This window comes from Heterocephalus glaber, unplaced genomic scaffold (genome assembly GCF_053883595.1).
Source record: "Heterocephalus glaber isolate CG9 unplaced genomic scaffold, H.glaber_assembly_v1.0 deba00000122, whole genome shotgun sequence".
NCBI lineage: Eukaryota > Metazoa > Chordata > Mammalia > Rodentia > Bathyergidae > Heterocephalus > Heterocephalus glaber.
Window position 1 is genome coordinate 70,149,389 of NW_028258138.1, and position 214,792 is coordinate 70,364,180.

Sequence of the window (214,792 nt, forward strand, 5' to 3'; positions counted from 1 at the left end):
ATTAAATGAGACAAGTGTTAAATGGCACATAGAAGGTAGGTATTAGAAAATGTATAATACACAAAGAATTCTTTGTGTCTCCTAGCTCTACCCTAAGGAAAAAAAATTAATCAGATTTCTTCACTTTCCAGTGACACCTCTCCTTCAGCCCCACCTGGCATCTGAGTCCTGCAGGTGGATATGCCCCCACATGTAGTGCACTTGGCTGAGAAGGGCTCAGGAGAAAATTCTACTGCCTGAAAAATGGGCCAAACCAAAGGGCCATCCTCACTTTGCCAGGCCTATTCCACAGGAACAAATTGAAGGCAAGGATGAAAAATGTAGGTAGATAGCAAGAAAACATCAAGAGGACTTGTGAATGTAAGTCTATTTCCAAACACCTGGAAAATACATTTTATCTACTTGTTTTTATTTTATTTTATTTATTTATTTTTTTGGTATTGGGGATCGAACAAACTCAGGACCTTGCACTTGTGAGGCAGGCAGCAGCACCACTGAGCTAAATCCCAGGCCCTACTTATTTTTATGTAACATTATAATGCTTGCTACATGTAAGGGACAACCCAAGACAGTTTAAATATTAACTCATTTAGCTTTTATGAGAACCTGATGAAGATAGGTTTACAGCTTGTGAAACTGAGTCATAAAGAGATTATACAACTTGTTGAAAACCACACAGACATATGGGTGACTTTAAGCCCAGGCACTGCAGTGAGAACAGAAAATTATTGCCCCAAAATTAGTGGAGAAGAGAGCCCATCTAAAATGCCTTTTCTTGATGAAGGATTCAGATATCACAGGGGATTTAAACTGGGGTGAATCTGCAACATTGCTGTCCCCCATGTGAGCAGATGAGATGCGTAGGCCCTGCTAGACCATCCTTCTTTCCTTGATTTATTTCTTTTGATAGACATTTACAGAGGTACAGTCATGTGCCAAACATAGTGCTGGATGTGAGGGACATCAAGATTATTATAACACAGTTCGGGATGGATGAGCTTAGTTCAGTAGGGAAAGGAGAAATGAACTCACAGTCATACACACACACACACACACACACACACACACACACACATCAAAGAAGGGACTCAGCAAAGGTATCTCTGCCTTTCTTCACAGAAGAGAGCTTTATCCTCTTTCAACTCAAAATAGAAACCAACACATTTATTTACACAGAAGAAATTGCCAAGAAATGTGTACTCACCACACATGACCCCATCCTATACCACACCTCCCTCTTGTTTCTCCCTGTTCTTTAGACTTCTCTTTCTTCCTTTTTCTTTTTTCCCCCCCATCCATTTGCTTTTCTCTTAATCATCTACTGATCTCTCCAGGGCCTCTCCCAAGCACTTGTTCTCGGAGGCCCCATGTCCTGGGAAAGAAACCATGACCCAGAAGAGGAACAGCAGCCAGAGGGGGTGGAGGAACAACTTTGGGAATCTGACAGAAGGGGCTCAGGAAGGTGAGAGTGACCAAGATGGACAGATGTCTTTCTGCTAATACTGCTTGCAACTCAAGAACAAGCCAGTGATTTCAAAGGCATGTTTAAGACCTTCATCAACAGAACTATCTTGTCTCTTTTCTATTAACTCCATTACCCTATCCCACCTTTCCCCCAAGAGACTTAAAACTCTTCTGAATTCAGTTACTTCTAGGTCTGGCAGTGATGTTTCATGTTTTTTACTCCTTCGAAGACAGAGAAACAAGAGGGCCCCATCTCCGATTTGATGCTCTGCTCTCGCCCCTGGGCAGGGTCTTTGTCTTATTTCTTTGCCAGCCTCAGTTCCAGAGACATGAGGATGGGTAGTTAGAGGAGGGACAGACCTGGAATCTTCAGAGGAGACACCTCTAAATATAATGCCCAGGGCTGGGGATTTAGCTGAGCGGCATGGCGCCTGCCTCGCAAGTGCAAGGTCCTGAGTTCGATCCCCAGTATCGGGAAAAAATAAGTAACTATAATGCTCAGAAAAGTATCCATTAGTATGTGCATTGACTTTTCTCTTGATCATTGTCAAAGTGATATGGCACTGTAAAAAGCATGCCTTCTACATGTGGTGCTTTTTCCCTCCCCTGTAAACTCCAGTAAGGTCAAGGTGATCCTTTAAGGAAACAAGTTTTGGGACAGGCCACAAAACAGAGACAGACTTTATTATCAGGATGGACACTTCCAACTCTAAGATTTTCAATCATCACAGAACATATTCGGGGGTCAGGATCGGGCCTGGCTGCATGCCCTGCTTGGGACCCACAGAGACAGAGCTGGGATGACGGCAGCAGAGGCGTTGTTTACTTCTCCAGGATTCCTTTGCATAATTTATGGCCCCTTCTTCAAGAGCATGCCAAAAATCATGGCACACTCATCCCTTTGAGAACTGAAAGCTTTAGGAAAGGAGTTGGCAAGAAGAGGTCGTGGTGCATACAATCAACAGCAGATTGAGAGACAGGCAGTCATAGTTCCTGGCACATAGTTTGTGAACCAAATGATATGTCAGGAGTATTTAGGAGAGACTCTCCACCTTTCCCACCAGGTCTAGCACAGCTTACAAAGTCTTATTAGGTGGAGTGGATAGTAGAAGCCTCTATATAGCCGAGTCTAGAACATGATTACAAAACACCTTCCTAATTTAACCAGGGGATTGATTTTAGCTGGGGATGCTCAGGAAAGGCCAAAAAGAAAATGTGTGCTCCACCTGAGTCCTGAAGGACAAATAACTCACCAGGTACATGGAATGAGGGATGAAATTCTAGATGGAAGAAGGATGGGGGCCGTGGAAAGGCTGGGACTAAAGGTCTAGTAGCAGATGGAGGGAGAGGCCTAGAAGAATGGCCAGGGTGAGAGCTTGCAGGTGCCATACTGACAAGCAGTAGGTGCTACTGGTGGCACCTGGAAGGAAGAGGGGAGCTGGAGGAGGTGAAGCCCAGCCACCGGCCCCTCAGTGGTTGGGAGGTATCTAGGGTCTCCAATGTTGCTTCTTTCCACTAGTGAAAGTGTTTCTGGCAGAGGTCGCTGTACCCAGAGACTACAGAAAAACCTGCTACAAATGGAAGTTTGGCAGCAGATGTGCTAGGAACCCAGGGGAACACCAAGACGACTCTGATGTCCTCTGTTTCTGCTTCTTTGGGTGCTCAGTCTTCCTAATGTCCCTCCTCCCCAGCCCAAGACTACAATTTCAGAAGACACTTGCCTTAGCAGTCAAATCTCTTTTATTAAGGTACTGCTTGGACAGCATACAAACAACACATGCAGAGACTATAAACCCACACATGGAAAAAATTATGAAATCTGTATTTGAAAGTAGACAGTAAACCACCTCCTGGTTTAGCATCTGGAGGATCACAGGGTGTCAGCAGACTTGAAAGTGTGATAAATCTGAAAAACTTAGTGCCAAATATCCCCCTCCCAGGCCCTAACTCCTTCACAAAAACCACAGATGCACACACAGAAGGGGTGGGGAGACCCTGTAAATGACAACCAGTTCAGAAATAAGGGAGGTGAGCCCAGCTTGCTCTCCCTGTGGCTTTGGTCAGAGGCGAGTGCCTGCCACTCATCCTTACCAACTTCCCCACTCCTTGAAGGTTCAGGGAGGAAGTGGAGGCCAGGAGCCCAGTTTTGTCAACCCAGGCTGCAGGGTGAGCACCTCACAGCTGTCTCACACCACCTTTGCTATATGATCTGCCTGCTCAGCCGCCTCACCTGCCACCCTGGAAGAGTGAAGAGATACACCCCTAGGAAGTCCACCAGCCAAGAGGACTGGGAGCCATGTGCAAACTCTCCATCAGCCACTCTCTGGCAGTGTGATACTTGGGAAGTGACCTTAGTCTCTAAGCCTCAGATTCCCATCTATAAAAATGAATGTCTACTTCACAGGGTTATCCCAAGAATTACTGACTTTTGATCTTGCCAAGTGCAGAGCCAACTCAAGTGAAATGTTCACAACCTGTTTGCTTTCTTGTGTTATCACTCCTTTTTCCCATTTCCCCAGTTTGTCTCCAGGTTTGTGTGTGTCTTTGGTGGTCATGTGACCCCAGTGGCACTGAAAGCACCTCGGGACCAGCAGCTCCTTCCTACCCCAACCCTTACTTCCTCCCAGCACAACACCATGCCACTGGGAGACCTATGGGGATGAGCCACATGGCCAGGAGACAGTTTGAGTGAGCACAGCAGAGACCTGCACAGCGGTAGGTACAGAGGATCTGATCGTCTCAGAGACAGTGATGAGATGGCATGAGGGTGGACACAGGAAGGCTAGTGAGGCAGGCAGGGTGAGGGGGGCTGGCAGAAGCTGGAGCACAGGCATGACACTGTTTATAATTTCAGTAGAAAAAAGACAACCCCTTCTAGAAATGAAAGGACCAGGGATGTTCTTGGTAAGTCTGCCCACCAGAAGGCGAGCTTCATGGATCATAGCCCACAATTTAGGTTCTGCAGAAATCTCCTGTCCATCCTCCATCTTTCTGTCCATCCGGCCATCCACCGGTATACATTAAAAGTCTTGGAGGATGCAGCCTGACCTAGAAAGAAAACTGTGTGCTCATTTAGCACCTTTTATTAGAGGAGTTGGTATTTTTTATAGTCACTCAACTGGAGTCATTGACAGTAATGCTATGAGATAGGAGGAAGACAGACAATACCCCTCTTTTTACAACTCAGGAAGTGCTCAGAGTTTCACAGTGAGTGAAATGTGGTCAGGGCTGGTCAAGTGCAGGGCCCTGAGTGTTCCCCAGTGACCAGACCCTTGCTCTCCTTCTGAAGGCCTTGCTTCAGCTCAACCTGGACTGATGTCTTCAGCCAGACTGACCCTGCTGCTTTTCATACCAGTGTGGGTTTCAAGTCATCTTTGAAGTTCACAATGGGCTTGGAGTGGGCCCACAGCTTTTCCCATGAGGCCAGTCCTGCAGCAGGTTCAGGGTCAGTGTCTGACGTGCCACTGTCACTGGAGTCAGAGGAGCTCTGGAAGCAGATTTCACAGTAGGGCCTGTGGCAGTGGCAGAAGAACTCGTCTGAGCTGCTGGACTCAGTGTCGAGGTAGTTACACTGAGAAGACAGGGAGGGAGAGCCAGGGGCTCCTGGGAGCTGAAGCTGCTGCTGCTTGGGCAGGACTGGTGAGGTGGACAGGTATGGGCTCATGGGCCCCTGTGCCCAGGCAGAGGCTGAAGGCTGGGGAGGAAAGGCTGCACTGCTTGCCCTGGCCCCCTGAGGCTCTGCTTGGCCTTGTTTGCTGCCCAACCTCTCTTGAGGATCTGGGAGAAGTGAAGCCTTCCTGGAAGAGGGCCTTTGTACCTTACAATCAGTGGTTTGGTGATCCAGTCCGGGACTGTCCCCACTCTGTATATTCAGCCCACTGTGTGTCCCAGAAAGAGTCTGATCTGTCTGATGCCCCACATAGGAGGGCACAGAACCAGGTAAGTGAGAGCGAGCCCGCTGAGCTGTCCGCCTCCTCCTCACTATGTAAGGGCTGAAGCCCAGCTCCCTGGAGACTGGCATCTTCTGTGGGCTGTGGGCAGCACTGCCCTTCCAGGGCTGCTGGGGACAAGACAGGGAGTTGGGGAAGGGAGCCCCGCGGTTCAGGCCCAGCTCTTGTATGACTTCCTGAAGTTTTTCCCTGACCACCCAACTGACCCTAGGGAGCCTCTCTAGGGGCTCCTCTGAGCTCTGCCTCTGTCTCTGGGGATCTGAGGCCCCTCTGCCTGGGACGAGACTCTGGCTGGGGGCCATGGGCCCATGGTCTCCTCTTTGTGAACCCTGGCTCTGCTCAGCCTGTGGCTTCTGGCTATTATTCAGGTCTAGGTGATCAGAGAAGTCTTTCAAGTTAGGTGTCTTCTTCAGGCCTAGGGAGGGGCTGGCGTTCCTCCCAGGGGCCCGGGGGCTTTGCGTGCCTGCGGAGGGCCCTGAGGTGCAATGGGAGTCCTGGGCAGCTGTGTCAGGGTCTTTCTGTGGAACAGAGGGGCATTCTGAGGGTCCCTGTGCCAGGCCAGGGACAGAGGCTGCAGCTGGGATGCCCTCGCCCTGGGAGGAGGTGGGAGGGACAGCCCACTCTGGGGGATAACAGGCACACTCAGCAGACATCAGCTTCACTAGCTTCTCTTTGGCATTGTTTACCTGCTCCTGCAGGCTTTCAATCACTGCATTTTTCTGTAAAATAAAAGCAAATCTGTCAATAAAAGATGCTAAGAGTTCCATACTGCCTCCCATGGTGGTGAAGTGTGGCACTGCAAGATGTTGGTTTAAATCCCATTTCTTCCCAATGCGTGCTGGTGACCTCCAGCCCCGAGGGAGCAGGTGAAAAGAGTAGAGATACACAAAGCACTTAGCACAAGTGACATGTGGTGCCTAATATGGTTGCTATAGTCTCCATTTCCCCCTTCCATCTCTCTGTGAGAGGAGGCCCCTGCCTAGCTGCTTCTGGGGGCTGCAGCATCCTGTCACCTCCCCTAGATCTCACAGGGTTGGGTCACTCTGCAAGACACCAGCATGGACAGCGTTTGGTATAGTCTAACTCCAGGGTGTTCACACTTTTGCGAACTACAGAAGAATCTGAAGCACATCTCCAGGGGATGAACAAGTGGGGAAACAAATATTTTTCCTCTTGCTAAATAGTCCAGAAAATGGCAAAACAGGGAGAAGGGTGGAGATTCCTGAGCCAAACAAATCAGACTGGAGCCAGAAGGGGCCAATGAGAATCTTGGGTTGTGTCATTGCCTCCCTCAGCTGGGCCTCTGGAGGTGAGATGCCAAAGCTACCATCTGGCAATGTCAGCTGTGAATATCTCCTGGCGAAGTATATGCACCAGAATTACTGTAGAAACTTAAGACAAACAAACAAAAATATTGGGCCAATCGCTGTAGAATGGAGTCCAGAAGTTGAATGAAGATGGGGCAGCTCTGCCGCTGAGCTGCCCACCTGCTGCATGGGTGTTAGTGAATAAACAGGCTGTGCCCAGGACAGCTGGCAGGTGACAGCTGCAGAGGTGTGTCCATCCTAACTACAAGACTGTGGGGGCAGGCAGTGGGAGCAAAAGTATCGGCAGTGGGCATGCAAGGTATGACTGTACCCGTTTTTTGTTTTGTGCAGTGGATTGTATACCTCAGAATGTATGTCCCTCTTTGGAAAGTCCCGAAGCTCAAAGGCAGGGGAGCAAACCTGAGGTCTTCCTGGGGAACAGACGGTCTTGGGGCAGATGGCACAGGGTCAAGACTTTGGAGAAGGCTTGTGTTCTAGGAAGGGCTTGTCTGATACCCAAATGTTGCCTTTTTGTTGGGAAAGAGGCTGAGGATGAGCATTTGAATGGCCATCTACCGTGCCCTAGAAACAAAAGGATGTTCCTTTGTTTAGGATAACTAATACAAGTTGCCCAAGCTGTGGTTACTTCTCAAATTTACATGGAAGAGTTGCCCAGAAATGATCCTTTAAGGGGGCAGTAACTGAAGGGAAACAGTAATAATGAGGCAGCGACAGCAGGCAGATCCACTGCTCCCATGGGTAAGCAGAAGAGATGTTTCTGCTAGGTTACATCCTCCCCATTTCACTCTGGTCTAGTCTACTTCCTGACCACCAGGAGAAAGGCCAGGAGCAGTGAGGGACTGGTGGCTCAAGTGGAAGGGACTTTCAGCTAAGCACCTGCCTGCCCTGTCTTCCTCTCCCTGCCGGCAGATCAGTAAGGTCTGGGCATTTCCTGAAGAGTATGGTTGATCAAAGGCCCACCAGGAGCAGAAGGGATGAGTAACAGGGAAACACTGGGCTCTGCCTGGTGTCTGGGATCTGCTGTGTGCTGCTGGTGTCTGGGATGTCTCCCTCTCCCTCTGAGCATCTCACAGGGTGACTGTGATGGCTGCACAGGGAACCCCATGCTCTTCCCTCCTCCACTAGTCCCTGCTCCTGAAGCCTACTGTGCTTCAGAGGCCACTACTGCCTCACTGAATCAGGAAAAGGCCATTAGCTGATGACAACTCTCCCTGCGGTGAAATCTGGGTGATGCCTTTTGGCGCCTTATCCACAAATTCCTTTGAGTATTGGAAAACAGTAGAAGCCTTTTGCTGGGAAGAATACTCTTCTTCTGGCAAACCAAACATCTAAAGCTGCCCAGGGCCAGATTTAGAAAGATTAACATAAACAGTAAATTTCCTTTTTCCCATAAAGGAAATGGGACTCTGTGTTCACCATGGCTGATACTAATTAGAGGTGTAGTGTGAGGCATCACCACCATGAGACCCAAACTGACCTGGCAGCTGGTTGGCAATGAGCTTATTAATGGTCACTCTCGGCACATGGAGAAGTTAAGGGCCACAGGTCCACCACAGGGTGCAGGGCCTAAGCAGAAGTAGACCTAGCTTCTCTGTTCTTTGGTGCCAAGAAGACAAGTTGCAGGCCAGCTTCCTGTGCTGCAGAGTATGGAAGCTTCTGGTTGCTACCAGCACACAGACAGGGAGGCCAGTAACAGCTTCTGGGGGACCCCTGGCTAAGAGGGCAAGAGGGGCAAAAGCGAGAAGATATCCTGGCCAAGTAATAGGAAAAAGGAAAGTGCTAGGTACCAGAGGGGGCTGCAGAGGAGGAAAAGGTAAACCAGGAGGCTGGAGTCAGCACTCATGCACATACCAGGGCAGAAGAGGTTTGTGTTTATCTGAGAGGCAGGCAGGGGCTGATGCCAGGTCATGGACACTGGACTCTCCCTCACCCCCTCGGGGCCCCAGGATGGGCTGTTCTCGGGTCTGGTCTGAGAAAAGTGTTCTAGGTGTAGCAGGTGCTGGGGAGGCAGCCTCTTACCACCTCTGCCTCTGTATGCCTTAAGGCTCTTCTCTCAGACTTGAGGAATCTGTTTGGATAGAGCAGATTCAGCTACTGCATGGGAACAGAGCAGTGTGGCAGAAGTACAAAATGTACGTCACACGTTACCATAAGGCTAAGGACTCAGTCCACTTGGCTGTTCCAGGGTAAGCTGACTGTAACTGAAAACCATCCTGGCTGTTCCAGCAAAGTCTCTGGCCTTCTGTGTAGCTGAGGGTGGGGGGAATACAGAGTGTTGAGGGCAAGGCTACTCCCTTGCCAGGTGGGAAGAAGTCTGGATTTGAAATGATGCCCTGAATGTTCAGTTGACAGTAAAGAAACAGAGATGAAGCACTTGGATGGACAAAAACAGTCCAGAGCCCAAGGTATGGGTAGAGACCAGAGGGCAGGGTCCATGGGTGCCTGGCAGGCTTAGCCTCATCAATGGTGGACCATAGGTGTCCCCCACATCTCGTCTCATGTGGACTGATCACACCCAAGGGCCAGTCCTGCTACCACAACATTCAGTTTTCCAAATAGCACCTATGATGATCTGTACTGAACAAAATACGGAACAAGCTATAATAGTATCAAAATACTGACTAATACCCTGGGCCCTGTGCCTTCCTCCTGAAGAATGTGGCCCTCATGCTTGTCCACGTGCTGCCTCAAGCCCACACTACACTTGTCTGGGACAGCGGCCAACTCTGCCTCAAGTACAGAAGAAGGAAGGGCTGGGCTGCTTGGGCCCCCGGGCATGCTAACATTCAGTTCCCTTCCCCACCTGCAGACCGTCTGGACTTTTTGGGTTGATGGATGATTGAGATCTCCTGTCAGTACCTGAAGAAGAGAGTAGGGCCCCATAGGATCTTGAACTTGAGAGCACTGCTCTCTGTAAAGAATGAATGTGTCACACAGATGCTGGCTTCCATTACAACTCAGGGCCTTTCCATGCTGTTCTCTCTGGTAGGAATGCTTTTCCCTGTACCCTCTGCCTGGCCAATTTGTACTTACCCTTTAGCTTTTGTCCAACTATCTTCTCTGACTGCTATAGGTTGGTTTCCTGGTCCCCTCACACCTGTTATTCTGACTTTTCTCCTTCATTTTTTTCCTTGATAAGCCTTGCCACATTAATGATTGTTTCCTTGATAAATATCCATTTCTGCTGCTGGAACTGGGAGCTCATCTGTTCACTGACTGCGTGAGGTGGATGAGGGTCAGTGGGGAGTGTGGACTTGCTTGCTCTTCGGGCAAGTGGGAGAATGTGGAAGAGTGGGAAAGGGGAATGCTGGCAATGACAGTGTTGAGGGTGACCATGTGGGACTGCAGCTCTTTCCAAGGACCCCCCCCAGGCAGGGTGTGGCTCACCTCTGTGAGCAGCCTCTCCATTGAGCTCTTCTCGCCCTGTGCATGGCAGCTCTGCTCCTCACCAAACTGTGGATGGAAGCTTTTGCTGGGAGTGTTGAAATATTTGGCCATGTGTCTGATTGTTTGGTTTTCTCCTTCAAATGTCTTCCATTGCTTCAGCTGTTAGAAAAAAAGAACACATGTTATTTATTTCATTACACACCCAGAAATACATTCCCTCTCTTTCTCATGAACACCCGGGAATGGCACCATCACAGACACACATGGGCACAGCCAGTCTCTCTTTCAAATGCATTTTGCTCTGGGGTCTCAGAGACAGTAATGACAGAAAGCACACAGAATGTTAAGGTTATGTAGTTTTAAAAATTGCCAGGGAAGAAGTGATAGGTAGATGGTATGGCCCTCTCTGCCACTACTAAACTGCTAAAAGAACCAGAATTGAGTATAATTCTAGAGCTGGAGTTTTGGAGCATTTGAAACACCGTATGTTTCCAATGAAACCCTTTCTAGTTGGATGTAGCTATTCTCACTGATTTTGCATGTGCTGAGTCAAGATGTGTCTCCTGCTATTGAAGACCCAGTTCCTTCTTGGTGGCTTCTAACCCAAATCCTCACTCAAAGCTTGGACAGACAAAAGACCACATAGTGTTTTTCTTTGACAAATGAGGAAAGACTCAGGTAGAAGGAGGGTGACTCGTCTAAGTCTACCCAGAGAGCCAGCGGGAGATGCACAGCTGTAACCAGGGGGCTGTGACACAATGTCCTTACACAACTGCTGGAGACACAGCCTGTGAGCAGTGGGACTCCTGGGAGAAGTTCCCCAGCAGAACCTGGCATCAAGACAATCTGTGGAGGTACAGGCTGGCTCCCTTTAACTGGGATAGAGCTGGCACAAGCAGGTCTGCTCTGGGCCTCTGTGATGGGCTGTCCACTTGGTGCACATCTGTGATGTGGGTGGGTGACAGGGACTAAAGTGGTGGTGGCTTCTCTTTCCCTGAGAAATCCAGTGAGGGATTCTGGGGACTCTGGCAGGTTAGGGAAATAATGCTGAGGCATCTGTGGCCAGCATCAGAGGAAACATAGGACCTTCTTGCTCAAACATTCATGAAACTCTGACAATGCAGCAGAGCCAAACTTCATGAATCTCATGCAGGACTCCAGATCCCATCTCAGATTCAGGCCCAGACTCTCACTAGAGTCGCCTGGGGTCCTCTGTTGGCTCAGCACACATCTTCATGGCATCAGGAGTCTGTGTGGTCTGTGCTAGGCCAGGCTGGGGCTTTCCACTCTCTGACACTTCCTCAAGACCCTCTCCCCAAAGGGATGTGGCCTGCCCCTCACAGGACTTGAGCCACTGGGGCTGACACCACAGGGTCACTCTGCCCTCGTGTGGGGGGAGCAGCCCTCCCAGGGTTATTCTACATGCAGCCCAGGTGACATCACAGGGCTCCCGCTCCCCCCCAGAGTCCCCCTTTCCCTAGTGGCACAGTTCTTCCTTCCTGTCCCCACACTGGCCAGCCCAAGCCCTCTCTGCAGGATGTTGGAGGGACAGCTTGACATGGCTGAGGGCATCTCTGGGGGCTTCTGGCGTCTTCCTCCGCTCCCCTCACTGTTTCTTAATTCCTCATTTGTGCAGACCTGACCCATCAGGGTTTCTGACGTAGCTGTAAGTGATTCTCAGGTCACAAAGCACTTCTTCTTCCAGAAGGACAGACACATGAGTGTCTTCTCAGCCTCTGGGTGTTGTGGGTCTGGCCCCTCAAACAGGCTCATTCACTTGTGAAACCCTGGAGCCTGTGAACATGGCAGAAAGAATCTTGAACATGTGACTGAGGATTGGGAAGGGGAGATGATTCTGGGTCATGCAGATGAGCCTAGCATCATCATAAGAGTCCTGATAAGAGGGAGGCAGTGTTCAGAAGAGATGTGATGATGGAAGAGAGCGAGAAAGAGAGATTGATGGAGATTTGTAGACTCCATGCTGCTGGCTCAGAAGGGGAGGAAGGGTCAGTGGACCAAGGAATGCAGGTGGTCTCTAGTGCCTGGGAAATCCAAAGAAATACATTCCCCCTAGAGCCTCCAGTGCAAACACAGACCTACTGACATTTGATTTTAGCCAAGTAAGATTTATGTGGATCTCTGGCTCTTAACACTGTAAAAATGGTGTAGTTAAAAGCCACTAAGCTTGTGGTCATTTGTTACAGTAACAGGAAGCTTCTACAGCAGGGTGAATGTCAAGTCTTTAACAAGGTCACACCTGGGCATGCTTGGGTTTGTCACCTCCTCCCTCTCTGCTGGTTTCTATTTGTGCTTCAAATCAGCAAAGACTTATGTTCCCAACATACACAGCATGCTCTCTCACCTCTCCCTAGGCCATGGCACAGTACCATCTGAAATGCCACCCACTGTCCTTGTCTGCTCAGTGAACTCTTACTATTCCTTCCAGACTGACCTCAGATGCCCCATTTGCTGGGAAGGTACTGCTCTTTCCTAGGGAGGTTGGGGCCAGGTGATACCCCCATCAAAGCACCTGGCACAGGGTTTAATGCCTTTCCTGTCTGCTCCCCCAGACTGTAGGTGGGGCCACGTCTTTCACTGCCTGTGCCCAGCCACTCAGAGATGGGCAGAGGCAAATGTGAGTCTGTGAAGGAAGCTTTCCTTTAAAAAGCTCTGCAGTCTCTTAGGACTGCCGGGACACAGACAAACATCTAGAAAGAAGAATAGAAAGTCCCAAGGGTCCTCCTCATGGAGGAACAGAAGAGACTCTCTGGGGTACCAAAGAGGAAACCATGTCCTACCTCAGGACCTGGCTGCCTCTCAGAGGGAGAGGTGGAGTTGCGTGGGCCACACTGAAGTCACAAAGGCAGAGGCAGAGGCGGGCTGATTGCTGGTGATGACCTCAGCACTTGGCATAAACACTTAGGCATTTCCTGAGTAAGGCCTGGAAGGGTCCTTGGTCCTCTGCCTCATGGTCTTCATTTTGTCCAGCTCTCTGGCGCCCCCTAGAGTCTCTTTGGGGTATCTGGGCCTTTGCTTTCACCAAGCCCAATCAACTGAGTCTGAAAGTTCAGGGGCCAAGGAACCCATCTTGCTGCAAATCACAACTCAAAATAAGAAAAAATAAGAAGGGCTTGGGATGTACTTCAATGCAAAGGCATTCAATCCCCAGTACCACCACCAGCAAGAAAAAAATGTACTTCCTAGATCTAAAATACAGTAGATTATGCTTTTTCATTCTATATCATGAGAAAAAGCATGAGAGAGAAGATATAAGAGGAGAGCTAAAGTAAGAGGAAGGCAGCTCGTGAGAGCTAAGAGGAAGGGGGGAGTGCAGCAGGGAGAAGGAAAGAAAGCAGCGCTGTCCACGCCCGCAGGTCCTATGCCCATAATTCTTTCCCCTCCCACTTCCACAAAGCATCGCTGCTCAGTTACAACCTGAAGCCAAAGCGCGAGCTGTGAGTCCCCCTCCATTGTGGTTGTGCAGAAGGGGGTGCACTGAGACACCACTACTGTCCTAGAGGTAGAGGATCCAAAGCTGGGGTGACCAGGTTATGTTGCAAGGGGGCAGTGGTGAGGCAAGGGTGGAGGGGAAACAGGCTAGGGCCACTTTCTGGAGGATGCCCTTCTCTGCACTTTCAGGTGGAGGTCTTAGGTGAAATTATGGTCTTCCATGGGAAGAGCTATATTTTCATAGTAGAATAAATATTAGTTTTTCCTCAAGGTCACAAGATGGCTGCCATTCCTCCAGGCACCACATATGTTCAAGGTAGGAAGAAGATAAAAGGGGCATGACAATCTTGCTTAGCACTTTTTTTTTTTTCCAGGAAAGTAAAAGCTTTCTCAGAGACCTCTCAGAAAACCTCCAGTGTTCCAAACAGTGTCAGAGGACACTTTAGCTATAAGGAGGTAGGCAAAGCAAATGTTTAGCTCTTTCAGGCTAAATAGCGGGAGATAAGCAAGGTAAAAAGGAGTTGCTGGCAACGAGGTTCACCAATCAATGTTGGCCACAGGGCCTAAGAGGGGAATTCCTTTTCTCCTCCATTTCCTCTTCCTCCCAGGGAATAGCTGTTGCTTTTCAGAGCCTGAGTTTGCTGTAGTTCAGAAAAAAGCCTCTGCTGTCACTGGTTTCCTTCAATCCTCGTGATTTTGTTCTATTAGACTTCCTTTGAGAAGTGGGAAACCCACTTTTGGGTCTCCTCTTGTATCCTGGGAGCTAATTCTCAATAAAATTTTCCTGCTCATAACCAACATTGTTCCTTAGAATTCATTCTTTGATTTTTGGGGAACACAAACTCAGTGTATCTGACATCCACCAGGTTGGGAGTGACATTTATTCCCCCTATATCAGCAAGAGGATTGCAAATTTGAGCCCAGCCTGGCCAACTTAGTGAAACTTGTCTCAAAATAAAAAACATTTCTACCTAACTTAGCTGTGTATAAGTTTGCCTCAGCCGCCCAGAGTGCAATTCTTTTCCAAAATACAACAATTATTTTGAGTTAGGATTTTGCTAAGTCACTAAGTTGCCCACAGTGGGCTTCAGCTTGGGACCCTCCTGCCTCAGCTTCTCAGAGTGCTGGAATCACAGGCATGTGACACCATGCCCAGTTTCAACCCAGTTCTTACAACGTTATGATTCAGCAAAAAATGCCTCCAGTTCCTGACACAGACACAAGACCCATCCTTGGATTCTAATGCTGCTACTGATTTTTCCATATTTGTTTATTCTGTTGAATATTTTAATAAGAATTTCTGAACAGGAAGAAGTGTAAAGGGCCCATGCCAGCTTTGTGCCAGAATTGCTCTCTTCTCACAAAGCAACACATGGTAACCTCCATCCGCCAAGGCAGAAGTGCTGGGTGAACTCCCTCATGAAGGAGGAGTTCATGGTCCATGGGAGACTGCAACTGACATGGGAATAGAGGCCTGGGTGTGGGGAGAAAAGGGAAACTAGGGGGAAATAACAAAGTACCTCGCCAGGCCTGGGGCCACATGTCTGTAATCCCAGCCTCTTGAGAAGATGAGGAAGAAGAATCACAAGTTTGAGCTCAGCCTGGGCAACTTAACAAGACTCTGTCTCAAATTAAAAAATAAAAAGAGCTGGGAGTACACCTCAGCAGTAGAGTGCTACTGGGTTCTACCCCCAGTATTTCAAAAGAAATACAAAAACTATTTGCATGCCTAGCCCACCAGATTGATATCAGCTCCGTCTGGACTCCATTTTCTTACATCAATGGGAATGTGCCTTAAGACTGCTGGCTCCTGTCTGTGTGTCCCTGAAAGGAGGTCACCGTTAGCTGGGAACCTGTCCAGGCAAAGGCAGCACTTAAAGCCAGGAAAGGACAGGTCTATCACTTTTGAAGTTCTGCTCATTCAAGTACTTGCCCAGCCTCAGTTTAAAGGTGTAGGGGGAACGGGAAAGTGCTATAGGAAGAAAAGCGCCCAGCGCCAAGTTCATTACCGTGGGTGGAAGTGGCTCAGTGTGGCCCTAGGGCACAGCAAGGACAATTCCACAGCAATTTCCTTTGACCCTGTGGATGCCTTCTCCTTCCTTCTAACCCCCTTTCTTCCTCTGCCATGTGAATATTTCGGCTTCTCTCTTCCTCCCTTATTTGATTTTATCTTAATCCCCATAATATGAAAAACATTTTTATTTCTCCTTGTTGTAAAAAGAGGAGGAACATTTTATTATTTCTTTCAATAAAAAGAGAGGAAAAACATTTTAAATCATAAATTTCCAGATTTTCTTTTGTGAATCTGCAATCTCATATTGGAAAGAAAGAAAAGTTCCTCCCTCCCAGATGAGCCAAAGAAGTAACATTATGGAGATGCAGGAGGATTCCGAAGGAGTGAAGCTGAGTAGAGGGTGGCTGGAAAGACATTTCTGTGAGGCATCCTGCAGGGAACAGACAGCAGGTAGAGAGGAAGAAAGGGGGGCCCTATCTTCCTATTGACTCTCCACTGCATGGCATGGAAAGGCAGCAGTAGAAAACAAAACCAGAAACGTTATCAGCCCCTGTGAAAACTCTAGAATGACTAAGAAGTCCGGCCATGCAAAATCCTCCCCAGAGTGTACCTGGGGAATGAAGATAAAGCAGTTGACTGTGGTTGTACAAACAAAGATGCCTCCAGATGTGAGTCCAAAGACCAGGTTGGGCCAGGTGTGCAAGTATCTGGTGACCACAAAAAGCAGCCCAGCAGCCAGGACCAGCAGGTTGACCCCAACCGTGATGGTTAGGGACTGATTCACAGGAGGAGCGCTGACATGGTCTGTCAGGCCAGCCAGGTAGGCACCACACAGCAGGAGCAGCCCCTGGAGTGGAGAGGGACCAAGGGCAGAAGTGGAAGAACAGTTCAGAGGGCAGCAGGGTGGAACAATGGCCCTGTCTGTAAACCAGGGCCACCCCTCATACAAGGGGTGATTGAAATATACAGTGAATGTTTACATTAAAAAAATCTTATTACACTAAAAAGACACATTGCTAAGGATGATGGGATAAGTATGTCCAAAGTGAAAAGAAGTATTTTGAGAAGATTAATGTCTTTCATTGTCATACATTTTTTTTTCTTGGGTACTGGGGATCGAACTCAGGACTTGCACTGTGAGGCAGGTGGCGGAACCACTGAGCTAAATCCCCGGCCCCTGTCAAAGATATTTTAATTTAAACATTCACCAAATTTTTGATCACACCTAGTTGATCAAACATTTACAGCAATTTATGTCAAATGAAAACATAATGGTGTATCCTTATTCACCTTAGTCACTGAATCTGGCACAGTGCAACTTCTGGTTCTTCCCCAAAGTCAAAATGAACCGTGAAAGATGAATGTTTTGAATCGCTTCAGGACATCCAGGCAGGTATGACAACATAATTAAAGACACTTATGAAAGAGGACTCCCAGAACTGCTTCAGAAAGTGGCAAGAGTGATGGAATAAGTGTGTTTGAAGTTTGGGGAATATTTTGAGGAAGATTTATGGCCATATGTCTTTTACTGTAAGAAATTTAAAAAAAATTTTTAACATTCACCATATTTTTCAATCATGTCTCATACATGGTAGGGCCTTAATAAATAAAACTTTACTCTCCTTCACTAAGAATAGCTCACTAGAGGTCAGCAAGTCAGCCCTCTGGCAGGACTCTTCTGGGACAAAGAACAGGCTCCCACCAGGGGATGATGCTCTACCCCAGGGGTGATGGGGACCAGGAGGGCTGGGGTACCTCCTGCTGTGGGTGGGGAGAATTACCACGTCCACTGTGTGGTTTTGTGCTGTGCAGAGCTGAGGGGCACAGGAAGCTAACAGTGACCTGCAGTCTGCTTCTCATAGAAGGCAGTGCCGGGTGGGCTGGGAGAGGTTCTAATCTGCCCAAAGGCACCTTGCCAAGACTGAGCCTACCTGGGACAGAGGCCATCCTGCTGCACAGAGAAGCTTTGTGGGCTGGCTGTGGCTCTCTGTGGATGGACTTAGGGGAGATGGAGGGTGGGAAAGAGGGGGACAAGGCAGGCTGGGACCCAGGAAGAGCGAGGGGCAGGCCAGGCCCCAGTCGCTCCATCTAGGTGTTCCCTGCTTTGTGACAGTATCTGCACCACCACAAGACTGATGCTCTCCTCTTTCCATGGACATAAATTGCTCTACTGCTCTTGCCTGTACTAAGGAGAGAAAAACATACCTTCGGGCACTTTTGCCAGAGGGAGCTGCATATACACTGAAATCAAAGCTTTAATTAATGATACGTAGGTTCAACATGCACTGGTCCAACTATGTGCAAAGCACTATACTACGTATTGCTCAGGACCTAGTACTACAAAGGGTAAGTCACAGTCCTGAGTTTGCAGTGCCCAGTCTGATGTGGAGGCTTTGGGAAGCCCACACACACTCATGTCTACAATACAGATGTGAAGATGGCGGGAGGCTGAGGTGGGGCTGGGAGTGATGCAGTCAGGAGAGTAATGATAGGATGGCCAGGCATCAGGAAGATGCTTCCAGGGCCCTGAATCCACAGGGCCTGGCTGGCTCCACCTGTCAGGATGGCCCTAGAGAAAATTTCTGGAGCACTGGTGTGCCATGAGGGAAGGAGTCAGCATGGCAGAACTGCCTCCAAGGTACTCCTAATGCCCAGTGTCCCACATGGGGCCAAAGGGCAGAACTCGGCCATCCTGAGATTGCCAATGACCAAAGAACACAGAAGCCAGGAGGTTGGGGGCCTGACATTTGAGTAACTGATACTATCAGGAGGCATTTGGAAGAGCTGGATCATTTGTACTTGTGTCAAAGGTGAATGAAATTAATACTGTGAATCTGAAATGTTTCAATATGCTTCTAATAAAATGTTTTAATTCCATTAAACTCTTGCTAGAAGGGAAAGCAGTGTGACTAAAGCTCCCACACATCGATGGCTCTGGTTTGAGTGTGTCACACACAATCCCTGTATATTATTTGCCTTCACTGCTAAGGGTAGGGGAGGTGACAGGCTTGGATAGGGGTTCCAGAACTCTGTGTGAGACTGGCACCCTTCTCAGAAGCCCCTTGCTGCCCATGCAGGGACGAGTACTCTTTCCCCCTTTGTTCCTTCATCCTACTGAGCAATAGTACAGTGACACAAAGTGGAAATGGGAGCACACAAAAGACAACCAAGGTGGGTTACACAGAGTGCTGCTATGGTGCAGGTGCTGGGAAGGACAAGCAGCTCCAGGGGCCGGAGGGCCTGGGAGAGGCACTGGGCTTCTCAAATTTGTCCAGAGGCAATGGAAGAACAACTGAAACACAAATCTAACTATGTATCTACTTACTGGGCTCCTGCTATGGGCCGGGAGAGGCTGAAAGCTCTTAACATGCTTTGACTCTTTCGTAACTCAGCACAGCTCTGAGCAGAAGTCACCATCATTTCTATTTCACAAATGAGGGAACTGAGGCTCCAAGAGGTTAGATGAGGCCCGTGGTCAGTGAGGAAGGGGCTGGGTCAGAATTCAAACCCTGTTCCATTACACTCTGAGGCTTACTTTCCTAACCCCTAGCAAGATACAAGAGATCAAGATCTGATCATTTCCTGGACCTTTCTTCAAAAAGTCTTTCTATCAAAGGAATATATGCTCATAGTGAAAAAGTACTATATCTCTGACCCAGCCTGCCCATCCCCAGGACTGTTCCTCAGAAGCAACCACCTCCAACATTTTCCTAGTGGTGAAGTAAGTGAAGGTAAACTTTAAAGGTCACTGTTGCTACAAAACCTTCTCTAAAAATCAGTTACCCAGGGCTCTCCATCCCAGTGGTCAGCAGCAGCCTCATCCAACAGGCCTGGCCTGCACCCTCTGACCCAGTTCTCTGTCCTTCTAAGCTGGAAACCTGCTGAGAGGGGGTCTGTTCTGAGGACACCCCCTTGGTGTACTGCCATCCGGAAACAGGACCCTATGTTTGTTCCTCTAATGGAGACAAATGAGCCTGAGGACAGGAGATCCGCAGCACTATGGAAGATACTTTGAGGGACCTGGACATGCTCCAAAGACACTGTGCATGTTGCTGTCTGCCTTAGGGCCAGACCTTGTCCCAACCAGACAGAGAAAGTCAGGTGTGCAAAAGGCAGCAGGAGCTGTGACCCAAATCTTGAAGAAAGTTACAAGAAGCCTGTAAGGGCATTTGGGAGAAGAAATTAAGCCAGGTAGACTATTTCCTCATAATTCCCCATGCAGAGGAGCCTGACAGAAAACAGTATTGCCAAATCAACTTAAAAACTAGACTACAAAACTGGAGAAACAGCAGGTGAATCCAGATTATTTCAAAGATACTATGGTTTGGATTTAACACATCCTCACAAAGGCTCATGTGTTCAGAGGAGGGGATTTTGGAAGGTGATTGGATCATGAGTAACTGCTGATGGATTCATAATTTGATGGCATTATTGGAGATATTTGATACTTAGTAGGTGGGGGCCTAACTGGATAAAGCAGGTCATTGGGGACAGGGCTGTGAAGGCTATCTTGTTTCTGGCCCCCTCTTTGGTGCTTCCCTACTTCCTAGCTGCCATAAGGTGAGCAGTTCTCCTTTACCACACCCTTTTGCCATTATGTTTCTGCCTTGCCACAGACCCAGCAACTATAGAGCCAATTGACCATGAACTGAAACCTCCAAAACTGTGAGCCAAAATAAAACTTTTTTCCTTTAAGTTGTTATTCTTAGGTATTTTGTCACAGTGGCAGAAAGTGGGCTAGCATAGGAGAAGATTGAATGAAGAAGTCCAAAGAGTTGGAAAAGTGACCCCACAAACATAAAAAGTAGAGAAATAAAAAGGGTCATGGCTTTGAGATGTTTATAAGCTCTCCTTTGAGTCTGAGATTCTCTGGAGACATTATTAATATATCTTGCTACATTTCTATAATTTTCTCTTCATATTCATTTTGTTTGTGACAAATAAATGGGACCCAAGGAGATATGGTTACCAACCTTGCATCCCCAAATGAGAGCAATCCAGACATCAGAGTACCGTGAAGCACAGAAGTGTGTATTGGTCAAAGAGCAGGATACATCTCTCCCTGTCACCTAGGAGGGACACAGAGTCATAACTGAGGGCACCTACAGTTTTCAGATCACAATAGATCTTCGCACACATCCTGAACTATGTACTTCTTTACTGCATATAATTTCCCCTTCATTATATAAAATGAAAAAATGTAAGTGAGGTGACTCCATTAGAATCTAAATGAGTGGCTCTGAGTTGCAGGAAAAGATAGAAAAGTTGGGTAAACATGTAGATGCTGGGTGGCAGGACTCCTTCTCAGTCATGTGCTTTGCTACCACAATGATTTCAATTAGTACCTCAGCAAAGTTACAGATTATTTCATATTATAGAGATTTATTGGCAAACAGAATCCTTAGTACATTAGATTCTACAATGTCATGATTCTACTATATTCTTCAGTTCCCTGTGAGGCTGGAGACATTCAATACTTCCTGTTAATTGAATACCATGTGGCAAGCATATTAAGGCTTTTACCTGAATTGTTTCTCTTAATCTTCACCACAGCCCTACAAAATAGGCAGTATTGTTATCTGTACCTTATCTGGAAAAGAGACTTTGAGAGGTTAAATAACTGTTTCAAGGTTATGGGGTTGGTGAGCATGGTAGAAGTGGGATTTAAACCAGGGATAAAGAACTCTACCCTAAAATACTACCTCTGCCTCTCAACAATTAGGGGAAGGCAACTTTCCGTAGCTAAAAGTTCTCATTATTGGTGATGTGGAGGCAGAGATAACTGCCAGGCCAGCTCCACAGTGCTGCCCTCTCAGGGGCTTCTCAAAGACTGGTGAAGGAGGAGTGGGGGAGTAGCAGCCATGGCTCCTAACTCTTCTTCCTCTCTTTGTATAGGGACAGCCACTCAGTGGACAGTGCTGTGAAAAGGACCCTGGGTAGCACAGAGGCCACCCCAGGTCAGGAACTAGATTCCCCAGGGATTGAGGCACTCACCGTCATGCTGACACCAAGGATCTGGAGGCACTGGACAGGATCGGTCAGCACCCATGTCACAAGCAGGACCACATCAGCCATCACCAGGGCTGCCACCAACCCCAGCAACTGCAGGTCTTTGATAATCTGCAAAAGAATCAAGGTCAAAATGACCCTTTGCTTGCTGGCTACATGACAAAGGGGCCAGAGTATTTTACATGGCTATGGGCTTCAGGGACAGCCCTTCTAAGGAGCTTCAAACATAGCCATCAAAAATGAAACAGACACCATTTACAGTGACTGCTGTGTTGTTTTCATCAATGTTATTACTAAACATTTTCATTTGTTTAACTTTCTTACATTCTATCTTTTCTGACAAAGGCCTCAAAGGGTCCTATAAAATAAATACACTATTATTTCTAGATATATTTATATGAACACATAGAGAAATGTGGAGGTTTTAACATCAAAGTGGTAACAACTCAACCCAGAGGTTGGGGCTGAGAGATAGGTGTGGGAACAGGAGAACTATAACATACTCATATGTACTTTTTAACACACATGTATACTATCTGACTTGATATGAACAGAATATGTTACTTTTGTGATCATAATAATAAAACTAAGAAAAATATACACTGTGACGGGATAAAACACTGAAAAATACCAGGGAAGGGAGAAAATAAGTATGAAGAAGTCTCAGGTGAGGAATTGGGGCAAAAATGTGCATTTGAGCTCTTGTCAACAAATGGACAAAAAGAAGCCCAACTAGTTACACAATCCCAGGTGTTTGTAAGATAAAAATAAATCAGTTGCTTAATAAAACTGCTCAAAACCAATAATAATGAGAAATTCAGAGCAACCAGAGAAAAAAGATACATTATGTGTAAAGAAGATACCAGCCTTTTCATCAGATATGAGGCCTAGGAGAAGACAGTGGAGCGACAGCTTCAAAGCACTGAAGAAAAGGCAGAGGCGGAGGATGTAGCTCAGTGATAGAGCACTTGTCTGGTATGCATGAAGCCCTGGGTTCAATTCCCAGAAAAAAAGATAAAAGAAAAAAAGAAGAGAATAAAAAGAAAAGAGAATCTTTCAGAATCAAGGCAAAATGAAGACCTTTTCATATATACAAAATCTGTAAGAATGCAGCACTAGCATACCCACATGAGAATGTTAGCTATCCTTCAGGTAAAAGGAAAATGATACCAGATGAAAATGTAGATCTATACATAAAATGAAGAACACTGGAAATGGTAACTACAAGGAAAATGTGTGATTGATTTTATTATTTAAATATCTTTAAAAGATAACTAATTAAATAAAAATAATGATGAGTATGTGGCTTATATTACTCAAAACTCAATAATAAAAAACCAAAACACATCCAATTAGAAAAAAATAGGTGAAAGATCTGAACAGACACTTCACAAAAGAAGATAAATGAATGGAAAGTAAGTGTGTGAAGAGATGTTCAACACTGCATTAGGAAAATATAAATTAAAACCACAATAGGAGACTACCACACTCCTACTAGAATGGCTAAAATGAAAAGTCTGACTAAATCAAATGTTGGCAAGGATGATTAGAGGAAATGGACTTACAAGTACTGTTGGTAGAAATGTATACTAACACGATCACTTTGGTAAACAGTTGGCACTTTCTTAAAGACTTAAATATGTACTTATCATATGAGCCAACCACTTTACTCTTAGATTTATATCAAAGAGAAATGAAAGCATATCTCTATATAAAGATGTATACATGGAAGTCCATAGCATGTTAATTTTTTTAATAGTCCCAAACTGGTAACAACCCAAACATTCAGCAACAGGTAATCTACACACTGGAATACTACTCACCAATAGTAACAAAGAACTACTAATACACAGAGTAACATGGTTGAATAATTATAGCATTTGTAAAAATAATTATGTGACTAAAATAAGGTAGGCAAAGAAAAAGTACATTCTGTATGATTCCATGTACATAAAACTCTGGGAAATACAAACCAATCCATAATGACAGCAAGCAAATTAATGATGCCCCGAGGACAGGGACGGGCAATGTAAGGATTGGACAGCAGAGGGGCCTGAGGAAAGTGCTGGGGTGATGGATGTGTTCATTATACACCATGTTTCATGGGTTTACACATGTGTCTAACTTATCAAATCATAGACTTTCAGTACATGTAATTCATTGCATGTCAATTATGCCTCAAATAGATATTTTTGAAAAAGGAATCAGTCTTCCAGAGGTATGGATAAACTTTTAATAATCTTCATCTGTGCAGTTATTTACAGCTGAGCTTTTGATAAATATTCACCATGGTTCAATAATGCTTACTAAAAGATCCCATCATTCCAGAGAAGTAGGCTTCAGCTGAATGATATATTAGGTCTGGGCTGATGGTTAGGTCTTAAGTCTGGGCAATCTTTACCAGGAAACCTGATAAATGGAGGGATGTGGTTACAGTGATGCCTGACATCAGGGACCTGTGGGTGATCTGGCTGCCACTTGGCTTCTGGTGTTGATTCCTTCTGCTTTAGCCACATCTCAATGCAGAGAACTGCTCTTTACATAAAGGAGAACTGGGCTCCAGACCAGCATGGGTATGGGTGGGGGATACTCTGCTTATTTGCTTCAGCTTTACTCTCTACAGCCTTTTTTCCTTCCACATCACACCTATGCCAAGCAAGCAACACTCTTCCTGGATATCTTGTTCTCCCTCACATTGGTGCCAGGTTTTGGCTAGCTCACAGGTGCCCACAGGGCCTGGGATGGGTGCACAAGGAAGCAGAGCACATGTCCAAAACAGCTCCCAAAAACAATGACTCAGTCTTCGAGGCCTGGAGCTTTAAAGGCCATGTGACTTTTGAGGTTTGAAGCAAGGAACAGGAATTTCAGGTTATTCTAAAAGGAGTCCTGGTGATCTGTATCAGCCTCTCCAGCTTTTAAATTTCTGTGGAGCTGCTGTATGCAATGTAGCACTGTGTACTTGCTGCCTACTCACCACTCTCTTGTTCGGGACCCTCTGGGTAAACACCTTGTAGAGTCGCCAACTCTTCCCCAGAATGGGGCCAAACACAAGGGAGGTCCCAATGCACAGCATGGACAGTCTTATCTACAGGTGGAAGGGGACAGAAGCAAGAGTCATGAGAGGAATCTTCATCACTTCTCCACGCATTCTGATCTGCAAACCCTCAGGTCCGCAGAGGGCAGGAAGTGGGCCTCGCTGACTGTGTGCCAGGGATTGCCTCTGAAAGCGTGCACACCAAAGACACAGGAAACCACCACTCATAGGAGTAGTTATATTCAAAACATCACCTACCTGGATGAGAGTTTCCATTGAGCTCCCCACTAAATCCTCTTGAATTCCAAAGAGGTAAGCGCTACTGTAAGTCAGACAACTTCCCAACAAGGTCACAATGTTCAGATTGGGACTGGACATCTTCACAATCCTAGAAGAGATTAGGAAGAAAGACACTTAGAGCCATGACCCTTTGTAATGGGGTCAAAGATCTGCAAGATCATGTTTCCTCCCTACTACTGTTTCTGATGCAGCCAAAGAGTGAAGGTTCCCTCTGGGAAGAAACCACTTTACGTCCCTGTGAAAATGTATGGCTTCTTTCATTTATTTTCAAAGAGAACTAAATTCTGGGACTTCCTGTTTGAATAACTCCAGGTCTTTTAAAAGAAGCTGACTACCTACATACAGGTGGTATCAGAGGAGTTAGAATGCTGGCCATGAAGCTTGGGGTTGCTAAGAGACACTATATGCAGCTTAGTGAAAAAAAATAATGATCAGGGCCATACTCAAAGAGATAGTTTGGAGCTTTTAGAAATGAGCTGTAAGGCCAACTACTATTTGGAAAGAGGTCTGGGATTTCTTTTTTCATACACTGTTCACTTTATTTTATGTGTAAATTGTTTTCCTCTCTGTATTTGACCAAGAAAGAGGAAGCAGGGATCAAAAGCAAGAAATTAGGGCAGGTTTTTCTTTTTTGTGTCTGAAGAAGTAGTTTTAAATGAGATTAGAGAACATATGAAAGGTCAGAGGGAGATGTGGATAACAGGTGTGTGATCTAGATTAGGGATCTCAAGAAAGCCCTGGTCACCAGCAGAGGTTCAGGATGTGAATTGGTTCATTTAAGCGGAAAATCTGGCTTACAACAGATATAGTGATGGATAACAAATAAATATAACAAGCAACAAGGAGGAATGTAATTGTATTTAAGAATTTTAGCTTTTTTTTTTTTTTTTTTGAGACAGGGTCTCACTATGTAGACCAGGCTGGCCTCAAACTCACAGCAATCCTCTTGCCTCAGCATCATGAGTGTTTGGATTATAGGCATACACCACTACACCCTGCAGAGAATTTTAATTTAAATAGTGTATTCTACATAAATGCAAATATGAATAGTCATTTGATAATTATTAGTTATACTTTCATTTTTAAATAGTAACTGAAAAGGAAAGTATTCTTTTCTGTGTTTCTTAATTATCTGGCCAAGCACCATAAAGGTGAACGCCAAAGCAAAATCATTTTTTTAGTGCAGCTATATTAAGGACAGATAAAGTATCTAAGAGGCATTAAACAGTCTGGAAGTGCTACATTTGAAATGTCAAAACCCCCACAGGCGTAACATGACGACTTAGTGGTTAGCCTCATAATATATGCACACAAACGCCACCACCCTGAGATGCAGGCCCAGAGTTGTGTTGAGATTAACCTTGTCCGGCAGTAAAAGCATTAATGTTTTTTTCTGCCCTAAAAGTGAGAACAGCATTCATGTACACCCTTTGTAAAATGGAGAGAATAATTTCTAAGAGTTGTTGGAGAATGTAATGAGGTGTTATGGTTTAGAGCTAAAATGTCCCCTAAAATCTCATGTGTTGGGAGGTGAGGTCTGGTTGGAAGAGGTGGGTCATGGGTGTGTGTGACCTGGAAAGACATGTTCTTTATTAGTACATGTTTGTGATACATAATGAATTCATTCATCATGCAGAGTTGGTACATGAGCATATTGCATCTTAGTCCTTTTTACTTCTTCTTCTCCTCCCCTCCCTCTTCTTTCCATGTCAAATCCCCTTTCCATTTTAGAAAGCCGTGTTCTTGTCCTTGGCTGCTCCTTTGACTCTCTGCTTCCTGGATGTCATGAGATGAGCAGCTTTCCTCCACCAAGCCCATCTGCCATGATGTTTTTGCCTTGGAGATAGCCAACCATGGACGGAAACTGTGAGTCAAAACTTCTCCTCCTTTAAGTTGTGGGTGTTGGGTATTGTGTCACAGTGGCAGGAAAGTGACTAATACATAAGGCAATATGGCAAAGTGCTTGGGCACAGGGCTGGCACACCGTAGGCATGTCACCAACATCAGGGGATAATATGAGAATTTCACCATCTTCCAGGTTTTAAGAAACCCAAGAATTATCTTTTCCTTCTGTTTCTTTACCACCTATACTCAGCAACCAAGTTCTTTCCCTTCCCCTTCTTATTTCAAAGACTTTCTCTGAGTTTTTCCTCTCTTTCCATTCCTGCTACCATGTTTATCCAGGACACAATCATGTTAGTAACAATGGGACTGGAGTCAGGTGTCATAGGTTTGAATTCTCGCTTTGCCACTCACAGCTGTGTGACTTTGAGCCCACTATTTGACTGTTCTAGGACTCTGTCTCCTCATCCATAGAATGAAGACACCATCTTCTTATTTACACCATCATGGGTTATTGCAAAAGTCAAGTGAAGTATGCATCAAAACTCTTGGCAAACTATAAGATGATGCAAAAATGCTACATTTTAGATTTTTTGGTGTTACCGTCAGCTCTGGGTAACACTGATTTGTTTCTGCTCTCATGCATCTTGAACATTGCTTTTAGACTTAATTTCTTAAAATACCACTGTTATCACTTATCCAGTGACATATGTAAAGGAACATTCTTCCACCATTTAGTTTAAGTCTTCTGTATCTGACTTTAAGATTTGACCCTACCCTATATAGCCACTTATTCATTCAGATCTATCTGTCTGGTGTCCAAGTCTTTAAATTGTGGACTTTTGGAGGGTGATTTTTCCTTAGTTTCTTTATTTCTCCATGTAAGAAAGGCGTATATATGGTAAATATTAACTACATAAATAAGAATGATGCTCACTAGCAGCTTCATAATGCATTTTTAAAGAAAAATGAAGGGTGATTAAAAAAAAAAGAACTGAAGGGGAAAATGATAAAAATAGAGCTTTTACAAATGGGAAGGGGACCAAGAGTTGGAAGGAGCAGGAAGGAAGAGGAGAGGTAGGGGATGATAAGGGAAAAAAAAAGAAGTTGTATTATGTACCGACTCCCCAGGATAAATTTAATCATTATGTACTGCAAATTTGTACTAATAAAATTTGAAAAAGAAAAGTGCTACATTAGAGGAGCCAGTGCTGACACTGATTTAGGTTAGAGCCCTGCTGACCTGAGGTGGCCTCTTGGCGCAGTCCAAAGCCTGGGGAGTGGCATCACCAGTGGGTGGGTTCCTGTGAGACCACTCTTCCCATGGCCACTCCTGAGCTTCTGCACACAGCCATGGTTATGGGATGGAGGCTCTCTCACCAAGCACCTTCCTGGCTCTCACAACCTCACATCTGTTTTGTCTAGATCATGGAATGGTGGTTTCTCTCTTACTTCTCTGCATTTTAAAAAATTTGAATATCACAATCTTCAGTGATGAAGCATTGCTTGAAATCCTGAATTCTTCCCCTTTATGATTTAGCTGGGGAACTCAATTCAGTTAGTTTTGATGAAAGAGATACCAGTCTTCACATCTCAGGCATTCGTGCAAATGTACTGTTCAAATAGACATGCTTTGGAATTATATATGTATGTGTTTTGACAGTTTTTTTCCTGAGAATTTCATTGAAGGCTTTCCTTGGAAAAGAAACTATGACTAGATGATTTCCCTTCTTTGTTTGGACACCTGAAAAACACCTGAAAAGCCTCTAAGTGAATTACCTCCAATTCATCAGGTAAATTATTTAGCTTTGGGGAATGTACTTGCTACTTTGGTAGGAATTCAACCACCAATGTCATTTATATTTTTTCCATTGAACTAAGATCTGAAGCCTACATAACTGAATATTTTAATTTAGCCACATACATAATTTCCACAAAACCAGAAGATTTAAATATTATATACTTAATTATAGGTAGCCAATGCCATCTACATTACTTGAACTTATGAAAAGTTAAAAACCTGGATTGGCAGTCTCAAATAAGGTGAGTTTAAAAAATATTACAGAACTATCTCATTATCTCTTCTTTTTCACTTATATATTGGAAATGTAATACAAAATGTTTCTTGATGCAAGTTCTCAATATATAGGTAAATGTCTGTCTATAGAACTTGTATATTCCTGAATTATCATTTCAACAGTCTTTAATAAATTTTGATGCTTACCTGGCATTCACCAGTACACAGATATGATTTTTCCATTTAGTTTATTGGTACATTTTAGGTATACAATACAGTTACATTCATCATTGGGATCTTGTAACAGATACAATGTTTTAAAGACTTTTATCAAATACTGATTCCTGACCTTGGAGATCTATCACATTTGGAGTACTGAGTTTGGAAACATGATCCAAGATTGGTGCAGAGCATGTTTCCTGGTGTGCCATGACTGTTAGAAAACTTTCCTAAAGATGTCATATGACATGTTTTCTAATATGGTACATGAGTTGACATAAAAGGGATCATTGAGCATTAGTGTATCTGAAATCAAACATGAATCTTTCTAAAAAGCTTTTTAGTGAGCTTTAAATGGTAAGGATTGGATGAATTTCTTTTTTAGCCCACTATTTTTTTTTTTTTTGGTATCGGAGATCGAACTCGGGTCCTTGTGCTTTCAAGGCAGGCGTTCGAACCACTGAGCTAAATCCCTGGCCCTAGCCCACTGTTTTTGATCTATGCAACAATTGGATTATAAATCTATCTCATGTAAAACTCCATACATCTTTATTATAATGTTAGCTGATTGTTCCTGAAAATCTGATTATTTTTCTATTTGCCTTTTTCTGCTGTCTGAGTCACTCTTAACCCAATTCAAATTCAGCACACCTCAAACTAATATTACTGGGGCCTCTAACATTTATATTTAAACTCTGTATCATAGGTCCTGGCCCAGCTCCTTCTTATCCTCCCTGGGCCACCATCTCAGGAGACCATGCCAGCAGATTTCACTTACCTTGCAACCTTCAGAGTTCTAAATTTTTAAATCATAATGACTTCACTTTATTCCCCTTCAAATGTCCACCCCATGGTCATACTCTGGGTCTTATGATCATTTGAAATGGTTCTCCTTGAGGGATTTTAAACATCAATATGCTGTTCTTTGACTACACTCCATCCAAAACTCAACTCCTTGTCTTCTCTCCCAATTTGTTCCTCCCACATTCTTCCTCAGTTCTGATAACAGGAACTTTTGTCTCTCCATTTGCTTGGACCAAAACTCTTGGAGTCATCCTTGACTCTTGCTCACCTGCTAGTCCAATATGTCATGAAATTTTGTTGGCTATATCCTCCAAATACATCCAGAACCCAGTCACTTCTCACATTTCTGCTGCTACCACCTGATCACAGTCTCCTAACTGGTCTCCCTAGTCTACCCTGGAACTTCCCTAAAGTCTATTTTTAACATAGCATCCAGAATGAGCCATTAAAGGTAAACAGATCATATCACTTCTTTGCTCAAAACTCCACAGCAGTGCTCTGTTTTTCAGAGGAAAAGCCAGTCTCTACTAGGGCTGCCAAACCTTACATACTCGGTCCCCATGGTCTTTCTGCTTCCTTCCCCATGTCTTCCTATTACCTATTCCCCTCCAGTTACACAGGATTTCGTGCTATTCCTGAAAACAGCAGGCACTCACACTTCAGGTCTTAGAAGTGGTACTTTCCCTGTGTGGATATTTCAATCCAAATACCTGCGTGGCTCATTCCCTCTCTTCAAATGTTGTTCAAATGTTAGCTTCTCAAACAAGGCTACAATATTTCCACTTAAAATTATACCCTTGTCCCAGAATTCCAAATCCTTATCCTGCTTTATTCCCTCCTCCCCATCCCACCATAGTACTTATTGCATTTTAACATCGTACACAATTTACTTATTGTTGTTGTTGTTGTTTGTTGTCTTTTCCCAATTAGAATTGTTCATAATGAACTCCCATTACTAAACTCTTACCTGGACATTAAAAGCACTCATGAAACATTTGATGAAAGAATGAGTCTTCTCTCATATGCTTACTTCTGACACCTTTTCTCATTGACAGCCTATACACTTCTATTTCCTTGGTTCTTTGCTTCCTTACAATCTATTTTTTCTTTTCTCCATCTAATTTCAAACCTCTGGTTGGTCATCTGAACTCTTAACAACATCTACCCAATAAAACTCAAGTAAGAATTACAGCCCATTGTCTGCTTTTACATCCAGGCAGCTGACTAATGAAGGAAAAAATTAGACAGTTTTGCAAACTGTTTCTATGAAAATTGAGCCGTCAAGCTTTTTCTTTGTTTCTCTACATTACATTTCTCTACATTTGCTTTCTTTTTTTTTGTATTAAATTCTTTTATTGGTACATTGTAGGTATACAACACAATTACATTTCTCATTGGGAATTGTACCTTTACATGATGCATCTTGGTTCTTATTTTTTCCCCATTCCTAGCCCTCCCTTCATGTCCTCCACCCTTCCCTATTTACAAAGACTTTATTTCCATTTTTTCCATTTCTCAGCATTTTTTCCTTTCCCTTCTTTCCTTTCCCCTGTGCCTCCCACTACCCCTACCACTTTGGACCTTTTCTTCCTATTTTACATTATCGATTATTCATTCTAATCATTGGTACATTTTAGGTATACAATATAATGACATTCATCATTGGAAATTTGCACCGTTACATAGTCTCTCTTGGTTCTTGTTTTTTACCCTTGCCCAGCCCTCCCTTCAACCCCTCCAGCCCTCCCTATTTACAAGAATTTTGTTCCTATTTTTCCATTTTCTCATATTAATCCCATTCCCTTCTATCCTTTCCCTTAGTCCTCCCACTTCCTTCCCCTTTGCCCCTTTTCTTCCTATTTCACATGACCTATTATACATTTAGTCCTTATTTACACTTTCAGTTTCTCACACCAGAGAAACTATTCAGTATTTACACATCTGTGTCCTACTTATTTCACTTAAGAGTATTGCCTCAATGTGCATCCACTTAGCTATAAATGTCTCTAATTTCTCATTTTTTATGGCTCAGTAGTACTCCATTTTATAAAAAAACCACATTTTCTTTATCCAGTCTCCAGTTGATGGGAATTTGGGCTGTTTCCAAGTTTTAGCTATTACAAACTGTGCTGCTATGAACATGGGTACACATATATCACTGTGGTATGAGTCTTTTAATTCTTTGGGGAAGATCTCCAGCAGTGGAATAGCGGGGTCAAATGGGATTTCCAGTCCTAGTTCTTTGAGGTATCTCCATACTGATTTCCACAGTGCTTGCACCAGTCTATACTCCCACCAGCAGTGGAGCAGGGTTCCTCTTTCCCCACAGCCCCGCCAGCATTTGTTATTGGTTGATTTCATGATAGCAGCCATTCTTTCTGGAGTGAAATAGAATCTCAGTGTTGTTTTCATTTGCATCTCTCGAATGACCAGTGATGTTGAACATTTTTTCATGTATTTATTTGCTATTTCTACTTCTTTGTTTGAGAAATGTCTGTTCATTTCAGATGCCCATTTTTGGATTGGGTCTTTAAATTTGGGAGGTCTGATCTTTTTAAGTTCTTTATAAATTCGAGATAGTAGACCTTTGTCTGAGGAAGAGCAGGTGAAGATTTTTTCCCACATTGTGGATTGTCTCTTCACACTGCTGGTGGTTTCTCTTGCTGTGCAGAAGCTTTTTAATAAGAAGAGATCCCATTTGTTGATTGTTTGTGCTAGTTCACAGGCAACTGAGGTTTTGTTCATAAAAAATCTTTTCCTACACCGATGTCTTCAAGGGTTCTACCTAACCTCTGTTCCAACTGGTTCAGAGTTTCTATTTTAATATTTAGATCTTTAATCCATTTTGATTTTAGTTTAGTGCATGGTGAGAGATATAGGTCTAGTTTTAATCTTTGGCAAGTTGAAGCTCAATTTTTCCAGCACCATTTATTAAAGAGGCTATCTTTCCTCCAGTGAGGGTGTTTGGCTCCTTTGTCGAAGATGAGATGGCTGAGTGTGTCTGGCGTTGTTTCTGCATCTTCTAATCTGTTCCACTGGTCCTCAAGTCTGTTTCTTTGCCAGTACCCTGATGTTTTTATCACAGTAGCTTTGTAGTAGAGTTGCAGGTTGGGGATTGTGATACCCCCTGCCATGTCTCTGTTACCTAGAATTGCTTTTGCTATTCTGGGTCTCTTCTTGTTCCAAATGAATTTGTGGATTGTTTTCTCAAGGTCCATGAAGTATGCTGCTGGGATGTCAATTGGAATTGCATTAAATCTATATAGCAGTTTTGGAAGTATGGCCATTTTCACTCTATTAATCCTTCCTACCTAGGAGCAGGGGATGTCTGTCCATTTTCTGATATCATCTTCAATCTCTCTTTTCAATGTGCCATAGTTTTCAGAGAAGAGGTCTTTGATTTCTTTTGTTAGGATGATTCCTAGGTATTTCAGTTTTTTGGATGCTATTGTGAAAGGAATTATTTGCCCTATTTCTCTCTCAGTGAGTCTGTCATTCGTGTAGAGGAAAGCTATTGATTTTTGTGTGTTGACCTTGTAACCAGCTACTTGACTGAGTTTGGTTATTAAGTCTAGAAGACTTTTGGTGGAGTTCTTGGGGTCTTCTATATAGAGTATCATGTCATCTGCAAATAATGACAATTTGACTTCTTCCTTTCCTATCTTTATTCCTTTTATTTCTTTCTCTTGTCTAATTGCCATGGCTAATGTTTCCAGAACTATATTGAACAAGAGTGGTGATAGTGGACATCCTTGTCTTGTTCCTGATTTGAGTGTGAAGGATTTCAGTTTGTGACCATTTAGTATGATGCTGGCTGTTGGTTTTTCATAGATGGCTTTTATCAGTTTGAGGTAGAGACCATCTATTCCAATTTTTTGTAGGGTTTTTATCAAAAACGCATGTTGGATTTTGTCAAATGCTTTTTCTGTGTCTATGGAGATAATCATATGGCTTTTGTCCTTGGCTCTATTGATATAGTGTATTACATGGATTGATTTGCATATATTCAACCATCCCTGCATCCCTGGGATGAATCCCACTTGATCAGGGTGTATGATCTTCTTGATGATCTTCTGCATTCTGTTTGCCATTATCTTATTAAGGATTTTTGCATCTATGTTCATTAGTGAGATTGGCCTATACTTCTCTTTTTCAGTTGGGTCTTTCTCTGCTTTGGGGATCAAGGTGATGCTTGCTTGCAGGAATGAATTTGGGAGTATTGCTTCCCTTTCAATTTCATTGAAGAGTTTAAACAGTAGTGGCAGCAGTTCCTCTCTAAATATCTTGTAGAATTCAGCAATGAAGATATCAGGGCCTGGGCTTTTCTTACTTGATAAGTTTTTAATTACATTTTCAATTTCATTGGTTGATATTGGGTTGTTCAGAATTTTTAGGTCTTCTTCATTCAACTTTGGTAATTCATATGTATCTAGGAATCTGTCCATTTCTTCTGTGTTGTCCATCTTATTGGCGTATAGGTTCTGGAAGTAGGTATTGATGATCCTCTGGATTTCTGCTGGGTCTGTTGTCATTTCACCCTTTTCATTCCTAATTGCAGGGATTTGGGCCTTTTCTTTCCTTTTTCTGACAAGGTTGACTAAAGGTTTATCAACTTTGTTGATTCTTTCAAAGAACCAACTCTTGGCTTCATTGATTTTTTTGTATCGTTCTCTTAGTCTCCATTGCATTGATTTCTCCTCTGATCTTTATAATTTCCTCCCTTGTATGAGCTCTGGGGTTGTCCTGCTCTTCTTTTTCTAGAAGCTTGAGGTTCAGCATCAGGTTGTTTAATTGGGCTCGTTCTGTTTTCCTAATGTGCGTATTCACTGCTATGAATTTCCCTCGTAAGACTGCTTTCATTGTGTCCCATAGATTCTAATATGTTGTATTGTCGTTGTCATTTAATGGAAGGAACTGTCTGATTTCTTCTTTAATTTCCTCTGTGACCCATTGGTTATTCAGAAGTGTGTTGTTCAATTTCCATGTGTTTATGAAATTTTTTGAGTTTCTTTTGCTATGGGTCTCCAATTTCATCACACTATGGTCTGATAATGTACAGGGGATAACTTCAATTCCTTTGCACTTACTTAAACATGTTCTATGTGTGAGTATGTGGTCTATTTTTGAGAATGACCCATGTGCAGCTGAGAAGAATGTGTATTCTGATTTTGTGGGGTGGAAGACTCTGTAAACATCTGTTAAGTTCATTTGTTCAAGAGTTTGATTGAGTTCTAGTATTTCATTACTTATTTTAGTCTAGTTGATCTATCTATTTGTGACAGTGGGGTGTTGAGGTCCCCCACTACCATTGTATTAGTGCATATATGGCTTTTCATGTCTGTTAGTATTTGTTTTATATAGTTGGGTACACTAGTGTTTGGTGCATAGATATTTATGATTGTCATCTCTTCCTCTTGGATTCTTCCCTTTACAAGGATGTAGTGTCCTTCTTCATGTCTCTTAGTGTTGGTTTGAAATCTACTTGATCTGCCAAGAGGATAGCTACTCCTGCTTTTTTTCGGGTTCCTGTCGCATGCAGTATTGTTTTCCACCCTTTAACTTTCAGTCTATGAGTTTCACTTTGAATGAAGTGTGTTTCTTGTATGCAGAATATTGTTGGATTTTGCTTCTTGACCCATTCTGCCAGTCTATTTCTTTTGATTGGTGAATTGAGACCATTAATATTGATGGTTATAACGGAAACGTATTGACTTGTCATTGCCATGACTTTTTCTGTTTGTTGGGTTCTCCCCCTTTCCATTTAATTTCTTGTCATGCCAGATGGGTTCATTCTGCTTTGCTTCCTGGGGTTGTGATCCTCAATGTCTCTTCCTAGGATATTGTGTAAAATTCTTTGGAGTGCTGGTTTGGTATTCACGAAGTTCCTAAGGTGCTCTTTGTCATGAAAGTATCTTATTTTTCCATCCATTTTGAAAGATAATTTTGCAGGGTACATCAATCTGGGTTGGAGGCCGTTTTCTTTTAGGCCTTGGAATATGTCACTCCAAGCTCTTCTTGCCTTGATGGTTTGTGTTGAGAAATCTGCTGTGTTTCTGATGGGCTTTCCTTTGTATGTGATTTGTTTCTTTTCTCTAACTGCTTGTAGAACTTTGTTCTTCTGTTGAATTTCTGGAATCTTAACAATTATGTGCCTATGTGTAGATTTTTTTTGATCAAGGCTATTTGGAGTCCTATATGCCTCACTTATCTGTATGTCAAGCTCTTTTCCCCTACTTGGGAAGTTTTCTGCCATTATTTCGGTGAAGAGATTTTTTATGTCATCTCCACTCTCTCCTGTTTCTTCATTGAGCCCAATCAGTCTTATGTTATTCTTCTTTGCATCATCTAGCAGCTGCTGGATTGATTTCTCATGTTCCCTTATCATTTTGAAGCAATTTTTCTTTTCCTGGTCACTAATTGCAATCTTATGTTCTATATCTGAAATTCTGTCCTCACATTGGCTCATTCTGCTGTGTAGACTTTCAGTGGAGTTTTTCATGTCCTGGAAATCTATTTGCCTCTGTTTTATGGATTCCATTTGTTTCTTATGTTGGGATTCCATCATGTTCCTGAGCTCCTCTCTAGATTTATTAATCATGTCTTGCACTAAGGGCACAATTTCTCCTGTTATCTGAGAAATTATTTCTGATTTCATTTTTTCCAGATCCCCTTTTGTTGCCAGTTCAGTGGGTCCAGGTGGTTGAGTATCAGAGGGTTCCATCTCATTTCCCTTTGGGGTTGCTGTAGGTGATCTGGAGGTCTGGTTTTGAGACTTATTTACGTGTTTTCTCATTTCGACTGGGGAGGGGGTCTGTTAGCACCTGCATGGATTATCTCCTCTGAGCTGGGTGAGGTGGGACAGGGGCCGGGAGCAGCGGTAGGTATGGTGACCCAAAAGCCCTTTCCTGTGGGCTGGGAGCTGCCGGAGGGATGTTGGCCGGGAAACCCCTTCCTCTGGATCAGGAGCAGTGGGATGGTGGCTCAGAAGCCCCTCCCTCTGGGCCAGGAGCAGTGGGAGGGATGGTGGCCCAAAAGCCCTTTCCTCTGGGCTGGGAGGAGCGGGAGGGATGGTGACAGGGAAGCCCCTTCCTCTGGACCAGGAGCAGTGGGATGACGGCTCAGAAGCCCCTACCTCTGGGCCGGGAACAGTGGGACTCAGTACCTTGGTTTGGTGGTCTGGTGTCCTCTGCGCCTTGGTAACGTGGAATCAGGTGGCTGCCTGTCTGCAGTGGGGTGATTCGGTGTCTTCCGCGTGACTCAGGACCTCGGTAGGGCGTGCACAGACCTGCCTGTCTGCAGCGGGCTGATTCGGCGTGTTCCGCGGGACTGGGGACCTTGGTAGGGTGTGGGCAGACCTGCTGGTCTGCAGTGAGGTGATTCGGCATCTTCCTCGTGACTCAGAACCTCGGTAGGGCGTGCACAGCTACATTTGCTTTCAATGCAAAGATATAAAAGCATATCTCTCTGGATAATGCCCTTAAGTCTAAGTTTGGTGACATTCTCTGTAAAACCCTGTGATATGTGTGCATCAGTAAATTGTCATGTTACAGTACTACTTCTTTAAGTATGTCCCACTAGACACTTTATATTCTGCAAAAGTCAGGCTGTTTCTGATTCATCTATATTTATCCATCCCTAGCACTGTCTCTAGAAATGGTAAGTGTTCCAAACTATTTGTTGAATGAATAAATTATTAATAGAGACGGAAGATCCATATCTTTTTCCTTTGCTGGTCATATTCCCTAATCTCATTTTTACCTGGCAAAGCTCTCCTCTATTAGGTAATTCCTGTAATCCTTAATGCTTGCATGGGATGGGGACTAAGTACCAGTAGGTAAGCCACATGGCTCTAAAGTACCAGAAATCTCTGAGAGTTCAAGACTCACAAGCTGGCTGTGGTGGCACATGCCTGTAATCCAAGCATTCTGAGAGGCTGAGGCAAGAGGACTATGAGATTGAGCCCAGCCTGAAAAATTTAGTAACTTAGCAAGACCACACTTCAAAATAAACAAAAAAAGGCTAGAGGTATAGCTCAGTGCAAAGGCCCTGGGTTCTATCCCAAGTTGACTCCTGGGGTGTGTGGGGGGAGGGCAGGGGTAGTCACAAGTTGGCTCAGTGTCTGTGTGTAAAGACAAAAGGGACACATTCTGGGTAATGTTTCAGGGAGATCCCCATGGACTTCCCTATAATGGTTTAGAAGTTCCTGGCATTAACGAACACAAAAAGCCAGAGGTATTTTGGAAGCTCTGACTGCTATAGATTTGCACAGACACTGGGTTTTGCTCACCTGGCAAATTCATATACTCTACACTCTTAGTAAAAAGCCTTGTGAGTGAGCCCCTCCTCAGCTTCCCTCTCAGCATGGTGTTGAAAGGAGTCTAAAAAAAATGAAAGAATCTTCGTGGGAAGTCCATGAAGACTTTTGCATTCCCAGTGTCTTTGTTTCTGCACAAGTATGGCATCTAAGGGAGTACTTATTCACATATGCATGAGCACATATATGTTCAACATCTGCAATGTGATCAAGCCATTTTAAGATTCCTTTCCACTGCCTGGATTCTTCCTGGAGAATTCTCCTAGGAAATTCTTTTGTCCAATAAGTTCCTTACATCATGTGTCAAGTGCCATGCAGGCCCAGAGATATGACAACAGCCTTTGTCAAGCATTTGATGGATGCTTCACGGTCACACAGATTTCCAACTCTCAGCTGACATATGCATCTGAAGTTAACAACGCACTGGCCTCTCCTGGGCTTCAGAAAACCTGCTGATCTTGGACTAAAACTTGACTTCTTTTTTTTTTTTAACATGACTTTTTACATCCCTGAAGCCAATAAATGATTTTTTGTCCTGAGTTAAAACACCTAGCACTGCCCCTGTCAGCCTGGCTTCTCTAAATTTGCCTCCTTTCCTATAACCCTAATCACTTCCATAGCTTTATTTTAGATGGAGAGAGTGAGCTCCCTACCCACTACTCTGTCAGTTCAGATGCTGAAGCTGGTAAGGACCTGGAGGAATAACAAAGACAACCTTCTGCCAACAGCCTTGCTAAATGGTTAGCAGTGGCTGGACCTGATGAAATCTAAGGGACCTTCTAACCCTTCCTTTCTCAAATTACTCCAGAGGCAAGTTCTTTTCCCTACTCCAGACTTATTAATAAGCCAGCCACTCTACATTTCTGCCTCTCTTCCTGAACCAAGAACAACAGGCTGACATGGTTATAAGTCAATCAATCCTCCAAATAAAATATTCAGCTATTAAGTACAAAAGAAAACTTGCTAAATATCCTGCCCTCAAGTTTCCCTCTCACCAAGGACCTCAGTGTCTCCATGCTTTACTGCTTATTTTCTCATTCGTGGTCATCCTGTGTCAAACATTAATTCATCACTTCCTTGTCAGCTTATCAAGGTCTGAAGAAATGGAGACAGGAAGGCAAAGAAGCAGTTTCTGCTCTCAGTGCATCAGACCACCACCTCCTTCTTTCTGATCTTTTCACTGCAGAAACTATTTCCTTCCATTTCTCTCTTAAAGTAGAATAAAATGTTAATTTAATACTAAATTGGTTTTCCCACCATCCACTGAGCCATATAACAAAATCCCTATTTGTGAATATATGTATATTTATATATGAATATACATATACATTTGCATTGTACACACTTCAGAATTCATAGCCTAGGCTATAAACAGAACTATGGACCAATTAAAAATGTATCTTTGAAATTATTTTAAAAGCTGAAATATGAAAATTTAGATAAAACACCAAATGCCCACTACCTCATTATAACAGGCCAAGTTTTGGGATAGTAGCGAAAAAGCCTACTGATAAGTTCATGGTACACTGGTGATGAAGAACAGTAAAAGTCCCAAAGATTATCCTTCCTGGAAAGGAAACTTGTACAGCTTTACTTGTGAGTATTATGGTAATATTCTACATTTTTAAAAAAATTAGTTTCCAAATGTATTTTTCTGTATTTTATGTAAATTTGGTTTAAATGTAGGACCTGAGGGTATGGGGAGTAGACACAATCAGACCCTAAGGTTACAATCCAGGCATGTGTTGTAATTATGAGGCAGTAATTTCAACTTCTTTTTCTCTACTGTGGGAAAAGGCCTTGAGCAGTTCCTAACAGGAGATTTGTTGGACTTCCAAAAACAGCAGAGCAGATGCCCTGATTTTAAGTAGGGCACAAAGCACAAGCACAATTGGCCATAGGAAACTTCTAATCACAAGGAGTCTGTGCTGGACCAGAATTTTATCATCTTGTCCATCTTTCTGAGGCAGGAAAGATGCACCTGCCATACCAGAAAGTTTCTTTTCCCTCTTTCCCCTCCTCACCCTCAGGTTTGCAGTAGAAAATTGGGCCTTGGTGTAGGATCTGAGAGGAATCCTAAACAATGCACTGCCAGAATCACTTGGCACCAGGCCAGAATCCAGGAATTCATAATTCTGAGACTGAGTTTGACCCATCCTTGTCCCTCTCCATCAGCACTTCTATGGGGCTTTGAATCTAGTAGTAACTCATTAAATGTTGGCTAAACTGAAGCAATAATTAGACTTAGAGTGGTCATAGAGATTCAAGATTCAGAAGTGGTAAAGGAAAGCATGCTGCAGAGGCAGGCTTGCTTGCTCCTCACCATTCTACCTCCACCAGTTACATCAGCAGGGTTGGACTGCCAGGGTCCCAAGGGTCACAGCTTAAACTCCTGACCTATAAACAAAACCAAACCAAACCAATCCATACCAGACCAGAAAACCTGCTCTGACTCCTTCATCTGAAGATGATGGGATTTTCACCGGATTTTGCAGCCAGATAGGGACCACATTGGGACAGCTCAGCAGATGTTCTGACTTTAGTTTCCTCCAGTGTTCTTTCACTTCTGCCTAAAGACTCGGCTCCCTAGCACCCTGTCTCTCTCCTGATTAATGAACCTCTGCCAGCGGCCTTTCTGCCTCTGGTTTCTAACATGCTACAGTACTGACAGACTAAGGGTTTTCACCTGCCTCCTCAACTGACGCTCCACAAAGGTTCCATTTGGCTGGCAGTGTTATTGAGAGGAGACAAGGAGGTCTTGAGTCCTGTGGAGTACACAAAACCTTCAGTTCATCCTGCTAAATTTTGCCCACTGCTCTCAGATTCTGCCTGCTGGCTTGGACCTTGGACCTTGGCAGACTTTCTATCATGCCTCTCGGATTTACCCACTGGCTGGAGCTCCTAACTGAATTCTTGGTACTACTGGCTTTGGGTTCTTGGTTTCTGTTACTGTCTATTGTCTCTTAGCATTGGCCCCAGCAATGGCCTGGAAATGCCTGCTCTAGGCTCCAACAGGAGTTATATGTTCCAAGAGCTGATTTTATAAGTTTGAAGTACTCAAGAATCCTGAAGTGCCCTTGAATGATCAAAATTTATAATATAATTAGTATCATATGGGCATATTTTTCTACTTAGGTAACGTAGTAAGACAAGATTATGCAGGTAGTAAGATAAGATTAAAAGGATCCATTTTTATTACTGGATAGTATTCCATTGTAGAATGTCCCACAGTTTATCCATTTACCTATTGAAGGACATTTGGGTTGTTCCTAGTTCATTGCCAGCATTATTAAAGTATAATTAATATTGTATATGTATTGTGTATTCTATCATATTTTGATATATGTACAGTATGTAAACTGATTAAATCAAGCTCATTAGTATGTCCATCACTTCACATATTTTTTTTTTTTTGGTACCAGGGATTTGAACTCGGGTTCTTGAGCTTGCGCAGCAGGCGGCGAAACCACTGAGCTAAATCCTCGGCCCAAGCTCACATATTTTTTGTGATGAGAACATTTCAGATACACTCTTTTAGCAATCTTAAAGTATAAAATTATTAGCTACTGTAACCATGCTGTATCGTAATTCTCTAGAGTTTATTCATTCTAACCAACACTTTTCACCCTTTGACTTGACCAATGTCAGGGTGCAACCATGGCAGCACAGAGGATGAAAAATTACTCCAGCTGAAGTTCAGTTTAAACTCGAAGAGGCCCAGAGGGACTGCTTTCCCGAGACTCATCACTGTGAGAATGTCTCAGGAAAACAGTGCTGATCTGAGAAACCGCTGGCTTTCTTTTTTTCTGTACCAGGGATCAACTGAGGACCCTGTACTTGCAAGGAAGGTGAGGCCCCCTTGAGCTACATCCTAATGGGCCTGGCCTTTTATTTGGAACCTAAGGATGCGTGAACAAAGGTGCAGAAGAAAAACATTTGTGTAAGAGTTTTGGTCAGAGGAAAAGGAAGGAACAGGATGATCTGCTAAGTAAGCATACCTGGGCATGAGGAACACAATGGCGGGAGTAAACATCTCTAAGAGTAACTTTGTTTCTAATTCTGCTCCTCTGGTCTAATCATTTTTTTTTTTTTGGTACCAGGGATTGAACTCAGGACCTTGCACTTGCAAGACAGGTGGCACCACTAAGCTAAATCCCTGGCCTCATCTGCTTTAATCTTTAACCATGCATTCCAGGAGCCCTGTGCAATTGCTTCAGGGGTCCCTTCATCCTTGCACTCATTTCAATCCTCCTCAGGCCAGAGTCTCTCCACAGACCAACGTCTTCTCATTTGCACCTCCACCCCAACCCTAGTGTGGCAATCCCCATTCCACTTTCTACTTTTATAAGTTTAACTTCTTTCGATTCCATATATGAAACAATTCAGTATTTGTCTTTTTGTGTCTTGCTTATTTCACTTAGAATAATGTCATCCAGGTTCATCCATGTTGTCACAATGACAAGATTTTTAAAAAGGCTGAATAGCATTCCGTTGTATACTATGCCACATTTTCTTTATACACTCATTTGTCAAAAGATACTTAAGTTGGTTCCATATCTTGGCTATTATGAATAATGCTATAATAAACTCAAGGGTGCATATATCTCTTCCACGTAGTGATTTCACTTCCTTTGGATATATACCCAGATGTGGGATTGCTGGATCATATGTAGTTCTCTTTTCAATTATTTGAGCAAACACTATACTGCTTTCTCTACTGGCTATACTATTTACATTCCAACAAACAGGGTACAATCACCACATTCTCACCAACACTTATCTTCATCTTTTGGATAACAGCCATTCTAATAGACACGAGGTGATGTTTCATTATGGGTTTTATTTGCATTTCCTTAATAATTAGTGATGGTGGGCTTTATTTCATGGATCTTTTGGCCATGTCTTTTGTGAAATGTTTATTCTGGTTTGATTCCTAGCACTAAATCAAGACTGAACCCAGGGTGATATCAAACTTAAATGGGTATATCAAATTCTAGAACCAGTGAAAGCAGATGATAAGAAGGAGAGAAGTATAACCAGTACATTCATATAGTGGAAGTTAAGGAAAACTTTCAGAAAGGAGAAACAGAGGAGAAGGTTAATGATGTTAACACGTCTGAATGTTAAAAGGATGGAGTCTAAAAAGAGATATGTTGATTTAATCACCTTGGCAAGAAGTTAGATTGATGACTTTTCAATGGAGTAAGAAGAATGGATTGAAGAATGAATTGGAGATAAGGAAGTGGCTAGTGAAGATTATAAGGAGGTGGCTAGTGAAGATTATTCTTTTAAGAGACTTGAGGGTAATGACACAGGAAGGGTTTTGTCAGTGGCCTCAGTGAGAGGCATGACCAAGAGAATAACTTCTGAAAGGTTTCAGAAGTCTGAAGAACAGCAACAATTTCCAGTAATTAATGTGTATTTATTCTGACTACCTTACTTGAAACATTAAAAATATTTGATCGGGGTCAGGGATTTGGCTCTGGTTTTGCCACACCAGCTGCGCAAGCACAAGGACCCTAGTTCAATTCCCGGTACCAAAAAAAAAAAAAAAAAAATTTGATCAACTACTACTGATCCATTCGTAGGAGGCAATTTGAGTGCAGTAATCATTGTTATCTTTCTCAATAAATTCAGAGCCATATAATTAATCTACACTATTGTTTCTTGTCACATGAGCACTCCCTGTGCACCACTATTACAGCAAAAGACCTTGCTATCATTCTAGTTTCTTTCTTTTAATGGATTTTAAGTAATCCATTTATGTTTTGGGCCATCTTGAAAAGTGCTTCTTGAAGTCTTTTTTCCTATTTTGTACCTAAACTGGCATATTCTGTGAGCCCACTGCTTTCCTGTGGAAATGTTTTTAAATTCTTTGAGAGATTGTCATTTTCCCTCAACAATAACCATTGTGACCTTCACTTTTTTGTATGCTTGGAATTTAGAAAATCTTCACTCTTTCTCTATCCTTCTAATAAAGTCTCTTAAAACAGTTTGCAATCTTCCTATGACTTTCAAAAACTTACCTTTTTCTATACTTTGAAAAACCTATCTATTTTCCTAGATAATATTCATATTTCTTCAGTTTCCTTAACTGAATAAGGGAGGTAAATTTTTTTGGCTTACAGATTTAACTATGTCACTATCATTCACATTTATTGCCTCACCCACAGATATCTCATAAAACCAACTCTTACACACCAGAGGAAAAGAAAAAACCACAGCTAGGCCATTTTCTGTAACTATAGGTGTTTTGAAAATTCCTAATATAAAAATGTTCATACTATCAAAAATCCTTATTATAAAGTTCACCTTAACCTCTTGATCTGATAAGGCATTTTGAAATTTACATTTTGGGTAAATCTCTCAATTTTAAATGCCTAGAATAATTTCTAAGTTTCTAAACCTTTAGCATTTTTATATTGGTAAAATCAGCTCAGTCATCCAAATTATAACAATGATTCTTAAACATTACAATCACCTGCCAGAGTTTTTTTTTTTAAACAATTGTGTGAGTCCTACCATCTGATTTAATTGTTCTGGGATGAAGCCTGGGTATCCGAAAGCTCCCTATGAGATTCTGATATGAACCAAGTTTGAGAACCGCTAATTTCAGTATTTTCTAGGACAATCTAATTTTTAAATTGTCAAAAGATTTGAATAGACATTTCTCCAAAGAAGATATACCGCCAATAAGTACATGAAAAGACATACAACATATGTGGTTATCCAGGAAATGCGAATCAAAGTCACAATGAAATGCCATTTTACATGCACTAGAATGGTTGTAATTTAAAAGTCAAATAATAGCAAGTGTTGGTGATGATGCAGAGAGACTGAACACCCAGTCATTGGTGGTGAGAGGTAAAATGGTGTGGCCACTTTAAAAATCAGTTCTGAACTTATGTTAAACACAGTCACAACATGAGCCAGCAATTCTACTAGGCTGGTACATACCCCAAACAAGCAAAAACATATGTATACACAGAAACTTGCACACAAATGTTCAGAGCAACATATTACTCATAACAGACAAAGAGTGGAAAGCAAATATCCATTGGTTGATGAATAGTTAAATAATGTGTAATATCCATATAATGGGACATAATCTGGTCATAGAAAGGATGGTAATGTAGGGATTAAATAAGTGAGGATGCAAGGATGTCTTAAGCCAGGAAACATTCCAAGGAAGAGAATGTCAACAAAAGAGAAGACTACGAGTCTGCCAAGCACGGTCAGAGTGTGCAGAAAATTCTCAGAGCTCCAGTCAGTGAGGGGTGGTGGCAGGGAGGCCTAGGCTGGTGTGGATATCTATGCCAAGTCCTAGGATTCTGGGCAGGGGATGGGCTACCATAGAGGAATAAACAGACTTGGAACAGGCACTAGCTTCACCCCTTTAGCCTCTGCCTTGGGACACGCTGACCTGATTTTTTGGAGAGATATGTTGGCGTAATGAAAACAGACCAGGCTCAGGAAACTTATACTGGCTTTCAGGACTGACTTTTAATACTTAAAGTATTATGGTTGCTTTGATTTCCATCCAGGCCAGTATCAACATCACTGTAAGGTAGATATGGTAAGGTTATGGAAATTCTTGGGGGTAGGAAAGTGGTAGTAGAGGGGTCTGCTACACAATGAATTTAGCACTAAGAAAACCCAAGCTATGTTTGTTTTTCATGCCCAAGGTAACCCTGGTTCTGGGGGAGAAACTAAGCTCATAGTTATGACTGAGGGCAGGGAGCTGCATAAAGGATATGAAAGACAGAAGACAATTGATTCTTTGTAATCCTAGGTTGGACTGCTATGACACCCATCCAATGTGAAAAATCTCAGAATGGGAACTAATTATTCATATGTTACAGAAAGAGCATCACCGGCTTGCTTTCCTTTCTCTCCTTCCTCTCCTATTCCTCCATTTTTAAAAAATTCAGAGTATATAGGTAGAGATGCATAGAAAAAAACACATTTCTAAAAGACTGTATTTATATAAGCTCTCTGATTTGCCCATTCTTTTGTGCTGAGGCATGTTTTTCAATAAACAAAACACGGTGATAAATTTATCAGGGGCAGCAAGACAGTGGGAGACAGCTGTAGCTGCACCATCTAGGAGTGACAATGATTAATTCCTACATCTGCTCAGTCAGACAGAAACAAAGGTCACTGTGCATAGATTAGCACTGTGATCACCACCCCCCTATAGTGTGTGTGTGTGTACGGTGTACATGCATGCATAGGCACACAATCTTTCACCATGGACAATGAAAAACTTCAAAATGCTTGGAAAAACATGTTTACTATCATTTCAAAAGGCAGGGGGGAAAACCAAAGCCAGCTCCTTACTAGGCGGTGAGGGAAGACGGCAGAAAAAAGGATCAGGCACTGATTTATGTCAGATTACTGTCTAATCTTGTTAGCATCCCAACTGAGTGAAATGTGGATGCTCAGCTACATTTATGAAAGCAAAGGGACAGGAAACTTAAGAATACATCCTGATGGAGTTATTTGATCAATGGAATAAAGACTATTATTGAGAAGCAGCTGAACACATATGAATATTTCATGTATTAGTCTTCTCAGGCTGCCATTACAAAATACCACAGGCTTAGTGGATTAAACAAAAGAAATTTATTTTCTCACAGTCCAGGAGGCTAAAAGTCCAAGATCAAGTTTTTGTCAGGAATAGTTTCTGGTGAATCTCTAGTTTTGGCCTGTAGACAGCTGTCTTTTTGCCATGTCCTCACAAGACCTCTGCTCTGGGCATGCACAGAGTCTGGCTCTTTCCTCCCCTTATAAAGACTCCAGCCCTATTAGATTAGGGCTCTGCCTTAGACCTCATTTAATCTCATTTAACTCAGGAAACTCAGTCTCAAAATCCAGTCATACTGTGGGTAGGGCTCCAACACACGAATCTGGGGGGAACATATTCTGTCTACAACATTTGAAATTATGTAAAGATGTTTGGAAGTTGACTATTCTTGTGTTCAATAGTTCTCCTAAGACATAGCCACTTTCTACTCATGACTCCTACAATTATAGATTCCTGATAATTGCTTTAAAAAAATAATCTTGGCTAGGAAAGTTTCTTTTTAAGTACACAAATTATAAATGGATAGCTTGGTGAATTATCACAAAGAAAACATCAATGTAGTTGTAACTCAAGTCAAAAAAGAGAACATTACAGTAATTCAAAATTCCACCTCATAATTATTACCCTTTCTGTTCTCCCAAAGGCAAAAAATACTGTATTGACTTTTAACACTATACTTATTCCTAATTTTGAACTTTTAAAAATCATGATATTTGTAATTGGCTTTTTTATTTGGCATTATGGGTTTCATCCACATTGCTGGGTGTAACTGTAGCTTGTTTCTTTTCATGGCTGATTAGCATTCCATTGCAGGAATATACAACTTACTCATCATCCTTTGTACTCCTGATGAATGTTTGAATAATTACAAAAAATGCTACCATGGATATTTTTACACATTTCTTGGTATAAATGTACACATATTTTTATTGTGTATAACTTAGAAATGGATTTTCTAGCTCATAAGGTAAATGTGTTAATTTAAAGAAGATAGGGCAGATTATTTTCTAAAATATTCATACCAATTTATACTTTTACTCACTATGTGTAAATGAGTTTATTTGCTTCACATCTTTATCTTAACGTTATCTTTAAAACTTTAATCCATTGGAGATGACATGATACTCTACACAGAAGGCCCCAAGAACTCCACCAAAAGTCTTCTAGACTTAATAACCAAATTCAGTAAAGTAGCTGGTTACAAGGTCAACACACAAAAATCAATAGCTTTCCTCTACACGAATGACAGACTCACTGAGACAGAAATAGGGCAAACAATTCCTTTCACAATAGCATCCAAAAAACTGAAATACCTAGGAATCAACCTAACGAAAGAAATCAAAGACCTCTTCTCTGAAAACTATAGCACTTTGAAAAAAGAGATTGAAGGGGATATCAGAAAATGGAAAGACATCCCTTGTTCCTGGGTAGGAAGGATCAACATAGTGAAAATGGCCATACTTCCAAAACTGCTATATAGATTTAATGCAATCTCAATTGAAATCCCAGCAGCATACTTCAAGGACCTTGAGAAAACAATCCAAAAATTCATTTGGAACAAGAAGAGACCCAGAATAGCAAAAGCAATTCTAGGTAACAGAGACATGGCAGGGGTTATTACAACCTCCAACTTGAAACTCTACTACAAAGCTACTGTGATAAAAACAGTGTGGTACTGAAAAAGAAACAGACCTGAAGACCAGTGGAACAGATTAGAAGATGCAGAAACACCTCCAGACACACTCAGACACCTCATTTTTGACTAAGGAGCCAAACACCCTCGCTGGAGAAAAGATAGTCTCTTTAATAAATGGTGCTGGAGAAAGTGGGTTTCAACTTGCCAAAGACTAATACTAGATCTATATCTCTCACCATGGACTAAACTAAAATCAAAATGGATTAAAGATCTAAATATAAAAATAGAAATGCTGAACCAGCTGGAATAGAGGTTAGGTAGAACCCTTGAAGACATTGGGGTAGGAAAAGACTTTATGAACAAAACCTCAGTTGCCCGTGAACTAGCACAAGTAATCAACAAGTGGGATCTCTTTTTACTAAAAAGTTTCTGCACAAGAAGAGAAACCACCAGCATTGTGAAGAGACAACCCACAATGTGGGAAAAATTTTCACCAGCGGTCCCTCAGACAAAAGTCTACTATCTTGAATCTATAAAGAACTCAAAAAAATCAGACCTCCCAAATTTAAAGACCCAATCCAAAAATGGCTATCTGAAATGAACAGACATTTCTCAGACAAAGAAGCAGACATGGCAAATAAACATATGAAAAAATGTTCAACATCACTGGTCATTTGAGAGATGCAAATGAAAACAATGCTGAGATTCCACTTCACTCCAGAAAGAATGGCTGCTATCATGAAATTAATCAACAACAAATGCTGGCGGGGCTGTGGGGAAAGAGGAACCCTGTTCCACTGCTGGTGGAAGTGTAGACTGGTGCAACCACTGTGGAAATCAGTATGGAGATACCCCAAAGAACTAGGACTGGAAGTCCCATCTGACCCTGCTGGGTATCTTTCCCAAAGAATTAAAAGAAGCATACCACAGTGATATATGTGCACTCATGTTCACAGCAGCACAGTTTGTAATAGCTAAAACTTGGAAACAGCCCAAATGCCCATCAACTGGAGAATAGATAAAGAAAATGTTTTTTTAATAAAATGGAGTACTACTTAGCAATCAAAAATGAGAAATTAGAGACATTTATTGCTAAATGGATGCACATTGAGGCGATACTCTTAAGTGAAATAAACAGGACACACATCTGTAAATACTGAATAGTCTCTCTAGTGTGAGAAACTGAAAGTGTAAATAAGGAATAAAAGGTATAATAGATAATGTGAAATAGGAAGAAAAGAGGCAAAGGGGAGGAGGAAGTGGGATGGGTAGGGGTAAGGAAAGAATGGAATGGAATTAATTTGAGAAAATTAAAAAATGGAAACAAAGTCTTTGTAAATAGGGAGGCATGGCGGGGTTGAAGAGAAGGTAGGGGAAGGGGGAAAAAAATTAAGAACCAAGAGAGTATGTAAAGGTGCAAATTTCCAAAGATGAATGTCATTATATTGTACACCTAAAATGTACCAATAAAAGGATACACAAAAAAAACCTTTAATCCATTGGCATATGTTTCATTGTAGTTTAATTTGCACATCTTCAGCCATACACAAACAATAATCTACTTTCTGTCTCTACAGATTTGTCTATTTTGGATATTTCATGTAAATGGAATCATAGAATATGTGGCCTTTTACATCTAGTTTCTTTCACTTAACACGATGTTTTAAAGTTTCATCCTCATTGTTGCATGAACCAGAAAGTTACTTTAATGGCTGAATAAAATTTCATTTTGTTTACTCACTCATCAGCTATGAACAATTGGGTAATTTCCACCTGGAGTTATTATGACTAGAACACTGACTCACAAGTTTTTATGTGGACTTACTTATGTTTTTCAACCTCTGGGTATATACCTAGGAACTTAATTATTGAGTTATGGTGACACTACATTTAACATTTTTGGGAATTGCAAAAGTGTTTCCATAGCAGCTGTACTATTTTACATTTCTACCAGCAGAATATGAGTATTCTAATTTTTTCACATCCTCACCAATACTTACTATTTCTTATTGTGGGTATCCTAGTGGTGTAAATTGCTATATCATTGTCATTTTTATCTGCATTTTCCTTGTGGGTATAATGATGATCTTAATGGACATGTGTAATCTTCTTTAGAAATATAGTTTAGAGTCTTTGTCCATGTTTAAACTGGGTTGTCTTCTTATTGAATTGTAAGTATTCTATATATCTCTAGAGCAAGTCTATTATCATATATATGATTCTAAACATTCTTTTCATTCTGTAGATTCTTTTTACTTTCTTCATGGGGTTCTTTGAAAAGCAGAAGTTTTTAATTTTGACGATGCTGAATATATCTATTTTTCCTTTGCTATTTGTACTTTGGTGTCATTTAAATTGTGCTGTGTCTTTTTCTGCTGTTATTTTGAGACAAGGTCTCGCTTTGACTACAACAGCTGGCCTTGAACTGACTATGTAGTCCAGGCTGACCTCAAACTCATGGTGATCTTCCTGCCTCAGTCTCCCAAGTGTTTGAATTACAGGTGTGTGCCACCACACCCAGGTCTAATTGTGTCTTTTCTAAATTCAAGTTCTTAATTTTTTTACTACTATCAATGGTGCCATAAATGTCTTTTAAAATTCACTGTGCATCTGTAATAAAACTATCCATTATATCCTTCAACCTTGACATATAAACTTGTGAGTTTTTTTCATAAAATAATATTTTTAAAAATTTAGTCTTGGCAAATGTGATGGCACATACTTATACTATCATTCAGGAGGCTAAGGCAGGAGGATTCCAAGTTTAAGCCCAGCCTGAGTAACTTAGCTACTTAGCTAGACCCTTGTCAAAATAAAAAATAAAAAGGTCTGGGGATGTAGCTAGAGCAAAGGCCTCGGGTTCCATCCTCAGTTTCATCACCACCCAAAAATTAAAAAGAAAAAGTTATTCTCTACTAATAAATTGACATGTATCTGTTTGGATGTTTCCTTTTTGTCTGGTCAGGAAACCCAAAGATAACTTTCTAAACTTTTGTTGAAGGAAATATGCATAAAGAAATAAATACATATGAATGTACAATTCACTGATTTCAAAAACAAATACAACCACATAAGCAGCATGAAGGTCCAAAAACACACACTACCCACACCCAGGAATCCTTCATGCTGTTCTTTTAGTCAGCAGGCTTCCCCTTCTCTTCTCCACCAATCTCTAGGGTAAATACTATTCTGACTTCTGACATCTTTGATTAGCTTTGCCTACTTTTGTGCTTTACAGAAATTGGATCATACAAGAATCACACAGATGGAATCATCTTTGTGTCTGATGTTGTTTGCTCCATATTTTTGTGAAAGTCATCCATATCATGGCATATAATTATACTGTCTATTGTGCAGTACCTAATCACAAAGGATATCATAATCTATTTAGACATTACAATGTTGGGTTATGCAAACACCACCACAGAAAGGGCTTGATGCCCATCTCTGGGGAATGGGTCTGGTGTTGTGGGGCTAGTTAGTTACAGCAAGAGCAAATTCTTCTAAAGCAAGACCACCCCACACATTGGGTCTCTTTTACATATAGCCACTTCTCTTTCTGTTTCTGTGCTTCTTGTGATGCAGCCAGTGTACTGGTCATTTGGACTTTCCAGCCACCAAAATCATAAGCTAAATAACCCTTCTTTTTTACACTACCCAGCATCTGTGATGCAATTCAAAGGGGACTAAGATAGGCTTATTATAATAATAGTGCTACTAAGAATTTTTCAATATATGTATTTTGGCGAATATATGTATGCAGTTTTGCTGGGATTTGGGGGACCTAGGGTAAGAATATGTTCAAGTTTAGTAGATTCTGCTAAACAGTTTTCCAAAGTGTCTACATGAATGTATAGAGTCAAGCACCATATACAATGTTTTGATCAACAATGGACCATATGTATGATGATGGGCCCACATAGGCTGGGTGTGTTTAGTACATGATAGAATCTGGGTTTGCATAAGTACAGCGAACCCTGTGGGGATCCCATAGTGATGGCATTCCTCATGCTGTACTTCTTAGATCAGCATCCCTGTCATTAAGTGCCACTGACTATACCTTCACAGGAATGTGTATGATGTCCACTGCTGTCCATGCTGCTCAGTACTTGGCTTTGCTTTGTCAGTCTTCCTCTATTTTATTTTATCTTATTTATTTATTTTTTTGGTACCAGGATTGAACTTTGGACCTTGCACCTGCGAGGCAGGTGGTGGAACCACTGAGCTAAATCCCCAACCCAGTTTTCCTTTAAACATCCAAGTAAGTATATACTGTCGTCTCAGTGTGGCTTTACTTTACATTTTGAATTTGAGCCCTTTTTCTTTTATTTATTAGCTATCTGTCAGATATCCCTTACCTCTCCCTTATTTCTCTTATACAGATACAAATAACAAGAGTTTTGGCAGCTACTGATGGCTACCCGTCTGGCCTCAAATGGTTATTTCTTGCTGTTGAGAGGAATAACTCACCATCTAGTTTTCTCGTGCATGGCTTTCATTTTGTTGCTCACAGAGTTGTGTTTTCTATCTAGTTGCTATATCTGTTTCCATGTGGGGATTCACAAAGATCTAAAACCCATGATGCCACTGCCACTGTCATCTCCCCAGAATTTCTTATCAACTTAATTCTAATAACTTACATAAACACTCTTTTGAGTTCCCTATACATACAGCCATATTCTCTTCAAATAATAAAGGTTTTCTTTTTTTTCCAGTAATACTTGACTGTCTTTTTTCCTGAAGTTTTTATTCTGTGGCCTATACTCTCCAAGTGTAGATAAGTACCATGGGGAATAATTACTTTTTACTTCCAGAACCCAATTTCTCTGAGCTTAAATAAAATACAATGCCCCCTGAGGGTATACTCTCTGATACCAATCTTACCGTGTCCCTGTGGGAAGAAGACAGAGCAGAGAAAGAGTCTAGGGTGCACTGTTCTGTAGGGAATCTTACCCTAGGAAGAGACAGAGTTGGTGCTCACTCAACAGGCATGAGCACAGAGGAACCGAAGAGTACTCTGCCTAACATCTCCAGGGTTTCTTAAGTTCCACCTTGAACCATTTAGGTATTTGAATTGTAGCACCCTCAAGGAGATGACTTTATTTAAGGTAGTTTTATGTAGCTCCTTTAAATCTTAAAGGTCTGTTTCCAATACAGCAGCTAGATTTCTTGTTATTAAGATCCTGTTATGTCATTCTTTAGCTCTGAATCCTATGGTGATTCCCCATAACATTCAAGGTAGAAGCCAAAGCCATTCCACTGAACTACAAGACTTTCACAATATGGTCCTATTAGATCTCTGATGTCATCTTTTCCTACTTCTACCTCATCTAATTTTCTCTAGCCATACTTGTCTCTTGCTTTTAATGGAGCACTAGGAATGTGCATTTGCTTTTCCCTCTCCCCAGATGCTCTTACCTAATGACTTATTTCTAATGCTTTTCAAGTCTACTATCAAACATTACCTTCTCAGTGAGACCTTCCCTGGCCAAACTAAAAATAGCGGCTAATACTCTGATATTTCCCATTCACTTTTCCTGTTTTACTTTTCTGCTCTGAACTCTAACAATGTTTATATTTTACTTATTGACTGATCACCCACTAGGAAAGCAAGGTTGGTGAGGGAAATGATGTTTGACTATTTTGTTCTTTGAGATAACCTTAGCACACAGAACAGTGTCTGATACAATGCTGGCCAATTTAATAACATTTGTTGAAACTTGTAAGAACCTGATTATGAGAGAGCCTTCTACAAGTACAGACTTCTGTAGCTAATAGTGCATTCAGAACAGACAGGTTTCAATGATATGACAGGTGGAAAGGGTAGTTTGGAATGAAGGGCCACAAACAAGAGGGCTGGGAATCTGGGACTCTAGATGTGATGCTACAGAGCCCCCAAAGGGAGCAACAACCAAGAGAGAGAGAACAACAGAAAGCAGCTGGTTAACTGTTGCAAGATTTTATGTAGAACTGATACTATACTAAACAAGTTGAAGAATAAAAATGTCTGTCATCTAAGAGTTTACATTTACTATTATACTCTATTATATTCTAGGTCAGTTAATTTGTTTATTCAGGAACAAGAGTCAAGTCCAAGCATGATGGAGACACAAAGATGAATAAATTTAAGGAGCTTGTTACTGGTATGGAGTTCACTCTTCCCAATTCAGTGGGTGCCATCAGCGGTGATGGGGTAAGGGCAGTTGTGTCTATCTATAACCATGAGTGTTCCAAGAGCACGTCATGACTTCATCTAGGGCTCATATTCATCTACACCTGTCTGCAGAATCGGCAAATAGTATCAGAACACAATGCTAAAACTCTCCCTACGCATTAACACTGACTCTGCTTCACTCATTTTTGCCCACTCACACACATTCCATCCCACAGCCATTCTAGCTCCTTTGAACCTCTTTTCCTGCACCATTCCTAGATACCTTTTGATGCCTAGATGCCTAGATGCCTTTTGACCTCAGTTTACATCCTCTATGCTTAACCCTCTGCCCAATCTTCTGGGATTGATAACTGATACTTTCTTTTTCTGAAACAGCTTCCTTTTCAGCTAAGACCTTGCAGGCTCTGTATCTGGCCACTGCCTAGTCCAGGCACTGACCTGGCAACACCACCCCAAAATTAAGCTATGTGGTTGGCATTTATTCTAGGATCGGCTGGCTCCCCTTCTTCCTTCTTGGTCAATAACCATAACCACCAGAAGGTCCCAAAATCCTCATAGAGGAACAAGAGTGTGCAAGCTTTCTTTTGGCCAAAAGGATCAGTACAACTTTCCTTTCTTCCTAATTACCTTCCTTTCAGATCCAGTTACTCAAACCACAAAGAAGACCGATCTGAAACAACTGATATGAAAGGAGAGCATCTCCTATCCCTGCAGATTTGGAAAGTTATTTTTAAAAACACAGAATGCACTTTTTTGACTTGCTTGTGTTTCTACCCAGGGGATGCATTTAAAGTGCCCAGAAACTCTTAAATCACATTTTACAGAGCACCTTGAGCACACAGGTATTCAGCTCAGTAAATATTGACACTGGCAGATAAACCTCACCTAGATGACAATATAAGGATTTGGGGAGTGGGAAAGATAAGAAAAGATGATTCTAATGCTTCTTAAAACATACTGCTCTTGAGGACTTTTTAAATAATAGACAATTCTGTGCAACTTAGGAAGTCAGAAATTGGGAGAAGAATACAACAATAACATCCTTGAGAATCATGACTCATGGAATATGTTGGATTTTTCTAAAGGCAGAGAAAGCAAACCCAGCAGGGTACATAACAGTATGAAACTCAACCCTAGGCAGAGGGCCTGTATGGGGAAGTGGGAGAAGCTGGGATGGAGTGAGGAGCCCACAGGGACAGGCTCATTTCAGCTGTTTACCAGCATCTCTGAGTGCCATTTCTGCCTGGGTGTGGGCAGACGTGGCAGGGGCCTTTATGCAGAGCTTCCAGTGTTACAGGCACACCAGTCATGGGCTCTGATAAGCTTTTGCTAGATACACTCTTGCTGGTTACAATGAATAAGCCGAGGCTCTTGACTACTCTTTATCCAGGCCATTTCTCAGGGTTATGTTTGCTTTGAGCAACACAAAGGGATCAGATAACATCTTTCACAGACAAAATCCAGGCTTGTTGTGAGTCATATAAAAGCAGTGAATCCTCCCGGCTCAGGCTATTGTCTTTGAATTCCAGCCCACTGCGTGAAGAAACATCTGTAATGGGCCCTGCATTATCTTCCCCAACCTGGGGGTCTGGGACCCAGCACAAACCCAACACAAAACTTTGACTACTGTTTTCACTATAAGTAATGAAGAACAAGACCCAGAGGTCTTGTGTCTTTTGCTAACATACATGAAGCATTAATAGGTAAATATGTTTGTTTGCAAGCAGAGCAAAAATGCATATCCTATACCAGTGGTAGCAAACCTTGGCATGGGTGATATTGTGTTTTTCAATGTATGAGTTGTTTTTTCTAAACTAAAACCTCAGTATTCAGGTCTAATTGCAGTGTTGGCACTTTGTGATAAATAAGTGGGTTTGGGGTTGCAGTTTGGGCACTCTGTCTCTAAGTTTTACCATCACTATAAATTTTTATTACTGAAACTTCTTGATTTCCCAGACAGTAAAATCTCAGATACTGAAGATTATTATGGGATTGCTCTAACTCTGAGACATAACAATATGTCAGTAACAATTATCACCTGTAACTGTTATCACAAGAGATAGTGAAATAAGGTCTGAGTAAAAGACCTTATTGAACAAGGTTAGCTTAATGCAGAGCTTCAACACTGGACAATGTTTTGTCCATTTCAGAGGAAGCACCAGGGCAGTTTCTTTTTGGGCCTGGAATATTTGTTTTGTTCCAACAGATTAGTATATAATTTAATTATTATTAAATTATTATTAAATTGCATGAGGAATAAAAAGAAATGAAAATAGTTCCCATACCAAAGTTATCAGATGGGTTTTAGGATACCCAGCACAGACCTTTGGAAAAGGATACCTACTATATGTATTTTTCATTATGATAATTTCCTCAAAAAAAGAAGAATGTTTATATAACACATTTTAATAGCTTTATTGATATTTAACTGATATTCAATAAATTGGACATAGTTAAAATGCATAATCTAGTAAGTTTTGAGATATGTATAATACCCAAGAAATACACAATCAAGGTAATGAATATGTCTATTATCCCCCAAACTTTACACTGTGACCCTTTGTAATTCCTTCTTGTTTCTCTTTACCAACCTCACCTACCTGCAGGCAACCACTGATCTAATTTCTGTCAGTACAGATTAGATAACAATAGATTAATGTTCTAGAACTTAATGTCATTGGAATTACAAACTATGTAATTTTTTCCCTTACTTCTTTCACTTACTATAATTATTTTGAGATTTATCCAGTCTTCCAACTATCAGTAATTCATTCTTTTTATTGCTGAGTATTATATTGCATGGATATATAGCATTTATTTCATTCTGTGGTTTCTTTTCAGTCTCTTAAGAGTCTCTTTGGAAAAGAAGATGTTTTTATCTTTTATGAAGTTGGTTTATGAATGTTTTCTTTCATGAATTATACTTTTGGTGTTGTGTTTAAAAAATCTTTGCTTATTCTAAGGTCACAAAACTTTTCTCTTTTCTAAGTTTTACAGTGTTAGTTTCTACATTTAGGTCAATGACCTATTTTGAGTTAAGTTCTGAATATGGTTCAAGGAATAGATCAAAGTTCATTTTTGCATATGGATATTCAATTGTTCCAACATCATTTGTGAAAAAGACTAAAGTTTCTCCACTGAATTGACTGCCCTACCCAATCAGCCCGCTGCAGACAGGCAGGTTTGCACACGCCCTACCAAGGTCACGAGTCACGCAGAACACGCTGAATCAGCCCATGACCCGGCAACAATCCACTGGACACCCCTCCCCCCACTCCTCTGTACAGCCACCTGGTTCCACACTACAAAGACGCAGAGGACACTGGACCACAGGACCACAGTACTGAGTCCCGCCACTCCCGGCCCAGAGGTAGGGGCTTCTGAGCCACCATCCCACTGCTCCTGGTCCAGAGGAAGGGGCTTCCTGGCCACCATCACTCCCGCTGCTCCCAGCCCAGAGGAAAGGGCTTTTGGGCCACCTTCTGTCCCGCCGCTCCTGGCCCAGAGGAAGGAGCTTCCAGGCCACCATCCCTCCCACCGCTCCTGGCCCAGAGGGAGGGGCTTCTGAGCCACCATCCCACTGCTCCTGATCCAGAGGAAGGGGCTTCCTGGCCACCATCCCTCCCACTACTCCCAGCCCATAGGAAAGGGCTTTTGGGCCACGATCCCTACCACTGCTCCCGGCCCCTGTCCCACCTCTCCCAGTTCAGAGGAGGTAATCGCTGCAGGCGCCAACAGCCACCACCCCCCCGCAGTCGAAATGAGAAAACACGTAAATAAGTCTCAAAACCAGACTTCCAGATCACCTACAGCAACCCCAAAGGGAAATGAGATGGAACATTCTGATACTCAACCACCTGGACCCACTGAACTGGCAACAAAAGGGGATCTGGAAAAAATGAAATCAGAAATAATTTCTCAGATAACAGGAGAAATTGTGCCCCTAGTGCAAGACATGATTAATAAATCTAGAGAGGAGCTCAGGAACATGATGGAATCCCAACATAAGAAATAAATGGAATCCATAAAACAGATGCAAACAGATTTCCAGGACATGAAAAACTCCACTGAAAGTCTACACAGCAGAATGAGCCAATGTGAGGACAGAATTTCAGATATAGAAGATAAGATTGCAGTTAGTGACCAGGAAAAGAAAAATTGCTTCAAAATGATAAGGGAACATGAGAAATCAATCCAGCAGCTGCTAGATGATGCAAAGAAGATTAACATAAGACTGATTGGGCTCAATGAAGAAACAGGAGAGAGTGGAGATGACATAAAAGATCTCTTCACAGAAATAATGGCAGAAAACTTCCCAAGTAGGGGAAAAGAGCTTGACATACAGATAAGTGAGGCATATAGGACTCCAAATAGCCTTGATCAAAAAAAATCTACACATAGGCACATAATTGTTAAGATTCCAGAAATTCAACAGAAGAACAAAGTTCTACAAGCAGTTAGAGAAAAGAAACAAATCACATACAAAGGAAAGCCCATCAGAATCACAGCAGACTTCTCAACACAAACCATCAAGGCAAGAAGAGCTTGGAGTGACATATTCCAAGCCCTAAAAGAAAACAGCCTCCAACCCAGATGGATGGACCCTGCAAAACTATCTTTCAAAATGGATGGAGAAATAAGATTCTTTCATGACAAAGAGCACCTTAGGAACTTCATGAATACCAAACCAGCACTCCAAAGAATTTTACACAATATCCTAGGAACAGACATTGAGGATCACAACCCTAGGAAGCAAAGCAGAATGAACCCATCTGGCATGACAAGAAATTAAATGGAAAGGAGGAAACCCAACAAAAAGGAAAAGTCATGGCAATGACAAGTCAATACATTTCCGTTATAACCATCAATGTTAATGGTCTCAATTCACCAATCAAAAGAAATAGACTGGCAGAATGGGTCAAGAAGCAAAATCCAACAATATGCTGCATACAAGAAACACACTTCATTCAAAAGGAAACTCATAGACTGAAAGTTAAAGGGTGGAAAACAATACTCCATGTGACAGGAACCTGAAAAAAAGCAGGAGTAGCTATCCTCTTGGCAGATCAAGTAGATTTCAAACCAACACTGATTAAGAGAGATGAAGAAGGACACTACATCTTTGTAAAGGGAAGAATCCAAAAGGAAGAGATGACAATCATAAATATGTATGCACCAAACACTAGTGCCCCCAACTATATAAAACAAATACTAACGGACATGAAAAGTCATATATGCACTAATACAATTGTAGTGGGGGACCTCAACACCCCACTGTCACAAATAGATAGATCAACTAGACAAAAAATAAGTAATGAAATACTAGAACTCAATCGAACTCTTGAACAAATGAACTTAACAGAGGTTTACAGAGTCTTCCACCCCACAAAATCAGAATACACATTCTTCTCAGCTGCACATGGGTCATTCTCAAAAATAGACCACATACTCACACATAGAACATGTTTAAGTGCGTGCAAAAGAATTGAAGTTATCCCGTATATATTATCAGACCATAGTGTGATGAAATTGGAGATCCATAGCAAAAGAAACTGGAAATATTTCATAAACATGGGGAAATTGAACAACACACTTCTGAATAACCAATGGGTCACAGAGGAAATTAAAGAAGAAATCAGACAGTTCCTTCAATTAAATGACAATGACAATACAACATATCGGAATCTATGGGACACAATGAAAGCAGTCTTATGAGGGAAATTCATAGCAGTGAATACGCATATTAGGAAAACAGAACGAGCTCAATTAACCTGATGCTGAACCTAAAGCTTCCAGAAAAAGAAGAGCAGGACAACCCCAGAGCTCATACAAGGGAGGAAATTATAAAGATCAGAGGAGAAATCAATGCAATGGAGACTAAGAGAATGATACAAAAAATCAATGAAGCCAAGAGTTGGTTCTTCAAAAGAATCAACAAAATTGACAAACCCTTAGCCAACCTTATCACAAAAAGGAAAGAGAAGGCCCAAATCCATGCAATTAGGAATGAAAAGGGTGAAATGACAACAGACCCAGCAGAAATCCAGAGGATCATCAATACCTACTTCCAGAACCTATACGCCAATAAGATGGACAACACAGAAGAAATGGACAGATTCCTAGATACATATGAATTACCAAAGTTGAATGAAGAAGACCTAAAAATTCTGAACAACCCAATATCAACCAATGAAATTGAAAATGTAATTAAAAACTTATCAAGTAAGAAAAGCCCAGGCCCTGATATCTTCATTGCTGAATTCTACAAGATATTTAGAGAGGAACTGCTGCCACTACTGTTTAAACTCTTCAATGAAATTGAAAGGGAAGCAATACTCCCAAATTCATTCCTGCAAGCAAGCATCACCTTGATCCCCAAAGCAGAGAAAGACCCAACTGAAAAAGAGAAGTATAGGCCAATCTCACTAATGAACATAGATGCAAAAATCCTTAATAAGATATTGGCAAACAGAATGCAGAAGATCATCAAGAAGATCATACACCCTGATCAAGTGGGATTCATCCCAGGGATGCAGGGATGGTTCAATATACAAAAATCAATCAATGTAATACACTATATCAATAGAGCCAAGGACAAAAACCATATGATTATCTCCATAGATGCAGAAAAAGCATTTGACAAAATCCAACATGCATTTATGATAAAAACTCCACAAAAAATTGGAATAGATGGTCTCTACCTCAAACTGATAGAAGCCATCTATGAAAAACCAACAGCCAATATCATACTAAATGGTCAAAAACTGAAATCCTTCACACTCAAATCAGGAACAAGACAAGGATGTCCACTATCACCACTCTTGTTCAATATAGTTCTGGAAACATTAGCCATGACAATTAGACAAGAGAAAAAAATAAAAGGAATAAAGGTAAGAAATGAAGAAGTCAAATTGTCATCATTTGCAGATGACATGATACTCTATATAGAAGACCCCAAGAACTCCACCAAAAGTCTTCTAGACTTAATAACCAAATTCAGTCAAGTAGCTGGTTACAAGGTCAACACACAAAAATCAATAGCATTCCTCTACACGAATGACAGACTCACTGAGAGAGAAATAGGGCAAATAATTCCTTTCACAATAGCATCCAAAAAACTGAAATACCTAGGAATCAACCTAACGAAAGAAATCAAAGACCTCTTCTCTGAGAACTATGGCACTCTGAAAAGAGAGGTTGAAGATGACATCAGAAAATGGACAGACATCCCCTGCTCCTGGGTAGGAAGGATTAATATAGTGAAAATGGCCATACTTCCAAAACTGCTATATAGATTTAATGCAATTCCAATTGAGATCCCAGCAGCATACTTCATGGACCTTGAGAAAACAATCCACAAATTCATTTGGAACAAGAAGAGACCCAGAATAGCAAAAGCAATTCTAGGTAACAGAGACATGGCAGGGGGTATCACAATCCCCAACCTGCAACTCTACTACAAAGCTACTGTGATAAAAAACAGCATGGTACTGGCAAAGAAACAGACCTGAGGACCAGTGGAACAGATTAGAAGACGCAGAAACAATGCCAGACACACTCAGCCATCTCATCTTCGACAAAGGAGCCAAACACCCTCACTGGAGGAAAGATAGCCTCTTGAATAAATGGTGCTGGAAAAATTGGGCTTCAATTTGCCAAAGATTAAAACTAGACCTATATCTCTCACCATGCACTAAACTAAAATCAAAGTGGATTAAAGATCTAAATATTAAAATAGAAACTCTGAACCAGTTGGAACAGAGGTTAGGTAGAACCCTTGAAGACATCAGTGTAGGAAAAGATTTTATGAACAAAACCTCAGTTGCCTGTGAACTAGCTCAAACAATCAACAAGTGGGATCTCTTCTTATTAAAAAGCTTCTGCACTACAAGAGAAACCACCAGCAGTGTGAAGAGATAACCCACAATATGGGAAAAAATCTTCACCTGCTCTTCCTCAGACAAAGGTCTACTATCTCAAATCTATAAAGAACTTAAAAAGATCAGACCTCCCAAATTTAAAGACCCAATCCGAAAATGGGCATCTGAAACGAACAGACATTTCTCACACAAAGAAGTAGAAATAGCAAATAAATACATGAAAAAATGTTCAACATCACTGGTCATTCGAGAGATGCAAATGAAAACAACACTGAGATTCCACTTCACTCCAGAAAGAATGGCTGCTATCATGAAATCAACCAATAACAAATGGTGGTGGGGCTGTGGGGAAAGAGGAACCCTGCTCCACTGCTGGTGGGAGTGTAGACTGGTGCAAGCACTGTGGAAATCAGTATGGAGATACCTCAAAGAACTAGGACTGGAAGTCCCATTTGACCCCACTATTCCACTGCTGGGGATCTTCCCCAAAGAATTAAAAGAATCATACCACAGTGATATATATGCGCCCATGTTCATAGCAGCACAGTTTGTGATAGCTACAACTTGGAAACAGCCCAAATGTCCATCAACTGGAGACTAGATAAAGAAAATGTGGGTTTTTTAAATAAAATGGAGTACTACTGAGCCATAAAAAATGAGAAATTAGAGACATTTATAGCTAAGTGGATGCACATTGGGGCGATACTCTTCAGTGAAATAAATAGGACACACATGTATAAATACCGAATAGTTTCTCTGGTGTGAGAAACTGCAAGTGTAAATAAGGACTAAAATGTATAATAGGTCATGTGAAATAGGAAGAAAAGGGACAAAGGGGAAGGAAGCGGGAGGGCTAGGGGAAAGGATAGAAGGGAATGGGATTAATATGAGAAAATGGAAAAATAGGAACAAAATCTTTGTAAATAGGGAGGAATGGAGGAGTTGAAGGGAGGGCTGGGCAAGGGTGAAAAACAAGAACCAAGAGAGACTATGTAAAGGTGCAAATTTCCAATGATGAATGTCATTATATTGTATACCTAAAGTGTACCAATGATTAGAATGAATAATCGATAATGTAAAATAGGAAGAAAAGGTCCAAGGGGTAGGGGTAGTGGGAGGGGCAGGGGAAAGGAAAGAAGGGAAAGGAAAAATTCTGAGAAATGGAAAAAATGGAAATAAAGTCTTTGTAAATAGGGAAGGGTGGAGGGGGTGAAGGGAGGGCTAGGAATGGGGAAAAAATAAGAACCAAGATGCATTATGTAAAGGTACAATTCCCAATGAGAAATGTAATTGTGTTGTATACCTAAAATGTACCAATAAAAGAATTTAACAAAAAAAATCAGTTGATCACACATACATGGGTTTATATCTGCAGTCTATTATTTTTTGATGTTGTATATGTCTATCTTTGCCCAATACAAAACTACCACCATTACTGTAGTTTTGTAGTCTAGTCCTCCAACTTTATTCTCTTCAAAAGTTGTGTTAGTTATTTTGGGTCCTTCATTATCATTTGAATTTTGGAATCAGTTTGTCAATTTACACAAAGAAGGAAACGTGATTGTGATTGAGGCTATAATTAAGGGAGGGGAACCCAACATATTAACAGTATTGAGCATTCCATGAACACATTATCATGTTTTCTTTAATTGTCTCAGCAATATTTTATAGTTTTCAATTTATAGATATTTCATATTAGATTTATCCCTAAATATTTCATATCTTTGATGCTATTATACAAGGTATTGTTTTAATTTCACTTTTCAATTGTCTGTTGTTAGTGTATAGAAATACTGTTGTGCTTTGTACATTGATCTTGTATCTTACAATCTTGTTACACTCATTTGTTAGTAGTTTTTTGTTTTGCTTTTGTTTTATTAATTAATCCAACTTAGATTTTCTACATAAATAATCACCTGAGGGTAAAGAAATTTTAGATTTTCCTTTTAAAAAGTAGGTTCCTCCTATATCTTTTTCTTTTTCTTTTTTTCTTTTTCTTTTTTTGCAGTACCCGGGATTGAACTCAGGCCCTTGTGCTTGCTAAGCGCAGTTCCACTGAGCTACATCCCCGGCCCTTGATTTCTTTTGCTTGCACTGAATAAAACCTCTAATGCTGAACAGAAGTGAGGAAGGACATCTTGTCTTTTTTCTGATCTTAATGGGAAAGCATTCCATCTTCTAATATTAAAAATGATGTTAGCTATACATTTTTCATAAATACACTCTATCAGGTTAAGGAAGCTTCTATTCCCTGAGATTGTACTGCAGCTGCTGTTGAAATTGTCAAATTCTTTTTCTACTGAGATGATAATTTTCTTTTTTAGCTGGTAAATTCAGTGAACTTGCAGGCTACAGGCTGAAAACATCAGTTTCTTGTCATGTGGTCCTCCACCAGGAACCTTACAACATGGCAGTACACAGTGAACCAGGGGAAGAGATCTCCAAGATGGAAATACAATCTTTCTGTGACCTAATATCAGAAGTGACATCTCATCAATAAGCAAGTCAGTAAGTCCAGGTCATATTCAAGGAGATTTCACAGGAGTGTGACTACCTGGAGCTGAGAAACATTGGAGAATATTTTACAGGCTGCCTATCTTAGCCCTATAATATTTCCTTATTGTCTTCTAATATTTATGGAATCTATAGTGATGTCACCTCTCCCATTCCTTATTTAGGTAACTAGCTTCTTTGGTTAGAGGTTGATCAATGCTATTAATTTTCATAAAGCTTTTTGTTTCACTGATTGTTTTCTATTCTACTTTTTTTTCCTATTTTATCAATTTTCATTGATCTTCACCATTTCCATCCTTCTACTTTAGGGTTCATGTGTTCTTTTCCTGCCTTTTCGTATGATGGAAAGAAAGGCCATTGATTTTATTTCTTTTTTCCTAATATGGAGGTTAGTGTTATAAATTTCCCCTGTGAGTACTCAATTTTAATGCATTTTCATTTGCATTCTGCCCAAAATACATTCTACATTCCCTTTTGATTTCTTTGATCATGAATTAAACTGTTCAGTTTCTGAATATTTTAGGACTTTCCACAGGTCTTTCTATTATTGATTTTTAATTTAATTCTATTGTGTTAAAAAGTACATGAGTTGTATGATTTGAATCTTTTTAATTTTTTTTTTTTTTGAGACAAAGTCTTGCTATGTAGTTTGGGCTGGCCTTGAACTCACTATGTAGCCTAGGATGGCCCTGAAGAATCCTTTTAAATTTAATGAAACTTCTTCTACGGCTCAGAATATTATCTTTCTTGGTAAATATTTCATATATACTCAAAAAGAATGGTCTGCTGTTGTTCGGAGGAGGTCAAATTGGTTGATAGTGTTGTTCAAATTTCCTATGTATTTACTGATTTTTGGATGTGTACTACATTGTAAAATTTTTATCAAAAATACAGTATCTGCAACTGAACTTAAACATCATTGTACTATTTTTTTCTTAAAATATTTTTCCTTCTCTGGGATGTGCATGTGTATTCATGTGTGTGAATGAGCATACACACACACACACCTTTAGAGACCACAGAACTGAAGTATCTGATTATGATGTTGCATATTTGAACAAATTTTATTATTTAATAAAACACTTTTGAAAATGGGTTATTTTATCTTTCCTGTCTGACCTTATAGGCTACTTTGTTGCAATATATTTTCATTCAGAGCCGTCTCTTATTATTTTATTCTTTATGCCAACTCATGCTCCCACTGCAAACAAAACAGGCAAGAAAATCTTTCATAGAATGTACAGATTTCTACTTAATGCTATTTACTGGTGTTTCTTTTAAAAGAATATATAAATGATAAGCCTGCATTTTACAAAATTGTGTGTAAAAATAATGGCTTAGAAGAAATTTATGCTGGGTCCATAACACTTGAAACATATTTAACTTTGTAACAAGAATCCTAATAAAATAATAATTATCCCAATTAAAACACTAGTTAGTGCTCAGTGAATATCCACTACCATTTGGATCCAGGATCACAGCTAATTTCTATAACCTTAATCTCAAAATGTAGGTCAGCATTTATCTCTAATGGATAACACTGTCATCAAATTAAAAACATGTTCTGAATCTGTGCTGTCTTCAAAAATCAAAGTTTTAAAAGGCAAGTGTCTCTTTTGCTTCTTCATCTACTGCAGCATCATGGTTAGGGAAGACATGATTCGTGAAGCCATTAAATGGGCCACTACATGCACTACAGGAAGGCGTTACTATAGTACTGTATTCTTGGCTCATTTCATTTTTTAGCTATGAGAAAGTTTGCTTTTGAATGCTTTAAACTGCCAGCTTGCTCGAGGAAATATTACATGTGAAGCAATGACATCCTTTTTAATTCTCCAGTAGAGTATTAATTTGCATCATAGAAATGTGTTACAGATGAAAAGTCCGTTCCATACTTCTCTAACCTCAAAATGCATGATTTTTTTTCTCCCTAGCTATTTTTTTTTTTTTTGGTAGCAGGGATCAAACTCAGGACCTTACACTTGCAAGGCAGGCGGCGGAACCACTGAGCTAAATCCCTAGCCCACTCCCTAGCTCTTTTCTTGGTAACAGTCACCACTGGGATTTTGATATCCTTCCTCCTAGGATCACTGAATATGTATTTATTGAGCACCTACTGTGTTCCAGATCTGTTCTAAATGCTGGAGGCTCAGTGGTGAGCACAACAAGCCAGGCTCCCATTGTCAAAGACTTTACATTCAGGTTGGGGATACTGTTAAAAACAAGTAATTCAACACATTCGGTAATGCCAAGTAGTTATAATCATTATGAAGAGAATACAACAGGGAAATTTGGTAAGAAGCGAGACAGGGGGCTGAGTGGCAATAGGGTAGTGAGGCCACTTTAGACAGAATGTCCAGAGAAGACTTTTCTGAGGAGGTGACACTGGAGCTGAGGCTTACAAGATGAGAAAGAACTGGTTGTGGAAGATCTGGGGAAGATGGCCAGGCAGAGGGAACAGCAAGGGGACAGGAGGCACAAAGGACTTGAGATGAAGATGAGCTTGCTCTGTTTGAGGAATAGAATGAAAAGTGGCTAGGGAAGCCTAGGTCAAGTGCTATATGTCACTGCTAAATTGAGGTTGACCCAGCAATTCAAGTCACTGGTGGTTAACAATTCCCTTTTCTCAATATCTAATATGGCAAATAGCACCCCAAAATGCCTGCTAGACAAGTGTAACTCACCCATCCTTATCTGAGTGCCAAATCCACAGGCAACGGAGCCCAACACACTTGATCACCAGGAGGTAGAAGGCTGGAGTGGGACAGGAGGAGTCTGGTCTCGCAGGGGAGTAGATGAATTCTGAGAATGGGCTCCGACTAGAAGTCAGTTGTGGGCTGGGGAGAGAGGGCTGGAGCATGGCTTCCCAGGAGGCAGGTGGGGAACAGGGCAGGATGAAGGTACAGTCTTAGGGTTGAAGAGATGTGATGGGGCCCAAGGGGAGACTCAAAGAGCAGCAAAGACAAGACTCTAAGCAAGTCACCACTTTACTTCTTTGCCTGCCATGGGAACCCCAGACACTTGCCCTTAGAAGCTAGTGACTTTCCAGCTCACCAGAATTGTCTCCAGAACAGCCAGGCAGTAAAGCTTCACTGGTTTTGGTGGAAACCTCAATCCACTCAAGATTGATTTCATTATGCTGTCCACAAGCTTTTATGTTGGTTTGGACATGTTTTCAACAGTCTCTCTTTTCCATATAAATATCTCATCTCAGAAGCACTGTACTCTCCTTTATGGGGAGAGACTTTTTGTTCTCTTCACTGGACAGCCTTAGAGCAGTTAGCACAATATTGGGCTATATCTTTGTCTTCTTTAGAGGGAACCATATGACAAGGCCAGCAGTGTTTCAGCAGGACCCTCTCATATGGCCCAGTGCCATAGGGGGAGGCCATCTTTGCTAATACTGGCTAACTGCTTGTGGCACCAAAAGGATGCTAACACTTCAGGCTACGAGAGAGGAGAATCTGGGCATGGGGCTGCATACCTGTTCTTCCTGCAGTGAATTGTGAAGGCAAGAAAGAAGAGCATCAAAAGTAATCCACAGCTGAGAAAAGTCCAAACAATACACAGGAGGGCAGGAGATAATGAAGAGATGGTCTTGCCGCTGTCCTGGGAAATGGTCTGAAGCCAGAATAAAGAGAAGCTGTTAGGAATAAAGGATCTTCCATGGGTCAGCACCAAAGCTGGAAAATATGTATCTTGGTCAATGTTTATTTATTTATTTATTTTCCAGTACCAAGGATCTGGAAAATATATATTTTACATGGGCAAGTCCTCCTCTTCCTCCTCTTCTTCCTCCTCCCCTGATCACCCCACCAACATATACATGTGAGCAGTCCTAATGCCCCTGGCTACTCACTTACAATTGTTGTCTTGCAGAGATCATGAAGGGGTCTTTGATCCAGCTCCTGGCCGGGAAAACTGTCGCAAAATTCAGAGCAGTTTATTTCAGGCTCCATGTCCCCACATGCTTTTTGGTGGGTACTTATTCACAGTCTTGGTTACCCACTGGCAGGGATGTAGACCTCCGACTAAAACACAAGAGGAACTCAAATCTTTCCTTCAGAGATCCCATTTTAGAGCTGGCTCTTGGCTCAGAATCCAGGGTAAACAACCAATTCAGGTAGAAGTGAAGGGTTATTTCAGTAGGCTTCTTCATCAGACATACTCTAACATCAGACATTCTTCAGCTGGTCCCCCGGTCCCCTGTTGCCCATTGTACCATGTTAGTCAAGGTGGGCATCTTAGTAACCATTAGGTGACACAAAGCGACAATTCTGGCTCACCACCAGAGGGCAGTCACTGCTCCAAGTACTCTCACACTGGACCCTGAAGGAAGAAAGCAATTAGACCCTTTAGCAAGCAATTTCAAACTCTCTCTCTCTCTCTCTCTCTCTCTCTCTCTCTCTTTCACACACACACAGGTTTAAAAAATTTTGTTTCCATTTTACGTAGTTATATCTATTATGCATAATTATATACATACATATATTACAAATTTAATGTTTTAATAAATATTTTAAAACATTATAATAAAAAAAATCCTTTAAAAACAAAGATAAAACACACCTATACATTTCTAAGTAAATATCTCTACATTCTCTGTTGAGACTTCTTTTATGGCAAAGCACCATAAAAACTTGCGACTTCTAAGGTACTTTTTTCTGTTTCCCCTTTTGGGAATTCCCTGCCTTTCCAAGATCTTTCCATGTAGCTCCTAGTTTAAGCTCTTTTATCCTGGGTGGCACTGAACTCAGTGCCTGGATGCCTCCACATACACTATCTGATGGTCTTTAGGCCCTGTCCTCTCGGCCTTAGAAGAACATTCTGTGTCCAGTCAGCTGGAACTGCCCAGAGATCTTGCTTGGTTTTTAAAAAATTTAGATTCAGAGAGGAGAGATGGGCTACTCTGGTAATAATAGGGAGAGGAACTGGAAAGCTGTACAGATTTCTATTGATTGAGTGGCTGAAGATGATGTTCTCTCAATTGATTCTTGGAATATGAATATCATAACTAAAAAAGCAGCTCAGCCTTGCAGACTGAAGTAATAAAAGATTCAAATTAGTACCAATAGAAAAGGTGGACATATTCCTAATTCTTTAAAGCAATCACTCCTTGACAGAGAAAATCAATTTGAAATTTTATTGAGGAAATTTAAGAGGATGACAATGTTGCTTTGTGTTTTTGAAACAGCTTAGAACAGTATTCTTTGATTATGAAGGACTGAACAAAAATATTAATTACTATTATTTCAATAGCCACTGAACATAGGGTCCATACTTAAGCCAGAACAATAGTGACAGATGTAGAATGCCATCTTTGGGCTGTGTTTGTTTAGACATGAACAATATAGCACCAGGTGCTGCCCATTTATTGGCCTCTAATATGTTCCTGAATTATTTACCAGGTTCATTACAATGAAATCCCCCAGAGAACTAAAATTCACTACCTCCCATCAAGACATTTAAATTCTTGTGCAGTCTTGTCAGATTACTGAATGCAAAATGAAGAATCAACTATAAAAACCTGCCTCTTTTCATTCTAATTTAGTTTGCTTTTAATTGCTGAAAGACACTCTTTTCCTTTATTTTTTTTTAAAGTTAGGCATTCCCTATTGAGACTTCTAGCATAGAATAATACCATAAACCACAGAGATTATTACACTAAATGATGGATGGAAAAAAGTTTTCTATATTGTCCCTTTAATCTTACTAGCGAATTAAGTATACTTACATTTGAACCTGATTAAGTGCATGTGCATGTATCTATTATTTGAAAGGAATACGTGTGTATATGTATGGATTTGAATATATAAAGTCTTACTTTGTTCTTACTATGTTATGCATAACATAAAAAACATGGTTCCTCATTTTCAAATAAGAAAACTGAAAAGCACAGAAGTAGACAACCTTGCTTCAAACATGCAAAGGAAAGATTTGAATGTATGAGTTTGCAGTCCAAGTTCTTCCCAGTATGCATATACTCTACATGGGGCAAAGGCTGTGGACTAATCTCTCTCAAGAAGGTACCACTGTACTGTTGAGGTCTGGTTCCCTTCTGTGGGTTCCCTGAAATATGGCACATTGTGGTGCATCTACACCAGTGATTCTCAACTAACGCAATTTTGCATTTCCAGAGAGACATTTGGCAAAATCTGGAGACATTTGTGGTTAGCAAAACTGGGAGGCAAGCACTACTGACATCTAGTAGGCAGAGACCAGAGATCATGTTAAACGTCTGACAATAATAGAATGATAGAGAAAACAAAGAATTATCCAACCTCAAATGTTAATAGTGCTAAGGCTGAGAAACCCTAGTCAACTCTGTGAGTCTCAGAAGGGCTGAAAAACTTAAGCCCAAATCATCTGTGAGAGATTGTGAACATGACAGGGTTGTTTATTTGGATACAACCTGGGGGAGCAACTCTGATTTGGGATAAATTTCTGAGCACATTGAAATGTTCCCTTGGACAGACTAAACTCATTGGCATGGAACTTTGAATATGAGGCTGCCTTCAATCCATGGATATTTAGTGTAGGAATTTTATATACCATATTAGTCTCTCATATGAGGCAGGCATACAACTCCAAAGCTGACAGAGAGGTTCAAACATGAGGAGCTGGTGCAACAATTAAGGGTTCAGTTATTGAGGAGAGATAGTTAAGCTGGGTGTGGTAGTGCACACCTGTAATTCCAGTACTCAGGAGGCTGAGGTAGGAGGATCACCATGAGTTCAAGGTTAGCTTTGGCTACACAGTGAATTCAAGGCAAGCCTGGACTACATAGTGAAACCCTGTATCAAAGGTGGCAGGGGGGAAGCTGAATGATTCCACAAAATGTTGAATGATTGTTGAAAATGTTGAAATGATGGGGAACAGTCAGAAAAGATAATGGTAAGGCATGGGACCACAAAATACACATGATTCATGGATCAGGTAAGAAGGTCTTCCAGACTCCTCTGGAAGAAATCTTCCCCCAGGAGGTGAACTGACTCTTACAGACCTAAGGCCATGCATAGTAGTACTTGGATTTTGCTTGACAGATAGTATAGAAAATAGTGGACCCTTGACTTACAAACAATTCGAAGGCTGGTTGTAACTCAAGTTGCCTGTAAGTCAAGACTATTTTTCCCATAAGAAATAAGGAAAACACCCACAATACATTCCATACCTCCCAAAGCACCCCTTAACTAACCTTTTCATAATAAAAAAGGGTTATATGTGTATAATTTACCAGAAACACCAATAATTTTCCTCGTGTATACACCAAAAAGTTATAAAATGTGTCTAGTTTACCAGAAACAACAATTTCATACTGTACTCACCATTTAAGTTGACATCTTTGGCTTGCAGGAAGGGAGGATGAAGTGGAAGGTGGTTATTGTTTGAAAGAAGAGTCCCTTTCCATAAGAACATCAGGAATCTGGCTCACTGGTGTCCTTTCTCTCCTTGGGAGAGTCTGTAGCCCACTAGCACCTGCTTCTGGCTCACTAGGTCTCAACCTTTTCAGAACTGAAAACTGGTCTACAGTTGTCTGTTTCTGTCTTTTCTTTAACACAGTTCTGTAGTATGACAGGACATTGTCATTAAGTAAGTGAATAAAATGATTGGCTTTTTCTCTCTCTGGGTGGGTCTTCTCTACAAATGTTTGTAGCTCTGTCCATTTTTTCAGGAACATCTTTATTTCAGAAGAACAATTTTGCTGCACTGGTTGTTGATACTCCCCCTCCTCTTCAGAAAGCTCCTCAGCTGCCATTCTGTGTTGCTCAGCCAGAAGTTGCTGAAGTTCCTCTGTAGAGAGTTCTCTGAGTGTTCCTCCACCAGTTCCTCAACATCACCACTGTCTACCTGCAAGCCTATGGACTCTACTATTGTGACAATGTCATCAACCACAGGGTCAATTGAAGGCTGAGGTTCCTCTACACAGTCTTCATAGTCTCTTCTGTATAACCTTAGGCCACATTTTCTTCCGGGCAGATCTCATTGTCCCTAGAGAGACACTGGCCCAGGATTTCTCAATTAACCCCACACAGGAAAGACCAGCATTTGGGTTGTAACTCAAGATTTGGTTCTAAGTTAAAACTAAAATTCTGGTCATAACCCAAGTCGTTCATATGTAAGGCCAGTCATAACTCGAGGGTCCACTGTACAGGTGTGATAGTTAACTGGTTGTGTCAACTTGAGTAAGAAATGCCCAACTAAATTGGATTAGCAAATTCTGGTGTGGCTGAAGGGATTTACTGAAAATTTGCTGGGATTTACTGGGTGTGAGGAATAGCAACCAATAGGCTTGCCACCTGAATAGTATAAAAGGGAAACAAAGATGGAAGGCTCACTTCTGTTTTTTCAGAGGAGCTCCAGTCTTCACCTTCAGCTTGGATGTTGTTTTTTGGATTCTAGTGCAAACTCTTCAGCCTTGTCCTGCAGACCCCTCAGCCTCCATCACAGACTCTTTGCCCTCCTGATAAAGACTCACATAGGACACTACAGTGAGCTCCAGGCCTTTGACTGGATCCTTTGGATCTCCAGTGCACACACAGCCCTTTTCCAAACTTTTCCATACCTGACCCTGTGGACAGCCATTGTAAGCCAATCTTGTAAATTATGTATTTGTATGTCTTGCACTAAATGTTTCTCTAGTAAGCACTGACTGATACAGATTTTGGTACCAGGAGTAGTGGTAGAGACACAGAATTGTAAAGATTAAGTATTTTAATTGACTTTAGTGGTTCCTGGATTTGGCCCTCTAATTTGATGAGAACTAAAGATGCCATGGCCTCTCCTTCTGATACTGTGAAGAATACTGATAGTATTTGTGTACTGTTTAAAGTAATATGCTATGCAGATCCCTTTGATTATCCTAATTCACCACTTGTGAGATGTAAGGAATTTAGTGACTTCATATATGAAATTTTTTTTAATATTGTTGCAGAGTGGGAAATATAATGATGCTAGTTAGCTGTTCTTAACATCCCTGGACAAACTTGTGAAGGAAAACAATGAGCTCAAAACATCCATAGGAAACCTAAAGTTTTCTGTGAGGACAAATTAATAAAGGAAAATAAAGAGCTCAAAGATTCAAATTTCTAGTTCAACACACATAAAAATTTAAACGTTTCTAAGTGTGTCCTGAAAGAGAATCTCTTTTCCTTTAGCAGCAGGATAGAGATTGCAGAAACCCAAACACAGGCCTTCATGATTCGATTGGCTGAAATACAGCATAAATTTAATGCTCCACTTCAAAGAGTATCTGAAGTAAAGATGAGGGCACTGATCAGAAAAAAATAGGATACCATTGACTGGGATGGAGATGTTTGGGAGAATTCCTGATGGGGCTGAGGATGTTCAGCTCCTTGATGCTAAAGAGACTATGTTGGCAGAAGTCTCTCCTAGTATACCTGAGGAAACTAATCCTGTGTTGACCAAGCAGGATAATGCTGACACTCCTTAGGACCTACCTTCGTCACCCACTTTTGCCTCTGGGCCCCTGACTAAGCTCAAATTGCAGAAGGCCCCCAAGGGTGAGGTACATTATGTAAGCCATGCGAAGGCCAGCTATTCTCCCAAAGAACTTCTTGAGTTTCCTAATTCTTATAAACACAGGCCTTATGAGCAAGTGTGGGAATGGATTTTATGAGTGTGGGATAATGGTGACAAAAACATACACCTGAATAAGGCTGAGTTTGTTGACAACAGCAAGTTAAACCATGATTCTGAATTTAATGTTGCTGTCCCAAGAGTAAAAAAAAGGTGTTAATAGTTTATTTGTCTGGGTGGTATAAGTATGGGTCAAAAGATGGCCCACTGTGAATGAGTGAGAGATGCTGATATTCTACAGTGTACTGTTTTTCTTCTTTTTTTTAATTTATAAAATAGCAGCATAAACTATATTTAATTATAAATGTGTACTGATTCCTTTTTTAAAAAAAAAAAACTTGTTTCTTTGCTTATCCAAAGAAGTACATTTTCTTTTTTTTTCTTAATTAAATTCTTTTATTGGTACATTGTAGGTATACAACACAATTACATTTCTCATTGGGAATTGTACCTTTATATAATGCATCTTGGTTCTTATTTTTTCCCCATTCCTAGCCCTCCCTTCACCCCCTCCACCCTTCCCTATTTACAAAGACTTTATTTCCATTTTCTCCATTTCTCAGCATTTTTCCTTTCCCTTCTTTCCTTTCCCCTGCCCCTCCCACTACCCCTACCCCTTTGGACCTTTTCTTCCTATTTTACATTATCGATTATTCATTCTAATCATTGGTACATTTTAGGTATACAATATAATGACATTCATCATTGGAAATTTGCACCTTTACATAGTCTCTCTTGGTTCTTATTTTTAACCCTTGCCCAGCCCTCCCTTCAACCCCTCCATTCCTCCCTATTTACAAAGATTTTGTTCCTAGTTTTCCATTTTCTCATATTAATCCCATTCCCTTCTATCCCTTCCCCTAGCCCTCCCACTTCCTTCCCCTTTGCCCCTTTTCTTCCTATTTCACATGACCTATTATACATTTAGTCCTTCTTTACACTTGCTGTTTCTCACACCAGAGAAACTATTCGGTATTTATACATGTGTGTCCTATTTATTTCAGTTAAGAGTATTGCCTCAATGTGCATCCACTTAGCTATAAATGTCTCTAATTTCTCATTTTTTATGGCTGAGTAGTACTCCATTTTATATAAAAAAAAACAACACATTTTCTTTATCCAGTCTCCAGTTGATGGGAATTTGGGCTGTTTCCAAGTTTTAGCTATTACAAACTGTGCTGCTATGAACATGGGCACACATATTATCACTGTGGTATGATTCTTTTAATTCTTTGGGGAAGATCCCCAGCAGGGGAATAGTGGGGTCAAATGGGATTTCCAGTCCTAGTTCTTTGAGGTATCTCCATACTGATTTCCACAGTGCTTGCACCAGTCTACACTCCCACCAGCAGTGGAGCAGGGTTCCTCTTTCCCCACAGCCCCACCAGCATTTGTTACTGGTTGATTTCATGATAGCAGCCATTCTTTCTGGAGTGAAGTGGAATCTCAGCATTGTTTTCATTTGCATCTATCGAATGACCAGTGATGTTGAACATTTTTTCATGTATTTATTTGCTATTTCTACTTCTTTATCTGAGAAATGTCTGTTCATATCATATGCACATTTTTTGATTGAGTCTTTAAATTTGGGAGGTCTGATCTTTTGAAGTTCTTTATAGATTCGAGATAGTAGACCTTTGTCTGAGGAAGAGCAGGTGAAGATTTTTTCCCACATTGTGGATTGTTTCTTCACACTGCTGGTGGTTTCTCTTGCTGTACAGAAGCCTTTCAATAAGAAGAGATCCCACTTGTTGATTGTTTGTGCTAGTTCATGGGCAACTGAGGTTTTGTTCATAAAATCTTTTCCTACACTGATGTCTTCAAGGGTTCTACCTAACCTCTGTTCCAACTGGTTCAGAGTTTCTATTTTAATATTTAGATCTTTAATCCATTTTGATTTTAGTTTAGTACATGGTGAGAGATACAGGTCTAGTTTTAATCTTTGGCAAGTTGAAGCCCAATTTTTCCAGCACCATTTATTAAAGAGGCTATCTTTCCTCCAGTGAGGGTGTTTGGCTCCTTTGTCGAAGATGAGATGGCTGAGTGTGTCTGGCATTGTTTCTGCATCTTCTAATCTGTTCCACTGGTCCTCAGGTCTGTTTCTTTGCCAGTACCATGCTGTTTTTATCACAGTAGCTTTGTAGTGTAGTTGCAGGTTGGGGATTGTGATACCTCCTGCCATGTCTCTGTTACCTAGAATTGCTTTTGCTATTCTGGGTCTCTTCTTGTTCAAATGAATTTGTGGATTGTTTCCTCAAGGTCCATGAAGTATGCTGCTGGGATCTCAATTGGAATTGCATTACATCTATATAGCAGTTTTGGAAGTATGGCCATTTTCACTCTATTAATCCTTCCTACCCAGGAGCAGGGGATGTCTGTCCATTTTCTGATATCATCTTCAATCTCTCTTTTCAGAGTGCCATAGTTTTCAGAGAAGAGGTCTTTGATTTCCTTTGTTAGGTTGATTCCTAGGTATTTCAGTTTTTTGGATGCTATTGTGAAAGGAATTATTTGCCCTATTTCTCTCTCAGTGAGTCTGTCATTCGTGTAGAGGAATGCTATTGATTTTTGTGTGTTGACCTTGTAACCAGCTACTTGACTGAATTTGGTTATTAAGTCTAGAAGACTTTTGGTGGAGTTCTTGGGGTCTTCTATATAGAGTATCATGTCATCTGCAAATAATGACAATTTGACTTCTTCATTTCCTATCTTTATTCCTTTTATTTCTTTCTCTTGTCTAATTGCTGTGGCTGTTTCCAGAACTACATTGAACAAGAGTGGTGATAGTGGACATCTTTGTCTTGTTCCTGATTGTAGTGTGAAGGATTTCAGTTTTTGACCATTTAGTACGATATTGGCTGTTGGTTTTTCATAGATGGCTTCTATCAGTTTGAGGAAGAGACCATCTATTCCAATTTTTTGTAGGGTTTTTATCATAAATGCATGTTGCATTTTGTCAAATGCTTTTTCTGTGTCTATGGAGATAATCATATGGTTTTTGTACTTGGCTCTATTGATATAGTGTATTACATTGATTGATTTGCATATGTTGAACCATCCCTGCACCCTGGGATGAATCCCACTTGATAAGGGTGTATGATCTTCTTGATGATCTTCTGCATTCTGTTTGCCATTATCTTATTAAGGATTTTTGCATCTATGTTCATAAGCGAGATTGGCCTATACTTCTCTTTTTCAGTTGAGTTTTTCTCTGCTTTGGGGATCAAGGTGATGCTTGCTTCCAGGAATGAATTTGGGAGTATTGCTTCCCTTTCAATTTCATTGAAGAGTTTAAACAGTAGTGGCAGCAGTTCCTCTCTAAATGTCTTGTAGAATTCAGTAGTGAAGCCATCAGGGCCCGGACTTTTCTTAGTTGATAAGTTTTTAATTACATTTTCAATTTCATTGGTTGATATTGGGTTGTTCAGAATTTTTAGGTCTTCTTCGTTCAACTTTGGTAATTCATATGTTTCTAGGAATCTGTCCATTTCTTCTGTATTATCCATCTTATTGGCGTATAGGTTCTGGAAGTAGGTATTGATGATCCTCTGGATTTCTGCTGGGTCTGTTGTCATTTCACCCTTTTCATTCCTAATTGCATGGATTGGGGCCTTTTCTTTCCTTTTTCTGACAAGGTTGGCTAAGGGTTTGTCAATTTTGTTGATTCTTTTGAAGAACCAACTCTTGGCTTCATTGATTTTTTTGTATCATTCTCTTAGTCTCTATTGCATTGATTTCTCCTCTGATCTTTATAATTTCCTCCCTTGTATGAGCTCTGGGGTTGTCCTGCTCTTCTTTTTCTAGAAGCTTGAGGTTCAGCATCAGGTTGTTTAATAGGGCTCGTTCTGTTTTCCTAATATGCGTATTCACTGCTATGAATTTCCCTCGTAAGACTGCTTTCACTGTGTCCCATAGATTCCAATATGTTGCACTGTCATTGTCATTTAATTGAAGGAACTGTCTGATTTCTTCTTTAGCTTCCTCTGTGACCCATTGGTTATTCAGAAGTGTGTTGTTCAATTTCCCCATGTTTATGAAATATTTCCAGTTTCTTTTGCTATGGATCTCCAATTTCATCACACTATGGTCTGATAATATATACGGGATAACTTCAATTCTTTTGCACGCACTTAAACATGTTCTATGTGTGAGTATGTGGTCTATTTTTGAGAATGACCCATGTGCAGCTGAGAAGAATGTGTATTCTGATTTTGTGGGGTGGAAGACTCTGTAAACCTCTGTTAAGTTCATTTGTTCAAGAGTTCGATTGAGTTCTAGTATTTCATTACTTATTTTTTGTCTAGTTGATCTATCTATTTGTGACAGTGGGGTGTTGAGGTCCCCCACTACAATTGTATTAGTGCATATATGACTTTTCATGTCTGTTAGTATTTGTTTTATATAGTTGGGGGCACTAGTGTTTGGTGCATACATATTTATGATTGTCATCTCTTCCTTTTGGATTCTTCCCTTTACAAAGATGTAGTGTCCTTCTTCGTCTCTCTTAATCAGTGTTGGTTTGAAATCTACTTGATCTGCCAAGAGGATAGCTACTCCTGCTTTTTTTCAGGTTCCTGTCGCATGGAGTATTGTTTTCCACCCTTTAACTTTCAGTCTATGAGTTTCCTTTGGAATGAAGTGTGTTTCTTGTATGCAGCATATTGTTGGATTTTGCTTCTTGAGCCATTCTGCCAGTCTATTTCTTTTGGTTGGTGAATTGAGACCATTAATATTGATGGTTGTAACTGAAACGTATTGACTTGTCATTGTCATGACTTTTTCTTTTTGTTGGGTTCTCCCCCTTTACATTTGATTTCTTGTCATGCCAGATGGGTTCATTCTGCTTTGCTTCCTAGGGTTGTGATCCTCAATGTCTCTTCCTAGGATATTGTGTAAAATTCTTTGGAGTGCTGGTTTGGTATTCACGCAGTTCCTAAGGTGCTCTTTGTCATGAAAGTATCTTATTTCTCCATCCATTTTGAAAGATAATTTTGCAGGGTACATCAATCTGGGTTGGAGGCCGTTTTCTTTTAGGCCTTGGAATATGTCACTCCAAGCTCTTCTTGCCTTGATGGTTTGTGTTGAGAAATCTGCTGTGTTTCTGATGGGCTTTCCTTTGTATGTGATTTGTTTCTTTTCTCTAACTGCTTGTAGAACTTTGTTCTTCTGTTGGGTTTCTGGAATCTTAACAATTATATGCCTATGTGTAGATTTTTTTTGATCGAGGCTATTTGGAGTCCTATATGCCTCACTTATCTGTATGTCAAGCTCTTTTCCCCTGCTTGGGAAGTTTTCTACCATTATTTCTGTGAAGAGATCTTTTATGTCATCTCCACTCTCTCCTGTTTCTTCATTGAGCCCAATTAGTCTTATGTTATTCTTCTTTGCATCATCTAGCAGCTGCTGGATTGATTTCTCATGTTCCCTTATCATTTTGAAGCAATTTTTCTTTTCCTGGTCACTAATTGCAATCTTATCTTCTATATCTGAATGCTGTCCTCCCATTGGCTCATTCTGCTGTGTAGACTTTCAATGGAGTTTTTCATCTCCTGGAAATCTATTTGCATCTGTTTTATGGATTCCATTTGTTTCTTATGTTGAGATTCCATCATGTTCCTGAGCTCCTCTCTAGATTTATTAATCATGTCTTGCACTAGGGGCACAATTTCTCCTGTTATCTGAGATATTATTTCTGAGTTCATTTTTTCCAGATCCCCTTTTGTTGCCAGTTCAGTGGGTCCAGGTAGCTGAGTATCAGAGTGTTCCATCTCATTTCCCTTTGGGGTTGCTGTAGGTAATCTGGAAGTCTGGTTTTGAGACTTATTTACGTGTTTTCTCATTTCAACTGGGGCAGGGGACTGTTAGCGTCTGTACAGATACCTCCTCTGAGCTGGGAGAGGTGGGACAGTGGCCGGGAGCAGTGGTAGGGATGGTGGGCCAAAAGCCCTTTCCTGTGGGCTGGGAGCAGTGGGAGGGATGATGGCCGGGAAGCCCCTTCCTCTGGACCAGGAGCAGTGGGATGGTGGCTCAGAAGCCCTTACCTCTGGGCTGGGAGCGGTGGGAGGAATGGTGGCCCGGAAGCCCCTTCCTCTGGGCCAGGAGCGGCAGGACAGAAGGTGCCCCAAAAGCCCTTTCCTCTGGTCTGGGAGCAGCGGGAGGGATGGTGACTGGGAAGCCCCTACCTCTGGGCCGGGAGCAGCGGGACTCAGTACCTTGGTCTGGTGGTCTGGTGTCCTCTGCATCTTTGTAGTGTGGAACCAGGTGGCTGCCTGTCTGCAGCGGGGTGATTCGGAGTCTTCTGTGTGACTCAGGACCTCAGTAGGGCATGGGCAGACCTGCCTGTCTGCAGTGGGGTGATTCGGTGTCTTCCGTGCAACTCGGGAAAAAGTAGATTTTCAAACTTTCTTTGTACTAATAGGCATGACATGAAGGATAAAATGCCTTATATAACTAAGGACTATTCATATTCAAGTAAAAAGTATTAAGATGTTCAAAGTTTAAAAACAGACACAAAGGTAAATGAAAAAAATGCACATCAAGTTTGTTCTTTTCTATGAATATATTTTAAGTGAGGAAATCAAATCTTCTGCTTTTTTTTTTTTTCTGATCCAAGGAGCATACGGCCCTAGGTGCTTCTTACAGGGTCTTACACTGGAGGCATTATGGTGTGGAAGGTGGTTTTGGAGATGAACAGGATCCTTGACTATCAAAACTAGTTGCCCGGCCAGGTAACTCCCTGAACATCCTATTAGGACTGAAAAGTGTTCTCCTGGTGTTCTCTGACACAAACACATGTGAATTCCATAGCTCCTCCAGCAGGGGTGCCAGAGTGTGATGGCCTTCCTGTGATAAGCCAGCATCTCATTCCAGCAGTTGTGCCCAAGCCCCTCAGCGTCCAGCCCTCTTCCGCATACTCCTATGATCCCATTGTGTCTCACCCTGTCATAATCCATGACTGCAATGGTTAGGCTGACCTGGTCCATGTTCTCCAGAGGGATATCAAAAATAATGGCTTCATTGTAGACAGGGTTTAGAGTATTCTTCTTTATAGCTGTTTTCCTTTTTTTTAGTCTTCTACCCTCACATATCAGAGAGACTTTGACATAAAGGTCCGATGAGCCAGTGATATCCATTGCCTTCAGGTTCCTGCACTTGATGACTGTCAATATCATATGCCCAGCAGCTGGCAAATAACACAGGGAAAACATGATTTCACCCAGGTCTATACTTTCTGTGGTAGCACAATGAATGTCTTTCCATACTGTGGCTTCCCTGGAGAGATCAGAGACTTCAAACAAATTGTCAAGAATCACCTCCCCAATCATGTCATGTCTAGAAAATCTGTCAAAATCATATACACTGAAATGTAGTTTGCGGTTGCTTAATTGATCATATACTACTGGAAACTGAAAAGCCTCATCAAATAGAGGATTTAAAGTCTTTCTGTGTACATGGGTCTGAAATTTCTTTTTCCTATCTGGAAGAAGATACGTCTTCACATGTGGACCAGAAGTTCCTGTGAAGTCTTTCTCAGGGAGATCTAAGGCTTTGATAATTTTAACAACTAGAAGTTCATTTTCATAATCATACTGGAGGGTAAAGTTAAGTTTCCCACAGGTTTTGACATTTTCTGTTCTGTTGCCCTCAGAGTCCACTGACTTCTGTTTGTAGAGCTCTGGTTTTATTCTCCCAATGCTGGTTGTTGTTTCTCCTCTTTGTAAAACAGGTTCCACGTCCATGGTGAAATCCACACTGGACACTTGCATTTGTCTCCTGAAGGAATTGTGTCGGGATGAAGAAGTAGGCTCAGTAGTTTGTCTCTGCACATGTGCATACTTAATTAAATGTACTTTTAAAGCAGTTTGGACTTCTGCTGGGATATCAGAAGTGTGGCTAATTTTTATTGCAGGCTCAAGAGCTTTTAGCGCTGGCTTTCCATTTTCTTTAACCTCTTTTTTCTCTTCAGCCTCAAAAACCTCTGTAGGAGCCCTTGAGATGCTCTGGGGGAGGATACTGACATTGGGAGTCACGGCTTTGCTCTTCCAGCATGGCCAGCACCACTTCCAGAAGACAAAAAGTGAGACAACCAACAAGGCCAGGCCACAGAAGCTGATGACCGCTAACAGGCTGAAGAAAATATCTGTGCTGCCCTTCGCGCGGCTGCCGCTCTCCAGCGGGAAGATGCCCGAGCACTTCTCCCACTCCACCTGGCCCGAGAAGCACAGTTCGGTGACGATGTGCAGCGCTTTCTGGCACAGGCTGCTCACCCGGTCCTCCTTGTGGAAATTCTCGGTCGGCTCTGCTCTGCGGCCCCGCGCTTCCTCCCCGTCTGCCGTGCCAGTGCGCTCCGGAGCTGCAACTTTAGGTGCCCGGGCTGGCCCTGTGGCGGGAGTGGGACGGGGGCAGCGGCACTGTGCTCACCCGCCTCGGCCCCGAGCCCGCGTGTCTGGATGCTGGGCGGCACGTTGATCCCAGCCAGCCATGGTGTACTGTTGATGAGGGGATTCAAAGGCTCATGGAAATGGGAATCCTGGCGTGGATTTGTCATGTTAAACCAAATCCACCACATTGGGATGATCCAGAAAATGTTCCCTTCACTAGCACCTTGAGGAACAGATTCATGAGGGGAACACCAGCATCCCTGAAGAGCCCTGTCTTTGCTCTTCTCTGTATGCCAGGCCTTACCTTACAGTGGGGACCATGGTTACTCAATTGGAAAACTTAAGGACAATGGGTTTAATTGGATCCTGGAGTGGCAGGGGTCAAGTGGCAGCACTTAATTGCCAAAGGAAAAGTACACACACTATAATGGACATAAGACGGTAAACAATGATCAAATGGTCTGACACATGTAGACCTATGGCATTGGCTGATTAGTCATTATGTTCCCAAAAGTGAAATAGGAAGCCTACAACATTTTCACTAAATTTATATACCGTAATTGAAAAAAATTTCAGGGTGAATCAACAGAAACATGCTTCAAATCATAGTAACAGGGAATCACAATCCCTCAACCAGTTCCCAGATCTGAAGCAGTTTACAGACCCAGAACCCTTTGAATGAAGAGGAGGCCAGGTCACCTGGTACACCCAGGACCCTGGTGGACTACCAAAAATTTATAGTCATTCTTTCTCCTATCCTTCCCCAAAGGGACCTATGGCTTTTACCAGAGTAACTGTACACTGGGGTAGAGAAATGATCACACATATTTTGAGGACTTCTGGACACTAGTTCTAAACTAACACTGATTCCAGGGGATCCAAAATATCACTGTGGCCTCTAAGAGTAGGGGCCTTTGGAGGTCAGGTTATCAGTGGAATTTTAGCAAAAGTCCAACTCACACTGGATCCAGTTGGTCCTCAAATTCATCCTGTAATCATTTCCCCTGTTCCACAATGCATAATTGGGATAGACATACAGTGGTATCTTGGTTCACAGACACTTCTGTTTACAAACAATTTGGTTTGCAAACAAAAGCATTTGGCAAAAATTCATTTTTGTTTGCAAATTCTACATCAGATGAGAAACACTATCACAGTCATCTTTCCCACTCAAACACAAATATGGCTATCTTTCCCAAAGTCATAGAACAAATTAAGTTTGTGAACTGAGGTACCACTATACTTAGTACTTGGCAGAATCCTCACATTAGTTCTTTAACCTGTAGAGGGCTATTATGGTTGGAAAGGCCAAATGGAAGCCATTAGAGTTGCTTTACCTGGTAAAATAGTAAGGCAAAAAACAATATTGTATCCCTGGAAGGACTGCAGAGATTAGTGCCCCTGTCAAGAAGTTGAAGGATGTAGGGGTGGTGGTTCCCATCACATCTCCATATAATTCTCACATTTGGCCTGTCAGAAGACAGGTGGGTCTTGAAGAATGATGGTAGATTACTGAAAACTGAATCAAGTGGAGACTCTGATTGCAGCTGCTGTACCAGATGTGGTGTCCTTGCTTAAGCACATTAAATAGAAATGGTATATACATAATCAACCCATAGGAAATCCAAAGGACACAAGTAAGTTACATGAAGAAGTTGCCCAGATGCCCATGGCTCCTACTCCTGCTATATTGCCTTCTGTTTCCACATGCACTTATGGTCTCATGGGGTGTAACATGATCAATTGTCAGAGGAAGAGAAGGCTAGGGTTTGGTACTTGGTATGCATCTATTGATTTGGCAGATGACTTCTTCTCCATACCTATGTATAAGGCCCATTAGAAACAATTTGGTTTCAGCTGACAAGGCTAGCACTATATCTTCACTGCCCTACTTCAGGGTTATATTAACTCTCTAACTTTCTATTACAACTTAGTTCACAAGAATCTTGATTGCTTTTCTCTCCTACAAGGTATCACACTGGTCCACTACATTGATGATATTATGTTGACTGGACCAAGTGAACAGAAAGTAGCAGCCACTCTGGATTTGTTAGTTGAAAATTTGAGAGACAGAGGACGGGAAATAAATCCAACTAAAATTCAAGGTTCTTATAGCTCAGTGAAAGTTCTAGGAGTCCTTTGATGTGGGGTATGTAGAGATATCTCCTCTAACGAAAAAGATAAGTTATTGCATCTGGCTCCTCCTACAACCAAAAAAAGAGGAAAAACGCCTAGTGGGCCTATTTGGATTCTGGGAGGCAACAAATTTCTCACTTAGCTGTTTTATTCTGGCCCACTTACCAAGTGACTTAGAAAGTTGCTACTTTTGATTGGAGCCCAGAATAACAGAAGGCTCTGCAACAGGTGTAGGCTGCTCTGCTACTGGGGCCATTTGATCCGGCAGATCCAATGGTACTTGGAGTGCCAGCTGCAGGTAGAGATGCTGTTTGGAGTCTCTGGCAGGCTCCTGTAGGTGAATTGCAGTAGAGTCCTTTAGGATTTTAGACAATTCTCCTTTGATAAACAGCTCTTGGCCTGCTACTGGCCCTTAGTGGAAACTGAATGCTTGACAATGGGACACTAGGCTACCATGCAACCTGAGTTGCCTGACATAAACTGGGTATTATCTGATTCACTGAGTCATAAGATTGGATGTGCACAGCAACAGTCCCAACATTAAATGGAAAATGGTATATACATGATCAAGCCAGAGAAGATTCAGAGGACACAAGTAAATGAAGAAGTTGCTTAAATGCCCATGGTTCCTACTACTGGTATACTGCCTTTTATTTCACACATGCACTTATGGCCTCATAGTATGTACCATATGATCACCTGTCAGAGAAAGAAAAGGCTAGGGCCTGGTTTATAGATGGTTCTGCAAATTATGCAGGTACCACCCATAAGTGGAGAGGTGCAGTATTATAGCCCCTTTCCAGGACAGTCCTGAAGGACAGTGGTGAAGGGAAATCTTCATGGTGGGCAGAACTTCGGACAGTGCACCTGGTGGTACATTTTCCCTGGAAGGAAAAATGGCAAGATGTGTGACTGTATACTGATTCAAGTGCTATATATACATAGCCAATGATCTGGCTGGATAGTCATAGTGTGAGTAGAAAATTGGTGACAAAGATATTTGGGGAAGAGGTACATAGATAGATCTCTCCATATGGGCAAAGGATGTAAAAAATTTATATCCCATGTAAATGTTCACCAAAAAGTGACCTTAGCAGAAGAGTTTAACAATCAAGTGGGTAGGATGCTCCATAGACAGCAGTCAACCTATTTTTTTAGCCACCTCTCTCACTGCCCAATGGGCTCATGAACAGATGGCCACAGTGGCAGGGATGGACGTTATTCACGGACTCAGCAACATGGACTCCCACTCACCAAGGCTGATCTGGCTATATCCACTGCTGAATGCCTGATATTCCAACAGCAGAGACCAACAATGAGTCTCCAGTGTGGCACCATCACCCAGGGTGATCAGCCTGTGAACTGTTGGCAGGTGGATTATACTGGACTGCTTCCACATGCAAAGGACTGTGCTTTGTCCTTACTGGCAAAGACACTTATTCTAGATATGGATTTCCCTTCCCTGCATATAATGCTTCTGCCAAAGCTTCCATCTGTGGACTTACAGAATGCCTTATCCACCAACATGGAATTCCACACAGCATTGCCTTTGACCAAGGAACACATTTCATGGTCAAAGAAGTGAGGCAATAGGCTCAGTACCATGGAATTCACTGGTCTTACCATGTTCCTCACCATCCAGAAGTGGCTGGATTGATAGAAAGGTGGAATGGTCTTTTGAAGATATTGTTACAGCACCGGCTAGGTGGCAATAGCTTGCAGGGATGGGGTAAGGTTAATCAAAAGGCTGTATATGCTCTGAATCAACGTCTACTACATGGTACTGTATCTCTAATAGCAGGATTCACAGGTCCAGGAATCAAGGTGTGGAAGTGGGAATGGTACCACTCACCATTACCCTAACTGATCCACTAGGAAAATTTTTGCTTCCTCTTTCCATGACCTCATGATCTGCTGGCTTAGAAGTCTTAGTTCCAGACTGACAAAGACTTGTACCAGGAAGCACAATAATGATACAATGGAACTGTAAGATAAGACTTCCCCCCTGGTCATGTTGGTATTCTGATGCCTCTGAGTAAACAAGCTAAAATGGGAGTTAGAGTGTTGTCAGGGGTGACTGACCCAGACTATCAAGGGGAAATTAGACTATTACTCCACAGTAGAGGAAAGGAAGAATATACTTGGAATGAAAGAGATCCCTTAGAGCTCCTCCTAGTGCTGGTATTAAGGTCAATGGGAAACTACAACAATCCAATCCTAGTAGGATGACAAATGGTCCAGAATCTTCTGGAAAGAAGGTATGGGTCACCCCACCAAGGAAAGAACCAAGATCTGCTGAAGTCCTTGTTGAAGGGCAAGGGAATATAGAATGGGTCATAGAAGAAGGAAGTTCTAAATTTCAGCTACATCCCATGCTCAGCTACAGAAACAAGGATTGTAATTGTAATAGTTCTCTTCTAATATGCTTCCTATGTATTATAGTTCTGATAGACTTAATATTGTTTCTCAAGTATTGTTCAACCTATGTTACAATGTTCAAATTATGAAATGTCAGAAGTAAGCATCACCCAAAGAAAACTTGCCTTCTGTTCTGGGGAGGAAATTAGTGTGTTTCTGTTTGTACACAGGATAGTCATAACATATTACGTGCAATTAATGAACTTGTTTTTGTATCTAGAGACTCTGGATTAAAGAGATGTATATGGTTGTCAAGTTGACAAGGGGTGGATTGTGGCGGTTAACTGTATTAACTTAAATGCCTAACTAAATTGGATCAGTATCGTTCTGGGTGTGACTGAAGGTATACACTGAAGATTTGCTGAGATTTACTGGGGGTGAGTGACCCCAACCAATAGGCTGGCCTTGAACTCACTATGTAATCCAGGCAGGCCTCAAAGTCATGGTGATCTTCCTGCCTCAGCCTCCCAAGTACTGGGATTACAGGCATGCACCACCATGCCCAGCTCCTAAATGGTATAATTGGGAGACAAAAAAGGAAGGCTTGCTTCTGTTTCTTTGGAGGAGCTCTAATCTTCACCTTCAGCTTATACGTTGTCTCCTGCCTTCCAGGACAGACTCTTCAGCCTTCAGGACAGACCCTTCAGCCTTCTGGTGCAGACCCCTCAGCCTTCCATCACAGACCCTTTGCCCTCCTGATATGGACTCACACCGGACACTACAGTGAGCTCCAGCCTTCGACTGGATCCTTTGGATCTTCAGCACACAAACACCCCTTTTGCACTTGTCCATACCTGATGCTGTAGGTGGCTACTGTAAACCAACATTGTAAATTCTTATATATTTGTATATTTTGTATTAAATCTGTTTCTCTAGTAAGCACTGACCAAATGCAAGATGGTCTTTTACAGGTTCACAACTTCCAATAGCCCTTTATCTTTCCACAAAATCTCCTTTATTCTTCTACACATTATTTCTGGTCAATGAAAACTAGATATATGACTACTGTCTTTTAACAAGTTGTTTTGCAATTAGCAAAATTTCTGCTTCTCCTCATGAAGAAAGAATTGCTATGGGAATTACTTTCCCTTTGAAAACAATTTGAAAACCAGACAACATATATAAAATAACTCTTGGCAGGTACTGAAAAACAGAGACCACAGGACTGTAGTTCCTGAGAGATACTACCTGAAGGCAGTTTCTGGGCCATAGCACATGGAAGAAAATTCATACAGAAGCTAAATGTCTTGCTGAGATAAGACTAGATTGGTGTTTGAGGATGCTGAGTTACTTAAAATTTGTGGAGTAAAGTACTGGAGAAAAGAAAGTGCAGAGAGAAAGAGACAGAGAAAGAGCTTTGGTACTCTGTAAGGAAGCTCAGTCTTTCAGAGTACTGATGTCAGCGTGCCTAAGAGAAAACTACTTAAATCTGAAGAAATATACACTGGTGGGCAGTAGATAAGCAATTCCTATAGCTGGGAATACTTTGTATTCTACCAGCCAGAGAATAGACACCAAATATAGGAAGTCTGGACATTTTCACTATGTTGATTCTTCCCACCCAGGAGCAAGGGATGTCTTTCTATTTTCTGATATTGTCCTCAATCACTCTTTTCAGGGTGCTATAGTTTTCAGAGAAGAGGTTTTTGATTTCTTTTGTTAGGTCGATTCCTAGGTATTTCAGTTTTTTGGATGCTATTGTGAAAGGAATTGTTTGCCCTATTTCTGTCTCAGTGAGTCTGTTGTTCCTGTAGAGGAAGGCTATTGATTTTTGTGTGTTGACCTTGTATCCAGCTACTTTATTGAATTTGGTTATTAAGTGTGGCTGGAGTTCTTGGGCTCTTCTATATAGAGTATCATGTCATCTGCAAATAATGACAATTTGACTTCTTCATTTCCTATCTTTATTCCTTTTATTTCTTTCTCTTGTCTAATTGCCATGGCTAATGTTTCCAAAACTATTGAATAGGAGTGGTGATAGTGGACATCCTTGTCTTGTTCCTGATTTTAGTGTGAAGGATTTCAGTTTGTGACCATTTAGTATGCTGTTGCTTTTTCATAGATGGCTTTTATCAGATTGAGGTAGAGAACGTCTATTCCAATTTTCTGCAGGGTTTTAATCATAAATGTGTGTTGGATTTTGTCAAATGCTTTTTTTGCATCTGTTGAGATGATCATTTTTTTTGCCCTTGGCTCTATTGATATAGTGTATTACATTTGTTAATTTGCATATGTTGAACCATCCTTGCATCCCTGGGATGAATCCCACAAGGTCAGGGTGAATGATTTTCTTGATGATCTTCTGCATTCTATTTGCTAGTATCTTATTTAGGAGTTTTGCATCCATGTTCATTAGTGAGATTGGTCTATAGTTCTCTTTTGCGATTGGGTCTTTCTCTGCTTTGGGAATCAAGGTGATCCTTGCTTCCAGGAATACATTCAGGAGTATTGCTTCTCTTTCAATTTCCCTGAAGAGCTTAAACAGTAGTGGCAGCAGTTCCCCTCTAAATGTCTTGTAGAAGTCAGCAGTGAAGCAATCAGGACCCGGGCTTTTCTTAGTTGGTAAGTTTTTAATTATGTTTTCAATTTCATTGATTGATATTGGGTTGTTTAGAACTTTTAGGTATTCTTCATTCAACTTTGGTAATTCACATGTGTCTAGGAATCTGTACATTTCTTCTGTGTTGACCATCTTACTGGAGTATAGGTTCTGGAAGTAGGTACTGATGATCCTTGATTTCTGCTGAGTCCATTGTAATTTCATCCTTTTCATTCCTAATTGCATGGATTTGGGCCTTTTCTTTCCTTTTACTGATAAGGTTGGCTAAGAGTTTGTTAATTTTGTTTATTCTTTTGAAGAACCAACTCTTTGCTTTATTGATTTTTTATATCATTCTCTTAGTCTCCATTGCATTGATTCTTACTCTGATCATTATAGTTTCCTCCCTTGTATGAGCTTTGGGTTTGTCCTGCTCTTCTTTTTCTAGAAGCTTGAAGTTCAGCATCAGGTTGTTTAATTGGACTCATTCTGTACGAGTATTCATTGCTATGAATTTCCCTCATAAAACTGCTTTGTGTTCCATAGATTCCAATATGTTGTATTGTCATTGTCATTTAATTGTAGGAACTGTCTGATTTTTTCTTTAATTTCCTCTGTGACCCATTGGTTATTCAGAAGTGTGTTGTTCAATTTCCATGTGTTTCTGAAATTCTTGCAGTTTCTTTTGCTATTGATCTCCAATTTCATCACACTATGGTCTGATAATATATGGCGGGATAAGTTCCATTCCTTTGGACTTAAACATATTCTATGAGTGATTATGTGGTCTATTTTGGAGAATGACCCATGTGCAGCTGAAATGAATGTGTATTCTGATTTGGTGGGGTGGCACCCTCTGTAAACATTTGTTAAGTTCATTTGGTCAAGAGTTTGAGTTCTATTTGTTTATTTTTTGCCTAGTTGATCTATCTATTTGTGACTGTGGGGAATTGAGGTCCCCCACTACTATTGTATTAGTGCTTATTTGATTTTTCATGTCTGTTAGTATTTGTTTTATATAGTTGGGGGCACTAGTGTTTGGTGCATAGATATTTATGATTGTCATCTCTTCCTCTTGGATTGTCCCCTTTATAAGGATGTAGTGTCCTTCTTTGTCTCTCTTAATCAGTGTTGGTTTGAAGTCTACTTGATCTGCAAAGAAGATAGCTACTCCTGCTTTTTTTCGGGCTCCTATCGCATGGAGTATTGTTTTCTACCTTTTAACTTTCAGTCTATGAGTTTCTTCTTGAATTAAGTGTGTTTCTTGTATGCAGCATATTGTTGGTTCCTGATTCTTGAGCTATTCTGTCAATTTCTTTTGATTGGTGAATTGAGACCATTAACATTGATGGTTATAACTGATACATATTGACATCATTGTCATGACTTTTTCTGTTTGTTGGATTCTCCCCCTTTGCATTTAATTTCTTGTCATGCCCGATGGAATCATTCTGCTGCACTTCCTGGGGTTGCAATTCTCATTGTCTTTTCCTAGGATATTGTCTAAAATTTTTTGGAATGCTGACTTGGTATTCATGAAGTTCCTAAGGTGCTCTTTATCACGAAAGTATCTTATTTCACCATCAATTTTGAAAGATAATTTTTCAGGGTATACTGATCTGGGTTGGAGGCTGTTTTCTTTTAGGGTTTGCAATACATCACTCCAAGCTCTTCTTGCCTTGAGGGTTTGTGTTGAGAAGTCTGCTGTGATTCTGATGGGCTTTCCTTTGTATGTGATTTGTTTCTTTTCTCTAACTGCTTGTAGAATTTTGTTCTTCTGTTGGGTTTCTGGAATCTTAACAATTATATACTTATGTGTAGGTTTTTTTGATCAAGGCTAGTTGGAGTCCTATATGCCTTACTTATCTGTATGTCAAGTTCTTTTCCCCTGCTTGGGAAGTTTTCTGCCATCACTTCTGTGAACAGATTTTTATGTCATCTGCACTCTCTCCTGTTTCTTCATTGACTCTGATCAATCTTATGTTATTCTTCTTTACATTGTCTAGCTGCTGGATTGATTTCTCATGGTCTCTTACTATTTTAAAGAAATTTTTGTTTTCTTGGTCACTAATTGCAATCTTATCTTCTATATCTCACATTGGCTCATTCTGATGCATAAAGTTTCAATGGAGTTTTTAATCTCCTGGAAATCTGTTTGCATCTGTTTTATGGATTTCATTTGTTTCCTATGTTGGGATTCCATCTTGTTCCTCAGCTCCTCTATTTTTTTATTTGTATCTGCTCTAGATTTATTAATCATGTCTTGCACAATGGGCACAATCTCTGCTGTTATCTGAGAAATTATTTCTGATTTCATTTTTTCCAGATCCTTTTTTGTTTCTAGTTCAGGGAGTCCAGGTGGTTGAGTATCAGATTGTTCCATCTCATTTCCCTTTGGGGTTGCCTTAAGTGATCTGGAAGTCTGGTTTTGAGACTTGTTTATGTGTCTTATCATTTCAACGTGTGTGTGTGTGTGTATGTGTATGCTGCTGGTGCCCCTGTGGCTCACCTTGTAGTTGCTGAGGGCAGCTCTGCTCCTCGGCACTGGGAGAGGGTTGTACAGTTGCCCAGAAGACTTTCCTCCTCAGAGCTAGGAGCAGCTCTGCTCCTTGGTCCTGGGGGCAGTGGAACGGCAGCCTGGAAGGCTCACCTCTTCAGTGCTTAGACACCATAATATATAGTTCATTGGCTCAAAACCCAGAAAAGCTATGCTTTCATAGAAAGGAACTAAATTAAACCTAGACCAGAGGCTATGCTGGACCTACCCTTCTATTATTTAAAAGAAAGTCTGAAAAGAATCAAAGTGATCTACAAAGAACTTAACAGTATTCTAGAACACAAGTCAATACTCTTTAAAGAGTACAATAAGATTCAGCACTCAACAAAATAGAATTCAATATGTTCACCATCCAAAAATATCACCAGCCATTAACACAAATAAAACAATACAATCTTTAACTATAAAAAACAAGTAAAAACAAAGACATAACCAAAATGATGTAACTGGCACATTATGACCTTAAAACAACTATTATAAGTATGCTGTAGGGGAGAAATAAAATGACAGAGTAAAGGTCAGCAGCAAAACTTGGCCTCTCTGGGATCTGGAATAAAGATATTTAGAAAACAACTTAGCAAAGAGAAAAAGAAGTAGATTTCTGAAAATCAATAAAGAGCCAATTGGAAAATCAGAAACCATGGAGAAACTGAAGACAATGCACTAACCGAGGCTCTGAGAGAGGAGGTCCTGTCTCTGCTAACACAGGCACAAAAACAATACATTGGAAACATGAGAAAGCAAGATAACAAGTGCCTACAAAAACTCCTAATCCCCCAAAAGCTGATCTCAAGGACAATGAAATAAAGGAAAATCCAGGCAAAAAACTCAAAAGCCAATGCTCAAAACATTTGAAGAGATAAAAGAAGAAACATATAAACAAATGTGTAAAATGTTTAATGAGCTCAAAGAGGATTTAATTAAACAGATAAAGGATTTTACCAATAAAATGTTTGATAAGTTTAACAAAGAAACAAACAATAAACTGAGTTAAACAAATCATAAATGATCACTTTGGTATAAAGAATTAGAAAATATGAAAAGACATCCAAATTACATGATATGAAAAATTTAATCAATAGCAGATATGAGTTTCAGAAATAAACAAAAATTGATATAATAGATCATAACACTCAATAGTACCCTAAAAACGACAAGATACCATGCTGGCTGGATCCAACAGCTGCTAGACAACTCAATGAAAATCAGTCAGAATTATAAGAATAAATGAAAAATTAGAAGATAATTCAAAAGGAATTTTTAAAAAAGTGTTTAAGAGGTAGGAAAAATGGTGAAGCAGTGACTGGCAGCAACTCAGCTTCTCCAGGACAAAGTGTCTAGAGTCTGGAAAACAATAGATTGGAAAGGAATCAAATTGGGTGGAGGTTACCCTGGAACCAGGAGAGAAGTGACAGAGAAGAAAATAGGATTAAGTGATATAGAAGAGATAGATCACACTGCAGAAGAGAGGTGAACCCCTGCAGACTGTGCAGTGCTAGCTGCCAGCTGGTAGACAAAGTAAAGCAACTCTTTTGCTCACAGAGAGCCAGGGAAGTGCACTGGGACTGAAAGAACTAATGGCAGTTGGCAGCAGCAAGGAAAATGCGGGATGCTGCTTCTAGAGAAGCCTCTCACAGTCAACAGTTGGTAAGTGACCTCAGTACAGTATCCACAACCACAATCATGAAGCAAGAGCTGGCAGGGATGTCATTCTAGGGAAGGGCTAAGTATTTGAACCTCGTTCCCAGAGCAGCCCATTGGCCTCAAACCATGCTTCACACTACCAACTTCCCAGAGTGGATGAGAGAAAGACAACCTTGGGAGACAGCCGGTAGTTGGAGAGCAGACTGGGTGGAGCCTCGCTGAGAGGCTGGGGTTGGTGAACACAGACCCAGCTCATGAGGTCAGAGGTCAGGTTCAGCCTGAGTTACACACAATTGGAGGCTCACATTGGTATCCTGTTCTTGCTGTAAGGAGATCTTTACATCTGGCACCATTCTCGGGGTAGACTGCCACCTTAGACTTTCAGTCTGAATAGAGACATGTCTGGGCTTGAGCTCTGCTCCTTAATCCTAGGCTGAGGAAAAGAGCCACATGTCCATAACAACAGAAAACTTTATTTTATTATCTTTGATTATATTATTTTTCATTTTTATGATTTATTCTTTGGTGTTTTCCTTCTTCTGTATATTTCCCCTATCATTTGTATATTATTTTACCCTTTTTCTGACCCTGTTTGTGTGTGTGCTTCTCTTTCTCTTGCATTTTTCTTTCAATGTAGTTTACAAGGGGTAAGGAAATTCTCCCTTGTCCCTTTAGAGCCCTCCTACTTCTATCCTTATTTCTTTGCCTGACTTCTTCCTCCTGTATCTTATTCATTCTCAATTTTTCTTTTCTTTCCTCTCCCCTTTTTCATTTGTCTCCCCTTTTCTCTTTTATACCAGTTAGAGAATGTTTTCCCATCCCCACTTCTTACTACCAATCGTGTAACCAGTTTTTCCTGTAATCCCCTTCTAAATATGTAACGTATATTTACTATCATTAGGATCCTTTGTCCTCATCCTGTTTCCCATAGAACATAGCAGAGGACTTTAAAAAAAAAAAAAAAACACTATTTTTTTTCCTGCTCTTCCCCTTCTGGCATTACCCATTCCCCAATCCCCTGGGATTTAGATAACTAATTCTATAAAATTACTGTTGAATGCTATTTTTCACCATTAGAGGAGACATAGCCATCATATTTTGTACACATTAACTTTGAGTGAATATTTGGGTTGTTATGAAGTTTACACTATAATTGTGGATATTTGGCTAAAAGGAGACCCAAAACAGAGTTTCCTGGTATGTTATTTCTCAAGGAGCCCTGATGGATACCACTGTAATGGATTAGCCTATTACTACTGTAGCTGATTTGATTGCATAGGAATAACCCAGACCCAATGGACAATTTCTTGCCAGTTAATTTGTCTCCCAAACCCACTACTAGACCCAGGGAGAGGGATAGCAAGGGTTCCTAACCCAAGAACTCAGACTGGAGCAGACTCTGCAAGAATGTCTGCAACCTGGTGGAAAACAGTCCCAAGTCTGAGGTAGCTCCAGTACTGCAGTGGAAGGATCAGAGGAGTTATTGGGGTGTGAGTACTCAGATCTCTGGCAATGAAGCTATTTGGGAATATTTGGGAATCACATACTCAAGGTCTCACTGGAATATTTAATCTGTGTTCCCAATAAAAGATCTTATAGGTTTAAGGTTTTGTATGTTTCTTGATTTATTTAGTATTGTGGGGTTATGTTATTTTATGGTTTCCTGTGTTTACTAGATTGTTAGTTTTGAGTATTTGTTCTTTTATTGGCTCTGATTTAATAGGTGTCTAGGTTCTCTCCCTCATCTCAGCTCCCTATCTAGTTTCACTTTAAACCCCTGAGACAATATGTTGACATATGTCATTATTCTTTTTTCCAAACATGTAAACTCATCCTTTCAAGTTTTAAATCCTCATTCCCATCTTTTCTAGTATTAATCTTCAATCCTCCCCATCCAAAGCCCTCGACTTCTCCATATCTTACTTAGATGACTGTCCTATCTGCAAGTTCTGATAACCATATAGCTTTTTCTGTCACAGAGTAAACCTCCTTTCTCCCATATCTTGCCTTTGCTCCCACAATATATCCTCTGAAAACTCTCCATACTAACCCTTCAACTTAACTAAAAGTACTCCAATAGAATCAGACCCCATATCAACTTTTTCTTCTCATCTTCCACTATTCCCCCATTCAAACCTCCCCCTTAGTGTCTAGCACTCCTCATCTAACCACCTCCCATTCTCCTCATCCCATCTTACCTACCTCATCACAGCACCACCACAAATGATAAGCCATCATAGTGCGTGTAGAGAATAGACAAGGGGGTAAATGTCACTGCAAATATTACCATAATATAGAAGTGTTGTAAGATTCCATCTGTGGATGCTGTTATAACCAGAAGTAATTAATTTGGCAAATCATAGGGATAGAGTCAGAATCACTTAAAGTAAATAACAGAGGGAGTAAATATTAACACTGGGCATACAAAGCTAAAAATTATTCATGGGGGGAAAACAATCTACTAAAAATCTCCATATAAGCCACAAACTCTCACTTCTCTACTCCCAACCTGCAGTAATATCTCCAAAAAAGAAGGGGGGAAAAAAGAAGGGCATATGAATACAAAAGATTTCTGAATACCCCCCAAACTCTCCAGAGACAGAGCAAGGGGTTACAAAAGGAGAAGAAAACAAATACAGTGGTACCTCAATTCATGAACTTAATTTGTTCCACAATTCTGGAAAAGATAGCCATGTTCATATTCATGCAGAAAAGATAACTGTGATCATATTCATCACCTGATGCAGAGTTCACAAACAAAAACAAAATTCTACCAAATGCTTCTGTTTGTGAAGCAAATTGTTCACAAACAAAAGCATGCATGAACTGAGGTACCATTGTACCAGGTAGCAGAAATCTGTGAAAAATTCATAGAAGCAATGAAGAAAATAGATGAGTGCAAAGAGGAAATGAACCAAAAGTTCACAGCAATTTCATTTAATATGCCCATGGTGAATTTTGAAGAAATAGGTAAAAAACTGGATGAGCTAACCAAAATAGTTCAAATTCTGAATGACAGATTCAACAAGAATATTCAATCCTTGAAAAGATGTCAGGCAGAAATACCTGAAATAAATAACTGTATAGACTTCATACACTACAGAAATGACTAATGTGAGGACAAAGTGTCTGCTATTGAGGAAAAAACAGTGAATTATAACAAAGAGCTCAAAGAAGTCAAAAAGAAAATAAGAGAATAAGTGAAGACTGTCCAGCAGCTACTAGATGACAATAAGAAGACCCATCTAAGGCTAATCAGAGTTAGAGCAAAACTAGAAGATAACGCAGATGAATTTACTACATTTGCTTACAGAAATCATAGAAGAAAAATTCCCAAATGTAAGAGTTTAAATTATAAGTGATGCTTATAGAAAACAAAACAAATAGGGTGCAAAAGAAGCTCACTAAGGCATATCCTTATTAAAATATATATCCAGCAAAAAAACAAAACAAAACAAAAAAAACCCATAAAAAGCACCCAGGGAAAAACAAAAAAAATCAATATAAAAGGTAAACCAATTAGAACCACAGCAGATTGGCCAGATGCCCCACCCCAGGCTGAGCCACAGACTGTGCAGGGATCCAGATCCATGAGGCAGATGCCCCCAGGGCCATAAAGGCCACTGTTACAAGTTCAAGAAGATAGAGAAACAGTGAACAGCAGAGAGAGAGCCTCTCCAAGACTTGTTGATGAAAATTGAAGCCCACTGGGAGAGTGAAGAAAGTCTCTGTAATAAAGGGGCAGTGGTTTACAGTGGTTGGTGAGCTGGTGGAATCAGCACCTTCTACAGGAACCTGGACTCACTTTGGGGGAAGGGTGGCTTGAACCTGCAGTAGGATCTTGCAGAGTTCAAACCCATAGGAGGTCAGGGAGCTCAACTCACTGTTCTTTTTTTTGTTCCTTCCTTCTCTCTTTTCCTTCTGTCTTCACCAGTTTCCTAAAGTCTCAATGATCTTCCGGTGTCCTCTAGCCCCATTTCTAACTCTTCCTTCTCCTTCTATCTCTCTATTCCCCACTTTGAATCCTTTTAAGTCATCATCCCAGAGGGTAAATTCACTATATTGAAGGGCTTATTTACTGCAAACATATTTCTAGTTGTTCCTTGATTTTGATCTAGTTCATGTTAAAGGTAGCAGATTAAGAGTTACCACAATTTTTCATTTTCTAAGCTGCTTCACACTATGGTTAATGCTGACTGTATTCTTTGGGCCAAGGTGATGTGATTGCTCTAGTGAGTTGTCCTTCCTGGTCTACCAAAACCAAGATTGTCTAAGGGTCATTATAGACTCAAAACCTAAAGACCATCTGTACCTGGAAGACACCTCTGAGAAGTAATCATTCCCTAAGAATTCTAAATATTAACAATAAAAATACTCACAATAAACAATATAGAAGTATCAACACAGGAATTAAACCAAAACCATCAATAATAATAAAGTAAAAATGAGAAGACACCTAAACAAGACACAAACCCTGACTTCCAACTCACCAAAGGCAAATCTTGGGGGCAACAAGATGGAAAAATCCAACAATCAACCACCAGGACACCCAGAACTAATAACATGGGAAAGAGCAAAAGAGATGAACTAGGCTCTAGAAAAAAAATCAAAGGAGAAATAATTTCCCAGATGGTAACCAAAATGGAAGGCATGCTTAGAGATTCTAGAACAGAAACATAAAAAAATAGAAAAGCTCAGGACCATGATGGAAGCTATGAATGCCCACAGAGGAAAAAAAAAAAAGAAAACCATGAATGCCCAGCATAGGAAAGTAATGGAATCCATGAAACAGTTTCAAACAGACATCCAGGAGATTAAAAACTCCATTGAAAGTATGCACAACAAAATGAGCCAATGTAAGGATAAAATATCAGAAGACAGGATTGCGGTTAGTGACCATGAAAAGAGAGATTTCTTAAAAATAGCAAGGGATGGGCCAGGGATTTAGCTCAGTGGTTCCTCTACCTGCCTCACAAGTGCAAGATCCTGAGTTCAATCCCTGGAACAACAACAACAACAACAAAAAAGCAAGGGATCATGAGAAATCAATCCAGCAGCTTCTAAATGATGCAAAGAATAACATAAGACTGATTGGAGTCAATAAAAAAGTAGGAGATAAAGCAAAGAACATAAAAAAATCTGTTTACAGAAGTAATGGCAGAAAACTTCCCAAGCAGAGGAAAAGAATTTGACATACAGATAAGTGAGGCATATAGGACTCCAACTATCCATGAGCAAAAAAAAAAATCTACACCTAGATATATACTAATCAAGATTCCAGAAACCCAAGAAGAACAAAATATTACAAGCAGTTAGAAATAGTCATATATGAAGGAAAGCCCATCAGAATCACAGCAGACTTTTCAACATAAAACCTCAAGTCAAGGAGAGCCTGGAATGAAGTATATCAAGTCCTAAAAGAAAATAACTTCCAACCCAGATTGATGTATCCTGCAAAACTATCTTTCAAAATTGATGGAGAAATAAGATACTTTCATGACAAAGAACACCTGAGGAGCTTCATGAATACCAAACCAGCAATCCAAAAAATTCTAAACAATATCCTAGAAAAAGACAAGGAGGGTCACAACTCCATGAGGCCCACAACTCCATGAGGCCCAACAGAACAAAGCTATCAGGCAAGATGAGAAATTAAATGGAAAAGGGGGGAAAAAGAAAAAATAAAAGTGCCAACAACAAGAAAATACCATGACAAGAATGAGTCAGTATATATCAGTTATAACCATTAGTGTCAATGGCCTCAATTCACCAATTAAAATAAATAAACTGGCAGAATGGATCAAGAAGCAAGATCCAACAATATGCTGTACACAAGAAACACACTTAATTCAAAAAGAAATTTATAGACTGAAAGTAAAAGGATGGAAAACAATACTCCATGCAATAAGAAACTGGAAAAAAGCAGGGGTAGCTGTCCTATTTGCAGACAAATTAGATTTCAAGTCAAAACAAGTTAAGAGTACAAAGAAGGTCACTACATCCTTATAAAGGGAACAATCCAAGAGGAATAAATGACAATCAAAAATATATATGCTCTAAATACTAGTGCCCAGAAATATATAAAACAAGTATTAATGGACATGAAAAACCAAATAAGCACTAACACAATAGTACTGGGGGACCTCAAAAATCCACTGTCACAAATACACACATCAACTAGACAAAAAATCAACAACGAAATACTAGAACTAAACCAAATTTCTGAACAAATGAACTTAATAGATGTCTATAGAATGTTCCATTGCACAACATCAGAATAAACAATCTTCTCAACTGCAACCAGTCATTCTCCAAAAATACCCACACACTAGCTCATAGAACATGCTGAAGTAAATGCAAAGGAATTGAAATCATCCCCTGTATATTGTCAGACCATAGCACAACGAAATTGGAGATCAGTAGCAAAAGAAACCACAAGAACTTCACAAACACATGGAAATTGAATAACATCCTCCTGAACAACCAATGGGTCACAAAGGAAATTAAAGAAGAAATTAGGCAATTTCTACAAGTAAATGATAATGCCAATATGACATACCAGAATTTATGGGATACAATGAAAGTGGTCCTGCGCCAGGGATTTAGCTCAGTGGCACCACGCCTGCCTCACAAGCACAAGGTCCTGAGTTCCATCCGTAGTACAAAAAAACCACCCCAAACAATGAAAGCAGTGCTATGAGGGAAATTCATAGCAGTGAATGCCCATATTAGGAAAAGAGTGAGTTCATATAAGCAATCTAATGCTGAACCTCAAGCTCCTAGAAAAAGAAGAGCAAGACAAACCCAAAGCTCGTACAAGGGAGGAAATTATAAAGATCAGAACAGAAATCAATGCAATGGAGACTAAGAGAACAATACAAAAAAAATCAATGAATCAAAGAGTTGCTTCTTTGAAACAATAAATAAAATTGAGAAACCCTTAGCCAACCTTATCAGGAAAAGGAAAGAAAAGGCTCAAATCCATGCAATTCAGAATGAAAAGGGTGAAATTACAAGATTCAGCAGAAATCCAGAGGATCATCAGTACCTACTTTTAGAACCTATATGCCAATAAAATGGAAAACACAGAAGAAATGGACAAATTCCTAAATACATATGAATTGCCAAAGTTGAACCAAGAAGATATAAAAATTCTAAACAACCCAATATCAATCAATGAAATTGAAAACATAATTAAAAACTTGCCAAGAAGAGCTTGGAGTGACATATTCCAAGCCCTAAAAGAAAACAGCCTCCAACCCAGATGGATGTACCCTGCAAAACTATCTTTCAAAATGGATGGAGAAATAAGATACTTTCATGACAAAGAGAACCTTAGGAACTTCGTGAATACCAAATCAGCACTCCAAACAATTTCACACAATAGCCTAGGAACAGACATTGAGGATCACAACCCCAGGAAGCAAAGCAGAATGAACCCATCTAGCATGACAAGAAATTAAATGTAAAGGGGGAGAACCCAACAAAAAGGAAAAGTCATGGCAATGACAAATCAATACATTTCAGTTATAACCATCAATGTTAATGGTCTCAATTCACCAATCAAAAGAAATAGACTGGCAGAATAGCTCAAGAAGCAAAATCCAACAATATGCTGCATACAAGAAACACACTTCATTCAAAAGGAAACTCATAGACTGAAAGTTAAAGGGTGGAAAACAATACTCCATGAGACAGGAACCTGAAAAAAAGCAGGAGTAGCTATCCTCTTGGCAGATCAAGTAGATTTCAAACCAACACTGATTAAGAGAGACAAAGAAGGACATTACATCCTTATAAAGGGAAGAATCCAAGAGGAAGAGATGACAATCATAAATATCTATGCACCAAACACTACTGCCCCCAACTATATAAAACAAATACTAACAGACATGAAAAGTCATATATGCACTAATACAATTGTAGTGGGGGACCTCAACATCCCACTGTCACAGATAGATCAACTAGACTAAAAATAAGTAATGAAATACTAGAACTCAATCGAACTCTTGAACAAATGAACTTAACAGATGTTTACAGAGTCTTCCACCCCACAAAATCAGAATACACATTCTTCTCAGCTGCACATGGGTCATTCTCAAAAATAGACCACATACTCACACATAGAACATGTTTAAGTAAGTGCAAAGGAATTGAAGTTATCCCCTGTACATTATCAGACCACAGTGTGATGAAATTGGAGATCCATAGCAAAAGAAACTCAAAAAATGTCATAAACATGTGGAAATTGAACAACACACTTCTGAATAACCAATGGGTCACAGAGGAAATTAAAGAAGAAATCAGACAGTTCCTTCAATTAGATGACAAAGACAATACAACATATCAGAATCTATGGGACACAATGAAAGCAGTCTTATGAGGGAAATTCATAGCAGTGAATACACATATTAGGAAGACAGAACAAGCCCTATTAAACAACCTGATGCTGAACCTCAAGCTTCTAGAAAAAGAAGAACAGGACAACCCTAAAGCTCATACAAGGGAGGAAATTATAAAGATCAGAGGAGAAATCAATGCAATGGAGACTAAGAGAACAATACAAAAAAATCAATGAAGCCAAGAGTTGGTTCTTTGAAAGAATCAACAAAATTGACAAACCTTTAGCCAACCTTGTCAGAAAAAGGAAAGAAAAGGCCCAAATCCCTGCAATTAGGAATGAAAAGGGTGAAATGACAACAGACCCAGCAGAAATCCAGATGATCATCAATATCTACTTCCAGAACCTATACGCCAATAAGATGGTCAACACAGAAGATACGGATAGATTCCTAGATACATATGAATTGCCAAAGTTGAACGAAGAAGACCTAAAAATTCTGAACAACCCAATATCAACCAATGAAATTGAAAATGTAATTAAATACTTATCAAGTAAGAAAAGCCCGGGCCCTGATGGCTTCACTGCTGAATTCTACAAGACATTTAGAGAGGAACTGCTGCCACTACTGTTTAAACTCTTCAATGAAATTGAAAGGGAAGCAATACTCCCAAATTCATTCCTGGAAGCAAGCATCACCTTGATCCCCAAAGCAGAGAAAGACCCAGCTGAAAAAGAGAACTATGGGCCAATCTCACTAATGAACACAGATGCAAAAATCCTTAATAAGATATTGGCAAACAGAATGCAGAAGATCATCAAGAAGATCATACACCCTGATCAAGTGGGATTCATCCCAGGGATGCAGGGATGGTTCAATATACAAAAATCAATCAATGTAATACACTATATCAGTAGAGCCAAGGACAAAAACCATATGATTATCTCCATAGACGCAGAAAAAGCATTTGACAAAATCCAACATGCATTTATGATTAAAAACTCTACAAAAAATTGGAATAGATGGTCTCTACCTCAAACTGATAGAAGCCATCTATGAAAAGCCAACAGCCAGTATCATACTAAATGGTCAAAAACTGAAATCCTTCACACTAAAATCAGGAACAAGACAAGGATGTCCACTATCACCACTCTTGTTCAATATAGTTCTGGAAACATTAGCCACGGCAATTAGACAAGAGAAAAAAATAAAAGGAATAAAGATAGGTAATGAAGAAGTCAAATTGTCATTATTTGCAGATGACATGATACTCTATATAGAAGACCCCAAGAACTCCACCAAAAGTCTTCTAGACTTAATAACCAAATTCAGTCAAGTAGCTGGTTACAAGGTCAATACACAAAAGTCAATAGCTTTCCTCTACACCAATGACAGACTCACTGAGAGAGAAATAGGGCAAATAATTCCTTTCACAATAGCATCCAAAAAAATGAAATACCTAGGAATCATCCTAACTAAAGAAATGAAAGACCTCTTCTCTGAAAACTATGGCACTCTGAAAAGAGAGATTGAAGATGATATCAGAAAATGGACAGACATCCCTGCTCCTGGGTAGGAAGGATTAATAGAGTGAAAATGGCCATACTTCCAAAACTGCTATATAGATGTAATGCAATTCCAATTGAGATCCCAGCAGCATACTTCATAGACCTCGAGAAAAAAATCCACAAATTCATTTGGAACAAGAAGAGACCCAGAATAGCGAAAGCAATTCTAGGTAACAGAGACATGGCAGGGGCTATCACAACCACCAACCTGCAACTATACTACAAAGCTACTGTGATAAAAAAAAAACAGCATGGTACTGGCAAAGAAACAGACTTGAGGACGAGTGGAACAGATTAGAAGATGCAGAAACAACGCCAGACACACTCAGCCATCTCATCTTCGACAAAGGAGCCAAACACCCTCACTGGAGGAAAGATAGCCTCTTTAATAAATGGTGCTGGAAAAATTGGGCTTCAACTTGCCAAAGATTAAAACTAGACCTATATCTCTCACCATGCACTAAACTAAAATCAAAATGGATTAAAGATCTAAATATTAAAATAGAAACTCTGAACCAGTTGGAACAAAGGTTAGGTAGAACCCTTGAAGACATCGGTGTAGGAAAAGATTTTATGAACAAAACCTCAGTTGCTCATGAACTAGCACAAACAATCAACAAATGGGATCTCTTCTTATTAAAAAGCTTCTGCACTACAAGAGAAACCACCAGCAGTGTGAAGAGATAACCCACAATATGGGAAAAAATCTTCACCTGCTCTTCCTCAGACAAAGGTCTACTATCTCGAATCTATAAAGAACTTATCAGACCTCTCAAATTTAAAGACCCAATCCAAAAATGGGCATCTGAAATGAACAGACATTTCTCAGACAAAGAAGTAGAAATAGCAAATAAATACATGAAAAAATGTTCAACATCACTGGTCATTCCAGAGATGCAAATGAAAACAATGCTGAGATTCCACTTCACTCCAGAAAGAATGGCTGCTATCATGAAATCAACCAGTAACAAATGGTGGTGGGGCTGTGGGGAAAGAGGAACCCTGCTCCACTGCTGGTGGGAGTGTAGACTGGTGCAAGCACTGTGGAAATCAGTATGGAGATGCCTCACAGAACTAGGACTGGAAGTCTCATTTGACCCCGCTATTCCACTGCTGGATATCCTCCCCAAAGAATTAAAAGAATCATAACACAGTGAGATATGTGCATCCATGTTCATAGCAGCACAGTTTGTAATAGCTAAAACTTGGAAACAGCCCAAATGCCCATCAACTGGAGACTAGATAAAGAAAATGTGGTTTTTTATAAAATGGAGTACTACTCAGCCATAAAAAATGAGAAATTAGAGACATTTATAGCTAAGTGGATGCACACTGAGGTGATACTCTTAACTGAAATAAATAGGACACACATGTGTAAATATCAAATAGTTTCTCTGGTGTGAGAAACTGCAAGTGTAAATAAGGACTAAATGTATAATAGGTAATGTGAAACAGGAAGAAAAGGGACAAAAGGGAAGGAAGTGGGAGGGCTAGGGGAAAGGATAGAAGGGAATGGGATTAATATGAGAAAATGGAAAAATAGGAACAAAATCTTTGTAAATAGGGAGGACTGGAGGGATTGAAGGGAGGTCTGGGCAAGGGTGAAAAAATAAGAACCAAGAGAGACTATGTAAAGGTGCAAATTTCCAATGATGAATGTCATTATATTGTATGCCTAAAATGCACCAATGATTAGAATGAATAATCGATAATGTAAAATAGGAAGAAAAGGTCCAAAGTGGTAGGGGTAGTGGGAGGGGTAGGGGAAAGGAAAGTAGGGAAAGGAAAAATGCTGAGAAATGGAAAAAATGGAAATAAAGTCTTTGTAAATAGGGAAGGGTGGAGGGGGTGGAGGGCTAGGAATGGGGAAAAAATAAGAACCAAGATGCATTATGTAAAGGTACAATTCCCAATGAGAAATGTAATTGTGTTGTATACCTACAATGTACCAATAAAAGAATTTAATACAAAAAATAAAAAAATAAAAATAAAACATAAAAAAAAATAAAATAAAAACTTGCCAAAAAAGAAAAGCCCAGGTCCTGATGGCTTCATTGCTGAATTCTACAAGAAATTTAGGGAAAAGCTAATGCCACTACTTCTCAAACTCTTTAATGAAACTGAAAGGGAAGCAATACTCCCAAATTCATTCCTGAAAACAAGCATTACCTTGATTCCAAAAGCAGAGAAATACCCAATGAGAAAAGAGAACTACAGGTCAATCTCACTAATGAACACAAATGCAATAATCCTCAATAAGACACTGGTGAACAGAATACAGAAGATAATCAAGAAGATCATACACCCTGACCAAGTGGGATTCATCCCAAGGAGGCAAGGATGGTTCAACATATGTAAATCAATAAATGTAATACACTATATTAACAGAGCCAAGGACAAAAACCATATGATCATTTCAATAGATGCAGAAAAAGCACTTGCCAAAATCCAACACTCATTCATGATAAAAACCCTATAGAAAATCGGCACCAACAGTCTCCACCTCAATCTGATAAAAGCCATCTATGAAAACCAACCGCCAACATCCAAATGGTCAAAAACTGAATTCTTTCACGCAAAGATCAACCTACAATGTGGGAAAAAATTTTACCAGCTGTTCTTCAGACAAAGGACTACTATCTATATAAAGAACTTCAAAAAATCAACCCCCCTCAAATTTAAAGACCCAATCCAAAAATGGGCATCTGAAATGAATGGACATTTCTCAGATGAAGTAGAATCAACAAAGAAACACATGAAAAAATGTTCAACATCACTGGTCATTCGAGAGACGCAGATGAAAACAACCCTGAGATTCCATCTCACTCCAGAAAGCATGACTGCTATTAAGAAATCAACCAGTAACAAATGCTAGTAGGGCTGTGGGGAAAAAGGAACCCTTCTCCACTGTTGGTGGGAGTGTAGACTGGTGCAACCACAGTGGGAATCAGTGTGGAGATTCCTCAAAATACTAGGATTAGAGGTCCCATTTGACCCAACTATTCCCCTGCTGGGTATATTCCCCAAAGAATTAAAAGCATCATACCACAGCAATATATGCACACTCATGTTTATAGCGGCACAGTTTGTAATAGCTAAATCTTGGAAGGAGCCCAAATGGTCATCAACTGGTGATTGGATAAAGAAGATGGATAAAGAAAATGGAATACTACTTTGCCATAAAGAAAGATGAAGTTGAGACATTTATAGCTAAATGGATGCACGTTGAGGTCATATTCTTAAGTGAAATAAATAGGACACACATGTATAAATACCAAATTGTTTCTCTGGTGTGAGAAACTGAAAGGGTAAATGAAAACCAAAATGTATAATAGACGATGTGAAACAGGAAGAAAGAGGAAGGGAAACTGGGGGGGGGGGGGAATTGAAGAAAAGGAGGAAAAAACGGAAGCAAAGCTTATGTATATAGGGAGGAGTGGAAGGGTTTAAGGGAGGGTAGGGGAATGGGAAAAAATACCCTAAAGGCCAGAAGAGCTTGGAGTGAAGTATTTTAAGCCCTAAGAACAAATAACTTTCAACCCAGATCAATTTATCCAGCAAAGCTATCCTTCAAAATAAATGTAGAAATAAGGTATTTCCATGAAAAAGATCAGCTCAGAAGATATATAAGTGCTAAACACGCTTTAAAGAAAATACTTAAGAACATTCTCGACAGAAATAATGAATCTGACACAGCTGAAGGTGCAAAGGAAGTCTACAACTGTACTACCCTGAATGCACCCAATCTCATCTGAAAGTGCAAAAGAAGCTAGTGAGGTCAATGAATCAACAGCAACAAAAAACATCAGGAAAAGAAAAACAAAGGATACACTGACAGATGAAGAAGCAAATGATAGTAAATAACCAACACATCTCAGTAATACTGCTCAATGTTAATGGCTTCAATTCCCCAATTAAAAGACACAGACTGGCAGACTCAATCAAATAACAGATTCCAGAGTGTTGTATTCAAGAAAATCACCTTTCAGAAAGACATTTGTAGACTATAAATTAAAGGATGGAAAACAATATTTCATTCATGAAAACAAGCAAGGGTAGCAATTTTAATCTCAGGGTAAACTTCAAGCTGAAACTGATTAGAAGAGACAAAGAAGGTCAGTACTTACTAGTTAAGAAAATAATCCAACAAGAAGAGATAATTTTTTTTTTGGTACTGGGGATTGAACTCGGGACCTTGCACTTGCGAGGCAGATGGCAGAAGAAGAGATAATATTGATAAACATATATGCACCAAATACTGAAGCACCTATCTTCACAAAACAAAAACTGCTGAAATTAAAAGATCAAATAAACGCTAACATAATCACGGTAGGGGATTTTAATAGCCCACTTTCCCAAAGAGAAATATCAATTAAACAAACAAAAAAAATCAATAAAGATATTTCAGTTTAGGTCCTAATGGATATATAGAGTATTCCAACCCTCTGCAACAGTATATACATTCTTTTCAGCAGCACATGTTACTTTTTCCAAAACAGATCACAGACTAGTCCACAAAGCCTGTTTAAGTAAATATAAAAGAATAAAAATTACCCATGTATACTATCCAACCACTGTGCAATGAAAATAGAAATCAATGACTGAAGAAATTAAAGAAAGGACAAAAATCTCACCTGGAAAATTAACATTATACTCCTAAACAATGTACAAATCAAAGAAGAAATCAAAGAAGAAAAATTAAAATGTATGTAAGTTAAGAAACTTGTGGAAACCCCTGGGATGCAATGAAAGCAGTTCTAAGAGGAAAACCCATTGGAATCAATGCTCACATTAGGAGAACAGAAAGCTCAAATAGACAACCTCAGGAGAAATCTTATGATACCTAAGAAACAACAACAAAACAGCCCCAAATCAAAACTAAAGAGGGAAATTATAATGATGATAGTGGAAATCAATTAAATTGAGACTAAAAAATACCAAAAAAAAAAAAATCAATGAAGAGCAGGTTATTTGAAAGACTACACAAAATAGATAAGCCCTTAGCCAGACTTACCAAGAGAAATAGAGAGAAAAGACTCTATCAATGCAACTGGAAATGAAAAAGGTAAAATCATAGCAGACACTGTCAAAATTTAAAAGATAATAATTACTTTGAAAAATTGTATTCCAACAGATTGGCAAAGTTTGAAGAAATGGACAGATTCCTAGATTCATACAAATTACCAAAGTTAACCTAGAACGACACAAATATACTGAATAACTCAATAACAAGCAATGAAATCAACACAGTAATGAAGAATCTACCAATTTTAAAAAGCCCAAGGCCTGATGGAGTCACTTCTGAATTTTACAAAACCTTTAAGGATGTTATATTTCTAGTGGTCAAGCTCTTCAAAGAAATTGAAAGAGGTGGAGTGCTCCCAAGTTGATTTATGGAAGCCAGTATCACCCCAATTCTAAAACTGGATAAAGATCTAACTAAAAAAAACATAGCCCAATTTTTTAATGAACATATATACAAAAATCCTCAACAAGATATTAGCAAATTGAATGCAGCACATCATCAAAAAGATCACACATCATGACAAGTAGGTTTCATCCCAGAGATGCAAGGATGGTTCACCACACATAAGTCAATAAATGTAATACTCCACATAAAAAGAAGCAAGATAAATACCATATGATCATATCAATAGATGCAGAAAAGGCTTTTGACAAAATCTAACACCTCTTCATAATAAAAACTCTGAAGAAAACAAGTACAGAAGGATTATACCTGAATATAATAAAAGCTATTAGTGACAAACCAAACATCATACTAAATGGGGGAAAAGCTAACAGCATTCCCCCTAAAATCAGGAACAAGGCAAAGATGTCTACCATCAACTTTCTATTCAACACAGTACTTGAAACATTAGCCAGAGCAATCAGGCAAGGGAAAGAAAGAAAAGAGATGCATACAGGAAAGGAAGAATTCAAATTATCATTATTTTCAGATGACATGATACTCTACATAGAAGACTCAAAGACCCAAAGAACTTAATTGAAAAAACCTCTTGGAAGTCAAGGTCCCAAATTTGATCCCCGGTACCAAAAAAATAATAAAAATAAGAAACCTCTTAGAATTAATGATGAACTTCAGCAATGTAGCAGGATACAAGATCAACCCATAAAAATCATTCGCACTTATGTACAACAATAAACTCAATGAAAAGAAAATCATGAAAACAATACTATTCACAGTAGCTAGAAGAAAAATAAAAGTACCTAGGAATTAGCCTAACCCAGGAAGTGAAGGGTCTCTACAAAGAAAACTACAGTACTCTGAATAAAGAGATTGAAATGGACATCAGAAAATGGAAAGATTCCAAAAAAAAAAAGAAAAAAAGAAAATGGAAAGACGTCCCCTGCTCTTGGATAGGAGGAACCAATATTGTCAAAGTGGCCATACTCCCAAAACTTTTACAAGATTCAATGCAGTCCCAATCAAAATACCAACAGCATACTTTACAGATCTAGAAAAAACAATCCTAAAATTCATATGGAGCCAGAAGAAACCCAGAATAACAAAAGCAATTTTGGGCAACAAGAGCAATGCAAGACGCACAGAAATACCTGGGTTCAATATATACTACAAAGAAATAGTGATTGAAAATGGCATGGTACTGGAACAATAACAGATATGTGGATCAATGGAACAGAACTGAGGATACAGAAACTTCTCCAGACACATTCAGCTATTTTATTGTCAACAATGGGGTCAAAAGCATATGCTGGAGGAAAGATAGTCTATTCAACAAGTCATGCTAGGAAAACTGGCTGTGTGCAGAAGATTAAAACGACTCATCTCTCACCACAAACTAAAAACAAAATTAATGATCTAAACATTAAAACAGAAACACTAGACCTACTGACACATAACATAAGTAAAACACTTGAAGCCATATGTGTAGGAAAGGATTTTCTGAACGGAACCTCAATCGCACAAGAAATAACAGCAAGAATCAGCAAATGGGATTGTATCAGACTAAAAAGCTTCTTACAGCAGAAGAATCAATCAACAGAGTGAGGAGACAACCTACAGAATAGGATAAAATTTTTGCCAGCTACTCCTCAGACAGAAGACTACTATGTAGAATATGGGAAGAACTCAAAAAAATTAAACCACCTAAAATAAAAGACTCACCCAGACTGGGTGAACAGACCAGACACTGCTTCATTTCATACACTGTGAAGTGAATAGACATTTCACAAAGGAAGAAATACAAATAGTTAATAGATGAAAAAATGCTCAATATACCTGGAGAAATGCAATTTTAAAAAAAATTTTATTTTATTGGTACATTTTAGGTATGCAATATAATGACATTCATCATTGGAAATTTTCACCTTTACATAGTCTCTCTTGGTTCTTATTTTTCCCCCTTCCCCTGCCCTCCCTTTAACCCCTCCATCCCTCCCTATTTACAAAGACTTTGTTTCCAGTTTTTCTTTTTCTCATATTAATTCCATTCCCTCCTTTCCTTTCCCTTACCCCTCCCACTTCCCCTTCCCCTTTGCCCTTTTTCTTCCTATTTCACATTATCTATTATACCTTTTAGTCCTTATTTACACTTTCAGTTCCTCACACTAGAGAAACTATTCGGTATTTACACGTGTGTCCTATTTATTTCACTTAAGAGTATCGCCTCCATGTGCATCCACTTAGCTATAAATGTCTCTAATTTCTCATTTTTTATGGCTGAGTAGTACTCTATTTTATAAAAAAAAAAAAAAAAACATTTTCTTTATCCAGTCTCCAGTTGATGGGCAATTGGGCTGCTTCCAAGTTTTAGCTATTACAAATTGTGCTGGTATGAACATGGGTGCACATATATCACTGTGGTATGATTCTTTTAATTTTGGGGGGAAGATACCCAGTGGAGGAATAGTTGGGTCAAATGGGACTTCCAGTCCTAGTTCTTTGAGGTATGGAGAAATGTAAATTAAAACAACGCTAAGAATCTATAATGTCAGAAAGAATGATAATCATTAAGAAGTCAAACAATAACAAATGCTGGCATGGCTGTGGTGAAAAGGGAACCCTCCTTTATTGTTGGTGGGAATGTAATCTAGTACATTATGGAAATCAGTATGGAGATTTCTTAAAGAAATGAAATTAGAAATTCCATATGAACCAGTGATCTCCTTGCTAGGTATCTTTCCCAAAGAGTTTAAGACAACATATATGCATACCAATGTTTATACCAATGTTTATAAAAGCACAACTCCTAATATCCAAATCCTGGAAGCAGCCTGTCATACTCATCAACAGATGACTGGGTAAAAAAAATGTGGTGTCTATATATAATGGAATACTACTCTGGCATAAAGAATGACAGATCTGTGACATTTGTAGAAAAATGGAGGTACTTGGAAAATATAATGTTGAGTGAAATAAACCAGACACACAAGCTTAAATACCATATGATATCTCTCATTTGAGTGAGACAAAGTACAATCAAAGAGAATAGTAAAGGATGGATAGCAGGGTACAGGGGATGGATTGCTTACAATAGGAAAGTGGTCCAATGGAATAAGCGTGAGGGGTAAGGAGGACAGAAAGGGGAAATAAGTAGAATAAAGATATGCTCTGTACAGGAACCTAATAACCTCAATTACTGTAAACATTATATGCCATAAAATGAGCTAAGTTTAATAATATCAATAAGAATGAAAAATGGGATAGGAGAATTGGAGGAGGGAGGAGGAAGGAAGGGGAAAGGAATTTTTTTTAAAACCCAGGCTGAGGTATGTACATGTAACCACTTCTCAAAATTATTATAAACTGCATGAACTGCAAACATGTACTAGTAAAAAGTTCACTGAAATCATAGCAAAAAAATTTCCAAATCTAGGGAAAGAATTCAAAATTCAAGAAGAAGAGGCATATAGAAGCCCAAATAGCCACAATCACAAAAGAATCTCTATAACATATCATAAGCAAAACTCCAGTAATTCTCAAAAGGAGAGAATACTAAAAGTGTTAGAGAAAAATAGCTAGTAACATATAAAGGTAAGCCCATTGGAATAAAGGTGGGCTTCTCAGCACAAAACTTAAAGGCCAGGAGACCTTAGAGCAAGTTTTTAAGCCCTAAAAGAAAAAAAAATTCTTTCAAATATTGTGCAAAATTAGCCTTCAAAAATGGTGGGTAAGAAAAAGCGTTCCATAACAAAGAAATCCTAAACAAATACATGACTACTAAATTAGTGTTGTAGAAAATACTTAAGGAACATCTACCCAGAGGTAGGGAGGACATCAGCACCAAAGAGTCCAAAGGATAATATACATCTAACTAGGACAGTAGTTAAAAGGAAAAAAATAAAAGAATCAGTACTGGAAGAATAATGCACTAACACAATTCAATAAATAGTTTATAATAATAACTCTTAATGTCAAAGGTCTTAACTTCCCAGTCAAAAGACAAAAACTGATAGATTGGATTTTTAAAATGCAATCATATATTGGAGACATACCTCATCTAAAGGAAGTACACAGACTGAATATGAAAAGATGGAAAATACTTCATTCAACTGGAGCCTGCAAACAAGCAGGAGTAGCGAAGTTATTTTCAAATACAGACAAATTCAAGCCAAATCTGATCAGAAGGGACAAATAGGGCCTCTACATACTGGTAAAGGGAACTATTCAATGGGAAAACAATTGTAAATATATATGCACAGATTGTTAGCCCACTCAACTTCATAAAACAAAAACTACTGAACATAAAAGGGCAGATAGACACAAATACAATCATTTCAGAGGACTTCAATACCTTACTCTTACAATTAGATAGGTCAACAAAACAAAACAAAAATCAACAAAAACCATTAGAGTTAAACTCACTATTGAACAAATGGATTTAATAGATATCTACAGTGTTTCATCCAACAACTACAGAATATATATTTTTCTCAGCCACACATGGAGCGTTTTCCAAAACAGACCACATCTTAGGCCATACAGCATGCTTAAATATAGAAGAATTGAAACAATCCCCTAAATACTATCAGATTATGAGAATGAATCCAGAAACTGAAAACAAAAGAAGCCACAGAAACCATGCAAACACATGGAGATTAAATAATACAACATTGAAGAATCAATGTATCACAGAAGAAATCAGGGAAGAAATAAAATATTCCTGGAATCAAATGACAATGGAAGCACAACATACCAAAACCTATGGGATATAATGAAAGCAATTCTAAAAGTGAGGCTTATTAGCTGTGAATGCACACATAAAAAGAATATAGCAAGCTCAAATAAATAACTTGATGACTCTCAAGGTCCTAAAAATCCAAAAATAATCAAAATCTGAAATTAATAGAAGGAAAGAAATTATAAAAATTACAGCAAAAATTATAAAATTGAGAGTAAAAAATAATACAAAGGATCAATGAATCAAAGAGTTGGTTCTTTGAAAAGCTGGGAAAGGGATCTAGAAGTGAGAGAAGATGAGAAGGGGAAGGGGAAGGGAAAGTAAAAAGGATCAAGATACAATATGTATACGTATCAATTCCCCAATGATAAATGTATCTACTATGTATTACAAACATATGTTAATAAAAAAGAGAAAAATAAATGTCCTAGGACAGTTATGGCAAACCTTTTAGAGCTTTCAGCGACACAAACAGCCTACTATGGCACTTGTGCTGTAGGTTTGCCACCATTGTCCTAAAATACAAAATAAATCATACACAAAATCAAGAGAGAAATGAAAGATTATAAAGAAGGCTCAAATAAGACCTCTAGAGATAAAATATAATATCTGAAATAAAAATACACTAGATTAGACATTATAAAAATATTGGTTCACTCAAAGATATTAAAATATAAAACATATAAAATGAAGCATAGAGAGAAAATTGATTAATAAAACTCAATATAGCCTTATTGATCTCTGGAATGCAAGTTTTCTAATATACATGTAATTGATGTTCTAGGGGAAAAAATGGAAGGGGGAGTAGGAAATATTTGAAATAAATAATGACTAATATTTTTTACAGTTAATGAAATATATAAACCTTATAAATCCAAGAATTTCAACAGGCTCCAAGAAGAATAAATACTTTTTAAAACAGCACACATTAAGTTGCTAAAACCAGCAACAGAGACAAAAATTGTAGGAGCTGCTAGATTATATACAGAGGAAAAACAGTAAGACTTAAAACAGATTTTTCATGAGAAATTATGCAAGCCAGAAGAGAATAGAATGACATCTTTAGAGTGCTGGAAAAACAACAAGTCAACCCAGTATATAATACTCACTGAAAATTTCTTTCAGAAGTGAAGGTAAAATAAAGATATTTTTTCAGACAGAAAACTGAAAGATATATATTATAAGAGATGTTAGAAGAAGTTCTTTGGGCAGAAGTAAATGATACTAGATGCAATTATGAATCTACATAAAGGAGTTAAGAATACTAGAAATGATAAACGTGTGAATAAATATAAAAATTTGTTTTTGTTATTTTTTAAAGCTATCCTCATAAACATGTACCTATTGGAAAAACACATACATTGAATTCTCCTTTATACCCATATTCTTTCATTTTTTAAACACAATTGCCTTGGTTCATATTCTCATTTCTAGTTGAGTTGAAACCTACATTACTAATAACAAAAATGAATCACGGTGAAATTTCAGAGCTAAGTAGTAAGGAAATGAATGTATAAAGGGATTATATAAGTACCTTAACATAGATTGCCATGGTTACACATTTTCTTTCTCTCCAAAACTCATTCACTTAACAATTAAAGCACCAACAATATAGTACATTATGTTCTACATACCCAGCATACACTAGAAAAAAAAGAAAACTAAGATCCCTATCTTTACAGAATTTGTGTTCCAGTGGGGGAGTTAAACAACAATCAGTGGATACAATATATACATAAATTAAATAATATTTTTAAATATATTAAAGAAATGGAGGAAAGCCAGAACAGGGAAAGAGCATTTGAGAATGCCACTGGAGGTGTTAAGGGATTTAAAGTAAGGTTCTCAGATATGTCCTCAGAAACCTAAAAAAGTAAAGGCTGATTAACTGAAAATTATTATAGCTTCCTACAATAGTCTCTCTTCTGTTACTGCCAGGAATAAGAGTGGCACTGATGATAAAAGAGTGATTTTAGGGGTAGGGATGGTGGATCAGCGGTAGAGCATTTGCCTAGATATAGGAGGCCTGTGTTCCATCCCCAGCATCACAAAAGCTGGGACTGTACTCAGAGTTAACTGATAATTATTGGCTAAGCAAACTAATTTGCTTTTCCCTTTTCTTTAGCAATTTTTCACATTTCTGATAACCTTCATAGAACATCTGGGGCTTTTTGTTTACATGCAGGTCCACCTATAGACCCTCCCCATATGTCTTCATGTGGATCTAATCTTATTTGATAGGGTATCTCTGTGATTCCTGAGAATTTTCCTTTGTTGTTTTGGTGTGAAGTTGTGCTTAAAATTATTTAGCCAGGTGTGGTGGCACATGGCTGTAATCCCAGCACTCAGGAAGCTGAGCAGAAGGATCAATATGAGTTTGAGGCCAGCTTGGACTACATAAAGAGTTCAAGGCCAGCCTGAACTACATAGGGAAACCATGCCTCAAAAAACAAAATAAAAATTAAAATAAAATTTTAATTGATAATCTCAAAACTCAGGAAAGTACAAAAAAGAGAATAACAACCGTCCAAAATTAATCATTAAACACTCTGGCATATTCATCCTACCCCACCCCCTCCCATCCACCTATGATACCTTCCCTGAGAAAAATTATTCTATTGCTTTTTAAAATAAATATATGATTGTAACAGTATAATGAATATATAAAATTTTTGAAAAGAGGAAATATCAATTTACCACTATGACTTCCAGGATATATTGTTAACAACTAGGACAAAAAATAAGCAAGATACAGCAAAACATACTGTAGTATTCTATGTGTTGTCTAAGAAAGAATATGGGATACATATATGTCATTGGTTTATTTTTAAAAGAAATAATGGGAGAATACCTATAAGGGGAGTGAAATAACCAAGAGGAGGGAACCAGGAAACAAATCAGACTTCCGCCTGCCTCACAAGGGCAAGGTCCCAAGTTTGATCCCTGGTACCAAAAAAAAAAAAAAAAAAAAAAAAAAAAAAAGCCCAGAAAGATGTCTTAAACTACATTAGATGGATATGTTTTTGTTTTATATATAGAGATGCATAAGCATAAATATATATGTGGCTATTATGATAAAGCACTGGGAAACAAGATTTTAAAGAGAAAAGAGATATACATAAAAAATAAGTAAAATATTTTTAAACTTTAACTGATAAATATCAGTATGAACTCAGTATTTTTCTCTTTCTAAAATACAGTATTAATATTTTCTAAACTCTTCAGTGAGTCTTAGAAGAACAACCCAGATACAATGAATACTCCCATTTTCTGAGACTGTGTCCTCTAAAGCCAGTTGTCACTAAAACAAAGTGGGTTTCTTTGGTAAAATCATCACTTTGAACAGAAATAGTCAAGAAAGGCCTGGGTGGCATATCTTGTTATACTAGGGGCAAAAATATCGGAAACTATAGAATCATGTCAAAAAGACTTAAGTGTCAACTTAATGGGTCCCTGCTATGGGTTAGACCTAAAATGGACCCCAAGCCACATGTGTGTGGAAGGTGAATGGATTATGGAAGTGTTATAGCTGAATTGCTTTGTGTGTGGGGGGGTGTCTTCTCAGAAGAGGTTGGTCACTGGAAGAATAGCTCTCCTTTCTCAATTCCTCCCTTCACTCTCTCTCCTTCTAGGCCGCAATGAGGGGAGTAACTTTCCTATGCTAGATCCTTCCACCATATTGCTTCTGCCTGCAGCTGGTTGACCAGACAAGGATTGAAACTTTTAAAATGTGAGCCAAAATAAACTTCTCCTCTTTTAAGCTGTGTTGAGTATTGTGTCTCACCGATGAAGAAAGTGACTAAGACAGTACCAACAATAGGATTATTTGAATATCAAAAAGAATATTACTGCAAAACAAGCAGAGGTTAATATTAAAGATAAAAGGCTTTTGCCAAATGCTGCCTAATTATTTTCTGACATCTACCATCTACCAGCTACTATTCACCACTATTTTACTCTTTATTTTGGGGCCTTGCTTAACATGGTTATAAAATAAAGCTTAAAAGTCAAGAATTTGCTAATGCTTTTGTCCTCTGTTCTAGACTATCAAAGTACAATAGTTCATCAAATAATAAAACCCATCTTTCTTGGTTTCCTTTAGATCAGTCAAAGACTTTTGATCCCTGGTTAGGCAGGGTCAGTACCCCACCCCATTCCCCAAGCTTTAAGCAGCCATAAGAAAACAGACCTTCAGCCCCTCTGCATTCCTTATGAATAAAGGATCAAAGTCTGGTTTGGAGGAAACCAAAATGGAGCTTCCTATAGAGTCACAAATTTTATAGGTGTCCACATCCTCCCCAAAACCATAAATATTCCCTATGCCAAAAAAATATGAACCTTTCTTTTGATGGCCTACACTCTATTTTCTTTGAGTGTATACTTTTTCCTTCTAAATAAATCTTTTCTGTGACTCTTTAAAAATTAGAATTATTTAGGAAGAAAAGGTCCAAAGGGGTAGGGGTAATGGGAGGGGCAGGGGAAAGGAAAGAAGGGAAAGGAAAAGATGATGACAAATGGAAAAAATGGAAATAAACTCTTTGTAAATAGGGAAGGGTGGAGGGTGTGAAGGGAGGGCTAGGAATGGGGAAAAAATAAGAACCAAGATGCATTATGTAAAGGTACAATTCCCAATGAGAAATGTAATTGTGTTGTATACCTACAATGTACCAATAAAAGAATTTAATACAAAAAAAATTAGAATTATAGCTATCAATAGAAGATTATTAAGGGTGTGGTTCACAATACTGACTTAGTGGTTCCTTCATGAGAACTCATAGTCTAAATGTATATTCCTCTCCTAGTCTTTTGTGGATCTCAGAAAACACAAACTTTTAGGATCCTTGGGCTTTCAATAAATTCTTGAACTCTACCACTACTTCTTCATCCCTGCATTTCAAAGCCTCTCCTGTCCTGTCTTTCCCCATTCACAGATGAGGATTTTTCCACAATCTGGAAAACATTTTTTGCTTGACACTAGAGCAGTGGTGGCAAACTTATGGCATGTGTGCTGCAGCAGGCTATTTGTATCATTGAAAGCTCTAAAAGGTTCTCTGTCATTGCTGTAAAAAAACATACTCAACCTTTCAGTTTCACATTACTTGTAACTTGCTTTATACTAGACCTTGATGTATCCCTTTGGTATGCAGTGCATTTGTTTTGTTTGTTTTGGTTGAGATAGGGTCTCACCTTGTAGTGCAGGCTGGCCTTGAACTCACCATGTAGTTTAGGGTGGCCTCAACCTTGCAGTAATCCTCCTGCTTCAGCCTCCTAAGTTCTGGGATTACAGGTATATACTACCACGTCTAGCTCTATACAGTGTTTACATTTTTCTAGCATGTGGTAGAATTCTAGTGAACAAGATTGGCTATTAGTCTGGATTTCCAGAGAATCTGGGAAAGTAATGTATGCAGTGGGTTTCTATAAACAGTAGGTTAACTGAATGCAGGACATGTCACAGGACCCCTGGGCCAATTCACCCTTCCATCCCAGCATCTGGAGTCTGGCTTCACTTTACATATGCCAGGATCATCTAACATAATAAGGAGCACTGTAGTAGACAAAGCCTAGGCTAAATTTAAATTCAGCTCAGTGACATAATATTCTAACTGTTGTGCCTAAGGTCAGTCACTACTCCAATTCTTCTCTGTCTGCTCAATGAAATGGAGATAATATTACCTATAATCCATAGGTTTGATTATTAAATCATATGATATATAGGACATATTCAAATGTAACTAATATGTACTAGATCTTTTTTGTCTTGTTTTTTGTTTGTTTTTTAAGACAGGGTTTCCCTTTGTAGTTCAGGCTGGACCTGAACTGACTGTGTAGCCCAGGCTGGCCTTGAACTCACAGCATCCTCCTGCCTCAGCCTCCCGAGTTCTGAGATTACAGGCATGCACCACCATGCCTGGCTGTACTAGATATTCAATAAATGTTGGTTTCTTTCATCTCTACAATTTAGTAAGGTCACTTATACAGAAGACTTGGGGCACATATGACCAAGGTTGTCCATCTTGTTTCTATACATTTCCTAACAGGATCCCAAGTGCTGAATCATTAATGTTTCTTCTAACATAAAGAGCAGTGATCTTTATGCTACATGATATGAATTACAGATCCTCAAAGATAGAGATCATGTTCATCAATTCAATAAACATTGATTGATAACTCTTGACTACTAGTTATTATGCTAAGAGATAGGGATGTAGCCAGAAGCAAGCCAATGTGGTCTTGCTCTAACACCTGACACAGTGCCTCGTACATAGCAGGTGATCAACATATTTGTTGACCCAGAGATGTTCAGAAAACATCATGGTATAGAGTCCAAGGAATGATCCTTAAAACCAACTAGATACTCCTGTAACTCAGAAGCAAGAGACTTGAGTCATGAAGGCAGAAGGGCTGAAACATTCCCTGACTACTGTGGGAACATCTCATGTGTTCAGAGACTTGAACTGATATGTTTTGCTCTTAGGTACACAACCACACAAATGAGAGTGTAAGTCACTATTGCCTTATAGTCAGGTCCTGCAGATCTGTTAATATTCCACATCCTTCTAGGGGATGGGATGTGGGAATTGGAAAAAAACACACCACCATATAAAAAACATTCACTAACTCTTCAGAGCTGCACTGTTACCTAAAAGCACTTAGGTCCTATTATGTAAATTATATTGCATGATTTCCATAAAAACCAGTCACAAATGTCAATTAGTGCTCATTAATATGCAATAAAATTCTCATTTGAAAAGTATTAAGAGCCAAGAATGAATTCCACTTGGCTGCCCTCTTTTAATGAGAACTGCTGTGAAGTATCCTATGCTATTCCTCACTAGCCAAAGAGTCAGATGTCATAACAAATCAAGCTCTGGGCAACAGTAGGACCAGAGAGAATGATCACATGAAGGTGATTAGAGGTTAATTTTGAGCAGGTCACGTTTTATGCTACTGCAGCTGAGGTTCTGTCCTGTTGGGTATTCAGAACATAGGCTCAGTGAATTCATTAAGCTACTTTGTGAAGCAAGAATGTTGATACTGAGTATTCTGTTCAAGGATATATGTGACAGTGCCACACAGCTGGAAGAAGGTAAATAAGACCCCATTCCTGAGGATCAGCCTGTTCAACAGACTGAATGTTCTACCCCACTAAAGGAGGCTAAGAGCCAAAACCCTTGGAATTACTGGGGCTCATCCCTGAAAAGTCTCTGGTCAGAATTTTTATAAGTGAACTCACATGCTGTGTCTCTAAATTCCAGTTTCAGCCAAACATTGGATTTCTCTAAACTGTTGTTCAGTGTTGCTGTGCAATGCAAGATACTTATGGGAGAGTGATTTGGGCTTTTTGAGGAGAAATGGAAAATGTAAACTATCAACACAAGACTTGTCATTCTGTAGCCCCTTCCTTAAGCTGTTTTAAACCTGGATTTCAAGCAGGGTGGATTCTAAGTATAGTCTGATACAGAGGTTATCAGACTTCAGCGCACATCAGAATCACCTGGGGAGCTCCTTAAAAAACAATGGATCGCTGGTCTCCACCTCTAAGGTCTCTGATTCAGTCAGTAGATCTGGACTGGGGCCTGAAAATTTGCATTTCTAAAAACTCCCTGGGTGATGCCTCTGATCTGGGACTCAAACCATGAGTACCCCACTCAGGCGTAAAAAATAGAGAGCTTTCATCAGAGTCTGAACCATACAAACCTGTGGAATAGCATTTAACTCATTACTCTAGGCTACAATGACAAGCCTCATGTATTCTCTAAATATTAATTTCAAGGAAATACTTTTGAGAAATCAGATATGTAGAACAGCACTCAATTTTTTATTCTTCAAGGTATGACTCAAATATTTTTTGGTTATCAGATATTGATGAAAGCTGTGGACTCCTGAAAAAAGTACACAGGTACAGAAATGTAGACATACTGTACAATATTAAGGGGGATCATAGACATTTGCTTTTAGTTGCTAAGGTGAAAGCTGAAGATATTGATTTGAGACTTTTTATAAGCCTTTAATGTTAAAAATTTTTACCTCAGTACTGCTTTTAATATTTGGCTTTTCACTTTCATTCAATCCAAAATAATTTATTTCTCTTATTTCTTGACTCATGAGTTATTCTAAAGTATGTTTATTAAGTACCAAGATTTTGAGGATTATTGATTTCACAATTTTACTGTGGCCAAGGATCTATTTTATATTATTTGAATTCCTTTAAATTCACTGAATCTTGTTTTATGCCCCAGAATATGGTCTATCTTAATAAAAAAAATTCCATGTGTACTTGAAAGGAATGTGTATTTTCCTGTTGTTGGGTGGAGTGCTCTATAAAGATAAATGGGGTCAAGTTGGTTCATCATTGTGTTACCTTACAAATAGCTCTATCAATTTCTTCCTTGTGGATCTTAAAGTTTTCTTATTAGATACATGTTTAGTATTGTTAGATCTAAGCAATCCTCCTTTATCTTTATAAAATGATTTTCAATATCCCAGGTAATATACTTTGCTCTGCAATATATTTTATCTATTACCAAAATATCTCTAAATATTCTTTAGCTTTGTTCTGAGATGCAGTTAAATTAATTGGGAAAATTTGCTCCTTTTGAATTGTTCTTTTTGGAAAAAAAAAAAGTGTCAGGCAGGATCACAGCAGTGCTCAGCCTAGGGCTAAATATTCTCCACTACTAAGAAATGGTCTTTCAGAGCATGCTACTCAACACTACATGAATTATAAGTTTTCCAGCCTGGTGGAAGCATGCACTAATCCCAGCTCTGTGTGAGCAATGTGTACTGTTCCCTCAATTCCTTTTGGGTGGTTCTTTCTCCATCCCTAAGTAGTTTCCTCACATGCTTGTACTTATCAATAGTTGGCTTTAGAATTGAGGGATACCCTGTGAGACTCTTGAATTTTCTCTGTAGCACTTTCTCCTCCAATATTCTCTCCTCTAAACTCTAATTGCTTTGGTGTCCATAAACTTGAAGCTGTGTTTCCTGAACTCAGATCCTGATTCTCCCTTTCTGCATGACATTCTGGAAACTGTCTCTTGGTGAGACTGGTTTTTATTTGTTTTGTTTTACTGAATATCATAAACCATGTATGAAAAATATAGAGGCTCTAGATCAATTCCTGTTCTCCAAAAAATATGGAGGCTTCTGCTAGTATGATGAAATAAAACAAATTACTTTAATCCAATCAGTGACTGAGATGACTGAGAATTAAATTTCAACACTGTATAAGGTAGTGATAGTGAACCTTTTAGAGCTTTCAAAGATACAAACAGTCCACCACAACACACGAGCCATAGGTTTGCCATCACTGGTATAAGGCCAGGTTTATTTCTGGTTTTCTGTAACTGCTCAGGCATAATCCTTCTGGAATCCCATCAAAACCTTTGGGTATATTTCGAGCGCTCCCATCTTAATGGACCCCACACTCCAATTTTTATCTTCCCAGCAGAATAACATTTCAAGTAGTTTTGATTAGCCGCTCAGATTTTAAGCACTTTTTTGGACTTTTAACTTCTTGGTTTGTGCTACTTATAAATAAGTAAATGATTTGAAAGGAACATTGCTTAGAGCACTGGGCTGACTTCTCTGCGCCTCTTTTCTTTCCACGATCATGGTCTCTCATGTCCTAGACCATTTGGTACCCTTGAAATCCATTTTTTTTTCCTTCCCATTCCTATTGTACTATAGAACATTCTGCTCAGCTTCTCAGAATTCTAGCAGCAGCTTATTGTTTGGGTTGTTAGATTCTCCTCGCATGCTACTTAACAAATGGCAAATGCCTCCAAGGAAGATTTAGCATGTGGGGAACGCATCCTAGTTGCCTGAGTAGGTCTTCTGCATCTTCAAATAAATTCGTTTAAATCTGTTTTTCTAGATGTCTTCCATGGGAGTGATGGTTTACCACCAGCTAGTCCATTACTGCCAGAAGCAAATGCTTCATGTCCTCAAATATCTTTAACCTTAAAATTTTTTTTATTGACAAGAACTGTTTAAATATTTACTCTAAAAACACAAATGACAGTGCAAACAGTATAAGATGTAATCCTATTAACTACAAGACCAACGAAGATACATTATAGAATCCCTAAGATACAAAAGACAAACCTATAATATAAACTTGTTTCACTGTGATTATGGCAAAGTGTAATACTTATTCTGTAGACATATATATGTATAAACTAAAGTTAAATTTTTCTCCTTGGAAATTAATTGCAGTGACTTTCTATTCAGTATTTGTCTTTAGTTTTCAATTTTGGATATACAAATATATTCCAAAGCTACTAAGCATATAAAAGCCAATAGCAAACTATTTGCCTACTGGACTTGATAATTTCTTTCCACTGCTCAGCTAAACTTTGCATTCTAAACACAGACTCACTTTGGGATTTCTGATACAGATTAGAGATCACAAGTTTTCATAAAATATCCTTCAACTCAAAAGCCCATTGGTCACACCAGTCTTCCCTCAGGATTTAAAAATCTCATCTACTTCTTGCTATTTTGTCAATTAACATTTATATTTCACTTGTTTGTACTCACCAGCTTCCCTGAAAGCTTCTCTGATATTTTCTCCGGCTCTGGTGTTATGGGGAATTACACTCCTCCCTAGTCTGATGGACTAAAGTTTTATAGTTCAACAAGAGCAAAACTAAAATGAAAGCCAAGTACTCCAGGGAAGCTTGCTCCTACTGCTGAGTTTGTTCAAATCATTTGTTTAAAAGTGTTCACATCTGTTGCTTGGCACTGATCCTTAAGCTCCGAGACCCCTACCTTCTAAACTAATTATCCTCATGTCAAATAATCAGCTACAGTTGATTGACCATATACTTAGAAAGCTCCCCAAATCCCCAATCCTTAAAATGGAGAGGGAAGACTCAGACAGGAAATGAATGACCTTTCTCAATCCAAGTGTTAAAGAAATGGCATGGCAAAAAACACACCAGATAAGGCTTTGTGAGAAGGCACTGGAACTGAGCCTATTCTCTCTGAAAGCACGCCCCTCCCCAACATCCTACACCTCAGAGCCTCCTGCCCCAGATGAAGATCATGTGTAATTCCACAGCATGGAATAAATGAGCAAAGGGAACTGTAAATAGTCTGGCCAAGCAAAAGCAGGAGAGATACAATGCAACTGAGATACTGCAGGCTCCATGCCCCACTGAGCTGATATAATCCACACTTGGCACAGATGAGTCCCCACTGCTGGCTCTCCTGCCTAAACACCCAGGCCCTCCTGCCCAAAGGGCTGGGAGACAGGGGAGAAAGACAAAAGGATGGAAGGAAGCAACTGCCTTAAAAGAGACCCTCAGTGAGTACTGAAATTGTGCATATTCCCTTTGGCCTAGAAATGTCAGTGTTGGGAATTTCTCCCATGGAAAGAGAAACTAAAAGTGCAGGGGGAGGCTGGGCAAGTAGCTTAGTGGTACAGTGCTTCCCTGGCATGCATAAGGTCCTGGGTTCAATCTCCAGTATTGCAAAAACAAAAACACAAAGAAATAACATAAACTGTATGGACAAGTGTAGTCTGTTTATTGTGACGTAACTTGTGTAAAAAAACCCATAAATATCAGTGGGGAAATAATGGAGGAATTGTGTAGTTTTTTATAACGGGATATTAGGGAGGTGTTAAAAATAATAAATTAGCAGGCTGGGGAGTGGTGCCACCATCTGCCTCGCAAGTGCAAGGTCTCGAGTTCGCTCTTCAGTACAAAAAAAAAAAAACCACCAAAAAAAAGCTCAGTTACATATATTAATCTAGAATAATGTATATAATGAAATAGAGTAACTGAAACTATATGGTCTCAATTACAAAAAATAGAAAATTACCTTTGTTTCAATGTAGAGAGGAGTAAAGGAGCTCACATCAAACTGTGTGTGTGTGTGTGTGTGTGTGTGGTACTGGAGATTGAGGAGCTTATACAAGCTAGGCAAATACTTTACCAATGAGCTACATCTTCAGCCCTTTTTGTTTTTTTGAGCAGGGTTTCTCTAAGTTGCCTGGGCTGGCCTTGAACTTGTGATCCTCCTGCTTCAGCCTCCTGAGCAGCTAGGACTACAGGTGTGCACCACCATGACCAGCTCCACACTGAATATTTGAGTGATTTTCTCAGAAACATGAAGAGGAGAGAAAGTGGAGTTAGTAACATTTTCTTATATACTACTTTCTTCTTTTTGTTTTTTTGAGACAGGGTCTTGATACATATTCCAGGCTGGCCTTGAACTCATTGTGTAGCCCAGGCTGGTCTTGAACTTGAGGCAACGATCCTCCTCAAGTGCTGGGATTATAGATGTGCACCACTATGCCTGGTTTGTATTCTACTTTCTTACTAGACTTGTTACAATATTTAATGCTTTTATAACTTAAAAAGATAAGTTAAAAATTAAAAGATTTAAAAATTTTTAAATGTTATTTTATTAAGTAAGAATTTTCATTAGTAGCATATATTTGCAATACATAACAATTACTCATTTGGTGGAATTGGGACATATACATATCACATCTTGATTTTAAAAGATTTGTTGAAACTTTACAAATACAAGTAATGCCAGACCTCAGAATTCAGTGGGTCTGTAGTTCTGTGACATTTAGTGTTAATTGACCTTACTGGACAAACACAGAGAGCAAGTTCTGCTCCTGGTGTCACTCAACAGAAGCCAGTTAATGCACAGAAACCACAGTTTCCCTGGGAAAGGCCAATGGTTGTGAAATGAAATCCTTATCTACTTCTCTAAAGCCTCAGCCATGGAACTTCCTGAGGGGCTGCCTAAGTTGGTGAGCAGCCAGCAAAGGTATGGACATGAATAGCACAGGCTTTTCCTGAGGAAATCTCACTACTCAAACTACTGACTGCCTTCGTTAGCTGTGCTGCCACACTTCCAACATGAGAAACACAAAGTTGGCCCAGCCTTGTAGGAATAAATAGAAACCATGGGAGAGATGGGGCAGCCCAGGTCTGAAGGGGTCTGTGTTGGCATTTTGTGGGAGGCACTCTGAGCACTCCTGCGAGCCACCAGTGGGCCACCCGATCGGCATCCCAGGACAGCACTAGCTGAAGCGTGGCCTTGGAGCTGTGATACTTGGCTCCATTATCACAATTTGGTTTCACGATAATGAATACTTTCAGATCTTTGTGGGGCAGGAGCCACAGCCATGTAGCATTAGATAATAAGGAACAACTAGGCAGAAGCTAATTTCAAGATTGAATTCTTTAAATCATTCACTTCTCTTTCCACACCTTTTTCTCTTCTATAATCCTACTTTCCCCCTACCTCTACCTCTTCTCGCTACCTAATCTCTTATAGGTTTTCCTTTATATTTTCCTAGTTATGGCAGAAATCTGTGCTCATTATAGCAAGCATGGAAATATAGGAAAGCTGAAAAAAGAAAAATACTCATTTTTAAATCTTACAACTAATGTTTTAGAATAGTTTACTTTTTAAGTGGTCTGCATTTGCATATATTTGTAAGTATAGTTTATTATTTCACATACGTAACTAAGATTATGAAAAAATATGAGAGAAGGTGTGGAAGTGTGAAAAAGGGTTCTGGACAAAGCACTTGTTCCAAAGCCTGCACTGTTGTGACATGGTCACGTGCTTTTATGTTGAACCTATAAGCACTCCACCCACTGACTGCAATGGCAGCCTTGATGTATCCTCTCCTTCTTTCTGCTCATAGCTGCTTGGGAGTCAATAGTATCTGTATATAAATATCCCCACTAGTGCTTATTTTGTCTTCTTTCATCCCAGTTTCTCACTTGTAGATAACTAGTACCTACAAGCCCAGTAGGCCACTATTTTCTTCCCTTTCCTGTCTTCTACCATCAGCTTTCCCTCTGCATCTTTATCTTCTGTGTGTGTGGTTTTTTTCCTGGAAGCAGCCACCACTGGCTCAGGCAAAAATCATATAATCATTGAAATTAGTGTTCAGAAAAGGCACCCAATTAGGCATGCACCCTGTTCACCTGTTCAGAGGAAATACCATAGCTAATGTGGCCCTAACCTGAGAGATTCCACCTCACAAAGATAATCAGGAAGCATTTAAGGTAAGCCAAGACAAGCTTTGTTGATCTGGGGTTTCACCAGACCAACACTTTCAGGACTTTACCACATCTCCAGGCCCTTAGCATTTCCCATTAACACATTCAGTATGCCTTTTATCTCAAGGTATTCCCAATTACTTTTGGAAGATCAAAATGGAGAGCTTCAGTGCCTACTGATAGTCTGATATCCCAGCAGAGGCAGACTGCAATGGGAAGCCTGCAGCACACTTTGCTGGTGTTCTAATGGTCACGCTGAAACCCATGCTTCCAAGAGAGCAATTCCAACCAGCAAGGCTCTGGGGGAATAAAGAAATTTCTCTATGAGGCGTTCCTGGGCTGTTTCATGTTCTCCCTCCACTACATCCATTCTTCCCATCAGAACTCCAGTTTTCCAACAGGTCTGTGTACAGTCACCCTTCATATCTGCAAGTTCTGCATCTTCGGAGTCAACCAACTGTAGATTGAAAATCTCAGGGAAAGAAAAATTGTATCTGTGCTGAGCACATACAGATTCTTTCCTCTTTGTTATTCCCTAAATAGTAGAGTATAACAGCTATTTACATAGCATTTACATTGTATTAGGTATTATGAGTGATCAAGAGATGATCTAACATTTATAGGAGAATGTGTATAGGTCAGACACTAACACTTCACCATTTTATATGAAGGACTTGAGCACTGTAGGTTTTGGTACTGAGGCTCCTTGAGCCAATCCTCTTAGATGTGGAAGTACAGCTGTACATACAAAGCTTCTCCAACAGCTCTGAAAACTCACTTCCCAGGACTACGCCACTGCCACAGCAGGTGTAGATGACTGATGGCTATTTTCATTCTGGGTTAAAAAAATAAACATCTTGGTTTATTCAAAGGAGTGGACAATTTGGAATAAGAACCTGTAGCCTACTGAGGGGCAAAAACATAGGAACATAAAAGCAACCCCATCTCTAGATTTATCAAAGCACAATCTTAGCTCCATTGTCAGGTTTCTCCCTAGTTCCAGCCCAGTGGGCTGGCCAAAGTGGCCCAGGTTCTGTAGGAATGGTCTTCCAGCCTCACTGCTTAGTGGTGTTGCTCAGCAACCCACATCTGATTCCCAGATTCCGGTTTGGGTGATAAAGGGGTATATAGACCTCAATTCCCCCACTGAGGCAAAGAGGTCATAGAAGCAATACCCTGGAAATCGCAGCCTGATGCCTATGAATTGCACTTGACCTACAGCAGAGTGTATACTAGTCGGGGACAGGGAGGTTGTGAGTAACACTTGTTTCTGGTCATTCCTAGGACTACATCAAATGACTCTATCCTCCTCTTATCTGTGTCCCTTATAGTAGACTGCACAGAGCACACTACATTGGATTAGAAACAGCAGAAAATTCTGGAAGTGCCTTGGACACAAATGACCTCAAGGCCTCACCTAGGCTGGATGTACCTCTCAAGAATGGCTCAAAATCTGATCCAATCTCTGGTCAGAATTGCCTGGCTCCCTACAACAAACAGACTGAGGTCCATGATTCCGTGTCCTTCATAAGCTGGCCTTTAGCTCTCTGGCTGTATTTCTTACTGCAATTCTGCCCTGACTATCCCCTTAGGCCTTCTCACCTAACTCCAACCACACTGCCCTCTGGCGCTGATTCAGACATCTGCTCAGTTACACTGTGGCTCTGGTAATGCCTTCCATACCACAGCTGCCAGTCAAAGAGACACGACTCACAAACTGCTCCCTCCTTGGAGAAAAAGAATGAGTTTTCATGGAGTAGCCATCCACCCTCCTGCTGGGAACAATGGCCACCTCCACCCCTGCCCACAGTCTCACAGCAGTGCTATGATATCATCAGCCCTGTTGTCTCCTATAGACCCTGGTCATGTCAGCATCAAAGGAACCAATTTTACAAGATGAATTCCTGTATTCTCCCTTTTGGAATGAAAGCATCCACTTTAATTAATCCTTCCTCATTCTACCCAGTTTTTTCACTATTGCCCCTAGATTCAAATCTTTAAAGGTAGTACAATAATAAGCCCTTCTTTTCTCAAGCCAATTTCAACAACATGTGCTTGATCTAGACTCTTTTGATACTCATTTCTCTGTGTGCTCATTCTCCCCATCCCTGGAAAGCAGAGTGCCACAGGAGGTAGGGTTTGGTAGCATGGATCATCTGTTTCTGAGCATCTCATGATTATAACAAGTGTTTCAGAAAAATGCCTTAAGAAATCTAGATGGAAACCAACGCCCCATGGAAACACATAAATATTTTATCAGGCTGTGAACAAGACTCTTGCTCATAAATGTTTAAATACTTTGGTAGCATAATGTTCAGGGGGCTGATTAGAGTCAACTTGTACTGGAATGGGAAGGCTGAAGGGGGGGATACAACAGCAGTGTGTGTGTGGGGAGAGGGAGGGAGGAAAGAAGGGGGGACAGAGAGAGACAGAGACACAGAGACACACAGAGACAGAGAGAGAGACAGAGACAGACTCCCTACATAGTTTAGGCTGGTCTTGAACTCACTGTGTAGTCCAGGCTGGCCTCAAACTCATGGCAATACTCCTGCCTCAGCCTCCCAAGTGCTGGGATAACAGGCATGTGCCACCACATCCAGCCTAATTTTTCCTCTAAGAAACCAAAAACATTTAGGGATACCTGAGGGCTCCTTCAATTTGCATAGTCACTCATTTTCTAAGTGCTGCAGTAGGAAGAAGTCAGCTCCCAGAAGAGCTCTCCAGGGCAGACACTGGCTAGGTTCCAGACAAGCTGCCACATCAGTCACAGTCCCCATAACCTTGCTACACTTCTGTCAGCATTGGTGGCACAAGAAAGTCTTTCAGATAAACTGCTTAGGTCTCCAAATAAGGCAGATTTTATAAAGATGTTCATGGTAGTTTTACTAAAAATGGCCCCAAACTCTAAGCAACCTGTGTCCATCAATAAAACTATGACTAAATACATAGTAGACATTCATACAATGAATACTACCTTGAAATAAAAAGAAATAAACTACTGACATACTCAGCAACATGTATAATCTCACAGAATTTATGTAGAGCAAAAAGAACCCACACAGAAGATTATATTCTATATAACTGCATTTATGTAAGTTCAGGAACCAGCAAAATCCAAGAAAATAGAAATCAGAACAAAGGTGGCTTCTAGATGGTGAAGGTGGCTAAAAAGTGGCATGAGATAAATTTCTGGGATTAGAATGTTTTCTACCTTGTTTGGGATGTAGCTTTGTCAAAACTGGCCCAGCTTCTAGCACACAATTCAGTGTAGACACACTGTGAGAATAAAAGAGGTCATTAAATTCCAGGACCATCACTTTACCTATAAAATATTGATTACCTGCATTACCTAAAGGGACTTCTAGTGTTTTACCAAGGGTTTCACAGTCCTTATGGGAGACAATGCCTTGTTTGAATCACTTAAATATCTAATTAATTCAACAATATTCATGAATTACTTATGATCTGCCAAACAGGAACATAACCATAAAGCAAAAAACCCCACAAACTTTTGTTCTTATGGAGTTTACATTTGAGAAGGGATATGCCTGGTTAACAAAGAAATAGATATATAATATTGGGTCCCATGAAGAAAAAGCTGGGTCAAACAAGAATGATAGAAGCTGTTTTGGATCTGGTGGTCAGAAAAGGTCTTGAGGAGGTCACTTTTTTTTTCCTGGTACCGGGGATCAAACTCAGGTCCTTGTTGTTGCAAGGCAGGCACGGTGCCACTGAGCTAAAGCCCTGGCCCTTGGAGGTCACATTTTTAAAAGACTTCAAAGAGGCGAGCAAAGAAACTGGTCCAGTGTCTGAGGAAAGAATGTTCAGGCTGAGGGAAAAGCAAAGACAACACTCAAGAGGGTGGAAGAGAACGAGGCCAAACTGATTGGATCACGGAAGCCTTCATCTCTGGCCTTAGCAAAGTTGGATTTTATCTGATGTGTGTCAGACAAGGAAGTGGTACACTCCAAACCAAGTGTTAAGAATAAGAGAAAGAGAGCAATTAAGAGATTTGCCCAAGATTCTTATGGAAGAGTCAGGAGAATAAGATCCCTAATATTTTTCTCAAAATGTTTATATCCTTCATCCATCTATTTCTTAATCACCTTCTGATTCAAACTCTGTCCAAGGCTACATCTCCTACATCTGGATTCTAAACTCTGTAACAAGTTTGTTTTAAGATAATGATAAGTTTATAAAAAGGGAAATAGGTAACTTCTTGGTATATCTGAAACTTTTCACAATAAAAAAAGATATAGGAATTTGCATCCTTTATCAGGTAAAATCATCAGCAACTAAACATGAATGTCGTGGTTCTTAACCCTTTCTGTAAAATAAAGGCTCTGATAATTTTCATTGAATGTAGAATATTTCTTTCAACTCTGAAATCCAATTTCTCTACCCAAGTCACTCCATGTTTCTTTATTTCTGTTGCCTATTAGGGGTTTGGCCTTTCTTTTCTCTCTCCTAAGCCCTCAATGACTTACTGAAAACCTGGAAAGGATGGAATAAAGTGTGAATTTGAGGTGAGAGGGCAGTACTTCACAGAGAAGGGCTGCTTCTGCTCTTCCTCCTCCTCCTACCCCATCTAGAAATGCCCTTATGGTCAGACAAAAGGAAATATTACAACCCTTAACATAAAACAAACTGTTCAGCACTCCTCCTTTCTGAGAGTCTCTTTGTTTTAATCATTACTCTCCCATGCACAGGGGGGCCCTCAAGGCTGGAAGCTGCTTCTCCTACCACCCTCTGGGTCTCTTCCAGGTCCTGTTTCTGCTTCCACTCACTAGACCAGAGGTCCCCCCACCCCCACCCCGCCTCAGCCTCCCATTATTCTGCCTCTGATCAGCCCAACTCTAGACTTTATTGGGAAGCAGGGAGAAGCTAAAAGCTGGAGGTAAGAGAAGGGGCAACAAAGGAAACACTGGAGAGACAGTGATGGCCCTTAAGTGGAATCAGGCTGGCAAAGTGGGGGCCAGAGTGCCAACTCCAGAGGTTTCTAACCACCCCCAGGGGTTCCTAACAAGTAAAGCCTGCGGAGCATTTTGCTCTCTAGACTCCGATTGCCTTAACCCATGTTCAAGTACTTTCTCCACCATTTCTCTGCGTGCCCCTTTGCTCCACCTGAGGCAACTAAATAATCTGTCTTTGCAAGCCTGGCTGCTGTCCAAACTATCAAGAGATTCTCGGTACAGAATTTAGCCATTGATGGAGAAAACTTAATTTTTCTTTGCAGCCTTTGCATCAACATTTTTTCCTAGTGTTTAACCCCCACCTGAAAATCTTTCACCTGGAGATGCAAAAATGTAGTGTTGTCCTCTATATCCTGGTTTAAAGCACTACACCAAGAAAGACATTTCAATATAGGCTAGGACATAATTTACCTATTACTCGTGCACGCATGTACCCAGAAAACCAACAAAGGGGTAAAAACAGCCGCACCATGACTTCTCTCCCCCAGCTTTCTATCCTGAAATGTTAACAAAACTCGGTGTTAAGGTTCTCATTCTGCAGCAGCACGTGCAGACCTAGAGTTCTAACAAGAAGCCTCTGATTTCTGCTAGACTAATAACTAGATACAGGGTGCTTGCCAGGGTCCGAGAACACTGGGCGAGAGACCACAGCGCAGCAAGACTTGCTCCTCGCTCGCGGGGTGCCTGTCTGCTCACCGCCCTGCACCCTCCGGGGCCCTGATCCTCAGGCAGATCTGGGGACGCGCCGGGTGGGGAGACTCTGGGAAGTCTCCAAGTGGTGGGAACTGTTCCGGGGTCTCACTTCCAGCAGTCTGTCGCTGACTCAATAAAACAGACCGGCCAGGGCCCTCTTCGCACCGCGTGCCAGGACTCCCCCTTCTCCTGAAATTCCTATGCCAATACCCAAGAGCGACCCAGGCTCTCAAGTCTCTCAGTTTCTTACCCGCTTCCAAGGAAACTGCCCACATCCCGGGAGGACCGACCGCTTTCCACCCTTTCCACTTGGTGCTCTGCAATTCGGGGTCAGGTCGTCCACAAAGAGATCTGCAGAGTTCCGAACCGGGCCTCACCTAGCCGGGTCCCTCCCTGGCGGAGCAGCGCTAAGCCATGGACGTGCTGGGCGCCGGGGTGCTCCTGTCGCTCGCTCGCTCGGCTTCTCGGGGCCAAACAGGATCGGGGCGGGGCGGAGACGGGGACCCGCACCCATCGCCACCCGGGACGTGCGTGCGCCCTGCGGGGGCCACCGCAGGCCCGTCTGCTCCCCCCGCCCCTGGCGCCGCCCCGCCTGCCTCCGACCTGCGGTCCCCGCGCCCCCTCCAGGCGCGGCCCCGCCTGCACCCCCGCGCTCCCCCGCAGGTGCCCACCTTGGCTAGGGCTGTCCAGGGAGGAAACGGAGAGTCCTAAGCACAAACTCATTTTTATGCATTTTTATGTGTATTTCTGGGGTGGAGCTACCCAATCAATAGACACTTCCTGAGGTTTCCAGATTTTCCATATTGTTTGTATCTATTTTATAATCAGAAAAACAACGTTACTTTTTCCAAGAATGCAAAAAGGAGGCCACAAATAAGATGTGCCTATCCAGGTCCACTACTTCAAGCACAAGACTGTGTGTAGGACACCCTTAAAGAGAAGTCAGCGTGAGAGATTTGGCAGTAGTTGGCTATTCATATTTTCATATCTCAGACTTACGTATGCTCATGGGGAAATCCCACATTATTATGACAGGCCTGAAGGAACCTAAGTTGTAGAGTAGGGGAGAGGGAGAAGCCATATAAAGTGGCCCAGACACTGACCACGCAGTACCGACATCTTTAGTTGTTTCTTACACACTATTTACCCAAAGCTTCTTTACAGAAAAAGCTCTGCTGAGGAGGAAAACACACGAAGAAAGGATAGCCAAGGTTTTCCTCAAGGCAGTGAGCAAAAAAGCTGGTGTCCTAGAAGCAGAATTATGTCTGAGATTTCACCCAAGACTCCTGATACCTCCTTCCACACACCCAGACCCTTTCATTTAGGATGTGTAGATACGGAGGAGGTCGATTTGATTCACTCTTTGATGCCTGGTAGATTTTGGAAAGCTTCTGAGTCCATCTTTCTCTGGGACTGCTCACTTCAGAGTCCAAAACCAGATCCTCGGTTCTGTGGTTTGAGATGGGGGATTTGCCCTTCTGATTGTGAGGTTTTTACCTCGGGTCCTCCAGGCCCTTAGAGCTTTATTCTAACTGCCCCCTTCGACATTCTGCAAGATGCTGAATCTTTCTCCAAACTTGGTTGCCACCTGCCTTCAAGTTCTTTCTCAGACTGGAGTTTTTCCAACTCTTCAGTTGCCAGGCACTGAAGATTTTTGTCTTCCACCTGGGCCTGCCATTTTACCTCTGAAGGTATTCTGGAAACTCTGCCCTCCGGATCCCCACGTATCTGCTCTTGTTAGACTTTGATTACCTTGAGCTGAATCATTTTAACAGTTTCCTAACTGGTTTTCTCGACTCCTGCCTCTCTCACCAGCCTCACAGACCTAGGAATGTCACTCTCATGACAAAAGAAGCAAACCCCCACCTCCACCTACCTCCACACCTGCAGTATTTCTGCTGCTCAATTGTCATATAATCTAAACTTTCACAGTTGGCGAACAGCCTATGTTTCCAACTTTCTGTCCACTCCACACCTGTGTTCTAGTTATACCATCCCCAGCCCTTTTTTATTTTTTATTTGGAGACAGGGTCTCAGTATGCTGCCCCGCTGGCCTTGAACTGCTCCAGCCACAGCCTGTGGAGGAGCTGGGATTATGGGCATGCACCACCATGCCCAGCCACCCTGGGTGTTTAATGCCTCTGCTTGTTTTGTTCATTCTTCTCCTTTATTGTGGATTTCTCCTATCCCTTTCTTTACCTGTTGAATTGCTTCCAAGCTTTCAAGGTTCAAATCAAATGCCTTCTCCTTTAACAGTGTTCTTCTGACTTTCCCAGTCAGATCTGTAAGGTCGATTAATGTTTCTTTCCTAGCATTTTGCTACAGCCTTCACTAAGTTCGGGTTCACTAAGTTCACCTGGCTGTATCTTCCTGTCTTCCTCATAACTGCCAGGGCCTGCAAGGTGGTGTATGTTTCTGACTCTTCATCTCCCAAGGCAGTAGGCATCATATATTTTTAAATAATGAGTATTATTTATATATAAACTGTGCTTATTGCAAAAATTCAAATACATAAAAATGTAAGGAAGGAAATAAACCCCTACATTCTGAAATGGCCACTGTTGATGCTTCGGTGTTCACATTTTCATGCATTTCTTCGTGTACATGTCCATGCATTTATGGAGTAATTTCATACATGCTGTTTTCTTTCAGATGCCTTCTGCTATAGCCATTTCTTACATGACTCTCTCTCTCAAATATACATATATTTCTGTTCTTGTCTGATTTTAAAATGTGCTGTCATAATATACACACTTTTCTGATCACAGTAATGATCCACACCAGAACAAATGGACTCACTGTCCAAGGCATTTGAATCATGAATTTTAAGATGGCTGCATCTTGAAAGAATTGCCCTTAATCCCAACCACTGAAATTGCCAAGTCAACTCTCCTTATTTTAATTATATATTTACAGTAGACCCTCAAGTTACGACTAGCCTGACACACGAACAATTTGGGTTATGACCAGAATTTTAGTTTTAACTTAGGACCAGAGTCTTGAGTTATGAACCAAATGCTGGCCTTGTGCTTCCAGATGGTCTCAGATATGAATTTAGCCCTTAAAGAGTTCTAGAAGGAATATTACAACATCCTTTCTTGTGTGGGGTTAATTGAGAAATCCTAGGCCAATGTCTCCTAAAGGACACTGAAATCTGCCTGGAAGAAAGAGTGGCCTAAAATTATACAGGAGAGAGACTTTGAAAGCAATTTGACCAACTTAAGTTACAACCAGCCTTTGGAAACAAATTGAATTTGAAAGGCAAGAGTCCACTGTAGTTATTTTCTGAGTAGTTGCCCTGGACATTGCAATTAACATCTGAATTTAAAATAATCTAATTCTGATTAATATTAATTTAATTGCAATAGTTTACAAAATTTTGCTCCACTATATCTCCATTCTTTCTACCTTCCTTTGTGCTATTATATATAAATACAATGTATTGTTTTATATATTAAAAGCCCATTAACACAGTTTTATATTTAGTTATTGCTTTATGCAGTTGCATTTTAAGTCACTAGAATTGCAAACAAAATACATTTATAGTGCCTTTTATATTTACCCATATAATTATGTTTACCAGTGCTCTTTATTTCTTCATGATGATTCGTGTTACTGTCTAGTATTTTGTTTCAGCCTGAAGGACTCCTTTTAACATTTATTGTGGGATCCACCACCTGCCTCCCAAGCACAAGGTCCTGAGTTTGATCCCTAGTACCAAAACAAACAAACAAACCTGTAACATTTATTGTGGGGCAGTTCTGCTAGCAGAAAACTCTATTTTTGTTCTCCTAAAATGACTTAACTTTTTTTTTTTTCTTTGAGACAGGGTCTTGAGGCTGGTCTTGAACTTACTATGTAGCCCAGGCTGGTCTCAAACTCATGGCAATCTTCCTGCCCCAGCCTCCTAAGTGCTGGGATTATAGGCATGCACCGCCATACTTGGCTCTTTTTCATTTCTGAAGGACAGTTTTGGAGGATATAGAATTCTTAATTGATGTTTTTCTTTCCTCTCAGCATTTTGAATATGTCATCTCACTGCTTTGTGGCCTCCACTGTTTCTGATAAAAAGTCAGCTATTAATCTTATTGAAGGTCCCTTGTATGTAAAGAGCCATTTGTTTCTTTCTCCTTTAAGATTCTGTCTTTGAAGTCTTACAGTTTTGGACTATGACTAGGCATTCTGCTCTGGTTGAATGATGATGTGCCCTCCAAAATTCCTATTGAAACTTAATCCCCAATGCAACAATATCGAGACTGCAGCCTTTGGAAGGCAATTACATCATGAGGGGTCTGCCCTCAAGAATGAGATTAGAACCCATAATAGGACTCAAGGTTGAAGGAAGTGCCCTTCTCACCCTTCCTCCTTCCGCCATGTGAGGATACAGTGTTCCTCCTCTCCAGAGAATGTGGTGACAAGGAACCATCTTAGAAGCGGAAATCAGGCAAAGCTTTCTAGACACTGAACCTGCTAAAATCCTGATTTTGGATATCTAGCCTCCTAAACTTTGAGAAATAACCCTCTAAAATTTATAAATTACTCAGTCTATGGTATTTTGTTATGGTGGCACAGATGAAGACATGTACAGATATAGTACTTTTTGTGTTTATTGTACTTAGAAGTTTTTTTAAAATCAAATTTGGAAAGTTTTCAGCCATTGTTTCTTCAAACATTGTTTTGCCCTTTCTCTTACTTTTGTCCTTCTGAGATTTCCAGTTCTGCTTGTTTGGTATGTTTTATAGTGTCCTAGAAATTTTTGAGTCTTTGTTTATTTTTCTTTTATTTAATGTTTTTCATTAAACTGGATTATCTCAATTGATTTATCTTCAAAATCTGCTGAATTTTTATTCTACCTGTTAAAACTGTTGTTACACTATTGAGTTACTGTACTTTTCAACTCCAGAATTTTTTTGTTATTTTTGTTTTTATTTACTACATATGATTTTTTGTGGTAATAGAGATTGTACCTAAGGCCTCATCCATGGTAGGCAAGGACTCAACCACTGAACTACATCTCTAGCCTATAGATATTTTTATCTTTTTATTACCTTTCTCTATTTTGTGAAATTGATCTCATTTTTAAAAAATTCTTGACATACACTTTGCTTTAGTTCTTCAAATACTTTTGTAATAGCTGTCTGTTTTAAAAACTTTGCCTAATAAATCCAAAACCTGACTTCCTTTGAGACAGTTTCATTTTTCTTTCTCTTTTTCTTTTTGCTTGTTTTTTGACAGTCTCACTGTGTCCTTCAGCCTGGCCTTGAGCTCACTCTGTATCCCAGGCTGGCGACTCCTGGATACCCTCATCCCTCAGTCTCTTCTCAAGTGCTAGGATAACAGGCATGTGCCACGGCGCCAATCTTGAGATGGTTTCTTCTGACTGCTTCCTCCCTCCTTCATCCAATGTATAGGCTATATTTGCTTGTTCCTTTGTGCGTCTCAAAACTTTTTGTTGAAAAATAGGAGATTTTAAATTATGTAATATGGCAGCTCTTGAAATCAGATTCCCTTCTCTGGTAGTTAATTGAGTAATTGTCAACTTGAATGAGAACGCCCAGCTGATTTGAGTCAGCATGGTTGCCAGAATGGAATAAAAGGAGAATGGGAGGGAAGGATTTCAGCTGATCTTCCTTTAAGGAGGTCCGTTGCGGCTGCTTCTCTTTGGGAGAGTTTTGATGGTTTTTCTTCGAAGGAGCTTTGGCTGCTTTCTTTGGGGCAGTTTCAGTCCTCCTCTTCATATTGGCCGCCGTCTCCTGGCTTCCAGTGCAAATCCCTCAGCCTTCTGGCTCAGATCCTTCCGCCTTTTGGCACAGACTCTTCAGTCCCCGGCACTGGCCCTTGGGCCTTTCCAGTGCAGATCCTTCCAGCTCCCATCTCGGATCCTTCAGCCTCCTGATAGGGGACGGTGCTGTGGGATTCAAGCCCTCAGCTGGATCCTTCAGGTCTAATACATCTTCCACTAGCTCCAGTTTGCTATTGTTCCTTTTTTTTTGTAATTGTTGTTGCACATACTGTCATTATTTGTTAGTTTATTTAGTGATTCTGGACTAATTTTATGAAGTCTGTATTCTTTTGTTTTTTTTAAAGCCACTGATTTCTGCTTAATTAGCTTAGTAGTTCTAATGACTGAATAATGATTTTCTTAAATACCTTGCACCCAATAATTTTCTTACTTTTGCTGATGAAAGAGAGTGAGTGTGTGTTGGGGCAAGCCTTTGATGCTCCAGAGATTTACAATTTTATCTTAGTCTTCACCTGCTTTTCAGAACTTCCAGGTCAGCTACAGGTGAGAGTTAGGTACCTGTCAGGCCTTTTTGTGGTCATGCACACAGCTCTGCACATGCACTTGCTCCACCACATTCCCAGGAACATAGATAGGTTTTTCAAATCCTCGTATGGCCATCTCATTCTCCAGATTTTTCTTTTAAGTTTCCAGTCCAGTATGTTTGTTCCACCTGGTATTGCTGCTTTAGGCAGCTGTGATGTTAAATAACTGTCACTGATTATTTTGACAAGCACTCTGGGATAGGACTCTTCTCAGGGACCAACCTCTAAGTCAAGTTAGATAAAGACAACCCCTATGAATGAACCTTAGGGAGCTACCAAATAGATCCGACTGTGACAGTTCTTTATAAATAGAGCTTTTGGAGGAGATTCAAATCTATTATGTTCCCTCCAATGGCTGCAAGGCTGCTAATTTTTGTATCACCATGGTTTTGAGGCTCTTGGTTCTTAAGACTCTTACAGTCCTGGGGAGAAGATGATTAGAACAGAACAAGTTATAAAAACTTGCCATAGAGCTTGTAATTCTGATTAAGACTCAGCTATTCTATTTAAATAAATGATCGTAAGATTTTTACAGGCTTTTGATTAATTTCCATACTTCTGAGAAAGTTGATTTTGACCATTTTTGTTAATATTCTTATTGGTTTTATGAAGGTATAAATTTTGAGAGATCTTTATTCTGCTCTTTTGGAAGTGCTTCTACCTTCAATCATTACCTTCCAATTATTATTAAGTATTTTATGGGTTCTGTCATTATTTGGAGGAAATATTTCCTCTACTTCCATAGCTGACTCATATACATATAGAAAAACAATGATGTTTAAAAATTTGTCTTGTATCTAGCCATCTTATTCAATTTTATTGTTAATTTTATAATTTTTAAAGGAATCTTTTGAAACATAGGTAAGTAACATATTGACAAAATTTTAAGTTAATAACTTTCAGTATTTATAATTAAAAATTTTCTTGCAATTTATTGCACTTTCCAGAATCTACAAAAAGGTGGAAAACAACAATGTGGGAAGATTCCTGTTTTATGTCTGATTTTTTATGGAAATGTCAATGTTTTGCATGTTTAGAATATTTTCTATTGCTTTTATTAAATAATTTATCATGTTGATCATTGTTTTCCTCTGACCATGAATGTTGAATTAAATAGATTTCTTCGTGGGATTTGGGGGAGCTTTTAAATTTAACACTCATGGAACTGTTTCTTGCAGGTAACTTGCAAAGTGTTTCATAACCTAGAATTACACAGGCAGCCCACTGAATTATGAATTATGAAATTACTAAAGGGAGTTTTAAAGAGCGCAAGAGAACACACCAATCAACATTTTAATAGAAACTTTTGGAAAATAAAATCTATGCCCAAGCCAGGCATAATGGCACATTCCTGTAATTCCACCTTTCTTGGGGGCTGAAGTTTGAGTCCAGCCTGGGAAACTTAGCAACTTAGCAAGACCCTCCCATAAGGAAAGATAAACTTGAGTCCTTTGTCGGAAAATGGATACACCTTGAGAACATAATATTAAGTACAATAAATTAGATGCACAAGCTTAAATATCACATGGTTTCTCTTACATGAGAAATCAAAATTATAAATAAAGAACAAAATTAAAGGTAGATATGAAGTAGCAAGGTAGATCTTTCTCAAATGGGAAGGGGATCAAGAGATGGAGAGAGGGTGGAGGGAGAGAAAGGGGATGAAAAAGAAATAAAATGTGTTATGTACATGGACCAACTCCCCTCGGGAAGTGTAAACGTGTACTGTCAACACATAATAATAAAAATTGAAAAAATGTCTTAAAATTTTGAAAAGGGGTAGGGATGCAACTTCGTGTGGAGCCTATAACAATCAATCCCCAGTAACACACGTACACATGAAGAAAAAACCGAATCACCAAGCCTAACTATATTCTTTGTGCTATTAGTGACTCTACTTAAGTAGGATGGGAGGAATTCTAAGTAAATCAGAAGGAAAGTCATTTCTGTGTCAGATTGGCAGATATGGTGTTTTGGAATAGATAGAGCCATTGTTCTTCATATTGACTTCTCTTGTGCTTTTACCTGAGACACAAAACAGAATCGATATACTGGAAATTAGCAGTTGTAAACTGATCCTGTTAAGCTCTACAGGTCTCCCCTTCTCATCACCCGTACTAACCCTTCCTTCCCGTGCCCCTCTTGGAGTCTCCACCTTCACTCCCTTTTCATTTTGTTCCGCATGGAATTGAGAAACAAGGTTCCAGAATTTTACCTTCAAACTGACCAGAGGAAAGATCCAGGGCATGTGCCCAGAGGCAGGAATGCTCAAGGCCAGAGCACTTTAAGGAAACTGAAGGGATCTTGTGGGGGAGTAATGGGAGATAACTGGATAGGCAAGGGGACAGACTGCCAATTTCTTGACTGCTGTCTAAGTGCAGGCATTACAGCCTGATGGTCGAGTGTCAAGTGACTCTGAGTAGAAAAAGAAAAGGGCCCCAACAGAGGCTAAACTGTTAAAAAATGTCTCCCAAATAAATGTCTTCCTCCTAGAATATCAAAACTAGCAGGATCTTATAGATATTCTAGTTAAACTTTCTTATTTTAAAAATAAAGACAGGAGGTCACAGAGGTGACGTGAATATTCACAAAAAGATGATATCAAAACAAAACCATCGACAATATTAACTTTGAAGAAGAAGGGTGTGCACCCTTCAGTATTTCAGTAACAAAATGGGTGAGAACTGCTTCAGGAGCACAAATTAAATAATCTCCTACAAAGTGAGTGGGAAGATTCCGGTCCTTCCATGTGTGGGTGCTGGTCTTGTGTGAACCAGAGGGACTGAGTCACAGTAATTAACATATTATTGTTAGGTTATGGTTTTCATGTTACAGCCATGTACCTAAGTGACTTCCAGCAAGCCTTTAAAAACTTCTTCTGTGGGGCTTTCTTGGGTACATGCGAGGCCATGGAAAGGGTTGCCATTATGAATCTGTCTCCTAGGTCTCACTTGTCAGACTTAAGTTCCATGGAACAGGCAGAACAAGATACAGAAGAGAACACCTGTGGGAAAAGAAGTAAATATTATATTAAGAATAATTAAATTAATAAAATGAAATTCTGCAACCTACTTTCATCACCAAATATTTTATACTCTATGGCCCCATGCAGCCAGAGAGAGTTTTAGCAAGAGCATCAGATTCCCCAAAACTACTTGTCCAGAATCCAACTTAGCTGGCACAAACTGCAAGCCCTTTAAGGCCAAAAAGATCGCTGGCCACCCAGCCCTTTTCGGGGGTGGAAATTGAGAAGGGCTCAGCCTTAACGCTCTTAAGCAAATATCTTTTTTTTCTTCTGTTTCAAAGAAACAACTTTATTTATTCGTTCATATGGCATGCAACTTATCCATTTAAATTTAACAATTGAGTGATATTTACTGTAGTCACGGATATGAGCAACTATCACCATAGTCAATTTTAGAATAATTTTATTATCTCAAAAAAAGCCCAAACTGGTGAGACTATAAAATGATACAGCCAGAGTGAAAACTAGTATGGAAATTCCTCAAAAATATTAAAAGTAGAATTGCCATATGACCCAGCAATTCCAAATTGAAAGCAAGGACTTGAAAAGATATCTGCATACTTATAGTCATATCAGCATTATTCATAATGCCAGAATTGGAAGCAACCCATGTTCATTAAGGGATGAGTGAATAAATAATATATGTACATGATGGAATATTATTCAGCCTTATGGAGGAAGGAAATTCTGACACATGCTACAACATGTGTGAATTTTGAAGACATCATGCTAAGTAAAAGAAACCAGTCACAAAAAGATAAATATTGAATGATTTCACTTATGTGTCTAAATCATACAGTCTAGAGAAGTCTAAATCATACAGTGTCTTAGTCATTTTCTGGCACAATACTGGACACCACAGTTTAAAGGAGGAGAGGTTTATTTTGTCTCACAGTTACTGCCCAGGTTGGCTGGCTTTGCACAGAAATGGCATAGCAGAAGGACTTGGCAGAGGAAACCTGCTCACATCATGGTGGCCAGGAAACAGCCAGAGAAGGAAAGAGACAGGAAGACTGAGACCCGTCCTTCCAGTTCATGCCCCAGTAACTGGCCTCTTCCCAGCAAGTCCCATCTCCTAAAAGCATCTCAGCTGCTGAAGTCACCGGTGGATGAATCCACTGATGAGTACAGGCCCCCACGATCCAACTCCTCTCCTCCAAAAGCCCATCTCTCTGTACTTGAGAATTTGGAAGGATATTCCAGATCTAAACTATAACAGACAGGAGAATATTGGTTGCCAGGGCCTGGTGAGGGGGATGGAGAGTGTGTAATAGGTACAGAGCTTCGGGAGGGGAGATAAAAGTTTTCGGAGAAGGATAGTGGTGTCAGTTAAACAACAATGTGAGTGTACCTGATGTCACAGGACTATACACTTAAAAATGGTTAAAATGGTAAATTTTGTTATTTATATATTCACTGTTTTTTTCAAAGAACACCATAAAGAGGCTGTTGGGAAAAAAGATTTTTTCTAGCTCATCTGCAGCACTACTAAAGGTCACAGCAGCAGCACAGATGGACAGAGGCAGACAGGCTGCCATCTCTCCCTGCAAGCCATGTGACCAATACCCTCTGTTCTGACTTCTGTTTTGCCATCTGGAAAATGGGTATAATATCAGCATGGCTCTGATAGTGTGGAGTTTTCTTAAAATCTAAAATTCTGTTAGACTGTTGTAGCATATGTGCTCCAACCTAAAGAGGCATAAAAGAAGTTTAAAAAAGAAGAAAGAAAAAGAAAGTTCCATACCCTTTAGTTATCACCTTTTAGTCTTTACCCCTGTCACACACAAACATTCCTGACCCTTATTCCCTTTTTTGGTACTGAGTATCAAACTCGGGACCTTGCACTTGTGAGGCAGGCACCAGAACCACTGAGCTAAATCCCCAGCCCATGACTCTTATTCTTAAATACTCACTAATCTACTAATCTTCCTTCTGTCTCTATAGATTTCCTTGTTTTGGGCTTTCATATGAATTGAGTGATAAACTATATGGTCTTTTGTGACTAAGCCTCTTTGTCTTTTTTGCTTCTGAGTCGCCTCTGCCTTTGAGAAGCAACATTTCCCCAGCAGGAACCAAGGAGCTGAAGGCAAGCCCTGGGCAGAGGATTTGAGATCATTAGGAATGAAAAATAAATGAAAGTTTTAATATTTAAGGCTTTTAATTTTTCTTATAAAATAATATATATTGTAAAAATCTCAAAAAAGATACAATGGCAAAAACAATAAAATAAAAATCAGCTCTAACAGTGCTATCCAGAAATAACCACTGTGAACATTTTGATAAATATTCTTCAGAGTATTTGCTATGCATGTTTTATACTCAAATATAGATGCACAGTATCTCACACTATTTATGCTTACACATCTTTTTTTCTGATTACAAAAAATCGTAGATGCTTGTGGAAAAGCTCTTGAAATGTCTGAAATGTTATAGAAATGTAAAATTTAGAAGATGCCTCATGATTCTTTCATACAAATATATGTTAAGAATATATTATATATGGGGTCTGGAGACATAGTTCAGAAGTAGAGCACTTGCCTAGCATGTGTGAGGCCCAGGGTTCAATCTCTAGCATAGTGAAAACAACAATAACAAGAGTGTAACAGTTTCTGTGTTTGCTCATAGAGATTTATTTCATTGTTTTTAACAGTTGTTATTAGTCCATTATACAAGTGTGCGACATTTGTTTCAGTATTTTCCATTGATAAAATTTGGGTAGCTTCTGATTTTTCACTGACATGATGCAATCAGTATTTACACATGTTTCTTTGTGCTACTATTTCCTAGAAGTGGAATTGCTTGGTCAAAGAGTATGAAAATACACTGTTGTGTAACCTGATTTTTTTAACCTATTACTGTATTATGCAACATTTCCTAGATCATTTAATATTTAATTTAGCTGGCTAATATTATAATCTATGCATATATGATACTTATTTTCCCAATCTCTTAACATTAGAACTTGAATTATTTCTAAATTTTTACTATTATAAACAACTTTGTAATAAATATAAATATAGCTAAGTCTTTGCATGCATACTTAAAGTTATATAAGATGAATTTCTAGGTACATAATTGCTTGTTCAAGGGCTATGCATATTATAAATAATAACTTCTATTTTTTATTTTATTTATTTTTTGACACAAGGCCTCACTATGTAGTTCAGGCTGGCCTTGAACTCATTATACACTTCTATTTTTTATTATAGAAATAATCTATAGTCATTCTAGATTAGAAAATACAGATGAAAATAATATCAAAGGTGTGTAACTTTACCACTCAGAGGTAACCATTAGAAATACTATGGAGATAACCACTGATAATATTCTTTTTCCAGACTTTTTTAAAACATGTGTGCAAATATAGAGGACATGCTACTTTGAACAACTTATAAACACCTTTTCATTTATATTCATTGTCATAAATATATGCATAATATTTTATCTTATACATGCATCAAATTTTATTTGCACAGTCTTTATTGTTAGGCATTTAGGTTGTTAAATCATATATTTTGAAGACTTTTCAAGGGAACACAGTACATGTGGATGGAATCATCTGACTGTCAAGAAGCCTTGAATGAACAGCTCCTGCCTCTTTTTGGACCCATTGGGTTAGGAGGAGAGAAAGCAAAGGGCTAGGAGTGGAAAGGTACTGAGTGGGGCTTCTAATAGGGAAGTATCAGTGGCACTTCTTAGAAATGCACCAGCCAAGCTCCAGTACAGGCCTCTGAACAGAACATCTGTGCTAGGAACATGAATGTGCAGGTGAGCATGCCTGGTTGGCTTGAGGAGAGGAAGGTCTGAGTCCTTGACTCCGTGAGCTGGCAATGAATTGCAGGAAATGTGGGCAAGGCAGCTTCTCCTCGGTGATGCTGCGAAGCAAAGGCTTGTAACTGCCTGTAGTCAGGCTTAAATGATTGTGCAAAGGGTTTTGGCCTGGAGTTGGACTCATCGACAAATAATAACAAATTGCCAATAATGGCCCCATATCCCTTCCCACCAAGTATGCCAAGGGGCCAGTAAAAAGGGAAGTTTGTCAGGGGCAGAGCAGCAGTGACCAAAGTGATTTCCTTTGGGGTGTGTGAACTGGTATCTGAGGGCAGCTGGAGTTCCCACATGATGGGGCAACAGAATGAGCTGTAGAGATCCTAAGCAGGCTGAGTTAGGTGTGATGTAAGTGGGGCACCTCTTTTTAGGAGATGAAACTGAGCCGTCACCATCTCAGCTCAGGGAAGACTTCAGGAGTGAATTCTGAACACATATTGTATGAATGCTTGGCTCTGCACCACAACCTCAGAAAGTTATGTTAAATGCCCTGAATTTTTATTTTCTCTTGAGAAATCATCCATTTTCACTGGGTGTGGTGGTGCATGCCTACAATCTCTAAGCCTCTTGGGAGGCTTAGGCAGGAGGATTGCCAGGCGGGGCTACATAGTGAATTCAAGGCCAGCCTGAACTATATGGTGAGATGTTGTCTCAAAAAATGAAAACAAATAAATTTTCCTGCTTCAAGACTTAAGTATTATAAAATTTAATGAAAGTAAATATTTTCTGGTTACCTCATCCATAGCCTCCATAAGCTTTGATTACATTTCCTTTTGGTCTTTATTGCTTTTTTTAACCCATAAGATGGATGATCCTCAAGCCCTATAGCCACTGCATGTGGACCTTCCTAAGATCCATTGAATTATTATTTTTATTCCTAATTCTTATTATTTTGACTAGCTATTACAGGGAAGAACTCTTACAGTTTTTCAAAGAGAAACACAAAACTGAATAAATTTTGGTCCCTGATGAAACTACTAATACCCTTCCTCAGGCTACAGAAGTAGCCCAATGGGCCGAGGCTTTAGGGAAGAGATAGGCAAGGACAATTCAGGTAGACAGTGCATTTGTTAAGCCACAGAACCATTTAACTCTTCAGTAGGAGCTTTGATGGAAATTAATTTTCTTAACTCTGTGTCATGGAAGAAGACTGTCTATGAGAGTAGTGGTGACTGGATTTCACAGCTGTGACTTCTGTCTAGATCTCCTTATAATGAATTTTGACACCAATTATTCAGAATTAGGCCAATATCATAGCTTAAGGGTACAGTCCTCTACACGACTGTCCTCATTCAGATAACAATTGCAAACTCAGAGGTCCCTAGGCCACCCTCACTTCTGACCAGCTGACTACAAATTTAGGGGTCGCTACTATTCAAGTTTAATTACTTGCTAGAACAACTCACAGAACTCAGGAAATACTACAATTTTATTACAGCAAAAGAATACAAATCAGAACCAGGAAAAGGGAAAGATGCACAGAGCAAGTTCAGAGAGGGTCCTAAACGCAAGGATCCCAGTATCCTTAAAGATTCACTACCCACCTGGCACATTGATATGTGACAATATGCAAAATATGGCCAAACAATACATCTCTTCAAAGTTTTGGTGTACAGAATTTTTACTGGGGTTTTATTACATAAGCATGACTAAATAATTGTCCACATGCTTGAACTGAATCTCTAGCTTTGTTGCCTTTCTGAAAGCCGAGCTGATATCACATTGCTTTAAACCTCAACCCTCTAAGCATATAGTTGTACTTTCTAACATATCCAGCTCTCATTCTGCATCATCTAATTAGCATAACTGTCTTGGGTCCCACCTTGAGTCACAGTGTTATCATAAACTATCAACCTTAGTCTGAAGGTTCTACCATGAATAACAAACATTCTCATATTACTCTAAATTTATTTATTTTTAAAAATATTACTCTAAATTTAGAGGTTATCTCCTAAAAACCGTGAGAAAAGACCAAATTTTTTCTTAACACATTCCCTGTGGAGTCTCTAAGTACTTGATCACTGGTTTCAAGGTGTGCTGGCTTCTCTTCTGCCACTGAAGACCCAACATTCACAGTAGCCCACAACCTCCATTAATGCCTGTTCTTAGGGTGACAAAGGCAAGACATAACTCTCAGATAATGATAAGAGGTCAAGTACATCCACTCAAAATAGTCCAATATCTACAAGAGAAATGCTCGTATGATAGGCAAGGAATTGATGTTTTGTATTCCCAGCTGGTTTCTTCTTGTAGAAGACAAAGTAAACTGAGAGGTTTGGTTCTTCCAGAAAGTTTGGTCTTCAGAAAAGTGAAAGGGAGGGTTTGGGCAGATAGGGTTTCCATGTGCTATTGATGGTAAGGTACATTTTTTTAAATCTTTCTCTGGTTTTAGTATCAGTATAATGCTTGCTTCCAGGAATGAATTTCATTAAAATAGTTTTAATTTCATTAAAGAATTTGAGGAGTAGTGGTATTAGATCTTCTTTAAATTTCTTATAGAATTCAACAGTGAATCCATCAAGACCTGGGCTTTTCTTTGTTGGTAGTTTCTTAATTATTTCTTCAATTTCATTGACTGATACTGGGTTATTTAGAATTTTTTTATAGTCTTGATTCAGCTTTGGTAATTCATATGTATCCAGGAACCTGTCCATTTCTTCTGCATTTTCCATCTTATTAGAATACAGGGTCTCAAAGTAGGAATTGATGATCTTCTGGATTTCTTCAGGGTCTATTATGATTTCACTCTTTTCATTTCTAGTTGCATGGATTCAAGTCTTTTCTTTCCTTGTTTTGATAAGGTTAGCTAAGGATTTGTCAATTTTATTTAATCTTTCAAAGAACCAACTCTTTGATTCATTAATTATTTGTATTGTTTTCTTAGTCGTAATTGCATTAATTTATGCTTTATGTTTATAATTTCCTCCCTCATGTATGCTTTGGATTTAACTTGCTCTTCTTTTTTCTAGAAGCCTGAAGTTCAACATTAGGATATTTATTTGAGCTCACTCTGTTTTTCTGAAGTGGGAATTCACCGATATAAATTTCCCTCATAGGACTGCTTTCAATGCCGCCCATCAGTTCCAGTATGTTGTATTGGCATTATCATTTAATCGTAGAAACTGCTTGATTTCTTCTTTAATTTCATCTGTGACCCATTGGTTGTTTAGTAGGATGCTATTTAATTTCCATATGTTTATATAGTTTTTGTGGTTTCTTTTGCCATTCATTTCCAATTTCACTGCACTATGATCTGATAATATGCATGGGTTAATTTCAATTCCTTTGCATTTACTTAAGCATGTTCTATGGGCTAGTATGTCGCCTATTTTGGAGAATGACCCATATGCAGCTAAGAAGAATGTGTAGTCTGTTGTTGTTGCGTGGAATACTCTGTAGATATCTACTAAGTCCATTTGTTCAGAGGTTTGGTTCAGCTCTGATATTTGTTGATTTTTTGCCTAGTTGATCTACCTGTGACAGTGGGGTATTTAGGTCTTCCATTACAATTATATTAGTGCTTTTTTTATTTTTCAAGTCCATTAATGTTTGTTTTATATAGTTGGGTATGCTGTATTTGGTGCACATATATTTATTATTCTCAATACTTCCTCTTGGATTGTTCCCTTAACAAATATGTAATAACCTTCTTTGTCTCTTCTGATCAGCCTTGGCTTGAAATCCACTTTGTCTACAAATAGAAGAGCTACCCCTGGTTTTTCCAGATCCTTGTCACATGGAGTATTGTTTTCCATCCTTTGACTTTCAGTCTATGAATTTTTTTTTAGTTTAATGTGTTTCTTGTATGCAGCATACTGGTGGATCTTGTTTCTTGACCCATTCTACCAATCGTTTTCTTTTGATTGGTGAATTGAGACCATTTACATTGATGGTTATACTGATATGTATTGACTTATCCTTGTCATATTATTTTCCTATTGTTGGTTTTCATTCTTTCCCCTCTGTATAATTGCTTGTCTTGCCTAGTGGATTCGTTCTATTGGTATTCATTGAATTGTTGTCTTGTCTTTTTCTAGAATATTCTTCAGAACTTTTTGGAGTACGATTTGGTGGACATGAATTTCTTCAGGCATTCTTTATCATGGAAATATCTTATTTCTGCTCTGATTTTGAAAGATAATTTTTCTGGGTACATCAAGCTGGGTTGGAGTTTGCTGTCTTTTAGGGATTGAAATACCTCACTCCAATCTCTCCTTGATTTAAGAGTTTGGGTTGAGAAGTCTGCTGTGATTCCAATGGGCTTTCCTTTATAAGTCATTTGTTTCTTCTCTTTCACAGCTTTTAATATTCTGTTCTTGTGTTGAATTTCTGGAATCTTGACTATTATATGCCTTAGTGTAGTTTTTTTCTGATCATGGCCAATTGGAGTTCTATATGCTTCACTTATCTGTATGTAGGGCCGGGGATTTAGCTCAGTGGTTCTGGCACCTGCCTCGCAAGCACAAGGTCCCGAGTTCAATCCCCAGTACCAAAAAAAAAACAACACACACACACTTATCTGTATGTATACAAGGAAGAACAACTCAGCAGAACAACTATGTCACCTTGGCTAAAGTAGTACAATCAGTAACAATAATAGCATTAAGTATAGTTTAGAAAATCAAAAACTGTGGTAACTGTTAATTTCCCACCTTAAACTATGGGCAAGATTTATGACAAAATTTATATATAACAAAATTTAAAACAAATCAGAAAATTTTATACAGTAAATATCCCCTCAATAGAGCAATTTTACCCCCAGGGAAGAAAATTTAAAAGGCATAAAAGGAAAAAAAATAGAGAAATTAATAGAAGAGAAAGACATTAGAAGCAAGGCTGAAGGACAAATGAAGATCTACAGACACAGTGAAGGTGGGCAACCCATAGGCCTCCACAGCAGATGACTCCAGAGGACTCCACAGAGAAATGCACGAGTAGAATGAAGCAATGGATGCTGTGAACTGCAATGGCTGGCGAGTGACTCCAACCCAAGGGTCTCCTGGTGAGGGAGCCTGGCCAGGCACCATTTTAGGGAGGCTAGCTGAATCCAGGACTCAGAATAGCCTTGGGTTGGCTTCCTTCTGTGCCTCCAGTGCCTGGGTAAGGCACAACCATGGGAGTCATCCAGACTCAAGGAGCTGAAGTCAGGCCAGCAAGAGATACCCAGAGTGTATTGCAGGCTGAATAACTCAGGCCCCAACCACACAATCAGAGACCAGGATCAGCCTGAACTTCTGTAGCGTGGAAAGCAACAGAATTAGCACCCTCATCTATTCCTACTTCAGGATTCTGAATTATCTAGTACCTCATCCTAATCATACTGCACGCGGGCTTGTTGGGATCATCTAGGATGGGTCAGGCTCTGTCTGCCTCCTACTAGAGACAGCAGAGACACACCCTGAATCGCACACTACCACAAAACTGTAGACTCCAGAAGATAGCCATAGGCTTAAAATCATAGAGAAATCTTTTTTTCTTTCTCTCTTCTCTTGCTTTTGGGTTTTTTTTTTCTTTTCCCTCCAAGTATCTTCTGCAATGTTGGTGTAATGGTCATGAATGTTTTTAGTTTTTGTTTATCTTAAAAGATCTGTATTACTTTTTCAATTTTGAAGGATAGCTTTGCTAGACATAATAATCTGGCAGTTATTTTCCTTCAGGGCTTGAAATGTGGTACATTGTTCCATACCCTCTGGCTTTTAGAGTTACTACAGAGAAGTCTACATTCATTATCATGGAACTGCCTATACAAGTGACTTGTTCTCTCTAGAACCTTTCAATATTCTGCACTCTTGATGTTTTAACTATAATGTGATGTTTGCAGGTTCTTTTCTGGCTGTGCCTGGGGGTGCTAAATTCCCCCTATACCTGAATTATCAATCTCTTTTTCAAGATTTGAGAAGTTTTCAGTTAATATTTTATTAAGTAGAATTTCTATGCCATTACCTTGAACTTCAGTGCCTTCTTCTATACCAAAACTCATAAGTTTGGCTATTTAACCATGTTTCAGAGTTCTTGGATATTTTGTTTATAAATTCTTGGTTTTTTCTTTATTAGTATATGCATGTTATAATTCTTCAAGCCCTGATATTCTATATTGTTTGACTTATCTATTGGTGAGGCTTTTCACTGAGTTTTCAATTTTGACTTATTATGCTTTTCATTTTCAGAATTTATCTGATTCCTCTTCAGAATCTCTCTTTGTTAAATTGTTCCATCATATCATCCATTGTCTTACTTAATTCAAATATTCAGCTCTATATTTGTATTCTCCTCAAAGTCACAAATAATTTTAAAAATTAAGCACTTTTTCTTTTGAGGCAAAGTCTTGCTATGTATTATCGGTTGACCTTGAACACAATACATAGCCCAGGTTGGCCTCACACTCCTGGCAATCCTCCTACCTTAACCTCCTGAGTTCTGGGATTACAAGTATGCACCACCATACCTAACTTGAAAAATCAGGCTTTTTAATTCCTTGTCTGGCATTTCACGTACTTTGAAATCTTTCCACTCAGTTACTGATGACTTGTGGACACCTGGAGGAGTCATACTGCCTTGAGTTTTCATATATTTTGTGTTTCTATGTTGAGATTTGTGTGTCTGTTGGATGGACAGCTCTCTCACTGTTATGTGAGGGTCTTCTTAGTGTCCAGCCTTCTTTTGAAGGCTCGATCCCTAGCACCACTGAGAAAAAAGAAACAAACTGGAAGAATGATAATGACACAAAGTCAAACCAGATATGACACACAGTAAAAACTGATTAAAAGCAACAATTACACCATCATTAACAATAGAAAAGCAATCAGCAATAATAACATAGGTAAACTAAAAGCTTAAAGATTAATAAATGTTGACAGTAATAATAATAAAATTGGAGGGTGGGGAAACGGAAGAATGGAAGAAGTAAAATTTTAAAAAGAAAGAAAGAAAAGGAGGATAAGATGAGGAGGATGAAAGAAAAATGAAATAAAAATCCAACTAAAGACTAAAAAAGTAAATAGTATTAGGTAAAAGTAACAACAACAACAAAAAACAAATAAGGGAAAGAAAAAGCCAGGTGTTGTGGTGTATGCCTGCAATCCCAGCATTTGAGAGGCTGAGGCAGGAGGATTGCTACAAGGTTGAGGACATCCTGGGCTACAAAGCGAGACTTTGTCCCAAAAACAAACAAAAAACTAACAAAAGATGAAAAGAAGAAAAAGTATTCTCCACCAAGGACAGAATCTCTAAAATAAACCAGTTACAGGAATGTCCTTTTTAGTCCTGCAGTTTCATAGCTAGGAACTGAGACTACAAATGTAGTAAGTGCATGACAAATTATGTACACAAGGATGGCATTTGTAACAGCAAAAGCGACAATAGCAACATCAAGAAAAATAATAGCAACTGCCATCAAGAAGATACTGCTTCTAGCAATTCTTTCATAATCACATATTTAAGAAAAAGAATGAGATAGAGCTGTGTGTATTGACATAGAAACAGCTCCAAGATTTTTTGTTCAGTGAAATAAGCAAGGGACTTCACGATGTGTATAAATCTTTAAAAATAGAAAACTCCTTATACTACAGTGTATAAATAGCTAAAACATACATATATTGCCATATAAATTAAAACATTGCTTGAAGAATGTATAACAAACATTCTTTAGAAGAATGACTGTGAATTCTTATTTTATACCTTTAGGTACTATTTAAATTTATCACTAAGGGCATGATTATTACTTTTTTCTTTAATATATAAAGCGAACAAATAGACTGCACAGCAATGTGAATATACTTAATGCTACTGACTCATATGCTTAAAAATGGTTAAAGTGGTACATTTTATGTTATGTGTATTTGTCCATAATTAGAGATCAAATACATACAAATTCATTAATAAAAAGAAATATCAAGAGGAGGAAAAGGAGTTGCAGGGAGAGAGTGACTGTGAGTGTCAGCAGACCTGAGAAGGTAGTGAAGACACTCAGTGCTTGGTCTCATGACTGTCGTGACCAAAGATGACTGGGAGGAGGATGACCTAGGCTTTTCAGAGGTTCAGAAAGGAGCCAGGACATGCACATTTGTCTGGAATACATCAGGGAGGGCAACTTAGTAATTATTCCATTCGAGTTGGGATTAGACTCTGCACTGGTTTTGTAAAATTAAAGAGCAAGAGAATTTATTGGGCAGTGTGACCAGTTTTCTTCATGAGTAACCAAGGGTTTGGCTTGCACAAGATCTGGGATAAAACCTGGACCGGATTCTTGGTAGATAAACAACTTTCCTAGACACATAAACTGCTAGAATATCAAAGCTGAAAAGAAGCTTGTCCTCTTTTTACACTGAGGGGCCAGGGATGTAGCTCAGTGGTGTGGTGCCTGTCTGGCAAGTGCAAGGTCCTGAGTTCAATCCCCAGTACAGAAAAACAAACAAACAAACAAAACCCAAAACCCCCAAAACAAACAAACACACAAAAATATTAAAGACACTGAGAATCAGAAAATGACTTGTACTGATCCAAGTCACATGGGTGGTAACTATACCAGGACTGTAATTCAGGATCCTGGACAAGAATGGTTTTTCTAAAAAAAAAAAAAAAAAAAAAAAAAAAAGTGACACCAGCACTCATAGAGCACCTAACTTCACTCAATTTCTCTTCCTGTTAATTACTCAACTGCTCCTTATAATTAACATTCTGGGTTTTGGTTGTTATTCTTTTGATACATTGCAGGAATCTGACTGCTAATTCCTTACCCTAGTGTGTTTATGCCTGTATTCCATGAAAATATCTCATAGCGGGCCAGGGATTTAGCTCAGTGGTTTCGCCACCTGCTGCGCAAGCGCAAGGGCCTGAGTTTGATCCCTGGTACCAACAAACAAACAACAAAAAAGAATAGCTTATAGCTTTCTGGTTGTGTATTACTATATTTTGCTGATTCTGTGATGTCTGTTTTTACATTTTAGTATCCCTGAAATCAGGATGCAGCTGACAATTGCTTTGGGTCAGGCTTATGTCACAGCACAGCCATGATTACCTATGCTTGTTCCCGTATGAACCTGCTTAAAACTTTCCATTGACACTTGCTGGTAAGAGCAAAGCTTAACATCGAAACGTGCCAAGGGGATATCAGCAGTTGGAAAAAATTCCCAGGGACAATAATGAATCTTTCTCTTGGAAAAGGTTGTATTACCAATGCTTTTAATGTCCAAAAGACAATGTTGTATGAAAAAGCATCATCAGCTTTGACCTGGAAGGTAGTTTAGAAGAGCTTGGCTTTGAATATGAAAATGCCATCATTTCTTTTCTTTCTTTCCTTTCTTTCTTTCTTTCTTTCTTTCTTTCTTTCTTTCTTTCTTTCTTTCTTTCTTTCCTTCCTTCCTTCCTTCCTTCCTTCCTTCCTCCCTTCCTTCTTTCTTTCTTCACAAGAATGATAGATTTTACAAAATCTTTTAAAAGAAGCCTGCATCACGTTTTTCTTTTTTCTTTCTTTCTTTTTTGTTGTTGTACTGAGGAATGAACCGAGGGGCTTTGCACTGATCTACATTCCCAGCCCCTTTAAAAATATTTTTGCTAAGTTGCTAAATTACCCACACTGGGCTTAAGCTTGTGATCTTCCTGCCTCAGCCCTCCAGAGCACTGGAATTATAGAAATGTGCTACCATGTGTCAATAAATTTAGAATAGAAATTCTTTATTTTAAAAATTTTTTTTATTTTTATTACTACATGTTTGCAGAACATAGTGAACACATTCAGCATGGGGGATTTATACATCTACATAATACATCTTAATTTTTTTTTTTTTGGGTACCTGGGATTGAACTCTGGACCTTGTGCTTTCAAGGCAGACAGTGGAACCACTGAGCTAAATCCCCAGCCCCTTAATTCTTTTTTTGTCCCCTTTTCCTCCCCTCCCTCCAACCATTCTTGCTCTCCCCATTTTCTTTTTTCCTTCAATTCTTTTTTTTCTTTACATTCCTTCCTTTCCTCCTCTCTGCCTCAACTTGTCCCCCTTCCCATTTGAAAATGTTCTTCCTATTTCCCAATATCTATTCTCCATTTTACTTAATTATACTTTGAGTTTCTTACACAAGAGAAATAATGGAAAATTTAAACTTGTGTGTCTGACTTATTTCACTTAAGAAATGATCTTAAGGTGCATTCCTTTACCTGAAAATGTTTCAAGTTTATCCTTCTTTATGTCAGAGTCATACTCTATTGTATATAAATACCACATTTTCTTTATCCATTTATCTGCTGATAGGCATATGGTAGTGGTGTTGAACCTATGGGACTCATACTGCAACAGGTATGCAGAGCCCTCTCTGTGGTCACATGAGCCAAGTCGCCCCAGCACCCAAGTGTTGAATAACAATTGTTTTTTCTAAACTAAAACTTCAGCTTTCAGATTTAATTGGAATGTTGGCACTTTGTGATAAATAAGTAGGTTTGGGGTTACAGTTTGGGCATTTGGTCTGTGAAAAGTTCATCACTAGCATGTGGGCTGTTTCTAAGATTTAGCTGTTCTAAACTGTGTGCTATAAGCATGGATATGCATATATCACTATGGTTGATGACTTTAACTCATTCAGGAAAATATCTAGAAGAGATAGTTTTAGTTTTTTGAGGAATTTTCATACTGCTTTCCACAGTGGTTGTACCAATTTACACTCCCACCAACAAGGGAGAAGGGTTGTCCCCTCCCCCTCCTCCCACTTCAGCAGTATTTGTTGGTGGTTGATTTCTTGATGCTTTCTAGCTTGAGATGGAATCTCAATGTTGTCTTAATTTGCATTTATTGAATGGCCAATGATATTGAGCATTTTTTCATATACTTATTGGCCATTTGTACTTTATCATCTGAGAAGTGTCTTAGAATAGAAATTTTAAGTGCTAAAAATGTAATGTGATGGTACATAAAATCTGTGAAATTTACAATCGTTGGCATCTTCTATTAGGTGAAATATGTTATCTATATAAAGCTTTGTTATTAACCCACGAGGATTGAAAAAGTTCCACCCCACCCTTTATCCTAGACCTTGACAATTTGAAATAAGAATTAACTAAAGGTAACCTAACACTCAGGTATTAATGCAAGATTTTAAAGTATCATTCCAAGATTTTCTGTGCTAATTGGTCTCTATGTTTTCTTTATTTCAAGGTCCACTTCAATAATTTATATTTTTACTAGGAAATGACACATTTTCTTTAGCATTCCAATTTGTTGAGAGAGACTTTTCTTATACTTTTCATCACTCCTCTGTTGTGGTCTTCTATAGAAATCTTAATTTTATCAACCTTTGGTTAATCTTTTTTTTTTTTTTTCTTTTTTTTGGTACCGGGGATCGAACTCGGGTCCTAATCTTTTTTCTTTTCTAAAATTTTTATTTTTATTAGTACATGTTTGTTGTGCATAATGATCACATTTTTATAAGGAGTTGGTACGTGTGCATAACACATCTTAATTCTTCCCTTCCTCTCCTTCCCCACTCCTTCAATTTCTTGGACCTTTTCCCACTTGCAAAAGTTCTATTTCCTTATTTCCTATTATCATCTTTTACTTTGCTCTTTATTTATACTTTGAGTTTCTCATATAAGAGAAGCCATATAGTATTTAAGCTTGCACGTCTGATATATTTCACTCAATGTTGTGCTCTCAAGTGCATCCATTTTTCTACAAATGACTCAGATTTATCCTGCTGTAAGACCGAGGGCCTTACCAAACGCTCCGAGGAGCTGACTAGTGAAGCACACCCAGGAATCCCAGCGGTGTCTTCAGCATGTAAGACCAAGAGCCTTACCAAACGCTCCAAGGAGCTGACTACAGCGAAGAACACCCGGGAAGGAACACACCGGGACAAGTTCGGAAACAGACCTTTATTAGTCTGGCCAGACGGCACTCCCGAAGCAAAATAGCTTAGAGAGGCAACTGGCTCAGAATCCGAGGCTGCTTTTATAGGGGGTTGAGGGGGAAGTTAACATATTAAAGAAAGGGGGACAAAGGTTAGTGGTCGACTGTCACATATTGATGGTTAGCAGACATCTGCAACTTGTTCTAACAATTGTGTTGCCTGGAATATCAGTTCCGGATAAACAAAGAGTTGAGTAGTTTACTCTGGGACTCTAGGTCTGTAACAGATCCCTATCTAGCGTCCCTAGACTAACAAGCATCTCCATCCATTAACTCACATTTTAATCACAATGGGGCTGGAGAAAAAGGAACAAAGGTTATGCAGTCCCACACTGCTTTTTAGCAGATTGGTGTCCAATTTTGTATAAATACCACATTTTCTTTACCCATTTATCTGTTGATGGACATATAGAACACTTCCAGGATTTAGCTGTTATTCATCTTTTTTCTTAACCAGGCCAGATTTTACTACACTTTTGCAAAGGAGGACTTTCATTTTTACTTGTACCTTCTATTTCTTTTTATTACATTAATTTCAGCTTTTATCTTTATTAATCTTCTTTTCCTAATTTTTGTTTTCTTTGTTGCTGTTTTCTAATTTCTTATGAAGACAAATAATTTATTTCATTTTTTTCTTAGTAATGAAGACATTTAAGTTACATATTTCTTATGAATATAATTTCCACTGTGACATTTAGGTTTTGGTCAAACTGTTTTTTCATTACTTTATAGATATTTTATAATTTTTAAAAATTTATTCTGTGTATGACTATTGGTCTTTTTAAAATTATCTATTTTCAACTCTACTAGGTTAAGGCAGAGAATTTATCTGAGGATGTAGCCCAGTGTTCTTACATGCTCAAGGCTCTGAGTTCAATCCCTTTACCACAAACAAAAAAAAAGGATCAGAGAATATAGTTTTCTGTATTAAGAATTTCTTTATGGTCAAATATGACTAACTTTTTTGCAAATATTCTTCAGTACCAAAATATATTGTGTTGTTGTTTGTGGGATATTAGATTCTGTACATACATATTATATCAAGTTTATTAATTATAGTATTCAATTCCTATGTCATGCCACATTTGTTACATACAAGATTTGCCCCATTCTAAAATAAGCATAATGAAGTCTTCCAATATAATTGTTTTATCTAATTCTTATATTTTTTACAGTTATTTTTGCTGTATATATTTAGTTGCTAGGTTGTTATATACAGTTGCACATTTTCAGTCCATGATTATATTCTTATCTATATATTTATATGTCTTTATATTGATCTAGCAATTCCACACCCTAGGGCAGCTTGTTGCTTGGATGATATAAAGGGGAAATGAAGAAGTCTGGATCCTTTTCTTAGCATCATCTGCTCGCCACAGCCGCCCTTAGTGGCTCCCTGCGCAGCTCTGGCCACCTGACTCCCCAAACTAACCGCTGATATTGCAGTTCTCACAACATGGCAGACACTGACAACAGAGAACAGTCTGAACTTGATCAAGATTTGGATGATGTTGAAGAAGTAAAAGAAGAAGAAACTGGTGAAGAAACAAAAATCAAAGTGCGTCAGCTGACTGTTCAGATGATGCCAAATCCTCAGATTCTTGCAGCCCTTCAAGAAAGACCTGATGGTCTGTATCAACAGGATACATTGAAAGCTTGCCTAGGGTAGTTAAAAGAAGAGTGAATGCTCTCAAAAACCTTCAAGTTAAATGTGCACAGATAGAAGCCAAATTCTATGAGGAAGTTCATGATCTTGAAAGGAAGTATGCTGTTCTCTACCAACCTCTATTTGATAAGCGATTTGAGATCATTAATGCAATTTATGAACCTACTGAAGAAGAATGTGAGTGGAAACCAGATGAGAAAGAAGTTTCAGAGCTGAAAGAAAAGGCCAAGATTGAAGATGAATTAAAAGATGAAGAAAAAGAAGATCCTAAAGGAATTCCTGAATTTTGGTTGCCTGTTTTTAAGAATGTTGACTTGCTCAGTGACATGGCTCAGGAAAGTGATGAACCTATTCTGAAGCATTTGAAGGACATTACAGTGAACTTCTCAGATGCTGGCCAGCCTATGAGCTTTATCTTAGAATTTCACTTTGAACCCAATGAATATTTCACAAATGAAGTGTTGACAAAGATGTACAGGCTGAGATCTGAACCAGATGATTCTGATTCCTTTTCATTTGATGGACCAGAAATTATGGGCTATACAGGGTGCCAAATAGATTGGAAAAAAGCAAAGAATGTCACTTTGAAAACCATTAAAATGAAGCAGAAACATAAGGGACATGGGACGGCTGGTACTGTGACTAAAACAGTTTCCAATGATTCTTTCTTTAATTTTTTTGCTCCTCCTGAAGTTCCTGAGAGTGGAGATCTGGATGATGATGCCGAAGCTATCCTTGCTGCAGACTTTGAAATTGTTCACTTTTTACATGAGCGTATAATTCCAAGATTGGTGTTGTACTTCACTGGAGAAGCTATTGAAGATGATGATGATGATTATGATGAAGAAGGTGAAGAAGCGGATGAGGAAGGGGAAGAAGAAGCTGAGAAAAATGATCCAGACTATGACCCAAAGAAGGAGCAAAACCCAGCAGAGTGCAAGCAGCAGTGAAGCAGGATGTGTGTGGCCTTGAAGATAACTTGCACTGGTCTACCTTCTGCTTTCGTGGAATGACTTTACATCATTTGATGAGCCTACTTCACTTTTTTTGGTTGTTTGTTTGCTTATTTTTGTTTTTTTCAGTCTAAAATAAAAATGTTAAATGCAAAAAAGAAAAAAAATCTGGATCCACTTGTGTTCCTTCAGAAGAGTTTGAGTCTTTTGCCTTTACCTTGGACATCATCTCCTGGCTTCCAGTGCAGACTCCAGCTTCTGGCTCAGATCCTTCAGCCTTCTGGTTTAGACTCTTCAGCCTTCTGTCACAGACCCAGCAGCCTCCTGATACAGCCTCACGGAGGACTGCAGTGAATTTCAGACCTTTGACTGAATCCTTCAGTCTCCTGTGTGCAGACAGACCCTTTGCACACTTCCACATCCAACTCCAATTGGCAATTGTAAGCTAGTCTTGTAAATTCTTATATATGTGTATATCTTCTGTTATATCTATTTCTCTAGGAAGCACTGACCGATACACTACCATTCCTCCCCCTCTTTATCATCTTGGTATCTCTGTTATGGTTAATCTGTTGTTTGGTTAAGTTTCTTTTTAAATGTTTTCCTAAAGTGGGAAAACACAGGTGTCAGACTCTGACTTTTACATATCTGCAAGTATCTTTCTTTCACCTTGATGAGTGAATGATGTCTTGGCTGGTCAAGGAATTCTTGATACGGGGGCTATTTCTATCAGAGTTTGTGGGTGTCATTCCACTGACTTCTAGCTGCTGGTGATGAAGACAAGAGGTCTGATTCTGATTCTGTTTTCTTTATAATAACACAGTTGACTCCTTCTGTGTGGAAGTTTGTAAACATTTTTTCCTTAGAGTTCCAGAATTTTATCAGGATACTTTTAGAGATATGTATGTTCATCAGTCTAACCAGAACTTTATGCATTCTTTCAGTAAAGACTCAGGTGTTTCTTGGTCCAAGAAGCTTTCTCCTTTTTTATATGTTTAATTATGGCTTTTCCTTCCTATGTTCCCTTTGTTCCATTCAAATCTTATGGTTTTGTGCACAGAGCCTCTTACCTTGTTTTTTTTTTTCTTTCATGATTTCAGTTACTTTATAGTTTTGCTTTATGCTTTGAAATATTTTTCCATTTGATCTTCTAGCACACTAATTTGGGTCTTAACAGTGACTATCTTTTCCTTTTACTCATGTATAAACTTAGGCAGGAAAACAGTTGTTTTCTTCCTTTAGGTGTATTGTTACTTCCTGTGTGAACTCAGTGGGGCTCAAAGCTGGTTGTGGAGTGTCCTGAGGCAGTGGTCAGGATGTAGAGGAAGGCAGCAGGATCTCCTCTCTTTGATCTCCTTATGGACAGAAAAGCTGTCTACAATCTTCTCCTGAAGCAGGGAAGAAGATACCCATTCCCTGGCCTTTGTGAAGGCCACAGAGGTTCTCACAGCCTCAGAGGAAGGAAGGACACTGCATCATTAGTTCCTTGTCTTTTAGGGATCTGAAGGAAAGCCACATATTCATGTGGGAGCTGAAATCAAGCTTTATCGCCAGGATACATGCAATCTTTTAGGCCCAAATTTCCTCTAGATTTAATGTTTTATTCTTGCTCTGGGAATTTACACTGGTGGGGGTATCCTGAGGCTCTATTTTCTCTGACTCATGCAGAGCCCATAGCCTCATTTTCATTCATATACCCCACAAACTTTAGTGGCCATTTAACTAAATATTAGAGCCACTAGTTGGAGGAAAAACAGCTATACTTGAATTGCCATCTTTTCAGCATTCTAGTTCTCAACTACTTACTAAGCCCTTGGAAGTCAAGACTACCTCTTGCATCCTCCATATATATCATTATCATAATGAAGAAGGAAGACAAGAAAGAGAAAAAGAGGAAGAAGAAGAAAATAAGGAATGAGAAGGAAGAAAAAGAAAACAAACTACATAACAGTGCCAAAAATCTTCAGTGAAGATGGGGAAGATGGGAGGGAGAAGGGGAAATAAAGGTATCAAGATACAATACCCCATGATAAATATATGCATTATGTATCATAAACATACACTAATAAAAAATTTTAAAATCTTCAATAGTCATTGGAGAGATGAAAATGAAAACAACATTGAGATTCCTCCTCACTCCAGAAAGAATGGCTGCTATCAAGAAATCAGCCAATAACAAATGCTGGTGGGGGTGTGGAGAGAAAGGAACCCTTCTCCACTGCTGGTGGGAGTGTAGATTGGTGCAACCACTGTGAACATCAGTACGGAGATACCTCAAAGAACTAGGACTAGAGGTCTCATTTGACCCAGCTATTCCCCTGCTGGGTATCTTCCCAAAAGAATTAAAAGAATCATACCACAGCGATATATGTGCACCCATGTTTATAGCAGCACAGTTTGTAATAGCTAAAGCTTGGAAACAGTCCAATTGCCCATCAACTGGTGACTGGATAAAAAAGATGGTTTTTGTTTTTGTTTTTGATTTTTACATAAAATGGAGTACTCCTTAGCCATAAAGAATGAGAAACTAGAGAAATTTATAGCTAAATGGATGCACATTGAGGCCATACTGTTAAGTGAAATAAATAGAACATGTGTAAATACCGAATAGCTTCTCCGATGTGAGAAACTGAACGTGTAAATGAGGATCAAAATGTATAATAGACAATGTGAAATAGGAAGAAAAGCTTCAAAGGGGAAGGGGAAGGGGAAGTAGGAGAGGTAGGAGAAAGGAAAGAAGGGAAAGGAACAAATATTAGAAAAGGGAAAAATGGAAACAAAGTCTTTGTAAATAGGGAGGGGTGGAGGAGTTGAAAGGAGAGCAGGGAAATGGAGAAAAAAGTAAGAACCAAGATATATCATGTAAAGGTACAAATTCCCAATGATGAATGTCATCCTATTATATACCTAAAATGTACCAATAAACTTAATGAATAAAAAAAAAATAAATCACCCAGAAAATAAGTCATTACATATTGACCAAGCAGATTTCTTTCACTTTTACATAGCAGGATAGTGAAAATATTTTTTTCTCTATGCCCTTATAATTTTAGTGTATGAAATTTATTGTTGGCACTATACATTTATCAAGAAACAAAAATGTTGTTCTCTTTTGCATAATAAAACCACAAACAGTGGTTTAAAACATTTTATTATTACCTGTCATGGTTTTGAGGCCACTGAGCTCAGCGGGGTGATTCTTACTTGTACCTCTCAAGGAGCAAGAGTAACATGGTCACTAAGGCTGCAGTCATTTGGGGACTCAGCTGGGAGAGGCATCTGAGTTAGTGCTTTACACATAGCTGGTTTTTCAGCTAAGATGGTTCAAAGAGCAGGGAACTAGCCAGTTCTCTTCTCTCTATCCTTCTCCCTCTCTTCCTGTCTTCTTTCCTGAGAGCCCTGTCCAGGCTGGCTCATTTGAGCTTCCTTACAGCATGTTAGGCTCAGGGTGATGAGACCTCTTATGTGAGAGCTAGTTTCCCCCAGAGCCAGTGTTATAAAAGAGCAAGACAGAAGCTGTGTGGCTTGCTGTATCCTAACCTCAAGTCATTCTGCTGCTTTCTGTCTGTTACACAGATTCAGTGTGGAAGGGACTACCCAGGAAGGCTTGATCCATTTAGATGTGATGAATGGGGAGGGTGGAAATTTTTTGGACATGCTACAAAAAAAAAAAAAGATGAATTTAAAGTAAGTTTTGTCTTGCTTTAAATTATAATTGCTATCAACTCCACAAACCTATACCTTTGCTTAAAAGTTTTTTTCAGTGTATTTATGTCTACACTTACTGCCTCAAATAAATGTAGTCACTTTTGTTATTAGAAAAAAAACTTCAGTGATACTGCTGTCTTTTAGACTAGTTAATATTAAGGGATTTCCTTAAATCAGCATCTGCAGCTAATGTAATCTTTTCACTTTCTTAACTCCCCAATTTTGTGAAGCCTATATTTCTGGATGTTTGCATATGAATGATTGTATGGTATTCATGGTTTCCAGAGAGAGAGAGAGAGAGAGAGAGAGAGAGAGAGAGAGAGAGAGAGCTTTTAGATGTTTGCTACCAGGGACTGAATAGCATACATAGGAAAATCACTCCTATTAGGGTGTTAGATTAATGATAAGCAAATCCTGCCAAACCTTGGTTTACACAAACTTAAATATCACATGGTTTCTCTTATATGAGAAACCCAAAGTATAAATAAAAGCAAACTAAAAGACAGATAATAGGAAGCAGGAAAAGGGGAAGGAGACCAAGAGATGGAGGGAAGGGCGAGTAAGGGGATGAAAAAAGGAATTATGATGTTATCTATATGTAGCAACTCACCACAAGGAATGTAAGCATTATGTACTACAAACATGTACTAATAAAAAATAATAAATGAATTTTTATAAAAAGAGACATCTGGGTTATGTCAGACCAACTACTTGGCCTTTGTTCTAAGATTGCTTTGTCCTTACATCTCTCAATGGAAAAGAAAGCAATCCTACAACACAGTGGGCCCATCACTGGCCCAGTGTCATCATTTACTCCTTTGTGAGTTACATGGTCAGGTGAGAGTGACAGGCACATTCTATTTTCTGGGTACAATGATCAAACTTCAACTTTTGGGTGTGCATATGTGTATATCTGTGTGGGGTGTTTGTGATTTGAGGTGTACTTGGGACTAGACTTTGGGCTTGCCTGAATGTACTGATAGGAACCAATTCAATCCCTCTGTTTAAAAGAGATTACATGACCAGAGCATTCGTAAGGATAAGAATGACTAAAAGAGTAAATCTTCTCTTTGGGATAAGCTTATGATAATTAATGTGTAGCTACATCTCTGTGGTTCAAGTATTAATCACCAACCTCCCTCACTGAGGCAATCACAGAAACACTCTGGCAAGGGTGGCTGGGAAGTAATGTCTTTCTTTCCTAGTGAATGTGTCATTTTCTGTATCTACACTAGTCTAGATGCTTTTTAGTGTCAAGCTTGAGACCTTCACTCTCAAGAATGCTGTCTTTTCAGTTTATTGCAGCTTGATCTTCACTCCTTATACTACTGGATTTATGTCTCCAGGGCACAGAGCTCTGATTTTGTTGTTCTCTCCTTTTCTCTTCCTAACAGGTATTGCACAAATACTCAAAAGGTACGAACTGTGGAAAGTGTGACTCCTGAGTGTGCTGGTTATATAGTGGTGGTGGGGGGAGTTTTTGGATTGGGAGAAAGAAGAGCAAATCAACATTTTGCAGCCACAAGTACAAAGTAATACAGTGGGTGACACACGTTCATGTACACCCATGCACACACGCACTCACAGGACTTTGACTTATTAGTGTCATTGTGCCTCTCTCTGGCATAATTTTAAAGTTGTCTAACCTGGCTAGTATAAATTAAAAAGAATCTTAGGAAATGCTTCTTCCAGTGACAGTTATTAAACTTCACAATTACCAAAGAAACAAAATCTTCTGAGGTATTTAAAACAAAAGGTCTTAGTCTGATGGTTGGGTTGTTCTTTTACATAAAGCGATGATGTCCTATCAAGGTTTTGCTGCTAAACCTTTGATTCTGTGATTGTTTAGAACTAGAAATTCCTGTAACATGCCAAGATCAAAAATGAAATTAAACTATGCCACAGTTTAAACCATAGGCATCTAGTAATCATCTGATTCATTCTTACCGACTGGTCTATTATATATGTCTTTCTTTTATGAGATGCTGCTCACAGCAAAAATGAAAAACTAAGATTGTTTCAAAGCTGCTCATGGACATCTGTCATCCATTACATCCATCTCTTGGAAGTGATATAAAGGGTAGAATTTTAATTGCAGATTAAGGGTAAAGTTCTCATTATCCCACTAACCCTGCCTCTGGCTGCATTTATATCATTTTAGGAGGAAAGATTAAAAGACCTAGAGATGACTAAAAGAATGTGGTGAATGATACGAGAATTTACAAATATTTGAGAACTACAAAAATAGCTCATGTAATTGTAGACTCTTAATGTTAGGAAGAACCTCAGAGATCACTGTCAAGTTTACAAAGGGGTTAAAATTTTTAAAAAATCTTAAACTTGTAGAAGCATTCATGCTGTGAAATAAGCTTGATTTCCAAGAAATTAAACTTAGCCCTCACATCTTTATTTAGTTTAGCTCTTAAAACTCCCAAAGCAACATTTTAGACTGAGTTTTACTTGGAGGAACTTCCCTAAAATAATGTTTTAAGAATATTTTCTTTCTTATAGAGTTCTTAGGTCATTAGGAACAGGTTATTGTTCCCCTTTAAACTTCCCACATATTTAAAGAGGTCTTAAAATTGTATTATTATTCAGATTTAAGATGGAAAAGAATAACATAATCTTATACCTAGTTATAAAAGAAACTAAGATAGAAAATATGTATGGTTCTTGAAAAAATTTGTAGTTGAGTAGAAATCTTATTTTTAATCATGGAAATCTATGTTTACAGATTAACTATCATTCATCCTCCAGGCAAATTTATCTTTCCTGGGAATGTTACACTGTATGTCACTGTTGCTTATGTTAGCCTTGTGTTTATCTGCCCCAGTCAAAAGAAACAGTATGCTTTAGCAAGGTTTTCATCAAAGTCTCCAGCCTTCTGATGTCAACCTCAACTATTTCACCAAGGCATTTTTTTGTGAAGGTTTAGATGTATCAGCTGATGTATTAGCTGATGTCAAGTTGATATATTAGCTGCTTTTGTTTCCCATGACTCAACATTCACTATGCCTTGGTTGCTGTTGGCATCAATAGAGCCAATTTACTTGAATATACTATCTTATACCCACAGAACACTTTCAATTCAGGAAGAAAAAGGAGCTGACAGAGAACACTGGGGTGCACCAGATTGGGGATGGAGGATCTTGTAGGACTTCTTCCCAGGTCCTTAGTATCTAGAACAAAGAATTTGACAAGACACACAGAAAAGGTAGCAAGAGTATATATTTATTGAAAGTAGAAAAGAAGTATGGTCTCCGGGATGAGAATGGGCCAGGGAAAAGGCTCACAGCAACCTTGAGAATAAAACAAAAGCAGTCTTTTATATCTAAAATACCGATTGTTCTTCACCTCATGCAAATAAGATCGGAATATTAGTTCTACTAAAAACACACTTGACTTTATGCTAGATGTAAACTATTTCTGCTGACATAAGGTAGAAAAAGCTGACTTGGGTCACACAGAGCAACACAGAAACTGGGAGCAGTGACTACAGCTCTATGATGGAAACCACTGACCAACCATGCCCAGTAGGAAAGGTGGAGCAGGATTCAGCATTCACACACAAAAATGTGAGAAGCAAAACAGGTCTTAATAGGGGCTCACTATCTTTCCTGTATAGCTGGTGGATTCTAATACTGCAGACCACGGAAAGAATCCACTCATTCAAAAATTCAAAAACTTGTTTTTTCTCCATTGATTTTTTTTTAGGAGTTTCAGGGGTTTCCCCTTATATTTCTTGTGTTCTGTTTATCTAATAATTTTATTTTATCCTTAATAGTATCCTTTATCTCCCTTTTCTTTTTCATCTTCCTTTTAGTTTTCAAATTTTACTTCATTTTCCTGTTTCCCACTCACTCCATCTTTACCAGTATTAAATTTTGTTAATCTTTACATATTTAACTCTATGCTACTATTGTTGAATTCTTTTCTGTTGTTAATGGTGGTATAATTGTTGTTTAGTGGGCATTTACCGTATGTCAATATTTGGTTTGTTTTTATGTCTATATTTATAGATACCTTTTCTATGGTTAAGAGTCATAGAGGCAGCTTTTCTTTTTATAGTCTGTCAATATCCAGATATCCAGTTTGTCTGACTCTACTGTTGTTGCTGATCTTGTTGCTATTGCCAGAGTGGCATAGTTGTTGCTATTAATTAATTTTTACTGTATGCCAGTATCTGGTTTATCTTTGCATCATCAACAATACTGTGGTTCATTTCCAGAGAAGTGGGTTCTGGGCCAATTATACTGCACCCTCCCCTTCCAAATTAAAGGAGGACCATAAGATGCATTATGATCATTATATACTGCAAACATGTACTAATAAAAATAAAATTTAAAGGGATTTTTAAAAGTATTAATTTCCATAAAAAATTCACTTGGCCTCTTGGAAATGTAAATGAAGCAACAGAAGCTGTTTTTGTTGGTCATGGCCTATGTAAATGAAGGATTGAAAACAGCCTCTTCTGATTGGTCCTCTGAACACCACCAGATTCAAAGGATTGAAAAATAGCAGTTTTCTGACTAGTCCACAGTGCTCAAGCCCTAAGCCTGACATCATTTTGAGTGCCATGTTTTGCACATCTCCTGTCTTTTTAGGAAAATATCTCAATCTGTTAGCCATGGGTTTCTGAACTTTGACATATTCTGCCCAGTTGTTCAGTTTGCCACAGCCTACTGAGGCCTAGCCCAAAAGAGGCATTCAGTAAAAACCTTTTTTTAAAAAAACAGATGAGTGGATTCTAGTCCAGCTCTGCCATTATTTAAGAGAACTTGGGCAAGTTACTTCACCACTTACATCTGTTGCAAAGTATCTTAGTCCATAAGTCTCAAGTTACCATAAAGGAACTTTTAACAAAGCACTGATTTTTACCTTCAGTGGTCATAGGAGTCATGTAGATACTAGAATCCACACGTAGAAACAAAGTCAAAATTTGGTCTGGGAATGTGGACCCTGCATCTGCCTGTTTTGAAAGCTCCTTTGATTATAATGTGCAGCAGGTTTGAGACCAGATATCCACAGGTAACATTTCTTTCTTCCTGTATGAAAAACACGAATTCACTGGCTTAGATGCCTCAAGACTGGAGATTAACTGTCTTCGGTTTCTCTGCGGGGAAGCACAAAGGGATTAAAATTTGATCTGCCCTCCTTTGGACATGCCTGCCCAAAGTGGTGTGTTCTGCTGAGCCTTGTAGAATACTATCTAGGGATAGGCTCAGTTCCTGTAGGGCAGTGACTGCAGACCTTTTAGAGATGAGTGCCCAAACTGCAACCCAAAACCAACTTATTTATCACAAAGTGCCAACACTGCAATTAAACCTGAATCCGGAGGTTTTAGAAGAAACAACTCATACATTAACATCTTGTCTTAAAAACAACATGCATGCCAAGTGTTCACCATCACTGCTGTATGGGAAGCCTATGATTTTGATTACATTCAATTTAATTCTGATTCGAAAAGGCTGATCCAAGAAGCGTCAATTCTGATTTGAAAAGGCTGATAGAGTATTTAGTTTCCTATCTCAGGGTTATATCAATTTCTTAATTGATTTCAACCTTGAGGGGGCAATTCTTTGATAAAGTGTACCAACTTTACCATATGTAGTACTATGGTACCTTTTTTTCTATGGTACGTTTCTTGTTGTTTTTTTCTTCTGTACTGGGGATTGAAACCAGGACCTCTACACTGTGCTATGTACCTAGCTATTAAAAAATGTTTTGATCTTGAGGCAGGGTCTCAAAGGTGACCAAGCTGGGCTTGAATTTGCAAGCCTCCTTGAGTGCTGGGATCACAAACACATGCTGCCACGCCCAGCTAAAAGGAGGGTCTTGACTGTGTTTTGTAAATAGTAGAGCCACCAGGTGTTTTATCTAAGGTCTAAAATTCTCACAAGGTCTAAAATCCTGATTACACTGAGATGTAGTACAGACACTATTTCAAAGATGTCTCTCTAAAGACATCTTTAATCTTTATTTTTCAAACAAGGAGTAAATTTCAGACTTCTAAGGTTTCTTCTAGCTCAAATGTCTTGGGGAATGCAGACAAATTGCTCATGAAGTTGGGAGCGACTGGTGTGATGGATGGGACATTCCAAGCCTCATACATTCCCTGAAATGGTCTGCCTATTTGCTCTCTACAAAGTTAGTCCCTGAACAATAAAATTTCCTTCTACCCTAGTTCTAAGAACAGGGAACATTATAGTTTTATCCTCAAGAAAGGTTAAGAGATCAGTCACAATATTTTTTCTCATCTCTCCAAGTTGTGGGCCTACCTTCATCAAGAAGCCTTCCTATGTATTAACCAGGAAAGTGCTGAGATCTTTCCACCTCAATAAATTGAAACATTAGCTTTTTTGCAAAGGTGTCCATCCTATCTACTCTGTTTCCCCAATTCTAACCAGTCACAATGTTCTTCCACATTCTGGAATGCACACAAATATCAGATATTATCAGGATCACCAAAACAATGGCACTAAATAATAGTAACATGAACTGTTGCAATATCATTGTATTCAATACAATGTTACTTGTGGTTAAGACCTTGATTCTGGACTAAGTTAAAGATGTAACTGACCTTTTTATCTCAGTAATTCTTATTAGAGCATGGCTCCATAAACCTGTTGAGATTGTGAGAGGAGAAGGGAACTCCAGCAGATAAGAAGCTGGACTTAATCATCTTTTATGACTTGCATCTAGAACAGAGAACAAATGCTAAAACACACTTAATTTACAAATTCATGTATTGAATAAATTCAATAAACAGATAAATAGTGATATAAAAGTAAGACGCAAATATAAACATTATGAGGACTTTAGAATTTTTTTAAAAAGTAAATTCTTGTTAATTAAGAACATACTGGGCCAGGGGTTTAGCTCAGTGGCAGCGCACCTGCCTTGCAAGTGCAAGGTCATGAGTTCGATCCCCGATACCAAAAAACAACAAAAGCCACAAAAAAACAAAAAACGCTTACTTTTCCAAAATATAGAACTGGATTCCAACAAAACAATTTAATAAAATAAGGCACAATGTTTAATAAGGCAAAATTCACACACATTGGTATAAGATTACAATATTCTGTTATGTCCTGGGAGGTGAGGGGAAAGTACTAAAATTGAAGTAGCTTAAATATCCTTTTTAGAGCATTTACCATTATAAGGTAATATATAAATTTGACAATAAACTATATTGAGAAAATAAAAATTGTTGAATCATACCACTGAGTTATTCATTTACCATTAACTTTTAATTAACTATATATTTATAGATATTCCTAATTCACACAGCTTTAAATACAGAAAATTAAGATATCAGATCATACATAGTAATTTGCTCAAAGTAAAACTCAATATATTTTCAGTATCCTTTATTGATAAAGTCTGAAACTTTATGAAAAGTTAAAATATTGGATATTCTAAAATTTTCTCCCATTGTTTTTGTTTCTTATGAATACAAAGTGAGTTCAGAACACAACTTCAACACAAGTCTCTACATGCTGTAAAGTGGGGTTAAAGTTAATAGTCTTTTCTCGTAGCTAGTAATCAATGCTACTTAAATTATTGACAATTCTCAAACATCAATTATAGGCAGAATCAATTTAGTAATGTTTTTGCAATACTGGCAACAATAATGTCAATCTTATTCTAGTTTCTTCCTTTAGCTGGAATTTTGAATAAAACAATTTTATCCAATTTTATTCACAGCCAAAGGAACAAAGTATGTTCTGCTGAATGCAGATGGTCTTTCTGCCATGGCTTTCTGGCATGACAGTATATAAATACTGTTCATTTAACTAATAGATTTAATGTATACTAGATTGAATACTGTCCCCTACATGCATTACTGAGACTGATTAATGCTAAGTGAAAAGTCTAGTAGCACCCAAATTGACATTATCCTGTGAATGTTCAAATAATGTGTAATGTTTGTTAGTGAACTATTTTTAAACATCTATTCTTTGAAAATATGGACCAAGAAAAATATAAAAAGAATTAAGCTATTTACACACAATGTATTAAAACATTAACCTCTACCCTTTCAACTTATAAAGAAAAGCAGTAGCCAAACATGTCAGGCCTGAGTAACAATGTCTTCATATGATACTGTAAATATGAAGATGCTTAGGACCTGCTGTTATCCTTTGGTGTTACCAGACAAACTTTCTAAAGTAAAGAAATATGTAAGAAAATACATCACTGATTTTATTTCAGGGGACCCTGATCTTTATGGTTCTGACCTCCTGTAACAGTACTAAATTAATTGGAGTTCCCTCCCCAGAAGCCTATGCTCATACACTGGGTCCTGTTTTAGGCAAAGAATTTTTCAGGATCACAGTTCTTCAGTGATGTGCAAAAGAACATGCGGCTGTCAAAAATAACATATTCAATGATACAGTTCCTAAAACTAAAGGCTGAGAGTAGGATTTAAGGCACATACTTTCTGACTACAAATGAAGGCATGCTGCCTTTAAAAAAATCATGACTAGGGCCAGGGATTTAGCTCAGTGGCACTGCGCCTGCCTCACAGGCGCAAGGTCCTGAGTTTTATCCCTGGTACCAAAAAAAAATGACTATAATGAAAATATAAAATTATATGGTATTAAATTCATTAATGTTATATAAGAGTGCTTTACATAGAGATAGTGAAGGTCGAGGACTTTTCTATGCAGGAATCACAACTATGTATTATTATAGGTTGTGTTGCCTTAAAACCTATACAATACCCTTTACTATGGGTTGAATGCCCAGCAAAACTTAAAAGCTCATTATGTAGTATTTTGGATTAAACAAGGAGTAATATTTGTAAGGATACAGTAAAATCTCTACTTTTGTATAAGAGGATCATCTAGGACAAATAGGTACTCATAGCTACAGTTAAATGAATAATACAACTGGTAGTTTTCTATAATGAGCTATATGAAGATTTAAGATAACCATTATTTTTATATGTAAATAGCTACTGCTAAAATGCTTTCAAAGATCAAATTTTATTTGTACTATTGACTTGTTTTTCTTTTTTAATGTAATGAACAGGTAAACATTAACCAAGGCTTAATTGATGAACCATAAGTTCCAGGTTAATGAGGTACTATTTTCTCCCTTTAGGAAAAGCAAAGCTGGCTGTGAGAAAATCCTACTACTTAGTGGCCCTCCATTATGGAAGGATATGGACACTCCCAACAGCAGACACTGAATATATTTAGAGATAAAAGTTTTTGGATGGTAGTAGGCCACTTAACTTCATTTTTAAAACAACTTATAATATTACTATAAAGAGCTTTCTTGACTCATGGATATTCCTAAATTGCTGATGACATCTCTATTCCTGTCTTTGTTGCTTTTAATGATTTTGTTTAAGGCTCTAGCACCCAGACTGTTCCTTCTTTTCTATTTGAAACTTATTATTTACAATACCTGATAATTTGCAGTATTAAGCCATACTTTTGTGGCATCAACACAAATTTCTCAAATCTGAGGTGCAGTTTACAGTGCAAACCTTTACTTTCAAATCTAATGATTTAAAATTCTAAATATCAACAATTTTAAGCTAGGTGTGGTGGTGTCTGCCTTTAATCCTGGCACTCAGGAGGTTGATGCAGGAGGATTGCCATGAGTTCAAGGCCAGCCTGAACTACAAAGCAAGCCTGTCTCAAAAAACAAACTAAACAAAACTTAGAACAATAGATGCCTTTTGAGTAAATTTAGAAGTAAAATATAAACAGTCACCTTCAAATCAATCTCTGCTATTCAAATAGAAGGAATACTGAGAACCCTGACAAGCTGGTCCTTATGCCAGTCAGTCCCTGAAACCATGGAATCAAAATTTCATATTAGCTAATTTTCCTATTTCTTGTGTCCTAGGACTATCTCTCTGACTCAGTTTGATGATGCAGACAAAAATGGATTCTAGGAACAAAGACTACTAAGAATGTACAATGTACCCATTTCAATTTCAAATATTAGCACTTAAGAATTCCATTCTATACAGATTAATACTTTTGCTTAAGTAGATTTTTCTACAACAGTTTCATTCAGTAAAATCATTCAACTGGAACAATATCAAAAACTTAATTCACAAATCTCTTTTTTAAAAACTAAAGTTTATCAACTGTGGTTAAACACAAACATGACTAAAGAGAGAGACTACTACTTTAAATACATAGTCTGCTATATGACTTGGAAGCTGGTTATCTTGTTTCTAGATGATTAAGTCCCTTGCATCTATCTCATCTCCTAATTTCTATAAACATTTATAAGAAAAGGGAAGGTGAAGAGAAGAAACAAGGAAAATCTCAGAAATTATTAGCAGCTTTTGTGAAGGGTAAGGTCAAAGATTTAAAAAAAGATAAAACTGGCTAAAAGATTTCATTAAACATTATCAAAGATAGCTACATATTGATAATAGACTTTTGAACTATAATAAACATTTTGTTACACATACAGTATGTATCTACACTATATGGCATGAGCTAAAACTACTTCTGGTTGGAATATTTACATCTGTAAAAGATCAAGGGGTATACCATCTTTCAAGAAAGCTGAAAAGGCTAAGTAAGATTGTTATATTTACGCACTTACCTAGTTATTTTACAAAGATTCTTAGATTACTCAAGCTGTTACTTAGGTTAAGCTGATGGTCAATAAGGTAAAGGCACATGTAAGCCAGAAAAATTTGGTCCTATTACTTTACTATAAAGTTTTTCCATGAAAATACTTTATGCATCTAACTAAGTCACTTAGGTACAAAATGTTTTAGGATTGTCACTTAGGTACTGCCTAAGTCAGATGTACCTTTCATAATTTTGTAGTCTTTCCATGGCCCAAGTGAAGAAGCAAAATCTTTATTATTTCTATTTTATGATATAATCACCCATGTATTACTGTTAAGCAACAGAAATACGTTAGACTATTTCTATAGATATAGGCAGAAAATTTCTGAATCAAAAGAAAATAAACCTTACTACATTATAACAAGGTAAAGGTAAAGGGATTCACTATAGCAGCGTTTCACAACTGCAGTCATGAAACTCTCATGTTTCATGAATTAACACACAAATACACAAACCCTGAATTACCCTATACTATACTTTCTTCTAGAACAAAAAACTATGTTAAAAAACTTAACCTATATGTTACACTATTATACAACTGGCTTTTAAGAAATAGTGTGTACCCTTTAAGAGATTACCAGATGCTCTAATGCAATCTGACCTGTATATTACTGTATATTTAACATTTACCAACTAGCCATCACATTATTACTGGTTGATTACTAGTGTGTGTTTTACAACAGCAACTTACAGTTGCCCTATTATTAAATTTTTAGTCTATATTAAAGTAGTTAACAAAAAATTGATAAGTTTTAACGGCAAAAAATTGTGAATCCTTTTCCCCTGTGGGTACAACGTATTTTTGAAATTTTATCAATATTTTATTTTCAAAATCTTCCATGATTAAACTAGTTTTGGAAACTGTTCTATTGTGCATGAACACAATAATCCCTGCTTTCAACTTTATTTTGTTCCACTGTCATGTTTTTCTAGTTGCTTTCTTTTTTTCTTAAAGTGTAGGGAAAGTTACATTTAGTACCCAACACATAGAAAAGTCACATTTGATTATTTAAAATTCTAAACTTTCCCCCCATTTATTTAATGCAAGATACAAAGAAGCCTTCCTAGCTTCTAGTTTTCTGTTAAAAACTATTCTGTTTTACAATGAACAGATTAAGATTGTGGCTTTCCATTAAGTGTAAAAGCAGTTTGTTCACAAGGGATCACTGTTACATTTACGTAAAAAAGTAAAAGTTATGATGGCCATGAGTTCAGCTGTTAGATACACAGTTGTTAACCTAGTTCTAGTTCTGTTAATGTATATTTTAAAGTGTTCTGCATAATATGTCAGTTTGTTCACTGCTCTGGCACTTTTTTTTGAATAAGCTTCTATTACTTCGCTAGCATTAAGGCACTGTTGCAGTCACTGGTGGATTAGAGTTATTAACAATCATATAAAACAAAGGAGAACAAAAGAGTTAAACATCCCATTTAAAAGTAACATTCCTTACTTTACCACTTGGCTGGTCACAAAGGTTAGGTCCTATGTAACCAGCTGTGAGCACACATGAAGAGGTCTGTAATCTAAACACATGGGCAACACATGGAGAGAGTGAATCCCATTTATGGTATAGTGTTCAATCGAAACCCAATGACAACTCTGCTAATAATTACAGTGTTGATAATTTCTTTCATCTCAATCACCACTAATTACAGTCCTCGTGGCTTACTATAACACTGTTCAGAATGTACCATCCTGGTGAGAGATTCAGGCAAAACTTGAGTGAAACTGCCACCAACCCAAATTGGAACTGCCATTCAGAGTAAGTTATATTAAAAGAATCCAAACATGGAAACTAACTCATTCCTGCTGAATGGTAGATGAAACTTAACATCACCAACTCTTTCACGGACACTCAAGATGAAGATAATCAACTTTAAACTCTATGCTCTTTTACAATCACCCCTGCTCAGTTTTTTAGTATTTCATAACACCCTGCACTTGTGTTCAACCAAGAAGAACTTTCTGCATTCTGTGTGCAGCGACACTAGCTTCGTCTTCCGAGTCAGACTCACTCTGGGACGTGGAGCTGTGTGAAGCAGAACTGCAGGGGGAAGAACATTCTGGCGAACATAAGTAGTGCATCAGCGGGAGGCGGTACTTCCCACAGAAGTCCACAAATTTAATTTGTCTGACACAACAGTCAAAGTAGACTCCTACAGAGAAGAAATATAAAATAATCATTACAAATAAGAAGCCAGAATTTCTTTTTCAAGTCTTTCTCCAGAATTCTGGAGAAAACTCATACACAGTTTTCTTTTGTGAACTTAAACAGAAGTACCTAATAGTGACATCTATACAGCTATTTATAGAACTACTGGAAGGTCTTAGACATGACACTATGGCTGCAAAGAGAAGGCAGGGAGATTTATCCTAAAAGAAACGGCTCAAAGGACACTGTTTACTTAGCATCGTTTCTTTTGCTGACTTGGCGACAGTGGTTGGTGGGAATTAAAAGATACTGACAGTGGCCTTCTTCCATGCCCAAGGCACCCTCTCAGTACTACCCAGAGTCAGGAGACTAAATGAAAGAAATACTCCCTTATAATGATCTTAAGGAATAATTTGTTATATACAATCAGCAGGAAGAAGGCAGAAAGCAGATGCACTGGTGATCTCACTTGATTTTTGTACAATTATATAATCTATGGTAGACTGAAATTAGTATTTGGCTCCTTGGGTTCCTAATTTAGTGCTCTTATCTGCGGCCCCTCAACTAGGTAGAAATGTGAAGAGAGCTCAGAGGAATGAAAAGTTTGATCCTTAGAAAGATAATGAATATCTTTAACACAAAGCTATCCTGATTATTGTAGTACAACAGGAACATAACAGAACTCTGGGTCTCACTATCTCTCTGGAGAGGAATCTCAAACTTTATAGACTCTACCTACGTTTCCCAACTATTTTCTGTGTTTACCACACAGAGACCAAACTAAAAAAGCTGTGGCCCAGCAAAGGAGAAGTAAGATTTCTACATTTTTCCCTGATACCGCCTGACCTTCTAGGTATAGTATATTACTTGAAACAATTTAGAAAGTAGATACACTAAGTAAATTGATGAATCAACAGACTGGTAATAAATCTTCAAAACTCTACTGACTTCCTGAAAAGAGATGAAAATTATAAACTAAAACATTATGAAATTATTATGAGCTCAAATAGTGTAACTCTCTTATCATCTGTAAAATATCAGCCTTCAATAGGTAATCTGGGGGGGGATATTTACTGGTTTATTTTATATATTATCTCAAATTTTACACTAGTAATTTTCTAAGCATTGCTAAGATAAACAGGACTTCAGTACACTAAGAAGTTATTAAGAAATCACTAAAGAGCAAAGGGAGAATTTTTTTTGTTTTTTTGAGACAGGGTATTGCTATGTAGTTCAGGCTGGCCTCGAACTTGGCAATCCTCCTGACTCAGTTTACCAATCCCGTACTGGGATTACAGGCATACACCTCCATGCCTGGCTCAAGAATTCTTATAGAGGTCCATTTCTAGAAAAAGATGGACTCAAAGCATACTAGGACCATGAGCCTGGGATCTGGTGGCGATGCTGCCCCATGTGAATACAGTGCTGCTGTTAACATCCAGTTCAGGAAGGGGAGCCTCAGAGAAAAGCTTACACACACTCAACTAGACACAGCTTCGCGACCTCAATTTATTTCTCTTTTTTGTTTATTTTTTTATCTACAGAATGCAATTTATTTGAAATCCAAGACACAAAATGACTCATTTTTCTTAAGAAACCACATCAGTTTTACTCTCTGAATACTTAAGGATTCTCTATTCCCAAGTGCAGGGAATATTACTGAACTGTAGGCTCAAACGATCCATATTGCAACCTCTATTTATTTCTAGTGCTTCTGGTACCTGGGATCAAACTCAGGTCCTTGTGCTTGCGAGGCAGGGAGTGGAACCACTGAGCTAAATCCCTGGCCCACCTCTATTTATTTCTAAGAGTGTATAGCCAGGAGGTGCCAGAGCATGATCCTTCTCTCTCTTTTTAATCCAAAGTATCTTTTAGCTCTTATAGCAATCTTTGAGGAACTTAGTCATTTTTCCCTCTTTTTAAACTTATAACAATTTCAAGACAAGACTTTCAGGAAAAATCTCACCTGGTTTTGATCATCCCTCCTTTGATTTCTAATAGCAGATTGCATTCCTAGGGATAATTATCTTATTCTGCCCTATAGTGTATCATTTGTTTATTTCTCTCCAAATGATCTAAACTCAAATTTTGAGCCATGGATTTAAAAGACTATAAAGTGCTAGTGTACATCCTGAGATCTGCATGCATTCAGCCCATTCTCATACATCCTGAAAGAGCACATTTTCCTGGGTATATTCTTGTGTGTGAACCCCCAAATACTGGTATTTTCTTGTGTGAATCAAAAAATACTATAGAAAGAATTTAAAAAAACAAAAAGTGGGCTGGGGATGTAGCTCTGTGGGTGAGCACTTTCCTTTTATGCGTGAGGCCCTGGGTTCAATATTCAACACCACACACACACACAAAACACATACACATGAAAGAAAAGAAAGAGAAAGAAATCTTCAGAGGGTAAAATGTCTTACTTTCAGGTAACTTCCTGTTATGGCTTGTATCTAGAAGTCTCCCCAAAGCCTCATATGCTCATAGACAGGGCTTTTTGGAGGTGGCTGGACCTAGAGTGTGTGAATGTGCACTAAGAGATGATAACTAAATTAGCCCATTGCTTGGCTTAGCATGGTTCTGGGTGTGGAAATGTGGGTGGTACCATGTAAAAGGTTTGTTGCCTGGATAGGATAAAAGGAAAAGTAGGCAGGCTTGCTGCTTGCTGCCTACCCTGCTATGGACTGTTTCTCTTCCTTTGCCATGCCATCCTGCTGACTTGCAGCCCTTCCCTGGAGTGAACTGCCTATGGACTGAAACCTCTATGAACTATGAGCTACAATGAACCCTTCCTCCTTTAACTTTTGAGTCTGGAGTATTTTGTCCCAGCAATGAGAAAAGTAACTAAGGCAGTGCCTTCTTCCAAAAGCCTTAACTAATTAGAACAACAATCAAAATTTAAAAATAACTATATAAGTAGGAAACATGAACAATGAATTTACTTACCACCACACTTTGGGTTTGGGCAATTGCTGGCTGAACTCAAGTATTTAAGAAGATTCCCAGGAAGATCACAGGGAGTGTAGGAAATATTTCGCATCTTAATGGTCCGCGCAGCTAATTCCAGGAGAGTTGGAGGGTGGTAGGTTAAATCTCTAACAAAACGAACAACCAGTGGATTTCCTCGTAAGCTCAACTCTTCCAAATGAATAAGGTTGAGGATCTCTCGGGGCAGGTATGTCAGCAAGTTATTGTGGAGACTGAGGGAACGAAGTGAATGCAACCTAGAATGAATCCAGCACAAAAATCAATAGCAGTGAGCAACATAACTACTAGAAAGTTTACGTATTTCATGAGCATGTGCACAGACATACGTATGTACAGATGAAGAGTCAATTTCCCTGTAAGAATCAGCAAAGAAAGATGCTAAAACCAGATTAGAGTGCAGTTTTGTAAGTGCCATAAGAGATTTCTACCCTTGGAATCTTAGAGCCCTTAGCATACTAGAAGAGTGTGCTGATGTCTTACATGAGATTAATGTTAGAAGTAAAGATCTGGGGGAGCATACTTTGTCATTCAGATAGCTAAACCAGGAAAGAGTTCAGCTGCAATAGGAATGAAAATCCTTTATATTACAAAGCCTTGTTAGAATGATTCGTATCAAATATAAAATCACCGAAAATCCTGTAAAACTCAGGAAAGCCTATGACAAATTAACTTCTTCATTACAGAAAACAAGCTGAACAAATATTTTGAAGAATAAACCAGAGCACTCAGAAGTAAAATTTAAAATAACCTAATTCACAGCAAATCACTGAGTTGTAATTATCATGTCATTTACTACAAGTGTACTTAATTCTTTTCTACAGGTAAAAAAGTGCACTAAATTCAAGATAACAATCCCTAAACATAGATGTTTATGTACACATAAACTAAAGCTACTCACTGTGAAAGCTGAGGAGGCACACTTTGGATTTTGTTGTCACATAATACCAAGTAATTCAGAGAAGGCAGATTTGCTAATTCCGGTGGGATTTCTTTGATGAAGTTTCCTCCAAGATATAAACACTCTAAACTGAAAAAGATTTAAATGATGAAAAAATAAGAGTATATAAATGTGTTAGACAAGATATTCCATTGTCTCTACTACAGTGAACACATTTTCATCTATTTACTCTGCAAATGTATTACTTAGAAGTTGCTACATGCTATTCGTTCTCCAGAGAAATAATGCAATACTCAGGGAGCTTACACTATAGTGAAGCAGACAAGACAAACCAATGTTAAACATTATAATTAAACAAATAACAAGTCCAGGGCCAGGCATGGTGGTGCACACCTGTAATCTCAGCACTTCAGAGGCTGAGGCAGGATTACAGCAAGTTACAGGCCAGCTTGAGCTACATAATGAGCTCAAGGCCAGCCTATATTACATACCAAGATGGTTTCAAAAAACAAACAAGTCCAAAAATAAGCATTACATGATTAAAATACTAAAATAAGAGCAACACTTTACAAATAATACAGAAGTTGAAAAAGAGAAATAAGAAAAGGCCACAGCAGCTCTTACTGGAAAAGGCAGTTGCAGCTGGACTACAAATTTAGCCATTTAAAGGGCAGAAGGAGGAAGCTCCAGGCTGGAGGAGGAGGGCTTTTAAGGCTCAATTAGTACACACTGTTTAAGAGAACTTTTTTTTGTGTGTGGTGGTACGGGGGATCGAACTCAGGACCTTGCACTTGCGAGGCAGGTGTGGTGCCACAGAGCTAAATCCCTGACCTGAAGAGAACTTTTCTTGACGAATCCAGAGATAAGGTTGGAAAGAGTATAGACGATAGGAACCCTAAATTCTGTGGCAGTATGCTTGGGTTTCATGTACTAATAGGCAATGGAAACATCACTGGCCTTTTCTTTTTAAAGTTGAAAACAACATCTGAAATTTCTGTATTTCTTCTTTGTTCTTTTTTTATAACAAAAACATTCTTCAGACACTGTCTAAATAAATAACATGTAAAACTGACTCTTTCCATGAAATTAAAGTTCCAGATAATGACTGTGCTCTCCTACAAGAAGTTAACATTTTTGATATAATATACATTGTACCCAAATATAATGGTGCTACTCTCTGTGGTGATGGCCATAGAAAGGCTTTCTGCAAAGACTTTTGCAGTGGTGGCAGAAGTCAATTCTTACAATGTACGTGTACACACATATACTATGTCACTACTATGCCACTGCTGTCTTCCTGTTAAATCTGCTAACTCAGCAGGTAGAACTATCATTCTTCCAAGCCTGTTGCCCCTTACCCCACACATAGACACACATATTTGCATCTGAACCTCGAACAGACAACGGTTTGTGATTCCTAGACAAATGCTCTACTACTGAGCTACATCCCCAGCTAAACACTTTTAAAGCGGAAGAAAACAAGCCAGGTATGGTGGCGCTTGCCCAGTAATTGTAACACGGGACTATGAAGTAGGAGAAATGCAAGGAGGCCAACCTGGGATACAATAGCAAGACACTGTCTCAAGAAAACAAACAAAAACAAAATGAGAAAAAGTGCCCAACTAGACTGTGACCCAAACTTGCATGGTAAGAATTGGAAATTACTTTTAAAGCTACAAAATCCAACCCTGATCTAAATGCAAAAACTCAGTATAGTAATATGAGGGAGATTCCTGAGAATGGGCAGATTTTAGAGTATGAGGTATAATTTTAACAGATAAAGCCAAGTTGTTCTGCAGAACTCTGGGTAGTTACAAATCCACAACTAGCACTGAAAACACTCCTTAACCTATAACCTTGCCAAAAATAATTTGTCATCTTTAATTTTTAAAAAACTTATGGTGTAAAAAATAGTTCTCATTCTATACTTTAATCTGTAGATCTGCAGCTTCCTAATTATTAGTGAAATTTAGCATCTCTTTACATATTTCTGGCCGTTTGTATTTCTTTAGAGAATTTCCTGTTCAATCATTTACCTATTCTTCTCATGGGTTAGATAACTTTCATGCATTAATCTGTTGGGAGCTTTCTGGTTGTTAAGCATCCATTCTGCACAACTTTGTTCCTTTGTACCCAAGGGCACAGTATGTTCATGTTTTATATGTAATAAAAGATTATACAATGAACTTGTAAGCTGAGCAATTCAAAATTTTTTTTGTAGTTTTTAAATTATTTTTGCCTTCTTACTGGTTAATGTCTTACCATAACATGCTTTTCCTTCATCCCTTCAGAGTTCTGTCAATTTTTGCTCTCAATATATAGAAGCTATACTGCAGATACATTAAAGTTCTTGACTCCTAAAACTTTTTAAAGTGTTGTTCCTTAATTCATATGAAGATTTTTTCTTTGCTCATTTAAATTAATTCTGCCTTGAAATCTATTTCATCTGTTTATCAATACTGCCTAGCAGTTTTACCTTTATACTTACTTAATTCCAGATCCATTACTTACTGGTATAAAAACAGGCTAACTGCTTCCTTCTTTAAAATAGACTAATATTATTATATAGTACATGAAATACCTACTCAACAAATATAAATACCAACCATTTGCCAGATACCATTCTCTCTAAACTTATAATGCTTAGCAAAAATAAGCAGACAAGTAATTTTGATTTTTTTCCCTTTCAAAGATTACTTTATAGCCAAAATCAACCATCTGATTACAAGTTGAGTAAGTACCCAAGTACAGTACTGTTGGAAAAAAAAGACCTTAAGCAAGTTGGTTTGATCCTACCAAGTATGGTGTAATTCATGCTCAGATACTCAGAAATCCTGGGTTTTCAATGATTAGAAATATTTTAATAGACTAGAGTATTTAGAATTCAAATAAAAGAAACTACCCTGGAAAACAAACTATTTTAATTAGAAGGCTTACTGGGGAAAAGTTAAATAAACTTGAAGACCTTTTAATGAAGGATTCAATAGTTAGTAACAACTTGCAATATAGTCTGTGGGGGCAGAAAAGAAACTACAGTAAAGTGAAGAAAGGAAAGAGTGAGTCTTAGGAAAGTATAAATATTATCCCATTTCCTTAGGTCTGTGTTATGGACTGAATGCTTGTGTCCCAAAATTCATGATGAAATCCTAATTCTTAATGTGATGGCATTAGGAGTCAGTGTCTTTGGAAAATAATTAGGATTAGATGAAGTCATAAAAGTTGAGCCTTCATGAACAAGATTAGTGTCCTTAAAAGAGTCCTAAGACAGCTTTGTCTACTTTGTAAGGACACAGGGATAAAACTAAAGTTTATGAACCAGGAAGCAAGTCCTCTCTCACCAGACACTGCCAGTATCTCTGTCTTGGAATTTGCAGTCCCCAGAACCCTAAGAAATAAATTTCTGTTTCTTATAAGTCACCCTCTTCATGACATTTTGTTATAGAGCCTGAAGTTACTAAGTCAGGAACTCAGGAAACTACTCTCTGGTGGCTAGTTACTACTCAGTGTCTTCTCTCAGTGCACTGAAAGTGGGCAGGGAAGTACTCAGACAGAAAGGATGCCAAACTAGAAGATACTGTGACTTTCACAGAGAAAGAGCTGACGTTCTAAAATATAACCAAGCCCATGATTTTGAAATGGTGTACTGTAAATTCTCTTTTGCAACTGATAGGTATCACTAATCAAATTACACAACCAACATATTAAATTTACAATTAGGTCTATTCCTCTCACTTTTAAACTCAATTTTCAAATTTCTAGAAACTTGAATCTTTTCAATGACTTATGGAAATTAAGTTTCTAAAACATACTCTTGCCTAATTAGGGAATTACTGTGAATTAAAAGAAAAATTGTAGTATTTTAAAATTTTAAAGTCCTTGTGTTTGTCAACATTGCACTAATTAGAGGTGGAATAATTCAGTTTGACAAACATAGAAAAGAGGAAAATCATTCATGAAATTTACAGAATGAATTCTTCCTTTCCTTTCTGTTTAGTGTTAATGCAGCCAACTTAAATTTGTTTCTTGATACTGAAATCGGGTGATTTTTCTCTACCAAGGGCCAATGAACCACTGAAAAAATACATCAGGTTCCCACAGTGACAAGCAATTGTAACCACAGATGTAAACAGAAAATGTCTTTTGCTTCCCACCCAAATAAAGATGACATTAAGTAAAATAAAAATATATATTAGTCCTATATTACATGGTTGGTTAAAGGGAGATGAAATTAAAAAAGGGTTTTATGATGCCAGGGATTTAGCTCAGTGGCGCTGTGCCTGCCTTGCAAGCACAAGGTCTTTAGTTTGATCTCCAGTACCAGAAAAAAAAAAAAGGTTTTAGTTTAAACTTTAACACATTTTATTTATCATCTCAAGTCACCTATCTCTTTCCTAAGATATTGTACACTAGCTTCAAAACATTTCACGGCATTAATTTTTAGCTTTCATTTTGTCACAATCCTTTATTCTCTAAAACCACATCAAAAAGATAGTAAGAGTGTCGGAAACAGAAAAAGAAAAGTGTTACATGTACTTAAGAAGAAAAGACTAGGAAAATGTACCAATGAAATTCTTGGCTTAAACCTACTGTCCAAATACTAATACCCTGTATGCCAAACAACTTTGAAACTTTCTATTGCCAGTCTTATTGCCTGATGGGTGGTAAGTTAAGCTCTTCCCCACTTAGTGTCTGGGCTAAATGACACTAGGAATAAAAGGTAGAAGTAAAACAAAACTGACAGAGGAATAAAAGGCAATAGTTCAGAAGAAACAGGTTGAACTATGAATTACACATTTTCAGCATTATAAAACAAAGTTTGTTCATATGAAAATCAAAAAAATTAAACCCATTTGCTGAAATATAAACTCATATTTTGATGGATAAAAATCTATATCCACAGCCTAATTTACTCCAGGGAAGTAAAGTTAATCATAAAAATTTTAAGATTTTTAGCATTTACTTACTTCTTACACTTTGAAAATGCTCTTTCAGAAACTTTTAAAAAAAGATTTTCCCAACATGGGAAAGGATCAACAGGGTACAAAAACATAGGTAAAGACATCTTGCTAAATCTGGAGAAGTCAATGACATCAGTTAAGCCAAGAATGTTTGTTTTAAATCAGGTGTGGTAGTGCAGGATAGCCCAAAGCCAGCCTGAATTACAAAGCTGTCTCAAAAAACCAAACTAAACTAAACCAAAACAAAAACTGTTTATTCCTTCCTGGAATAATGAAGGATAGGAAGAAAGGGGATGTTTGCATGGATTATATATTCTACAAAATTTAAAAACTGTCCTTAAAGAGGGCAGGTATCTTCTTTTTTGACAAAAAACTAGACCCAGTTTAAAAAGCATCATGGCATAGTATAGAACATTCATCAGGGTTACCAGTGAGGCCTAAAGAATACACATGTATTCTGCAAAAAGTTGATGTTCTTAGTGTTTATGTAGCAGAACCTCCACCTCTATATTTCTGGAGCTCTAATGCATTATTTTAGTGGTGACTAGTTAGCAGTCTTTGGAGGTTGGACCATAGAACTCTCACTGTCACTTTCTAGCCTCAAGCAAGTTACTGATACAAAATGTTTCCTCATCTGTTAAAAACAAGGATCACCTCCATCACTGAAATGAAATGAATAAGTTCACTGCCAAGGCTTTTTCTACCTTTAGGAGTATAATTCTACCTGACCCTTTTGGCCTACATTTAACCAGTTATGGCCTAAAGTTTTACTGATTCCTATCAATAAAGAGAATATAAAAAAACACTGATGTAGAAGATTCCACACATTACTGGTGTCACAGACACAATGATGAATAACCATAGATAAGCTGTCAGTCCAGAAAATCTGGTCAACCAGGCAAATGACTTGGACCACATGTGCAACAGAACATAAGTCCAAAGATTCCGATTCCAGTCCTATTTTGCTGTCGGGAAAAATGCCTGGATTTGGTGGTAGATTCCAGAGGTTAAATCTACTTCCACCACTTACTGGCTTTGCGATCTTGAGACTTAGTATCTCCGAGCCTTACTTTCTTCCTACCTGTTGTTCCTTCTACTTGGACTGATCCTAATGTCCTTGCACCCTAGTTAATTTGTACTCTTCTTTCAGAAGCTGGCTCGAGGACCAGAAAAGGTCAGGTCTCTCTGTTCACAGTACTGTTTGTCTTTACAGATGCTATGAACACTGTAATTAAATAATGAAACTTATAACGTTGTTTAACATCTCTTCAGCTAATACGTTAGCTCCATGAGGGCAGGATCCCCATCGTATTCCCAGCACCTCGGATAGTGGTTGACACATGACATGTACTCAGCAAATACCTGCTAAGGGGTAAATGAAGGGACATTTTGTCCAAATGCCTCATTCTGCAGATTAGGAAGCTATGGCTAGGATATGTCAAGTGACTTGCCTAAGGCCAGGACACCAAGAGTTCTTATTTCCAGGCCAATGTTTTTTACACTTAAATCTGAGATTCCTTCCAGCTCTAGCATTATCTTTGGAAATTTAGAAGATGAAAATACAGATGGTAGGTAAGTTACTCTTATTGTACTTCCAATCCACTGCAAGGCACCTTTATGGTACTTAATATTATCCTGTTTATTTCCTTCCATTACATTAAACGTACATTTACTGGTTAAAGGTATGCTGAGGCAGAGAATTCCTTTAAACAAGGAATTAAAATAGAAAAGATAAATGCAATGGTGAGAGATACAAAGTATACAACTTAGCAATAATTAACTGTCCAGGAAGCAGTAAAGGACAGAATCATAGGGGTAACCCTTTATATAAATGTTAAAGGAGTTTGGCAGGTTGAAAAAAAAAAATTCCAGGCAAAAGGAACCACACATGCACAGAGGCTCCGCATCTATTCAACACACATAACACACATTTAGTAAGTGCCTACCTGTGCCAGCTGCTTTCCCTGCAAGTTGGGAAAGTGCATGGCTCAAACTTCACAAATGCTACTGTCGGTATTGATACTGAGGAAAGGGAGCTGACAAATACAGTGAAAAGCAAGGGGTAAGATCAGAGCACCGTGTATGCCATGCTAAAAAGCAAGTATAGTACTTTAATCTACAGGCATGAAATACTACTTAAGACTTTTGAGCAAGAAGTGACAATCTTGGATTTATATCTGTTTCTCAGTACCCAGTTAGCTCAGATTACTGCCCGGACAGAGGAAGTAAGACAGAAATAGTATCTCCAAAATTTGCACGAGCCAAAAGCAACGCATGAAACGCCGTGATAGACGCAATCTTACTAGATCTTCCCTGTAACTCGCGGAGATGGTCAGGCAGGAGTGACTATCCATAAATTAAAGTGAACCCGCAGGAAGCCTGCTACGAGACAAACGCCCGGCGCCCCAGGGGACCCAGATACCGCCCCGAGCCCCCACCCACTGGTGTGCGGAGCCACTCACCTCTGCAAGTTCTCGATCTCGGCCGGGATGTTCTGTAGTTGGTTGCCGCCCAGGCTGAGGGTCTGCAGCGCTCGCAGCCCCAGCAACGAGGCGGGCAACTCCTGGAAGCAGTTGCCGCTGAGGTTGAGCACCTGGAGACTGCGGCTGAGCGGCGACTGGGCCAAACCTTTGGGCAGCGCGCCCGGCCCGCCGAGCCGGTTGTTCCTGGCCAACAACGTGCGCAGGCCGCTCAGCGCCAGCAGTTCCGGTCCCAGTGCGGTCAACGAGTTGCCGCTCACGTCCAGCAGCTGTAGGTGAGGAAAGCCACTGCGCAGCGCCCGTGGCAGAGACATCAGACGGTTATGGGGCAGCAGGAGCCGCAGCAGCGCCTCCCGCGAGCCGCGCCGCTCTTCGCTGCGCGCCTCCAGCTCGGACTCCAACGTTTCACTGGAGACACTGAGGCGGGACCAGTTAAGCTCGGCCTCTCCGGCCACGGCCACAGCCGCCCCAGCCTCCTCCATCCCGGCCGCCCGGCTCGGCCTTCCGCCGAGCTCGGCGGCGCACCGGAACCTGAACTGCGCCTTGCGTCGGAAGTGGCGCAGGGCGGGCCCTCGCCCAGAGCGCCCGTCGAGTCACGTGATGCGATGCGTGGGATGCGCACGCAGCCTCGGGGCGGACGCTGCCTCACGTGGCGCACGGCGCGGAGTGCAGCGCTTGACCCTACACGTCCCGCCGGCCTTGGTGTCCTCTGAGGTGATCTGCATTGGGGCGGCTGCATTTTACAGTCGTTGGGGCCCAGTGACCTATCCCCGCACTCCAGTACCGCCTTGTTAAACAGTCCAGGGGCTGCTTATGTGACCTGGAGGGTGCACAGGTCTTGGTGCTCCGCCCTTTACCTCTCAGTTTGGAAATGGCGCCCCTGGTCTCCAGTGTCCTGTGAGGATGCCCACAGGTCTGACAGGACCCTGGACTTGTAAAGTCCGAAGGGTCACAAAGCAGGCTTCGAAGCGTGGAGGCAGCTGGACTAGAAATCACCCCCTCTCTATGTGCGCGCTTAAAAAACAAAAACAAAAAACCCCCTAAAAGTAATGGATTTCGAAGTCTTTGGGGCCATTTTGATTGTAAAAGTACTTTCGTGGTTTTTCTAAGATACAGTGACTGGGAATGAATTTGGGAGTTCCATGGCGGTTCTCTGATTTGATATAGCTCAAATTAACCCGTCAGTTTAAGAACTCAGCATTGAAAACGTTAAAACTACAATTTGGGAAAATTTTGACTGACTTTAATTTAGCAATTCTAAGTAACGTATTTTCAACTTTGTCCCAAATTCAGTCTTTTTAAAAATTACATTTTGTAATTTTGAAGTCAATAGAAAGACAAGTACTTAGTTGGGTTTGTTTTTGTATTTTAAGCTTATTTGGACACGGTGTCGCTATGTAGCCCAGGCTGGCCTGCTTGTTGGCAATATTCCAGTCTCAGCTTCCTGAGTCCTGGGATTACAGGCATGTGCGGCTTAGTTGGTTTTTCTTTTGTTTTTTTTAAGGGAGTTTATACTTAAGGTTACTGTTATTGTGTGATCAATTATATTAAAATTGCTTTCCTCCTAAACAGTAACTTTTTTCTTGTCAGTCGTTTTTATATAAGAAACTTTGTACCTTACTCCACAGCCAAGTTAATTTCTGGTTGAGTAATGGTCATGGAAGGGTATGTTTTTTCATTTTAACATTCCACAGATGGACTTTTTTAAAAAGTCAGAAGTGTCTGGCAGGCATCTGTTTAGAAAAACAAAGTAAAAGGTATGTAGTAAGTAATGTAAAATGAGGAAAATAATTCAGATGTGACTCAGAATCACAAAATTAATCAGCTAAATTAATGGACAAATCAGCTAAATTAATGGACAAGCGATAACCCCAATAATAAGAGAATGAAGCTGCTTGCTAGACAGTTTTGAATACTCATGATAGAATTCGAAATTATATGGAATGAAGGAAAGAACACAGAAAAGATAGTGTAAGAAATGGATTAACTGACAAATTTTGAGTCTACAAGAGTGTAGTAGGAAGTATTTTAATTTAATAAGGACTCCTACTAGTACAGATAGGATATTGGGGGCTGAGGAATTCACTCCCCTCCACCCAGTTGAGCTGGAGCACCACCCTAAAGCCATCCCTCCCTAATCACTCCCCTCCACCCACTTGAGCTCCTAAGCTACCTTGGCAGCATTCAGTATAGTCTCAGACCTAATCACGTGCAGGCCCTTTTTCCCCCTTGAGCTCAAGAGCCTGATTTGGCTGCACAGCGTACATTGTTCCTTTTCTGTCATGCATCTCTCTATTTCTGATCTTCAGTAAACCTAGCTACTTTCCCCCCACCATCATGTGTATCCTTTGTAATTCATTGTTGTCAGGTAAAAGGGCCGAAAACCAAGACCAGACCAGGCCACAACAAGCCTTTATTAGGGGAATAGATCTACCAGGCTGTCTGAACAAAGGAGAGACAAAAAGCAATATGGCCAGGTCAGGGAGAGTCTTTTATAGAGACTGGGGTGGGGTTTGTAGGGGGTGAGGTGGGATTGAGTGAGGTAGTGACTAGGGAATGAAAGAGCCTGTGATGTCACTAGGTGGTAGGAGGTGAGCGAGTATTAGGTTATTCTCTAGGCAGGAACAGGGGCATGCTGGGAAGAAGGGTTTATTCTTTGGTGGGAGCAACCATCTTGGTATGATGTCACATAGGGGAGAGGGCAAGGCATGATAGGAAGAGGGCAGCTACTATACATAATAGCTGGGGAGGTAATGGGAGATCTATCAATTGTGTGCTATACACAAGAACCTGGAATCTGTAGAGATCCACCACAGGGGGAAACAACTATCTAGTTGAATTTAAGAGAATTGTAACCAGATCAATGAAAGAGCTAAGATGCCTGAGGAACTATCTTCTAAAAGTTGAAAATTGTGTTTCTGGTTTTTGAAGCTATTGGCAAGGAAACCAAATTTTAATGAAAAATGTGCATCTTGTGTTCAATTAGAGTAGGCTCCTATTTATATAGAAGGCTATGTTCATTTTTGTATTTTCTCCTACCCCCCCCACCGTTGCTAACATTATTTCTTGTAGATAATTTAGATTGGTTGGAATAGTGTACCTTAATTAACTGAATGCATTTTTGAATAATTAGATTGGATTGTAAGGTCCTTGAGAGGAGCTGACTCATCATTATATCCTTAGCCTCTAACACAGGACCTAGTTCATAGTGATACAGATTAGGGTATGGCAAAACTGGCTGGGGAATTAGGTGTGACCTGTTAATTACAAAATCCCAGAATACATGTGCAGAACAGTTCCCAAAGACCTTCATGTGGACTTTTCTTGAGAATTTAAACAGGTTTTCCATAGGATGGCCTAGACCTGACATCAGCCTGGGAAATGGATGATACAAAAAGGACAATTATCACTGAGTTTTTGTCACTGTGGTCGATCTTACATGGTGCCATATTCTCACAGTGTAGGGTATATTTCTTTTCCTACTTTTACTTGCCCCAAATTAGCTCTGCAAATCTTGTTTCTTTTCCTACCTTTAATAAAATTTTGCTACCATTTTTAGTTTGACTTGACCAACTTTTTGGTCATGACAGAAAGAACCTAGAAGCCACTTCCAGAAGAAGACTCTAGCAGCCCAAAACCCAGTAACAATAGTAGATACTCTATATAAGTAAATATATTTATAAATATTAAAATTTAGTCGAAAAGGGACTAATAACCCACATTTATTGAGAACTTGGAATTAATTTTATTTGATATGATAAAATTACATTTCATGTAATTTATAAATTGGATGTAAATAAGTCACAGTTCATGACCATGGCATGACACAGGATGAGAGATTACTCCGGGTCAGTGTCCAATTCAAACTCCAAGAAGGGCGAGAGAGACTGCCCTTAACCAAGGCCCCTTAATGTGAGAGTCTCATAAAGACAGCCCCAAACTCAATCTTCTATGGCTTTTTATTGATAGAACAAGGAAGCAAGGATAAAGGATAAAAAATAGGGGACAGGGGAAGTCTGAGTGGTCTGCTACATGACTGACCTTAGGGTCTTAGTAATAAATATGAGTATGGGGAGGATGAGGGCCAGAGAATTCATTCCTTAAGGCAGTGAGTGTGATCCTATTTGGATTTGTGGCCCTCTAGACTATCTTGATTTTTTTTTTTTTTTGCTTAAATTTTTTATTGGTACATTTTAGGTATACAATTTATTTACATTTATGATTGGGTGCTTGTACCTGTACTCCCTTCACCCCCTCCACCCTTCCCTATTTATAAAGACTTTGTTTTCCATTTTTTCCTTTTCTCATAATTTTTCCTTCTCCTTCCCCTCCCACTTTCCCTACCCCTTTGGACTTCTTCCTATTTCAAATTATCAGTTATTCATTTTAATCATTTTAATCCTTATTTACACTTTCAGTTTCTCACACCAGAGAAACTATTTGGTATTTACACGTGTGTCCTATTTATTTCACTTAAGAGTATGACCTCAATATGCATCCATTTAGCTATAAATGTCTCTACTTTCTCATTCTTTATGGCTGAGTAGTACTCTATTTTATAAAAAAAAAACCCACATTTTTATCCAGTTTCCAGTTGATATGGACTTGGGCTGTTTGCAAGCTTTAGCTATTAACACACTGTGCCGATATAAACATGGGTGCACATATATCGGTGTGGTATGATTCTTTTAATTCTTTTGGAAAGATACCCAGCAGGGGACTAGCTGGGTCAAATGGAACCTGTAGTCCTACTTCTTTGACGTATCTCCATACTGATTTCCACAGTGGTTGCACCAGTCTGCACTCCCACCAACAATGGAGAAGGGTTCCTTTCTCCCCACACCCCTCCAGCATTTGTTATTGGTTGATTTCTTGATAGCAGCCATTCTTTCTGGAGTGAGGTGGAATCTCAGTGTTGTTTTCATCTGCATCTCTCGAATGACCAGTGATGTTGAACATTTTTTCATATGTTTATTTGCTGCTTTTACTTCTTGTCTGAGAAATGTCTGTTCATTTCAGATGCCCATTTTTGAATTGGGTCTTTTAATTTGGGAGGTCTGATTTTTTTCAGTTCTTTATATATTCTAGATAGTAGTCCTTTGTCTGAGGTACAGCTGCTAAAATTTTTTTCCCACATTGTAAGTTGTCTCTTAGCTCTGTTGGTGGTTTCTCTTGCAATACAGAAGCTGTTTAATAAGATGAGATCCCAGTTGTTGATTCTTTGTGCTAGTTCCTGTGCTACTGTGGTTTTGTTCATAAAGTCTTTTCCTATGCCAACGTCTTCAAGAGTTCTACCTAACTTATCTTCCAGCAAGTTTAGTGTTTCTGTTTTAATACTTAGATCTTTAATCCACTTCGATCTTAATTTAGTGCATGGTGATAAGTACTGGTCTAGTTTTAATCTTTGGCAGGTTGAAATCCAGTTTTTCCAACACCATTTATTAAATAGGCTATCTTTCCTCCAGTGAGGGTGGTTGGCTCCTTTGTCAAAGATGAGGTGGCTGAGTAAGACTATCTTGATTTCTCACCATGTATTTTTTGATGTGGGAGATTTTTGATATGTGGCTCCAAAAGTCCCTTTCCCCTGCATATCCATCTCATACATCTGGCCAGTGCCTCAGCATAAATATTGTCATAGTTTGGAAATAATGGGAAAAAATATTTAAAATTATAACTTTGCCCAAAAGTTTAAAGTGTACTGTTATAGTACAAGGTAGGGGAGTAAACAGTAAATTTAGAGATGATAGGTTTCTCCAGGCCAATGAGACAGAGGAATGAATACCAGGTGAGGGGATCACTTCCATTTCTTTCCTTACTGGGAACTCCAGATCCCATCTTCTTATACCATAGCTTGAATTGACAGCTCACAGGAACACTCCAAGACTTTGGGCAATCTGAGGAATGTGGCACCTGTAGAAACAGCCTTTTATCTAAGTATGAATTATTCTTCAGGGTTTCTGAGGTACCATCAAGATGTTCCTTCTCTGCCTTAGGGTGAAAGTCAAATGCAGATCAAACCTCAGGGCCCACACCCTGAACTGGAGGAGTGATGTGAACAGATTGCAGCTATTTCATTCCATTAAATTTCTTTCTATGGTTATTTTATTGAGGACCTACTAAGCAAAATATGCTAGGTGCTATAGGAGCTGAACAAAAGCAACACACCTCCCAGCAGGCCTCCCATTCTTGTTTTCATCTTATTTGTTCTGTTCTAATAAATCTACTTACCAGAGAAGCGTTTCTTTAAACCCATGACTAAAGTTCATCTAGGCTATTTCAGTGACATAGGAGATTAGGGCATGCAAAACTGGCTGGGGAAATAGGCATGACCTATGGTTACAAGATCTGGGAACACATGCACAGAACAGTTCTCCAAGCCCTGCACTTGAACTTCTTTGGAGAACTCGAGCGGATTTTCAATAGGATGCCTAGACCTGACTTCAGCCTGAGCTGTGGAATCCCAGCACCACCTCTCAGTACCAGCATGTAGAAGTTCTCATGGGTTGCTTTAAGATTTGGACAGCATAAAAAGACAGACACCAAGAAGAGCTTGATATCATGACTTTTCCTCATGATAGCCGGCCCTGATTTCTCCAGGGTGTACTTTTATCTTACTTTTTCCTTTTATTTGGCCCAAGCTCACTCTGCAGAGCCAGTTTCTCTCTCAGTCTTCACTTTTACTTTTTCAGATAAACGTTTCCACTGTTTTTTGCTCATTTCATTCATTTCTTATTCAAGATGAGAAAAACCTGGAATCCAGCTCCAGAAGGAGAGTTGAGGAACCCAGAACTCAATAACATTTTGGTGTAGCTAGCCAGGAGAATCAAAATCCAGGAGATTTTTATAACACCAGGGCTAGGGTAATCTGGTTTTTAAACTGTGCTGTGGGAATGAGAGAGGGAAAGTTACCTTAATAAAGAATTGGCCACTACTGAACTTGAGCCTAAAGTTTAGTAAACAAAGCATCCTACAGGAGACACAATACTTATCAATCAGAGGAAGAGAATAAAGATACATCTCATTTCCTTACTCCTTTCTGTACCCTTACTTTCTGTACCTCATTATGTGTACAAGGTCTGTCTTTCCATTATTTTATTTTTCCAGTTACAGTTTTTTTATAGTGTAAAAGGTCAATATAGAAAATTCGGCAATAAGTAATGAAAATGCTAAAATCATACACAAGGTCACCATTCAGAAATAAACACTATTAGTATTTTGGTATATTTCCTTCCTTTCCTATAAGCATATATTTTTCCATAAATTTGAAATCATATATATATATGTTTTGCATTTTGTTGTTATTGTTGTTTTGAGACAGGGTCTCACTATGTAGTTCAAGCTGGCCTTGAAATCACTATATAGTCCAGGCTGGCCTCGAACTCCTACTCAGCCTCCCAAGTGCTGGGATTACAGGCATGTGCCACCATGCCCAGCTGTACTTTGTATGTTTTTTCTACCAAAAATTGTACAGTGAGCATTTCCCCATGTTATTTAATCATCCTCCAGTAAATATAATGTTTAAAAAATGGGTAAAGAACAATTGCCCAACATTGGTCATACAGTCTTCTTTTAGTTTCAGTCTTCCACCACATTACCTTGCAAGCACTTTCTTTAGCCAACAAAGACAGCTCTAGAAATAATGGAGCACTGAGTGTTTGTGGCAACAGCTTGGTAATGACAGTGTCTCCAAGCCCTCTCCCTGAGGACTGCCATACAACTATCACTTTGAAGACAAGTGGACTCCACTCATTTGCTTCTCACCCAGCTGATCAGAAGGACCAGCTGTGATACAGGTAAGCTCGTTGGATTAAGGAGCTGTTTATTTGGGAGAAATTATTGACTGTAATTGTGAACTGGAGTCAAATGACTGCCAGTGTGCCTGAAATACTGAGGTATCTACCCTAACTGTACCTGGCCCCTTTATGTTTATTTTGCCATACAGATCTAGTTCATAGACTTCTCATTGTTTTCTGCAAACCAGATCTGAGAAGAGTATAAGCCCTGGAGGCAAGACCTAGGTACAAGGTTGGAATTTTCTGTTTAGCATAATTTATATTCAACTTTAGTAGTGTATGAATTCTTTTTGTTTTTGTTTTTCCTTTTATACTATGAAATTTTATAAGAATCTTACACTGGATTTCATTTAATTAAATTTCTGTATTTCAATAAGCACTTATTGGCTCTACAATATATAGAACACCAAGATAGATATATGAAAGATAGAGGACCTAATCCTGCCCTTAGGGAACCTACAGCCTAGTGGGTAAGATATGCACGTAAATAACAATAAGATGAATAGATCAGATTATAAATATTGAATGATGGAAAGATACCTACAAAATAATATGAAGAAAATTTAACTGGACACTAAACTATATACACAAATTGAATTTTCTTAAAAAGTACACATCCATCCATCCAGACATGGCGCCTCATGCCTGAAATTTGAGCACTGTGGGAGGCTGAGGCAGGAGGATCATAATTTTGAGCCCAGCCTGGGGCAATGGAGTGACTTAGTGAGACCTTGTCTCAAAATAAAAAGGGCTGGGGCTGTAGCTCAGTGCAAATGTCCTGGGTTCAATCCCCAGTACCCAAAACAAAACAAAACACCCCAAAACAAATACAACAACCTCATGTAAAAGACTGAAAGAAATACTCCAAAGAATTAAAGACATTTTTCTGTTTTTTTCAAAAAGTTTAAACTGTGGTATATTAGGATCATTAAAATAAGCATTATTAAATGAATGAGAGTACTATATGGCAGTAGAAAATGCACAGGAGCAAGGATTATGTGTGGGTTTGGTGGGGAAATCAGGAAGGCCATAATGATAAAAAACTTTCATAGCCTGGAAATTAATGATGAAATTTTATTGAGTTGAAAAGGCATTCCTATAACTTTTTTTTTCTTCCGGACATTTGATTGTAGTTCTCTTTGTTAAGTATCTATAGCTCTAGTAGCTGTTTCCTGCCACGTTATCTTTTAAATTTTATTATTTTGGGTATGTCTTTAAAATATTTTACTATATCCTCCATGGAGAGATATTTTCTAAGTCAATAGGTAATGTTAATCACTACATATTCCTGGTTAACGTATGTAGATTTGGTTACCAATCTACTTTTCCCACTGACCTTAGTCACAGGCTGGCAATGGCTACTTCTTTATCCTCCTATTCTTCTTGAGACTTCTGTACCTGTTAATATTCAACCCACAGCACACATATTTTCTAGGGCTTAACAGACCTCTAGGAAAGAAACTTACTGTGATTCTCCATAAACCATCTGCTTCAACAGCCAATAAACTTCCTGTTCCCTTGATGAATGCCTGCTTGGGAGCGGGGGTTTCCAGCAAGTGCAGGTGAAGCAGCAGAGGCTTGCCAGGACACAGTTTAGGTGAAATGCTCATGCTTCAGCTAACCTGCAGGGTGAGAGTCTTGCTCTGTGTGGCCTTGGATGAATTTTTTATGCTCTCTGTGTGTCACAGTTCATGACCGTGGCACGGCATGAAGGATGAAACCTCTTGGAGTCCATGGTGCAGTTTAACCTCTAAGATGGTCCCGAAGGGCTGCCTCAGCATGAGAGTCTCAGGAAAAACAGTCCCAAACTGAAGCTTCTGTGGCTTTGTATTGATAGAACCCGGAAGCAAGGATAAAGGACACCTGTGCAGGAATTCATGTAGGGGTCAGGGGAAGGACAGGGAAAGGTCAGGGTGGTCTGTGAAATGACTAACCTTAGGGCCAATCTAAGCAATAAGTTGGAGTATGGGGAGGACAAGGGACAGAGCATTCTCCGTAAGGCAATGTGTTTGATCCTACTTGGACTTGTGGCCCTCTAGGCTATCTTTTAATCTCTAACCATGCATTCCAGAAGGTTTTGGACGTGTGACCCCCTTACTTCTGCATATCCATCGCATACATACCTCTGGCCAATGCCCCCACACCTATGCCTTAGTTTCTATCTACTAAATGGAGGTGATAATAGCAACCCACTTCATAGGCTTATTTAGGAAATTAAAATTAGCATTTGTAAGCATATGCCATATAGTTGGTATAATGTATCACAGGTAGACATGGAGGATTGTGGTGGAGTTTTTTCTCCTTTAATAGAAATATAACGAGGAGGAGGAGGAGGAGGAAGAAGAGGTGAAATATATGCTAAGAGATTATGGTTATTTTACTATTCTTTCTTTGAAATAGTAAGGGACAAAAGAACATGTAAAGACAGTGACATATAGCATGATTCATTATGAAGCTATGTTCAAGGTCATGAAGAAGTGACTAACTGGCTATGAGGTTGGGGGGTGGAGTTTTGAGTAAGTGAGTAACAGGGGTATATGAGAACAGTAATGAGGTGCAATGTACCAGACACAGAGGTTTGGACATAGCCACAACATTGGGATGATACCTGTGGGACTTAAAGTGTGGGAGACTAATGAGAGATGAGGCCAGAGAGAGAGGCTGGATGCAGCTCCTATCTGTGGCTTTACTTGCAGGCAGATGTGCACTTGTGCTGAAGCTTCTCAGAGGCTGAGTATTCCCTGTTCCCTTTTTCCCACTCCTTCCAGAGATGTCCCAGGTCCACTAAGTCCCATTAAAGTCCAGCTCTGGGTTGGCAGGCATGTTTAGCGCTCTCTCTCTCTCTTTCTCTCTCTCTCTCTCAGAGCTTTTTTTTCCCCCTGCTTAGGAAGCCGCCATACATTTCCAGATAAACCTTTATGTCTCCTCCACCTTCAACTTGCTCCAGTGACATTGAGACACCAGTGAACATTGCTTGGGATACTGTCACTGGTCCTTCAAACCTCATCTTTAGGGCTGACTCTGGGTCCATATGAATTCAACTGGGACTCACCTAGAGAGACAGATTTCCATATTCTAAAAATAATATAGCAAAACAACCTGCACAGGATTGACCTGAGTGAACTTAGCTCAGATGACATTCTCATGGGGAGTACTGAAGGGCTAGGAGCCTCTGTCAGCTGGGTGTGCCTGGTGGAGTGGAGTTTAGTGGTGATGCTCAGGAGAACTTTCCCACAACCAGGCAGCAGGTGGCTCCGGTAATGTTGGCCCATACTCTTTCCTAGCTAAAGCAAATTTCCTGTTTTTCTTTTTGTTTCTCACAGAATGTTCTTCTTTTTGCTGTCTGCCAACCTACTTCTACTTCTTCATGGTGAAGGTGAGTCATTTTTCTAAAAACTTTGTATTTCTGAAACAACTTTGGGGATACTGGGGAAAATAGTGGCTTGGAGAGAAAATCCAACCAAACAAACAAAGCAGCAAATTGACTTCATCCCTTCAAACTTCATTTTCATCTGTTAAATGGAAATTATGAATACCTGCTATGTTGGCTTTATAGGAAATGATGATGGGCAGATGAGAAAATAGACATATATTGTAAGGCATTTTGTTCATTCTACTTTCTTTTTTATAATGAGAAGAGCTGCCTACCCCCCAACTTGATTTGTCCATTTGAAGCCATATTTATATGAGTAACCCATTCATATCTGTAGTGTCAGCCTCTTAACCAAAATGAAAGTAAAAATTGAGACCTCTCCTGAAGTGACTGTGATAGGTGCCAATTTGTACTATAGCATCCAAAATGTCTGAAATCACGTCTGCCCTGAAAAACCTGGGTGAACACTTTATGTAACTCTTTACACTCACTTTCTTCAAAAGTGTTGGTGATAGATTAAAATAAAGATATGGGAAATGTTATTGTAATTCAGCTAACAAAAGTAAATATGTTAAAATTTCTAAAAATTACCATCTATTTAAACCCTGCAATGTAACTCCTTTGTACAGTGATCAAACACATTGTAGTCTTCAGGCATGTGCCATCCTCAGGGACTATACAGCAGTTCTGCCAGGCTCTTAAAGGTGGCAGCAGCTTGCTCCAGAGATAACTGAGAAGTTAGTGCGAGGCCTACCAGGCTGTATCTACTACTCTTTTCTCTTGATACTGTGTGTGTGTGCACAAGCGCGTGTGTATGTGTAAGGGTGCAGTGAGGCAAAGTGAGTTGGTAATCATTCATATTCAGTATAAACTCTGTCAAATAAAAAAAAAAAAGAATGGGTGTATATTCAGGTGAGAATGAAAAAGATGTGTCTGTTTGTTCTAATAATATCTTATAATTTATAGCAATATTGTCAACTAATGGTATGTGCCAGGTACTATACCAGATAGTATCATTCTATAGTTTTCAGACACAATGGCTTGGAAATAACAGATTAAAATAGACAAAGGAGTTATTTAGATTCAAACAGGACCATCTGCAGACATACCAGTGAGAAGCTGGCTTATTATGGTATATCCTCAGTAGACCATGTTTCATAATTTGTTGGCCAGCCTTTGGATGCCTGAGTCTAAGACCCTTCCCTCTGGGACCTGAAAGGATACAGCTGTAGCAAGGCCCCCTATGTAGAATTGGAGAAGCTACTATCAAGGACCCCTACATATCCTTGTGAGAGAGATGGAGGTGGAGGCAGCTTACTAAACTATCCACTCATTTTCTCTCCTCCTTCTGTCCCCCTGGAAAATGACTGAGTCCTGTCAGGAAAATAGTTTCTAGGATCCCAAGGTAGTTCATAACAACCCTGGAGCAGGTGTTCTTATCCTAATTGTACATGAGGAAACTGCAATCAGAGAGATTGAGTAACTTGCCTGATGGTAAATGACTAGTACTATAAGGGGTTACTTAGAACTAGAACTTGGATTTACAATTCTTCAGATCAGGACTTTAAAAACATTGCTTTTTGACCAAAACCACATGTGAAAATTAATGGTTTGAGGAAGAAAACACTTGATATTTTTAATTGCAAATTCATCTGTCTTAAAAGTTATATGTTATCTCTCTCGGTCTCTTCTTTTCCATCCTTTCTTTATATTCACTCATTTATTCATTCACTAGTCACTCATGTGTTCATTAAACTTAGAATGAGTGCCTATTGTTAGGAGACAGAAAACCATGTTTCACAATAAAGCTTTGGAGTCAGACCCTAGGGTTTCAGTCTTAGTCTCCTACTCACAAGCTGTGTATCCTTGAGCAACTTCACAGGCCTTGGTCTTCTCAGTAGTAAATTAGGGATAATAGTAGTATTGCCACAATGTAGTATGCAGGTTAAATGAATTAAGGCAGAAAAGTGTTTAGAATATGTTTAGCAATTGTAAATTCTCAATAAAGATTACCCAGTGTAGTCAGGGTCCACTAGAAAAACAGAAAAAGAGAGGGAAGAGAAGGGGAGGGAAAGGGATGGGAAGAAGGAACTAACTGGCTCATGGAGGTTAGAAGTCCCACGATTTGTAGTTGGATAGCTGGAAAACAAGTGGTGTAGTTCTAGCCTGAGTGAAAAGACTGGTATTACTTCAAGCCTGAAAGCAAAAAATGATTGCTCAAGCATTTAGACAGGAGACATTCCTTTTTGTAGGAGGGTCAGCTTTTTTGTTTTGTTTAGAACTTCCATTGGCTGAAAACTGAAAAATTAGAGAGGACAACTGCTTTACTGAGTTGGTCCATTCAGATGTTCATCTTATCCAAAAGCACCCTCACAGACACACCCAGAGTAATATTTCACCAAATATCTGGGCCATGTGGCCATTGCTACTAGAAAAAGCAGATTATGTCTATTATTCAGCTAAAGGCTCCTCTCCTGGATGTGAGTCCAGCTGTTCTTTGCTGGGCTGATGGCTTGGGAGCTTCCTTGCTCACTAACTTCAATCATTTGGATTTGCTCCTACTGTAATGCTTCACCTGTTTCTTTGATTTCCTCTCACATCATTGTATCAAGCAGTATCCTTATGCAGTCAAACCGCATGCAGTTCACACTGACCAGCTCTTCCTCCTTTCTGCTGTTTGCCACTAGCACAGTGCCTCTAGGAGAAAAAAAAAGCTTTCTTTCATAATGCTTAGGTCTTATTCTGTCTTACTCATGTTGGGAATTTATCCTATAGGCAAAAAATTTGGTAATGGGATAGGTATGTTACTCAGTGGTAGAGTGCTTTTCTAGCATGTGTGAAATCCTGGGCTCAGTCCCCAGCAAAATGCACACACACGCGCGTACACACACACACACACACACACACACAGACACACCACTCAGAGTTTGGTGGCCATGATATTAAAAGTCCCTTTTAAACTCTGAGAGATGTTTCTTTGCACAATGCTACTGTATTTTAATTTGTGATCTTGAATAACTTCTTCCTGGGAATCAGTTTTGTCTTTTAGCAACAGAGACATTTGACAGGAGAATTCTGAATTTGGAAGCTTAATTTATAAATAATTAGAGAGGAATTATCCTAATTCAAATGGTAAGGGAGTGGAGATTCCACTGTTTTGGTCGTCCTCTGACCATCAGTGGTGACCTCTGGTGTGAGTTCTGGGAAAAATAGTTTGAAAACATTGAATCAGATGATCTCTAAACTTTCTTCTAGCTCTAACATACCTGGATTCCATTCCATGCTAGGATTGTCTAAAGAGTACATGGGTCATGGCTGTACTCCCTACTGTACTCCCTACTCCTTAACTGCCTAGGCTGGAAGGTATTTTTGGCAAATAGGATAGGTTTATTTACTGAACATCTGTTTCTTTCTTTCTGATGTGTTTTTCTGGATTACTAAAGCTGGATAATAAAAGCTACATTTCCAAGATGGCTTTGCCGTTAAGATTTCTGGGAGTGACTTAGGCTCTGCCAATCAGATACACTTGTGCAAGGGTTAAATTGGCAACTGGTTGAAGTGGAGAGAAAGGTTACATAGCACACGAGGCATCCTTTCCTTTGCCAATGTGAATTTGGCAGATACAGTTTGGCTGTAGAGCCAGCACCTGCTGTGATGGCCTCCTGATTCACCAGCTTCCAAATAAGGCAGAGGCAGCAGCAACTCAGCTAACCAGTTCTGCTGAGTCATTCTGAGCCTAGCATGCTGTGAAGGAGGAAAAACACACTCTAGAAGCCTCATCTTTCCATGTCCTGCTTCAGTCTCATCCCTCCAGCCTTCTAGTGATTTTATAAACTTCTAAACTAAGTCCTTTTCCACTTGAAATAGCTGGAATTATTCTCTGATCTGTCATTAAACCCTATCTGGTGCAGTGATCATTGGTCTTTACTAACTTCATTTCTCCTTTGACAGTCTCAGTGTGGGAAGAAGAGTTGCGGGCCCATCCCTTCACTGATGTTACCCTCTCCTGTCATTTTTCCTTTGTGGAGGGCACAGAAAATCTTGAATTTTCTTGGGAAAGAGAGGACATCAGAGAGGAATATGAAGTAGATGATGATGAGCAATTTTACCGCTTTTTCCGGTACTATGATTTCTTTGAAGTTTTCACGAAGTTAGTTTACCAGTTTGGCAATAACACAGAGCAACTAGAAGATCAAAATGCCATGTATGAAGGAAGAGTTTCAGTGGATCGGAATGAAATTTCTGAGGGGTCTCTGTCACTTCTACTAAGAAATGTGAACTTCATGGATGAAGCGATGTACAAGTGCTCAGCCATCACACCAGATGGAAGAGGCGAAAGCACAATGAAGCTAATCGTAGAAGGTGAAGGAATTTTATGGATGAACTTGTTTTCAAGCTCTGTCTCTGTTCATAAGGATAATTTATCTTAACTAAAAATATTACTCTGAACAAAAGGTGCTGGATCTATACCTGTATAATCATTCATTCATTAATGCATACAAAACAACATGAGCAGGATTGATCAAATCCCAAACTCTCTGAACAAATTGTAACAGTAAAACCCCCAAATCTGCTCCAACACATTAGTCCTATCTGAAGACTCAGAAATTTGACATGGGATTTAATGAGAAAAGCCATGCATTGGGAGTCAGGAGGGCCAAGTTCTAATTCTGGATGGCCTTGGGCAACTGGTTTAGCTTCTCTAGGCTTCACTTTTCTCTATTAAGATGTAGATCTGGCTGATCAGTGAATCTCCATGGTGTCCAGGGATCCTTATCCTTCACAGGATTGCTTGGAGAACTATCTTTTTTCACCAGAGATCTCATGGAGATTGGGGGGTCTGCATGGAAGAATTCATCCAGGATAAGAGTTGGCAAAGATGGGGAGGTGGTGATGAGAACCACTCATTACCATCTGAGAGTCTAAGCAGGGTATCAGAGACCAGTGGAGAGTCTGGAATGAACCCAGTCTAAGAAGAGAGATTCCAAGCCTAAAGACAGCAGGGGTAGGTGAGAGCTGGAGGACAGGACCATATTTGTATCCTGCTCTTTTCTCTTTATGCTTGCACCACAATATTAGCAATAATCCACCTCCAGATGCATTGGCTCTATAACGGGTTAATGTAAAAGCCAAGGGCAAGATTTCTGCTAGCCTGAGCCTCCTGGGGCTGAAAGTAAAAAGGAACTAATTATTTTGTTATCTTTTCCATCCAGACTCTGAAATGCCCCAGGTGCAATTTGACAAGATTGGCGAGGAGGATGTGGCCACTTGCATCTCCAAGGGCTGGTACTTTGCACCCAATGTGACCTGGTTGGACCGGGGCGAGAGGGACCTGAGTAATCACAGTACAGTTGAGGTCCTGGAGGAGCAGATGAATGGCCTGTATCGGGTGTACTCTGTTCTGAAATATCCAGTCAAGTTAAATGAGAAATATGTCTGTCATATCAAAGAGACAGACCAGAACTACAAGCCCTTCAGAATAATCCGCAGGTACCCCAGTAAGTGCAAACCAGAGGGGAAGAGTGAAAACGGGTGCATCTCACCACAAAGAAGTCAGCATTCATTAATATTTACTGAATGCCAAGTGTATCAGGCACTCCTGGGCACTTTGGGGACTTAAACGAAGCATCAGGAACATAAGCTTGTAGCCTGGGGCAAGAGAAAGTGATGAGGTAGAGTCTCTCTGGGTTTGAAAAAATGCTATGCTTCAGGGACTGGCAGCTTTCACCCTGATGAATGTGGCTGTTACTATTGATGAGGCTTCTGTGCCTCTGCTAAGAACATCAGCTTTGTGATGTGACAGGCTAAGTAGTCAGAGAAGCCATTCATCAGCTTCTCATTAAAATCCTGGGACTTCACATATGTCATTTTAAGTCCTTAACTCAACCCTGAAAGGTAACTGTTGTTACCATCTCCCATCTATTTGACAAAACCAAGAAGTTTAATAGTTTGATTAAGAACATAGCTAATGAGCACAATATTTGAATTTCAGATAAGTAGCAAATTATGTATGTCATAAGCATGCATAGTAATTGTTGTCTACCAGAAATTCAGTCTTTTAATTTTTTTGCAGTACTAGGCTTTCCCACTGAGCCACATCTCTAGCTCTTTATTAGTTTATTTATTTATTTATTTTTAATTCCCCATCCATTTATCTATCTAGAGAAGAGGTTTCATGAAGTTGCTAAGTTGCCCAGGCTGGGCTCAAACTTGCGATCCTCTTTCCTCAGCCTCACCAAGTGCTGAGATTGCAGGTATGCCCTACCATTCCTAGCTAGAGATTCAGATCTAACTGGTTGTCCTGTATGATATCTGGGAATGCTGTATTTAAGAGATAGGGAAGTTGAACCTCAGAAATGAGAGGGAGGAGGGGTTCATACCTCTCTGAAAGAAGTGAAAGAAGAAACTAAACTTCCTGCCTGGTTTAGGAGGCTGGCATTTTTTACAGTAGTGGTTCTCCACATTTCATCCCCAAACCACTGACACTGGTTCCACCCAGGAGTTTGTTAGAAATACAAATTCTCAGGCCTTACCCTTGACTCCTGAATAAAAACATCTAAAACACTCAGGGATAGGCCTACAATCTGTGTTTTAGTAAGGCCTCAAGGTGCTTCTGACCCACACTCAAGTTTGAGAATCACTGATGTTGGACACAAGCCCTTGGGGTGGTAAGGACATTCAGAGTATTTCTGTCTGTCCCTCTCCGTGGGGATGGGTGACATCTCCTCAAAGCCATGTCTAGCAGCTGCAGAAGCCAGAGCCCCTGGCTCCTTGGCCCAGTCCAGTAAAACACAGCTAACCAGACAGACTCATACATTTATATTTCCCACTTGGGTTGACTTTTCCTTCAAAGGGAAAGAAAAGAGGGACTCACTTATCTACCTGACTTCTAGTCTTCCCCACATATTCAGTTGTTAGAGGTCTGTGAACATTACAGATTCTCTTTTGAGAACACTAGGACACATTATTAATGAGTTGACTTCAAAAAATCTTGTTTTTTATAGATTTTTTTTTTTTTTTTTTTTTTGGTACCAGCAATCAAACTCAGGACCTTGCACTTGCAAGGCAGGTGTGGTGCCACTGAGCTAAATCCCTGGCCCAGAAGTCTTGTTTTTTATTCTCTTAAATTTCAACACCTTAGAAAAAGTCCTAGAAACACCGGAAAGACCTCTATACCTTACTTTTCTTTGCCTCTTTTCATGTACTTATTAAGGCCTTTGAAATCTGGCACCTGCCAGCTTTTCTAGCTTTCGTTGCTATTGTTTCTCAGCACATAGCTGTTGTTCATTGCTCTGAGCTTGCCGACTGCTTTCTAAATTGTGTTTATTTTTCCACACTGTCGTGCCTATGTATAGCCTCTGCATTTCTTTGGATATCTTTCTTTGCTTGATCTGTATCATGACCTCCTGCTCATCCTCCCAGATTTGGTTCTGAATTGAAGCATGTCTTAACTCTCTTACTCTCATTTCCATCTGTTCAACACTTCATTCATCCATGCATCAAACATTCGTCGAGCACCAACTCTGTGCCAGATATTCTTGTAGGCCTCAGAGGTGCACCTGTAAACAAAGTAAATCTCTGCTCCTGTGAAACTTGCAGGTTGCTTAAGGAAGAATCAGCAGTAAACAGATACCTCAAGGGTGAGGTATGTCACTGTCTGAGCCTATTTACAAGAAATAGAAAAAAGGAATTATGCTATAAGAAGTCAGAATAGTGGCTCTCTTGGAGAGTGGAAGGCAAAGAGTGATTGGAAAAGAGCATGAAAGATTCCTGGGGTGTTGATAACGTTATGTGTGTTGGCCTGGATTCTGGTTATATGGTTGTACTCAGCTTTTGAAAATGAATTGTGTTAAATACTTAAATGTGCACGTTTATGTATGTACAGTATATTATGTTTCTACCTAAAGTAAAACACATTCTTCAAATGAGAAGGGGAACAAGGAGGAGAGGAAAGAAGGGACAAGGAAAAATAGGAGGAAAACAGAAACAAAGCTTTTGTAAATGAGGGGAAGAGGGGTTAAGGGGGGATGGGAAAAAAAGAAGCAAGATATACCATGTACAGGTACAAATTCCCTATGATGAATGTTATCATTATGTATATCTAAAATGTACCAATAAAGGTTTTGCTTTAAGAAAAAAAGTAAAACACATTCATGTACTTATCAGATAGAACAATCATATAGAGAAAAATAAAGCAGGGAAGGCATATTAGAAAGAGAGATGTAGGGGATGGAAGGTTGTCATTTTTAAATTGGCTGTCCAGAGAAAACTTTCTTGAGAGGCTAAATTTAAATAACGACTTGAAGGAGGTGAGAGAGCCAGGGTCAGGGTAGGTGTGGAGGGCAAGGGCTGATAGATTTGAGGAACAGGAAGAAGCCCAGGCCAGTAGTTAGAATGAGGAGAGTTTGTGAGAGAGCATAGAACTTGAGATCAGAAAGACAACAGGAAGCTAAGATTGCCTTACAGGTGGTTGTAAGGGTTTTTGGCTTTTGCTTCTACCATGGGAAGAGATGCAAAGCCATTGGAGGATTTTAAACAGAGAAATGAAATGATCTGACTCATATTTTATAAATATTTTTCTGGTTCCTCTAAAGAGTAGACCCAAGAGGGTCAATGGTAGGAATAGGGTGACCAGTTGGGATTGTATTATAATAATCCAGATATGAGAAGGTACTGGCTTGATCCAAGGTGTTAGTAGCGAAATTAGTATGAAATTGGATTATGTGTATATTTTTGAAGAAAGAGAAAGTAGGAATTGATGAAAGATTATATGATGGATGTGAGATATAGAAAGGAGTCAGTGATGACTAAGGAAGAGTCATTTGACTTGAGCAAATGAAAGATCAGAATCACCATTTATTCTGATTAGGAAGTCCAGGAGTTGGTTTTTGGACATCTCGAGTTAGAGATATTCATGTGAGGCATTTGAGGGGGAAATGTTGAGTGGTTAGTTGGGTATGAAATCAGAGTTAGGAGAGAGGTTCAGGATTACAACGTAAATCTGGGAGTAGTCAACCTGTAGATGGCGTTTCAAATGATGAGACTAGATGGGCTCCCCCAAGGGAGTAGGCATAGATGGAAAAGTGATTCAGGAACTGAGCCCTGGGCCCTACCAACATTTATAGGTCAGGTAGATAAAGAGAAACCAGTGAAGGAGAATGGGCAGAAGCGGACAGGAAAGAAAACAGGAAACTAGGAGCGTGTCATAACTGGAAGCCAAAGAAAGATAGAAAACATGTTAGAGAGGAAAGAGTGCTCAACTATGTGGAAAGCCACTGAGGGGTCAAGTAAGTTGAGGTAAGAAGACTATTTGAGTAAGAAGGAATACTGACAATTTGGGGAATTCAGAAGAGATCACTGGAGCACTAATATGGAGGACAATTTTCTTTGTAGAAGGGCAGCAGAGAAATGTGTGCTAATGGGAGAACTGATAGTGTTTTGCTTTTCATTTTCTTTCAGATGGAGGAAAAAACAACATGTTAGTATGTTGATAATGAACATATGAGGAGGACAAATTTGACTGTGCAGGAGAAGGCAAAGAGTTGCTGAGTAATGTCTCAGATAGAAGGGTGGGTCTAATGCATAGCTAGACAGATTTGTCTTAGGTAAGATAATATAAAAGAAAGTGTGTAGCATAGATATAAGTGTGTAGCATAGATGTAGAAAGGTGGGCTGTATGGTAGTGAGAGTGCCTAAGAATTCTGTTGCTTCTAATTTTCTAAGTGAAATAGGAGGCAAATCATCAGCTAAGCACAAGGCTAGGGATGGGAATGTGGGGGTGTAAGAATCTAATACTCATTTAGGAGGATAGGAGGGAAGAACTACAATATAATAGGTTTCTTGGGTGGTAGGTCATGAAATTCAAGTGAGAACACTAGGCATGGTTGTGTGTTTTTCTCCAGCGTCATTTAGCTGCTTGAGTGTAGACACAAGATGGAAAACTGGCTTAATCACATGCTGAGGTTTGCCATGATGCATAGCAAAGACGGAAGCAAGTTAGATAGTGAGTATAATGATCAACTGTAGAATATGAATTGAATTAGGAAGGATGAAGGACACGAAGTGGATAAAGTGATAGGAGGACTGGAAGTGTAGCTCAAGGTTAGAGCACTTGCCTAGCAATCATGAGGCCCTGGGTTCAATTTCTACCACTGGAAAAAAAGTGGTAGAATCATTGGCTTTTCAGTACTGATGGCAGCCAAAAATTTGATAGTTGGGCAATTAGAGAGAATGAACTGGAAATGTAGATGGCAGTAGTTGGAGAATAAGATGCTTGAAACTGAGATAAGGTTGAAGTTGTGATTATTGCTAATGGTATAATCTAAGTTCTAACCATGGGGAGGATGGCTAAAATAAATGTGGAAAAAGATCATTGGAGGAGAAAAGATCAAGGTCCAAAGCAAGTCAAGTGAAGATAATATATGAGATAGTGATACCAACCATTATGAAGAAAGGAGGCATGAGGGCTACCACTCTGAAGGGGAATAAAGAATTCATTGTTGGGCCGGGGATTTAGCTCAGTGGTTTCGCCGCCTGCTGCGCAAGCGCAAGGACCCAAGTTCGATCCCCGGTACCAAAAAAAAAAAAAAAAAAAAAGAATTCATTGTTCATAACAGTGTTCAAGAACAATGAATTCTTTTCTGTATGTCTTTAAGAAATGTATTGTATGAGAGGTTGTTGCAGGAGAATTGCATGTCTATAAGCCCCATCTGGGCAACTTAGCAACTTAGTGACACCTTGTCTTATAATTTAAAAAAAAAAAAAGGTGTAACTCAGTGTAAAGGCCCTAAATTCAATTCCTAGTATCACAAAAAAATCATAACTGATGGCCTGGGATTTAGTTCACTGGTGCTGCTGCCTGCCTCACAAGTGCAAGTTCCCGAGTTTGATCCTCAGTACAAAAAAAAAAAAGAAGATGTTAAAAAAAATAATAACTGAAGCAGAATGCAAGGTTGCCTCTAACACAAAACTCCTGCCTTTTGTGTTTTTTCCCTCCTCCCCCTCTTTTTTTTTCCAGAGAGAAGATATCCCCCATCATATGATTACTATTAAGAGATGTGAATAACATCTGCTCAAGGACCTGTCTTCCTTTAAGCCACTGGAGCTCCTGATTTCTTTTGTGGATTATCTATTTTTCGTCTTAGACAAAAATAAATTTACTGATCATAAACAGAAAAAACTTAGGAGGTAAGAGGTCTAGTATGTTACTTATTAACTAAAACAGTAGACGCCCCCATACTGTGCCTTTCTTATGCCTGTATGTTGAAGTCTTATTTCTTCATTTCTATTTTTGTTTTATTTAGAAGAATTACCTTTGGTCTCATGCCTATCATGTTAATTTCTGAATAAAATTTTAAAATCTTAAGTGCAAAATAAAGGAGATAAAAACCTGATGAATGGTCCAATTTGTGTGTATTCCACTGGTATGTGCTTCAGTGATGGATGGCTTGTTGGGGAGTTCAGGGCAAAGGAATTCTGTTCTACATTTTCTCTAAGCCAGAGTTTTGTTTTGTTTTTGGTAATGATGTTACATGGGCATTTTGGTAACACAAAGGAGAACCTGAGAAACCATCACTTTCTTAAAAATTACAGTCTGAATTACTTGTTGCTGAGACAAAACACCCAACACCCGAAGTTAAAGGAGGAAAGGTTTATTGGCTCACAGTTTGTAGAGATTTAAGTTCATAGTTGGCTGGCTCCAAGGCAGGGTGGCATGGCAGAGGAGCATCATAGAACAGAAACAGTTCATGGCAGGCAGCAGGCAGAAGGCAGCAAGGCAGCAAGCAGCAAGTTACAAGTGAACAGCAGCGACTCCCTTCTGCCACTTATATCTTATCCAGGCTACTCATCCTTAGGGTGGGTAGCACTAAGACCCAGGATAGGGGTGCCTTCATCCTGGCATCACAACATGAATCAATCACAGCATCATATCCTTGATCCAGCCACCTTTGCAAAGGCCCACTTATGACTGCATGAGGCTTTGGGGGGAACATCTAGATACAAAACTATAAGAATTATTATGGATAAAGATTATTATATCTGTTAAAGTCTTCTCCGGCCATTACTAGACAAACAGTATGGAAATCTTGGAAATTTAAAGAAAATGAGATTAACCTTGAACTCTTCTGATTTGTCTAATGATTTTACAGTCTGCTTTGTTCTTTTTCATTTTTATTTTTATTTTTTTGGTACCGGGGATCGAACTCGGATCCTTGCACTTGTGAGGCAGGTGACGGAACCACTGGGCTAAATCCCCGGCCCTGCTTTGTTCTTTTTCTAAAAATTCATTAATTTTATTGGTACATTTTAGGTATACAATATGCTGACATTCATTATTGAGAATTTGTACCTTTACATGATGATCTTGGTTCTTATTTTATCCCCATTCCCCTGCCCTCCCTTCAACTCTTGCACCCCTCCCTATATACAAACATTTTGTTTCCATTTTTTCCTTTTCTCATATTGTTTCCTTTCCCTACCCTTCTCACTTCCCCTACCCCTTTGGACCTTTTCTTCCTATTTCAAATTATCAATTATTCATTTTAATCCTTATTTACACTTTCAGTTTCTCACACCAGAGAAACTATTTGGTATTTACACATGTGTGTCCTATTTATTTCACTTAAAGAGTATGGCCTCAATGTGCATTCATTTAGCTATAAATTTCTCTAGTTTCTCATTCTTTATGGCTGAGTAGTACTCCGTTTTATAAAAAAAACCACATCTTCTTTATCCAGTCTCCAGTTGATGGGCAATTGGGTGGTATCCAAGCTTTAGTTATTATAAACTGTGCGGCTATAAACATGGGTGTGCATATATCACTGTGGTATGGTTCTTTTAATTCTTTTAGGAAGATACCCAGCAGAGGAATAGCTGGGTCAAATGGGACCTCTAATCCTAGTTTTTTGAGGTATCTCTACCCTGATTTCTACAGTGGTTGCACCAGTCTACACTCCCACCAACAGTGAAAAAGGGTTCCTTTTTCTTCACAGCCATGCCAGCATTTGTTATTGGTTGATTTCTTGATAGCAGCCATTCTTTCTGGAGTGAGATGGAATCTCAGTGTTATTTTCATTTGCATCTCTCAAATGACCAATGATGTTGAACACTTTCTCATATGTTTATTAGCTATTACTGCATCTTTGAGAAATATCTGTTCATTTCAGGTGCCCATTTTTGGTTGGGTCTTTAAATTTAGCAGGTCTGATTTTTTAAAGTTTTTTATATATTATTGATAGTAGACCTTTGTGTGAGGAACAGCTGGTAAAAACTTTTTCCCACATTGCGGGTTGTTCTTCATGCTGTTGGTGGTTTCTCTTGCTGTGCAAAAGCTTTTTTAAAAAGATGAGATCCCAATAGTTGATTCACATGTGACTGAGGTTTTGTTCATGAATTCTTTTCCTACACCAATGTCTTCAAGAGTTTTACTTAACCTCTCTTCCACCTGGTTTAGTGTTTCTTTTTTAATATTTAAAATTTTAATCTATTTTAATTTTAGTTTAATGCATGGTGAGAGATATAGGTCTAGTTTTAATCTTTGGCAAGTTGAAGCCCAATTTTTCCAGCACCATTTATGAAAGAGGCTATCTTTCCTCCAGTGAGGGTGTTTGCCTCCTTTGTCAAAGATGAGGTGGCTGAATGTGTCTGGAGTTGCTTCTGCATCTTCTAATCTGTTCCACTGATCCTTGGGTCTGTTTCTTTGCCAGTACCATATTGTTTTTAATCACAGTAGCTTTGTAGTATAATTTCAGTTGGGGATTGTGATATCCCTTACCTTGTCTTTGTTACCTAAAATTGCTTTTGCTATTCTGGGTCTCTTCTTGTTCCAAATGAATTTTTGGATTGTTTTCTCTAATTCTGAAGCATGCTGTTGGAATTTCAACTGGGGTTGCATTCAATCTATATAGCAGTTTTGGAAGCATGACTATTTTCACTCTATTGGTTTTTCCTACCCAGGAGCAAGGGATCTCTTTCCATTTTCTGATATCCTCTTTGATCTCTTTTTTTAGAGTGCTGTAGTTTTCAGAGTACACGTCTTTGATTTCTTTTGTTAAGCTGATTCCTAGGTATTTCATTTTTTGGATGCTGTTGTGAAGGGAGTTGTTTCTACAGTTTCTTTCAGTGACTCTGTTGTTTGTATACAGGAAGGCTATTG

General features: G+C 39.4%; 3 protein-coding genes and 2 pseudogenes across 13 annotated transcripts; 2 read left to right on the forward strand and 3 right to left on the reverse strand.

Annotated features, from left to right (window-relative positions):
• Nucleotides 1-727: 727 nt before the first annotated feature.
• On the reverse strand, nucleotides 728-134,559 carry Gpr156 (G protein-coupled receptor 156). Of its 5 annotated transcripts, none has more exons than XM_087215923.1 (10): nucleotides 134,358-134,559; nucleotides 68,788-69,253; nucleotides 68,409-68,545; nucleotides 24,895-25,024; nucleotides 24,577-24,687; nucleotides 21,588-21,713; nucleotides 20,567-20,662; nucleotides 16,204-16,440; nucleotides 10,130-10,288; nucleotides 728-6,133 (listed from the first exon to the last, which is right to left on the reverse strand). In XM_087215923.1, the coding sequence occupies exons 2-10, from the start codon at nucleotides 68,881-68,883 to the stop codon at nucleotides 4,811-4,813; spliced, it is 2,415 nt and encodes an 804-aa protein (XP_087072049.1). In that variant the 5' UTR covers nucleotides 68,884-69,253; nucleotides 134,358-134,559; the 3' UTR covers nucleotides 728-4,810. The 5 variants fall into 5 exon arrangements, with proteins under 5 accessions (XP_087072049.1, XP_004835710.2, XP_021118715.2 ...); XM_004835653.3 differs by having other exon boundaries at nucleotides 134,231-134,559; XM_021263056.2 differs by having other exon boundaries at nucleotides 68,784-69,253; nucleotides 134,231-134,559.
• LOC101722236 (synaptotagmin-10 pseudogene) lies at nucleotides 81,068-83,223 on the reverse strand (annotated as a pseudogene).
• Nucleotides 134,560-160,504: 25,945 nt separating the features above from the next.
• Nucleotides 160,505-161,709, forward strand: LOC101700323 (nucleosome assembly protein 1-like 1 pseudogene; annotated as a pseudogene).
• A 10,658-nt stretch (nucleotides 161,710-172,367) lies between these two features.
• Nucleotides 172,368-190,021, reverse strand: Lrrc58 (leucine rich repeat containing 58). 2 transcript variants are annotated; one of them, XM_087215941.1, is made up of 5 exons: nucleotides 189,855-190,021; nucleotides 189,454-189,821; nucleotides 182,034-182,162; nucleotides 181,094-181,371; nucleotides 172,368-178,148 (listed from the first exon to the last, which is right to left on the reverse strand). In XM_087215941.1, the coding sequence occupies exons 1-5, from the start codon at nucleotides 189,951-189,953 to the stop codon at nucleotides 177,940-177,942; spliced, it is 1,083 nt and encodes a 360-aa protein (XP_087072067.1). In that variant the 5' UTR covers nucleotides 189,954-190,021; the 3' UTR covers nucleotides 172,368-177,939. The 2 variants fall into 2 exon arrangements, with proteins under 2 accessions (XP_087072067.1, XP_004835702.1); XM_004835645.3 differs by having other exon boundaries at nucleotides 189,454-190,021.
• A 33-nt stretch (nucleotides 190,022-190,054) lies between these two features.
• On the forward strand, nucleotides 190,055-212,030 carry LOC101698274 (V-set domain-containing T-cell activation inhibitor 1). 6 transcript variants are annotated; one of them, XM_087215951.1, is made up of 6 exons: nucleotides 190,055-190,185; nucleotides 200,588-200,640; nucleotides 204,589-204,999; nucleotides 205,851-206,135; nucleotides 206,801-206,891; nucleotides 211,655-212,030. In XM_087215951.1, the coding sequence occupies exons 2-5, from the start codon at nucleotides 200,589-200,591 to the stop codon at nucleotides 206,881-206,883; spliced, it is 831 nt and encodes a 276-aa protein (XP_087072077.1). In that variant the 5' UTR covers nucleotides 190,055-190,185; nucleotide 200,588; the 3' UTR covers nucleotides 206,884-206,891; nucleotides 211,655-212,030. The 6 variants fall into 6 exon arrangements, with proteins under 6 accessions (XP_087072077.1, XP_004835707.1, XP_004835709.1 ...); XM_087215953.1 differs by lacking the exon at nucleotides 190,055-190,185 and adding an exon at nucleotides 196,771-197,264; XM_087215954.1 differs by lacking the exon at nucleotides 190,055-190,185 and adding an exon at nucleotides 198,506-198,893.
• Nucleotides 212,031-214,792: the final 2,762 nt, after the last annotated feature.

What these genes read in the sequence shown, in the direction of transcription:
- Gpr156 (XM_087215923.1), bottom strand. Translation starts at nt 68,883, where the DNA reads ATGGAGCCTGAAATAAACTGCTCTGAATTTTGCGACAGTTTTCCCGGC. An exon ending in TCCTTGGTGTCAGCATGACG is followed by an intron (nt 20,663 to 21,587) that starts GTGAGTGCCTCA and finishes TGTCCCTCCTAG; the next exon opens with GTGACAGGGAGAGATGTATC. An exon ending in TGGAGAGGCTGCTCACAGAG is followed by an intron (nt 6,134 to 10,129) that starts GTGAGCCACACC and finishes TTTATTTTACAG; the next exon opens with AAAAATGCAGTGATTGAAAG.
- Lrrc58 (XM_004835645.3), bottom strand. Translation starts at nt 189,953, where the DNA reads ATGGAGGAGGCTGGGGCGGCTGTGGCCGTGGCCGGAGAGGCCGAGCTT. An exon ending in GAGATCGAGAACTTGCAGAG is followed by an intron (nt 182,163 to 189,453) that starts GTGAGTGGCTCC and finishes AATCTTTTTCAG; the next exon opens with TTTAGAGTGTTTATATCTTG. An exon ending in GTGCCTCCTCAGCTTTCACA is followed by an intron (nt 181,372 to 182,033) that starts GTGAGTAGCTTT and finishes GATTCATTCTAG; the next exon opens with GTTGCATTCACTTCGTTCCC.
- LOC101698274 (XM_087215951.1), top strand. Translation starts at nt 200,589, where the DNA reads ATGTTCTTCTTTTTGCTGTCTGCCAACCTACTTCTACTTCTTCATGGT. An exon ending in AATGAAGCTAATCGTAGAAG is followed by an intron (nt 205,000 to 205,850) that starts GTGAAGGAATTT and finishes TTTTCCATCCAG; the next exon opens with ACTCTGAAATGCCCCAGGTG. An exon ending in AATAATCCGCAGGTACCCCA is followed by an intron (nt 206,136 to 206,800) that starts GTAAGTGCAAAC and finishes TTATCTATCTAG; the next exon opens with AGAAGAGGTTTCATGAAGTT.